Source organism: Hyaloscypha bicolor, assembly GCF_002865645.1.
Source record: "Hyaloscypha bicolor E unplaced genomic scaffold K444scaffold_53, whole genome shotgun sequence".
In the NCBI taxonomy this organism is placed as follows: domain Eukaryota; kingdom Fungi; phylum Ascomycota; class Leotiomycetes; order Helotiales; family Hyaloscyphaceae; genus Hyaloscypha; species Hyaloscypha bicolor.
Genome location: NW_020194555.1, coordinates 835800 through 1117268, shown reverse-complemented (window position 1 = coordinate 1117268; position 281469 = coordinate 835800). Strand labels below are relative to the sequence as shown.

Genomic DNA, 281469 nt, shown 5'->3' with positions numbered 1-281469 from the left:
ATAAAACCTCTAGAGGTAATTCTGTAATTTCAGGATCTGCCTTATTTATATTAGCCAAATCTACTATAAAATACGTCTATTTCTAGCCAGGAAACATATCTAGAATTATTTAGTTAAGCTTGCAAACTATATTATTTAGGGTTAATAGGATTACTTATCTACTAAAGGCCTAGTAATTATATAGGGCCTATAAAAGTTGCTCTTACAGGTAAATGTAATTAATTAGGTCTGTAACTAACTAGGTATACGGAATAAAAGGCAGGAGTATAATCTACCTATTTAAAGACGGGTTATATAGCAGATTACTAATCCAGTCTATAAAATCCTATTCGGACGGATTATTATAGACCCGTATATTAATCCGTAATAATAACTAATAGAGCTATAGCTAGATCTATATCCGCTATAAGCAGGCCCGTACTATATTGGCCTATAAACTATATGGGACTACTAGTAAAATCTAGGCAAAGTTCTCCCCGAGAATTATAGGCATTCCTCTAAAGAAAACATTATCTATAACCGACCATAAATCGACTATTAGCCAGTATATTACTTCAAAGTAGTACTTATACTATATAGGTACCTCGTTTCAGATAATTAGGTTTATAGAATATAAGAGAGCCCTAAGCCGGCTAGTCTTAGTAATTATACTTATAGACGACTTATTAAGCTTGAGCAGGATCCGGAACTAGCAGGATCCGGAACTAGAAGTAAAACATGTATTTGTCCGGGAAAAGGAAAGCTGCAATACCCATTAATATTATATATAGGACTACCTTACCTTGGCTATAGTAATAGTAGCAGAGGGTCTTATAAAGAAACGTTTTACTAGTTCTACTAGGGCCTTATAAGTAAAAGTGGATAGTCTATAAATTATTTGTAATTACTATTATAATTATCTAAAAGTAGAAGTACTAGTTTATATTTAGCTAGGCTTGTATTATAGTTACTAGTAATATCTCATAAGTATAATTAACCCGTAAATTAGCTATATAGTAGCTTATAGTCTAATTAAAGGTATTCTCAGATAGAGTAATATTTATAAGCATTTACTAGAGATCTGTAAGGCCGAGATTAAGTAAAAAGAGGCCATAATTATAGTAAGGATTAACTAAAAGTAATAAGAAATTAATTAATAAGTTATGGGCTAGCTTACGGGCCAAGTTATTACAGAAATACTTCTTATACTAGTTCCAGATTACTCGCATATTCATAATTAGCTACTAGCAGATACTTATAAGAAAGAGTATCCGTAAACCATAGCCGGTTATTAATAAAATAGCCTCGTTAAAGTACTAGAACTACTTCTAATTATTTTCTACTAAACCGCAGGTAATATAGGCAGTATAGTATGTGGGATAACGGACGCCCTTAACTAAATAGAGCTTATTAAAAGACTACAGACCGTATATAATTATTAGTAAGAGCTATAAATAGAATTACTTACCCGAAACCGGGCTATAGTAATAAATATAGCTAATACTATACTCTCGCTTATAGGGCTTCTATATCCGGGTCTTGATAACTCATATAAAGTACTATAGGAACTTATAGTAGAAGTACTAATAGCTGTCCTTATATATTATATTATACTTAAAGAAAGCTATTAAGGTTAAACGGGTATTTGCGGCCCGGTTTGCTATTTACTCGGGTAAGAGATTATTTATAAAGTAGATTATATATTACCCAGAGAAATAGATTACTAAGTACTAGATTAGGGGAAACTCCTAATACGTTAGGTACTCGAACAGGCGCCAGAAAGCCTCTATAGGGCCTATATACCGAGCTTAAAAATATTAGGTAATCTTATTATTTATTCCTGAAACTATAATAATTATATAATTTATTCCTTTATAGACATATTTATAAATATACTTAATTACTTATATAGAAGTATAAACCTCGATATTAATATAGGAGCGGAACTTCTAGAGAAGATACAGGTTATATAAAATAATCTAGTAATTATTACAGATAACTTCCTGGCCTGGAAAGCCTGGTTTATAGACTATAAATATATGGCTATTATCCCGGTACTAGTACTCGGGATACCTATTCTTATAAATAATTATTATAGCCGCAAATACCTTAGGGAACCTCTTCTGGTATATAAGCAGGGCTATAGGTATCTTATGAACTATATATAGGGCTTTTGGATTATTTTCGAGGCCATATAGTCTATAAAATATCTGACTAGTTACTATAATTATAAGTTTGCCTATAGGATCCCATAACGGGTCTAGAAGCTTAGTATAAATAACTTTATTAACTAAATCGGGAATTAAGAAAATAGCTTCTTTCCTAAGAAATAAGAGTAGATATATATATAGGAGGCTATACTTCTAGTACTTAATTATATATATATAGCCTATATATAGTCCAAAAAGGTAATTTTTTAGGTCTATAAATAGCTCTCTTACCTTTAATATAAAGACCCGGTAAAGGAGATCCGGATAATTAATAGCTTATTACCCGTTTAAGAAATAATCTATAATCTCAGGCTAGTACGGGTTAGTTATAAAAGTAATAAAGAAGCTTAGCTTACCAAAATATTATATAATAGCTATTAAGTCTTAAAAGAGCTATTATATAAAGTAATTACTACCTATAAAGCTTAATAGGAAAATAAAATAATAGCTAATATTACTTATACGGATATTCTTATGAATTAGAGTATTTGCAAGTCCTATATATATATCTATACGAATATTCTACTAGTATAAGCGGAGCTAGTTAAATGAGGTAGTCTTATAGGTAATATACGTATTAATAATATATTACTAAAAGAGATAGCTAGTATAAAAGAGTAGGGAAAAGGCCAAATAACTATAGAGGTAGTACCGGTAAAAAACCCGCTATTTTAGTCATATTTACTAACGGGTCCTATTATGGTCCTATAACTATAAATCATAGTACTAGCCCGGGTTACTATATAAAAAGAGCAAGATATAGTAAAGTAGTATATATACTATATATATAATATTAATTATATGTATTTACAGACGCTTGCGGCCTGCCTTACAGACTATAAGTATCAGATTGCGGCGGCTTATATCCATATACTTGTCCGGAATAAGAGCTATAACCTTATTACTTATAGGAAGATTCTTATAATAATAATTCGTATCTAATTCAAGAATTAAGTATATTTGCGGATTAAGTAAGATCCGGAAATCGGTTTATTAGCTTATAAGACACTTATAGGCTATCTTATAGACTATAATAAACGGATTATAATTTATAAGCATATCCGTAAGCTATAAAAGAACTATATAATCTAAGTAAGGGAAGTTAGTAGCCCATATATTAGTTATAAAGAGCGAATTATAAAAGAAGAGCTATATAAAGGAGAGTTCGGTATATAAAGCGGGCTATAGCAGGCCTTAGAAATAGAAAAGCTTGCTATAGATCTAAAAGTACTAGATCCTATAAGAGAAATTAATCCGGGTATCTTTCTTATAGCTAATTAATATAAAGGCAAAAGTATAATTATATACCCGGATATTTGTCCGAAAAGCCCGGTAAAGCGAGTTATTACCCGTAAAGAGATAAGAGAGATATAGAGAAGGCTTGCGGATTAGAGGAAGTATTATATTACCCTTCTTATAATAAGCCTTAAAGTAATTATCCATATAGCTAAAATAAAGGGCTCCGCAAGCTATATAATAACCCGTAAGCGGACTAGTCATATATATAGGAGCTGGCCGGAAGCGGGAAAGAAAGGCAGGAGGCTATATAGTAGGTGAGTTAGTAGGAGAGTCCTCTATAATATAAACTAGGGCCGCAACGGACGGTTAACGGATCCGTTACTAGTGCTATAGGGCTAGCTCGTCCGTAGAGATATCCGTAATTAACTATTATTATTACCGAGAGATAGGGAGAGTATTCGGATTAAGTTCTTATAAGGCAGGGCACTGCTAGGCATAATTAGTAGCTAACCGGGCCTATTAACTAGTTAGTTAAGCTAGGAAAAGGGGGGAAATATAAACTCGATAGTAATTATAGCTCTTATATATCTTAGCCCGTTCTATAATAAAGTTAGAAGCAGGCTAATTTTGCTTATAGATAATATAAAAGCAGGAAGGGTCTATAATATAAATAAAAGGGAGAGTAGTAAAGAGAAGAAGAAGAGAAGAGTAAAGTAAGGCCAGGTTTTTTTTTGGTATTCCTCACGTGACCTGTATTTTTTAGGAAGCCCCGAGAGCTAGCTAAAGCCTTAAGAATTCCCTTTCTCTTTTCCTGAGCTTTAAAAAATTATAATAAAAGCCCCTTATATTTCAGAACTACTAAAATAAAGAGAAAGGTACTTGAGCTTCTTCTCTCTTATCCTAAGCTAAACCCTAAGAATTTGGACATAATCGTATTCCAATGTGCGATTCCCTAGAAGAGAGAGATTCTGGTATTCCTCACGTGACCCGTATTTTTCAGGAAGCCCCAGAAGCCAACTGCTTAAGGGTAGTCCAAACGTATAATAATATAAAGAAGTAATTAAAGAAGAATTAGTTACTTTTTATTACTAGTTTGAATTATCTCAAGCGTGTCTAGGTTTTATTAGATCTTCTTGTGCTATTAAGGATATTCTTTCTACAGAATCTGCCTCAGGTTAGTATTACTATTTACTAACTAATTATCTTCCTAACGTATATAGAAGATCTGGTTCTTGATCTTATTAGAGCCTTATAGACCTTTCCGGCCGCTCGTATCCTATATTCGCGGATTAATCGCAAAACTCGCCTTTATACGGATCTATTTAGCCTTGGATCTAAAGTTGGCTCTAGTAATTTCAATATTAAGTTAATAATTCCTTTAGTGGAACTAGTTACTAATAATTCCCCTAATATAAAGATATAATATACTATATTTGACCTAATCACACTTACTAGCCCGAAATAATTAACCCTACTAACTGCCTTCGAGAAAGCCGTCTTTAATACGCCACTATAATCTAGCTCGGCTTCTTAGAGGGGTATTAAATAGACACATAATAAAGTTAATTAGTAAATACTCGAAGAACTTACCGGGCAAGTCTATTATAATATTAGTAGCTTCTCCGAGTAATACTTTAAAGGGAAGCCCTAGACGAATAATGCAAGGGATATTTATAAAGAGTCGAGAGCTTAGTATATAGAGGGTTACTAGAGCGGGTAGCCAGAGCCTTTACTTTAAGGTCTATTCTTTAAGTAGTTCATGAAGTTCCAGGATACTTTCTTTAGTAGACTTTGCCGCAGATACTACATATTAGCGAATAAAGTATTAAGGGGCTCGGAGGCTAATCGCAAGCTTGATATTTTCCTTACCCCCGCTAATACTGCCTTACCGGACGGCGAGTACGACTAGTCTAATATACTTGTTATTAGAGAATATAAACAGAATCCTAATAAGGATTAATCTGTAAAAACACTAGTATAATTGGCAGGATATATACGTGAAGTATTTGGAAGTTAACCGGAGCGGCGATTCGTACCTGGATTTATGATCTGCAAAAGCCTAATACGGCTTTGGGTATTCGACAGATCTGGCCCTTATAGCTCCGAGAAATTCAATATTCACAAAGAGCCAGAGCAGTTTATTAGGGTTATTATTGGGTATGCGCTAATAACGGACGCGGAGTTAGGGTTAAATACGTTCATTAAGCGTAATGAGACCGGCAAGTATATCGTCGCACGGGATTTGAGGATCTCTTTGGAGGACTAGCTAATTGCTTCGATAAAGGCAATAGTGTACCGGGGAACAACGTGCTATCGAGGAAGGAGACCCGGCTCAGCGAACTGGGAGTACGTGGTGAAGTTCGCTTGGCTATCTAATAAAAGGCAATGAGAGGGAGACTTATTAAAGTTGGCCAAGGACAGAGGAATCAAAGGCATTACTGAATAGTTCTATCATAAGCAGATTACTATTAATGGAAGCGCAGATACTATTGCACATTTACGGGCAGGCTTGAAGTTTGGCGCCCCACGGAAGCTCTCGGGCAAATCTTCTTGGGTCAATGGCAGTACGGAGTCTAGCCAAGTATACTCGAGAACAAGAAGCCTCACAGGAAGATCAAGAAGCAGTAGTGCTCGATTAACGGGACTAGGAATCAGTACCAGCAGTACGTCAATGTCTTCTGGCCAGAAAAGGAAAAGAGAAGAGGGATTTGCTAAGGGGAGTAGTGGAATGAAGCGATCCAGATCAGGGGACGGCCGAACCGGAAACCGCGACTCAGATACTACTAATGTCCACAGTATTCAAGAAACCGAGGCCGATAGTCTGGCAGGCTATAAAAGTGAGACGTACGGTAACCGAATACACTACTACTTAGTAATATCGCTAGCTGGACGGCCACTTTACTCCTACTAATCGGTTATAGAGCTTTTAGAGGCGCCTTGAGATACTATTATAGGTAATAAGTCTTTACTAAAAGATGAGAAAATACTTTATTAAGATATTTCTGAGAATAATATTATTATTACGAAGCCTATTACTAGAAGGAAGTTAAAAGGATATCTGATTAATATGGATTTAGGAAAGAAGTTAAATAGTATTCCTAGTAGAGCGAGTCACTAGACAGGCACTATGCAGTTTATGTTAATCGAGGTACTTCAGGGCAAAGGCCACACATACCGGCACGATCTGAAGTTACTTTTCTACGTCTTTATATGAATATATATCCGCTATAGTTACGAAGAGGTAGCCGGCGTGGAGGAAACAGACGCACTAAGCTCAAAGTCAGATAAGAGAAAGGTGAGACCAATTAAGACAAGTAGACTACGGGATTAGTATACTGGGACATACGCAGAAATCGCTAATACGAAGCGTGGCCACATAAATAAAAATGGATTTGAGGATATTTTTACGGAATTTGCACCAAAGTTCAAGGAACTCAAATAACTGGCTCGAGAGCTCCGAAGCATCCTCTTCCCGATTAAAGATAGCGTAATCTTTACTGGTATATTCCGAGACTATAATATAATATATAATGGGATAATAGATATATTTAGTAGAGTAATAGACCGTCTGTGGAAGGAGGAACAGGCAATTATATAGGCGAGAGTTTATTTTGTGGCTATAAGGGAATCAGGAAACTATATGAGACAATAATACTAGGACATTAATAAACATATATAATACATTAATTATTTCTAGTAAAGACGTTACGCCTTATGTCTCCTTCCGATATCAACCTCTCCATTTTCTTTTATACTATTTCACTATCCTACTCGCCTTAAACGCCGCTTCCCTCGACTATAACTGCTCTAGTATTGGGACTGGCCGACAGAAAGATAAAGTTCTTTCTAGATATTCGTCCCGGCAAATACCAGAAACAAGTAGGCACATATAGCTTGAGCTAGCGCCTGTCTACCTGTGCGAGAAAGCCTACTCGCCTCTAGCCTATATAATATTCAAACATATACGTACTATAGGCTAAGTCCTGCCTAGAAACTTGCGGAAGATATACTTCCAAGACTTGCCCTCCTTCTTATATACTAGCAAGCGCCGCTCGTCTATAGGATCCTACAGGGCATTCGTCCTTATACCTGAATGGCCGAGCTTGTTCTCGCTCGAGCACCCATTACTATTACTACCGAGATCGGGATTACTATTACTTAATCTATTCTTATTACTACTCAACGGCTTACTCCTTTATAATATAAAGGCTCTAGTATTAATAGCTCTACTATCCTGGGGCCAGGTATATATTACATTAATATAGTTACGGCCTATCTTTATAATAGTTAATAGAGCCATATTACTAGTATAGTACGGCAGGCCGTACTCGTCAAAAATCATGTTGTTTTGGCGGTTTTGAGGTTTAGGTCACATGGCAAAGGCTGCGGCCTTTTGCACGTGACTTGCGGAAATCACATAAGAAAGCTGGTTTTTCTATAGACTTAGAGAATAATTCTTTATGAGTATTTAATTAATTAAGCTTTTGCATACTATATACTATTTATGCTTTACTATTTATACTTTTGATTTATTATTTTGCTATTAAGTTACGTTTTATACTCTGGTATACTTTATATAGGTTTTTATCTTATTATAGTTTCCCTCTTATATATTTTATAGTAAGTAATACAGGAAGGATAGAAACTTTATAATTAAGGTAATACTTTTATAAAGTTCTGAGGGATATCTATAAGGCGAATTATTAGCTTAGTAAGTTAGGAGAGAAAAGGGCTATTATAATACCTTATATCTAAGGCCAAAATATTAAGGATATACAAGTATTAATTTTAGTATCTTATATTAATTTCCGATATATCTAGCGACTTGAATACAGGTTAGCTACAAGATATAGTTACTAGTATAGTATATAGAAGTAGTAGAAATAGAGGCTAACTATAGAAAGAAAAGAAGTAAAGGAAATAGAATAAGAAAAATTATACTAAGATAATATAAGTTAGACCTTAGTTAGAATTAGACTTTAGTACTCGGAAATAGAATTATATTATTAATTTATATATTATTTTTAGTTATAATAAAGACTAAAGTAAAGGCAGTATTAGTTTTAGTAAAAAAGCTTATTTCTAAGTTCAGAAAAAATATCTAAAAGAGAAAATATCCTTAATTTCAAGTAAAATAATAAGCAGGAATTAGAAATAAGAATTAAAAAGAAATCGGAAATAAGAAATTATATAAATAAACTAGAGAAGCTTCTAGAAAAAGAAATAAATACTAAGTAAAAAAACGAATTTTTTTTTAGAAAGTTAGAAAAATTAGTAAAATTATATTTATTATTTTTATTATTACTTTTAATAATATTAATAGATATACCTAGTTTAGTAAAATTGAGGGAAAATACTATAGGTATTAAGCTAAAGAAATAGGAAAGAAAGTATAAGTAATAGGAATAAGACTAGAAAAGCTACTATCTTATTACTACTAGTACTAAAACTTAAATCTTGACTATATCTATTATTATTAACTAGTTTTTCCCTAATTCCGGTTCCTAAACCAAAAGATATATTTAAACGAGAAGTTAGTTCTTTAGGAACCTTATTAGTAAAAATCTTAGATATAGAAATTCTATAATTAATTATAAAAGAAATTATTAAGATTAATATAGCTAAGAACAAGTATATACTAGTACCGGATTTAAATCTATTATTTATAAGAGCTTCTAAAATACTATAATTTCAGGGAAATAATATTTCTATATTTTTAGAATAATATATAAATATATATAAGAACTATTATATTCCTAATAATAATAAAAAAGAAAGAATTATTTATTATATTTCTTCTATTTATAAGAATTAGATTAAAGCTATATTAGAGTACTATACTAATAATCTAGGAAATTACTAGGAGATTAAGTTCTTTAAGGCCTTATTAAAGGAATTCCGAGAATATAACTAGGAAATATTTAAAATTAGCCGCGACTTTCTTAATTAGATTATTATATAAGCCTAAAATAGAGAAATCTTTTTCAAGTCTTATATTAATATATTTAATAGAATATTAAAGGAATTACTAAAAAGAAAAGAAATAAATAAAATTACTTAGTATCGAGAATTCATAAGGGAATTATCTATTCTAGTAAGAAATTATATTCTTAAGAATACAAACTTCGAGCCTATAAATATTTCTACCTATAAATATAGTAAGATATATAAGAAGGTAATAATATCCTATTAATATAAAAAGAAGAAATACTATTTTAATATTACTAATAACCCAGATATATCTAGATTTAGATAAGAATACTTGAATATAATAGTTTATAATATAGTTCCCAAGCCAGAAAACAATTATTTTTTACTAGTTCCTTCTATTATATTTCCTAAAGCTACTATAGATATAAGTAAAAAAAGAACCTAGCTAGTAGCTAATTATATAAAACCTATTAAAAGTAATAAACCCAAGGAAAATAATATTAATTAGCTAGTAAGAAGTCTGGAAAAACTATCTGTTATTACTATAACTTAAAAGAACTTATAGAAATAACTTAATATAATTACTATTATAATTCGAGAGAATATCCGTAGCCTGCTTATATAACCTAGTTAATTATAGCTAGTATAATAATATTAATAGCCTAGTAAATATAATTCGGGTCTTTAGAAAGAATATACTAGAAATTATAGTAAAAAATATAAAGAATACTATAGTAGCTATAATAGTCGAGCTAGACTAGGCAAAGAATCTAGATAACTATATTCTAGAGAAAATTAGTCTCAAGTATAATTAGAAAATACTACTTAAGTTAATGCGGCCTATAATATAGATCCAGAACTAAAAGAACAAATTTACTATAAGTACTATAGCAGAAATAAGAATAATAATATTAATTCAGAATATATTTATATCTCTTAGTTCTATTATCTATTAATAAAAGAACTTATAAACTATAGATATACTTACTAATTTAATAAAAGATAATATAAAGGGCTATTTAAGCCTAAATAAGAAAGTATTTCCTTTTTCCTTACTAGTAAATACTAGTAGTTTAACTAAATCATTCCCTAAGTTTAAGGAAAAGAATTTAATTATAACTTAAATACTTGACCTAAAAATATCTAGAGATTAATAAGAGATATCTAGTTTACTAGGCAAGAAAAAGAAAAGAAAACTAGCTAACCGGAATCTATATATAAAAGTAAGCAAGTTATACCTAGGGAATCTAAATAACTACTTTATCTTAGAAGAAATTATATTAGAATTACTAATACTTTAGGTTCTGAAATTAATAAATAATATTAAGATTTGGCTATAAATAGTATTTCTATTAATACTATAATAGGTTTCTTATTAAGGAAAAAGAAAAAGAAATAGAAATAGCTAAAAAGGTTTTCTAAAAACGAGCCAGAATAAAAGAAAAGCTATCCTATATAAGAGGCTAGAAAAATACTATTTCGAGAAATAATAAATAAGGAAATAGCCTAGCTAAGAATATAAATATTAATAGTTCCGGGAATAAATAAAACAAATTAGGAACCTAGTATACTCTTAGTTATAATAAGTATAGGGCTTCTAAAGTTAATAATATTCTAATAAGATTACTAAAGAAAGTAATTATTCTATTCCCAAGAACTTAGAAAGAAATAAGAATACTTATTAATATCTTAAAAATACCAGATCTAGCTATTATACTTTAGAACTAATAAATTAAGGATAATATTTCCTATCTTACTATCTTATAAATAGGAAATACTATTATATTAAGTATAATTAAATATACTAGAAGATTTATAAAACTAGTAGCTATAGCTTATATAATAAATAGAATATTTAAGAGATTAGAAATACTAGCTTAGGTACCTAATACTAATAGAATTATTTAATTTAAAAATAATAGTATTAATATTCAGATATTACTAGCTTATAAATATATTATATAATCTTTATATCTCTAATTTATATTTCGAGGACCTTAAAGAAATATTAAATATAAAGAAATAATTAATATTAGAGCTAAAATTAATATTCTTTCTAAAAAAATCTCTAGAAATATTAGTAAAGTAATATATAATACTATAGATTATTAAATATTTATTATTATTAGGCCAAAATTTGGATTTATAGAAATAATAAAGCTTAGAGCTAAGATTATAAATAGAATAGAATATAAAAATATATTCTTCCTAGTTAAAGAAGCTTTAAAGATCCTACTTAATTAACTATTTTTAGTAAAAATAAAAATAAAAATTATATATAAAAGTAATAATTTATAAAATAAAAGATTTACTAATCCTAAAAATAACTAGAATACCTATACTATTATAATTATTTTACTTTTAAGAAATACCGGGAAATAGAAAAAAGTAATAGTTTAAGAGTATTAAGCTCCTAGAATTAAGGAATTAAGTAATATAAAATAAGAAACTAAAAATAAAAATAAAAATAAAAAATAAAGCCTAATATTATAACTAGTAATAATATTAGGAGAAATAAGAAAACGCTAGGATTTCCTATAAAAAATTTTATTTTAGGTTTAGAAGTTTAGGAAATTAATAATATTTTTAGAGAAACTAAAGCAGAAAAGGCTCTAATTAAAATATTATTAAGAATAGTTCCGGATTTAATAGAAAAAGAAATAAAAAGAATATTAAATAAAGATATTTCTAAAAAAGAAATAAAGTAATATCTTCTAATAATAAAGAAATATATTCCTGAGGCTAAGAAATATAAAACCTAAAACTAAATAGAATTCTAAAATATATAAGAGCTTAAAAAAGGTATATTAAAATACTAGACAAAAAGATACTCTTTATACCTAACTAGAAAGAAACTAAATAGAAAGATTATAAATTCCGGAAATTAGATAAAAAGAATACTAAAGAAAATAACTATAGCTTTTAAAGAAAAAGATAATAATTATAGTTTATTTCTAGTTACAAGAATATATAAAATAAAGAATAAGAAAATTTAACTAGTAAATACTAATAATAGAACTAGAAAAGGCCCTAGTAAATATCCGAACTAGTTTAAGAAATCTAAAGCTAGAGAATACTTATAGAAATATATTAGAAAATATAAGAATTATCTTTTACTAAGAATATTAGCTATTTTAAGAGATTTATAACTTACTTTAAAATGTCTTAAATAATTAAATATTAGTAACTGGCTCTAGGAAAAGAAACTAGCTATATTTCAAGAATTAATAATTAATTAAGAAAGTATAATTATATTTAATTAGAAAGAAGTAAGAAAAGTCTATAAAAATATTAGCTTACTTATTCTAATTAAGACTATTAAGTATAAGGCCTAGTAAGAGAAGAATTTCCCATATTTTAAAGCTCTAGTATTAGTAATAGTAAAAATACTATTAGAATACCTAGATTATAAAATTCTTAAGAAATATAATAAATCTTACTAAAATCTATAATTCTTAATTATAAAAAAGATTACTAGAACTTATAAACTAATTAATACTACTATAAAAATAAATTTAGTAACCTTATAAGATACTAACCTACTTCTATTTACTAATAAGATCTCAAAGAAATTTACTAGATATACTTATATTTCTCTAATTAATTTCTTTTCCGGATATAATTAACTTATACTAGATATCCATAATAAAGATTTAACTATATTTATAATATCTCTAGAACTATTAAGAATAACTGTATTATCTCAGGAAGCTACTAATTCCGTTATATAGTTTATATAGGTTATTATAACTATTCTAGAAAATCTATTTCCTAAAATTACTATACTATTTATTAATAATATTAGAGTTAAGAGACCTTATATAGACTATAATAAGTAGCTTATTTTACCTGAAATTCGGTATTTTATATTTAAATACTTTTAAAACCTAAATATAACCTTAAATAGAATTAAATAAGCTAAAGCTAGTATTAGAGAAAAATTATAGTTCTATTATAATAGTATAGTTATTTTTAGATTTGTCTATAAAGTATTTGGGAGAAGTCTTTTAAATTCAGGAATTACTAAAATCTTAAGATAGGAATATTATAATAATATAACTAAAGGCAAGGCATTTATTAGAATTATTATTTATTACTATATTTGAATTAAAGGCTTTATAATTATTACTAAACCCATTTATTACTTAATAAGGAAAGATATAATATGAAACTGAGATAATAAATAAAAATAAGCTATATAAATTCTTTAAGAAAAGCTTATTACTACTCTAATATTCTATAAGTTATACTATAATTTATTAGAAAATTAGGAAATAATTATATTAGTAGTAAATACTAGCCTAGATAAATAAGGCGAAATACTTAGTTAATATAATAATAAAGGGAAAAAAAGAGTTATATAATACAAGTCTAGAATTTAGAATAATACTAAATAGAAATATAATATTATTAAAAGAAAATACTAAGAGCTAGTAAAATATCTATAGAAAATATAATTCTAGCTATATAAAGTTTACTTTATTCTTAAACTAGATACTAATATACTCGTTATATAGCTAAGTAAAGTAGCTACGGATTTTCCTAAAGCTCTAGTTACTTATTAGCTAGTATAAATTCAACTATTTAATTTTAAAGTCAAGTATATTAAAAAAACTAAGTATATTATTACTAATGAATTATTAAGACATTTATAGTAAGAAAGTAATACTAAAAATAATAAGAATATTAATAAATAATTAGTAATAGAGCTTAATACTATTAGAATAGTACCTATTAGATAGAAAGTTTAGTTAAAGGAAGCAGTTCCGGTTTAGTTATATAATATTATTTTGAGAAATCCGATTCCTAAGCTCTTTATTAGATATTTAAATAATAGTATCTAATTACTAGAGATTAATAATTAAAGCCTTACTATATCTAGAAACAAATTAGTAATATTAAAAAAATAATAAAATCCAGAAATTATATAGTAAAGGCTATAGCCTTTTATATATAACCTCTAGCAAAATAATAAATAATAATACTAACTCCTATACTTTACTTAATAACCCGACTATTTTACTAGATTCCTTAGATAATAGCTATTTCAAATAATACTAGAATATTATATAATATCTTATAATACTTTTTAGACCAGAAAAAATATCTAGAGCCAAGTTTCGAAAGTTAAACAGAAAAGCTTTAAATTATAATATAAGAGATTAATTACTATAGAAAGTAGTATTTAAAGTATATTTACCTTGGCTTATTATTAATAATTAAGAATAAAGGGAAATTATTATTAAAGAGCTATATAATAAGATTAGATATACCGGGAAAAAAAGTACTTTTTACTTAGTAGCTAGCTATTATTATTAGGAAAATTACTATAATTATATATAGAAGTATATTAATACTTATAAGATCTATTAGTATAAGAATAAAAGAAGATAAGAAAAAACTCTATATCTAATAAAAGCTATATCTTTTTTCTATTACCTTAAGATTAATATAATTAAACTACTAGACTATAAAGAATATAACTCGCTAGTTATTACTAGAGATAATTTCTCAGAATAGGTTAAGGCTAGACTTTTAAAGAACCTAACTAGTAAGAAAATTACTAAGTTTATTTAGGAAGAAATTATTTATAGGTATAGTTTATTTAGCTAGCTTAAGGTAAATAGCAAATCGGAATTTAAAGAAGTAATAACTCAGGAACTTAATAAGCTAGGAATTAATAGAATTATTATTTTGGCCTATAATTTCAAGGGAAATAATATAATTAAAAGAGGATATTAACTAATTATTTAAGTACTTATAGTACTTATAATAGGTAAAAAGAAGCCTTAGATAGATTTGCTATTATATATTTTATTTACTAACCGAGTTACTATATATAGACTAACTAGATTTACTTTCTTTTATATAATCTATAATAAGGAAGCTATATTACCTATAAAAACTCGCTTTTTAATCTAGAGAATATTTAAATAAAGAAATACTTCTAGAAATATATATAAAGTAAATATAAATAAGAAATAAAGATATTAAAGAAACCAGAATAAAGAAGAATAGAAAATACCGAGAAAGAAAAGAGTAATTTAATATTACTTATTAGATTTATTTAAAGCCTATTTCTGAAAAAGATCTAGTTCTTATATATAATATTAAATTAATAAATTAAGACAAGTTAAGAAATACGAAACTACTATACTACTAGCTTAGCCTATATAAAGTAAGGTATATAGATTAACTAAAAGAATACTATATATTAGAAAAGCTTAATAATACTATATTTTAAAGAATATATATTAGGAATTAACTTAAGTAATTTATTAAAAGAAATAAATTCTAGTACTTCTCTAAAAACAAAGTTAATAATAAGTATATACCTATAAATAAATATTTTAAAACAGATATAGAACTAGAAAAAAAAGTAGTTATAGAATACTATAAGCAAAATAATAGGAGATTAAGAAAGCTACTAGTATTATTATATATATTTTAGAATTACTAGAATTAGAAAAAGTAAAGTATATTTCCTTTATAAAGAATTAGGAGAAAGTATCTAATAATAAAAGCTTTTCTTAACCTAAAATAGAGCTTATTACTTTTAATTCTTTATATATCTTTTATTTTTTTCTTCTAACTATTATTTATAACCTTTGGAAAATATTATTATTAGACTATTATTCTAGAAATCAGATAAGCTTTATTATTATTTATTTCTTACTATTATCTAATTACTATTACTAGATAGTATTCTTAATATATAAAATCCTATTACTAGATCTTAGGAATTAAATATAAAGAATTTCTTTTAGTATAAAAATAAATAGGGAATTAAGAAATTATCTTATAAACTCTTAACTCCGAATTATAGTAATAAATAGTAACTATATTTGAAATTAGGAAGAAAAAAAAAGAAGAAAAAAGGTCTTTTATATATGTCTTACTAAACTAGAAACCTTTTAAAAGCTTTATTTGCCTTTTTAACTAGCTATTCTTATAGCTTATACTAGTCTAAAACTCGATTATAATATTTATAAATCTTGACTTTAACTTAAATTACTATTATAAGTTTCCTTATAATATCTAAATAAACTTCCTAATTAGAAGTTATATATAAATAGAATAGCTAAACTAGAAGCCCTATAATAAGAAAGGAAAACCTTATTAAACCTAAAGATTATTTCTAAAAATACTTAATAATATATAATTCTGGGAATTTCTTAAATATTAGATAAACTAGATCTGCTTATTTAAAGCCTATTTTATATTAGAAAACCTACTTCTTCTTTAATATAATTATAGCTATATTTAAGATATATATTATAACTATTTTAAAAGTATATACTAAGGCTTAGTTAGTATATTATATATTCTTACTTCTATAGAAAACTTCTCCTATATAGAACTCTTTCTTTAACTATAATACCGTTTTATTATTAGAAACTAGTTATTTCTTTAAAAAGCTAGTATAATTCGCTAATTCTTACTATTAATCTATTTCTTATTATTAAATATTATCTAAATAATTCTTATATTCTTAATACTAACTCGGAATACCTAATCTTTTTATATTTTATATTAACTTTAATATTAATTATTTCAAACTTAATAATAGTACTATAAATCCTATTTATATTATCTTATAATTCTCTTTTCTATATACCCTAATACCTTTAGTATTATCTTTATAGATATAAATATTATTTTAAAGTTCTAATTAACTAAATAGTTTTATATTATATAAAGTTAACTTTAATAAGTACTAAATAAATATAATTAGCTTTCGGAAAAAATACGAATTATTTTTAGAAAAAGTAATATCTTATTCTAAATTATTTCTTAATCCTATTATTCTAATTTCTTTTTTATTAATACTTATTTTATATTTTCCTAATATCTTTAGTATACTTATATACTTTACCTTTTATATATTCCCTATATTATTTCCTTTCTTTTATATTATTTTTTAAGTTAATAGAAATATCTTTAAATAAATAAAACATCGGGATATACCTATATTATAAAAAATTTATTATTTCCTTTTATATTCTAATACTTTAGATATTATTACTATATTTATATTTCTATTATATTACTTTCTTAATTCCCTATTATTACTATTTAGTTTAATCTACTTTAATTATTTCCTTAATTATATTTATATTTTTTTCTATAATAAAAGCCTAACTTTATATTTTATCTTCTATAATTATTCCTAATTTATAACTATATTATCTTAAATATACCTAATTATTATATTTATTTTCCCTATTATATATACTACTATTTTAGCTTTATTTTCTTACTAGAAAGAAAAAAAAACTCAAATATATATAATACCTTTATATAATCCAAGTTTATTCTAATTTACTCTTTATTTTGGAATATACTTAAAAGAAATTCTTATAATCTCGAGAACCTTTAATTCTATAACCTATAACTATTATACTAATAATACCTTTATAATTTATTAAGAATAATAAAATAGCTAAAGAATAGATTTCTTAAGTTAGTAAAGTATAATAGCTAATTCTTATAAGCCATAGTATTATTAAAAGCCTATAGATTAATAGTATTAAAATTTAAAGTATTAAAGAAGCTTAGGTAATTATAGAAGGCCTATTAATACTAGAAAAGATAGCTATAATTACCGAATTTAATATGAATATTCTAGATAAGCTAAATAATATATATAATAAACTCTTGAAATAGAAAACCTTTATTAGAAACGGAATAGAACTAGAATTAACTAAGAAGGAACTAAAGAACTACTAAGCTAATAATAGGGAATTAGAGAATATTATTAAAGGCATTTCCAAAAGCAGATAAAAGAAGCTTAATAAGATTAAGACTATAATAAATAGTCTTAATACTAAGGATTAGAATAGAATTATACTATATAATAAAGCTTTTAGCTAATATATTAATAATATCTATAATAATCTTAGTAAAAACGTTTATAAGAAGTTATATTCTTTCTTCAAAATAAAAGCTTTAATATATAAAGCTATTTAGTTAATTAATAAAGCTATTTTAGAATATATTAAGAATAAGAAATATTAGAATACTAGTATATTTACTAAATTAGATATTACTAAAGTATTCAAGTATACTAAAGCTATTCGGAATATAAAGAATTAGAGTTTAAGCTATTATTAGCTAATAACCTTAAAGCTAAATAGTATATCTTTAATACTTCCAGAATCCTAATTAAGAGAGTTTATAGTAATAAGCCTTTTCTTACTTTCTAAAATAAGCCTAAAAAATAGGCCCCTATTATAATTTTAGCTTTAATTTAACCGGATCTAGCTAAGAAAAATAAAGCTAATTTAATAAAGCCTAGTAAGAAAACTACTAGTAAAGCTAGTAGAACTAGTATAACTAGATAAGAAAAACCTAGTAAGAATAGAGAATAAGCTAAGCCTAAAACTCCTAATAAATAATAGAGATCTGAGTACTAAATTAAGTATAAGATTAGTAAATTAAAGAAAAGTAAAAAGGAATTTTTTACTTTAAAAAGAAAGATATTATCTAGAAAGACTCCTATAACTATATCCAGAACTAAGAAGCAGAAAACTAAGGATATTAAGTCCAGAGAACTTAATAAAGGTATTTAGTATACCTATAAAATACTAGCTAAATAGAAATTAATACTTGCTTAGTAAGATAAGTATATTTTTAAGGAGATATATAGTAGTATTATAGAACCTATCTATAAGCAAGAATATTATAGAGTTAATAATAGATTTCTTAAAACTCCTTATATAATATATACTTAGTAACTTGCTAATATTCTCTCTATTAATATATAAGAGATTAAGAATACTCTAAAGCTAATTACTAAGATCTATAAAGTTACTAAAAGTAAGAAGTATATTTCTATTACTTAAGTAAATAAGGAAATACGAGATTTTTTCTTTAAGAACTAGAAAATTAAGAAATATAAATATAAGTATTATATTTCTAATTAATTTTACTTTAATCTATAGCTTTAATTTAATACTATAGTCTCTATTCCTAAGTCTAGTACTACTAATCTAGATACTAATAGCCATATTTATAAGAAGAATTACCTAAAATAAATTAAGAAGCTTAGTATTTAAGAGATATTATAGTTTTATTTCCGAAAAAATAATATATTAATATATAGAGATCTTAATAATAGCTACTTTACCTTAGCCTCTTAACTTTTAATAATAGATCTATTAATATAGCTCGGATTTTATAAGATATTAAGCAAATATTCTATTTATCTAGTTACTTACTCTTAGCTAGCCAGATACTTTATTTCTAGAAATATTAATTATAATTAGTATAAAGGCAATACTAAAGATCTGGCTATTACTAAAGCTTTAAGTAGCGAATTCTACCTTAGTAAAAAATATTAGAATATTAGCTATATTTTTCTTATAAACCATAAAAAGGCTACTATTTTTAATAAGAAGTTCTTTAAAGATATTAATTACTTCTCTATTTCTAATGAATTTAAGCCGGAAATAGCTAAGGAAATAGGCAAGTATTTACTAAAGGTAATAGAAAGAAAGATTTCGAATATAATCTATTTAACTAGATAAATAAATGCCTTTAGCTAGGTAATTTATAAGTCTGGAATTATGGGAAAGTATTAATTCTCAGATAATATATAAGTCAAAAAATAGCTTAATAATAATTTACTACTTAATAAGCCTTTTATTATAGTTCTAATAAGTCTAGTTATTATTAAGAATAGAATATATAAAAATAGAGTCTTCTATAAGATTATTAAAGCCTCTTATCTAGAGCTTTTCCCTCTTACTAAAGACTAATTTAAGAATATTATAGATAATACAAAATTCGAAAGAGCTATTTATTTAGAGTATATTAGTACGATTTATAATATAATTTACTATAATAAGCCTCTTTAATATCTAGTAGTAAAGGCGGAAATTAAGTAATAATTAAAAGCAGATACTAATTAATATAGAGAACTATATTAGATTTAGTATAAGAATATAGCTAAGCGGATTCGGATTACCTTTAAGCAAGTTCAGGAATATAAAATAAGACTATTTAAGGGTAATAAGTCTTATTTTAGGTATATAGAGAAGAAATTAGATTAACTAATAGAAGAGGATCCTAAATATTTTATTATTTTGGCCTCTAAATAGGATTTTTCTATTATTTTTAGTATTTAGGAAATAAGTATAAATAAATAGGGGGTCAGATATAGTATAATAGGCTATACTTATTAAAAATTATATTATTTTGGCGGTTATAAAATTTAGGTTATATAATAAAGGCTATGGCCTTTTATATATAACTTATAGAAATTATATAAAAAAGCTAGTTTTTCTATAAACTTAGAAAATAATTCTTTATAAGTATTTAATTAATTAAGCTTTTATATACTATATACTATTTATACTTTTGATTTATTATTTTACTATTAAGTTACGTTTTATATTCTAGTATACTTTATATGGGTTTTTATCTTATTATAGTTTCCTTCTTATACTAGATAATAGCCAGAATAAGGTATACTAGCTAAAGCTACTTAAGAGATACAAATATTATTCTATTAGCTTTATAATAAAGTTATTAATCTTCTTTATATAGCTAGTACTTATAATAAGTTAAATAACCTAGGCAAGAGAGATTCCTCGCCTATTATAACTATTCCGGATAATTATTATAAAGAAGTAGTAATATACGAAATATAAATAGAATATAATCTCGGTTAGTATTAGTAAGATAGCTCTAGATAATTAGCTAAGGCAAGAGTTATTAAGTAATATTATTATATCTATATTTTATAGTATAGAAGGCACTAGTAAAAGTAATTAGCTCTTAGTACTCGAGCTTATAGTAATTCTTAATCTCTAGTTAAGAGAGAAATATAATTTAAGATACTAGTAATAAGACTTAAAGAGAAATTAATACTAGTAAGAAAGGCTTTACTAAAAAGGGCACTTATATTTCTTATATACTAGGCTATTATAAGATAAGAATAGCTACTTTTACTTAGTAGAATATAGTTTCTTCTTATTATTTCTAGCCGAGTTAGAGCTATTAAGCTTATTATTACTATTATAATTACTTTAGCTTCCTGCCTTATTATAACTTAGTTCTAGAAATAAGTTAAGATTAGGAAGTAATTACTATTTATTAGCTAGTCTTGAACTTTTATTAGCTCTCTTGGCTATAACTACTAGTACTATAATATTCTTCTCTAGCTATAGTTTCTTGTTCTTATTTTTACTATTATCTTTATCTTTTTCTTATTTCTCTTTCTATTATTACTTTTCTCTTATTCCTCTATTAATAAAAAATATATTAAGTATAGAATTAACTAGCTTATATTTATTTACTATATCTTAACTAGTATAAAGATAACCTCCTTAACTAAGCTAGTTCTCTAGTAATACTTTATAATAGTATAAAAACAGGCTTAAAAAGGAGATTATAGCCTCGGATCTAATATAGTATAATTCTTTTATACTAATACTATTATATAATAGCTTACTTAAAAGACATAAAAAAGGAATATAAGAAGATAAAGAGTCTAGTATTAAAGCTTCTTATTCCGTAAGCTATAAGTATAAAGCCGGCTCGGGGAAGTTATTAATATTATATTACTTATTAGAACTATAAGAAACCGGAGTTATTAAGTTAATGGCTATTTCTGGGCTATTAAAAAGTCTAGTACCTAATACTATTATACTTTTGGTATAAAGATTAATATTATTAGCTTTGGTTTCGGAAATACTCAAGTTATTATTACCTAGAAAAGCAATTAGATTATCTATATTATATTAGAAAAATTAGTTGTTTATTTCTATAATAAAAGATATAGGAGATATAACTTATCTAGATTCCTCCCTGAGTTATTACTTTATACTAACCTACTCTAGTTAATAAAGCTATTTCTCTTATTTATAGCTATTTTCTCGACTTTGCTCGTCTTATCTAGACCTTAATCTTTTATTATAAAGTCCTGTATTTATAGCTTAATAAATAGTAATTCTTTAATTATAGGAAGATCTCGGTTATTATTAGTTTTATTATTATTTGCTTTATTACTACTATTATAAATAGTACTAGTATCTAATTAGATTCCTATAAGTTAGTTATTATTACTATAAGCTAATATATCTCTATTATATATCTCGAATTCCGGGCCTATAGCCCCCGTTATTATTAGCTATTACTATTACTACTAGTTATAGAATACTAAGTAATATATTACTTAATATAATATACTAGAGCTTATTAAGGATATTAACTTATTCCGGGACAGGTCTGTGGCAGGTTATTGCGTTTTTAGAATATAGAGGAGTTAGCTTATAGGTATATAGTTTAAAGGCAAGAGTAGCTATCTAAAATAAGTAGGAATAATTAGGAGTAGTTAAGAAGTTCTCCGCCGGCTATTAGCTATATAACTGGACTATAAAAAGAGATAGTAAAGACAGGGAAATTAACGGGTTTATATAGGCTTCTTATATTACTCTTATAGAACCGGAATATACTCTATAGCCCGCTATATATACCTGTTATACTAGGCTTCTCCTTCTTCTAATATAGTCTCTATAAAAAAGTGCCTCGGTATTAATATGGCCCCCTCTTATATAAAGAGGTCTGCTATAACTATAAGGCCCTATTATTATTAATCCTGTATTCTTATACCGGAATATGCCTATTTATAGCCATTATCCCACTTTACTATATACTATAATTAGCTAATCTTAGTATTATCTCTCGATTATTGGCAAGGCCGTAAAAAGCTAAGCAAGAAGAAGTAATAATTATTATATAATAAGAGAGGTATATGACTTTGGATATTATTCTTTCTACCTATCTAAAGGCTTTAAACAAATTAGTAGACAGGCATATTTCAGGTCTCTCCCGTTATCCGGTATCTTAACTACTAATCCTATAGCTAGTGCGGTCCCATTAGCGGATTCTCTAAGAAATAAGAGTCTCGTATAATCCTACTACCTCGAATTAGCCCAGGGCTATATAATTAAGACAAATACGATATATACTATAGCAAGGGGGAAACTTACTAGGATACTCCCGATATATTATCTACCGGTAATACCTGGAATATAGCTAGGCAAAAGCCAGGCCGCGTTATTGCGAGGTATTTCTATAACTAGCTATTATACTATAACAAGGCCTCCGGAGTATACTATAGTAAGAGGCAGTAATTATGTAATAACAAGACAGATTACAAGAGAGTCGGGATACTACTAAGCTTGTAACTCGGCTAATACGAAGGCGCACCTATAGGGGAGATCGGTATTATAGCTACTCGGTAGTATTAAAGCTAGAGGGGGCGATTGCGGATTCTGGTTAAAAGCTGTCCCGTATCTTGCTGGGTGCGGTCTTCCTCTCCTCAGCTGCGGCGTGGCCGATTAGGGGAGCCTGGTGGGAAGGCGCAGGATTCTAGGCAGAAGGGCCGAATACGTATGAAGGTCGTACCAGGTGGAGGGTCATTGGGGCGGTTCGAAAAGAAAGAAGGAGGAAAAGGAGCGAGTAATAGATAATACGACGTTCTTATATCCCGCAAAAGCGGCGGCGGGCCCGTATACGTACCTTGCCCGAAACGGGGGTCGCGGTTTCCGTATGCGTACTTGCTGTCTGGCCGTTTACTGAAATAAATAAAAGATTTAGATAATTATATTCTAGAAAAAGTTAGTTCTAAATATAATTAGAAAATATTATTTAAGTTAATATAGTTTATAGTATAAATCTAGAACTAAAGAAACGAATTTATTATAGATATTATAATAGAAATAAGAATAATAATATTAATCTAAAATATTTTTATATTTCTTAGTTCTATTATTTATTAATAGAAAAGCTTATAAATTATAGATATATTTACTAATTTAATAAAAGATAATATAAAAAACTATTTAAGCCTCAATAAGAAAATATTTCTTTTTTTCTTATTAATAAATACTAATAATTTAATTAAATTATTTTCTAAATCTAAAAAAGAGAATTTAATTATAATTTAAAAATATAACCTAAAAATATCTAGAAAATAATAAGAAATATCTAGTTTACTTAATAAGAAAGAAATAAGAGAACTAGTTAACCGAAATTTATATATAGAAATAAATAAGTTATATTTAGAGAATTAGAATAACTGCTTTATTTTAAAGAAAATTATATTAGAATTACTAATATTTTAGATTCTAGAATTAATAAATAATACTAATATTTAGCTATAAATAGTATTTCTATTAATACTATAATAGGTTTCTTATTAAAAAGAAAAGAAAAAGAAGTAGAAATAGCTAAAGAGGTTTTTCAAAAATAATCTATAATAGAAGAAAAGCTATTTTATATAAGAAGTTAAAGAAATACTATTCTAAAAAATAATAGATAAGGAAATAGTTTAGCTAAAAATATAAATATTAATACTTTCGGAAATAAATAGAATAAATTAGAAATTTAATATATTTTTAATTATAATAAATATAGAATTCCTAAAATTAATAATATTTTAATAAGGCTATTAAAGAAAATAATTATTTTATTTCTAAAAACTTAGAAAGAAATAAGAATATTTATTAATATTTTAAAAATATTAGATCTAATTACTATATTTTGGAACTAATAAATTAAAGAATAATACTTCCTATTTTATTATTCTATAAATAGAAAATATTATTATATTAAATATAATTAGATATATTAGAAGATTTATAAAACTAGTAGCTATAGCTTATATAATAAATAGAATATTTAAGAAATTAGAAATATTAGCTTAAGTATTTAATACTAATAGAATTATTTAATTTAAAAATAATAATAATAATATTTGAATATTACTAGTTTATAAATATATTATATAATCTCTATATCTCTAATTTATATTTTAAGAATTTTAAGGAAATATTAAATATAAAGAAATAATTAATACTATAACTAAAATTAATATTTTCTCTAAAAAGATTACTAGAAATATTAGTAAAATAATATATAATATTACAGATTATAGATTATTAAATATTTATTATTATTAGAGCTAAATTTGGATTTATAGAAATAATAAAGCTTAAAGCTAAAATTATAAATAAAATAGAATATAAAAAAAAAAAAATTCTAATTAAAAAAGCTTTAAAAATTCTATTTAATTAATTATTTTTAATAAAAATAAAAATAAAAATTATATATACAAATAATAGTTTATAGAATAAAAGATTTACTAATTCTAAAAATAACTAGAATACTTATATTATTATAATTATTTTATTTTTGAAAAATACTAAAGAAATAAAAGAAAATAATAGTTTAAAAATATTAAATTTCTAGAATTAAGAAATTAAATAATATAAAATAGAAAACTAAAGATAAAAAGAAAAAATAGAGTCTAATATTATATCTAGTAATAATATTAGAAGAAATAGAAAAATACCAGAGTTTTTTATTAATTCTTTTATTTTAGGTTTAGAAATTTAGGAAATTAATAATATTTTTAAAAAAAACTAAAATAGAAAAAGTTCTAGTTAGAGTATTATTAAGAATAGTTCCGGATTTAATAGAAAAGGAAATAAAAAAAGTATTAAATAAAGATATTTCTAAAGAAGAAATAAAATAGTATTTTCTAATAATAAAGAAATATATTCTTAAAGCTATAAAATCTAGAACCTAAAACTAGAAAGAATTCTAAAATATATAAAAGCTTAAGAAAAGTATTTTAGAATATCGGACGAAAAGGTATTCTTTATATCTAAATAAAAAAACGCTAAATAAAAAGGTTATAAACTTTAGAGATTAGATAAAAATAATATTAAAGAAAATAGCTATAGCTTTTAATAAAAAAAGGTAATAACTATAATCTATTTCTAGTTATAGAAATATATTAGGAAATATAAAAACTATTTTTTATTAAGAATATTAGCTATTTTAAGAAATTTATAACTTATTCTAAAATATTTTAAATAATTAGATATTAGAGACTAGCTTTAGAAAAAGAAACTAATTATATTTCGAAAATTAATAATTAATTAAGAAAATATAATTATATTTAATTAAAAAGAAATAAGAAAAATTTATAAGAATATTAGTTTATTTATTCTAATTAAAACTATTAAATATAAAGCCTAATAAGAAAAGAATTTCCTATATCCCAAAACTCTAATACTAGTAATAATAAAAATATTATTAAAATATCTAGATTATAGAATTCTTAAGAAATATAATAAACTTTATTAGAATTTATAGTATTTAATTATAAAAAAAGTTACTAGAACTTATAGACTAATTAATACTACTATAAAAATGAATTTAGTAATCCTATAAAATACTAATCTATTTCTATTTACTAATAAGATTTTGGAAAAATTTATTATATATATTTATATTTCTCTAATTAATTTCTTTTCTAGATATAATTAACTTATATTAGATATTTATAATATTTTTAAAACTATTAAAATAACTATATATTATTTTAGAGAGTTACTAATTCTATTATATAGTTTATATAGATTATTATAATTATTCTAGAAAATCTGTTTCCTAAAATTATTATATTATTTATTAATAATATTAGAATTAAAGAATCCTATATAGACTATAATAAATAGTTTATTTTATTTAGTATTTAATATTTTATATTTAAATATTTTTAAAACCTGGATATAACTTTAGATAAAATTAAATAGACTAGAACTAGTATTAGAAAAAATTATAATTCTATTATAATAATATAATTATTATTAGTTTTATTTATAAAATATTTAAAAGAAGTTCTTTAAATTCAGGAATTACTAAAATTTTAAAATAGAAATATTATAATAGTATAACTAAAAATAAAGTATTTATTAGAATTATTATTTATTACTATATTTAGATTAAAGGCTTTATAATTATTACTAAACCTATTTATTACTTAATAAGGAAAGATATAATATAGAAATAGAATAATAAATAAATATAAATTATATAAATTCTTTAAGAAAAACTTATTATTATATTAATATTTTATAAATTATATTATAATTTATTAAAAGATTAGAAAATAATTATATTAGTAATAAATACTAGTCTAGATAAATAAAATAGAATTTTTAGTTAATATAATAATAATAATAAAAAAGTTATATAATATAAGTCTAGAATCTAAAATAATACTAAATAGAAATATAATATTACTAAAAAGAAATATTAAAGGCTAATAAAGTATTTGTAGAAAATATAATTCTAGCTATATAGAATTTATTTTATTTTTAAACTAGATATTAATATATTTATTATATAGCTAAATAAAGTAGTTATAAATCTTTTTAGAATTCTAATTATTTACTAGCTAATATAGATTTAATTATTTGATTTTAAAATTAAATATACTCGAGTATTAGCTTCTATTAATCTTATAATATAATTATATTAGAAAGTTTCTTTTTATAAGTTAATTATTTAGAGACTTTTAAGACCTACTTATTTCTTTTATAATTTCTATTTAATTTTATCTCACCTAATAATATCTAAATAAACTATTATATTTATAAGAGGCTTTATAATTATATTTATATTCTTAAATACCTTTATAACTAGATAATCTCTATTTTAGAAGTCGGCTATTTTCTTATAATACTTTATATATATATATAATATATCTAATATAATTAGTATAATATTTCTTTTTAGATATAATTCTTTTAATTTTTTTTAGAAATCGTTATATATTTCATTTATAAAAATATAATAAAAAGTAATTTTATTATAGAATTATATAAGAAATAGTAATAGGCTAATATTATTAATATTAGCTAATCTAGTATATTAAATAAATTTTACTAAAACTTATAAATATATTTATTAGTCTTTAAACTAAATATAATATTAATAGAATTAGTTATATTTATTGGATTTATATAGGTAATAAAGAAGCAGACTTAATTAAAGCCTTTATACTATATATTTGCTTTAAATAATAAATCTATAATAAAGAAACTAAATAGTTTTATTATAGCTTCTAATAAAATAGCTAACTTATTAGTAAAAATAGTAAAATAAGCTCTTTTATAAATTAGAAATATTTTCGGAACTAGTAATATATATAATAAATTCTTTTCTTTTATATAAACTAAGTTCTTAGCTAGTAGATTACTATTAATAATAGCTATATTATTATTTAGCTATAAGAAATACTTTTTATATATAATAAATTCGGGAATTAAAGAAATTCTTTCTGGATTTAAGAGGCTTTAAAATATAATAGTATTCTAGTTAAGATTATTAAAGAGTCTAAATAAGTTAATTTCCTATAAGAATTAATAAGATTAATATTATTATATTAAAGAGCCTTTCTTGATTTTACTTGAACTTTATACTATTATTCCCGTATAGTTCCCTAATTAAGAATATTTCTCAGATTATTTAAAAGTTTAAAGTAATATATTAATATTAGATATAATAATAAAAAAAAGAAATATAATTAAATATAATAATAAAATTAGAGAATATATCTTTTTTATAATATATCTTAATCCGAAAATAGTAAATAAAAGCCAGGTTAGTAATTTGTTTATTATAGGATTTATATAAGACTTATATACTTAAAAGATATTATTAATCTATTATTTAAATAATTAAAATATTTTTTTAATAATAGATTTATCCAAAATAATCTCATATAATTAGTTTTATTTATTTAATAATATCTAATAGCCTAAAAACATATATTTAGATTTTATTATATTAAAGTATTATTATAAATATTAAAGTAAATTAAAGCAGAATATAAGCTTATAAAATTAATTTCCAAATATTATTTAGAAATACTAAATTAGTAAAGGAAATAATCTTATATCTAATCTAGTAATATAATTAGTATATATAAAAATTACTAAAAATACTTTATTTTTAATTTATTATTATATAATAATTATTTAAAACTAGATAGTATTTTATATAGCCCAAATAACCTATATCTTATATATACTTTAGTTTATTTATATAATAAGGAGCTTATTTGAGAAAAAAAGCAAAGTCGAATATAAGCTAAATATATATTAAATTTGCTTAGAATTATATAATATATTTATAAAAAATAAAATAAAATAGCCGGTTTATAAATAAGGTAGTTATAGCTTTCTTAACTACTAACTTTAGCTAACATACTTCTTTATAATATTGTTTTAATCTTTAATTCCGGCTTAAATAAGCAGGCTTAAAGGTATTTTAATATTAAATCTTAACTCTTAATCTAAACTATTACTATTACTACTATTAACTAGTATAGAATAATACCTTTTAATTTATACTATCTAGTAATAGCCCCAGAACTAGATTTGCTTGTATTTTAGTTAAGTAGTTTAATAAAGTTATTCTTATTAAAGAAAGTTATTTATAAAAAGAAAGTTAGATATTATGTAATTAAACTTAATATACTTTAATCTGAAACTTATCTCTAATTATGGATTTTTCTCTAATTCTAATATCTTTTCTTTATTTACTTTTGGCCTTTTTACCTAATTAGATTTTGGCTAACTCAAGCGGATTTAAGAGCTACTTGAGTAGTTTAATTTAGGCGTTAGCTCTAATTCCGACTATACTACCGATTCTGCACCGCATTACACGGTCCCCGTTAAAACTTGGTTATTATTTCGACCCTATCCAGAAACAGCGTTTAACTTCTCTACAAACGACAACCTTTATAATTGGCATTTTATTCCTATTCAAAAACAAAGTTCTCTATATCCAGAAACGGACTCCCCCTTCTCTCCAAGATATCCTAAGAATCCTCATGTCCGAGCCGTCAATGATTTAATCAATCTTCTCTCCCTATTCTCGATGAGAGTGCTTGCAGGTGAAACGACCTCACTTCTCCACAAACCACATCCAACCTCTTACAATCGGCACTTTAACCGCATCCAGAAACAGCGTTCTCCACAAACGGCTCCTTGATGATTCTAGGAATCCATGTACTTCCAGGAATGGCAGGACTCCTGGGAGGAAGGCTTCCAGGATCATGGTGGATTCCAGGAGCAAAGATCCTGGAAGCCTGTAAGCTCATAGGACCGTTTTAGCTCCCGGGAAGAAAGATTCTGGGAGTAGTTTGGCTCCCGGAATATTTTGGTATCCCCATATGATATCACTCTTCCTCGTGTTTATCACCACGTATCTCAATCCGCTTCGTCCATCCGAACTCTTGCTACTCGACCCATGGCCACCCAACCTTGATTGGAATGACTAACTGGACAATGTAGCTGCATTCAAAGTTTCTGTTCTGAGCTCGAATTAAAGGCGCTGGATCTCTGCCCTTATCACATACTCAATGCCTAATATCAACACCTCCAATAGCAATGTCCTCCTGCAATATCCTCTAACATCACGCCCAGACCCTTGATCCCCAGCGAGATGTTTTAAGGCTTTCCTTAGATACATACCCTGATCCTTCGCAAAGGTTTTGCATTCCCTTAGGGCAAGCTGGTCAGAGGACTCTACAGTGAAACCGTAACGAGCAAGATATGTCACGAGGGAAAGAGATTAGCTTCATTTCTCATAGTAACGTCCACCCCTACATAGCGGAAAACCCTATGTACCGGAAAAAATGACAGGTACTTTGACTTTCAGTATCTTAAAATCTATACACACCTCAATATCTCCTATATTTTCTTATAAGTTATATTCCGTAACTACTCCCAGACACCTTTAACCTCTCCTACTGGAAAATCACGTTCGTATCGTCGCCTTCGCGCCTGATTTGTAAAGAGTCTCCTTTTATAGCATAACAGACTTCCTTTACTATAGCTCCACCACCGAGCTTATACTATCCCTAATACTTATAAAGGCGTCTTATCCGAGCTCTAAGGCCTCACTACTATGCAAGAACTCGTCATTATTCGTATGGCTGCTGTAGTATATAATTTAAGTAAGGTTGCCACGCGGATCAGTACTGGAGTCGAAGCGACTAACCATTTTAGGTTAGAGCAAAACGACCCCGCACCTGCTATAATACTTGGGTAATTACGACGTAACTTAATTTCACTTGTGTAATTATTTTGCCAAGCTGGTGGCTGTTGCTCGACGTCCAACCCACTATTGTGACTGATAAGCGTCCGTAGAGCCTGATACTCGCCTTCCTTATTCCGATCCTCCTCAGAAGGGTTACTCGCACTTCTTTGATCGTGCCGATCCCAAATCTCGACAAGGCTATTTAGCCTGAGCCATGCTCTTCGGCGAGGCACCAAGCAACTGGACCGCTCGCTGGCATCCCGAGCCCGAATCTCGCGGAACCTTCTCCATACTCTCCACCTGCGTCGTCACTCTCGGTCTCTGCATTTGGACGTCAGTCCACCTCAATATTCCAGCGGAGAGCCGGTCTCCGAAGCGGGCGTGTTGGGATCCTAGAGGATGGGTTACAAAGCAACAATGGCGGAAGCTGGGCTGGCTGATTCTGGGAATACTGGCCCCTGAAATGGTACAGAAAGTTCCCGTACCGACCCTTGAAGGATGTATACGACTGACAAGATGTTGCAGGTAGCATTTACCGCGTGGGTTCAGAGACGAAAAGCCCAACGCTTCACCAAGGATATGCAGCAATTGCTCGAGAAGAAAGCTCAAACACAGAGAGATCGGGAGTCCGAAAATCCCGAGGATATGGAGATGAGTGCTGTTGACTCTACGGGACGGGATCTGGAGGTCAGAGATACTTGGACCTTGACGCACAGCTTCTATGCTCTCATGGGTGGCTTTGCCTTTGATACATCCAACCTTCAACCAGATGAAAAGTTCCTCCCTGGTTCCCGCGATCGCGTCGTGCTATCTAAGGATGGTCTTATCTGGTTAGCCGAATACGAACCTGAACTGCTCCCGGATATCTCTAAGGCAGACATTCTCGACAAGAGCAATGCCAGTCAGCTTGCCAAGACCATCGTGTGTCTTCAGGTGGCCTGGTTCATCATTCAGTGTATTTCTCGTTTGGCGCAGGGTCTCCCGATCAGTTTAGTAGAGTTAAATACATTCGCCCACACAGTCTGCACCTTACTTATCTACTACTTCTGGTGGGACAAGCCATTAGACATCGAGGAGCCAACAAAAATTAGTGGCAAAAGCGTGCAGGGCGCTTGTGCCTGGCTTTGTTACTTTACCGAGTTCGACGGCCAACGAGATAGTGATTACCTGGAATTTATTAACAGTGGGATTGAGCCTTCCCCAGTGCTCTGTCTTCGACATGCATCTTCTGGAAGTGAGTCTTCTGCTGCAATTCTCACAACTAGTCTTCCGATTCGACAGACAAAGTTAGCGGCTGAGCGGCAGAAACTGTATATGGGTCAAAGTATTGCCGGACTCTACTACCAACGCTACCAACGACATCGCCATTATGCAGAGTCGCGGTGTTCTGGGGAAAGGGGCATCCTCTCACTTCATCGACCATATCTACTCTATTCCCCCCCCGACCACCGTCGCTGGTTGTTGACTTCTCACGCACTAAGGCGCTATGAAAACATCAGGAAGGTGTGTGACGCTCTGCAAGATCGAGAAAGGAACTGGCCCATTGACTTTGATTTCGGATCGGTATCGGTATTCGATCTTAATACAGAGGGTAAAGAAGACTACTGGGACAAGTATTTCGTATTTATGGCTGGCTTCACATTCGCAGGGCTGTTTTATGGGGGCCTTCACCTCCTGGCTTGGAACGCGCCCTTTATGTCACATGTCCAACGAGTTTTGTGGCGAATGTCCGCAGTAACAATAGCTGCATCAGGGCTGGGCGTTCTTGTTTATCATCTTGCACTACCATTCATCGTCGACTTCACCATACTAGGGAATCCCACACGATGGAATCTCGGGGTCTATTTAATTTTTCGTTATTTTATCGATACTATTTTTGTTGTTGATATCTATCTCGTTTCCGTTTCCGTAATATATCTCTTCGCCCGAACCTATATTGTTATCGAATGTTTTCTTTCCTTGCCATACCTCCCTGATTCTGTTTTCCAGCAGCCTCTTTGGTCTCATTACTTCCCTCATATTACATAGGTACCAAGATATTCTTATTCTCTATTCAGTAGAAGATAGTTCTTGAAACTCTTCTAGTTGCGTCCCTGGCTCTGTCATGGTATCGATCAGGGGTTCTGTCCCACCCCTGCAGAGGCTTTTGAGGCTTTTGAGGCTCCTCTTGTATATAAACTCCGACGCCCTTTGCATCCTCTTGGGCCCTCTGTGTTTGTATATAATGGCGGACCCGCTACCTCGTTTGATGTTGCGACTCAAAAAGACCGCAGCGTCGGCTCGATCCGCAGCCTCGATCTGCTCTTGCGTCCAACCCTTGCCTCGAAGATCGAGATCCCTCATCCGACGTTCGTACTTCGCCTTTTCAACAGAGTACTTGTAAGGATCCCTCCACTTGAGATCACTTATTGCCTCCCACTCTTCACGGGCTCTTCGGTCGCCTTCCTCATCTTCGCGTTCGTTCCTGGCCTCGTCTACGAGGCCTTCTTTGAGGAAAATTCTCTCGAATCGATACGTCTCCTCATCCCAATGCATACGTTTTCGGTTCAACGGCCAGGCTACCGTTGAAGGGGTACAGAATCATCTAGCAGAACTCTTCGCAGATGTACCAGCCGCTGGAATTGGACCACTCGAATTGAGTCACTTGAACGCTTCGATTTCTACAGTGCTTACAAGAGCTGCGACTAACAATCATCTCAGCGGTACTAGGCAGTAGCCTGAGTCACATATACCTATCCTTTGCAGAGACACTAGGCAGTAGTCTGAGTCATTGCTACCTAGAGAGCTTAGTATGTACTCATACATTGCTCTCTTCTCTTCTTGGATAGAAAAAATACAGTTCTTTCATCATACAAGAAATCATCAGGTAGGCACTTGATTCACACAGGATTCCCGAGGTCAGCCGTTAGTTTTAAATACTTTTCGAGGGCTTTCTCCTCCGACGGAGTGAGATACAGTTGGCCTTCGGCCTTCGCTTTAATAGAGGCCCACCTATAATCGCGATAATAAAGGGTAGTTAGAGGGACCCCATTACGTTTTGATATGGCATTGTATATTCGAGGCTCTCCCGGCAGGGAGGCCTATGCAAGGGCTTTACTGGCGCGGTCTCTCATGAAGCACTACCTCCGTACCTTATATAGAGATGGGATGGGGATTAGAACGACTAAATGGCGCTCCGTGTGGAAGCAGCCACGTGGCTGCTTGTTGAAACTTCTAGAATAACGCCACACTTCACGTGAGTTTCGTATAATACTTCGTATGCAATATACGATTAATTTAGCGTAGCTGTAAATATAATATTATGTAAGCACCTCCTTCGCTTATTAAGATGCTTGGCGTATTATATACCTCCTTCCACTTTGTCCAGATAAATCCGGCATGAAGTTTCCTTCCGCTCTATAGCTTTAAAGTTTGGAGCTATATCCTTTCTTAATAGGAGCTTCGTATTACGGTCCCGAAATTTAGAGACAGGCCAATAGTTATAATAGAGCAGGGGGGAATAGCTAAAGGGCTTTTAATGCCATTAACGGGATAATTAATAACATAACTACTACTATAGTATTTTCTTACTATATACTAAAGCCTTATAGACAAATAGCTAAAGAATAATAGTAAACTAATTATAACTTTATATATTTATATAATAGAGATTTAAGATATCTAAATTATGAAATCATTCCGGTATATAGGATTTTCTGCTATATAGGAATAAATATTAGTTCTATATTTAGAATTCCGTAATTTTAGCCTTTTTATAGCTTATACTAGAGCCAGTAGGCTAAGTATTAGGTGCTTTCCCTTCTCCTTATTCTTCCGAGCCAAAATTTTCCCTTTTTTTTTTAGGAGGCACTTCTTAATATCTTTTAATATTATGTTTTTTGAGAGAAAATAGGTAGTTTACTAAAAGTAAAATATTAGTACTTATATATTAAAGTAAATTATTACTTTATTTACTATCTCTATTATAAATAGTAGCTATAATATATAAACCTTGAATTTATATATAGTATATTAATTATATTTGCAAATAATTAAAGCTATATTAATATTATTAAATTGTTCTATTTTATAAGCTTTTATAATTAAAGTTTCTATTCTTCTATTTATTTCCTTATTCTTTTTTCTTTTTTTCTCTTTATTATTTCATTTAATATTTATAGTATTTATTAATACTAAAAGATAATCTGTCCAGAATAGTTTTAATATATTTTAAATATTAAGCCTAAGGTATTTAAAGGTTATTTATTATTTAGATCTTTTATTTAGATAGCTATTTTTAAGAACTTTTATATAATAGCTAATAAAGATATAAGAACTAATTTTGAATTTATAGTTATATAATAAAGAGCTTAAATTAATTTCCTCTAAACTAAAGTAATAGAGAGCTATATTTAAATCCTTAATTCTCTAAAATCTTAGCCGGAAAGAAAGTCTTAATTAAGTAATAAAGGGCCTAAATCGGCTCTTTTAAATCCAAGTAATAGAAAGCCAGATTTGAATTTCTTTAGATCTAAAAATAGGCTAAGCTTTATAAGCTTCTTTATAGTTTACTTATTTTTATAATATATAATTCTGTTTAGTTCTTGTTTTTTTTATAAGACTAGATAGAGATTTTATAATTCCTGAAATTATAAAACTCTTATTAGCTCTTAATTAATATTTACTTTTATATTTCTATCTTTAAAATAATAAAAATAATAGTAGTACTTAAATAGCTAATACTTATTCTATAATACTATTTATTCTAAAACCTTTAAATCTTATAATAATAAGTAATTATTATTAACTAGATTTAAAAACTAATTATTTATAAAAATACCTCTAGTTTTATTCTTTTAGTCTATTATCTATAATCCCATATATTAATTTAAATATAAATTCTATAATAATAATAAAAATAAAAATTTTAAAGAAATTTATATAAAAAAAATATTATAAAAGTTATATTAATATATTTTAAATAAAATTTTTAAAAATAAAATTATTAAAAATAAAATTATTTAAATTATTTAATATTAATAATAAGCTTTATATATTTAAGGGGTCTTATTTATTAAAAATAAAAGGATTTTATAAAGTAGTTACTTTTAATTAATAGAAGTGTTTTTCTCGAGTATATATTTTAGTACGGGGCGTATTTTGGTATAAGGTATTAGTTATAAGCTTGAGGCACTATTAGGGATGGCTTAATTAAGGATTTAGCTTGACTATTATTATATAATTAAATATAATAGTAAATTAACTATTATGTATTATATTAAGTAGGTCTTGGGGGCATAGTTCCTAATTAGGCTAGCCGGTGTTTCTAGCTAATAGAATTAGTAGAGGCAGGCTTAATAAGTATATAAATTCTTATAATTCTCGATACTCTCCTTTCTAATTATTATTAATTAATTAACTACCAACCTGCTATTATGCCGCCTTTAACTAATACCCATAGCCTTTATAGCTATTGCACTATTGCCGCATAATTTACGATTATTTACCCTATTCCAGGCTGTGGTTTTACCTCCCAAAAGGGCTAGTGCAAGCATTATATAGCCAAGCCCAAGTCTTGGAATATTACTCTGAATTAGGGTTCTTACCTGAAGGATTATATAGGTTAAAAGGAGTACCAAGAGAAGAATTAAATTAATATTTAGTCCAAGAGAAAGAAACAGCCAGCTGTTTCTTTATACTTTTCTCTGCTTGAGAGCACTTTTGAAGAGCTTTTTGCTCTTGTAATTTACACCTTAATAGCAAGCTTTTCCTTATTTATAATCCCCGAATAGATAGCATTCATGCAAAGCTCGGTTTCAAAGCTCTTATACGCAAAGCACTTGCTAGTATACTTCTTACGAACTGCTATAATAAGGTCAAAGCTAGGGTTTAAGCTATTACAGATATTATATTATATCTTCAAATCATCGTTAATAGATTATCGAATATTGGCAAGATACGCATCGAAAATACCTCCTTTCTTGTTAATAGCATATTATGCTATTGGAATTCGATTGGAATTAGGTCAGTTAAGGCTAGTGCGGAATGGATAGTTAATAATATAATTAGAAGTACCGGTGAGATTACTAAAGAAGCTTACTACTAGTAAACTATATTCTCCTCCGATATATATAATATATAAAGAAGAGTATAGGCCGATCTTGTTCTTAAACCCGAGGCTACTTACGTTCTTTTAGTTCTATACGATTCTTACGGTATTCAATTAATTTTCAAGGATCTCCTCTTCTCTAGAAAGGACCTTTTCCAAAACCAAATTATTACTGGACTTGGTACGTTTTTTAAGAGCTTCCCAAATAAAATTGTAGCCGCATTTTCGAAATCTGATAAGTAATTAGTATACTTACGAGAAGCTATAAAGAAATGCAGTGGAAATATTGCCTTAATTATAACTGTACCAATATACTAGGGCACTCAAGTTCGTCAAATCGCCTCAATTAATAAGTTGTCCGAAGCTTTAAAAGTATATACCAAACTTCCAGACAATAATCCTCGAGAACCGGTCGTAATTAAGTTAATACTTCGTTGCGATAATAACGATTAGCAAAGGAATAAGGCCCTGGAATAGCTTCTTGAGCCTATTTATATATACCAAAAGATGTCCGAATCAAACCACTCGATACTTGAAAAGGTTTACCCTTATTAGATAGATATTAATATATATATATAAAGATTTAGGGTATAAGAAAGCGGGCTATAGTGGCAGGAAGTCAGTAATTACTATACTCATATTAGTAAAGGAGGTTGGAATATATGAATGGAGGTACAGCTTCTTCTAATTCACCTGGTTGCGTATATACTCCTTCCACAACACTATACGGTTATTCTTACGGACAGATTTGCTAGACAGGTAGATGCCTTTATACTTTCCAGGCTTGGAAATAAGGGCTTTTACGAGTTCTACTAATATAAGAAGAAGCAGGGTAATTTCCATTCTTTGAGCCCCTATTAGATGCACTTTAGTAGTAATACGGCACCTTTTTGGGAGATCTCAGTAAGTAGCTAAATATATTATTATTATTTTGCTAATTAGACTAGGTAATCAAGTTCCTAGAGCTAGCTAAATTAGTACTTGATCTCCTTTATACTACTACGAATTCGGTAGCTTCAGAGCGTATCTTCTTTATAATGAACTTCCTCTAATCAAAACTATGAAATCGCATGAATATTGAGACAATGGATATACTCTGTTTTATATATATTAGTAGCCGGTCAATACAGGCTGGGATAAAGCAGACAGATCAAGAGGAGGTATTATTGAGGGAGTTAATAGCTAATTTATTACTTAATTAAAAGGATAATTTAGTCAAAAGTAATATAGCTAGCGAGGGCGACAATAAGGCGGACTGGATAGATATGGAGGCTTTATTTGATAATATTCTAGCTACTGAATAAGATATTAATATGGCTTGAATATATATCCTTATATTCTAGAAGTATCAAATTTTACTCTTATATAACCTATGTTTTATATAAAAAATTATAAATTATATATAAATTATGCATATAATATCTGGCTTGACCATTATTAATAAATAATGGCTAGACCATTATTATTTAATTAAATCATTAAATTTAGCGCATCCCTAGAGGTACTAACAAACGTGATCCACTTTGCTTTCGCGGAGCAAGCCTTGCAGCCTTGCTCTCACGCCAGTTCGAAATTACAACACAATACAAACTCATTCCCTCACTGAGCTAGCTTACTTGACTTGGGGCGTTGTAACACGTTGTGACCACCACAGACGACCCAACCACCTCCAGCAGTATATCTCTGCTTATGCGGCCACCATGAGCCAGATATTATCGCCACGACAGGCCGAGGAGCTGTGAGCCAGCTTGAAAAACGTACAAAATAGTTATAGTCACTGATTCGAGTCCAGGCACAAGTCAATAATCGCGTACCTTAATTCGATAAACCAATCCAGCATTGCCGCAACATTACAAGAAACGCTCGGTATCAGTAGCAGCTTCGATGCTCCGACCATGAAAAGATACGAAGGACTCTTGGAGAAGAAGTGGACGAGTGTTGTCCGCTTGCAGAAAAAGGTGGTTAAGCATTGCGGGTATATTTAAAAAGTTACTAATTTTTCTCTAGATAATGGAATTGGAATCTAGAACCGCGAGCTTGCAGGGCGAACTCGATCAAGCGACACCATCCTCCCTCTCCAGACGAAATCAGGATCCTGCCAGTTGGCTTCCTAAATCACCAGCAAGACTCACGCTCCAATCACATAGAGAGCCTGTAACTTGCGTGGCCTTTCATCCAATATTCTCTTCACTTGCCTCTGGTTCGGACGACAATACTATCAAAATATGGGATGGGGAACTTGGAGAGTTAGAAAGGACGCTCAAGGGCCATACAAGAACTGTTTTGGATGTCGATTTTGGTGGGCCAAAGGGAGGCACTCTGTTAGCGTCTTGTTCGAGTGATCTTACCATCAAATTGTGGGATCCTAGCACTGAGTATCAGAACATTCGAACACTTCCTGGGCACGATCATTCAGTCTCCGCTGTCCGTTTTATATCATCCTCGGGAAACCTTCTCGTTTCCGCCAGTCGAGATGAAACTCTTCGGATATGGGATGTACTAACAGGATACTGTGTGAAAACAATTCGTGGACAAAGTGATTGGGTTCGGGATGTGTCGCCTTCTTTCGATGGAAGACGGCTAGTGTCTGGTGGGTATGATCAAATAGGACGGACATGGGATGCCACATCAGGAGAAGCAAAAGCGACTTTGATTGGCCACGACAACTACATTGAGTGCTGTGTGTTCGCGCCACCGTCAAGCTACAAGCACCTAGCAACTTTGGCCGGATTGGAAAAAACACCACCGGCAGGAAATTCAGCCGAATACATTGCCACTGGGTCAAGAGACAAAACTATAAAGCTATGGGATAGTCGAGGGGCTTTGATCAAAACCCTTGTGGGCCGTGATAGCTGGGTGAGAGGACTAGTATTTCATCCTGAAGGCAAGTACCTGATCAGTGTCTCTGATGACAGGACCCTACGTTGCTGGGATCTTTCTCAAGAAGGAAGATTAGTAAAAACCTTGGAAGACTCCCATGGACATTTTGTTAGCTGCATACGATGGGCCCCTAGTCTTGTGAATGATTCACCCATAAAGGGAGTTGGAACGGTAACTAATGGAGACTCGAGGAAGGAAGATGCTATCAAGGTTAGAAGTCGATGTGTAATCGCCACAGGAAGCGTAGATCTGAATGTACGCATCTTTGCCTCATGAGTTTCAATGGAGTTATTCACTCAAAGAACTGGGTCAAGGCCTTCTATATATCCTTTTGATGCGTTCCTGGGTGCGAGCCTGCGAGTGGTATGCGGGAATAAGCTCGAGTGGCTGGGTCGGACCGACTGCACGAGAGCCAATTATTGGCCAGCGGGAGCGCCCCACTCGATCGAATCCGGCGGATTCCAGATGAAAAAGAGGCGCACTCGGCTCTGAGTCAGCACAGATCCAATCCACGTGACCTACCCCACCTCAGAGGCACCACGTTAATCCGCTCCGGGTTAGGACAATCTCGTCCAATCTCGTCCAATCTCCCCCCACAACGGCCGCCAGCAGCGGGTCCTGACATCTCGCTCGCGAGTGACGCAGCCCCCCGCCGCCGCTGCAAGAATGCGCTGTCAACAACAAAGCAACAGTAACAGCAGCAGCAGCAGCAGCAGCAGCAACAACAATAACACCACCACCACTACCAGTTGGTCTCGACCTGCGCATCATGGCCGTTCATCCTGACCGCATGTCAGCGCCTAAAATATCCGAAGAGTTTCGATTCCGAGAGGATGCGAAGGAATGACAGGAGCGACTGATATACATAAAAAGCAAAAAGCTGCAACAACCAAGATGACCTAATTTCCCAGGGCCACGGCCGTCTCAAGGGTTAAATTGCGCCTGGCCGTGCCTGCACGCCACACAGGCACAGAACCGCCGCCATTCGCCATACGAGCACGCTTTTTATCCGTGGGATTGGGCAGCGCCGCTGCGCTGTGATGGCTCCTGTCGCTGAAAGTTAGTTTTCATTTCTCCTCGTCGCTCGCTCGCTCGTTCACCCACTTTGACGATCTTCCTCACGACCTTCATGACTTGACGTTCGCATATATACGTACGATCGTTTTTTTCTTGTGGACAGCGCAGTGATCGCACACCAGTCACGCACTCGAAGATGCTTTTGAGCATCGTCCTCTCCTTTGGTATCGCGGGCTCCGGCGTGCTCGCCGACTCGATCAGTCTTTTCAACCCAGATCCAGGCGCGCCGGTTACAGCTTACCCTGCCGGAGTGCGTTCTTCCCTCCCAACGAGCAAAACGAAACGAAACAAAGGAGGGAAACAGAGGCTGATGTTTGGTGTAAATTTAGGTTACAAACGGACTCACGACATATCTTTTGGGATGCAATAAATCCGCGACCGCGACAGGACCATGCGCCTTCACAGCGCCGATTACGTTGGTCGAGGGCGAGAAGACCTTTCATGTTGAGATCACGAAGCCGGTTGAGGATGGGTATACCCAGTGAGTCGCGCTCCGCTCCGTCCTCCGCTCTTTTGTGCATATCTCTTCTCTCGCGCATTGCGATGCGATGCGATGCGATACGATGTGGTGGATCCGACTCTGACGAAACGGAACAGAACCTTGACAGTCGACTGCCCAGCTGGCACAGCCGCTGGCTGCAGCGTAACGGCCCTGAACAAACAACACACGACGACGACGATTTCTCTGAACGCCTCCATGTACTCCCTGGGCGTCGTAGCCCTGCCGACCGTCGCGTCCGCTGGGGGGCTGCTGTATAACGGCATCCCGAGCCCGACGCCCTCTGCGTCCTCCACCACGAGCTATTCGTCGAATGGAACCGCCACGCCGAGTTATTCGAGTTATGCGACAGGGACGGGCGGGGCGTATGGAAACAGCACCACGACAAAGGCGTCAACGGCGAAGAGCGGTCCTTCATCCACCTCGAGCTCGAGTCCGAGCCCGGTCGCGACGAAATCAGGCGCGCTTTCTCAGTACCTTGGAGCGCAGGCGGTTTTTGCGCTGTTAGTGGGTGTGTGTGTGGTAATTCTTGGCTGGTAATTTATGATTGAGGGGGACGGGGGGAGTTGTATCTACGGGTTTGGGACAGTTTAGTACTTTCAATTCCAGGTCCATAATGTTTGCGCGATACTTGTGCCTTGAAGGACTCGTTTTTTTATTTAATTTTTGTCTCGTTCTTGAGCGAACGCTTTTGTCCCAGTTTCTTGTAACGATACCTATTTCCTTCCCTAGCGCTTTTTTTGCTGGAATGGAATTCCTGCTGCTATTTTTTTTTTATAGATCTGCCAGTTGTGATGGTGATGGCAAGAATTGCTGCGAGGTTGCAATTGGGTTGGTTAGCTGTTGGACCTGTCAGCTCTCTTCGGCGAGATCTTCTGTCTTTCCTGGGAAGAAGATAAGACATTTCATTCAGCCTCGGTTTCCAGTTTCGACCGAGTTCCGTTTTCTATGTGATGATGATGGACAGACGGGTATCCTTGTAGAGGAGGGCAGCGATTGAGGAACGCAGTTGTCGCAACCTTGCCAGTTCCTCTTCTCTTAGTGTGGTCCTCAGCGGAAGGTAGGGTGTTTCCTTAGCCTCCATTACCAGTCCCAGTGGCCCTTTGTTTCCTGTTTGTCTCTAAGGCGCAAAGCACATGTTGCTGGAATGGCACTCCATGCTTCAATGCGATTCTATTCCATGCTAATGTACCGTCTGCTTCACTTGCTAACCTAGGGAGTGAAATGTAGTCTGTTGTGGGCTGCAATTGAGGATCTCAGATGTCGGAGTCCATCCTGCGCCTGCCTGCCCCTTTCATTGAGATCGCGTGCCGTTCCTTGGAAGAAGGTGGGATGCTGCTTTGCCCTCACTGCCACTTCCGTCTGTTCATTCTTTCTGCTTTAAAGGCCCGAAGCAAACCCTCTGGAAGTTCAATCGCCAAGAAGATCCCGCTATCAGAATATGAACGCTGCGCAATCAGCAGTTGGATCCATGCGAAGCGTCCTCCGCTTCGGGGTTTGGGTAAAGGGCAACCGCCGATCCTTCTCGGCGAGAAGCTTGGGCAAGCCGGGTGAGCAGAATTGGGGTCGGCCTCGGTGGTTTCGTCAGAAGCGTTGCAGGTTTGACCGTGATTGAAGGGCGACTGGCTGGGTTTTCAGATCGAGCCTATTCCGGATTTGGCGAGCTCGCGAAGTGTATGTGTTTGCCTTGGGTTGAGGAGAAATGTGGTTCGGGAACGCTCCCCTAGCTAAAGTTTCGTTGTCGGGCTGCTCTTCTGCCTTCGACGGACATTTAGCTCTTCCCAAACCGAGAGTCTCCAGTGTACTTGGAATTGCTATTGGTACTTTCTAGGAGGGGATGTTTGAAGCTAACGATTTGGTAGATTCTGGTGAAGTGTGTTCGTTCTCGAGAGTCGACAGGGTAGGTTCGTCTGGGAAGCTTTCCTCTCAGATTGCTTTTAGAGCGGACGTGGAGAAGCGGTCTGCCGATTTTTGGCTGCTTTGGTAGTTGGTAGAGGAAGGATGGTGATAGGATGCGGACTCGGGCTTTGCTCAGGTTTGTCAGAACTAAGACCCTGTGACGTTGTGATGGTAATGGATAGCCTTGAACCGATAGCTGTTGGAACTGGCCGGGTCCTCGTGGTGATGTCAAGTGTTGCTTTTAGAAATTGAAATGTTTCCTGAACCTACAGCCCTCTTCAATCAGCCGATTCCTGGTTGTACCAGCGTTGCGGTGAGTGAAACGAAGAAATTCTAATATTCGATCTTCTCTGCCAAAGTTAGACATTGACCAGCGCGTGGAGCAGTAGAAATCTTGGAATTGAATATGTCAGACTTTCTGAGATGTTCGAAGGGGGAAGACTTTAAACTTAGCAATGACTTGAGGGACCAATAACCAGAAAATATATAAAATGATCTATCTGACTTGACTTGGGCCATCGAGAGAGAAAATCAAGTAATACTGTTTTCGTTCCTTTCGGAGCTGCCAAGTTGCCGACGGGAGTTCGGCACACCCAGAGGCCCTTGCTCATGCACAGCAGACCCTGAGATCTCGTCCTCTCCATATCGCGGTGAGAAAGCTACCGTTCGCCCCCTCTCAAATATAAGCCTCCATCCTTTCCTTCTCTGCACCTGATACTGTAATGAATGCTGTCCCGACAAGGCCGAGAGGTCCTCGCCGATCCCTCGGACGCCAGCCTCGCCTCGCCTCCTCGGCTCAACTGTCAGAGAAATTCACAGCATCGTCACTCCGCATCGAACCTAAAAATAAGGTTTCGCGGGCTTCCGACGTCTTTCCGCTCTCTCTCCACATCCCCCGATCTACGCAGTAGCTTTGCCTTTCTCAGTGAAGTTTGACGCTCGCCCCTTCCCTTCCAATCAATATTTCCTTCACGTTTCGCATTGCGCCTTCTCCTACAGGTACATTGCACTTGCTCTCCATCCAGTGGCGCTCTCTTGGTGATGCACAGGGCCGTGGCTTAGGTAAGGTTAAGTCAAGGGTTGCGCTAACGACGTCATTCCTTTCCACTGACCGCTGCGGTCAGCATGGGGCAAGAACAGCCTCACAACGACGACAAGGACGTCCCCCCGGTGACGCTTCCTTCTCCTCAAGCACCGCCATTGACAGGCAATCCACTCCATGCCGATAATTGGGCGGATTACATCCCCACGACCGACCATGTCAAGTTCTTCAGGTCGCGCGAGTGGGGGAAGACGTGCATGGGGGAGTTGAAGACGTGGGGCGTCGCGTTGAGACTTCAGGTGTTTATGGTGCTGGCTGATTCGAGAGCTGCTTGTTTGTATTGGTATGTTCTCTCTCCTCTTGACACGTCACAACTCCTCCCCCGCCGAACAGATCGAGTCCATTCGTCTCTTCCCTAATCCCCATGCCCTAGTTCCCTTGCCCTAATCTGCTCCTTTGAACAGTTGGCGTTCCTTTCCTCTGGCTCTCCCCAATTCCTTCTCCTAGAGCGGATCGAGACTCCCCCCTTTCTCCTGTCCTTCACACCTCTCCCTCATATATTGAAGATTCTAACATTCACTTTCTCAGGGGTCCCGAGAAGGCCGCGATATATAACACCGCATTCGTTCCATTGGCAAGAAACGCTCACCCCAGTCTCATGGGCAGCCCTTTTTACGTTGGCTTTCCGGAACTCTGGGACCAGATTCGTCCGGTATTCGATGCAGCAGCTAGAGATGGAGTCAGTCACGATGTCAGGGAAATGCCCATGATCGTGGAGCGCTTGGGATTTGCGGAGGAGACATATTTCACCGGCAATTTCACGCCGGTTAGAGGAGAGACAGGGAACGTGGAGGGTTTTTATAACGCGGTCCATGAGATCACACGCCTGAAGATTGGGGAGAGGCGACGCGAGATGCTGGCAGCAATGGAGATTCCTGCTTTAACGGATCCGGTAGGTTTCTGTTTTATGGTTGTTTCTCCCCGGTATCCTCTTCTCCGCGCATTTGCTGACGCATTTGCAGAGAAGGTTGAGAGACCATGTGATCCCAGCACTCTCCAAGAACGCGGCCGATGTTCCCTTGGCGCTATTATACAAAGCGGATGACAAGACGACCCCAGGTGTTACATGGTGCCTACTTCGTGGTCGAGTTGGCGTTCCGGATGGCCACCATCTTGCCGAACTGTCCCCAGACCTCAAAAGCGACGTTGGTCTAATGCCTCTCCTTCGGAAGGCGGGCCGGAAGAGCATCACTGTGCCAGTTGACCATGCATTTGATGGCGTCGAATGGCAGGGATCTGGTAATGCGTGCAAGTTCGTGAGCATACTCCCAATCGTTGCCACAGGGAAATTACACGGTTACCTTGTCGTTGGCGCCAATCCAATGAGACCTGTCGATGAGGACTACTACGAATACATCGGCGAGCTGTCATCAAAAGTCACTTCACTCGCAGCCGCTATCCTGACCGCCGACGATATCAGAGAGCGGGAACAATCCCTTCAGAAGCAGCTTGAAGATACGAATAGGCGAGAGCAGTTGTTGGCAAAGCATTCAATCGATGGTTGTTCGTATCTCTTGGACGATGGACGTATTGTTTGGGCAAACGATCAATACTATGAGATCACTAAGCATCCTCGCCAAAAAGAATCGCACTACCCGCTCTCCTTCCTCGACACGGTCATTGAAGAAGACCGACCGAAGGCTGCCGAAGCATGGAATCACGTTGTTCAAGATCAAGTAGAGGGAGGGCTCTCAGTGGAGCTCCGGCTGAAACGAGATTTCACACCCCCATCAGGAGACCCCGAACCTGCAATTGTACGCTGTCACCATGTCTGGTATGAGGACCACTCACTTGCCCATGCCAAGGGCGTCATGACTTTTATTGCTGATGTTTCTGCCTTCAAATGGGCCGAAGCTTCTGAGGCTCGCAGAGCAGATGAGAATTATGAAGCCAAACGCCAGCAAGAAGAGTTCATCGACTTCATTTCACATGAATTACGAAACCCGCTTTCAGCCATTTTCCAATTGGCAGAAACGATTACCACGTCCTACCCAACCGCCGAAGGAATGGAAGTATCAAACGCAGAACTCAGCCAGGCACTCAAGCAGAATATCGATCATGCTGATACGATTCTCATGTGCGCGAAGCACCAAAAGCGGATTGTTGACGATGTTTTGACATTGTCAAAACTGGAGTACACCATGCTTGCGGTCTCTCCTGTCCCTGTGCAGCTTCCAAATCTTGTCCAAAAGTGGATGAAGATGTGGGAGTCTCAGCTCTCTTCCTCTGATATCAAGATCAATGTCCATGCTCACCCATTCATGAAAGCTCACGGCATCGACTGGGTCCTCTGCGACGAGTTACGAATGCAGCAAATCTTCATCAATCTGTTCACGAACGCTATGAAGTTCACGTCGACCGAGACGAAGAGAGAGATCAACGTTGAATATGGTGCGGTTCTGAAGGATCCGGAATCGTCATTCCCGAAGGAAATTAAATGGGCTCGCAATCAGAAAGAATTAACGGATTTGACACTGGATCCGGACTGGGGTTTGGGTCAGCAGTTGTATTTGACATTCGCGATCACCGATACGGGCATTGGTATGACGGATACAGAGATCAAGAGACTGTTTGGGCGGTTTGAGCAGGCGAGTGCGAAGACTTCTATCCAGTATGGTGGATCGGTGCGTGTCCTCTTTTCACGCGGTTGACCCTTTCCCCCGTCATTGATGCTAACACCTCTCTCCTTCAGGGCCTGGGTCTCTTCCTCTCGCAACGCCTCGCCGAGCGTCAAGCAGGAGCTATTGGTGTCGCATCTGAATATGGAAAAGGCAGCACCTTCGCTTTCTATGTCAAATCCCGCCGCACGAATTTGCCGTCCTCCCAGCAGGCCGCATTGCCTCTCCGCACCATGACGAATCATCCGCCGCCAGCAACTCGTCATCATTCGCACCCTCGTACTTCTCTTCTCTCCGCCTCTCAAGTGCCGAACCTCGACAAGATGCACGTCTTGCTCGCAGAAGACAACCTGGTCAACCAGCGTGTTGTCCAGCAGCAACTAAAGAAGGCAGGTTGTGTTGTTTATGTTGCAAACCACGGCGTCGAAGCTCTCGAAATCGTCCGCGAGTCCGATCTCTGGCACGAAAATACCGGGAAGGAAGGAATCAAGCACCTCGACATCATCTTGATGGATTGGGAGATGCCCATCATGGACGGCCTGGCCTGCTCTCGTGAGATCCGCAAGTTGCAAAAGGAGGGCAAGGTCGTCAGACATGTCGAGATTCTGGGCACGACGGCGAATGCGAGAAGTGAACAGGTGAAGATCGCGATCGAGAGTGGCATTGATGAGGTCGTCTCGAAGCCATTCATGGTCTCCGATCTGTTGGCCACGATGCGCGAGCATCTTAGCTTGCCGCAGCGCCCTGGCAGTGGAGAGCGGGCCGCCACTGGGCCATGATTAGATGGAAGGATACGATTGCGTATTCGTGATGGAATGATAATGGTTCTGATTGTATAAGTGATACCCATAAATGCATTAGATGAGATGATACTTGGTCTCTTAGGGCCGGATATTACTAGATGCATAAAGAATAGATGAATAAATGAATGAGTAATGAAAAAACGAACTCAAGTCCAGTCTTTGAATTCTCATTGAGAAGTGGCTTGGCCACATATATCGTCATCCATCTGAACTCCCATCTTCCCCTCGAAGTTCGACCTTATACCTCTGATCATAAATCCATCCCATCGGATCTTTAGGCTTCTCCTTGCTCAGTTTCGGATCGCCGCTTGGTAGCCAGGTTGTGCTTAGATCTACAAACCATCGCAACCACCAGGTGTCTACCCAGCTCATTACAACGCCAGTCCAGTAACTCTGCTTCGTCATGCTCTTTGAGCGGGGAATGCGGGCGGAGGTGTAGGCGGAGATGGCGGCGGAGAAATCTAGTTCGCCGGTTTGTGAAGAAGGTGGGTTGTTCAAGAGGGCGTTGGCAAGGACTGTGGCGTCTTCGATGGCGAAACATGCTCCTGTATTTCATCAGCATCTTGCAGGTGGAGCACAAAATCGATGCCAAGTGACGAAATGACGGAAAAGATACCTTGGCCACTAGTAGGCAACATAAGCCTACTCGCGTCCCCAATTAACACCATGTTCTCCCCTACGATCTCCTCCGCTTCCCAAGCGCGGGAATATAGCGGCGTTCGGACTATCCTCTCGCTGTTCCGTAACAGATTCCCGAAGGTGCCTGCTGTGGGATGCCACGCATTTTCGTACTTCTCCAGAACCTTCTGGGTTTCTTCGAGAGAGTAGCCGCCGAGGCTGACGGAGGCACCGTATAAGTTGCTCTCACCCTCTCCCTCTCCCCGTCTCGTTGCGGCAGCAGATTTCCTTTCCGGCGGCGTCTTAGTGAAGAAAGTCAGTGTCCAGAACACCTTCCCTTCTCGCAAAGCCCAAGTAGAACCCATACCGCCGTTGAGGAAAACCCAGTGCGTGTCTCCTTCCATCTGCTCCTCCCCCTCTCCCACCCGATCTCCGGACCTCTCCATCCGTCTCGAAACGCCGTAAATCGCATCCGCGCCCGCAAACGCCGGGCTCCAGCTCTTCCTCTGCGCTTCCATCTCTCTCTCTCTTCCTCCTTGTCATCTACTTTCCCTTTCCCTTTCGAGAGAGACGTCGGCGTTGCTTTGGAAGCAACAATAAGCCTCCTCACAAAAGACCAGCCCCCATCAGCCCCAATCACCAATCCAGCACGCTCCTCGATCCCGCCCTGGAACAACATCTTCACACCCTCGCCATCATCCACGCGCTCCACCCAACGGAGACTCCGCTCCCAGACTACCTCGCCTCCTAATTCTCGCACCCTGTCTAAAAGGAGAGATTGCAGGGCTGCACGTTCTACAACGCGCAGACAGGTGGAGAGGTCGGAGTGCCAGTTTGGATGGAGGATTTGATTGAGCTGCTTGCCCCCACTTCTACTCTCACTTGCACCGACGGGTGCAGGGCGGTCTTGTTCTTGGGACTGGGGGGAGGGGGAAGAAGGGAAGGAGCGAGAGATGAGGATGCGTTGTGTCTCGCAGCTGATGGCGTTAAGTGCGTCTTTCAAGCCAAGCTCGTAAAGCGGGGAGAGCGCGTTGGAGGTGAGGGCTACTGCTGCTCCTCCTGCTTCCCTCTCCTCTGGTAGCCGTTCGTAGATTACTGGTTTGTAGAGCTGGGAGAGGAGGGGATGAGAGAGGATTGTTAGGGCGAAGAACGGGCCTGCGATGCCGGCGCCGATGATGGCTATGGTTGTCTTTTTGGGCGGTGGTTCTGCCATGAGGTTGCGGAAGGGAGGTTGGTGAAGGTTGTGAGGGGAAGAGGTGCAGATGTTTGAATTGGATTGAGTTGAGTTGAGTTGGATTGTGAGGTCAGGTCGGGTGAATGTAGATCCGAGACATCAGGTGATGCCGTGTGAGGTGGAGATATGATGAATTAGGGGGCTGGAATGGAGAGGTGGGTGAAGCAGTGTGCAGTGGCGAATAGAAGGAAGATACAAGCGAGATATCAAGCTGGCCGGGCAGAAGGGAAATAGGGGTGAAGCACGTGATGCTATTTGGGTCATTCGATCTGATAAATGAGTAGAATTCTGTGATCAACCAACCGACGAAACCTTACCGACTTGCCTTTTGCATCATGATCTCCAAGGGTTTGAGATCTCTTCCGAAGTTTGAAACGGAATCACATTAATATTTGAATTTTCTATTTTCAAGTGTGGGTTTGTTTACTTTATTAGCCTCTGCTCCTTGCCTTCTCCCTTACTCGCTACACTTAATTCCCTATCCTCCCTTCGTAAGTAGATACAATGTACCCGCACGTCCCTTCCCGGGTCCGAATTTTGCGAGTAATAGGCTAAGGCCCTGTTTCGCACGGACGCACGTCTTTTGATTGCTAGCAACTGCCAACAACTATTACTAGCAAAGCTAGTATCCGCATAATTTAGAAGTGCTTCGCAAAATGCAAAAACTCAATAACCATTGCCATTACGGAATTTTTAGAGTAATCTCTGGTGATCTTAAATCTTAAGGCTTACTTTTCTTTAGTAATTACTCCTTATAATTATAGGGTATTATACCCTAATATTTATTCCTCTCTTAAGGCGAAAGTAATTAATTACATTACATTACATTGCATTACTATAACTTTACTACTAAGAAAGAATTCGCAATGAAAATTATATAAGAAGCACGATATTTATATAATAATTAAAATATCATACCTTAAGGAGAGCTATAAAGGTAGTAGAAAGGGCACATGGCAAAAGCTAGTATTTAAACGCTTAGTTTTTTCAGAACCACTTATGGTAGGTTGTTCTGAAAAAACTGCAATTTATATGGGAGCGAATACTAGTAATCGAACGCTAGTAATGGCTGCTAGTATACAAATATTTGCGAAACACATGAATTCCTAATAATCGAAAGCTGGTGTTCGAATACTGCCCAAATGCTAGCATTCAAAGGTTGCGAAACAGGGCCTGAGAGAGTAAGTTGGTTCGCTAATACCGGTACCTCCGTATCGTATCTTCACCACTGACGGGGGAGAGCGAAAGCGCATGGAGTGCATGTTAAGGTTACATGAGGGCTGAGGAACGGACTGGGGCTCTGTCTCGTCTGTTCAGATAATTGGACACCAATGCATGCCCTTCAGCCACTACCCTATGAAAAAACGGTCGGTTCGCCCTGTGAGACTTCGGGGCTGCATGCAAGGTTTCGGGCCCAGCCGTTATGGCCTCGCTTCAATTTTCAGCTCCACCTCTGTCAGGATGTTTTATTACGGTGGCTTTCCCTCAACCTCGGGTGGCTCACGCTTCCCGGATTCGACATCTCGAAGTCTTTGAGGAACGACGATACGATGGTTGCAATTCCGGCCACGAGGATGATACTGTTGGCAGCCCGGAAATCGTCGAAACCAAAGTCGTCGAAAGTGACGATGTAAGAATTTCCCCTCTTTCACATCTGCCTGTCCTTCTGTTATTTTGAGCCAAAGCTGATGTGGGATCGATATCGTAGAAATTGCACGAACGACTGCTCATGGGGCAAATATGGAAAATGGATTCTAGTGGGGGTCATACTGATGTTCGTCCTTGTTGCACTTTTGATGTAAGTCTTATTCTTCGGTGAATGTGGGTGGAGATGGACACACTTTGCGGTAAAGGAAATGAAGGCGCTGATGCAAAGTAGGTGCTGGCATTCTCATTGGCAGTTGAAGAGGAAGCGTAAGCCGATTAGGGGGACTGTTTGGATGGGGAAGGGCGCCCAGCATTTAGTCAGACGCGCGACTACCTTTAGACAGGGCAGAGGCGGAAGACGACCTCCTAGACCACCCCCAGATGTGCGCGAGGTGAAGGATGTGGAGAACAAGGCCGTCAGAGTTGAGGGAGCTGGAGTACAACCTCTCGTTGGCCATGGCGGAATGCCATCACCAGGACCACCTCCAGATTTCCAAGCGGAGAAGGGTCAGAATTCAGGCGTTGTGGCAGTTGCAGAGCCAGCTCCCGTTGTAGGTCATGGCGGAAACCCGCCTCCAGGACCGCCTCCAAATGTTGGTGGGGAGAAAAGTCTAAACAATGAGAGTGCAGCCGTTGAGGGAGGCGAAGGACAACCCCCGGTTGGCCATGGCGGCAAGCCACCCCCAGGACCACCTCCCGGGTACTCGATGGGAGCTGGCCAGGTGTAGAGTTGAAGAGTTGAAGTGTGTTCAAGATAACGGTGCTGGAGCTATTTCTGGGGTTTCAGGTATGTGGTAGGCATTGAATGATTGTGTTGTGCCGACTACAAGCAATATCGTAGGCTTGTGAGAGTTCGAGATCCAGGTAACTTTATCTAATGCAGCCCCCTTTCTTTCATGCGACAAATTACGCCCTACTTCTGTCGGATGCCATTCAATAAGGGTCGATTAAAGAGCTAATAAGCTGAGCAAGCCGAGCAAGCCGTAGCTATATATAAGAGATCACATGCTACTGAAGCGTGCTAGCCAAGGAGTTGCAATAAGCGGACGCCGCAATCGTATCATCTGACAACTTCACCCTCCAAAATTCTCAATCTAAATACCACCAACCTCCCTCTTATGACAAATACCTTCGACTTTCCCTCCATCCCGAATTCCTTATACGGCATCTCAATCTCCTCTAGAACTCTGTACCCCTCCTCCTCAAACAGTTTCACACTCGTTGGCCCCGTCCTAGCAAAAGTAGCTTTCCCAGCCATATCAGCAACGTCGTTACACTTCCTTGCAATCATTCTCCCAAATCCTCTCCGTTGATAATCTGGATCTACCCCAGTTCCTTGTCTCACTTCCTGTTTTCAGCTTCTCAAGTCTCAAATATCTTGGAGGGAAGAGGAACGTACTGAAGGGCTGAGTTGGGTCATAACCGTTCTTAAACAAACATTTCAAAAACGTTCCCTCGGAAAAGGCCGAGAATTTAAGCAACGATTCGGGGATATCGGGCGGTAAAGCGGGCAGGCCCTGGATTACCTGTTTTTGCTCTGGGGTTAAGTCCATCGGGATCCCTAGGCCACCATACACGCTACCATTTTCCTATCCCCCCAATATCAAGACTCATAAATCAAAACTTGGGAAGGATGAAGGAGGAATCAAGGCTGTGGAATTTGCGTACCCGTTTTCGTCAACAACTTTGTATGCTGTACAAGCCCCGGTTCCAGCCCAACCGTCATCTTCCCTTCTAGTATGGCTCGACAAACTGCGTACGCTTCGGCTGGGGTCACGGCTGCGTTCAGTGTCTTGGTGATGGGGTCCCAGCTCATGGAGTGGAGGAAGATACGAGTCTTTTCGTCGAGGTCGGCTGATACTGCCTCTTGGAGGAAAATCGGGTGGAATCCATCTCGAGATATAGTCAGATTTTGGATGAGACGGGAGTAGGGCAGGATTTTAGGCGGCGAAGGGTCAAAATCCAAAAAACCCAAACACCCAAACACCAAAACTGCGAATCGCATACTACTTAAAATTAGGCGTGCAATTGCACTAAAATTATACTAAGACTCGTAACTATTATAGCTAGTAAATAAAACTAGGTAATATACTAAGATAAGCTAGTTACTATTATTATAGGGAGTTCTCTACGTATTATAGTGAGCTGTTTCTCAAGGAGCTGCCCCTAAAGGAGTTTTTTACGTATCGCAGTGAGCTATCCCCTAGGGAGCTATCCCCAGGCTGCCATTCCGAGAAGGGCTACTCAGGCACAACTTAACCGCCTATATTGCTCAGAGGCTTCGCGAGGACCCCAGATTGTTCGATATGTTCGACGAGCCTCCATCGTACGCTGCACTCACGCAGATGTCAATAGGCAGCGGCGAGAGCCTTGCTACTGTGGCAGGAATTTTAGACCTCATTCTTCGGCGTGGAGGTGATTCAAATGTGAGATCGCGAACACCAAATATATCTGACTTGGTCTCACCCGTGGGTCATTTTCTTGCGCGGAGTCTTGTATTTCTTCAACGTGTTGTCGAACACGTCCATGTTCCCCGCTATGCGATTCAACGACTCCTTGGAAAATGGACTCTTTGATCTCTTGCTGTCCTATGGCGTAAATTCTAATCAGCCTTTATTGGATAGGAGGGGATCGCACACCGTTTTCTCGCACTTTCTGGATATATCGTTATCCAGGTTTCTGGGTAGCGAATGTTTTGACAGCTATCTCAGGATTTTAGATGCCTTCTTGCGATTTGGCGCCAGCCTCGGTGTTCCTATCCTGGCCGCGGATTCTGAGGGCGAAGTAGCACAAGGGAAGCTCGCGAGGCCTCGTCCGGAGGAACCGATTTTGACGTCCTACTGCACAGAACTCGGGACTCTTTCCCAATGACTAGCAGCTGATCCGGAAAGAGCGAGTTTCGTCTCTACAGTGACGGAGAAGCTTGTTTTCAAGCGTGCTGGGAAAGAGGAAGACTTGGGACAATTGTCTAATGCGATATCTAATACCCTGAGGCAGTTGCGAAACAATTATTGCGACTGGTCGAATCCGAGTTAGACTGTTCTAAGAACCGCAAGAGGCACCAAGGGAGCTGGGGTAATGAGCCGTCGGGTTCTGACATCAAGCATTCAGATGCGGGTAGTCTAATGCTAGATATTAGAGGGAACCAGAACCTTTATCGCATGCGAGGAGAGGGGAAAGTTTCGCTTGAAATAATAGTGTGGTGAGAAGTCGGGTAATCCAAGCAGGCATAAGAATCAAAAGGAGACCATATCAAGTTCGTGCAACTAAACAATGAACAGCAATGATTGCTGTTAAAATTACATAATTTAGGAATTGATTTCGTAATAATAAAATATAATCACCGGAACTTGATTATAGTGATATTATGCCTTACTAAGCCGGAATAGGGCGCTTTTGCCAATAGGATCTGTGTAAGAATGTCGGAATTAGTGCCTTAAATTATGCTCGACTTTTGCTTAATTTTATACAATGCGTTATGCAATACGTATTTAACAACTTGATTACTATATAATTACGCCGGACTTGATTACTTAATAATCGGACGCAATTACAATTCGCCCATCCCTGGGCGGCTGACAGCTGGCCGACCCCCAGCGATTTGTATTTGGGCCATTTAGGGGCTCTCCTTGACTAATGAGGGGTAAACGAAATTAGGCGACGTACCTAAAGGACGACGCGAGACACCCCACATGCTCGCGGTAGACAAAAAAGCTGGACAAAATACGTTCTGAAAGAACCATGCTCGTGTTTTTTAGAAGTCTGAAACTAATGGCAATAACTGAAAGAGATCTGCAATGGTAGCGCGAGAAGCTCTTATTGCCCCTGCCGATCAAAATAGACAGACGGTTTTTCTAATCTTAAATCAATGATCTTCCAGAAAATCCACAAAGAAACAGGGTTTTGGGCGTATTTGGGCACAATCGAGCTCCTCCGGCTGACTCAAAACCCTGCAAATACCGTGGTATTTCGCCAAGGGTTTCAGACTTCTAAAAAATACGAGTACGTCCGTACTGTCCCAGAACAGCACCAAATAGTCCTCAAGCGCCTACACATTACAATGATTTAGAACAGGTGTCCTGAAAGCGATAAGTAGGGATAGACAATTAATTTTAATTGCTACCCCATTAAGATATAATTAAATATAATGCTCTTGAGCCGATTAAGCGTTAAATTAAGTTGGTCCGGAAGAGGGTATAAATCCAGCCAATCAGAGGGCTGGAAATTAATACACGTAACAGACACTTCTCCTGTCTTTGAGAATATTCTTCCTATACACCAGGTTAGATATTAGTACTCTTATTAACTATATTTTAGTATTAGAGGATATTAATATAAGTAGAAGAGAGAAATAAAAATATATCTTTAGTTCTTATTATTATTTCATATAACTGTTATTTTTATTAAAAATCATAAATTTATATATAAAATAATATATATAATAATAGCAAGCCTATTATTATATAATAATACTAAGCCGATTAAATACTAATTAAATAATTAAATTTTTTCTATCCCTAGTAATAAGGCTATACAAGCGATTAGGCCAAGTATTTTATGTAATAAATTTATATAAGAGATATCCTCGTTCGGCCGGGCTTACTTGGTTCTTACTTAGTACACTTACTAGGTGAGAGAGGGCAATATATAAAAACCAGTAATATGCAAAATTTTCCCTGCCCTCCTACTATTGACTTTTCAATTTACTAAAATGCCACCCAAAGTAAAAGATATTGAAAAGCGAATTACTAAGGCCTCTAAGACTATGAATCGAGATTCTAGACTCAAAGAAACGAAGGCTATAGCTCATTTTTGGGCCTCGTATGATTAATTAATAGCCCGGTAAAGGGGTTGTCTTATAAGTAACTCTCGGGGTAAATATAATAAAAAACTTTTAGTACTATAAGATAAGTCTTTAAGAGATTATTTCTTAATACTTTATATCTCCGGGCGAAGTTCTAACCTGGAAGTAATTTAAATAAGTATCTCTAAGCTAGTTTATTATAATACTGGCAATATTAAGTTCTTTGTATTTTATAGATAAATAAAAGCCTGAATTACCTATAATTACGAATTCCTAAAATAAATTCGAAAGAAATTAATATCTACAAAATGTCTAAATATATATATTATAAAGGATATTAAAAAGTATTTTACTAATTTTAATAAATATAGAAGAAAATATAGTATTTATATAGAGGATATATTTAATTTTAATAAGAATAGCTTTTAAATTAGAGTAGTAATGGGAAATATTATATATATATTACTAAATTATAAAGTAGTATATAATACCGATTCAAATAATCGAGATTTAATTATAGTTATAGCTATAATTAATTATAATAAAAGAAAAGTTCCTATATATATTATTTTTAGGAAAATATACTATTTTATAGATATTTTCTATAAATATTTAATAATAATATTGAATTTATATATTCTTTTACTAGTTTTATAAATAATTGCCTGGGTTTATAATATCTTAAGTACTTTATTAAATACTATTCTTCTTTATAAACGGGTACCTATAGGATCTTAATTTTTAATAAATATAGTTCTTATTTATTTAATGAATTTTTATATCTTTATTAGGAGAATTATATCTAATCTTTTAAATTACTTATATATATAATTTATCTTTTTAATTACTTAATATTATTATTTTCTAATCTTTAAAATACTAGTTTTAAAAGAAGCTTTATTAAGAGATTTTTAATAATATAAAGAAGTTTAATAAAATAGACTTCTTTATAATTTTCCAGAGGTTTTGGGATAGGGTTTTCAAGAGCTAGTATATTAAAGAACTACTTATGCTACTTATATTACTCATACTACTTATAAATATTTATAAGTAGTATAAGTAGAATATAAGTAGTATAATATTCTAAAAATTTAAATAAAGTAAAGTATATATTTATAAGTAGCTACTATATAATAATAATAATTTAATAATATAGGTATTTATTAAATAGCCCTAGTAAAGATAAGTTAGGGCTTATATAAGACTAGCTAAATACTTATTTTCTATAATAATAAACTAGTTATATTCTTTAGAATCTTAATTTCCTCGTCTTATTTACTAAGTAATACTATTGCCTAATTAGGTAAAGATATAGTACTAGAGCAGCGCTAGACGGGAGGCTTACCTGATTAGGCTAGTCTGTCACGTGATCTGTCACGTGGGTACCTACTTATACTATTTATAAATAACTTGAATAAAGTATAAGTAAAATATAAGTAGTACTATAATTAGTTAAGTAAAATATAAATAAGATTTACTACTTTACTTTACTTTACTTATTTAATATACTATTAAAAGCCGGTATATTATAATTTCTTTCTTTGAGAAAACTGGATTAATATGTTTTGACTTATTTAGAATTCTATAGAAAATAAAGAAATATAAAGAGTTTTTAAAGTATTTATAAACTCTAATTCATTTTCTATAGTATTCTTTACTAATTTTATCTTCTTTTCCTGGTTTTACTATTCTATTATCCCGTATTTATATTATAAAAACTAAGTAAATAAACCTATATTATTAATATTATATATATAAAAATAAGGTATTAATTAAATTAAAAATCGCATAATATAATTAATAAATAATATATCTATTATTTCTTTAGTTTTATATATATAAAAGAAAATAGAAATAGTATTAAAAAGATTAATTTTAGCTAGTACTTTTACTAAATAAAATATACTAGATCTGGGCCTTATAGAAAAGAAGTATTTAGCTAGAAAAGAAAAAGCTAATAAAATTATTTAGAAATATAAGAAGATTACTATAGAATAAAAAAAAAAAATATTGAAACAGATAATAAAAATAAAGCTCGGGTAGTTAATATAAGATATATTAGGCTAAATAAGTCTTAGAGAAATAAATATTAAAAAATAATATAAAGGTTTAAAGCTAATTACTAGAATATAATTAATTAGAAAATAAAGGCTATTAATTATAATTTATAGGGAAAATAAGAATTATAATAAGCTAAAACTTTATAGTTCTATATATATGAGAAATTTTTTATATATTATTAGTTTTTATATATTATTTTTTCTTATCTAGTAAATATATTAAGGGAGAATTAGATAAGCCTAGCTAAATGAGTAATTAGTCTAATCTAAAAATAAAAATAAAAATAAAAAACTATTATAATACTAATTAATATAAATTATATTAATTAAAACTATATTATATATTATAGAAATTAATTATATATTTTCAAAATTGTAATATTTTTATTATTAAGGAAGTTATAATATATATAATTAAATAAGTAAATATTTTTTTATTTTATATAATTGCTTTTGTTTATTTTAGTTATTATATAATTACTTTCCTAAATTAATTACTTTTCTATAATTATATTAATATTTTAATAATTATAAATCTAATTAAGTATTTCTTTTATATATTTCTAATAGCTATCTCTATAAGCCTTTAGAAATACAAGCGAGCTAATTTAATTCTTAATTTAATTATAGTTCTTACTATAGCTAAAAAAGCTATAATTCAAGTAATTATTAATAAATAATATAAGAAATTCTCTAATATAAAGAATAATTCTAATGAATTAGATATTAAATAAAGTAATAAAGTAAAGCTTAAAGATTCGATTCTTTTTTAGGCTTAATAAAAGCTTATTATTAGTAGTAATAAAACAATTATTTTAGAGAAGCCTATATTTATATAATAAGAATAAAGACTTATAAAATAGGCTAGTAAGTTTCTTATTTTATTTTCTTATTTTTATATTATAATATAAGTATACTAATATTATTTTTAGCTTCTAGAGGCTTATATATCTCTAAATTAAGAAAGGAATTAGTAAAGCAATTAAGAACTTAATAAAAACATATATATAATTAGAAAGTAAAAGATATTCTAGTTATAAACTAATCTAGTAAGCTCAAAATTCCTATAATTATATTATTTTTTAAATAAAAGAAGCTATAATTCAATATTATTAGAAGACTAATTAATATTCCTAAAAATATATAATTAAAGGAAAAGTAAAGGCTTAAAGATAAAAATAATAAAATAAACGAGCTACTTTTAAATACTTTTATTAGAATTATATATAGAGATAATAAAGCTTTAAATATATAAATAATTTACTAAAAAGTTCTTAATAATATAGATATTAAGCTAGCCTAAATTAAAGAGCTATATACTTTATATATAATTACTAATTTATATTTATTCTAGAAATATACTTAATAGCTTTTAAAGCTAGGGCGGGCAATATTAACTTAGAAGAATTAATATATTACTTTTAGTAACTTCTAGTAATATGGTGGGGTTTTTTCTCTCTTGTCCCGTGACTACCGTCACGTGTCCTGCTTCCCAGGCATGCTGGCGCTAGTTTAAGGGGTTGCATAAGACCTCCGTCCATACGTACGATTAGCCTTCCCAATACATCAACCTTCGGAGCCCCTTATTTTTGACCATTCGTATTATTTTATTACTGGTGCTGAGAGTCTCAAGATTATTACTTCTACTTATTTAGCTTCCTACCCTCTTTACCTCCACCCACGCATCCAACGCCTATATATGGTCCGAAATCCATATAACAATCAAATCCCCATTACAGTAATTATTATTTAAATAATAGAAAGATACTAGTTTAATAAATTAGAAGGCTATTTAATTATTATTATTAATAATAATATAATATTCTATAAGAAACTAGGAATAATAAAAGAAATAATATCTCTAATTTAGATAATAAGGATATTTTTTAACCTATTATACTTAATTAATTAATTAAAAGCTTGAAATAATATTACTAAATAATTTTCTAAATACTATTAATTAAGAGATTTTACCTCGATTATTAATAATAATAGAAAAGCCTATTACTTATAATATAGCTTATTTATAGCTTTCTAAACTCGGCTTCTATTATTATAAAACTAAGAAAGGGCTTTATATAAATAGATATAAATAACCTAATATAATTTAGTATTATTAAAAAATGTTTTTACTATTAATAAAAAAGCTTTTATTATATATAGTTTAATATAAGAAAAATAAAGCTAATATATAATACATGATTTAATCTTTACTTTTAATTAAAGTTCAGATATATATAATATACTTTTATAATAAGAGCTATTTCTATAGATTTAATTATAAAAAGAGTCTCTGGCTTATAAATAGTTAGTAAAAAATGCCCGGAAAGAGTAAAAAAAGGCTAATTTGAAATTCTGAATTTATAGACTCTAAAAAGTATATTAAAATATTAAATAATAAAGGCATTTTTATTCCGAATAATCCTAATTTAAATACTTATTAAATTATATATTTAAACTTAAATAGGGACTTCTAGTAAAATATAAAATAGCTATTAGTACAGATTACTAGAATACTTAATATATTTAAATAAAAGTATCCAAATTATATAGCTATTTTAATATTTAATTAGTCTTTTATATATGCTTTATATAATAAAAATATACTAAATATCTTTAGTATAAATAAAATACTAGAAGGAATTAAAAAGAGTAATATTAAGACCTATAGAAGAAATATATACTTTTTACTAAAATATATAATTCCGGGATTATAGGGCAGTATTTAAGTTTTTTAATAACTTAATCCGAATAGAAAAAGAGAGCCTAAGGGCGTGAAATAGATTCTTATTAAATAAGGTTATAATATATCTAATTTAAGATTTAAATATTTAAAGAGTACTAAGTATACTATATCTCTTAAATATTCTTCTATTATTAAATAAACGTACTATTTAGCTCGTATACTATTAAACTACTAAGACTTCTTTAAAAAGAAGTTTCAAGTTAAAGAGCTTATTATAGATCGGGAATATAAGGCTATATTTTTACCAAAGTTCTATTATAAAATTAACCTAATTAAGATATATTAGAAATATAGCAAAACTCGATATTATTAAGTAAAAAAGACTAGCTTTCCAGATACCAAGATTAAGATAATAGAGGCACTTGAAGCTTATTTAATTGAGACTATATAAAGGTTTTATAATTATATATTTTATTAAATAGATATATATTAGAAGGAATTAAGTATTAAATAAGCTACTTGGTATATACGAAAGCAAAAATGCTATAGAATAATATCTAAAAAGATAATAAATAAATGGGATAATATATAAAAGTAAGGGAAAAAAGGTAGCTAAATAATAAATAAGGTTTATGGATTTAATTTGGCTAAAAGTTAGCTCGAAACCTATATAATTAGGGCCCTATTATATATATAATATATATAATACTAGAAAAAGCTATATTTAGTATTTAGAAAGGTTTACTTAAGCTTATAGGGCTTAATTATTATTATTATACTAATAATAAGGCTGGTAAGATGCCGCGATCTTCCCCTAAAGTCCAGGCTCATGTAACCTTAGCAAGCAAATATATTTGTGTTTTATAGGAAAAATCAAAAAAGTAAAAAGGGTCCGTATACTTTAAACCTCGATTATTAATGAACCACAAATAGTATTAAAAATCTAATTAATAGGTGTTTTTCGCCTGGTTCTATTCTATAATCGCATTACTTAGTATTAATTAATTAGGGTTGTGGTTAAAAAGTTATTATGGGCGTAAAAGAGCGACCGTTTTGTCGCTTTTGGATCGGACCGACTGTACTTTCTGGCTGCTGGTCCTAGCTGGTTGGTACCGCAAATTTAGCGAGGGACATCGCTTTTGTGGCCCAATCGCTCGTGTAGCCCAATCGAACCACCAATGGTAACCAGTGGAAGGTACGAACGTGGACAATCTCACATAATTCCGGTAATGGAGCCAGTCGGGGCTTGAGGTTTAATAATTAGGGGGTACAAAACCCGCATTTAATTGACTCACGGCAATCTCTGAGGGACTTATTGGCCACCGGCAACCGCCGAGAGGTCAGAGTGACGTCCTCAACTTGCCAGCTCAGTGTACTGTGTCGGTTTCGGCTGGACAGTGTCTCAACAGTTAATTTTCCACTCACACAGTCGCTGGGGCGCAGACTATAAGCTACAATATTAGGGTGCCTGTGGTTCTGGGTATGTAAATCTGCAATGCCGAGTTCCGAATTTCTGACTGTTTCAGTCCGTGTATGAAGGAGGATCGTGAGAAATATCAATGGGGTTTTGTCCGGTCGACAGATCTCGGCACTAAGCTGTGCCACCTTTCAATTTCAATTGAAATGGAATAAAAGATCGGGTTTGAAAAGAGCGCAAGACATCGATGCGGACATTACCTTATTTAATTAATCTAACTTAGTGCTTGAATCAGGGTTCCGCCGAAAAGTCTCGATGTGGTTTGGTTGCGCACTGCGCGGAAACTGAGGCCTGTGCTTCCCGCTTAGGTCATTCCGGAGTTGTGAAAGGGTGATCTGGTGCAAAACCACTCTAGTCAGTCAGCTGAGTCTGGAGGTAAGCACAGCTGTCCAGAGGCTGTGTAAATGCTGACCAAGTCAGCATCGCTTCGTAGCGCGGGATGCATCACGTGAGAGCTTCATGTATAAAGACGGCAAATTCCCAGTAAGGTGGTGCGACCCGTCCCCGTAAGGATCATTTCTGCTTGATATTCTATTCTGGCCTTCTCAATCCGTATCAAAGCGCTTTCCACTTGTCGCCCACCATGACAGATCAAGGGTACTTAGAACAGCCCGACCTCCACGTCAAGGCACCATTCCGCGCGGCACTCTTAACACAACCGGGGAACTTGCGCGAAGCTCTCCGCCAAGCCGTTGCAGATCCTACTAAGACGCTTTTCGGTGTCGGTCACGGAATTCCGAGTACTTTTGTAACTAAGGTAGGAGCTCGAAACTTGAACGTCCCTTGCTTCATATTAATTTGTCACTCTCCAGTTGATTGCATCTACAAAGCCCGACTTCATATGGATCGATGTCGAGCACGGCATGTTCAATCGTCTGACACTTCATGAGTAAGTTGCAACCTGTCAATTTTAACCACAGAAACCATATACTTACTCATGTATCTCTTTTCAGTGCTATCCATGCAGCTCAACACCACTCCGAAGGCAAAGCCATGATCATCGTCAGAGTCCCGAAGCACGACGAAATCAGCTTGACAACTGCACTGGACGCGGGCGCAGCAGGCATAGTGATTCCTCACTGCGAAAGTGCCAAAGAAGTGAAACAGGTCTTGGAGGAAGCATATTATCGTGAGTATCTTTCACTCCGCGTTTCAAGAGAAACACTGGTTGATGTTAATGACAGCCCCAATTGGAAAGCGATCTTTTAGTCCATGGACTTTCACACCCGGGATCTCGGATACTTCACTGTATAAGGGTGATCCTTTCAACATGGGCACTTCGAACCGTCATACTGCCGTCTTCGCACAGATTGAAAGTGTCAAAGGCGTGGAAAACGTGGACGAGATCGCAGCGCTTGAGGGCGTTTCTGGGTTGATGTTCGGTCCCGGAGACTATCTGGCGGATGCTGGACTACCCATACAGTTCGGCGGAGAGCCTCACCCTACCTTTGCAGATGCTTTCGGTAAATTTGTCGCCGCTGGTATGAAACACGGCAAGCCTCTAATCGGGTGAGTTTTCCCTGCTTATGCTTCTCTCTCATGGCGTTCTCTAACTGTGATATAGTGCCGCTCTGGCCCCAGAGATGATTCCAGGGATGATACAGCAAGGCTTTCGGGCGATTGCTGTTGCCTTTGATGTGTGGGGATTCGCAAATTTGGTTGATGGGGGTATCAAGAAGGGAAGAGAATTTGCTCAGCAGGCGGGTGAAGCTAACGGGGTAGTTGAAGTAAATGGAACGGCCGAAGCAAACGGAAAGGCTAAAGCAGACGGAAAAGCTAAAGCTAACGGACCGGCAAATGGCAAGGAGCCTTCGTCGAAGATTGAGTCTGATGTGGTCGTTGTTCTAAATAACTAGAGGGGGAAAGACGACCAAGCCAGTACGCTTGTTTTGTGAGTAATTTTTTAGATAGCGCCTAGATAGTTATAGATAGGAATTTCTGTCTCTGCTATATAGGCTGGCAAAGTCGAACCCAGACCTCCTCGTAGTGCGTGCCGGGGACTGTGACGGCGGGATTAAGGCAATGGTCAAAAGGGCTCAAAGTTCCGAGAATACTAAGCTAAAGAGAAGAAGGAGAGAGAGGGGTGGGGAGGGGATAGAAGGAGGGAAATACTAGCTGAAATCACTGAAACGCCGGCTAGCTAGGTGAAACTAGTCATGTGACAACCACCCCCTTATGACCATAGCCAGCGCCGTCACAGGGACTCTATATAGTTATTTTATACAAATAGCAAAGGTTTACTATAACCATAGCTTATGTAATAATCAGAGTTGTAATCGTTACTATGCAATGCGAAACGGCCTTTGTTACAACTTCTCTTAATTCTTAAGAGGCTATAGCAGCCCTTTTTCTTCTTCTTTAATATTATTATTATTTAGGGCTCTTAAAACTAGGGCAAGAATACTTTAATAGTTTTTAAAGACTTTATTTTGAAATATATTTATTCCAAAGCTAAAACCTTATTATATTCTTAATTCTAATATTAGTCGAGTTTTAATGCACTCTAATCCTTAATAGTAGCGGGCTGTTTTGACTGAAATATAGTCGTCGACTCTCTAGCATAAGCACGCTAATTTTGAAATTTTGGGTTGCTAAATTTCAGTGCCATACCCTCTAATTACAGGCTCCTTACAGCCCAATAGAGTCTCTAGGCTCTTGAATTTTAGCTCAGACTGTGTTCGTCCTTGAATTGAGGAGAGCTGTTATACGCCTTTACAAAAGGGAATCAAGGCAGAAACTTTACTAGCATTAATTAATGATAGATCAGGCTCACGTGGGCCTAATAAGGGAGAGTGACTTCGCAATGCTATCCTGATTTCTTCAGGGGTTTGTAATACACTTTTATATCTTCTACTTCACACTCAGTATCAAATTATGCAGTTTTCCATTATAATTATCAGTCCTGTATTTGAAATTTTGCGAAAAACTTCTACTCAGACCCCCCCCGAATCTGAGCAGCCTCGTTCGAGAAGGCGCTGTACTAGTAACGATTCTTTTTGATTCTTTGGAAAAGGATTCTTTCTCATTCCATTACTTAATACAGGGCTGGCTGGGCTGCGTTCACTGCTTGGACTAGCTTACTACCATAGTTGGAACAAGTAATGTCTTCTCATCAGGACTGAGCGCGAACTCGCGTGAGAAGAAGCCCATCGGAATTCGAGGGAAACCCTGCTACCCTGCTAGCTACTGAGTGCGGCTTCGACATTAACAATAGTAAGGCCAATGGAGGTATTCTTATAGTCGAATCTGTTCGGCTCCGCAGTTACATTATATCGCCCGTAATTAACGAAAATAGGGCCAGCGGGAGATGTGCCGACTTGCACGCTTGTAACTAGTGTATCGGACAAGGTGGGCTCGAACTTTTTGGCGTCGAACGCAAGAATCATATTACTATATCGCGCCGTGACCTCAACTTGCTTTCCGTTATGAGAAACTATGACTCAGACCTGTCCGCAACCTGTGTCGACCGTAGCAAGAAGAGCGGCGGATAGATTATTTTCTAGTATTTCGATATCGAGAATACTTAGTATATCTCCTGTCCGTAGCCTTGGTAATAATATGACTAGTTATATAGGGTCTTCTTTAATTAAGTAATAATACGCTACCAATAACTAAAAGGCCTCGTGGCATATTCAGGATTTTACCTTATATGTTTCTAGAAGTTAAACCTGTTTTCTCAGGTATTATTATGGTCCGGGAACTAATCTTTAATTCTCTCTAAGCTAGGCCAGGGTCATAATAGTTAGGGCCTGGTACTAAGTTTAGAGGCTGTGAACTAACTTTAATTAATATAAATATAATAATTTATAAACTAGGCTCTTATAATAAATTTATAATATAATAACTATTACTTATTTTAGTTAAAATAAAACAAAAATTCTAATTTAAAAATTCTATTAGTAGCTTATTCCTTTAGTAAATATTAATTACTTTATAGTAAATTACTATAAATATTAAAGGTTTTATAAGCCAAAAAATAAAATATTAGGCCTATTATTTTTTTTACTGGTTTTCCTAAGAATATAAAATAATTTGTCTATAAATTTCTATATTTCTGGCTTTATAAATAAAAAATATAATAATATATTTATTATAATTAATTAATTATTTAAATAATATATTAGCTTATTAATAATTAAGAATATTACTACTAGAACTATTATTAGCTTATTTTATTATTATATTTAGTAATTTCGAGATTAACTAGAATTAAATTAAAATTCTTAATTATGAAATATATCTAAATTAATAAATAAACGGAAATTATTTATTAGATTATTAATACTTGACTTTATTTCTTTATTAATTACTTTTATAATAATTAGATAAATTTATTTCTAGTATTTGATATTATAAGTACTACTTATATATATAAGTTAATTAGCTTATTTCTTTTAATAATTAATTACAAATATAAATCCAAGCTAAATTTTAATTAAATACTATTAATAATAGAATTTAAAATATTAAAAAAGAAACTTAATTAGGAAAAAATATAATAATAAACTAAAAGAATTAATATTATTATTAATTATACGCGAAAATATATAATAATAGCTTAGAATTATTAAGCTAAATAAGCTAATAAGAAATAATAAAAACCAGATTTTAGTTTAGAAAATATAGTTTATATAATTAAAAAAATATAAAAAACAAATTACTTATTTAATAAATTAGATTATTCTTTTACTAAATTATTTAAAATTAATAAAATAATAAATTACTTATACTAATTAGATCTTTTCTTATTTTATAGAATTTGGTTAATCTTTTATACTAATAAACTTTATAAGAATTCTACTAATTTATTACCTGGCTAAACTAATAAAAAGCCTAATTTTATTAAAATTAATAGTAAACTCGAATAAAAAATCGAGAAAATTCTTTCTTTTAAAATATTTTATAATAAGCTTTATTATAAAATTAAATAAAAGAAATAAAATATAAATAATAAATAATATCTTATATTAAATTTTAAGAACTTAGTATTTAAATTATATAAATTTTATAAGTAAAACCTTAATAAAGCAGAATTTTTTATTTAACTAAATAAGTAAATTTAATATATTAAAGAAAATAAATTTAATAAAAATTATTTAGATAATAATAAATCTTAATAATAAGGCTTTTATAACTAGATAAAAAAAAGAAAAACCTAAATATTTTCCGGGTTTTAGCTAAACTCTAATATATTTATTTTATTTTATTATATTAGTATTTATTCTCTTTTCTAGAAATTTAAGCAAAATATTTTCCTTTATTATCTAGGCAAATTACCTAAAAAGTGAATTTCAAAGCTAAGCTAAAAGTAAATACTTATTTACATTAGTTTAAAATATTATTAAAAATCGAAAGAAATTTTTCTATTTATTTTAACTATTTATACTATTACTATTATTTTAATAAAACTATTAATAAAAATAGAACTTATAGGAATTCCGGTAATATATTATCTAAAACCGAACTAAATAAGACTATTTACTAGATTTCAATTAATTAAATAATAGTAATAATATTTCAAGTTTAATAATTATAATTATTTATAATATAATTATTAGCTAAATTACTTTTATAAATGAAAATAATAATTTTTTTATTTAAAAATAAATTAATATATAAAATATAACTCATATTATTATTAAAAATATATCTAAAATTATTATATAAGCGATTTTAATAAAGTTTTCTAATAATAGTGAAATAAAGAATCTAGCTACTAGTAATAATAAATTAGATAGTTTAATAAGCGAAATAAATAATATTAAAAAGAAATACTAATATATTAATTCTATTAAACCAGGTATTAAAAAGATTAATAAGAATAAAAATAATATATTTAGAAAATATAAGATATTAAAAAGTAGTAAGAAATTTAATAAAAAGAAGTTTATTAATAAAAAGAACTCTAATAATAATAGAAATAGCTAAACTAGTATTAAAATATTTATTATAATTAAGAAATATATAGTATTAAATAGTAATTATTATATAAAGTACTAGTTTGAAATTAAAAACTAGTAAATAATTCTAAAGTCCAAAATAAAGAATAAATGCCTTATAAATATTAATGAATTAGTAAATAATATTATTAGCTAAATCGGAAAGCTTCTTAGAAGCTTTTATAAGAAAAAAATCTTAAAGCTTAAGGCCCGGGAATTTAATAATAAAATAGCTAAAATAATTAGTTTTAATATATAAGTTATTTACTAGAATAATTAACTCGAGAAACTTTATATTAAATTTATAAAGGCTTAAAGGCTAATTAAGTAATTCTAGAATAGCTTAATTAAATAAAATAATAATTAAATAAAATAAAATAATAGTTTAATTAAATAAAATAATAGTTTAATTAAATAAAAAAAATGATTTAATTAAATAAAAAAATATTATCTTAAATAAGAAAAAAGATAAATAAACTATTATATTAAAGCCTGCTTTAATAAATAAACTTAATTTACTATTTCTATTTAAAGATTACTATAATAGATATATATAATAATATATAAATAAGTATTAGATATTATAAATCTAGTTTTCTATTTTAAATAAAGCTTATAATCGGAATTATATAAATTATATAAAATAGTATTTCCTAATTAAGTAAAGGGTTATATATATTTGGCTAAATACTAGGAAATATATAAGGAAATACTTCTAGTTTAGAAAAGGAATATTAATTAGTTTTTATTAGAATTAATTCTTGAAATTAGTTATATTTATAAATATTATTTTATAGTTTATTTATTTTAATTACTTATATATTACTCTATTATTATATATCTTATATTCTAATTAATTTAATTTTCGGAAAGTAGTTTATTATAAGATAATTAAGCTATTAATAAATAAAATTATTAATAGCTAGAATATTAACTAAAAGAAATACCTTTACTATTATTAGAATAACCTAGCCAGATATCTAGAGAAATATCTAGTTAGATACTCTTTATATTATTTAATTAGAAAAAGTAAATAGAACTCAAATATTTCTAAAACTAGTTAATAAAATAATAATAATAGAGAAATTAGTAGCGGCTTATTATTATATTACTAAGTTAGAAATAGAAATATAATAAAGAAAGAATCTAGAAAAACTAGAGGCTTAAATTTATTATTTTAAAGATATTTAGATATCCGGTATAAATCCTATTATATTTTTAGTAATATTCTTAGTTTGAAATACTTTAAAAACCCGAGAACTATTAATTTATAGAAAAAGAAGTATTAAAAAAGTCTAGGATTTCTTTTACTAGATAGAACTAAAATAGTATAAAAATAATAGAATTATCTAGGCTATAAATATAGTAAAAGTTATATATTATATTTCCTGTTTTAAGAATATAGCTAGAAATATTTAGAAATATAAGAAATAATTAGTAAATATTAATATTACAAATTAGGAAACCTTTATTAAGTTTATAAAGAATTTTATCTTAAATCTAGAAAACTATAATAATAATACCTTTACTAAATTTAAGAATATAAAATAATAGCTAGATTAGAATATTTAAAGCTTTGTATTTTACTTAAATAGCTTATTAGATTACTTGAAATATACCGATTTATTATAAGAATAAAATAACTTATTTAATAGCTTAAGATAAAAGATTTAAAACGAGATTAATTATTAAGAAAATACTTTATAAGAAAGAAAAAAGCTTATTATTATAGCTATAAGAATTAAGAATAACTTGAATTTATTTATTTAATAGAAATATAATAATAAGTTAATAAAATAATAAAAGAAAGAAAATAAAAAAATAAAAAAATAAATAATAAAGGAAAATAAAAAATAAATATATTTCTATTATAAGATTTATAAAACCAAAGTAATAAAAATATAGTAATAGAATCTAATATAATACTTGTATTAGAATTTATAAAACCGGCTTATTTTACTTTTTAATATTTAAAAGAATATTTTTAGTCTTATTTTATTATATATAAGATTTTCTATCTAATTTTTATATTTAAGATATTTTCTTTCTTTATTAATATAAATTTCTTTTTTTTATTTTCTCTCTAATTTATAACCTTAATTCTTATTCTCGGCTTTATTACTCTTTTCTTAATTTTCCGTTTTATAATATTACTAATTTAATTTATATTCTAATATTTTATTTTTTAAACCTTAAGTAAATATATAAGAGTATTATAGTCTTAGATCTATAATATTTTATACTTTATTTTATTTATTATAAATTTCCTAGAAATATCTTTTTTCTAAAAATAAAGTTTTAGAACTAATAGGCTAATATTATATTTCCTATTTATATAACCTCTTTTTCTAACTTATTCTAATAATAAATTATTTATAAAAGCAGATAATAAAGTCTAAGATATAATTCTTAACTATCTAAAATTTAGCCTCTATAACTTTAATATATTTTATAAATAATATATTATTTCTTTATTCTCTATTATAAATCCCGTATATATTCCCTTAAAATTAACTTTTCTTTTAAGTACTACTTTATACTTTATAATAATATATCTATTTCTTAATCTTACTAAATCTCTACTTCTTTCTTTATTAATAGTACTCTTTATATTCTCTAAAGTTCTAGTCTTTATTTATTTATAAGAAATAATAAGAAAAGAGATTATAACGAGAATTAGTATTAGTACTATAATATAAATAGTTACCTATTATTTAATTAGTTATTACCTCGGATTTTAATTCTTTATTCTTATAAGTATTAATCTTATATCTATATTTTCCTAGTAGCCGCTTTTTAGTTTATTTTCTAATTTATATATTTTATAGGAATTCTAGAAATAATTCTTTTTTCTTTTTTCTTCTCTTTTCTCTCTTGCCTTTTTAGGAGCTATTAGTATTAATTAAGAAATAATAAATTATAGTATTAGTTATTAAGGAAACTATTAAATAATCCCGTAATTTGGTTTATAGAAAATAGCCTGGAATTAAAAAAGAGCTTAGTAATAAGATATCTAAAAAGATTTATAACCTTTTTTCTTTTTAGACTTATATATTTTTTTATTAATCTCGTAGTAAATATTACTTTCTCTTAATCCGGTACTCTGAGATTCTATTATATCTAAGTTCTAAGTATTATTCTTAAAGATAGTATCTAGGAAATTTATTAGAAAGCAGGTAAAAAGAAAAAAATAAATAAATAAAAGCCAGAGATTTTATTTAAGTAATTATATTTTTATTATTCTAAAGTAGTCTATTTTAGTTCTGGCTATAGGTTTATAGAACTGAGATAAGAATAGAATAAAAGATAAGAATATATAAGAAATTGGCTTCTTTTACTATATTTAGATAGTTCTTGAATTAAGAATAAGTTATTATTATTATATAAATATAAATATATAAATAGAAGCTAAAATAAATATAATATATATTTAATTAGAAATATAAAGTTTAGAAATATAAATAAATTATAGTTTATTATATTATTTACTTATTAGAGATAAAACTCAAATATAAAAACTATAGTTATATTTATAGCAAGTATTATCTAAATTAGTAAATTATATATTTTCTCTTAATTATTATTAAATAATACTATAATTTTAATATAAAGAAAAGAGAAATATACCTGTTCTAGAAAATAGATATAAGGCTTAGAATTCTAGAATTATTCTAATAACTAGTTTTTACTTATATATTACTTAGCTAATATTTTTTTTATTAATTTATTATTTATTAAATACTATATCTTTATATTAATTTCTGCAAGCCCGAGAAAAAATAAATCTTTTTAATATATCTCAAGCTAATATTCCTACTATTAATATAAATAGAAATATACTATTTCACGTTTTTATATATATTAAAGTAAAAGTTTTAATTAATTTATACTATTATATAAGCTAATTAATATTATTAAACTCTATATTTATTTATTTATTTAGCTAATTACTATTATAGCTTAAAAAAAGAAAATAGTATAGTATAATAGGCTATACTTATTAAAAATTATATTGTTTTAGCGGTTTTAAGGTTTAGGTTATATAGTAAAGGCTATAGCCTTTTATATATAACTTGCGGAAATTATATAAGAAAGCTGGTTTTTCTATAGACTTAGAGAATAATCCCTTATAAGTATTTAATTAATTAAGCTTTTATATACTATATATTATTTATACTTTATTATTTATACTTTTAATTTATTATTTTACTATTAAGTTACGTTTTATACTCTAGTATACTTTATATGGGTTTTTGTCTTATTATAGTTTCCCTCTTATATATTTTATAGTAAGTAATATAAGAAAGATAGAAACTTTATAGTTAAGGTAATACTTTTATAAAGTTCTAATGGGATATTTATAAGGCGGATTATTAGCTTAGTAAGTTAGGAAAGAAAAGGGCTATTATAATACCTTAAGCCTAAGGCCAAAATATTAAGGATATATAAGTATTAATCCTTAGTATCTTATATTAATTTCTAATATATCTAGTAACTTAAATACGAGTTAGCCATAAAATTATACTTACTAGTATAGTATATAAGGATAATAGAAATAGAGGCTAATTATAGAAGGAAAAAGAAGCAGAGGAAATAGAATAAGAAATATTATATTAAGATAATATAAGTTAGATCTTAGTTTAGAAATAGACTTTAGTATTTAGGAAATAAAGTATATATTATTAATTATTTATATTTATATTATATTTTTATATTATAGTATAATAAGACTAAAATAAAGATAGTACTAGTTTTAGTAAAAAAGCTTATTTCTAAGTCCGGAAAAAATACCTAAAAAAGAAAATATTCTTAAATTTAAGTAAAATAATAAACTAGAATTAGAAATAAGAATTAAAAAGAAATCGGAAATAAGAAATTATATAAATAAACTAGAGAAGCTTCTAAAGAAAGAAATAGATATTAAGTAAAGAAATAAAAAAAAATTCAGAAAAGTCAGAAAAATTAGTAAAATTATATTTATTATTTTTATTATTATTTTTAATAGTATTAATAAATATATCTAGTTTAGTAAAATTAAGAGAAAATACTATAGGTATTAAGCTAAAGAAATAGGAAAGAGAATATAAATAATAAAAATAAGACTAGAAAAGCTACTATCTTATTATTACTAATACTAAAACTTAAACCTTAATTATATCCATTATTATTAACCGGTTTCTTTCTAATCCCGGTTCCTAAATTAAAAGATATATTTAAATTAGAAATTAGCTTTTTAGGAACCTTATTAGTAGAAGTTTTAGATACGGAAACTTTATAATTAATTATAGAAAAAATTATTAAGATTAATATAGCTAAGAATAAGTATATACTAGTACCGGATTTAAACTTATTATTTATAGAAGCTCCTAAAATACCGTAATTTCAAGGAAGTAATATCTCTATATTTTTGAAATAATATATAAATATATATAAGAACTATTATATTCCCGAAAATACAAAAAAAAAAGAATTATTTATTATATTTCTTCTATTTATAAAAATTAGGTTAAGGCTATATTAGAGTACTATACTAATAACCCAGGAAATTATTAGAAAACCAAGTTCTTTAAGGCTTTACTAAAGGAATTCCGAGAGTATAACTAGGAAATACTCAAAATTAGCTATAACTTTCTTAATTAGATTATTATATAAGTTCAGAATAAAGAAATCTCTTCTAAATCTTATATTAATATATTTAATAGAATATTAAAAAAATTACTAAAAAAGAAAGAAAGAAATAAAATTACTTAGTACTAGGAATTTATAAGAGAACTATTTATTCTAGTAAGAAATTATATTCTTAAAAACATAAACTTTAAACTTATAAATATTTCTATTTATAAATATAGTAAGATATATAAGAAAATAGTAATATCCTATTAGTATAAAAAAAGAAATATTATTTTAATATTACTAATAACCCAGATATATCTAGACTTAGATAAGAATACTTGAATATAGTAGTCTATAATATAGTTCTTAAGCCAGAAAATAATTATTTTTTACTAGTTCCTCCTATTATATTTCTTAAAGCTATTATAAATATAAATAAAAAAAGAACCTAGCCTATAGCTAATTATATGAAATCTACTAAAAGTAGTAAACCTAAAGGAAATAATATTAACTAACTAATAAAGAGTCTAGAAAAACTATTTATTACTATTATAATTTAAGAGAACTTATAGAAATAACTTAATATAGCTACTATTATAATTCAGGAAAATATTTATAGCCAACTTATATAACCCAGTTAACTATAATAGATATAGCTAGTATAATAGTATTAATAGCCTAGTAAGTATAATTTAGGTCTTTAGAGAGGATATACTAGAATTTATAATAAAGAATATAGAGAATACTATAATAGCTATAGTAATTAAGCTAGAATAAGTAAAGAGTCTAAATAACTATATTCTAAAGGAAATTAGTCTCAAATATAATTAGAAAATACTACTTAAATTAATATAGCCTATAGTATAGACCTAGAACTAAAAGAATAAATTTGCTATAAGTACTATAGCAGGAATAAAGATAATAATATTAATCTAGAATATATTTATATCTCTTAGTTCTATTACCTATTAATAGAAGAACTTATAAATTATAAATATACTTACTAATTTAATAAAAAATAATATAAAGAGCTATTTAAGCCTAAATAAGAAAGTATTTCCTTTTTCTTTACTAGTAAGTACTAGTAATTTAACTAAATTATTTCCTAAGTCCGAGAAGAAGAATTTAACTATAACTTAAATACTTAACCTAAAAATATCTAGAAATTAATAGGAAATACCTAGTTTACTAGGCAAGAAAGAGAAAAAGGAACTAGCTAATCGGGATCTATATATAAAAACAAGTAAGTTATATCTAGGGAATCTAAATAACTATTTTGCTTTAAAGGAAATTATATTAGAATTACTAATACTTTAGGTTCTGGAATTAATAAATAGGATTAAGATTTGGCTATAAATAGCGTTTTTATTAATACTATAATAGGTTTCTTATTAAGAAGAAAGAAAAAAGAGATAGAAATAGCTAAAGAGATTTTCTAAAAATAAGCTAGAATAGAAAAAAAGCTACTTTATATAAGAAGCCAGAAAAGTACTATTTCAAGAAGTAATAGATAAGGAAGTAGCCTAGCTAAGAATATAAATATTAATACTTCCGGAAATAAATAAAATAAATTAGGAACCTAATATACTTTTAATTATAATAAATATAGGACTCCTAAAATTAATAATATTCTAGTAAGATTACTAAAGAAAGTAATTATTTTATTCCTAAAAACTTAGAAAGAAATAAGAATACTTATTAATATCTTAAAAACGCTAGATTTAGCTATTATATTTTAGAACTAATAAATTAAAAATAATACTTCTTATCTTATTATCTTATAAATAGGAAATACTATTATATTAAGTATAATTAGATATACTAGAAAATCTATAGAGCTAGTAGCTATAGCTTATATAATAAATAGAATATTTAAGGAATTAGAAATACTAGTTTAGGTATCTAATACTAATAGAATTATTTAATTTAAAGGTAATAGTATTAATATTCGAATATTACTAGCTTATAAATATATTATATAATCTTTATACCTCTAATTCATATTTTGAGGACCTTAAGGAAATATTAAATATAAAGAAATAATTAATACTAGAGCTAAAATTAATATTTTTCCCGATAAGATCTCTAAAAGTATTAGTAAAGTAATATATAATACTATAGATTATTAAATATTTATTATTATTAGGGCTAAATTTAGATTTATAGAAATAGTAAAGCTTAAAGCTAAGATTATAAATAGAATAGAATATAAAGATATGTTTTTCCTAGTTAAAAGAGCTTTAAAAATTCTATTTAATTAACTATTCTTAGTAAAAATAAAAATAAAAATTATATATAGAAGTAATAGTTTATAGGATAGAAGATTTACTAATTCTAAAAATAACTAGAATACTTATATTATTATAATTATTTTATTTTTAAAGAATATTAGGAAATAAAAGAAAATAATAGTTTAAGAGTACTAAGCTCCTAGAGTTAAGGAATTAAGTAATACGGAATAGAAAACTAAAAATAAAGAGAAAAAATAGAGCCTAGTATTATAACTAGTAATAATATTAGAAGAAATAAGAAAATACCAGGATTTCTTATAGATTCTTTTATTTTGGATTCAGGAATTCAGGAAATTAATAATATTTTTAGAGAAACTAAAGCAAAAAAGGCTCTAATTAGAATATTATTAAGAATAGTTCCGGAATTAATAGAAAAAGAAGTAAAAAGAATATTAAATAAAGATATTTCTAAAAAAGAAATAGAGTAATATCTCTTAATAATAAAGAAATATATTCCCGAAACTAAGAAATATAGAACCCAAGACTAGACAGAATTCTGAAATATATAGAAGCTTAAGGAAAATATATTAAAATACTAGATAAAAAGGTACTTTTTATACCTAACTAGAAAAAAGCTAAATAAAAAGGTTATAAATTCCGGAGATTAAATAAAAAGAGTACTAGAGAAAATAGCTATAGCTTTTAAAGAAAATAATAATAATTATAGTCTATTTCTAGTTATAAAAGTATAAAAAATAAAAAATAAGAAGATTTAACTAATAAATACTAATAATAGAACTAGAAAAGGCTCTAGTAAATATCCGGACTAGTTTAAGAGATCTAAAGCTAGAAAATACTTATAGAAATATATTAGGAAATATAAGAATTACTTTTTATTAAGAATATTAGCTATTTTAAGAGATTTATAACTTATTCCGGAATACCTTAAATAATTAGATATTAGTAACTAGCTCTAGAAAAAAGAACTAGCTATATTTCAAGAATTAATAATTAATTAAGAAAATATAATTATATTTAATTAGAAAGAAATAGGAAAAGTTTATAAGAATATTAGCCTACTTATTCTAATTAAGACTATTAAGTATAAGGCCTAATAAGAAAAGAATTTCCTATATCCTAAAGCTCTAGTACTAGTAATAGTAAAAATATTATTAGAATACCTAGATTATAAAATTCTTAAGAAATATAATAGATCTTATTAGAATTTATAATTCCTAGTTATAAAAAAGATTACTAGAACTTATAGACTAATTAATACTATTATAAAGATAAATTTAGTAATCCTAAGAAATACTAATCTATTTCCGTTTATTAATAAGATCTTAAAGAAATTTACTAGATATATTTATATTTCTCTAATTAATTTCTTTTCCGGATATAATTAACTTATATTAGATACTTATAGTAAAGATTTAATTATATTTATAATACTTCTAAGGCTATTAAGAATAACTATATTATCTTAGGGAATTACTAATTCTGTTATATAGTTTATATGAATTATTATAACTATTCTAGAAAATCTATTTCCTAAAATCGCTATACTATTTATTAATAATATTAGAGTTAAGAAACCTTATATAGACTATAATAGGCAACTTATTTTACCTAGTATTTAGTATTTTTTATTTAAATACCTTTAAAACCTTAATATAACCTTAGATAGAATTAGATAAGCCAGAGCTAGTATTAGAGAAAAATCATAATTCTATTATAATAATATAGTTATTATTAGCTTTATTTATAGAATACTTGAAAAAAGCCTTTTGAGCTTAAGAATTACTAAGATCTTAAGATAGAAATATTATAATAATATAATTAAAAGTAAGGTATTTATTAGAATTACTATTTATTACTATATTTAGATTAAAGGCTTTATAAATATTACTAAACCTATTTATTATTTAATAAGGAAAGATATAATATAGGATTAAAGTAATAAATAAGTACTAGCTATATGAATTCTTTAAGAAAAGCTTATTATTATTCTAATACTTTATAAGTTATACTATAATTTATTAGAAGATTAGGGAATAATTATATTAGTAATAGATACTAGCCTAGATAAGTAGGGCGGAACTCTTAGTTAATATAATAATAAAGGAAAAAAGAAAGTTATATAATATAAGTCTAAAATCTGAAATAATACTAAATAAAAATATAATATTACTAAAAGAAAATATTAAAAGCTAGTAAAGTATTTATAAAAAGTATAATTCTAGCTATATAAAGTTTACTTTATCCTTAAACTAGATACTAATATATTTGTTATATAGCTAAATAAAGTAGCTATGGATTTTCCTAGAGCTCTAGTTACTCGCTAGCTAGTATGAATTTAATTATTTGACTTTAAAGTTAAGTATATTAAAGGAACTAAGTATATTACTACTAATGAATTATTAAGATATTTATAGCAAGAAAGTAATACTAAAAATAATAAGAATATTAATAAATAGTTAGTAATAGAGTTTAATATTATTAGAATAATATTTATTAAATAGAAAGTTTAATTAAAGGAAATAGTTCCGGTTTAGTTATATAATATTATTTTGAGAAATTAGATTTCTAAGACCTTTACTAAATATTTGAATAATAATATCTAGTTACTAAAGATTAATAATTAAAGCCTTATTATATCTAGAAGCAAATTAGTAATATTAAAAAATAATAAAATCCGGAAGTTATATAATAAAGGCTATAGTCTTTTATATATAATTACTAATAAAATAATAAGTAATAATACTAACTTTTATACTTTATTTAATAACCTAATTATTTTACTAGATTTCTTAAATAATAGCTATTTCAAATAATACTAGAATATTATATAATATCTTATAATATTCTCTAGACTAGAAGAAATATCTAGAGTCAAGTTTTAAAAGTTAAATAAAAAAGCTTTGAATTATAGTATAAGAGATTAATTACTATAGAGAGTTATATCTAAAATATACTTGCTTTAACTTATTATTAATAATTAAAAGTAAAGGGAAATTATTATTAAAGAGCTATATAATAAAATTAGATATACCAGAAAAGAAAGTACTTTTTACTTAGTAGCTAGCTATTATTACTAAAAAGGTTACTATAACTATATATAGAAATATATTAGTATTTATAAAGTTTATTAGTATAAGAATAAAAGAAAATAAGAAAAAGCTTTATATCTAATAAAAGCTATATTTCTTTTCTATTATCTTAGAATTAATATAATTAAATTACTAGACTATAAAGAATATAACTTGCTACTTATTACTAGAGATAACTTCTTAGAATAAGTTAAAGCTAAACTTTTAAAGAATCTAACTAGTAAGAAGATTACTAAGTTTATTTAGGAAGAAATTATTTATAGGTATAATTTATTTAGATAGCTTAAGGTAAATAGCAGATTAGAATTTAAAGAAGTAGTAATTTAGGAACTTAATAAGCTAAGAATTAATAGAATTATTATTTTGGCCTATAATTTCAAGGGAAATAGTATAATTAAAAGAGAATATTAATTAATTATTTAAGTACTTATAATACTTATAATAAATAAAAAGAAGCCTTAGATAGATTTACTATTATATATTCTATTTACTAACCAAGTTATTATATATAAACTAACTGGATTTACCCTTTTATATATAGTCTATAATAGGGAAGCTATATTACCTATAGAAATATACTTTCTAATCTAGAAAATATTTAAATAGAATAAAGTCTATAATAGAGAAATATTTCTGGAAATATATATAAAGTAAATATAAATAAGAGATAAAAATATTAAAAAAGCTAGAATAAAGAAAAATAGAAAATACCAAGAGAAAAAGAAGTAATTTAATACTATTTACTAGATTTATTTAAAGCCTATTTCCAAAAAGAATCTAGTTCTTATATATAATATTAAATTAATAAATTAAGACAAGTTAAGAAATATAAAGCTATTATACTAATAGCTTAGCCTATATAAAGTAAAGTATATAAATTAACTAAAAGAATATTATATACTAGAAGAACTTAATAGTATTATATTTCAAAGAATATATACCGGGAATTAATTTAAGTAGTTTATTAAAAGAAATAAATTCTAGTACTTTTCTAAAAATGAAATTAATAATAAGTATATATCTATAAATAAATATTTTAAGATAAATATAGAACTAGAAAAGAAAGTAGTTATAAAATACTATAAGTAAAATAATACTTAGAAAATTAAAAAAGCTACTAGTATTATTATATATATTCTAGAATTACTAGAATTAGAAAAAGTAAAATATGTTTTCTTTATAAAGAACTAGAAGGAAATATTTAATAATAGGAGCTTTTCTTAACCTAAAATAAAGCTTATTATTTTTAATTCTTTATATATCTTTTAAATTTTCCTTCTAATTATTAGATTACTATTCTAGAAGTCGGATGAACTTTACTATTATTTATTTCTTATTATTATCTAATTATTACTACTAGATAGTATTCTTAATATATAAAATTCTATTACTAGATCTTGGGAATTAAATATAAAGTATTTTTTTAGTATAAAAATAAATAGAAAATTAAAAGATTATCTTATAAACTCTTGATTCCGAATTATAGTAATAAATAGTAATTATATTTGGAATTAGAAAAAGAAAAGAAGAAAAAAAGAGGCCTTTTATATATATTTTACTAAAATAGAAATCTTTTAAAAGCTTTATTTGCCTTTTTAACTAGCTATTCTCGCGGCTTATACTAGTCTAAAGCTTAATTATAATATTTATAAATCTCGATTTTAACTTGAATTATTATTATAAGTTTCCTTATAATATTTAAATAAACTTCCCAATTAGAAGTTATATATAAACGAAATAGCCAAACTAGAAGCCCTATAAGAAAAAAGGGAAACCTTATTAAATCTAATAATTATTTCCGAAGATACTTACTAATATATAATTCTGGGAATTTCTTAGATATTAAATAAACTAGATTTACTTATTTAAAGCCTATTATATACTAGAAAATCTATTTCTTTTTTAATATAACTATAGCTATTCTTAAAACTTATACCGAGACTTAATTAGTATATTATATATTTCTACTTTTATATAAAAAGAACTTCTTTTATATAGAACCTATTTCCTAATTATAATACTATTTACTTTTTTAAAAAGCTAGTATAATTTACTAATTCTTGCTATTAATCTATTTCTTACTATTAAATATTATCTAAATAATTCCTATATTTTTATTACTAATTCGGAATATCTAATTTTTTTATATTTTATATTAACTTTAATATTAATTATTTCAAACTTAATAATAGTATTATAAATCCTATTTATATTATCTTATAGTTCTTTCTTTTATATATTCTAATACCTTTAGTATTACTTTTATAAATAGGAATATTACTTTAAAGACCTAACTAACTAAATAGTTTTATATTATATAAAGTTAACTTTAATAAGTATTAAATAAATATAATTAGCTTTCGGAAGAAATATAAATTAGTTTCGGAAAAAGTAATACTTTATTCTAAATTATTTCTTAATTCTATTATTCTGACTTTTTTTCTATTAATACTTACTTTATACTTTCCTAATATTTTTAGTACCTTTATATATCTTACTTTTTATATATTTCCTATATTATTTCTCTTCTTTTATACTATTTTTTGAGTTAATAGAAATATTTCTAAATAAATAGGGAATTAGGGTATACTTATATTATGAAATTTTTATTATTTTCTTTTATATTCTAATACTTTAAATACTATTACTATATTTATATTTCTATTATATTACTTTTTTATTTCTCTATTATTATTATTTAGTTTAACTTGCCTTAATTATTTTCTTAATTATATTTTCTTAAATATATATATTTATATTCTTTTCTATAATAGAAGCCTAATTTTATATTTTATTTTTTATAATTATTTCTAATTTGTAATTATATTACCTTAAATATACCTAATTATTATATTTACTTTCCCTATTATATATACTACTATTTTAGCTTTATTTTCTTCCTAAAAAAAAAGAAAAACTCGAATATATATAATATTTTTATATAATCTAAAACTATTCTAATTTACTTTTTATTTTGAAATATACTTAAAAGAAATTCTTATAATCTCGAAAACCTTTAATTCTATAACCTATAACTATTATACTAATAATACCTTTATAACCTATTAAGAATAATAAAATAGCCGAAATATAGATTTCTTAAGCTAATAAAGTATAATAGCTAGTTCTTATAAGCTATAGTATTATTAAAAGCCTATAGATTAATAGTATTAAAGTTCAGAATATTAAAGAAGCTTAGGTAGTTATAGAAGGCCTACTAATACTAGAAAAAATAGCTATAATTACTAAATTTAATATAAATGTCCTAGATAAGCTAAGTAATATATATAATAAGCTCTTAAAATAAAAAACCTTTATTAGAAACAGAACTAGACTAGGATTAACTAAGGAGAAGCTAAAGAACTACTAAGCTAATAATAGGGAACTCGAGAATATTATTAAAAGCATTTCTAAAGGCAAATAAGAGAAGCTTAATAAGATTAAGATTATAGTAAATAGTTTTAATACTAAGAGTCAGAATAGAATTATACTATATAATAAAGCTTTTAACTAATATATTAATAATATTTATAATAACCTTAGTAAAAATATCTATAAGAAATTATATTCTCTTTTTAAGATAAAAGCTTTAGTATATAAAACTATTTAGTTAATTAATAAAGCTACTTTGGAATATATTAAGAACAAGAAATATTAAAATACTAGTATATTTACTAAATTAGATATTACTAAGGTACTTAAGTATACTAAAGCTATTTTAGAACCTAGAGAATTAGAGTTTAAGCCACTATTAGCTAATAATCTCAAGGCTAGATAATATATCTTTAATATTTCCGGAATCCTAATTAAAAGAGTTTATAATAATAAGCCTTTTCCTACTTTCCGAGATAAGCCTAAAAAATAGGCCCTTATTATAATTTTAGCTTAACTTAACCAAATCTAGCTAAGAAAAATAAAGCTAATTTAATAAAGCCTAGTAAGAAAACTACTAATAAAGCTAGTAGAACTAGTATAACTAGATAAGAAGAACCTGGCAAGAATAGAGAATAAGCTAAGCCTAAGACTTCTAATAAATAATAGAGATCTAAATACTAGACTAAGTATAAGGTTAGTAAAATAGAGGAAAATAAAAAGGAACTCTCTATTTTAAAGAAAAAGATACTATCTAGGAAGACTTTTATAACTATATCTAGAACTAAGAAATAAAAGACTAAGAGTATTAAGTCTAGAAAACTTAATAAAGACATTTAGTATACTTATAAGATACTAGCTAAATAGAAGTTAATACTTATTTAATAAGATAAATATATTTTTAAAGAAATATATAGTAGTATTTTAGGACTTATTTATAAGCGAGAATATTATAGGATTAATAATGAATTCCTTAAAGCTCCTTATATAATATATATTTAATAATTTGCTAATATTCTTTCTATTAATATATAAGAGATTAAGAATACTCTAAAACTAGTTACTAAGCTCTATAAAGTTACTAAAGGCAAGAAGCATGTTTTTATTACTTAGATAAATAAGGAAATACGAGATTTCTTTTTTAAGAACTAGGAAATTAAGAAGTATAAATACAAGTACTATATTTCTAATTAATTCCGCTCTAATCTATAGCTCTAATTCAATACTATAATTCTTATTCCTAAGTCTAGTATTACTAATCTGGGTACTAATAGCTATATTTATAAGAAGAATTACCTAAAATAAATTAAGAAGCTTAGTATTTAAGAGCTCTTAATAAAAGAAATAGAGATACTATAGTTTTATCTCTAAAAAAATAATATATTAATATATAAAGATCTTAATAATAGCTATTTTACCTTAGCCTCTTAACTTTTAATAGTAGATTTATTAATATAGCTCGGATTTCATAAGGTATTAAATAAGTATCCTATTTACCTAGTTACTTATCCTTAGCTAGCCTAATACTTTACTTCTGGAAATATTAATTATAATTAGTATAAAAGTAATACTAAAGATCTAGCTATTACTAAAGCTTTAAGTAGCGAATTTTACTTTAGTAAAGAGTATTAGAATATTAGCTATATTTTCCTTATAAACTATAAGAAGGCTACTATCTTTAATAAGAAGTTCTTTAAAGATATTAATTACTTCTTTATTTCTAATAAATTTGAGCCGGAAATAGCTAAGGAAATAGGTAAGTATTTACTAAAAATAATAGAAGGAAAGACTTTAAATATAGTCTATTTAACTAGATAAATAAATACCTTTAGTTAGGTAATTTATAAGTCTGGAATTATAGGAAAATATTAATTCTCGAATAATATATAAGTTAAAGAATAGCTTAATAATAATTTATTACTTAATAGGCCTTTTACTATAATTCTAATAAGTCTAGTTATTATTAAGAATAAAATATACAAAAATAGAGTCTTTTATAAGATTATTAAAGCCTCTTATCTAGAGCTTTCCTCTTCTATTAAAAATTAATTTAAGAATACTATAAATAATACGAAATTCAAAGAAGCTATTTATTTAAAGTATATTAGTATAATTTATAATATGATTTACTATAATAAGCCTCCTTAATATCCTATAATAAAGGCAGAAATTAAGTAATAGTTAAAGGCAGATACTAATTAATATAAAGAACTATATCGGATTTAGTATAAGAATATAGCTAAGCGGGTTTAAATTATTTTTAAGCAAGTTTGGGAATATAAAATAAGACTATTTAAGAATAATAAGTCTTATTTTAGATATATAAAAAAGAAATTAGATTAACTAATAAAAGAGGATCCTAAATATTTTATTATTTCGGACTCTAAATAAGATTTTTCTATTATTTTTAGTACTTAGGAAATAAGTATAAATAAATAGGGAGCCAGATATAGTATAGCAGGCTATACTTATTAAAAATTATATTATTTTAGCGGTTTTGAGGTTTAGGTTATATAATAAAGGCTATGGCCTTTTATATATAACTTGCGGAAATTATATAAGAAAGCTGGTTTTTCTATAGACTTAGAGAATAATTCCTTATAAGTATTTAATTAATTAAGCTTTTATATATTATATATTATTTATATTTTACTATTTATGCTTTTAATTTATTATTTTACTATTAAGTCACGTTTTATACTCTAGTATACTTTATATGGGTTTTTGTTTTATTATAGTTTCTTTTTCATAATAGCTAATTAAATAAATAAATAGGTTTTTATAGTAATTATATTTTAGATATATATTTTATATATATTTTTCTTATATTTTATATATATATTAGCTAGAAAGATTTAGGTTAACCTCGAGCTTATAAAAGAGCTTAGAATTAGAGATTAGAATTCGAGTTAATTTAGAGAAATTAAAAGATAATAAAAGCCCTTTATATTAGAATATAATAATAATAATAATAATAATAATAATAATAATAATAATAATAATAATAATAATAATAATAATAATAATAATAATAATAATAATAATAATAATAATAATAAATAATAATAATAATAATAATAATAATAATAATAATAATAATAATAATAATAATAATAATAATAATAATAATAATAATAATAATAATAATAATAATAATAATAATAATAATAAAATAAGATATATTTTAATTTACTTATATATTTCTTAGTAATAAAAGTAAAGTATATATAAAGATTATAATATAAAATATTAGAAATATAAGACATTTTTATAATATATTTTATATAAGCTATTAAAAGGCTTATTTGTTTTATTATTACTAAATATATTTCTTATTTATAATTTTCTTTTAATTTTAGCCTTAAATAAATCTTTATATAATAATATAAGATTTAAGTTCTATTATTAATTAATAAATAATCTTTTAATTAACTTTTATATAAATTTTTATTTTGCTTTTATAAATAATATATAAATTGAAATATATTAGAAAAGTTAAAGTTTTAATATTTTATATATTTAAATAAAAAATATAACTAGTAATAATAAAATAAATAAAACCTTATTTTAATTTCTTTATAAGTCTTTTTTAAATTTATTAAAAGCATCTTTAAGCCTAATATAAGCTTATATAGCTTAATTAATATTAAATATCCTTAAATATTTATAAATTTAAATAAATTTAATAATTATAAAAGAAATAATTAGCTTTAATATATATATTTTTATAAATACTTTATTTCGAATTTTAATTTTAATTTTAATTTTAATTTTAATTTCAATTTATTAAATATATTTTATTATTTTTATTTATAATTTAATTACTATATAATTATTTTTAAAGATTTATTTAACTTTTTTAATTTATTCAATAATTAATTAAAGATTTTTTTCTTTTAAATCTATTAAATAATAAACTTTATAAAATATAAAAACTAAAGAAAGTATTTAATATAATTTATTATTTAATTCAAATAATTCAAATAATAATTTAATATCTTATTTAATAACTAAATAATAAACTAGCTATTATTTTTGACTAATTTTATTACTATTTTCTATAACTAATTTACTAGAATCCGGTATTATTTTAATATTTATATATTTAATAATTAAAGTAATATAATAATAGAAATTTTTAGCTAATATATTATAAAAATATTAAAAAAGCAAATAAATAGAATTATTATTTTAAAGAACTATTTCTTTATTTTCGTTTAATATTTTCTAAAAAAAAAGTAATAAATAGTTATTTATTATTTTTAAATAATTTAAAATAGTAATTATTTTATATCTTTATTTATTTTTCCTTTTTCCTTTATCTTTTTTTAGACTTTTTATATTTAATTATTATTATCTTTTATTTCAATTATTTTTATTAATTATTATTATTTAAGTAATAAGCTTTTCTTTTATATTTCTTATTATATTTCTTTATTTTTAATTACTCTTATTGTTATTATTTTTAATTAATATAATTAATATATATTATTAATAATAACTAATACTAAGCTTTTTCTTTTCTAATAATAATATAATAGCTAGTATTATATAATTAGTTTTAGTTAAGATTCCAAGCTATAATTTAAACCAAGCTCGCTTCTAAAGCTCGGTATTTCAGTAGTCTTGGCTATACCTACTTATCTACTGCCATACCTCACTCCTATTCTTCTTAGCTTTAAATTCTCAAGATATAAGAAATTATTAATTTTTGAGCCTCGTTTTATTACTTTATTTCTGCTATTATAAATAAATTAAATATTAAGAAATAAATAAGAAAAAACTAAAACCAAAATTAAATTAATAAATATTAATACTAATATTAATAGAAATAATAAAACAAATTTACTAGATTTAAAATAACTTATTAAAAAGAAAAATATTTACTTATTAGAATATTATTTTAATTAAATTATTTTTTAATAAATTCGAAAATAAAAATAAGAATTATAATAATAGTAACTTTCTTTTTATAAATATAATTAAAAGATATATTTATTAATAAATACCCTTTTTTTCTTATTTATTTTTTCTTATTAATTTATTAATTTAATTCTCTTTATAAATATTATAAATATATATAAAAGAATTTTATCTAAATAATATAAGTTATTTCTTGTTATATTTTTAAAGCCTTTTTTAAATAAATATTAAATTAATATTATAGAAAAGATAAAAAAAGCTTATAAGTATTGAATTAATTAATATACTTGAAATATACTAGAAAGTCTTTTAGCTTATATATAAATAAGTAATTAAAAAGATTTTTTTTTATATATTAAATAAATAGTATTTCTTATTTACTTATTTACTTATTTAATTTAATTTAAATTATAATAAATAAAAGCTATTAAAGAAATATTATAATATTATAATATATATTAAAAATCTTACAAGTATTTTGTAAACTAATTGAATTATAATAAAATAAAATAAAAATATATATAGCTAGTAATAAATTTAAATTAGCCTCTTTTATTAGCTAGTTATAATTTTTATAAACTAATCTTTAGTATTTCTAAAGCTTTATTATAATAATATTATAATAGATTTATTTTAAAATTTTAGTAATAAGCCTTATTAGATTTTAATTAAGTTTATATATAAGTTTAATTTTAGGCCTTTTTTATTTTAGCTAAAATATATTTATATTTCTTGAAATTATTTTTAATTTATTTTTAATTTATAAGTTATATATTACTTTTTTAAGCCTTATCTTTATTAATAATATATTTTTAATTTCCAATCTTATATTAGTTAAAAGAATTAATAAGCTATATATTTTATTTAATTATAAATAATTAAGATTTCTGTTTTTTATAAGCTTATTAAAATATTATATAATTAAAAACTTTTATCTAATTAGTTATTATTATATATAACTTTTTTAAAATAAATAAAATAACTTAATATATTTATTAAACTTTTATAAATTATAAATTAATTTTATTTCTAATATAATATAAATAATACTTTTAATTAAAGTAATATATATTATATAGTTTTTTTCTTATAACTTCTTTTTTATTTATAATATATTAATTATAAATTAATAAATAATATAAGTAATAAATTTTAATATAATCTAATATAAATAGCTTATTAAATAATTTACTAGATTAATTTTAATTATAAAAACTTATATTCGAGAAATTTTTATTTATTAATTAAGATTCTATTATTTATTAATATTAATTTACTAGAAATATATAATATAATATATAATATATATAAAATACTTAATATATAAAATTAATAAAATAGTTAATATTTTTAAAAGCAAGAATTATAATATTATAATATTAATATATGAGTTCTAAATTTACTAAATCTAATTAAAAATAGTTTATTAGTCGAGTTAGTTATATAATATAAAGTTATATAGTTATTATTTATTATTTATATTTTATTATTTCTAGTTATTTTTAGATTATATAATTATAATTATATTAATATTAGAATATTTTAAAAACGCGAAAAATAGTATTTCTTTTTAACTATATACTAATTTTCTAATCTAGTCTAATATTAGACTTTTTAAATACTTTATATATTTATATATATTTCCTTATTTTATATTCTCATTTTATATATCTATTTTTTATTCTATTTATATTTAATCTATTTCTTTATATTATATTTATATTAATTAGATATTTAAAAGCATTTACTAACTTCGATTTTATTATAAAGTTAATAAAATACAATTTTCTTTTAATTTATTTAATTTCTATAATATTTTATAATTTATATATATATAATAAAAATATATTATATTAATTATTAAATATTTCTTTCGAGTAATATTTAATTTAATAAGATATTTATATAATAACTTTAAATTTATATAAATAATTAATAATAGTTCTATTTTTAATACTTTATTAATTATAGATTTCATTAAAGTATTTATATTAAAGTAATAAACTATATTATATAATTTTATAACTAGAATACTTTTAGTAACTTTCTTGTATTTAGTAAAGAACTAGTAAATAATATTAATATATCTAGTTCTAATTATTAGAACTGAAATATATTCGATTTAGGAAAAGAAATCTCTATTATTTATAAATAAAATATTTATAAAAATAATTAAATATAAGAATTTCTTTACTAGTTTTATAAATCTTAGTTCTTTAATAATATTCTTAATTTGCTATTAAATATATTTATTAAGTGTCTTTATATTAGTTTCTAGTAATTTAATAGCTTAAATAATAATTAGTAAGTTATATAAAGCTTTTAATTAATAGACTAATACAATATATATATTTCTAATATATTAGATAATATATTAGTTTTTAATAAAGAAATCTTAATAAATAGTACTTTTATTATTTATAGTAATAGTATTTTTTATAGAAATAGTTTAAAGGTTTTTATATTAGTATTTTTATATAAAGGCAATTCTAGTAATATTTCTATAAATCATATCTTTATTAAACTTGAGATTATATTAAAAGTAAAACATTTATATTTCTTAGCTAAAAATTTAGTTTCTTAGAGCTTTAATTACTTTATTTTATAAAATTATTAATTTAAAGGCTAATAATTTCAAAGAATTATTTATTATAGAAAAAACAAGAATTATAAGTTAATTATTTTATAGAAAACTTATTAATATAATAGCTATAATAAATCTTAAATTAATAATTTCTAGTTTCTAGTATATTATATAATAGCTTTATAATCTTTAGAATAAAATCGTTTTTTAGATTTAGTTCTTTAATAAGTTTATAAAATAAATTAATATAAAAATTATAATTAAATAAGGTTATTAATTAAATATAAGTTCATAAAATATTATATAAATGTAATTCTATAATATCTATTATTATAATAATAATACTAAGAATAATTCTTTGGCTAATATATTAAATAATAAGTAATTAAATTAATATAATATATTTCTTTTTATTATTATAAGCTTAATAATAAGTCTTAACTTTATTAATAAATCGGGAATTAAAAATATATACTTTTTCTAGTATTTAAAATTTAGAAATAATCTCAAATATATTCTTTTTTAGAAAGCTAGTAATTTTAACTTAATAGAACTTTTTATATAAGTTATTATCTTATAGAAATACTGTAATATTAGAGTTCTTATAAGAGTATCCTCTATTATATTTTAATAAAATAGCAAGAACCATAAGAGGAATTATATTTATATTATTTTTAGCTATATTATAAAATTCGAATTTAGATTTAGAGTTATTAATACTAATTTTAATATTTCCTATAAAGAAGGGCTTTATAGAAATTAAATAAAAAGTAATATTACTATATAATAAAGCTAATATATAATTCTCTCTATTAATAGCTACTAGTTTATATAGCTTATCTCAATTATTAAATTAATTAATATTTCCTTTATATTATATAAAAATATTTAAATTTAGTAAAAGTCTATAAATATTAGTAATATTAGAACTATTTTGGGTATTTAAAGCATTCGTAATTTAATATTTAGCTTGAAGCTTTTGAATTTCCGTTATTGCCTTTTTAAGAGCTACTAATTACTATAAGATAATAAGTAATAAGGTATTATATCTAGTTATTTAAAATAAAGTACTATAAACTAGAAGAATTAAAATAATATTATTAGATTCTATAAAGTTATTAATAGTCTTAAAAGCTATTTAAAGTATAATATTCTTATTAATTCTATTAATTTCGGCTATAATAATAAAGCAAGTATATTAAATTAGTTTATAATAGTATTCTATAATTCTAATAAAGTTATAAGCTTTAATAGAAATAATTTTAACCTTTATATTTATAATATTTATAAGTTAAATAAACTTTTTACTAATAAACTACTTTTCGGTATTTGCTATAATTTAATTAAAAAGGCCTAAATAATTACTAATTTAGTATTACTTAAATATATCTTAAATATATATTATACTAATATTTTAAAGCTATTAGTAGGTTTAATATTAAGTGCCTTTATTAATAATATAAAATATAGGCTTATTAGAAATATAGAAAATAATAATAATAATAAAGTAATTAAAGCTAATATTATTTCTTAAATTAAATTTAAATTATTTTAATAATTATTCGAATTTCTAGTATTATTTATAATACTTTATAAAGTATTTAAAGGCTTTTATATTAATATTATAGCTTGCTTATTCTAGTATATTTTAAAGTTTACTAATAAATAAATAACTAAATTAATAATATAATTATTATAATTCAATTTCTATAAAAAAGCAAGAATTATAAATAAAGAATTCGGAAATAAAGCTCTATAATATAATATTTCAAAGAAAGAAAAAGTATTTAAAATATTATATTATAAATATATAATATTTAATAGAAATAATAAAATAATAAAATAATTAATAAAATAATTAATAAAATAATTAAAGTAAATTCCTAGCTTATTTATATTAGCTAAGCTAAATAAAAATAAGGTATTTAAAGATATAATATAGAATTATACTTATCTAATTAATATATTTTTTATTATAGATTTAATAAATAATATAAATCTAATACTAAACTAAATATTAATTTAATTTTTAGTAATTTTATTAAGTTTAATACCATTATTAGTCTGCTATAAACCTTGAAATTAGTCTAAATTAGTAATTGAATATTTAAAGGCTTTAGTATTAATTATAATTCTATAAAAGTAATAAGTATTATATTTTAATATATTATTAATTATAAAAGTCTAAATATCTTTTATTAAAGATTTTATAAGCTTTAAAGCATGATTTTTCCTTATTATTTAATATATAAAAGAAAGGAAAATAAGGTTATCTATAAGAATATTAGATATAGTTATTAATAAAATAAAAGTAATTAAAAAGCTTTTAATTAAAATAAAATAAAAATTTGAATAATACTTCTTTTATTTATTTATTAATTTGTTTTTATTATTCTTATTACTCTTTTCTCTTTTAACTTTAATAATATATTATATATAAGTATTATTAAAGCATTTATTAAAGTTACAAGTATTTCGAGATTTAAATTAATAAATATTTCTATTTTTAAATTAAGTCTTTTTAGTCTCTTATTTCTCTAGTATATATTTTCAGAAATAGTATTTGAATTTCTTATATATAAAACATAATTTCGAAATATAATTATAGTAATTATAAGGCTTAAAGTTATTATTATTAGTTTTGAAATTATAGCTAGATTATATTAATAATTTCCGAATAAATAATAATTTAAAGAATTCTAAAAATAATATTATTAATTAGTAAAAAAGATTTCGGAATTAGTTTATTATTTGCTTTTATATATAATAATAAATAACTAAAGCTTATTAATAAACTAGCCGAAATTTATAAGAGAATCTGAAATTATATATTTATATATCCGAGAACTATAATAAGTAATAATAATTTTATTATAAAGAAATTCGGTATTTTATAAATTAAATATAAAACTATATTATAATTAATATAGTTTATTAATTAGTAATTAGATAGCCTTAAATATTTTTTTTCCGGGAATTTAATTATTATAAAAGCTAAAATAATAGTATTTCATTTATTTAAATTTTTATATTCGAATTTAGGGCTTTTAAAAAAGTAATAAATATTAATATAAGCTTTTTTATATATATATTAAAAGAGCGAATTATTATAAAAGTAGTTTTAAACTAGTTCCTTTAGTATAATAAGAAAAGCTCGTATTAGTATCTTTTATAAAAGCTTTATATATTAGTAAATCTTAAAATTACTATTAGATTTATTATATTTTTATTTTTTAGTATAGATTCTAGTAATTTTTATAATAAGTCTAGTAATTAAAAGTAATAAAAGTAATTAAAAGATATTCGAATATATTTATAATAATAGTAATAAAACTAGTAAAAATATATTATTTCCTATATTTCCTGCCTTTAATGCTTTTATATTAATATATAAATCTTATAAAAATATAAGATATAGTAATAAAAAAAGAGAAAATAAAAAAAGTAATAATAGTAATATAAAAATTATAAAGCCTAATAGAATTAGTTTCTTTTAAAAATCTAGTTTAGCCTCTAATAAATTCTTATTTATCTAAATATATTATATATTTTCCTTAATAATAAAAAGTAAGATAATTATAATAATAAAAATTTTATTATTTTATTATATAAATATATTACTATATTAAAAAGTTTTATATAAATATAGTATTTCCGGGAATTCAAATTTATTAAAGTTATATTTAAATAATTCCCAAAGATTATTATTAATTATCTTATAAAAAATATATTAAAATAGCTTAATATTTAAAAACCCAGATATTTCTTATAATCTAGTAATATCTAGATTAATTCCATATTTCTATTTCTTTACTATTTCCTTAAAATTATTATCTTATATAAATATAGAATAATTAGATTAAATAAATCTAATACAAATTATTTACTATAATAGATTCTATTATTATATATAAATAAATCGGGAAATAGATATATTAAATAAAAAGAAATAGAAATATAGAATAGAAGAATATATATAAATATATAAAATATTTAAAAGAATCTAATATTAGGCCGGATTAGGAAATTGGTATATAATTAGAAAGAAATACTATTTTTTATATTTTTAGAAAAATTCTAGTATTAGTATAGCTATTTTTTTTTAGGAATTATATATATAGTTATAAGACTCGGGAAATAAGATATAAATAATAAAATATAATCTTATATTTTATAAATAACTTAACTAGTAAATTAGATTTAGAAATTATATATTAATATTATAATATTATAATTCTTACTTTTAAATATTTATTAATTTATATATTATATATTTTATATATATTATATTATAGTATTATATATTTCTAATAAACTAATACTAATATTATTTTTTAGATTAAACTTAAATTATTTTAATAATTTATTGAATTTCTAATATTACTTATAATATTTTATTAGATATTTAAAAGCTTATTAATAAATAAATAATTAAAATAATAATATAGATATTATAATTTAATTTTTATAAGAAAATAAAAGTTATAGATAAAGAATTTAGAAATAAAGCTTTATAATATAGTATTTTAAAACAAAAAAAAGTATTTAAAATATTCTATTATAAATATATAATATTTAGTAAAAATAATAAAATAATTAATAAGCTTATTAAAATAGATTTTTAGTTTATTTATATTAGCTAAGCTAAATAAAAATTTTTTTTAAGGATTTAATATAGAATTATATTTATTTAATTAATATATTTATTATTATAAATCTAATAAAAAATATAAATTTAATCTTTAATAGTTTTATTAAGTTTAATACTATTATTAGTTTATTATAAAGCCTATAATTAATTAAAACTAGTAATTAAATATCTAAAAGCTTTAATATTAATTATAAAAGTCTAGATATATAAGGCACGTAATAGTAGGGTAATATATAAGTAGTTAAGGTAAGTAAGCTACGAAGTAATACTTGCAAGTATAACGGATTTCAAGAATTAATTTTAATAAGAGACTAATTAATACTCCTTTCAAAGCTAGAAGTGTCTCTCTATATATTCCCTAGTACTTAGCTAGGCATATAAAGCCCTTTACTTAATTAGGAAATCCCATATAATCTATATAATTCCGATTACAAGCTATACCCAAAATAGGAAACTAGATCTATAATATCTAATACCTGTCTATATACTATTATATATGCCTATTATATTAATCCCCCCTCTAGGCCCTTATTCCCAAGAGGCCTGGGAAAACTGCAAATAGCTTTATAAATATTTCCCTGAAACTTTCCTGGCTACTAGCTTTTCCTAAAGACTTCCTATAATTGCCCTATTATTATATCAGGTAATAGAGTTAAGGATATAGTTTACTAATTTTTCCTAGCTAGTTTGCAAATTGCCTCTAGTAATTCCCTCTTATAAAGATAGTACGAATATAGTATATACTATTAGATATAAAGCTTATCTAATTTCCTAATTAGTTCGTAAATTTTAACTTAGCCTCTATTTATAAATAAATTATTATTTTATAGGCCCAAAAGCTTAGAAAAGTTAATCTAATCTTCTAGTTTATTCGTAAATTCCTTCTTTAAAATTTTCTGGGTATTCCTAGTATAGAGCCGGTTCCGAATTCGCAATTACTATTTGGGAAAAGGGTATTATAAAAAGGCCTCCCTTTTCCTACTAACTAACCTTTCTTTTTCTTAATTATAATACTATATCTAGCTCCTCCTTATTTCTTGCCTTCCTTCTTTAAGCCTTCTTTAAGCTCCTTTAAGCTCCTTTAAGCCTTATTTAAGCTTTATTTAAGTTCCCTTCTAATTTCCTTTTCTACTTCTTTATCTATTAAGATAAATACTTCTCTTAGTACTTATTAGCCTATTACTACCTATTTGGCCAATATTCCTATATCCTTAATTTGCCCTTACTATCTTTAATATTTCAAGAATATTACCAAGTTTCCTAATCTTACTTATATTAAGAATAATAATTATTTGGTATATAATTATTACTACTCCAAGAATAAGAAATATAATCTTATAAATTATAAATTTCTTCTTTTATTTCTTATTCTAATATTATCTAAGGTTCCTTAAATATATATAGTATAGTTAAACCGCCTTTTTTAAGCTATTAATATATATAAGTATTTTCCCTATCTTTTGCCTAAAAGGGAAAAGGCTATTACTATTCTTCTTTTATACTAAACTATATATACTTCTTATATTAAAGCTATTATTTAAGGCTAATGGATTCCCCTAATAATTCAAGAAATAGGTTAAGTAATTCTTACTAGCTTAGTATAAATATAAAGTACTCTTAATAGTATAATTAATATTCTTTAGTATTAAGTAAGCTTACTTCTTCCTTATTTCTTACTAATAGCTAATAGCTTTATAGGCTAATTTATTACCTATTTCTCGAGAGAATTCTAATAAGAATAATAATAAAGATAATAGAAAGTAGTTACAAGAGTAAAGTATTTATGGGATATAGAAATTAAAGTTTTTAATAATTTTCGTATAGTTTTTCTAAGAATAAATATATGGTTTTTTAATAGTTTCCTAATAAAAACATTTATTTTTTATATCTCTATTTAGCTAATAGTATTATAATATTACTCTTTTCCAAGTATTCTTATAATTCTTAAGTTATATTCTCTAGATTACTTAGTAGTTCCTATATATTATTTACTAATAAGTAGCTTTTCTAATAAATAAGATACTTCTTTTCTTTTCTATCCTCTTTATAGGCCATAATAGATTCTATCTCGAATTCCTCTTTACTCTTAATCTCGACTAGCTCTAGTTCTATTATAGTACTAGCTTGCGGGTACTATAGTTCCAAGAAAAAAACGTGAAAAATATTATAAATCTAATATAATAGTAATAATTCCAAGTAGTATACCTGTCTATATATTCCTATAATTTCTAGAACTTTAAAGGGGCTAAGATATCTATTTACTAGCTTTATACTAGGTTATAGCTATTAAATATTCTTTATATAAAGTATGACTTTATTATATATCTTAAACTCCTTATTAATATATTTCTTATTATAGTACTTTTTCTATATATCTACTACTTTTTACTATTATTTCTCTAATACTTCCCGTTTTACTTAAATTCTTTATATTCTTTTCTATATTACCGGTACTCTTTTTTCTAGAATATTATCCTTAATATATAATTTAATACTAGAATAGAATCCGTATAAGATATAGAATAGGGATATTTCTATTATTAAATATATAAAGTTATTATATATGAATTCTATAAAAGTAAGCTTTACTACCTAGTTATTTTACTAGTAGCTAGTATAGTACCTTAAGTATTATTCTAGAATTTAGTTTAGATTCTTTATTTATCTATTAGTTTATAGGTAGAATATTATACTTAGCTATTATTAAATCTTTAAGTAAAAGTATAGACTTAATTAGAACTTGCTTATAAAGATAGATTCTTTATTAGAGATTATATCTGCAGGCATACCAAAGTCTTTAATAATATAGTATATAAATAGCTTTACTAGCTTAGGAGCCAAGACCTCTTTAGTAATTAGAATATATTATGCCATTTTCATATACTTATTAATAATAATAAGTATAGAATTATATACTTTATTACGAAACCTAGAAAAAAATAGTCTTGTAATAAAGTTTATAGTAATTTCTTACTATAGCTTAAAGAAAAGAGGAAATAAATTAAGTATACCATATAGTAGATATCTCTTTACCTTAGTTTATTAATATATAGAATAAGTTCTAATATAGTCTTTTATGTCCTTTTTTATATTTTACTAGAAGTACTTTCTCTAGAGGATTTCTAGTATCTTACTAATACTAAAATACCTACTTATAGGATTATTATAGTTAGCTTATAGTAATTCTTTTTTAAGAGCCGGCTTATTTAGTATATAAATAGTATCCTAATATCTTAATAACCCAGATATATTAAGTTCCCAAGTCTTAATAGCTCTAGTAAAGGTCTTTTTTAAGAACTATTTATATTACTAGTATTATACTAATAGATTAAGCCTTTAGTACTATAATAGTAGTTTAAGTAATATCTCTCTACTTTTCTTATATGCTATTTCGGACCTAGCTACTTATATAGCTAGAATCCGTAATATGTACTATTTATAACTAGCTATACTAGTAATAGGCTCAAGTAGTAGTATTTCCGGTACTACTTTATTACTAAAATAAACTTTTTTTTCGGAATTCCTTAGTATCTTGCTAATTAAGGAGTATTTATCTCCTCTTTCCTAGGCCTTATATTACGGTATTATAGGAATAGTATAGTATTCTATTACTACTATTTATAGGATTCTCTATTCTGTATTCTATAGCTTATTATAAAGTATAAGTAATAAAGTATCTTTATTTATACCTGCTATAAAGTCTGGCCTCCTTAATAGCCTATTAGCGGGATTACTATACCCTAACTAGTACTTTAAGACAAAGTTAAAGATAGCTAGCTTCTTTACCTATTTTATTTATTAACTATTTAGTTTTCTCTTAGTTATAAAATATTTTAAGTTATTATAATTTGTCTTAATAATAATAGTATACCGGGTATATATTAGGTAATACTACTAAGTACGGAATACCAGAATAATAGCTAAGAGTTTAGAGTTATATATCTTATACTTGCTCTTAATTATAATTATTTTTTTTAAATAAAAAGTAATAGGGTACTACCTGGCTTCTGTTCTCTTACTAAAGAGCTAGGAAATCATACCTATAATTACGAATCCTAAAGCGTCTATTTTTATATAAATCTTTAAGGCTAGATTAAAATAATAAAGGATTAGTACTATTATAAATATAATTTATAGCTCCCTAAAAGCCTTATCTATCTTATTCGTCTAGCTAAACTAATATAATAGTTTTCCGCCAGTTTTTAGTAAATTAGTTAACTTTTTTATTATTCTAGAGTATTTATAAATAAACCTCTAGTAAAAGTTAGTAAAACTTAGGAATACTTAGACTTCTCGGATATTATTCTTTAGGGCCGGCTATTCCCTAATAATTATAATCCGGCTAGTCTCTATTTCTATATTATCTGGGCTAATTATAAATTCCAGGAACTTTATTTTTTTTATATTAAACTTATATTTTACTAAGTTTATAAAAAGCTAGTATTACTATAACCGCTCGAGTATATATTAGACTACTATTATATATTATTCTAAGTCCTCTAAATAAATTAAAATATTATCCAGATAAACTATATAAATAATATCTATAAGGCCTACTAGTATATAATTAATATATGCCTAGAATATTACCGGAGTATTAGATAATCTAAAGGATATAATATAGTACTTAAAATATCTATAGTATATTTGGAATACTATTTTTCACTTATTACTCTCCTGTATTTATAACTAATAATAAGTATTTTTTAAGTCTAGCTTTATATATATCTTTATTTTATAAAGCCTGTCTATTATCTTACTAATAAGTAGTAATAGCGTTTAGTTCTTAATAATAATTCTATTTAGACTCTAGTAATTAATATATAGATATAGGCTATTTTCTTTCTTTAGAATAAATATAATTAGGGTACTAGCTAGGCTAGTAAAATAACGGATTTACTTCTTTTCTAAACTAGTATTAAGATATTCCCGAAGAACTTTAAGCTCCCTTTCTAATAAAGTATATATAGGACCATATAGTAATTGGGATCCTAGTTCTAGATCTATATAATACTTTATTATATAGTAATCGGGTAATATACCTATAGCCTTTATAGAGAATATTTAGAGAAAGTCCTAATATTTTCTGGGAAATATAGCTATCCCGTTTATAGTAATAGTAGTAATTCTTTAGCTATCCGTTATAGGATAAGCGGTTAATAGAAAAACATATGTTTTATACTTTATTATTTTAGTAAACTTCCTAGTATTTAGAACTTTAATCTTCTATAGTCAAATCTAATATCTCTATATTACCTCCCTAAAAGAAATCAGGGAATTAATCTAGTAAAGCTATAGGAATTCAAATATTATATTAATATAATTTAGATTAAAATCATATAATATAAAGTATATATTAGCCTTTTTTTAGTCTTCTAGTATATCCTTAGTAATAATCCCAAGAATATAATCTTTATATAAATAAATTCTTCTTTTCTCTAGTAAAGATAAGGAAATTACTCTTAATATTAACGGAATACCTATATCTAAGGCTAACTTCCTCTTTATATAATTAGCCTCTATACCCGAGTTAACTAATACTCTAATCCTTTACTTACCTTTTCTTATCTTAATAGTAACCTTAATTACTATTCTCGTTTTAGGGGCCTTACCCTCCGTAATATAAACGAGTATAATTACTATAGGACATGCCCGTTTCCCGGCTTCTTTAGTTCTAGGCACTTATATGCCTTATAGCCAGACTTATTATAGTTATAGCAAGTCGGTTTTCCCTGATTTAGGCAGGTAATAATATAGTAACTTTTCTTCTAGTAAGTAAAGCAAGTTATATCCGGTCTTATAAATCCCAATACAGGTACTATATTAGATCCCGTTACTATGCTTTTGCTATCCCGGTTATATGAACCTTATAACGGGGATATACTTCTCTTCTATTTCCCTTTATTATTTCCTCTCTTCTTTCTCTAATTTCCTTTCTTTTATTAACCTATTAGCTTATTATTACGTTCCTATTAAGTAGACTAGTTTAAGTTATTCTCGACTCTTATAGCCGCAGAAATAAGCTTCTCTCTTTCTTATAAAGCGTTCCCTTAGTAATTAATCTTGTCCCGAATCTCCTGCCTTAAGCTACTAAATAAGTTATTCTGCTCTTATAGTAAATCCGTATATCCCAAGTTATCTAATAGGCTATCTAAGTAGGATATAAAGCTTTAAATACTCTAATCTAGCTATTATTTTATATCCTTAAACTTAGTAAGGGCATTATTACTATAATTCTCCGGATCCAAGATAGAATCCTTTATAAACTTAATAAAGGTCTCCTAATCCGTAATATTAACGCCTATTAATTATTCCCTATACTTCCAGATATCCCTGGCTATATCCTTAAAGCAGGAAGTATAATACGTAACCTTTACTATATTTATAGCCTAAGTAATCCTGCTATTTTCATACTATTTCAGCTTCGCCTAGTAAAAGAAGTCCTAGGCTTCCTTAATACTCTTTCCCTTATAAGTTAGTAATTCTCGGGTTTTTAGAGTCCTATAAACCAAATATACCGCCGGTAGTATAATAGGTTCCATAATAGGTATCCGAATATCCTCAAGATAGCAAATCTGAGCTTCTAGATCCTCTAGATCCTTCCTCTATTATATCTCTGCTTCTAACTCAGTAATATAATAATAAGCCGCCGCTAGCTTCTCTATTATTATTATCCTACTAGCTAGTTCTGGGGATATCTGAGTTCTACTTCCTTCTTCTAATTAGGTAGTAGCTAGAGTAGCTAACTAGGCGCTTCCCTAAATACCTGACTAGATTACCCTAGTAATAGTAGAGGCGCTTTTTCTGGTTAATACTCTAGCTATTAGTGGTTTTGTCTATTAATGGCTTGACTATCTTGTAATAAACTGCTTCCCAAAGGTTAGATTAATTAGAATATAAGATATGTAATAATAGGGTAATATACAAGTAATTAAGATAAGTAAGCTATAGAGTAACGCTTATAAGTATAACGGATTCTAAGAATTAATTCTAATAAGAGACTAATTAATGCCCTTTCCAAAGCTAGGAGCGTCTCCCTATATATTCCCTAGTACTTAGCCAGGCATACGAAGCCCTTTACTTAATTAGGAAATCCTATACGATTTATATAATTCTGATCGCAAGCTATATCCAAAATAGGAAACTAGATCCACAATATCTAATACCTGTCTATATACTATTACGTGTGCCTATTACAAGATATCTTTTATTAAGAATTTAATAAGCTTAAAGATATAATTTTCGCTTATTATTTAATATATAAAAAAAAAAGAAAAAAAAGTAATTTATAAGAATATTAGTTATAATTATTAGTAAAATAAAAGTAGTAAAAGTAACTAAAAAGTTTTTAATTAAAATAAAATAAAAATTTAAATAATATTTCTTTTTTTTGCCTATTTCTACTAATAAAGCCTTAAAAGCATTATTTACTAGTTTGTTTTTATTACTTTTATTATTCTCTTTTCCTTTAATTTTAGTAATATATTATATATAAATATTACTAAAGTATTTATTAAAATTATAAGTATTTCGGGATTTAAATTAATAAATATTTCTATTCTTAAATCAAGTTTTTTTAGCCTTTTAATTCTCTAATATATATTTCTAGAAATAGTATTTAAGTCTCTTATATATAAAATATAACTTCGAAATATAATTATTATAATTATAAGATTTAAAATAATTATTATAAATTCCGAAGTTATAACTAAATTTATATTAGTAATTTCCGAATAAATAATAGTTTAAAGAATTTTAAAAATAGTATTATTAATTAATAAAATAAATTTTAATTTTAATTTATTATTTCTTTTATAAATAGTAATAAATAATTAAAGCTTATTAATAAGCTAGCCAAATTCATTAGAAAAATCTGAAATTATATATTAGTATATTAGTAAATCTTAATAAGAAATAATAATTTTATTATATAGAAATTCGGTATTTTATAAAATAGAAATAAGGCTATATTATAATTAATATAAGTTATTAATTAGTATTTAAACAAATTTAAATATTGTCTTTTTAGGATATTTAGTTATTATAATTACTAAAATAATAGTATTTTATTTATTTAAATTTCAATATTAGAAATCGGGGCTTTTAAAAAAGCTATATATTATAAAACCGGACTCTGGGCTTAAAAAGCAGGTAAAGTAGCTCTTAATCCGAGGATTCTAAACTAAGGAAGGAAGCTTATAAGTATAGGAGCTTTAGTACTCTAAATACTAGCCAGCCGCATATGTTATTGCGTGATCACGTGACGCTAAATTTACTAGTAAAGCGGCAGAGTGTAATATTATTTCCCTTTTTAGGAAAGCTTATTCCGAGTATTCTTAGATTAAAAAACAGGCCCTCTATAGCTTATAAATTATATAATCTTATATATCCTATTTCTGGCATCTTCTATTTATATATTCTACTAGTTTTTAATATACTAGTTTCTCTAAATCTGAATCTGAATTAGAATTAGAGCTATAAAGTCTAATTAAGTAATTAGAATTATAGTTATTAGAATTAGAATTATTAATTATATAGATTCTAAAATTTCTATTATTTTCTCTTATTATAGTCTTTAGTTCTAATAAAAGTGTCTTCTTTTTATATAGTTTAATATTATAGTTCTTTATCTAGTATTTATTATTTCTATAATATATATATTTGCCTTATTTATAAAATAATTAGTACTTTACCAGAAATATAAATTATATTTAACTATTTATATAAAAGGAAAAGAAGAATTATAGAAGAAAGTATTATAGAGAAAAAAGTTATAAAGTCTTAGTAATTATACTAATAATAATAATAATTAATATATCTATAGTATTATTTTTATTTAAATAATAAGACTTTTTTCTAGAATTATAATATTTATATATATTAGAGTATTCGGCTAGCTATTATACTATTTTAATAAACTTAATATAGGTTTAAAAGAGGTTTAATTACTATATTAGTCTATTCTTAATTATAATATTAAGTTCTTAATAGAAAGCTATAATCTTATTAATATTATTTTAGTTTTATTTATATATCTTATATAGGATTTATTTAAACTTAGTAATAAATATATAAAGCAAATTAGTGCCTTATTTAAGATAATATAGCTTATTTTCTATTTCTTATATTTTATTCGGATTTAAATAAATATAAGAAAGTTAATTAAGAATTAAGAAATAAAACCAGGTTTAGTTATTTTTAGTCTAGGAAAGCTAGAAAAGAACTATTATTTAAATATAAGATTCTAAATTAAAATAAATATAATAAAACTAAATAGTAGTATTACTAATAGCCTTACTATTAACTTATAGCTTGGCCTTAATTAATAGAAGCCAGATATTAAACTTATAAATCTGGCTATTAAATTTTTCGGGATATAGAAAAAAGGATTTCGGTTTTATATTTATAAAAAGAATAAGTTTATAAAAGAAAGAATTTATTACTTTACTAAAAGATCTAATTATTCTATTATTAAAATAGCTTAGCTTAATATTTAATCTCTATTTAAAGCTTAGTAATTATAGTAGTAATCTGAATTTATAAAAATTATTTTGTAGTAATTATAATTTTAAGATAAGAGAGAGCCTAATAAGCTCTTAATTTCTTTAAAAGTATATAATAATTCCGTAATTATATATATTAATAGTACTATTATTAAATTACTATAAAAATCGCACTTATATATAAGATATAAGAATAATTTTATTTCTTTTATAGAAATAAGAATAAGTTTAGAATAATATTATAAAACCGGGCTTTAGGCTTAAAAAGTAAATAAAATAGCTCTTAATCTAAGAATTCTAAATTAAGAAAAGAAGCTTATAAGTATAGAAGCTTTAGTATTCTAAATACTAGCTAGCCGTATATATTATTACATAATTACATAATACTAAATTTACTAGTAAAGTAGTAAAGTATAATATTATAAATATTTATATAAGCCTTTTTATATATATATTAAAAGAGCTAGTTATTATAAAAGTAGATTTATATTAGTTTCTTTTATATAATAAGAAAAGCTCTTATTAATACCTCTTTCAAAAGCTTTATATATTAGTAAATATTAAGAAAAATAATAAGTTTATAATTAAAACTATTATTAGTTTTATTATATTTCTATATTTTAAAATATATCTTTATTATTTCTTTAATAAGTATTCTAGTAATAGTAATAAATCCTAATTAATAGATTTTCGGGCTTAGTAATAATAATAATAATAAAAATAGAAGTAATAAATAACTTTAATTTAAAGAAAATAAATAAATAGTTTAATTTTTTAATTAAAAATATTTAGTTTTATATCTATTTTTTTTTAAAGTAAAATAAATTAATATAATAGATTTTTATAGAAAATTTAATCTAATTTGGCTATTTTTAATAATATTAGCTTTATTTTATATATATTTTATTTCTTTTTAAATAAGATTAATTATAAATTATATAATAATAAAGCTTTTATAATTCTATTTAATATAAATACTATTATACTAAAATTGGATTTATAAATTATTATTACTCTTTTTATATAAAATATACTAATATATTTTAGTAATTAAATATTTCTAAAAATTATTTTTTATTATAATTACTAAATTAATTCTATTTTTTTATTTCTTAATTAGCTTTTTTTCTTTATTAATATCTATATTAAATCGAGTTTAATTTCTTTTTAATATATATAAATAGTTTATAATAAGGGATTTAAAATTAAGATAGTTTATAATTAAAATATTAAAATATTAAAGTAAATTTTTTATTTTTAAATTTTTTATTTATAATAAGAAATTTAAGAAGTGAAATATTATAATTCAGAGAAAGTCTAAAGCTTAAAGGACTTAATTTAATAAAAAAATTAAAGTTATAATTAAAGAGTTTTAAGAATATATATAGGATATATATTTCGGAAAGAGAATTCTATAAATTCGAGTATTATATAAATAGAAAAGATAGTTTTTAAAAAAGCAATTTTAGGCTAAAAGAAATTAGTTTTAAAGAATAATAGAAATAAAATAATTAATTAATTAAATAGTTAATTATTTATTAATTAATAAACGTAAAATTTCTTTTTTATAAGCTATTAAATACTTTTAGAACTAATCTAAAATCTTTTCTAATTTATATATATAAACTAATTAGTATTAGTTTACTAGTAATATATAATATATAATATAATATATATAAAATATTTAATATATAAAGTTAGTAAAGTAATTAATATTTAAAAATAATAATTATAATATTATAGTATTAATATATAATTCCTAAATCTATTAAGTTTAATAGAAACTAGCTACTAAATAAATTATTTATAAAATACGAAATTATATAACTATATTCCGTATTTTATATTTTATTACTTATATTTTATATTTCGAGTTTTATAACTATATATATAACTTTTAAAGAAATAGTTTTATTAATAATTATATATATTATAGTTTTAGCTTTATTTTTTTATTTTAAAAAAGAAAATTAGTATATATATAATATATTTATATAATTTTATTTTAATTTACTTTTTGTTTTAAAAAGTATTTAAAAGTAATTCTTATAATTTTATAACTTATAATTATTATATTAATATTACTTATATAATTCTTTCAAAAATAGTAAAGTAATTAAAAATATAGACTGTTACGCTTCACCGCTTCACTAGTAAATTTAGCGTCACGTGATCGCGATGACGCATGCGGCTGGCTAGTATTTAGAACACCAAAGCTCCTGTATATACGAGCTTCCCTCTTTAGTTTAGAATCCTCGGATTAAGAGCCACTCTATATGCTTTCCAAGCCCAGAGCCCGGTTTCGTGACATAGACTTCCTAAGCTAATAAAGTATAATAGCTAGTTTTTATAAGTTATAGTATTATTAAAAGCTTATAAATTAATAATATTAAAATTTAAAATATTAAAGAAGCTTAAATAATTATAAAAAGTCTATTAATATTAGAAAAAATAGCTATAATTACCGAATTTAATATAAATATTCTAAATATTTTAAATAATATATATAATAAAATTTTAAAGTAAAAAACCTTTATTAAAAATAAAAATAAACTAGAATTAATTAAGAAAAAGTTAAATAACTATTAAATTAATAATAGAAAATTCGAAAATACTATTTAATATTATTATTAAAAATAAATAAAAGAAGCTTAATAAAATTAAAACTATAATAAATAGTTTTGAAACTAAGAATCTAAATAAAATTAAAACTATAATAAATAGTTTTAAAGTTAAGAATATAAATAAAATTATAAAATATAATAAAGCTTTTAGCTAATATATTAATAATATTTATAATAATTTAAGTAAGAATATTTATAAAAAGCTATATATTTTCTTTAAAATAAAAGCTTTAGTATATAAGGCTATTTAATTTATTAATAAAGCTATTTTAAATTATATTAGAAACTAAAAAGCTTAAAATATTAATATATTTATTAAATTAAATATTACTAAAATACTTAAAATTATTAAAGCTATTTTAAAACTTAAAAAGTTAGTTTTTAAGCTATTATTAACTAATAATTTTATAATTAAATAATATATTTTTAAAGCCTTTAGAATCTTTATTAAAAAATATTATAATAATAAATTATTTTTTACTTTTTATAATATATTTATAAAATGGGCTTTTATTATAATTTCGGCTTTAATATAAATAAATTTAGCTAGTAGAACTAAAGCTAATTTAATAGAAGTTAAAGAAAATATTACTAGTAAAACTAGTAAAATTAATATAACTAATTAAAAGAAGTCTAATAAGCTAAGCCTAAAATTTCTAATAAATAGCGGAAATCCAAATATTAGTTTAAATATAAGACTAGTAAAATAAAGAAAGAAATTAAAGAAAACCTTTTTATTTTAAAAAGAAAAATATTATTTAAAAAGACTTTAAAAAAATATATCTAGAATTAAAAAAAGAAAGATTAAAAATATTAAATTTAAAAAAATTAAATATTATATTTATAAAATATTATTTAAATAAAAATTAATATTTATTTAGTAAAATAAATATATTTTAGGATTTATTTATAAGTAAAAGTATTATAAAAGTATTAGTAAATTTCTTAAAGCCTTTTATAATATATATATTTAATAGCTTATTAATATTATTTTTATTAATATAGGAAATATTAAAATAAAGAAGGCTTTAAAACTAGTTATTAAAAGCAAGAAATATATTTCTATTATTTAAGTAAATAAAAAGATATAGAATTTCTTTTTTTAAAATAAAAAAATAAAAAATATAAACTTAAGTATTATATTTCTAATTAATATAAACATAATATTAAAAAGCTAGCTATTATTAAATCTTTAAATAGCAAGTTTTATTTTAATAAAAAATATTAGAATATTAGCTATATTCTTTTTATAAATTATAAGAAAGCAATTATTTTTAATAAGAAGTTCTTTAAAAACTTTAATTATTTCTTTATTTCTAATAATTTCAAATTAGAAAATATAAAGGAAATAGGCAAGTATTTATTAAAAAATAATAGAAAAATAATTCAAATATAGTTTATTTAATTAAATAATTTATAAGTTTAAAATTATAAATAAATAATAATTCTCAAATAATATAGAAATTAAAAAATAGCTCAATAATAATTTATTATTTAGTAGGTCTTTTATTATAATTTTAATAAATCTAATTATTATTAAGAATAGAATATATAAGAATAAAGTCTCTTATAAAGTTATTAAGGCTTTTTACTAAAAAAAATTTATTTTATTAAAGGCTAATTTAAAAATATAATAGATTATAATATATATATTAATAATAAGTATCTAGCTGAATTTAATAGCCTAATTAGGCTAGTACCTATATGGGATTATATTCCCTAATTAGGACTAGTATTTCTATATATTTAGTAAAATACTAGATAATATATATAGAAATATATAAGTTTTAGAAATATATATTAATTAGTTTCTTAATAGGAACTAGTTCTTGAAATTAATTATATTTCTATACTTTATTTTATATTTTACCTTATATTTTACTTCTTATTTTAACTACTTATATAATACTTTATTATATTATATATCTTATATAAATAATATAAAATTCGAAGAAGTTATTTATTTAAAATATATTAGTATAATTTATAATATAATTTATTATAATAAGTTTCTTTAATATCTAGTTATAAGGCCTAAAATTAATTAATAAGAAAAACTATATTGGATTTAATATAAGAATATAGCTAAGTAAATTTAAAAATAATAAATTATATTTTAGATATATTAAAAAATAATTAGAACTATTAGTAAAAGAAAATTTTAATTATTTTATTATTTCGAATTTTAAATAGGGGTTTTTTATTAGTTTTTAATATTTAGAAAATAAGTATAAATAAATAAGAGGTCGGATATAATATACTAAGTCATATTTTATAAAAATTGCTTTATTTTAGTAGTTTTAAGATTTTAGTTATATATTAAAAGCTAGGGCTATTTATATAAAACTTATAGAAATTATATAAAAAAGCTAGGTTTTTTATAATTCTAGAAAATAATTCCTTTTTTATATTTAATTAATTAAGCTTTTATAACTATATATTATTTATATTTTATTATTTATACTTTTATTTCTATTATTTTATTATTAAGTTATGTTTTATACTCTAATATATATTATATAAGTTTTTGTTTTATTATAATTTCCTTTTTATATTACTTATATTATATCTCTTTTTTCTTTTATTATTAAATATATATTATTTATACCTATATTTACTATAATATATAGTTATAAAAGAATAAACTAGATATTAAAAGAAGATATAATATAGTAAATATATTTCGGAAAAAATAAGAAAAGGCTAAAAATTAACTATTAAAAGCTATTAAAGATATAGCTATAGTAATAAAGGCTATTAAAAAGTAATAGGCTAAAAACCTTATTACTATAAATAAGTCTACTAAGAAAGCATTATATAAGAAGCTAGCTTTTACTATAAAAATAGTAAAAGCTACTATTTTAATTATATTTATTTAGTAAAAGATTTCTCCTACTCTAGGGCCTAGTACTAGGAAGCCTATAAGTAAGGTCTTAATCTCACCTATATTATAGTTATTATAATATATAATACTAGTAGGAATTAGACTAGAGCTAGAAAGGCATCTGGTATCTAAGAGAGGTATCTAATATCTAAGTAAGGCATCTATAATTACCTGATTATTATATATAACCCCGAGCTTAAGCTAGTATATGGGCCTGTATATAGCTTGTAATTATTTAGATCCGAGGCTTCTTTGAGATTCTTTTCTCTTTTTAGCTTTAAATTATATCTTTTAGGCTCTAGATCTTATACTTATAATATAATTCAAAGCTTACCTACTTCTTAATCCTATAGAGAATTTAAATAATACTTACCTAATTGGTTTTTAATAAGTATAAATATAATATACTATAATTACTTCTATACTAGTTAATTAATACTAGAATAAAAGAAAGCCCTAGAATAATTAGGCAAGAAAGCCCTGGACTAGCCAGATAAGCGGATAGGCTAGTAACCTTACTATTAAATAAAGATCTATAAGAAAGCAAGTCCCGGAATAACTAGGCAAGTTAGAAGAAGCTATAATACGAAATATTACTAGTATACTACTAGAAAGTAGACCAGAGCCTCTTATTAAGTTTTCTAAGAAATCCAAATATCCCGTTAATACTTATAATAGGAGAGATATTTTCTTTTAGAAAGCTAAGAAAAAAGAAGAACCTGCTCTATTAAAGGCAAACTTCCAAGAATTACTCTAAAGCCCAGAAGCTTTATATAAGGAAATTATTAAGCTAATTCTAAAGATATATAATATTCTTGCCTATAGTAAGAATTATTATAATTAGCTAAAAGAAACCAAATAAGCCCTATAAAAGAATAAAGCTATTATTAAGAAGCTTATTATATAGCCTATAAGAATAACTAGTTTTTCTGTTTTAGAAAGTAAATATTTAGTTAAACTTCCTAACTTTTCTATTTTTAAAGATATAATTAAGAACGGTATTACCTTTAATAATTAGTTAGTTCAGATTAAGAATAAGCTCTATAATAACTCTAATATTTACTAAATGGAGAACCTTAAGATTATTTATATTTCTAGTTATATAAATAGCTATATTCTTATACTAATTTCTTTTTATCTAAACCAGAATAATTAATATATATATAAGACTATTAGAGAACTATATACCTATCTAGAGAAGCTATATAGTAACCTAAATAAGAAATATAATACTTAGTAAGCCTTTAAGAAGCTATTTATAAAAAAAGGCTAGACTTTTTAGAAATTTTATATTCTATTTCTAAGATATATAATAAATAGAAATATTAATTTATAAGACCTTAAGAATAACCTAAATAATAAGCTTACCTAAAAGCTCTAAGAGGCTATAGCTATATATTATAATAACCCGGCTATTTATATTATAGAGTTTATATAATATTATATTATAAATAACTAGTAAATCCGAGCTTATTATAAAAAGAAAGACTAGGTATCTAAAAAAGCTAATAAAGATATAAATAAGCCAAGTTCAGAAGGCACTTCTTATATAAAGCCCGCTCCTAAAACCCTAGTAATAAATAAGCCTATTATTCTAAAACCCGAATTCTTAGATTTTAAGTATTATAATTATAATAGATTTAGTTATATATCTAGAAGTTATCTAGAGCCTAAAACTAAATATATAAAGCAAGTCTTAATAGCTAAGCTAGTAATACTTACTATAAGTAAGCCGTCTAAGAATATAAAATAGAGAAATAAGAACTCCTAAAGAAAGTTTTTTCTTTAGGGCCATATTATATAAATATAATAGAAGTTAATTTGAGCTAGCTACTAGGAAATAAAGCATTTATATTCCCTTATATAATTAGTAATAATAAATTAGATATTAAGACTTCTTTTCTTATTAATACTAAAACAAACGGGTATATTTTTATTAATTCTAAGTTTATAAGAATAATTAAATAATTTCTAGATATTAAGTCTATTTAATTAGTATTATCCTATAATATAAAAGAATTTAATAATAAATAAGCCATATCTATTACTTATTATATTAAGTTTATATTTTTAATTAATAAACGGAAGGTCCTAGTATCTATACTAGTTATAGAACTAAAAGAATATAATATGATTTTGGGATAATAATAGTTTATAAATACTAGTATTCTAATTAATTATAAGAATAGAAAATTAATTTAGCCAGATAATTAGCCTAGAAAAAAGAATTAGGATAAGGTCCTAATTACTATATATAAGAACTTAGAATCTGGGAAAAGCAACTAGTACTAAGAAAATATAAATAAAAGAAATAAAGCTATAGCTATAGATAAGTTCTAGAGATCTTAGTTTATAAAAAGGAAATCCTCTTATTTTTTTCCTAATCCGGGCTCAGGAAGCCATATATAATAAAAGAATTAAGCTTAATACTATAGAGAAATACAGGTAGCCTTAGGGAATATAAAGGTTTCTCTTAAGCTAGAAATAGGAATATTAAAATTATATTATTTAAAAGAAAGCTATAAGAGCTAGTTAAGGCCTATAATTAATATTATAGGTATCTTACTAGCCGCTTTCTAAATAAATCTATAGAAGAAGAAAAACCTTTTCTTTATAATATTATTTTTCGAGATTAATAAAGAGCTAGAATTATAATAAGAGAACAAGTTTATTCCGGGCAAATAATAGCTAGGAAAAACGAAGCTATAGTAGCTAGTAAGAGTCTTATTAGAGAAGTTTAAGGATTTTATAGATATTTTCTTAAAAAAAGTATTAAATATCTTATTCTTATATTAATTATATAATTATAAGATTTAGATTAATAATCCCAAAGGCCTAGAAAGCCTAGAATATTTCCCGCTTTATTAATAATTAACTTATAAGCTATAGGAAATCAAGTATTTCCTTAAAAAGAATCTCTAATAAGGCTTTATTAAGCTAAACTAGTTCCCTTTTATATCTCTAATTCTTTTTATAAAAAAGACTAATAAAGCTCTCTAATTCTATATTAATTATTATAAGCTAAATAACTTAATATAGAAGAATTATTATCCTTTTTCTCTTATTTACAAAACTCTTATATAGCTAGCTCAAGCTAAGGTCTATATAAAGCTAGATATTTAGTAAGTATTTTATTAGATCTAAATAAACTTAAAATTAGAAAAACTTATAATATTCTATATAAGATATAGGGCCTATAAGTATAAAGTTCTTTAGGAAGGCCTAACTAATAGCCCTATTATATATTAGAAATATATAAATAATATTTTCTTTAATTATCTTAATATCTTTTATATAGCTTATTTAAATAATATCCTAATTTATTCGAATAATTTTCTAGAATATAAAAACTATATATAAAAGATTCATTAGTAATTATAGAATACTAGCCTTTAAATAAATATTAAGAAATTAGAGTTTAAGATTACTTATATAACGTATCTAGGCTTTATTATCTTTACTAAAGGTATTAAAGTAGACCTAGATAAGATAGTAGTTATTAAGAACTAGTAATTACTAAAGATAATTAAAGAAATATAAGGCTTTCTGGGTTTTTATAACTTTTATTAGTACTTTATTATAAAATATAGCTATATAATAAAGCCTCTAATAGCTCTAATATATAAGGGAGTTCCGTTTAAGTAAATAAATTAGTATTAAGAAGATTTTACTAAGCTAAAGTAAGTTATATTCTTAATACTAATTCTATATTACTATAACTCAAACTTTTCTATTATAGTTAAGATAGATATATTAAATAGAGTTATAGCCGGTATTCTCTTATAGTAAGACTTCTAAATAGGACTCTAGTACCCGGTAGTATTCTTCTCTAAGACTATATAATTAGTAAAGCTAAACTATAATATTTATAATAAAGAAATACTTGCTATTATTCTTTTCTTAACTAAATAGTAAGTAGAACTAGAAGATTTATAAGAGGTATTCTTTATAATTTATTTAGACTATCGAGCTCTCAAGTACTTTATAACTATAAAGAAGCTTTTAGTAAGATAAGCTTACTAGGTAAAATATCTTTCTTATTATTATTTTAAGCTTATATATTAGGTAAATAAGTTAAATAAATAAGCAAATACTCTAAATAGAAAATATAAGAATATAATTATTTAGAATAAGGTAATAATAGCCTACTAGACTCAAATTCTCCTTTTATAATAAAAGATTAATAATAATATTATATGAGATCTCTAGTTAGCCCTAATTAAGGTTTTAGTAAACCCGGCTTAGGAAGAAACCTAGTATAATAGTATCTAGCTAGTAAATAAGCTATTAAGTAAGAACCGAGAGTTACTAGAGCTAGAAAAGCTATAAAATAAGGCAAGAAATAAGAAAAAAGGCATTTAGATATTATAAGACAGCCTTTTCTTATAATATAATAAACTATTTATATCTAATAATATAATAATATCCGAAATACTCTTATATATTATTCTTATTTAAGAGACATATATATAGTCCCTAATAGGATATCTAGAATAAGCCAAGCTTTAATAGCTTTTTTAGGCCTGCTATTACTAGCTAGGCTAAGATATAAATATTAATTAGTATAAGAATAACTATTATATTTACTAATAATTCTATATTCCTAAAAACAAGAAGCTAGGGCTCTTATATCTATTACTAGTTCCTAATTACTTCTAGTAATATATATTAGTAGATTTCAAAAAATGCCTAGAAAGTAGAAATAAGTATAATATAGTAGTAATCTTTATTAATTACCTAGGCAAGTGCCCTATTATAATTCTTATTTAAGATATAGTAATAGCTAAAGAGTTAATACCTTTATTTCTTATTTATATAGTTTACCAAGTTAGTATCCCGGAAACTATAATATCTAATTAAGGCCCCTAGTTTATATTAGATTTCTAAAGCAAGTTCTATAAATATATTAGTATAAAGCTCAAGTTATTAATTACTAATTATCCTTAAACTAATAACTAGACCGAGATTATTAACTAGTACTTTAACTAATAGCTATATCCCTATATAAATTACTATTAGAATAATTAGAATAAATAAGTAGTAATAATTAACTACTAGTAAATAGCTCTAGTTTATAAGACTATAAGCTAATCTCTATTTCTTATAGAAAAAGGCTATAAACCGCAAATATTATTTAACTAGAAAACCCAAGTATAATTAGATATTCTAAAGAAAGAGTTAAATAAATAAAAGGTAAAGGCCCTAGTAATATAGTTCTATAAATTATAGTAAAAGATATAGGAAAATATAATATAAGTATAAGAATATTATATTACTTAAGCTAATAAGTACTACTAACTAGTAAACTTCAGAGTAGAAAATAAGATATAAATTATTACTAAGTACTAGAAGAATTATTATCCGAGCCGCAAGCTAACTTACTAAATAAAAGAATTATATAAAATCCTGAAATAAGTAGGATATTTCTTTAGGTTTAAGCTTCCGGAATTAATAAGAATATATCTGGTATTTTATATAGAGAAGCTATATAAAGACCTAGATAATTCCCTTCCCGGATAAGTAAATCCGGAGTCTTTACTATTAGAACTATAAGACAGGGAAATAAAATATAAAGTTCAAGAGATATAAGTAGTAAAACTACTTTATAGGAAGCTAAAGTACTAAGTCTAGTAAAAAGAATAGGACCCAGATCCAGAGTAGTATCCTGCTTCCTTATTAAGTAATAGTATCCTAGTTTTTTAGAGCTTCTATAATAAGAATCCCGAATAGCCAGGACTGCCCTAGAATCTCCTCTATTAGTTAGACTATACTAAGAATAATATACTACCGGAACTATATAATACGGACAGAAATCCTTTAAAGTTATATATAAAAGGCCCTGGCCTTTAATATATAACCTGTAACTTGGAAATTTAATAGAGACTTTCGAAGCTCGGGAATAAGCTTACTTTAAGATAGGGAGTAATATTACGGTTATTATAATATATAGTACTAGTAGGGGTTAGACTAGAGCTAGAGAGGCATCTGGTATCTGAGAGAGATATCTGATATCTAAGCAAGGTATCTATAGTTACCTGATTATTATATATAACCCCGAGCTTAAGCTAGTATATAGGCCCGTATATAGCTTGTAATTATTTAGATCCGAGGCTCCTTTAAGATCCTCTTCTCTCTTTAGCTTTGAATTATTAAAATAGAGATAGTCTAACTATGCCTTCTAGGCCCTAGATCTTATACTTATAATAACCTAAATAAATAAGATTTATAGAAATAATAGTTATAAAAATAGCTAGTTACTTAATTAATCTATTATAATGCCTTAGATAGAAATTCTGTATTATATATTATTTAGATCTTATTTAACTATATATATATCTTTAATTTTATTATAATCGGATATATAAATATTTTATAATTAATTTTTAAATATTAGAATATATTATATAATATATATACTTTAGTACGAGACTTGCTTTAGTACGAGATATTAGATATAGTAAAAACTAATATTATTATTTCCTTATTCGGCAAGATATAGTTCATACTAGTAAGGAGGCCTGGCTCAGAATAAAAAGGTAATAGATAGCTAATAAGTTTATTAATAAAGATAAATTTATGACTTTATAGTTTAAGCCAGGCCCTCTTACTAGTATAAACTATATCTTACTAGATAAAGGCTAGTAGCATGTGTGCTATTATAGAGGTATAGCCTATAAGTATAGTAATAGTACTAGCTAGAGGATTAGCCAGCTAGCCAAATTAGGTAATACTTTTAGATTATATTTAAAGTATTAAAATTATTAATTTTGTAATAATAGGAATAAAGCAATGAAATAATACTCAAAGATCTATAATTCTAATATCCTATAGAATCTAAAGCTAAGGAGAGAAGGAGTGAGGTGTGGCAGTGGATAAGTAGGTATGGCCAAGACCACTGAAATACCGAGCTTTAGAAGCGAGCTTGGTTTGAACTATAGCTTGAAACCTTAGCTAAAACCAATTACTTTGGCTGAAACCACGGTTGTATTAACCATATAATACTAGCCGTTACAAATTTTCTAACTCTAATATTTAGTAAATAGGCTATTTGCATTAATTACAACTTAATAGCAAGCAGGTATACTATTTATAAGCTCCTTAAACTCAAACCTCCCTATTTTCTCTCAAATATCCTTGATTCCGGCCCTTAATTAATTATAATTTATTATCTCAAGATAATTATCCTAAAGGTAATTCTTTATAATATACTATACTCTTTTAATTGGATTTAGATCCAGAGAAAATAGAGGCCATATAATTACTATAATTTCCCTTTCTTGCAAGTCCTCTTTTATATCTGCTATAGTATGGCCAGAAGTACCGTCTTATATAAGATAAGTAAATCCCTTCTCTTCTTCTTAGTTCTATATATCCGTAAATAATAGGAACTATATGTACTTGGTACGAGTCTTTATTAATAGACCCCTAATCCTTCTCTCAAAAGATATCTGGACCTTTTATATATCCATAAAAATAGCTCCAAAATATCTATTCTTTCTTTCTTTAATACTTCTCTACCATATAAGTAGGATCCTACTTCTCGCCTATATAATAAGTAACCCAAGTTCTTGTATGCCTTTCGCCAGCAATCTAAGTCTCGTTTATCTACAAGATCTCATACTATTACTCCATTATTCAATTTACATATTCAAGAGCTCAGGCCTTTCGTAATTTTTGGTTTTTCTCTGAGATTAGAGGCTTTCGCATTACCAAGCGTCTGTGGAAATCTTTACGTAAAAGAGCTATCTGTATAGTTTGTTTCTTGACTCCAAAATCCATGACTTGAGCGAGTTATTAAAAGGATATTTAATGGTTCTTTACAGACGCGCATACAGATTCGACTAGCTCTTCGACTCGAGCTTGTGTGAGGAGCAGAGGACGGCTTAATCGCTTCTTTGGGGTAGATCTTGCTATACAAGCAAGTCCTATTTGATATATGATAAAGCCTGTCTTGACTCTAATCTGGTTATAAGACTAGCCGATCGAGTGGAGAAGCTGACGGGTAAGCTCTGGGTGCTTAGGACCACGAATTTGGGGGTGAGGAATAGGGCCATTCGGCGCTGCAGGAGGAGAAGTATTATTCAGTACAAGGTTTAAAAAGATAAATATTTTAGATAGCCAAATTGCATGAATTGCAGTAGTAAAAACATAAGGATTCAATGTTGACGCGTCAAAAGCTGGTGTTTTGATTTTCAGGGAGTGTATTACCCAATTTGGCTAGCTGGCCGACCCCCTAGCTAGCGCTGTTACTATACTTATGGGCTGTACCTCCGTAGAGTGCCTACATGGGCCCCTACTAGCGTGAGTGTTTGGCTGCCGCACGAATGGTTACAACTGCCGTAACCCCCGCCTCGGCACTCCGTACTTCAAACAGCAATATCCTCTTATCCTGGAAATAATTTGCGCCATTTTCTCGTGAATTTCGGCGTCTTCCATCCAACGGAGATTTCCCCATGAGGGACTGCGCCACGAGGAGGGTTCCACCCGTTTTAATAGTCTTCCTCATTCCCGCTAGACCGTGCAATTTATGACTCTAATGTATAATCTTTGCTGAATATAAATTAGCAAAGTGTTGGAGATTGACCCCCTACCTAGGTGCTCTCGTCACCTGTTAGGTCATATAAATATCCTGTGAATAACCTCAACAATCAATCCAACCACTACACTCAAAGAGAGGCCCTCGGAATACGAATTGTACTTTTTTTCTATATTGCATTCTGACAAAGGAGTTACCAAAATGATCTTGTTCACCTTCATTCTCGCGCAAGCCTTCTTCCAGATTGTATATTGCGCCGCCGAGCCTTACAATGTCGCAGCTGTCAAACAGGTAATGGTCAAAAATGCTGCAGCTTCATGGGAACTTGGTACTGCTTCAGAGGCTCTTTTAGAGCTCGACAACACGGATCTGAGCGTATTTGGTCACCATGCTTTCACATCGGCATCAGCCGAGACAGAGGCTCTAGCCTATGCAAAACCACATATCGCTCTTGGTAGTGATCTATTAATTGCCGATGCTGCATCAAACAGTGATCCGGTTTCCCTTGGTGTTGCCGCTGTGATGCTAGGGAAAACAATATCTGCGTATTCAACCGCAGCGGAGAATCAGTTGAACACGCTGCTCTACCATACCCCAAAAGCCTCAAATGGAGCTATTAGCCATCGTTCTCGGTCAATCGCGTTGTGGTAAGCAAAGCTGCTATAGCCACTATGAGAGCCGACAATGACAGCTAACAACTTTTATAGGTCGGATTTCATTTACATGGCCCCTCCGTTTCTGGCCTACTATGCAATATCTACGCAGAATGATACCTTACTAGATGTAGCTGTACAACAAGTCCAGGACTATCGAGCGGTCCTAAAATCTTCCAGTGGTGCTTGGTCACATATTTCCGCCTCCAGCCATCCAGATACTAGCTTCTGGTCTACAGGAAACGGATGGGCTGCAATGGGAATTACCAGGGTCTTGGCCGCGATTCTGGCGGCGCCTTCCCGTACAACCAATCAACAAACACAGACAGTCACTCTTAGAGATTGGATTAAGGAGATCATCGACGCTGCAATGAAGACTCCAGTAAGGACGGATAGAAACTTCTTCTTCGAAAGGTCGCTAACTACCAATAGCGCGATTCTGCGGGTCTTCTCCATAACTATCTAAACAATGCTGCCACTATTGGCGAGACGTCAGGGACTGCCCTTCTTGCGGCAGTTGTATATCGTATGGCCGTTCTTGAGCCAACAGTATTCTCCAGTACATATATCGCATGGGCAGACACTAGCCTCAATGCAATCGCGAAGCATGTTAATGCGGCTGGTGTTGTTTCCCCGGCGGTGAACCCATATGCCTATACAAGCCAGACTCCATATACGAAAGGCAGCCCTGAGGGACAGGCTTTTGCAGTAATGTTATACGCAGCGCATAGAGATTGCTTCGCCGCTAGTGTCTGCTCGAGCTAGAAAGTCCGCCGCCATTATTATAAGGAGGAAGAGGACTCTAGTGAAGGAGTATCAAGGAGCCTTTTCTACCCCCCACAGACTTTTTTAAGCGTTAGGAGTCGCACTTTTCAAAACCGAGAGGAGATTCTGGAGGTTGCGCGGAGAACTGGGACTTAAATCACTGTTGGGTTATTCTCATACACTTCTGACTGGACTGTTATATTCATTTACCCCATTTTAGCACTAACCTCTATCTACATCGTCCTTCACTATGCTGTCGTCTGCCTAGCTCTACTCTACAATATTTACAGATTACAATTAGCATTGATTCGCGAATCTCCTGTATAAAACAGTTACTAGGCCTTATATACAGCGTTGACGAAGAGAAGTCTCTCGTAGCTAGGTAATTGAACTTGACCTTGTGAAGCTCGTTCGGACCCCAGAAATCAGTTGGTTAAAATCCAATTTGGTTACCTCAGCTTAATTGTAGAGCAAGAGTGCCTCGCAGTAGTAGTCTGTCCCGGACTGAAGCGTGTATTCTTCAAGCTTCACCGTTATTCGAGGCTGCTATTACTCTACGAAATTCAGTCACTACTATAACCGCAATCGAGTTAGTATAATATGAAACACAGTCACGGAGGTGTCCTTTTCACTGCGTGTTTAGCGTAATTTTCGGTATTATTCCGATCTATATGAACATTCTATATAGATGGTTAGTATAAATCCATGTATTACTCAGTCAGTTCTATTGGTGGTGATGTCCAGCTAAGCAAAGTGGCCTAGGAGCAATGGTCAGTACTCTCCCTATAGTGAAACATTTTTTACACGGCACTACTCGCAAAGGTTGTTAGACACAAGTAATTGAACTAATATCTGCTTTACTGATAGCTTCGCCCATATCCCGATCCACCTGAGTCGAACCCAAAATTGCTATATTCTGATTACAGCCGCAACATATTCGTAGCGCAAAGGATCCTCAAGGTAGCAAGACTACTTTCCAGGCTTTCTGAAGGAAAAGTGAACTAGAAAATATTAACATCGACTGATCTCTAGAACATATGGGTCTGTCGAACTTACCCTTGCCGCAACCAATATCACTGGTAACTGTAACCCCACACCCGTCAGCAATCGTCCCCTTGATCACGCAGTTCTTGTAAGCCCAATCAATGTGCTGTACCGCTCCGCCGTGATCTTTTAATTTATAGAATAAAAATAATTAGCTAATGACTTCATTTCAAGAACAAGGTACGCCCTAGGAAATAGAGGAGAGGGGATCGGTACCTTTTGGCTCGGAGTGTGAAACTGGAAAGTCGCCGACAGTAGAGGAATGTGCAATCAAATAGCATCCTTGGATTCCTAGGTATTGTTAACATATTGAGTTACGTTGATAGACTTTGAGCAATCAGCGATATTTGAGACTAACTAGAGAAGAGCAATGCTAGCACAGCTACGAAGGATACCTTCATTTTGACGAGAGGTACAGAGTTGATAGAAAGTAATTGAGGGACGAGATTTCATCTAGAGAGGATTCTGTTTTCGTTGGTAGTAAGAAGCATCGAACTGCGGGGAGAGCAGCGGCTTCATACCAAGAGATTAAACCATCTCCTATTGAAATATTACGGAACAATTATTCCGTAGCCTAAATTACTCGTATATGATAGTTTAACCACCCGGAAAGCCCTGTCTCTTTAAAGCTTCAAGGCATCTCCCTAGTCGTGGAATATATTCTCTAGGAAGTACACACTTTAATTACATCTTACTTTAAAGAGGCACTCTTAAGATATACCGTATAAACTAGTATATAAAATCCCTATATATGACCTGTGCAACTATTTTGAGCTCCTCTAGAAGATATTTTATATCAGAGTGATTATAGTATCCCTTCGTCCGGTGAGACATTGCCAGGTGCTAGCAAGGGGGGGCTGGCCCAGACTATACAGGCGTACCTTTGCTTAAACTTATTAGTGATCTATCGTCTTTTCGCCCTAAGCCAGGCCCCCTTGCTAGCGCCTGGCAATGGCTCACCGGTAGGGATAGTACTTTATATTACAGCCCTAGCACGTTACGTAAAGTGTGTAATTACAGCCCCTAAGTACTTTATACGTTATATTATAGTCATGTAACGCACTAGCCCGATACGGAACACACTATACCTAATTCGGAAGCGGTGTGCTCCGGTAGTAAGTTTGAATTTTCGTAGCTGAGAAACTCTCTATTATTAATACTCTTATTACCAGGGAATTAATTGCTATTTAACGAGCTAATATGCTAGCTAATAATTAGCAGAGCGTTTAAAAGAAGGTAGAGATCCATAAAGCCTTTAATAAAATTCTAGCTAGTTGAAACGGAATAGTTGTGGCGGCAGGAACAGAGCAATGGAACGAGGCTCAAAGATCAATGATTTCCAATGTCTTAAGAATTTAAAGCTAAGGAGGACAGGAGTGAGGTGTGGCAGTGGATAAGTAGGTATGGCCAAGACCACTGAAACGCCGAGCTTTGGAAGCGAGCTTGGTTTGAACCATAGCTTGGAACCTTAGCTGAAACCAACTCCTTTGGCTAAAACCACGTCCGTATCAACCATGTGACACCAGCCGTTACAATAGTCTCTAACTATACCTATTACTAATTCTGTAAAAATAAGAAGAAGCTATTTAAGCAGATATGGAATACTACTATAATAGGCGAGTATCTCAAGTAATATAAGTAATATTAATGATTTTTAGTTAATTAGGATTAAGTAGAGAGAACTAGAATAGCAGGGCTATTAATACTAAGGGAACTACTTTAGATAAAGCTCGTATTTTTCTCTTAACCAGGTAGGAAAAGACAAGATATACTAAATACTTTCTTTAGAATAGCTATATTTACTTCTTATATAGCCTTTTTAATATTTAATATACCTGAATAGGGAGCTTTTTTTACTATAGTAGGCTTTAAAGTACCTAAATAATATGTAATTACGAATATGATTCTTGATTAGTACTATACTAAAATTAAGAGTAATATCTTAAATATCTTTAATTCCTCCCTATTTCTTAGTATAGTTTCTAATAAATCTATAAATATTAAAGGATATTAAATCGAGAATATTTCCGTTATTTATAAAGGCATATTATATAATTAGAGTAATAAGAGCTTAGAAGATAAGAGTACTTTAGCGGAAAATATAGTTCTGGATTATAAGAAGAAAGCCCTTAAATTTATATAAAGAGATCTTAATTAATTATTTGCTTTCTATTTAGATATATACTCTATAATATAAAGGACTTGGAAGTAATTTACTAAGCTTTTAGAGCTAGCTTATATATTTAATATTAAATGCAATTCTTATAGCTAATAGCTTATTATTAGAGATATAATTAATCCTAAAGTAATTAAGAAAGTTAAGATTATATTAGAAATTCATGACTTCTAGCTTGATTTTTAGTTAATTATTACTTAGTTTAGTAAGAAGAAGATCTTATAACTTGGTATCTTATATTAAAAGTAGCTTAATAGTATTAGTAAAGAGATTGCTTTATTTCTAGTAATAAAGACATAATAGGGCACTTAAGTAAGCTTCCTAATTTAAGTGATTTTTACCTCTAATATTGCTTTCTAGTACTATTCTATTAAATCTATCTTAAAAAACGAATCCTATCTAAAAGCATATGTAAAAGACTCTCGAATTAATATATCTTCGAAATTCCTATAGCTTATAATAAGTAAGGACTTTTAATATAAGTTACGAGAAATAGAGAGGCTACTAGAGCCTATATATAATTAGTAAAAGGTATTAGAATTAACTTATATAAACTTCTATTATATATACTAATAGTGAATTAATTTATATATATATCTTCTATAATTTAATAATCCTATAAAGTTTACTTTTATAGAGAATATAAGAGCATATTTGAAGTGAATTAGGAAATATGGCTTTGAGTTTAGGCTTAAAAGGCAGGTTTAGGACGTTTATCTTTTAGTATATATTTTTAATCCAAGTAACTAGTACTAATAAAGCTAATTTAGAAAAACTAACTAAGAGCAGGTTATAAATTATATATTCTCTTATAGTAAAGCAGACGTTTTAAATACTTTTTTTGAGTATATATTAATAGAACTAGGCTTTTATTTAATAAAGAAATATTAGGTATATATAAATAATTCTAAACTTTTTTAGAATCTTGCTATAAGTATATTCTAATATTCTTGATTTTTACTAATATTTTATAGGTATCTAGAAATAAAGTACTCGTATAGCTAGCTCTTTGAATTATTAATACTACTGCGAATTTAGTAGTATCCGAATAAGCCTTCTCAGTTATAAATATCCTCTATATAAAATTACGAAATTGTTTTTCTCTCTCTAAGCTTAATAAGCTTATCTTTATTTATATTAACTCTCGATCTTTATGTACTAATCGCGATAATATATATATAAATAGGAAGGCAAAGGTAAAAGCAAAGTAACTAGAGAGAATTAAGGTAAATAATTTACTTGATCCGGATACTATTAAGATATAGAGGCTTAATTTAGAAGATAATTTTGTAATACTTTAAATAATATTTCTGGAAGACTTTGAAATGGACGAATTTATATTAATTAAACTAATTATAGGGAAGTAGAGGCGGGCTAATACTATAATTAAAGCTATTCCAGAGGTTTAGAGTACGCTTTAGGGCTTATAGGAGTTTCAAGGGGATATTAGTACCGATTTTCAGGGTATTCAGGACCTGGAGTTTCAGGCGTTTGGGAATGACTATTGGGACCACGTGTCCTGAATTATACTTTCCTTTATGCACGAATTATACCCTATTTATGCCTACTTTATACGAGATTTACTATGTTTTGTAACGTAAAGTACGACTACTTTACATAAAGTATGTAAAGTGTAAAGTTTACCATCCCTACTCACCGGACGAAGGGATAAAGGATTTGAGCACTTTTAATTTAATTACGCAGGTGCAGGCCCTAATGTTTGTTACACCGCCTTGAGTTCTGCTAAGCAAAAGTCGACCGCGGCGCATTGCTACAGGGCATTTCAGCGCAACCCCTGCAAAGGCGGTGTGACAAACATTAGGGCCTGCACCAGCGCAGGCAAAAATCAGTGGCGCATATTGGCGCCAGGAAAGGCCGCTAGTGGCGGGGAAAGGTGGGAATCACGTTTCACATTCTAGTGTAATAATCACCCGAAGAAATCTTAATACTATCCCCCCCCCCTGGTACAAACGTGAAAAATTTTGCGGGCGCACAGGCCAAAAATTTAACGTCTGTTAAAGGGGGGAAGAGTAATACGATGCCCTAAATCGACCACGGCTTGAACTGCTTTTAGCCTAATATCAGAATCATATCGGGTGAGTCTTCGACCGGACGATTACCGTTGAGGGCATGTAGGATGACGAAACGTCCCGAATCGTCACGATATTAAAGAGATATCGCTTCTACTGGCAACACATCAATTGGTCAGGACAGATTTAGGAAGCTGATAGAGTTGAAGAGATAGGTAAATCACCTCCGAGTTAGTAAATTACTTGAAAAGAGCGTGGTCAGATGATTCCGGCGGGTTTCTTTCCGGTTCCTTATCTTCATTCCAGTGCTCTATAAATTCAGAATATCCCCACAACATCCCTTCCCCAATTCTCTCCTTCCATCCTACACGCGGACATCAATTTCCCCTCTCCATTACTTGGATCTGGTCAGGATGTTCCCCAAGCTTCTTTTATTTCATATTACTGCTCTTCTATCAGTAAACACACTAGTACGTGGTGCGAATCTAGGTCAATGGGGGCCCTTGATCGAGTTTCCTTTAGTTCCAGTAGCTGCAGCACTACTACATGATACTGGAGAACTCCTCGTCTGGTCAGCATATTCTACCGACACATTTGGACCCACGATATCTGGGCAGACACAGACTGCCATATACAATCCAGCTACAGGTGCTGTCACCAAGAAAACTATCACGAATACGCAGCACGACATGTTTTGCCCAGGAATATCTGTCGACTTCACTGGCAGAATCATGGTCACTGGAGGGGACACCGCTGCGAAGACGAGTATCTACGATGTGACAGGAAATGATTGGATTGCTGCACCAGATATGAAGATCCCTCGGGGCTACCAAGCATCGGCAATCCTTTCAGATGGTCGGACCTTTGTGATCGGAGGCTCTTGGAGTGGTGGAATAGGCGGGAAGAATGGCGAGATCTATGATCCTACCAAGAACTCATGGTCGCTCCTTCCTGGCTGCCCTGTAGCGCCTATGCTCACAGCTGATAATGCGGGTGTATTTCGTCAAGACAACCACGGTTGGTTATTTGCCTGGAAGAATGGATATGTGTTCCAAGCAGGGCCAAGCAAACACATGAACTGGTACGGTACGACAGGCAGCGGCAGCCAAACAGCCGCTGGTCTCCGGGCAAGTGATACAGATTCCATGGCCGGTAATGCCATCATGTACGACGCTGTTGCAGGCAAGATCCTGACCGTAGGAGGAGCACCAGACTACAATGGCAGTAGGGCTACAAGAAACGCTCATGTGATCACAATTGGGACTCCTGGATCAACTCCATCAGTTGTGCAGATCAACACAATGTGGTACGCCCGTGCCTTTTCCAATGGCGTTGTTCTCCCAGATGGCAAGGTTTTTATTACTGGTGGTCAGACTTTCACCGACCCTTTCACGGATAACAACGCCATCCTTACTCCTGAGCTTTGGGATCCGACAACTACCAAATTCGTTAAAATGGCTTCCAATCAGACTCCTCGCACCTATCACTCTGTCGGTCTTCTCATGCAAGATGGCACTGTCTTCGCTGGCGGTGGAGGACTTTGTGGCTCCTGCCACACGAACCACTTGGATGGGCAATTTTATTCCCCGCCCTACCTCTTTGCGAGTGATGGAGTCACTCGAGCTACACGCCCAGCGATCTCCTCCCTGTCCGCGACAACAGTCAAAATTGGAGGCAGCATAACAGTCACCATGGCTGGGGCTGTTAACAGCTTCTCTTTGATCCGAATGGCCAGTACGACCCACACGGTGAACACAGATCAGAGATGTATCCCATTGACACCAACTGTCAGTGGGCTGAAGTATACAATTATGGTGCCTGGAGATGCCGGTGTTGCTTTGCCCGGTTATTGGATGCTCTTTGCTCTTGACTCTGCCGGGGTGCCAAGTTTAGCAAAGACAGTGCTTATTACACTATAAACAAAAAATGGTCACTGCTGCATCACCCCTTTGGCGGCGGATTATTTTGCCCCATATATAGTAAGCTCCCTCCCACTGCCGGGACGCACGTCTGAATAAAATCTTGTCCTTCTGTCGGCCAGTCCCGACGCGGGAGCAGTTATGGTCGAGGGAAGCGGGGTTCAAGGCGAGGAGGATTGGGGGGGATCAGATACACCACAAAAGAAAATAAAGAGGTTCACATCGGAAGGAGACATATGGCGCAACATCGTTACTAGCAACAATTAATGTACTATACAATAAGTTCGCCCGTTTATTGGCATCCCTCGTATTATTATATCGTACAGTTTCTCTAGACCTGTTTGCAGAAAAAAGAAAACATCAAACCCTGAGCTGCAGGAGATTACATAGGCTTGAAGGAACTAATCATGTAAGATGATACTAGTGCATTTTAGGCTTAGCCCAGGGCGGAGAAACTTAAACCGCTGACCGCCTTAACGGATGCTTATTCCTCTTCAACAAAATAGCCAGCTTTCCGCCTTGCCATTAAAACCCATACTATAGGGCAGGATTTTAGACGATAAAGAGTCAAAACACTCGAGCACTCGAGTACTTGAGTACTAGAATACCAAAACTATGAAATTCAAAGCTACAAATCGCATACTACTTAAAATTAGGCTTGGAATTGCAGTAAAATTATACTTAGACTCAGGCTTGGCGATATTCCGGACTAATCGGTTTCTGCTAATTCGTTCCAGGGATCTGGAACGAGCGGTAATAGAACGTTCCAATCGTTCCTAAGTAAAGCTAATCCTGTAGATTCTCATTATTTTGCAAAGACTTCTATTAATTATACTATTAAGAGGCTAAAAACCATTATATAACCTCAGAAAGGCCTTTATTAAGTCATAATACTATTAAAAATAACTCTATTACTATAAGAAGTCTTTTTTACTATACTATATTATATAATTTGTCCTTGCTTTATACGGCTACTTCTATTACTTCTATTATATCTACTATATCTACTATATTCTCTATAATTTCCTATACTAATCTCTCTATTACTATTATTACTATTATTATTTCCTTTCTAGTAATAGCTTATAGTATAATCTGGCTACTTGTAATTACTATAATAACTATTTTATATATCTATAATCCGGATATATTTAAGGAAAATAATATTATTAAATCTCATATAAATATATATAGTATAAGAAATAACTATTATATTAACTCCTTTTTATTAAATAAAAAGAATATTAATATAGGACTATTATTATATAAGGACTTAACTAATTATAATACGATTTGAATTAATAATTATATTCTGGCTAAAAAAGCAAAGGCTTATTATTATTAATTATTATAGTACTATATTCTAGTTAGCTTTATTATATAGTAAAAGATAAGATATTATATAAAAAAAGTAAGTTATTAGCTTATAATACCTATTATTTATTAGCCTTAAGAAAAGGGCTAGTTTATATTAAGATTAGAAATACTACTAATATTAAAAGTAATAAAAAGAATAAGCTTTTAAAAATATTAGCTATTATATAATAAATAGAATTAAGAATTAGAGGCTTATTATTAGTTGAATTTGTAAGACCAGAATTAGAAGTAAAAGGTAAAGTAAGAGAACTATTATTAGAAGCAGGAAGCTATATAAGAGAATTATTATTAGAGGCTAAATTATTTAATATATTACTATTATATAATTAATATAATTATAAGAAGTAGAGAAAAGCAAGAGGTTCTTATATAAATAATAGTAATAGTAATAAAGAAAAGAAAGTTAAAGCCGGAAAGATAGCCTTTAAATAAGAATTATAGCTTGGAAATTTAGAAAATTTAAATAATATTTAGAAGGTTCTCTAATTATATAAGGGTCTTAAAGAGTATATATTTCTTTTAAACTAGCTAGTTTTAAAAAAGATTTGCAAGATTCTAGTTCTTTTCTAATACTTTAAGTATTCTTTAATCTTTATTATCTTTGCTTTTATTTGCTTTTTATTCTAGGTTATTATATAATATATCTCTAAAAAAAACTCTTTCTGGCTTATTATTTATTAAAGGAATTAAAAGAATATTAATAGCTGTAAGTAAGAGCCTTAGCTAGTATTTCCTTTATATATCCTGGCTTTATTAAGCTAAGGCCCCTTATTTATTAATATTATATAATTCCTGGAAATTATAATTCTTATACTTGTTTTTATTTACAGGTTATATAATTAAGTAAAGAGATTAAGTAATTCAATTAAAGAAATTAAGTACTAATAGCTTTTGAGATAGCTTTTTATTATATAAAAAAGAAATAATATTACTTAATAATAAAGAAATAATTTAATTTCTATAATATTTCCAAAATTTCTTTATATTTATAAAAGCTAGAATTATATATTTCTTTGGCTAATTAGCTCTAATATATCTTATATAGAAGCCTGGATTAAGAATTAAGGCTATAGTATAAAAGAAAAAGAGATTAATTTTAATATAATACTTATTAAATATAATATATATAATATTAAGCTATATAAGGATCTTTTTATTTTTATTATCTTTTTTCTTTTTAAACTTAGCCTATATTATATTTAGCTAAGCTTATATAAGAAGAAAAAATGAAAATAAAAGACTTATAATTATTTCTTAAAAGAATTTAATTAAAATATCTATTATAAAAAGTATATAATTAATAGAAATAATATTTCTTTTTATAAAAAGAATAGCTTATATGAAAGTAATAAGAAAGTCCCTAGTTATATAAAGCTTTTTCTAGTCTTTATAAAATAAGAAATTCTCTATAAGGTTTTTTTTATAATTCTAATAATATTTATTTATATATTTCATTTTTTTAATAAGAATAATAAATACTTTATACTAGCTATTTTATCTCATATAATTATTTATTAAAATTATTCTTTTTATAAGTTTTATTTACTTAGCTATATAAGTAAGTAATTTATAAATATAAGCTATAATATTATATATTTTACTAAATAAATCTAAGAGCCTAAACTTAATTCTCTTTTTTTTTTTTACGAATCTCTTGAGTTTATTTCTATTATTTATATAATTCAAATTTTTCTATTTTAATTAATCTAAAGAATAAGAAAGCTTATATTATAAGATTAATAATATAACTAATATAGCAAATTTGTATTTATTATATGTTTTATTTAATATTAAGCTCTTGTTTCTAATATACTTAAATTATTTTATAAAGAGTTCTATTAGTTCTAGTATTATTACTTATAATATCTTTTAGCCTTTATATAATATTATAATTTTTTAGAACTAGAAAAAGAACTAAAAATTACTTTTTTCTTAAGTAGCTATAAACTAGCTTAAAAGCAAAAAGAATCTTTTAATACTTAAACTTATATAAGGTAAAATAGATATAAATAGTTAAAAGAAAAAAGGAATTTAGAGAAATTTAAATATTCAAGAAAATATAAATATATGAGATTATTAATTAAAGAACTCGTTATATAATATTCTTATACCAAATTTAGGATTCTTTAATCTTAATAAAAGTAGTAAAATAAGAGATAAAAAGTATATCTTTATAAGCTTTATTTAAGAGCTAATAAAGTATATAGAACTCTAGCTATTTTACTATATTATAAGAAAGGTTTTATATAATAATAAGTATAATTAAGGCTTTTATAAGAACTCTTTAATTAATTTATTATTTAAGAACTTATAAATTAAACTTTTTTATATTTTTAAATACTTGAGCTTAATAATAAAGCCCTTGAATTTATTAAGTAATTTTTTTCTAATTCTTAAAGTTAATAGGCTTAAGAAAAACAAGTAAATAATACCTTAGAATATACTTTCTGAGATTTCTTATAATAGTAATATTATATAATAATAGAAAAGAGTCTAATTAATAATATAAATATTAAAATAAAGCTTTATTTTCATTAGGTAATATATAATAAGAATGCTTTCAAATCGGGGAAATCCTCTTTAAATAATTCGCAGAAAACGTTATTATTTCGGATAATATAAGGAAATAGTTTAATTTAATTAAAGAAAATGTTTTGAGAATATACTTAAGGTAAATTAATTATATAAATAGATAAAAAGTAAAAAAGAAAGCTATAATAGGGGAACTAGTAGTGGATTTGTCTATTTCTATTATTTTTGCCTTATCTCTACTATTTTAAAACAATTAGAATATTCTATTACTAATATTATCTAATACTTATTAATACCGGCCGGAATGTTCTATAGAATATTCCAGGGTGAAATATTACTAAGCCTGCTTAGACTTATATTTACTATTTATAGAGAGCTCTTTATATATTATAATAAGCTATTTATAAAGAGCTCTTTATATATAAAACATAAAGAGCTTCTTCTAGAAGGCAGCTTTTTAAGGGAAAGCTCCTGGGGGGAGGGGGCGGCTTATTATAATAAGTAAAGATCTCCCTATAAATAGTAGGTACGAGTCTAAGTATAATTTTAGTGCAATTCCAAGCCCAATTTTAAGTAGCATGCAATTTATAGCTTTGAATTTCATAGTTTTGGTATTCTAGTACTCAAGTACTCGAGTGCTCGAGTGTTTTGACTCTTTATTGCCTAAAATCCTGCCCTATCCGGAGGCTTAACTAAAAAGTATCCGCCGACAACTTCGTCGCCCTCGCACATGGCTGATGTCAAAGAACCTCGACCTCACACGCGGCCACAGTCCCCCTTACCGTCGGATTCTCGACTCTATCCCTCCTCTCGGCCTTGAATTTGATCAGATTCTGGCTTGATTCTAGGCGTCTTTTAGAGCCTTTCTTTGCACTTCAATCCAAGACCAATTTCCGCTGTTACTCTTATTCCGGCCGCAACGCCAGAAACTACAGTCGCAAAGAACCACGACCACCGTATCATATACGATGGCATGATCAAGGCGTTCAACAGGGCAATTGGCTCTCTGGGAAAAGAGGAGCAGGCAAATGCATAGCGAGGCGAGGATCGGGCATCTGCATTATGAGGGCGTTTGTGGAAGGGAGGGGGGTCTTTTTCTTTTCCTGGCACAAAGGGCCTGGGGGAAAACCGTACGATCCAGCGAAACCAGGGACTTATCTGTCCATACGATACTCAGTAGTTCAGTTAATGCATTCAGTCTACGAACCTGTCAAAACTCATGTCTCCATCTAATGTCAACCTGTTCATTCTTTTGTGGTGTTCCGCCCATGCATCTGAACCTCCTATCCTCCTCGTCTTGAACGCCGCTTTCCTCGAATGTACCTGCCTTCCGCGTTGGGACTGGCCGACAAAAGGACAAGATTCCTTTTCAGCTTCCCAGTAGATGCCAAGGGAAAAGGAAGCGAAGAGTGGTTGAACTGTTTCCAGTCCACGTGCTGCCAGAAAATCTATGCCACTTTGGGCCGTATCATGTTCCACTGCGTGCGTACTACGGCTGGAGTTCTGGTTGGGAACTTCTGGAAGATCCAGCTCCAAGACTTGTCCTCTTTCTTGTATGCCAGCAAGCGCTGCTCGTCTAGAGGCTTCTATGGGACATTTAACCTCGTATCCGAATAGCCTACCTCGTCCTCGCTCGAATATCCGTCACCGTCGCTGCCGGACTCGGGATCATTATTACTCAATCCACTCTCATTATTATTGCTACTCAATAGCTTACTCCTTTGCAATGCAAGAGCCCCGGTATTAACGGCTCTGCCATTCTGGGACCGGATACGCGTTATATTAACAGAGTTACGGCTTGCCTTCGCAGTAGTCAATAAAGCTGCTTTATCAAACAAGGGCCATAGTAATATATACTAGCTAAAGCCACTCAAAAGGTACGAATATTACTTAACTGGCTAGATAATAAAGTTATTAATCTTCTTTATATAGCTAGTACTCGCAATAAGTCAAGCTAACTAACTAAAAGAAACTTCTCTTCTATTATAATTATTCCGGATTATTATTATAAATAAGTAATAATATATAGAATATAAATAAAATATAATTTCAATTAGTATTAATAAGGGAACTTTAGATAATTAGCTAAGATTAAAGTTAGTAACTAATATTTATATATTTATATTTTATAATATAAAAGACACTAGTAAAAGTAATTAGTTTTTAATACTCGAGCTTAAAATAACTCTAGAATTCTAATTAAAAGATAAATATATTGAAATTAAAAAGTAATTATTATTAATTAGCTAGTCTTAAACTTTTATTAATTCTTTTAGTTATTTCTACTAATACTATAATATTTATTTCTTATTATAATTCCTTATTTTTATTCTTATTATTACCTTTATTTCTTATTACTTTTTCTTATTAATAAGAAAAGTATTAAATATAAAATTAACTAGATTATATTTATTTATTATAATCTAATTAATATAAAGAAAATTCTTTTAATTAAGCTATTTCTCTAATAATACTTTATAATAATATAATTATATAATAAGTTATTTAAAAGATATAAAAAAGAAATATAAAACTATTTCAAGAAAATTATTAATATTATATTACTTATTAAAATTATTAAGTTAATAGTTATTTCTAGGTTATTAAGAGAACTTATATCGGGTATTATTATATTTCTAATATAAAAATTATTATTATTAACTTTAGTATTAAAAGTACTCGAGTTATTATTATTTTATAAAATAATTTAATTTTTTATATTATATTAAAAAAACTAAATATTTATTTTTATAATATAAATCTATAATAGTTAATAAAATTACTCTTTTTATTTATAATTACCTTTTTAATTTCTTGCTTTTTATAATCTAAATTAAAGTAAAATATTATAAAGCCTTGCTTTTATAGCTTAATAATAAATAATTCTTTAATAATAAGAATATTATTATTATTATTATAAAGCTTTTAAAAACTTTATTTTAAAATATATTTATTATAAAATTAAAATCTTATTATTTTCTTAATTCTAATATTAATTATGTTTTAATATATTCAAATCTTTAATAATAACAGGCTATTTTAACTAAAATACAGTTATTAACTCTTTAGTATAAATATACTAATTTCATAATTTCAAATAACTAAATTTTAGTATTATATCCTATAATTATAGGCCCCTTATAGTCTAATAGAGCTTCTAGGCTCTTAAATTCTAGCTTAGACTATATTTATTCTTAAATTAAGAATTTTTTATATGCCTTTATAAAATAGAATTAAGGCAAAAACTTTACTAGTATTAATTAATAATAAATTAGATTTACTTGGGCCTAAAATAAAGAAGAATAACTTTATAATATTATTCTAATTTCTTTAGAGAATTAGAATATAGTTTTATATCTTCTATTTTATATTTAATATTAAATTATATAGTTTTCTATTATAATTATTAATTCTATATTTGAAATTTTATAAAAAACTTTTATTTAAATCCCTTTTTCTTTTCTAAATCTAAGTAGCCTCGTTTAAGAAAGTACTATATTAGTAATAATTCTTTTAATTCTTTAAAAAAGAATTCTTTCTTATTTTACTACTTAATATAAGGCTAGCTAGGCTATATTTACTATTTGAACTAGCTTACTACTATAGTTAAAAACAAGTAATATCTTTTTATTAGAATTAAATATAAACTTATATAGGAATAAGCCTATTAAAATTCGAGAGAAATTCTATTATTTTACTAGCTATTAAATACGATTTTAATATTAATAATAATAAGACTAATAGAGGTATTCTTATAATTAAATCTATTTAATTCTGTAGTTATAATATATTACTTGTACTTAATAAAAATAAAACTAGTAAGAGATATATTAACTTATATACTTATAACTAGTATATTAGATAAGGTAAACTCGAACTTTTTAGTATTAAATATAAATATTATATTATTATATTATACCGTAATCTTAGCTTACTTTCTATTATAAGAAACTATAATTTAGACTAATTCGTAACCTGTATTAACTATAGTAAGAAAAGTAGTAAATAGATTATTTTCTAGTATTTTAATATCGAGAATACTTAGTATATCTTCTGTTTATAGCCCTGGTAATAATATAACTACTTATATAAGATCTTCTTTAATCAGGCAATAATATAATACTAATAACTAAAAGGCCTCGTAGCATGTTTAGGATTTTACCTCGTATACTTCTAGAAATCAAACCTATTTTCTCAGGTATTATTACAATCCAGGAACCAATCTCTAATTCTCTCTAAACTGGGCCAGGGGCATAACAGTTAGAGCCCAGTACTAAGTTTAGAGGCTGCGAACTAACTTTAATCAACATAAGGCTGAGCCAACGTTCTGCTTCCCCCTAATAAGATGCAATGATTCGGCAACGTACCAATACCAAATGGCGAATTCCACTTGAGGTCGAGTAGTAGAAGTTAAGCAATCGAGGCACTCAGGTTATTTTATGGAGCCTCTCTCTCTAGCTAAGGGGAATATTAAGGGCACAATAATTATAATTGAAACAAAAGACCCCTAAGAATTCCAGAAACAATTCAGCATCCTTATAAGTATCTCGTTTCAGTCTGATATCCATGAATGACGAAGAGCTAACTTTATACGCACTTAGTATTGTCCGTTGCGTCGCGTCATATAGCACCATCAGAACCTGGGCAGGAGTTCGGAACAAACACGCTGCACCCTAACTCCTCGTAAGCGAGTCAAAAGGGGGACACACTCTGCAAAGCATGTCTGTACGACACGTGGTGTTCACACCTGAAGGAAATTCGGCACAAAATTTCCGTAAGGTCCACTTCTAATTTTTCATCCCTCTTGTTGGTTTTTAAAACAACGAACGTCACTAGGGAAGAACCACCTTATTGCATCCTTGTTCGCGGGGCTGTGGGGAGGAAGGAAGATGCTGTGGGGCTCTAGAGTCTCGGGACCGAACTTTTACCCTGTGATCCGCAGCCACTCTAAATCTCCACTGACACAATGCTGCGCCATTTGCCAGCCGTAGATACGTTGTGGAGAAATAGTCTCACCGAAATCAAGATTCACTCCGGCTGCTCCACAACACACATGCCATCTGGACGCGGGGTACCTGGCTCGTGTACGCGGCAATCCCGAGCTTGAATATTAATCGCCACCACTATTAGCACTCTGGATGTCAATATATATTGAGGACTAGGCCTCGGAATGTAGACCTATTCGTTGCCTCAGACCCTTGTTTGACGTTTTCTCTCTCCGTTCTTCTTCCACGTCAACATGCGGTCCTCCATATGGACGTGCTTTGCAATTGTACCAGCAGCTGTTGTACATGCCGTTCCATCCCTGGCTGATGTGTGCACAATAGACTATGGTATGTGCATATTACTTATTTTAAAGATAGGTAGAGAGTCGAGCTCTTTTGACATCTTTGGATGTGCATGGAGCACTGGCATTTAACAAGATATTCTACTAACTTGACGCCACAGTCACAGCCCATTTACCTCCAGCTGGTATCTATCCGGGCATTTCAATGGTTGATTCGTTCGTCTCTGCCAACCCTGTGTATAGTGCGGCAGTCAAGGACGCAAACTTCTACCCAAATGCTGTGTTCGATTACTGCAATGTCAGCTTCTCTTACTCCCACGATGGACTCAATGACACTGTTGTCCTGACATATTGGCTACCTGCGCCTGGGAACTTCCAAAATAGGTACCTATCAACTGGTGGTGGAGGTTATGCAATCAATTCTGGAACGCAATCACTTCCCGGGGGGCTGATTTATGGGGCCGTGACTGGAATCACAGATGGCGGTTTTGGCGTAAATCAAGGCGCGGCGATTAACACGTTCCTTGTGGCAAATGGCACACTCAATTGGCACAATATCTACATGTTTGGATACGAAGCCATTCACGAGATGGGAGAACTAGGCAAAAGCTTCACCAAGACCTTTTTCAACATGTCCGAGTCAACGAAATTGTATTCCTACTATCAAGGATGTTCAGAAGGTGGCCGGGAGGGTTGGAGTCAAGTCCAACGCTTCGCGGATGAGTTCGATGGCGCCTCAATCGGAGCTCCAGCATTCAGGTTTGCTTTCCAGCAAGTACAGCATCTGTATTCAAACGTCGTCGAGCATACCCTTAATTACTTCCCACCGCCCTGTGAACTCCAAGCAATCGTCAACGCCACAATTCTCGCTTGCGACTCCCTGGACGGGAGAGTCGATGGTGTCGTTTCCAGGACCGATCTTTGCACAGCACAGTATGACATAGCAGCTACTCTAGGTCTCCCTTACTATTGTGCCCCAGGGGCTGCTACACGATCCGGATCAGCTACCCCGGAGCAGAATGGAACTGTGACGGCACAAGGCGTAGCCCTCGCCAAGGAGATCTTCGAGGGACTACACGATTCTGAGGGACGGCGTGCATACTTCACATACACACCCAGCTCAACATTCACAGATGCACAGACCCAGTGGAATCCAACCTCCGGTAAATGGGAGCTTTCAGTCACCAGCCTTGGTGGCTCCTTCGTCAAGGTTCTGTTGGATTTACAGATAGGAAGCAACCTCCCAAGTCTTGACAACGTGACATACGACACACTGGTCGAATGGATCGACGAAGGTTGGAACAAGTACAACGACGTCCTGATGACGAATTAGCCGGATTTAACACCGTTCAAGAAAGCTGGCGGCAAAGTAATACATTTTCACGGCGAATCCGACTTCAGCATTCCCACGGCCTCCTCAGTTCGCTACTGGGAATCTGTGAACAAGATCATGAACCCCGGGGTGAGCTACAACGAGAGCGTGGCGGCGACCCAAGAGTTCTACCGCTTGTTCTTGGTTCCTGGGGGTTCGCATTGTGCACCGAACGCTGCGGAGAGCAATGGTCCTTGGCCGCAAACGGCTCTTGCGAATCTGATTGATTGGGTGGAGAAGGATGTGCCGCCAGTGACGTTAAATGGGACGATTTTACTGGGCCAAAACAAGGGGCAGAATCAACAAATTTGTGGGTGGCCATTGAGACCACTTTTCACTGGTAATGGCTTGAATTTGGAGTGTGTGTATGATCAAGGATCCATTGATAGTTGGATCTACGAACTGGATGCTTTTGATATGCCGGTGTATTAGGTAGTGACGGCGTCGAGTTCTTTAATGAGGCTGGAGAAACAGTGAGGAAAGAAGTTCTCGGCTTAACGGGGAAAATCTGACAAAGACTCACTCCACGTGTCAAAATCCAGATATGCTATATTTGGTAATGCTTCAGCCGTCAGAATAAGAGTATACTCCCCACTTGACATATTCACGTCTGACTTTCTGTCCACCCCAGAAAAACCCACTCACATCGATTGGCAACCTTCAATTCAAATCAATCACTCGAGAAAAACGCCCCGGCTGGGTAAGGCCGCCATGAATCGCTAACTGAAAACTATCTATTAACTCCCTTGCTTCACAACTTACTCCTTAGATCTTTTCTCCCACTGCAACCTAGCCGGCAAGACTGGCCTCGTAAGCATAGCCGTATAATCCGTCTTCGGAACCCCCTCTCCCTCCATTGGCCTAAACACAAAATTCCTCACCATATAAGCAATAATTGTACACAACTGCAAATAGGCAAACTCCTCTCCCACACAGCGATGTCTCCCCGCTCCAAACGGCAGAAAAGCGGACATAGCACCTCGCTTCTCCCCCCTTTCCAGAAAATCAGTCATCGCTTCCCACCTTCGCGGCTCCCACTTGTCTGGCTCGGGAAAATACTCTGCAGATTGGGCGGTCACACCAGGGGCTGATATTAGGACGTGGGAAGTGGGGATTTTATACGACCGAGACGTGGAAGTGAATGTTAATGGTACTTTGACGGCTCGCATGACAGTGTGAATCGGATCGTGAAGACGTAGTGTCTCGCGAACAACCATTTTGTGCAGAGGAAGCTTGCTCACAAGATCTCTTCTAGCTGAAATAATGAGGTCGGTGCCAAGAGCTTCCCTCTGTTCCTGGTATAGCGCTTTTTGGATATCAGGACGTGACGCGAGCCGGAATAAGATCCAGGAGCCGACGGAGTAGGCGTTGTGCTGTCCGGCCATGAGGAGGCCGATCATCAGGTTTGCGATTTCGTGGTCTGGAACAGGTGTGCCATCTTTGTAGGTTGAGCGCATTAGGCTCCATATCATGTCGTCGTCTGCTTCGCGGGCACTTTCGCCCCCGAGCGCTCGTCGGCGATTAATGATGTTCGTGTAAATTGCAGCGATCTTTTTATGTGCTTCGTCCCTTCTTCGGTTCACTGGAAGTGGTAATCCAGGAAGGTAGAAATTGATGGGGATGAAGCTTAGGTCAAGGGTGTGGTAGAGGTCAGCAAGTCCCTGGTCGAGCTTTTCCCTTACTTCTTTGCCTTGAAGCGAGGCGGCTGCAGTGAAGATAGTCGTGACGGCCATACACTCAACAACATCAAAAACGCCCTCATTTCCTTGGAAATCTTCGGCGTGTTCAACGTAGTTCTGCATTACATCGAGAAATACGGGGACGAAGGAGTCCAGTTTATCTGCCGTCAAGCTGTATTTCAAAAGCTGTAGTTGGTCAGAAATGTTGTTCCCTGGCCATTGAACAGCCACCGTACCTTTTTCTGCTCCATAAGCTTTGCCGGAGAGCAATCATAGCAGACGTCTTTGCCAAAGATCGGAAGGGTAAGGCCTCGGTAGATGTCGGCTGCACTGATCTCGCTCACGCTGCTGTTAAGCACAAAATTATTCCCTTCTAGTCCAAGGCAGACCGTATGTTTCTTTCCGACGAGTACAAACGAGAATATGTTACCATACTGACATACGTTAATGCCAATTGTATGAAAAGTAAGGAAGAAGACAGTACTTACCTTTTTCTGATACTTGAAGTAGAATTTGTAGGGATCGATACCATAGTCGATTGTTGACCCAATAAAAGGAAGCCAAGAGAAGACCAGAGGCGGTTCATCCTTGTTGGGGAATAGCAACTGCTGTATTATGTGTCGAGCAATAGATAGGGCTATGAGCGCGATGGGAATGATCAAGATCTCTGCCCAGACTGGCGTTCCGGTTGGGTTGATGGTCATCATATTTGGGCTGAACAGAGTTCCTTGTGATAATCTGCTGGCTGGCGCTGTAAATGACAAGCATCAAGGAGTGACTTCTACATCCGTTTGAAGCGCAATGTTGTGTTGGGAAAGTTCCGAAAGGAAGGCTGGTTGTGAAGCTTAAAAAAGAAATTTGTTCGGCCCCTTCACCGCATTTCGTACTGGCGTCCGCACCCTTCGAGACATGGGCAGGGCCCGTCAGGTTATTTATCCCTGCGGCGGCTGTGAACCAATGTTGAAAGGGGGTTGGCTGCCACTAATGCAAGCCTCTTTCACTGTGGCTTGCCTTACCCCTCATTAAACAGCCTGCCCTCCTCAAACTGGATTTCTTTCTTGTCAAAACTGATATTGAATAGCTTCCAAAAAGTCTATATCTTTCTTGTGACCTAATTAATAGTTGTTAAGAACCTTACAGTAGTATTACTTCAGACATCCATCTGCTTCAAGGCAGTTAACCTTAAACCCTAACAGTGCATGTTTGCAGTCGAATTTCAGTTTTAACTCGTGAGTGAAGATCTTAAAGACAATACATTTCAGCTCTTGTACGGTAATTGCCACAACCCTGTTCACATTCTTGGACTTCTAATAATGTTCCTATATGCAGCCTACATTTTGCTCCGCATTCATTACGTTAATCAGCACCAACGCGAAACTTTGACCTCTAGCTCAACTTCTTTCGTCAACTCATCAATCATGATTTCTCCTCAAGATCCAATGATCCAACAAAGTCATCTAAGCACAACGTCAACTTAATAGAACCACCTCAGCCATATTCTGCTCCTATATCCTCTCAAATAAGCCACCTCGCCATCGGCGCTGGCACCCAAAGTCTCATGGACCCTCAAGCCTTCAGCAACACCCTCGGTATCCCGATTTTAGCCGCTGACTCCCCAGAGGTCCTCCCCTTCTATCATTTGCTGGAGCACGAAATATCAATTCGGGAGTCGCTGTTCTCGCACTGCTGTATACGGGCTAGAGAAAGGCCGTTGGAGCACTTTTCATGTGTGAGGTAGTGACCGCTCTGCTTGATGCCTGGATCTGTGCTCGGGATGATGAGGTGGAGGAAAAGGCTGTTGGGCACACGTCTATGGGTGCTATTGTTAAAGTTATGAACATGGCAATGGTTTGGGCATAGAGGGCGATGTTTCAATGTCAGACCGATCGGGGTTTCATGAAGTGACAGCACTGCCCGATACTTTCCAACCCCCGATCTTTGAAATTGCATCGAACATTGTCGAGAAGAACTTCAAACGGCTGCAACTTCGGTACCTAGAACTTTTATAATACACGCAAAGTAAAATGCAGCGGAATTGTTTCATTAAGCGCCTTCAGAATTTCCGACAATGAACCCCTTTTCTTGTTGACCCATACCCATTTTTCAAAATTGATCATTAAATTTCTCCTATTCGGATTTACCACTTTCCTCAGTCCCGTTGTGTTGATTGTTCCGCCGGTGAAACAAGGAATCCACTCTTGAAAGCTATTCACCATCAGCACTGCTTTTGAGAACAGGGTCAACTAAACTCACTTCCTGGGATTAATGAGGCAGCATACATAACCAACTAAATCGGTCTTAAATAGTCTGCTGTCACTTCCTCCGTATAATCTTCCCAGAACTTGATTACCGCCTTCGCTCTTGCAGCCAAATTTTCATTCCCCTCTGTAACAACCAATTCCCAAACAAGCACCAAACTCCCTGAATGCAAGTCGATATTGCGGGCTTCAATCTAGGATACCCCATACCCCCAGTGCCTTTTAGAAGCTCCGCTATCAAAATCAGCATCACTTCATCGCCCACGACTCCTCTTTGTCCAAAACAACTTACAGCAATTAGCCAGGCACTTCTCGCCCAATGTTCTTGCTCACTCCTCCTCAGCAGTAAATAAATGACACATCCGAAGCGCCATCCTCAAGCCCAAGCAATCTGTACTCGCGGTCAACTTTCCCTCTATCATCTCCCTATACCCCTTACTTCCTTCTCCAGCACCGTACCCCCTGCCGTCTCCTCCACAAACCGAGAACCCACAAATCCAGTAGCAGCATCTAGATCGCCCTCACTCGGAACCAGCATCCTCTCCATATCCTTGCTTATCTTTCACACCATCCTTTTACTCCCACCTGTCCCCGTGACAATAAACTTCTCATGCACAGCCTTCGCAAGTTGAATCGCCAACTCATTCCACTCTATCTCTCCACTTGCCACACACAGCCGATTAAGAGCAAACATCCACGAATTCAGGTAATGGTGGTACATCCTATCGCTATCACTCCCATCCTCTTCCAACTTCCAAATCCTCAATCCTCCCTTCGGCGGCTCATCATACGTCGCTCCTCCAAGCTTTTCTTTCCCCTTCTCGTTCTGCCAAGAACGTCATGGACTGAGTGAACGAGGGCTTTTGCGAGGGCGAACTAGAGAGGAGAAGAAGAAGCGAGATGGTACAGGGTGAGGAAATTGAAAACCCCGAAGGCATCGGTCTAGAGATAGCGCCCGCGATGGCAACCGGATTTGGGGTGTGGTGTCCAAGTTGAGGCAGTTGTGGGGCTGAGTACTTCAAAGAGCCCGTAGACGGATTGAATTGCTCCTTGGAAGCGGTTGAGGCGTATTGGTGGGATTGCCAGCTTAACGTTGAAGTTTCCCTGGCCGAAGTGTGTGTTCTATGATAGTGTCCTAGTGGAACCTTATTAATATTGTTGCTTAGAGAGGATTGGAGGTTCTGAGAAAAACAGTATTTACTTTTGCAAGAAGTAGTGCATTCCTGATTGCTGCCATTGATAGAGTGTTTAATGATCGTGAAGATTAGTCCACGATATGGAAGTCGAGTGGGCGTGGTAACCATCAATGACGCCACTTCATGCCAACCTTCCGACTCAAGAACAAAAATTGGGTAATTCAAACGAGTAAGCCCTCCCTATTCATGCTAAACTTTCCCCTAAGTTAATACTTGTCTTTACTAACGCCAGCTACCATGAGTCACGTGTCAATTCGTTGGCTCTCCTTGGAGCAGCGAAACATTTCAAGAGTTCAACTGCTTCACTGAATACAACATCCAATAACGGAACGTGTTCAAGTCTTGAGTCTATTTGCCTTTATTCATTTGGTAGCCATTATTCAAAAGTTTAGTCATTGTTGAAATCTTTTGAAGTGTTAGTATGCGTTCGAACTACGAGAGCAGGGAAGGGGAGTAAAACTCTGATCGACCGACTTTCTTTGCCTGCTTTTGACGGGGGTTTTAGTTGATCCCTACTATCGCTTAATCTGATCACTATTATCAAACTCTGCATATGCTCGTTTGTTTTAGCTAATCACTATTTTTGCTTAAAGAAGCAAGATAGCTAGCTGAGTAAATGAATAGGTTCTGTAGCGGTTATATTTTAGGCATATGCTTGAATAGACCCTTCTTGTGCTTTGTATATATAAGGGCTAGGAAGGTCGTTAGTCCCGAGCTTGCGAGGGGGCTTAGGGCCAGGGGTTAGGGTCCGGGTTGGTCCCGGGGGGCTAGGGGCAGTGAGAGCCTCTCGCATTGGGATATATTAAAGCGTAAAGGCCCTACGCGTTAAGGTTGGCATATGCTAAGTATATGGGTTCCATATGCCAAGTATATACTAGAGATAATAGCAATAGTAAAGCAAGATGTATTCTAACTTACTTATGTGCTTCTTAGTAATAAAGGTTAAGCATATGCTAGGAGTATGCCTAGGGGGCCGTGAGGGCAAGAGGTCAGGGTGGAGGTGGCTAAGCACGAACGCAGGTGTCTATATATTATTAAGGCTAGTAGATACAGTGTGGTTTTTGGTGAGGAAATTTAATCCCTACTATGGGAAATACAAGGGTACGCTTATTGATAATAGTGATCAGCTTAAGCGAAAGTAGGGCTCAGCTACTGGCTCCTATTAACGAGTGAATTATTAGAAATCAACTGAGTCTTGTAGATCTCGAGAGATCATCTGTGATTTTTAGCCTCTGTGGTGTTTCAAACTCGTTGCAAAGAAGAAATGGCCGCTGAAAACAGATAGATAGTGGGCTTCAGAAGTTCAGATTCTTGAGCAGCGGTCATATCAAAAACGGGAAACTGTGATTTCATATTCTAAAATTTTCATGAGATATCTGAGTGTAAATATATATACATATATTATTTTGCCTCCTCTAAGTTTCCATCCTCCCGAGTCCCGAGCGCAATCATCTACTAAAAATTACCTAGACCTTCTTTTCAAAACCTCTCTAAATCATGATCGTCGTCAATCATGGCGTCGCATTCTGTTGACGTGTACATGCACCTATGTACCACGGAATACTTCTAAACTCTCATCTTTCTTCCAGTGATGGACCAAGTCTATTCCCCAATCAACCCGTTTCTCCACCATGTTTCAAATAATGCCACATATCCTCACACGCATCCCTCAACGTCTTTTTCGTCTCCCATCCCAACTCTTTTCTCGCCCTCTCAACTGCGGCCACAGAGCACTGCACATCGCCCGCCCTCCTACTAACTACCCTCCTCGGAACAGGTCTTTGCGAAACAGACTCCATAGCGGCCACAACCTCCAGCACCGAATACCCCGTCCCAGTTCCCAAATTAAAAGCACGGTAACCTCCCTTGATATTCCCATTATTAGTCGCCGCCAATGCTGCAATGTGGCCCCGTGCTAAATCCGTCACGTGGATGAAATCCCTCACCGTCGTTCCATCAGGCGTATCCCAGTCTCCTCCATATACCGCTAATTCTGGAATTTGTCCCGTCATGACTTTGACAGTAACAGGTAGCAAGTTCGACGGAACACCTTTTGGGTCTTCGCCCAACAAGCCAGAGGCATCGCAGCCGACGGGGTTGAAATACCGAAGTCCCACAATATTCCACGAAGGATCTGACTTCGCAAGATCAGAGAGTATTGCTTCGCCAAAGAATTTGGTCCTCCCATATGGATTGGTTATTCCCGTGCAGCCTTGTTGAGCACATTTTCCCACACCATCGCTATCCCGATATGTCAAGTTTTCATGTACACAATGCTCCTCTCTCAGAAGAGAGATCCCATCAGCCAACGTCCCATACACCGACGCAGAAGATGAGAAAATAAAAGTCTTGATATCAAACTCGTCCAGCAAGGTCATAAAGTCGACGAGTCCATTGATGTTGTTCTGGTAGTATTTTAGCGGTTGTTGGATACTCTCTTCTACTGCTTTGTATGCGGCGAAGTGGATGACGCCGATGATGTTTGAGGGTCTTTGAGCACCTGGGAGAGAGTATGGGCAGTGGGATTTGAGGAGCGCGCGCATAGATGCTAGGTCTCGGTATGAAAGGTTGTGGAATTCAGCTTTTGGGCAATGCCCGCCGATGGTGAGGAAGTGACGGTTTGCGATGGTGAGGATTCGTGTGAAGACTTCGTGGAAGCTGTTGCTTAGGTCGTCGACGATGATTACATTATAGCCGGAGATCAATAATTCGAGCACTGTGTGACTGCCAATGAACCCAAGACCGCCGGTGACGAGGACGAATTGCTCGTTGTCAGAGAGGAAGGAGGCGTCATCGAATAATTCGTCTGGATGTGTTGCTGGAGTAGAGGGACATGAGATACAAGGCGAAGAGTCTGGGGAACTCCTCTCGGAGACATGTCTTGAATCCATGTTTAACGGTTTAACGAAAGTCGGAAACGATTGTGGAAACGATTGTGAAGGTAAAAAGGTCACATGGGTTCTCATATATACTCCCATCCGCGGTCTGCAAACTTGTACAGCATACGCGCGCTGGAGTGAGCCTTGAGCCTCGTCCCTTGTCTCAGTTACAGCGGCTCGTGGCGGCCGGCTTACTAACTACCACCTCTCAACTCTGCTGCAGGGCTTGAGTAGACGCTATCGTCTGGTACGATACGGAAATCAAAGGTAAGTCCTTTACTAGCTTGATCTCAAATATGGTCTTGCATACACAATGGGTGAGAAAATGCTGGCGGCCCGTATTGCAACTATCAAGATCTGAGGCGGGCTAAATTTAGCGCAAGGGGCAAGGTTCGAGACAGGGCTCAGCGCCGCTCTTAGACGGCAAATTAAAAGTTTTTCTTTATGCACTAGCTCGGAAAACTACTTATACAACAATTTGTCTTGTCTTCGCACGGGACAATCCCCAAACGGAGCTTGCTACCTGGTACCTCATTCCGGCATTTTCTGTTGTTCTCAGCTCCTTCTATCAAACTCGTAATTTCGAGGCGCAGACATGGATCAATGTCTCAACGAAACAGAACCTCACACCAACACAGCTGCGGATACGAAGCCCAAAGCCACAGTGCTCGTCCCGCTTTACATCTACCCACTGGATGACGAAACATGGAAGCCCTTGTATGAAGCGTATGTTTGGCCTGATTTACTCCCCTCTCGACCCCGAAACCCGGATCTCGGCAGTCATTCTCACATTATCAAATCACCATACCCAATACTCACACTTGTCACAAATAGGATAACTAATCACCCCAACCTCGACTTTCTCGTGATAGTCAACCCCAATAGTGGGCCAGGAGACATCTTCGTGGCCAACCGTGATTACAGCCGAGAAATACCAAAGCTGAACGCGCACGCAAACGTTGTGACAGCTGGCTATATCCGTATCGACTACTGCAAGCGTCCTCTCAGCGAAGTTTGTACCGAGATAGACACTTATGCATGCTGGGCCACCGAGTACGAGAAGACGGGTCTTGGTGTTGGAGGGATTCTGCTTGATGAGACGCCGAACCATTACACGGCCGAGAGAGCTGAGTATCTGGATGCCTTGTGCCAACACATCAAAGCCGCTCCAGGCATACAGGGCGATCGATTGGTGAGTCTAACCCCTCCCAGTATTTCCAAAGCAGAAAAGGAAACAGGCCCCCCTTGCCCAAGACCGTCAAGCTCGTATCTGATTTTTGGGAACTGTCGTAGGTGATCCACAACCCCGGCACGCCTCCCGACACCGAGCTCGGGAGTCCCGGTCCGGATGTGATCGTCACTTGCGAAGAGCCTTACGAGCGGTACCAGGGCGAGGAAGTCCAGAAGCGCCTTAAGGATTACCACTACGATCAGCCCCGGTCAGGATACATGGTTTCCGGGGTGCCAAGTACTGAGATTTTCGCTCTATTGCAAAAACTGCGTTATCGTGGAGCATATCTGTTTGTTACTGATTTAGTCAATGATTTCTACGAGAGCTTTGGCGATAGTTGGGGAGAGTTCATTGCGGCGTTTGAGACTTAGACGGCTTGAGCGTACTGTACTGTAGCGTAGTTACTTTGAGGAGGACAGGCCCATCGGGTCGAGCAAGGAAAGGTTATGCGTCGCATCATTGAATCACCGTTCTGCATCTCACCGCCACTAGGAAGTACACGGGACAATCATAAGAACATCCTAGCTTCTACAGTATGTTCAGCTTGCATCAAACGAGCCGTGAACCTCGTATTGCCGATATGAGTTTGAGTTTGGTCGTCGCACAAATAAAAACTCAAATCCCCTCACCCGGAATATTAATCCATCTTAGCAAACCTTCCTTCTTTAATCCCCTTTTCCGCTAAGCACTTTAAACGCTTCACGAATAATGCTTGGTTCCGGCTCGAGAACACGGGAAATATCATGCTTGAGCATTATCGGCGGAAATTTTTTGACCTTGTCGTCAGCACCTTTTTGCATACTGGGTTATTAGACACGTGCATGGCCCCGGCCTACGGGACCCAACCAGCGATCCCCTCGCTAAGCGAAAAGGGGCAAGTGCTGTGCGCTTTGGCTTGCCGGGTTCGGAGAGGCCGGTTACGCGCCGAGTTTCGACAGCATCCCCCACCTCTCCCGAACAGCCTGGGGCAGACTTGACTCAACGTCAAAACATCACCAGCGAATGGCAAAATTGCTTCTCGCTGTAACACGATTCCCAGCGCCGCAATTGCCTGTTCAAGAGATTTTGAGGTGATTTGAGCCTCAGTGTCACACCACACCGATCTCTGCGGCGTTGCAGCCTTTGTAATCCTACCAGGTGCCTCCCGTGTGTGAATATCAAATATCACAATACTCTCCCCCACTTAAATAAATGTAATAGTGGGTCCTCGCAAAACCAGCCTGGCACGGTCCAGTTACCATGCAAAAAACCCCCCTGCACTTTGACCTACTGTTACATTAACTATGGGTAATTAGGGGGGGGAGTACGGGATCAGAATCTGATAAGACACTGTGCAAGCGAAAATGACTTCCTCAGACACATCTCTCATGTCCAATTGCCATGTCTCTTCGCAACCCCACTCAAGCAACATTGAATGAAAAATTTGGAATTCCGCCACGAGGCTTACAAGATGCGATAGGCTTCGAGCGGCGGCACCAGCAGCGCTAGATTGGCTGGGTGCTAGCGTACCCACACCTCGAGGCGCCGCTGTCGCGGAATGGATCTCGGGAGTGGCGGCTTTTTCCCACAACTGTTCATGCGGGAAGGCTTGGCTACGTGGACCACCAGTCTGGAGCAGTACAGGGCTAGACCCTGCTCAGCGTCAAGACACCCACGGCAAAGGCTGACCCCAGGAGCTTTCGAACGTCACCCCTCCCGACACCCAGCGTCAAAATTTCCAATAGTCGAACAAGGTACAGGTCTTGGATCCAGGTACTAGATCTTTGTCTCCTGGTTGTTGGTTCTCGGACTTGCGAGGCTGGGACGTGAAACGTAGCTTATGTACTTCAGGCTGCACGCTATCGAATGTAAGCTGATCGAGCCCCACTGATTGAGTCAACGTTCACAAATCCTGATGAACCTTCTAAATAAAGTACAGAAAAGGAAGGCGAATTATGGGCCCAGTACGAGAATTATCACGACACCGGGACATTCGAAGAAAAGGAAACAACACATTATTCCGTTAAGTGATCCGATTGGATATCGAGGGAGTAAGCTGGCGCTGCCGATAAATCCAATGCCTAACAAAAGTCCCGTAATCGCTAGAGTGACATACCCACAGCCATAAGGCTGTGAAAGTGAGAAAAATCGATCGAGTTTGAACTCCCCTTCCCCAGATCCCCCTATTAGTACCCCACCAAGTTACGTGTCTTGACGCCATAGTAAGCCACCCGCTTCTTAGTACCTTCTAGGGAAGAAGCACAGGTGAACCGAACGCCCCTTGCTGATTGATGATGTTGCTTGCAACGTCCATGCTACGTCGGAATGACAGCCGTGAAGTCGCTCCACATGCTGCCAAAACTATCGTAGAAATTTTGATTGTTGTTCGTGACGAACAAGTAAGCGGCGTGCTCGCTCAAAGTGTCGACATACGACCTGAGAGCGTTCAGACTCTGCGTGGGTATCGAGTTGACCATGTAAGCGTACTCGGTCCGATTCTTCTTGTTCAGGTCGGTGAGTGCGGTGACTTTGGTCTGGTAGACGGGATACGACTCTTCGAAGATGACGGTAATGTCTGTGGTTGAGTCGTCGAAGCGGGAATCAGGGATCACGCCTGGGTTGTGGATCACCTATTGGCTGGTGAGCAGCATGTGCTTTGGGGCCGACACAGCCGGTGTTGGAAAGTCCTTGGGAGACGGGACAGGGTCCTGGGATAAAAAAAGAAATAGAGAAATGGTGCAAACTTACCGTTTTAGCGCCCTGCAAGGTCGAATTTTTGACCACCTGGTTGACGATTTGCATGTACGAGACTGCGTCGGCCGAATATTCGTGCGGTGCTTCGTCAAAGAAGATGCCGTGCATTGCCAGACTATTGTTTTGCGTGTCCCAGCCTGCGTACGTTGCTACTTCTTCGGCCACGTTGGTGATGTTCTGGGTGGCATATCCGGTTCTGACATACCCGACTGTTTCCACGTTGGTGTAGTTATTCAGCTTGAGGATCTGAGCTGAATAGTTGTCGTCTGGAAGGGGGTTGTTGCCAGGGCCGTTGCTGGGGTTGATCACCACCAGAAAGTGAAGTTCAGGGTGAGCATCTAGCCTGAGGTCATCAGTATCTTTGCTCGAATGAAAAATGCACGGGACCACTTGGAAATTTTCAACCTACGCTTCATAAAGCGGATCCCAAGATGAGCTGTTGCTGGGATAGATATATAAAGGTAGAATAACTGCGGACTTTTGGCCTTTGTGCCCCCGTTCAGGGAGGAGGACGGCCAATGGAACAACAATAACAATAATGATCACAATGATGACAGCAATGGAAAGACCAATGCTCCACCGTTTTCTGGATGGCGATTTGGGGCGAGCGAATTTCTCCATGTTTCCAGACTAGAGGATCAAGAAAAAGCCCCTTCGAATTTAAAAAGAAGGAAAAGAATCTAGTGGGAGGGTATAAAAACGTGATGTTTGGAGGCAAACGTGGAGTAACGAGATTCGAGAAGGTTGAGGATCTTGGAAAAGTCAGAATACTCTTGATACCCTGATCAGGAATATCAAGCGAAGGAGAGAAAAATATTGAGAAGTGGTCTAAGTCTAGATCATCAGCGGGAAGGCCGAGAACTCTCCTTGTTGCAGGTCCGGGTTTCCAGTTTGGCCAGCTTAATTTGGAAACAGTGGCTGCTCAGAACCCACCACAGGGTCCATAGCGCCATCGTATGGCAGCTGCGCCTCCATGGCAATGATCCTTGACAGTATGGGAGCGCGGGGGGCTTGTTTCGGCCAGATAGAAGTAGCTGCAAGGGGGGCAAGGACCTACACGAGACTTCTCGTACGGCTTAGCCACCGCAAAGTTAGTCCAGGAAAAGCCCGACCAGAAAGTGACAAGAGCGTACTTGCGCCACCTGACGGCTTTTATATACCAAATCTCTGCTCTTTGAGCTCTGATAGTTAATGTTGACGCTCTTTTAGCTGCTTGTTCACTCGTTCTGACTTTCGTTTTTTTCTTGTTCGTTTGTTCATTTGTTCATTTGAGTCGATATGGAGGCAGTATATTCTGGTTTGACGGTGGTCGGCTGGCACTTGATGCTGGAATCCTGGTGGGACAAGGTATCGTGTTGCGATCCCTCTGCTGGGCCACTAGCTAACTGAGACTTGGAGCTTTTGGCAGCTTTCCTCCTTGCGACCATCATCATTGGTTCGATATACATAGTATATCGAATATATCTCTCGGTGAAGAGTTATTGGAAAGTAAGTCCCATCATCCATCTGCTCGACAATTATTTGCTTCGTGCGACATGCTCACCATCTATGACTTCATATAGGCAAGACAACTTAAAGTGGTCGTACCAGCACCCGTCGCCCGATACCTCGAACGTCTAAGAAGTAGCACCAAACGTCTCTCTCAACTACCCCTCTCGCTGAAGAAAGCCTCGTCTGAAGAACTAAAGTCTTTTGGGGTATACCTCGGCAGCTTCGATAACCCTCCCACGCTCTCTCAGGCACGTCTGCTCTCACAATGGGACGTCCTCGTCCTCAACCCTCTGAAAGAGGGGGTGTTGGATGCACTTGCGATATGTCGACCCACCTCCACACACATACTTGGGAGACTGAATGTGGCGACATTGGCGAACTCAGACGCCTCCTCTCATAGCGAGGATGTAATAAAGTGTTTATTCGCCCTCTCTCAGACGATGATCACTCATTTCCAGAACGGCCCACAATCGCCATTCACTGGCGTTGTTCTGGCCGAGTTCCAGTCACACTTCCAACCTGCGGTCTTGAACTCGGTCGCAAAATACATCAATGGCCTCGGCATAGACGTCTGGCTCGAGATGGGGCCACCTGAGTATCTCAGTGAGCGCGACGCTCGCGACATCAACATGGGGCTGATCAGGGGAATCATTTGTCGCAATGGAACTATCCGACGCGATGGCGACAGGCAAAACTACTTCCAAATGACGGGGATGCGTACAGCCCAGAGGTTAATCGCCGCGCAAAGGGTGGTGCATGGTCCTCCCATGATGATGTGGGAGACGATTGATGATAGCGCCGAACGTAAGTCCCAACTTCTTGGAGTATTAGCAATGTCTCACAAATCTTGGGACATTCTACTCCTATTATCCTGAAGAGCTCTTAGAACATTCTGCTCGCAATGCCCCACAGTTTCTGGAACGTTCAACCCTGAAAGTACCCGAAATAATATACTGACTCCGATTTCTTGGGGAATAGTACAATATGCAGTCGTGCAGCGAAGTTTCAACTGGTGCCGCTTCAACAGCACGCTAGTCTGGATTGGGCACGAAGCTGCTCTGACCGACGCGGACTCTGCGGCCGCGCTGACGGTGGCCGAAAAGCCGCTTGGAGCGTTGATGTGGATGAAGCACGATGATAACATGAAGGCTCACGATGTCTGGAGGGCAAACGACCAAATCTCCCAGACATCATGCGGCCACGAAGCTCTGTATGAATCATTGCACGAGTTTGTTCCAGATTTGGCTGCCAGACTGAGTTTGCTGCCCGCGCCTGAGAAGAAGCAACACCCGGGAGCCCTCGTCCAATTTCAGCATCCTGCTGTGAATGACTATGGCCAGACCAACCCCTTGACAGCAGTTCTCTCCGCTGGAGCAGACAGCTGGGATGGATTGGGGTGTTACCAATTGGGCCTTGAAGTCACTCCAAAAGCATTTTCAGATCTCCTCCAGGGACAGCGCAATCTCCAGGACCTGGAATTGCTCCAACGCATCCCAGGGGAAGAGCTCCGCAGTTATGGTGAACAGATCGCAGTTCTACTTAATAAACAGACTTCAGAGTCAATCGCTCCCGCAACGTTCCAAGCGATCTCCGAGTTGGTAGGCTTTCTGAGGACCGGCAATGACGACGACAGTTCTCGGATCCAAGTGTACTCGGGATTGCACTCCGGGTTTCAGACGGACCCCGAGACTCAATTCTGGGGTTTCTACGACGTCGACAATAGATCCGGAGCTGTCACCCTCTATCTTTCGAACAAAACTCCGGACCGCGCAGGCACAATCCTTCACACATTCCTGTCTAGCCGTGGACGCTCGCGGTCCGAATGTTTCATTGCAGAGCTTGCCATGGCTGAGCAGAATGATTTTCTCTCAGAGATGTGGCAATTGCCTCCCCGCATCGTGCATGACGTGAAACAACTCTCGCCCGCAGAGACCATCTTGTTTCTGCGGCGGCTGGTTCTATCGACGCGTGGAGACGATTCCGTTTTCTGGGCAAGAGTTCGCACCCTCTGCGAGTACCAACTCATCGAAGTGCCCACACTCACGCAGCTTAGAGAGATGAATTCAGTTGTGTATTTACGTGGGGAGGTCTCAGCTGAGACTGTGATCAATGCTCGCATTGCCTGGCTTGGCGAACGCGGCTGTTGGATTCCGGATCCTTCTGCCGCAGTCGCCTTGTTCAAGGAAGTCGATACCCGCTTGTATGAGATTTTGATGAATGGCAACAGCAAGACTCTTGCCCAGCTCAGTATTGTCATGCAAACCATCATGCAAGAGAATCGGATCGATGCTGGTGCCGATATCTTTGCTCTGGCGGTGTTTTCTGCCTTCCGCAAACTTGCGCTTGATGAAGTTTACCTCGAGGTCCTGGACCGCAACGTACTTCCAAACCACGCAACAGATCAAGCCGGATGCTTCGCAGAGCACTTTGGTCTAGGTTCGCGGTGTGATTCTTTCTTTGACATGACACCACGAGTTCTGGGAAGGATTATCTCGGACCGTTACCGAGCCTACTACATGGAATTCCAGCCACCACAACGAGCAGAAGGCTTCACTGAGCTCCCGACAGCATATGCGCCCATGCAGGTCGACATTGATCCGGCAGATGGCAAAGAAGAGATGGCCTGGTACCACCGAATCACTTTCCTTGGCATTTTTGCCGTGCCTGCTCTCATCGATATTATGTTATTGACAACCATTGGCCGCGGCCTCTACCTGACCACTTTTATGACTTCGGCAGAGAAGACAATGGCTACAACAGCCCTTATGCTGGCACTTCTTGTGTGCGGTGCCGCTGGCTCGTGGATCAGCTCTGGTGGAAGCTATTATTTCTACGCCAATGCCTTCCAAGCCATGAACATGTTTGTGCTGACTCGCTTCGTTGCTGGAGTTGCATTCGCTCTGGTTGGTGGACTAGGAGCCATGGCGGGAGTTATGGTTGCAAAAGGCGTCACTGCTGGACTTGTCTTTGTTTTCTATTTCGGCATGCTCACTACTTACCTTTTGACCCTGTCGACTCTTTCAATCTATCAACTTCCCGGGTCCAGGTTCCAATCTGTGAGTAGTCCTGGATCTGCCACTGCCACTTTTACCCTTCCGTGTTCTGTCATTTGTCAATCATTTGAGATCCAGTCACTAACCAAAGCATCTAGGGACGAACCGTTATCATGACTTGCATACCAATTCTATTTATCTCACCCGTTCTCACCTTGTGGGTTCAGCATGACATAATAGTCTATCCCTGTATCTTGACCTTTTTCCTGGTATCTCTCCTACTTGGAGCACGCAAAGTCCTCTCTCAGTGGAGTACCTGGTACCTCAACATACCACATGTCACAGACACTGAAGTTGTCAACTGGTATATGAAGACACGGGGATCAAGAAGGGCAACGAACTTCTTCGAAGGAGACATCAAAGACATCGGAATGTCACCGCATCCCCGGAGAGAGCTCCATAATGCTGTTCTTCGTGAGCAGAATCGCCACTTCTGGCAGAGCAAAACCACAGATCCACTAGTTTCAAAGCTAGCTGAAGGGTATTCTAAGACAATATTTCTCATGCAATGGTACTGCAAGCACAAGAGATCAGCTATGCCTTTGCCGTACAGCGCGACTTGGAATCTTACACTGAAAGCCGGCTTGGAGAATATGACGAATACACAGAAGGGTCTCAAGCTCCACAGCGCTTTCCTTCATTGGCGTCATACTGGTAACGACATCTGGTCCGGTCTTCTCTATTTCGTCGTCGCTCTGTTGGACAAGTGGGCTGCCTTGGTATCTGGTGGTAATCTCGTGGGTCTTTCTGCCGCAAGTAGTGCAGAGTTTCGTCTCTCAGTTGGCTTTGGGCTGTGCTACTATCTCATCGGTGCAGTATCTCTCGACTCCGTATCACAACCTCTCTGGACAGCTGCGAACCAAAAGACAATTCAGCCCATAACCTCTCTGAAGTTTCTCCGGCAAGCCACTATCAATGATGGCGTAGCGAGACGAGCGCTGTACTGGCAAAATCTTCTGAAATTCTTCTTCCTGCACATTTGGGGCATGGCTATCACCGGAGCGCTCATGTGGATATTCGAAGACTCAAGATCTGCAACAATAATGTACCTGGCATACATTGGCGCCTACTCCGGTCTCCTCTGGTATCAATACAACAAAATCTACTGCGGTGTCAAAGCAGCCCCAAGTCTCATATCAGCATCAATTATCGGCCTCCCAATCGGTATTGCTCTTCACGTCAGGCTTCCAGAGTTTGCTTACAGTGGTATTGTCTCTTTGGCCATTGGAACATGGATTGCAGGCTTCCACTCAATGTACATTGCCAAGATTGGCTGGCCAAGAATTTTCCGCCTTTTGAAGTTCAAGAAGTCAGCCTCCACAAAGGAGACAGAATACAAGGAGGTTCGAAGTGACGAAGCCGCGGCGGTGACTTACTCGAGCAGCGCTCTTGAACCTTATCCCGACCTTTCTCAAGCAACGTTGTCGAAGACATTCGAGTCCATTTGCGCTCTTCCCGCTGATGTACGCTTCACACTCGACCCGTCGCAACACCCAGGCGATCGAATCATGGAAACCTTGCTGTTTCAAATCAACTCAAGAAAATCGGAACATGTCAAACATGCCTTCCCGCAGGGAGAGGAATTGATCCAACGGTCTGCTGAGCTATGGGGAAGAGGCCAAACTGTGATCGAACTCGTCTCCGCACGCCATGTTCCCCAACAAGGGCAGAAGATCAGGACAATTAGTCGGAAAAACGGTGATCTGCTATACATATTCGTGATTCTCGGCCTCGATCTGGTCGAAGACGAATGGATCCTGAATATCCACCGGAACTGCAGAATTATCGCTGAAGCTGTCGTTCAGGCCACCTCTGAAGCACAACTTGGCCTGTCACATGACGATTCGATGTTGGCAGAATTGTTGGCCGTGATTGATAACGGGAGCGATGAACTCTCTGTTCCAGAAGGCATCAAGCGCCAGCTTGAGACCTCCTCATCTGAGCGTGCTCGGGTCATCAGCAATGGCGATAAGATCTTGCTTCGTTATCTCCTCCTCGGCCTGGACTGCGAAAGGGAATGGGACCATTTGCCCAAGTCAGTCAGATCCTACTTGCTGAGACGGTGCTGTGGACAGTCTGATACATTTTCTGTCGACGAAGAACGTGGGCTTCGCTCAACGATATTCGCAACAGATAGTCTTGAACTAGAAGACCGTGTGGCTCGATGCGATCTTGGTGCCACTCTCGCAGTCTCGGTCTACCGTCTCGCCAAGGAGCTGGAAGCCACTAGATCTTATGAGAAAGATGAGCAAGAGTTACAAGATCAGAGTTATAACGACCTTCTCAGTTCCTCCTCAACCGGTAATGGTTCGGACCCGAGACTCTTTAGTCGCTTGTATCGCAATTTCAGGACGTGCATCAAGTTCCTTGTCCTCTCTCTCACCGCAGATCCAGAATACCAGAGAGAGTTGGACTTCATGCTGCGGGCGAAGCCCTTGTTTGTGCATTGGCCTGTGACGTTTTTCTTAAACGGCATCTGGTCATACTGCAAATGGCTCCAGGGAGTTATCATTCCATTAGTCCTCTTTCACAAGCGCGAGAATATCTCGAAGCTTCACGACAATATGAAAGGCATGAAGACGGTCATCGAGAAAAAGAACAGAATCGTCATTGAAAGTTTGAACTGCTACTCGACGTGCTTCTTGGCCCCCCAATCAGATGGAAGCATAAAACTCTCTCAATACACCGGACGCCACGACAGCGAGCCAAGTGAAAATACAAAGCTAATTGCTGTCAACACCTATACCGACAAGCTTGTTCTTCGCCAGAGAGAAGAATTCAACGGCCAGGGTCTAGTCAACTTTTTCACCTACCAGTATCCTCAGGGCGGCAGAAAGTCCAAGTCGAAGCTTCCGATCCAACGTCAATGCATCAATGGAGACTTCGCCGGCCAAACCGTGCAATACGACCACCGAGGCTATATCACGTCGGGATCCTTTTTCAGAGGAGTCAATCGCGTCCAATTCAAGTATGAGTATCGGAAGAATGCCAAGTTTGAAGATGAACTTCTCAGAGGCGAGTACGTTTTGGGCCACATCACGATCAAAGTTCAATGGTGCGTGCCGCCGCGAAACCACGCCAAGAGATTAGACGAATGGATTCCCTGGACCAAGGTCACACAGGCTACATTCGCCCAGGGCAACGACGTGTATCATGCAATATGGACCTATGAGCATAAGTTCCATCCCGAAATTACAACCACACTAAATGGCGAACCAGTGCAAACACCACCAATGATAGAAGATGATTGGTTCTATGTCCTGCAGAAGCCAGACAACTGTGGTTTCCTGAGTAACAACCCACTCCTTTCGTTCTCCTCAGTGAGGTCCAACTTTATCACACGAATTCTTGGTCTCAATGTTAAGCGCTATCCGATTCCAACATCCCATGCCAGAACTGTACTCTGGAAATCGTGGAAGGGAGGCAAGGACCTCGATGCTATCACGGCAAGGTGGCTTGATGAAGGTCTGATGAGGTCAGATAAAATTCTCAACGGTTACTGGAGAAATAGGGATCTTGGCCTCCTCGATGCCGCCAAAGATTACCTTGACGCACAGGCTGATACCATCATGGCCAGAACTGATATCGACCCAGACATCAGCTCGTGGGTACATATTGCTTTCAAGATGAGTGACTTGTACAGCTTCGGACAGGGAGGAGACTCCAGAATCAACACGAGAACTCTCTCCAAGCAGCTTCGGGACAGCGATGACGAACTCCACATCCTCGCCATGGACACGTCGACTTGGCCCAATGAGCCTGGCGGAGTGTCTGCTTGCCGAAGAGATATGGTTAACGATCTAAAAACCATAAAGTGGCACATAGTTGCAGAGTCCGCCAACGATTACGGAGTACCGAGATTCCAGATTGAAAGAAATGTTCAATCGCTGACCATTCTACCTCTTTGGGGTCTGGATTTCATGAATCCAACTCACGGAATCCTTGAAAGTTACCTCGACTCAGCTGTTGTTCAAAGGTCGTACGACACCAGAACGGCGGATATCAAAATGAATTTCCTGCCGATTCTTACTAGTTTGGTCCAATGCTCCCGAACAAGGAACTTCACTCGCAAGCACATTGAAGAGGCTACAAAGGCGCTAGTGGATCTGAATACATACTTCGAATCAACACGAAATTGGAACGATGTCTGGATGAGCGACATTGTCAAGCAGACATGGCGTGAACTCTGGTTGGCTGAAGACTTGCCAGATTCATTGCCGGTATCACAATGGTGGGACTTCGAAAAGCCAACGATGCAACAGCTCGACCAGGCTTTAGATATGTGGCACAGATATCTCTTCATCTTCTCGATCCCCGTCCCAGAGAAGATCCCGCATGTGTTCCAAGCATCCCATCACTTCACCGGCGCCACGTACGGTATCCTCTGCAAAGTCAAGCGCAACTGCACACTGCATGTTTGGGACCACTGTATCAGCTTCCGAGAGTTCACTACGTTCATGTCATCTGCGGTGTCGTTCGATACTCCTTTCATCAACAGTTCCTTGATATCCCTCGGTCATCTGAGTTGTGTTCTCCTCGAGCACCATGCAGATGTCGTTCTCCCATGTTGTGATTACTTCAACCCCGGCTGGGAAGTCGAGCTTGGAACCGCTGAAGGCTCTCTTGAGCATCGTCGCACCTTCGCCCGAAAGATCGATCCAGTCGTCAACGGAATCTGCAACATGGAAAAATTTGAGCCTATCCAGACAATTAAGACCGACAAGCCAACTGTCGTCATGTTATCTCACATCCAATACGTCAAAGACATCAAGAGCGCCATCATGGCCACAGACCTCATCGTCAACGGGTGGGGCTTCACGGACTACGTTCTCCATATTTACGGAGACATGGAGCGCGCAGCCTCTCACTCAACAGAATGTCAAGAGCTCATCGCCTCCAAAGGCCTCCGTGATCACTGCGTTCTCAAAGGTCTAGGTAACGCATCCCTCGTCCTCCAAGACGCATGGCTCTTCCTCAACTCCTCCATCTCCGAAGGCCTGCCCCTTGCTATGGGTGAAGCGGCCTTGACTGGCGTCCCCGTCGTCTGCACCGACGTCGGCGCCTCCTTCTGCGTCGTCACGGACCGCGTAACAGGCGACCGCTTTTCCGAAGTCGTGCCTCCAAACGATTCCGAGTCTCTCGCTCGCGCCCAGATCTCCGTCCTCGCTCTGCTTGGAAAATGGGCCGAGCATGCAGACGATGCACCAGGCACCGCACCACCAGTTCTCGCATACCCGAATCCTACGCCGGAACAAGTACAAGCCATCACCCGCCGCATGTATGAGAAAACCGAGCAACGGCGTCGTCTCGGTATGAAAGGACGCAACAATGTGCTGAAGAACTTCTCGTCCGAGAGATATCTAAGGGAACACGAGCAAATGCTCTGGATCGGGAAGCAGCGGAGCAGGAATTATAAAGTAAGGGGGAGGATGCCAATTAGCAATATTCCGGATAGTTGGATGAGTCAGTTTTCACTGGCCAGTTTCGAGAAAGGGGAGAAAAAGAGGGGCGTTAGTGTTTACAGTAAGAGGGCGAGCTCGAGCATGTTGAGTGTGGAGATGGATAGAGGGAGTTTGGCGCTGCCTCTGACGGCGGGTTCAAGGGTGGGCAATAGTTTGAGTGTGGAGATAGATAGGGGGAGTTTAGCGCTGCCTCTGACGGCGGGTTCAAGGGTGTGCAGTAATTTGAGTATGAGTAGTACTGTTGTTTGATAGAGGGATACATGTACTGTTTTGGTTAATGTTAATGTTAATAGACGAAAAGTTTAGCTGCAAAGTTTTATAGTCCAGTTATTTTGAAGTGTGGGAAATTCGTGAGGCCCATTTATTAAAAAGCTGCGACCCAAGACACACCCATATTGCTGAAGACCATTGTGTTCTCGAAGCTTCTAATAGTGCAATCCATACCCAAAATATCAACGCTACTATTAGTGAATATTTTAACCCCACCGTTGTACCTCACATCAAACGAATTGAAAGCTGCGAGAACATTCGGTATTAATCCCGACCTCATTTTCTCCAGAAAAGCCACGTGTAATATATTCCCATACCCAGCGTCCTGTCCTCTGGTGTTGGCATGCAACGTATTAGCCTATTAGATTTCAAGTAGTTGCCAGTGACAGACTTCCTAGTGAATGGCCAAGCGATCTACGATGCATTGGCGTTGTACAAGACTGTATCAGACCAAGAACCAATATGGATTGTGAAGCCTGCCGGTGCAAAGTGCGAGCACTCCGAACATCATGTACTTGGCTGGAAAGAGGCTCGCTTCAGAGTTTAACTCAATGTTTTCGGCGTACGGGATAAACGCTTTGAAACACGCCAATGCGTTCCTGTCATGAAGAGGAATCCCATCTAGTATCGAATAGGAGGAGCAATAAAGTTGGCAACTCATTGGTTCAATCTCACAGCAGATGACGGGCTTTGCCAATACAACCACTATTTTTCTGGTCAAGATCCTATAGCCTCGCAAACAATTGTCAAGAGTATGTGCACCCACGGCGATGTCGGTCAAAGCACAATGGTCATCGCAGCTTTCGGCTGGTACTATTGAGGCCTATCGCTCTCTTAAGTCCACATCACGTTGCACTTGACACTTAATATTATGCCTATCACAACCCAAGTTTTCGCGCCTTAATAAATATAATTGTTATAATTCTTTAATTAGAAAAGCTTTGATTTTATAAGGAGATATTTATATTTATACTCTTGAGTTTTAGTTAAGGATAATTCCTTGAATTAAGTATTTTTACTTTAGAAAAAATGTAAATTCTTATCTAGATTATAACTACTTATAAGCTTTCTTACTTAGAGATTTAAAAAGTCTTTATTATTTTAGTACCTGAATTATTACAACTTTTATAAATCTTTTATTAAATATTATAATTTAAAATTATTTATTATAATATACTAAGCACGTAATAATATTAAATTACGTAACTCTAGATTTTCTAGTACCTTAATATATAAGGCCGCTATATAATATTTAAAAGAGCCTTTTCTCTTTCTTTCTTTCTTTCTTTCTTTCTTTCTTTCTTTCTTTCTTTCTTTCTTTCTTTCTTTCTTTCTTTCTTTCTTTCTTTCTTTCTTTTTTTTCTTTATAGTTTAGAATTCTAGTAATATAAACGTGCTTCTTTTAACTCCTTAATTTATTAAGCGTGCTATAATATTATATATAAGTGAGTATAATAATAGAAAAGAGAAGAACTAATAATAAGAGGAGAATAAAAATTAAGGAAGAGTACGGGATAAGAGAGTTTTATAAATTAAGCGAGGTAGAAGCCGAAGGCAAAATCGTACAGGAGTATTTATTCTATTATATTTTCCGGGGTCTTAGTAGGGTGGCACAAACACCAGTGCTCGGCTTTACCGGATTGGGAATGAGTGTCGGCTTCTAGTGTTGTTCCCCTTCTTAGCACTGCAACTCGACTCATGAACTGTACCTCTCTGTACTGGATACAGCTGCGGTTGCTGCTAGCTTACCCAAGCCGCAGGCTTTAAAAAAAAATTGGTCCGCTTCTCACCTCTAAATCCCTCTACGTTTTCGGGAGCCATGGTAAATACACAAGGTCTAGCAGGGCGCGCAGTGGCATGAGGTTACAGGTTGTACTGCAGTGCAACACCGTATCACTATGAACACTAAATTACCCTTGCGAAGCCAGGAACGTGCTCTCTGTTGAAAAGTGCCAAGCTTATGGGCCTAAGGCAGCCAGGGGGCTGGGGGACTAGTGGAAGACTAGTGGATTTGCACTATATTAAGGGGCTTCCCAGCCTTCGATAATCAAGAATCAAGGCTTCCAACCACCTAAATTTGACACTCTTAAGTACCGGAGCCGACTGTTACACGGAGAGGAAACAAAATGATATTCAGAGGAGGGTGTGGGGACAGTTTTCGACGACAGGAAACCGGACTTTGATGCAAATCTGATCTGAGCCTCTGACATGAATCAATAAAACTCAGCAACGATTGTTGCGGGACTAGGCTGACCATTGGAGTTGAACCAAGCCGCCATCGATGAGCAGTGAGGGGCCATCAATAATAGCCATCTAAATTCGATCGATCGCGGCAAGCCAATTTCGACCTTGCTTTTCCTTCGAACCTTCGAGTAGTACAATGGCATCCTGTTTCGCACGATCTTTCGGCTGTGCTGGGAATTAGGATCAGCCCGAGGGGGAGTGACTATATCTAGCTGTCGTGTAAACCTTTTTACTTAGCAACCATGCTGTGTGAAATCGGACACTTGCATACTAAGCTCACTCCAATGTTGAGACACTCGCACAGTAGCTGTGGAACCCTTGTATCGTGGGCAGGATCTGGCATGACCTTGGTTCCCTGCTGGTGCCTGCTCCCCTTCAGGCGAGAACTCTCTCTGAATGTAACCTCGGGAGTCCCCCCCCCCTTTATAACTTTAACTTCCCCCATTACCATCTCTGCATATTCTTCTAGCATTTATTAAATGCTTCGCCTATTTCAAGTTGCTGTTACTTAGTACCGCAGCTCGTTTATTTGATCTGAAAATCCCTTTATTCCCGAATCCTATCATATTAGCAATAATATGGATGTCGAACAGACCAAGTTAAGCACAGGGCCGGCGGTTGCCAAGCTGCGTTGTGTTGCCGCCGGCCATGTCCCCGAGTCAAGCCTGCACAACTTCCTACTCCCTGCTATGACAGAGTTCGGAGATGAACGCCTTCTCCCACTTCATAGCATCCGGCCAATCCACACGAAATTGAAGCTGGGGAGCGCTACCGACCGATTAGACGCCCACGGATTTACCGCAGTCAACTACCCTACAGCTCTTCACGCCCCGCCTTATACCTCGTTGTCCCTCACAGACCCCGAACTACTCAAGCAATATTTCATCCCAGAAACATCCGAGATGATCAAGGATATCACGGGATGTAAGACTGCCATACCTGAAGCACTCCTACTGAGAGCTGCTCTCTGGTCCGAAGACGCCGATGCTCTCGCCAGTCATGGAGCTAATAAAACGGCACCCTCCGAGCTGGAAACCGGGTTTCCGCAGTTCATTGGATTCAACCCTGAGAAGGGTCCAGTTAGTCCGGCATCGAAGATTCACCTTGACTACTCACCGACGGGTGCTCGAATCCACATTCGAAACTTCCATCCAGACATTGTACGAGCCGCAGCGGACATCATACATCACGAAGACTCCTTGCTGGCTGCTGGGAAGAGTCTCAAAGACGACTACAGAGATTGCGACGGTCCACGGTGGGCACTGTTCTCTGTTTGGAGGCCACTTAAGACTGTGCAGAGGGACTCGCTGGTGGTGGCAGATTTCAGGACATGCAAGGCGGATGACTACGTGACTGTCCAGGTCAAATTTCCAGCTCTTGGGAGACCGGGGTCCGATGAAACCCATACTATTGAGTCTTTAGTGGCCAGGTACTCTGAGGGGCATAAGTGGTACTGGATAGACAAGCAGACTCCGGAGGAGGTAATGGTTCTGAGGTTCTTTGACAGCGATCTCGAAGCACAGGGCTACACTGCTTCGGGAGGGGTGTTGCATTCCAGCGTGGAAGTGCTCGGCACGGAGAATGAGGAAGTTCGGGGGTCCTTGGAGATTAGATATTTCTGCATCTGGTGACCATGCGGCGTGGAAGTGGTAGACGGCGTTTCCTGAGCGAGATAGTTTTGTCAGACTTCTATCTCGTGCGAGCAGTTTGGGCTCCACTTGTTCTCTCTTGGCAAGTAGCTTTCTCATCTTTAGAGACCGAAATAGTGATTTTCTTCCCTTTCCACTCTTTTCTGGCCGGCATCCTTCTCCAGCCTAGCAAACAGGTAAAATCACCTTCTGTCTTCCCATAACTTATAAAAATTTAGTATTTCTCGGGGTGCCAAGGGGCCTGCAAGGCGGAAGCCCAAGATGTTTCTGCACAGCCCCGAAATTGACGAGCAACACGACAATGGCTTGAACCCAGACGTCAAAATTGAGAAGGTGTAGGTTCTCCAATGATAATTACAAAAGCCTAGTGGATGGTTCATCCCTCTTGAGTTTGATTCATGGAAGTTCGAAAGTGCCAATTGTTCGCTTATAATTGACATGTGACTGAAATTAAGCGCGAGAAAAAGGGGAAGATTTGGCCGCAGCGCTCACTTTATCAGCTCTAATACTAGGACGAAATAGGAAGGGGATTGATGGAGTGTCGCTGGTTGTAGAAGGTGTAAAACGTTATAATAGTTAGGAAGCATGTCTAGTACTCATGGGAAGATGGAGGCTATATCTTTAGTAAAAAACGCATCAGAAGCCGATACATAAAATCACTTTCCATTTATAACTCACGTAATAAAAACAGGGCTTGAGGTGCATTCTTGGTCTAAAATCTGACCTAAAAAAACGAGAACAAAAGGTACTCATACTAACAATAGTAGTTCTCGCGTGTAGGAAATAAAACTTGATCGAATATAGAAAGGGGAAACTTGTCAGCGAAAGGTGAGAGGGCAAGCTTTAACACATTAGTATCTACTATGAATTGAAGGGAGTGGTAAAATAAAGTTGTAGAAAGGTCTTGCACTCACTCGAGATGTCGTGCATTACTGATGGAATCGCTCGATATGTCTTGGCAGCAAATCAGCTCGACTAACACTTTTCCCGCACCCCGAAACAGGACAAGGAAATCGTTCTGCATCAATATTGTGTCTGGCCGAATGTCGAACAAGATCTTTGTGAAGCTCGTAGTTCCATTGGCATCCAGAAACTTGACATGAATGAGTGTGACGGTAATTCTGGATATGTTGACTGCAGGGGATATCAGCGTCCGAGTTCAATGATCAGAGGGATTAAAGTTTACTTTTCTTTCACACGGGATGTAAATCTTCTGGGGCAGAGCGGGCAAGTAAATCGCCCATTGCGTCGCTGGGTGGGCGCAACAGCCCTTGTGACTCGCAACGTGGGACTTCCTCGTGTTGAATCTGAGTCCTGCGTTGATGCAACACTATTCTCTAGCCCGGATAAAGCGTCTGAAGGTGGAGAGACTGAGGCTTGAGTGGCAGCATCGGTATCTCCATACAGAATGCAAGATTTTGAAACGGAGGAATCAGTGGACGGCCCCCCCTCCGAAGTTTTTCCCTCCGTAAGATTCGTAACCCCTGGCGAACATGGCGAGCATGGCGAATGCGAGCCAGATAAAATTGTAGATTGGGGTTCTACTGTTAGGCTGCTATCAGATATTATGTAACAATGCCAACAGAATGATGTGAGAATTGGAACTGTATGCGCCGAGTTATTCGGCGCGTTCTGGCGCTTTCAGAAATATGTCTTGCAAGATTGCGTAGCTGGAGATGACGAAGAGTGAGTCGAGCAGCTGAGTCCAGTCCGTTTATTTGTAGCCAGGGTTGTGCAGCGTAGCCGACCAAACCTCCCACAGAGAATCCTCAGAGGCCTCCAATTAGAAAAGCAGTGTGCCCGATCAAGCCCACTCGGGAAAGTTCTCGGAGGCCTCCAATCAAAATAACGAATTACGCCCGTGAAGGGAGCCTCGCCTGCCCGTCATCAATGCGAGGTGACTTGGGTGAATCAAAAGCTGAAGATCTGCTGCATGAAACATGTAGGGCGTTATTCGTTTGCTTTCTCCGTGTCGCCAGGCTGCTTGTCGCCGAGGAAAGCCTGGCAGCATCAGAGGCCGCCAATCAGAGCACTCGCTTGTGGTTGGAAGCCAAGTCAGTTGTGTGACTGGAGGCCTCCAATGGCTCGACTGTCAATGAAGGACAAATGGTGGGTCTCTTTTTCAATGTCCCAAGTAAAGTGAGGCTTACATATACTTCTCTTGGAGCCATGCGAGGCGCAGACTGGATTTTATTTCCGCGATATCTTATTAACACGGCATGTCATGGTTCTCTATCTAATGGCCGTGAAGAATATTTGTGCAAATGGACCTGTGACCTGCAGTGGAGCCTACATAATATATTGACATATTGAGATTAATTTTTTTTTCCTTTACCGAAGAGATCGACGAACTTTTGAATTGAATTTTACACCCATGCCGTTGGGAGATGAAAACTATGAAATCCACAATTTGTTTCCTGAAACCAGTCACTTGATTTGAAATGAAAATATCAGAACACTGCAAATGTTTTCCTCACACACCAATAATTCCATCCCCACTAGCCCTGCCACTTCACCCTCCCACTTCTAAACAACTCCACCATCCCCATCGGCAACAGCCCTTTCTCTACCACATTCCACCCCCCAAACCTCTCCCTCATCTCTTCCCCAAACAATTTAACAACCCACTTCAGATAACCCGCATCTGTAGCTTTGCCACCCTTTATCCACTCCCTCACTAACCCCTCAATCTTCGCCACCTCATCCCCCATAACATCGATCCCCTCTTTCTCCGGTCGACCCATCAAGTCCCCGAAAACACTCAACAAATTCCCAGTATAATCACACGCGAATTCTTCTCTGTATCTAGCGAATTCTTCGAAGCTGAAGAAGACATTACCATCATGGGGGATGAAGTTGGGGTCGAAGTTTGAATAGCGAGAGACGAGGCCGTTGTTAAATGATATGCTGGCCTGACGGTAGGCCTCTCGCTCGCTGTCTAGGAAGTCAGAGAGGATGGAAGACGGCGACTCGAAGACGCCGTCGCGCACTTGGATTAAGCCTATGAATGGATTCTGGAGATCGAGGCCACCGAGAGAGGTTGGGAAGTAGAGGTAGCCGTCTGGGATATCTGTTATGCCGAAGCGGGTCTCGATTTCTCGTTTCAGGTGTTGGACGACGTTGGAAGAGGGGAAGATGATATCCTGGATCCGGGTGAAAGTCGAGAGCATCTCGTCGACGTGCTGGCGTCCAAAGCAGTTCGCGGGCTTCCCGAAGTTGGACGAAAAGAAGGTGCCAGCGTAGGTGTTCCAGGCTTGGATATAGGAGAATATGGAGGTAGATTTGGAGGAGAGTTGTGCTTGCAGTTCGGCGACGTGGGTGGAGACCATGTCTTGGTCGATGACGAATTGGCCAGAGAGAGGGTCCATGATTAGGAAACCCCACCGGATTTCTCCTGCTGGGAGCGACGGGTCGATGGATGCGGGGACTCCGGCAGAGGCTTGAGAGGTTGAGGGAGAGGTGCGGAAGGGGTTGCCTGTGCTTGGTGATCCTGGCTCATGAAGGATACGTACTGTGCCAGTTTTCCCGTTGTTCAAAGTAACGCCCATCGTGTCTGCAAACCTCGTAATCGCAGCCCATGCTTTCACGACTGTCTCGTGGTTCTTGTCGAAGACCCAGAAGTCATCGTTCATGCGATACAAATTTGTGCCGTTGGTGGCTTGATTGACAGCGTAGTCCATGCAGAAGAGGATAGTTTCTCCGCAGACAGACGAGAGTGCGTGTGCACCAGGGACACCTCTTTTTCGGGGTCGAGTCTCGGCTGATGGACCATCTTCAGTGAACTTAAGAGGGGCTTCGAGGAAGGCACGGAAAAAGCCAAGCCACTTTTTGGAGAGCCCGAAGAAAGTTAGGATGGAAGTAATGGTTGAGTGTGGGAGGGAGGGGCTCCAGGAGTAGAATTCTGACCGAGAGCAAGTGAAATCTCCGTGGAGGCGAGTGTTGATTAAAAGCTCGGTCGACAGGAGATGTAGAAGGTATTGCTTTGTCTCCATCTTGGTTTTTGGTTTTTGGTTGTCGGGCACTGTGTCATACTCGTCGCTGTTAAATGGAATGAGAATTGACTGGTGAGAGGAAGCCTTGCGATAATACACCCCATTGCCTGGATATCCAGCCGGTGGGGGCGGCGGCATTTGCGGCGCTATTTGCATTGACACCGGCTGTTGTTGCATCCCATTTTGTTGCTGCAGGTGTTGTTGTGGCATTGCACTTTGGACAGGCATCGCGGGGAATTGTGGCTGCATGTCGAAGGTGTCGAAGTCGAAGTCCGTAAACTGGTCCTGTCGAGATGAAGTAACTCGCTTGCTGCGTATCTTCGGCCTGGCGTATTCGACCTCTTCCTCCCCTTCAACGGCGGTGCTTCCCTCAAACGGTGAGTTTGGCAGCTGAGACATGAAGAAAATCGACTTGTAGATTTCTTGGCGCTTGCCCTGAACACTGGGCTTCTTCCGCTGGTGTCCCAGGAAATATTCTCTCCGCTTCACGCCGATATCATTATTAGAAAGAGGGGTGCGAAGAGAAGCCCAGGCACCTTCGTAATTGGAGAAATTGGTGAAGGCTTCTTTGAAGAAAACCGACCATTTTACGCCGATGAATTGGAGGAAGATTGCTTGGAGAAGTTCCTCGTCGATATATACTATGAGAACTCAGTCAATAATAGGAGCCAACAGGGGGGGTGGTTGGAGGGGGACCACTTACCATGATAGGCTCCGGTCACATGTCTTCTCTGTTCAACGGGGACCTCCCCCTCCCAAGACCATGTCGAGATGGCCGCAATACGCATGTTCAAAACATCTGCAACCTCAGCCAAGATGACCGAACTCGCCAGGAAATCTTTCAGCACTGCGCGCTTTTCGTCAGACAGAAGGCCAGAACCCACAAGGCCGTTAATAGTCCATCGAAGCACCTCGTCGTTGAACTGGCCGGGGGTCGAAAGCGAGGTCTCGAAATCCTCCACACTCTTGCGCAGAGCCTTGAGTGCTTTCAATGACTGTGGTGTTCCGCCATCCATGCCGAACAAGACCTGGAGATACTCTGAAATGGCTTTTGGGTCTGTCTCCAAGGGCTCGAATACCAATTTCTCCCAATTGGCACGTGACTCATCTCTCTCTGCTCGATTGATCTTTTCGAAGCTTTCTGAGGCCGTGGAGGCGTCATCAGCAGGCACGACCTTTTCTGCTCGGAGCCACTCATTGACTAGCTCTCCATACAGAGTCGCATATTGGAACCTCAGGGATTGGATGTTCAATTTCTTCAAAAGGGACTCCTCCCAGTCGCCCAATAACTTTGGTGAGACCGTGGGATCGAATCGTGCTTGCTCCAAGAAACGCTCCAGATTCTTGAGCATTACTTCGAGGTCCGGATCATTGCTGCCGCCGCAGATAATGCGACCGGATCTCCCACGCCGATTGGCTGTTTTCACAGCGAAGCATTGCTTCACGCCGTCGACAAGGATACGGAGACGCTGCTGCTGGTTCTGCTCAAGTTTGGCAGCGGATATGAGAGTTGACTTTGAATCTTCGAAGATGACACGCTTTTTGGACAGCTCCCTGAGCTTGGTGGTGGTGATAGCTTGAAGTGTTTCAGAAAAGACGGAAGATGACATGTTTATTTGTCGGGGATAGAGGTGGTATGATGCTGCCTGAAATGTGTTGAGAAGTTTGGAACGAACATAGAATTGATGGCAAGGATTGTGAAGGTTGTTGAAGAGATTGATATGATGGTGGGGAATTCCCCAGCTTTTATAGATGAAATCGTAGGCTGCGATGCGAATGGTGGGAAGTTGGGATTGGGCGAAGCCGACGACTTGCAGTGGGTTGCCGCATCGTGAGGCGGCTTGAGGCGGCATCTTGGCAAGCCCTTACCGGCAGCCAAATGCGGTGATCACCATACCGACTACCGCTTATCCATCACGTGATACAAAACCGAGCAGCTTGAAGTGGATGCCAAGATGACAAGTAAAGGTGCCTAAAATGAACCTCAGAAGCCTAGCTGACCAGAAAGGAGGTACTGGTTGGGGGTGAAGGTCACTTAACCGGAATCTAAGCTGAATTACGCAAGACGGTCGATATTCAGGATGGATTTTCGGTGTAGCAGCGATCACCTCGATGAAGCAGTTTCATGGCAGATCTGAGTCAATCAAAAGAAAATGATGCAGAGAGAATTTTTCTTGATTTCCTAGAAGCATTCGTCGGCTTCATAGTGATATCCCTCGCCCAGAGTTCCACCTCGCTATTCCCGATGCTAGCTTTTAAGATCAAGGAGATCGTTTGGCTGAACGCATGAGCTGATTCCTGTGTCATGTCGCAAGTCGATATTGGGTATTCGAACGTGTAGATGGGACGAAATGAGACGTATTTTTTTTCTTGGCCCTTCCATTCGAGGGCTCAAGTCCGCTAGTGAGGTGTTCTCCAGTACAACCAAACTCCAATAAGAAAATCGCACATTGTATCCACTTTAGGCAGCCGTCGCAAATCGATGTTTTCGTCTTCATGGATCATGAGTGGCAGGCCGTCCGATGTTCGGGACCAGCGGTTGACGGCCTCCCCCCTCCGTGTTATCGTCATTGTCCCAGTCAAACATCTCAAGGGTATTGAGACACGTATCGCTTCTTGAGGGCAATTTGCGTGAGTGCAGCCATTCCGACGAGCAAAATGAGTGCAGTGAGGCAGATCAAGGCGATTGGTGTTGTATCCAACATGTCGTCTTTGTATCGTTCGTTTTGTGTTGGTAATAGAGGGAAAGTCCGAAGATTTGCGGGAATTCGTGCGATTTGCGCAGATATTTGGCGTGATGCGGGGAAGATTGAGAGTTGAATGAATGAAAATTTTGAGCGGAACAGAATTTTGCAGCGATTTAGATATTCAAAGATACCAAGAAGGAAGAGCAGGAGGAGTATTTTCCAGAATGAGCGACTGTTGGATGGAACTTGAGGATCAAAGAATACACTATACGCACTTGCTCTCGGGGGTTTCGTCCAGTATAAATATGCACGACTATCCCCGCTATATCCAGACTGACGATACGTACTGGCAAAGGTAACGTCTCGTATCGGGAAATTGTCCCACCTTTGCCTACTTGCGCGCTTTTGTGCTTAGCATGGCGGTTCTCAAGCCCCACCCCAAAATTCGTTACCAGTGAGAAGAGACACGGAGCGAGGCGAACGATTGCATCGCCCCCTCTAAAGAATTATGTGAATAAATAATCTCGATGAGTGAGCTTTGGAAGGATGACAGCAGGGAACGCGTCGGATGAGTGGGCTATACAGGGAAGCCTCTCGTATTTGTGGAGATCTGATACGGCCCAATCACAACTGTTTAAGAACGAGCTTGGCAGCCATCCCCTGTTCTGACGATAAGATAAACCCCCGAAAATGATCAGATACTTGGATTCAAGATACTCCACATTGATCTCAAAGCCTCTCGAATTAACCCCCTGAATTCTCACCTCAAACTGGAGCGGGTGGATAAAGATTGCTTTGTGCAGCCACATGTAGCTAGACATCGTTCGGCACGAGCGCCAATCATCATCATCTTCGTAATTCACCCCCTTTCTTTTGAGGGTCCAGAGTAAACAAAGAAAACACATCAAAATTAGTCCGTATCCCATTCAGCATATAATTTCAAGTAAAGGGGAATTTTCGAAATAATTGAGGTGATAGACAAAGCATTGATAAGTGCGAATCAAAATATTTGACAGTGTTCGAGAATTTCACTTTGAACGCAGTGCTTGAGAAAACTAAGATTTGTGCTCGGAAACAAAGAGAGGGCCAGACGAAGCCGAACTCATGGTGAACTACCGGTATGATTGATGAGAGAATCAACGGCCAGAAAGAGGGAGGACAGGAATGTATTCCGATCATAATTCACTTCTTTCTCTTCTCGGTTGGATTCCGTCGCGAAAGTGACTGCGGGTGGACACTCGACACTCGACACCATCTCTGAGCCGGTGATATCTGAGTACCTGATTAGGTCCTTGCCCTGACTTTTGTTGCAAACTCTTGCACACTTAAGTTTGCTCCAATTCCATCATTCCTTCCTTCGTTTTTCCTTTCCTTCCGTACAACAACACCACCTTCATCTCCCCCAACCCAGCATCACGCAAGCTAGCCATCCACCGGGTGCATCGCCGATAGCGACAGAATGCCATGGCACGTTTCTCTCATATCTTGAGAGGACGCAGCCGATCGCGCTCCTTCAGGTATTTCGCCCTCCAGGGGCGCGCTCCAAGCTCTCTTGCTCCTCCTCGACAACGATCGACCACCTCCACTGACTATATCTCCCTTCGAGTATCTAAGGCAACTTGTCTCCCTTGTCGAGTTTCCTCTCCTCTGGACACGCACTCAAATACCCCTTCAAGATGTCCATTTCCTTCGATCTTAGCTGAGCTCGCCGCAACTTCACAAAGGGGTCTAATTCACCCGCCAGCCCCGCTTTAGCGCCGTCTTCGGAGAGCCTTAAGTTTTCCCTCCTTTGCAACACTTGTTTCTTTCCCGCAACCTGCGCAATCTTCCCCCTTTTCACTTCTTATTTCGCGCTTCAACGCCATCAGTTGTTGGCTGGCGAGCGTCGCAGTTCGTTTCTTGCTCCTCCTCAATCACGAAATCGCGCTCTATTCTGCACAGTATCAAAGGACCGCACATGATCGAGGCAAGATTCTGTCCATGATGCATTGAAAGTACGTCGCTGATGCCTTACAAGCAGGTCTTCTTCCCCTCCGAGGTCGACACAAGTTCTCCCCCTCGAACACGACAGTTGCTTATTCTCGTCGCGAGATCGCAGCTACATGACATGTTCCTCTTGTCTCTTTCCACGCGCCTCCGGGAATTTTCAAGTGAGTATTTCTTTGGTCCAAAGTTCGATGACGACCGTCGGCCCTATCGACGATAGCAACATGGACAACGCGCCATTCGACTCTACCCCGCGCATTAAGTCAGCCGGGTAGAGGGTTTCCGTGGGATAAGACAGCGCTGGTTGAGCTTAGGTTCCCTGGTTGCCCCGTCGAGGAATGGAGACTTGGTCATGTGCCGTAATGAGCTATCGCTGGGGCGCAGGGTAGGACATGGCTTGGGAGTGGAGGATGTGACTGCGTGGGCTGGCCTAAAGGAGGGCAACGCGGTCTTCCCCCCTGCGTCCTCTCATCGTTCTTTGGACCTTCTAGTTCCTTCTTCTTGTAGACATTGCTGACGAAGTTTGAATGCTCCCAGATGATACTTGTGCCCTCTGGGGCCACCCAACGAAGCTGCTACAATCTCGTGGCAGCGGAGGGGCCCGATGAAGCTGCTACGTCCGCGTGGTAGTGGAGGGATTTGGCCGACGAGGGCGTCTCCATTGATGGGGGCCTCCTTCGAAGGGCTGGCGCGTCTACGTCGCGAAGGGGATCAACTGCTACTTGTAGCAGGCCAAGTCCAGCCCAGATCCATTCGAGGCCTGTTGATAACTGTAAGTCCATATGTCCACGTGTTTACGCTTTGATGCTGATGGAATACAAAACACTGAACATCATCTGGGGTCCGCCTAACACAACGTGTTGACATTTGCGCGCAAAGCCACGAGACTATCGACGGACTCCGAGCTGAACGATGGAACCACAACAAGGTGAAATCAAGAACTAGTTGGTCTCTGTCCCCCAACACAACTCGATGAAGACAAGTCCTAGCCTCCAACATCGGTTCCACGCACAACAAATCATGTACAATGAAGGAAAGAGCATCGGGAAGGGTCCAGGGTTTCTGCACATGTTGGGTTCAAGGGCCAAGATCAAGAAGTGGACAGGATCAGGAAGGAGGCGGGAATGACAGCTCGCTTTTGAAGTCCTCATCTCAGCAGACAGGGGTGTGGTAGCTTCAAGGGTCAGATTAGTCATCAGCAAGTTTTCAAGCACTAGAATATCTATAATTCCAGTCTTGACTCCCCTCTCGTTGAATTCTTGTGCCAGAGCTCAAACTTGTGACGATGTCCCTGAACTTGCTGCCTGGTGTCACGTGGCTGCTCAAACGGCCGAATTTCCTCATCCTCGTCCAGCTGAATCCTGCAAGGCAACGACATCCGTCATCTTCAAGCTCCTTCCCCCCCACAATCTACAACTTTCTCCCCTCACCAAAGCACCAAAGCCGTCCTAAGAATTGCTCGTCAACATGGCGTCTTCTTCCAAGTCCGACATCCGCCCATGGCTGAACAAAGGAGCTCGAGCGAAGCTCGCGAAGGAGACAATCAACTCCACGATCCCCGCACTCCTAAAATCCCACCCCTTCGCCCTGAACGGAATCAAGAACACAGAGCTCCTTCGATACTCCTCTACCTCGCAAGCCTTTGCAAATCAATCATCATCTGCGGCAAGCTCAAGCTCAAGCTCAAGCTCCAACCCCGCACCTCCACCTGCTCCGATAATCCCTCGAATACGCATCATAAAATCTGACACCCTCGATGCCGTCCACTCCATCCTGCAATCTTCAAACAGCCCCAAAATCCGCGTCTGCGCTTTGAACATGGCCTCCTCGCTGCGTCCCGGCGGCGGCGTCCTCTCCGGCGCGGTCGCGCAAGAAGAAACGCTCTGCATGCGCAGCACACTGTACCCCGCGCTCAATACCTCCTGGTACCGACTCCCCGAAGACGCGCTCATCTACACGCCATCCGTGCTCGTCTTCCGCGATAACCTCAACTCCGACCTCCCGAAAAGCCAATACTACTACACAGACATCATTTCCTGCGCCGCGTTGAAGAATCCGGATGTTATTAAAGTGAGGATTAAGAATGCAGATGGGGATGTGCTTGAAGAGAGGTGGGAGTATGAGGATGGCAGGGATAAGGAGACGATGGTGTTGAAGGTTCGACATATGCTACAGGTTGCGAAGGAGAATGGGGTTACGCATCTTGTGCTGGGTGCGCTGGGGTGTGGTGCGTATCGTAATCCACCGGAGGAGGTGGCGAGAATTTTTAGGAGGGAGATATTGGGGGGTCGGGGGAGGAAGGGGTTCGAGGGCCTTGAGGAGATTAGCTTTGCTATTTTTGATGAGGGGGTCAATTTGAGGGTTTTCAGAGAGGCGTTTAAGGATGTTGATGCGGAGGCAACTTGAGATGAAAGGAAGAAAGCTACATTGTATTACGATGTTGCGAGGGATGAGAGGTTGCTGAGTAGGCGGCTATTCTACAGGAAGGGGAGAGCCGAGGGAAAAGGTCACAATTTCCCGGCGACTTTGGTGGAGAGGCAAGCAGCATTCTTCTGCTCGCAAACAAAAGCAATGGCATGGCACTGGAAGTTGAGCTCTTCCACCCAACATTCTACTAACCAAGCAGCTGCCCATTCACTCAGAACTCACTCCCTTGCCAGCTCGGCTCCCTCATTCCATCCAAACCCCTGGCCGCTCAAAGCCATCTTCAAATTCTCTCCCTCAACCGTCATTTCCCCGACCTCCTAGAACTGAAGCATCACAACGTCACTACCAACACGCAAATATCCAGTGAAAAGTTTATGTGAAAAGTTTTTTTTTCCAATGTGTGTTCCCAAGCTGTCAGCATCACCAGCTAAAAAAAGTTAAAAAGAGCTACCCCGCGAACCTCGGCCTAGCCACGCGGGGTTGGCCCTGAAAATAGTCTGCTTCCGCCCTTCAACGTCCCGGGAGCTTAAATCTACTTCCTATCCATCTCGCTTCCTTCCACATCCCACCACCTCTCAATCAACAACTTCAACTCTCTCCTTTTGCTCACAATGGCCTCATCACTGCAAACACAACCCCCGCCCCACCCAACCTTCCTCCTGGCCTATCCCTCCCCGGGCATCCTCCTCCTAACAATCAACCGCCCCACAGCAATGAATTCCCTACCCTCCGCCTCGCATTGGGAGGCCGACGCCCTCCTTTCCTGGTATGATAACGAGCCTTCTTTGAGGGTCTTGATTATCACGGGCGCAGGCAAGAAAGCGTTTTGTGCGGGGCAGGATCTGATCGAACAAGGTAAATTCCGCGCGGATCCTTCGACCCCAGTAGCAGCCAGAAGGCATCCACCGTCCGGGTTCGCGGGGATTTCCAGGAGGATGGGGAAGGGGAAGCCGGTGATTGCGGCTGTTAATGGGTTTGCTCTTGGTGGTGGGTTTGAGATTTGTTTGAATTGGTGAGATCAGCTCTTTCAATCTTTCAAATGAAGGGAGAAAGTGGTTGGCACGCGTTCATGTGGCAGGCATGTCGTGCCTCGCGGGCTCAGGAAGGTTAATTCCCTGACGAGATACCTACAGTGATATGGTCGTAGCATCTCCCACAGCATCTTTCGGCCTCCCCGAAGCAACCGTCGGTCTGTACGCCGCAGCGGGAGGGTTGCCCCGGCTAGTACATAACACCTCTTTACAAATCGCTTCCGAGATAGCCATGACAGGTCGTCGGTTAACGGCCCAAGAAGCCCTGGATTTCCACCTTATCAACAAGATCTCTAAAAGTCAAGAAACTGTGGTGGATGAAGCGGTGGAGATGGCGGAGAAAATCGCATCTTCGAGTCCGGATGCTATTATTGTTACAAGAGCGGGACTTAGGGAGGCATGGGAAGAGGGCAGTGTCGAGAGGGGTGTTCAGAGGGTTGGCGAGAGGTTTGAGAGGGGACTATTCGAGGGGGAGAATATTAGGATCGGGCTTGAGGCTTTTGCGGGGAAGAAGAAGCCGGTTTGGGTTGCTAGTAAGATTTAGGGAAGGGTTTTGGCGGTGTGGTTTGTGTGAAGTTTTGGGTGCAGTGGATGGTGCTGGCAGCCACGCCTGCAATTCTTGTATCTAAGAGAAAGAATTACCTGCACATTAGGCGGAAGTGTGCTGCTTGTACGACTTCCAAGCCAAACAACCTCTTTCTTTTCCAGTGTTGAATTTCGTCCTATACCCAAAACTAAAAAGGATCTAGCTATCAGTCTTCTAATTTCCATTATGCCATCACATATCAACCCCTCTCTTTCCAGTATTTTCACCAAATCCTTTTGACATTCATAGCTATTTGGGCGCAGCCAACGCGCTTTTCCCAACTAAAAGTGGTGGCTCCTTTTCAGGGAGGACCATTCCAGTCTTTGCCACATTTGTTACCGCCATATCACGTTTCCTCGCTTCTTCAAAAGTCGCAAACTCAAGGGCTCTCCTCGTTTCCGCTTGCATCCCCAGAATTCCTCCCACGTCCTCCGGCACAACATACTCCGTCTCTCTCGGCACCAAGCCCTTCTCCACACACTCCTCGACCTCGACCCTCTTCCCCTTCGCTCTTGCTGGCTCAATGACATCCTCCCAAAGACCTTTCGCCTTCTCGGTCACATCCTCGATCCCTACAATCCCTTCTTCGATCCACCACTTCGCCATCGCTCCACTAATTCCAATCTGGATACTGCGGTAAGGAAGCATTCCCAGCGCGGGACCGCGCTCAGGGTCCCACTGGACTCGAACGTCTTTCTTCCTATCTTCTGCACTTAAAGTCTGCCCGTGACAGACAACAGCCCCTTTCAGCACTTTCAGGAAATCGGAATGCTTCATCTTGAGCGCGAGGATGTGCTCTTGGTTTTTCTTCTTGGCGTAGCCGGAGCGGTACCTATTTCCCGTCCGTCAGTTATTTTCTTGATCATGGACGTCGAGAAGGAAGATTCAGGTTGAAAGGAGAGTATGGGAGATGAATACGAGAGAGGGCAGGGGAGTGGGAGTGGAGGACGAACATCATCCAGCACCAACTCGGCTTAATCCATGTCATTCTCCCGAGCTTAAAATCGGGCGATGCGTTCAATTTCTGGTGCTCTACTGCTGAGAGAGCAATAGATGGGCAGTATGCTTGGTAGACTGTGATCGTTTCGTCGTCGTACAGAGCTCGTATCTGACGGTAGGGTATAGAGGGTTTGGGTTCTGATGAAGCAGCCATGATTGTGGATTTATTGCTCTTGATCAATTGATTTTCGAAGCGGTTATTTTGTTGAACAGATGAAGATAGAACAATAGAATAGCTCCGGACTAATGGGGATTTATTAATGGACTTAATCTGCTCTGATGCAGGATTGGGAGTCACACGCCGGGGCGCTCAGCCTCAGCCACATCCAATACAATTGGTCAATTACACCTGCAAGATATCGGAAGGGTACTCAGCTTAAGTGCAGTCGCATGATTGGGCCGTAAGTCTCGGCATGCATGCAGAACTGCTTCGAGCGTTTAGTTTGTCGTAATTTAGTTTATCGTAAAATGATTTGTGTTATGGTTGGTAGGTCACGTGTTTCACCCCCCTTTTCTCGCTCAACTCCTCAGCCTCTGAATCCTACCACTCACCTCCAAGATGTTCCCTTTATATGAAGCAACTATTTATGAAGATTTATGCTGTTTCTGGAAACTCTTATCTTTTTATCGGCCATTACAAGAAGTTTTGTTATGAAATAGTAGTCGTGATTGATGAGGTTGGGCTATCTGGGTTTTCAACCCCATTGAATATTTCACTTTAGAGGTATATAATGACTTTCAAAGCTCCAGCTCGAGCTTGCATAAGAAAATTGAAGCCCTTTATATGGTTCATAATCAGAAAGGAACAGTAAACAGCAACTGTCTCTGACTGTTCACCTCCCTACTGAACATTGCTCAAACGCGATTAATTCACCCTCAGTTTGTGACACGGTTACAATCTTTCATTAACTGTGAATCGCTTACTGCATTTATTCGATAACGCTCACTTGCCTGTCCTTTAGCAAAGCCGCGGCAACCCGGCTCGGAACTCGGCATCTACCAGTCTAGCAGGTGTATATCTTCACCCCGCTTCTCAACAATGATAAAGTATTGAAGGCAAACAGGGCAAACAGAGCAAACATACTCTTTCAAACTAAATTAGAGTCCCGCTGAAAAGTATAAATATCGACCTTTTTCGCCTCATTTTCCCTTCTTTTCTCTTACCTACCAAACACCTCCGCGCGCATTCGCGATCTCGTTCTCCCAACCCGCCTTCTCACAAACCAAACAACAATCACATCCGTCAAGATGCGTGTCAAGCAGACCGTCCTCACCCTTTACGCCTTCGTCCTGACCTACGGGGCCCTCGTCACCGCCAACCCTCTCCCAGACAACGAGGTCAACCCGTCCATCGCCGCCTCTGAAGTCAGCAAGTTCATTGCCTCCTCTGAATGGGACCCGACCACCCCAGTCGGCTACGTCTGCTGCAAGTCCATCGGCAAGGACGGTTGCCAGGACTGCAACTTCAAGCAAGACTGCCCAAGCGGCAAGGATCGCCAATGTCCCGCTGTAAGCTTTGCCATCTTCTCCTTTCACATCCTCCCCCTCTCACCTCCGACGCGTCCATCTGCTAATAGAACTCATTCTAGGGTCGTTTCTGCTGCGGTTTCCCCTCCGGAGTCTACACCAAGCGAGCTGAACCCACCTCTCCGGTTCTCGCCCGCAACGCTCTCCCCGTCGCCATCGCTGAACCCACGCCCCTTCCGACTCTCGCTCTCATGGCTGGCAACATCGACACCCGCACCCCAACTCCCGAGGAGGCAACCGTCAACACTGTTGACACCACCGATACCACCGACACCGCTGACGCGGCAACCTGGGGCTTCCCGCAGGAAGTCAAGGCTTGCTGCAGTGGTGGATGCCATGGTCAATGCGACTACAGCTTTGGCTGTGGTCAAGATGGGGATTGTCAACGTGAGTTCTTCTCCTCCCCCTCCTTTCCCTCTCTCCTCTCCTCCCACCTCCGATTTCCTCCGAAACGGAAACTGACAAGCGGAAACAGCTTATTACGACTCCTGTTGCTCGTTCTGGTCCTGGACCAAGGACTAAGCACCGCCTTCTTTCCGCGTCGTTCGACAGGTAGTAAACCTTGGGTTGTGGATTCTGATTCTTCGGATCTTCGCAATGCTTGGGGTTTCTTGTCTGCTGGATTGCGCTTTGAGGGTACGAAACCCATTTGGTGGCGTTTGTGGATTGCCTTTGCTTTCTTTGAATGAATGAATGAATGAATGATACCCGGGGAGTCTGTGGAGGAGTGCATAGCGCGAATAAATAAAGCTTTGCAGCATAAAATTGTCTTCAATCAAATGAAATGTGACGTGACAGTGAAAGTAAATGGTATCATGCATATAAAGATCAAAGTTTACTTAGCTCCACCTCCCTGAGGTCTGTTTCAAATTCCCAGCCTCCCCAATGTTACGTACGTCCCTTTGGTGGGATATTTCAACTCAAGATTCTCCAAAGATCCAATGTCCTGCAGTAAGTTCAAGAAGCACAAGCTCTTCGAAGTTCCAGCCATCCATGCGCACATCCAACCCCCGCCTCTCCACAGTTCCACTCTTTCATAGAACGTCAAACTAACAACCAGGCACCACCTCCTTCACAACCTTAATCTCCCCCCTCCAATGCCCCAACAACGCGATCTCAACCACACCGCGCCCAACTCGCCCTCCACGCTCAAAAGCTCTCCTCTTCTCCCTCCGCCACGCACTCAACTCCCCAACTACATCCAGCGCATGCGCCTCCCTCCCACTCTCCCAAATCAGCCCTCCATCAACAGTAATCGCGCGATCGATCCTCCCCTCAGAAACAAGCAACCCCCCATCATCTTCCCCGAAGAATGAAAAATCACTCTGGCTTTCCTGCATAAATAGTTCGGAGTCTGGATCTTCGGTTGAGGATTTCGTGAAGCTTTCGCGTTTGTGGCGTGGCGAGCGGGGAGGTGCGAGCGGCTCGGCGTGGGATGTCATTTCGAGGACGAGCCTTTGGAGACCGAGGGGGGAGGTTGCGGTGTAGAGGCGCCATTGGGGTGCTTGATTGACGTCTTGGTAGTGGGTCAGCTCCTCGAGTCGGGCGAGCTCTTCTTCTTCGCCGCATTCTTGGATGAACAACGCAAGGGAGTCGGGGACGTGTCGACGGTGGGTTGTAGATGGGACGTCTGTCAAGGTTAGAGTTTTGAGGTTGGGGAGCATTGAGGGCTTGAAGCGGCCGGGGGTTCGTTCTCGTGCTTCAGTGCGGTGGCGTCGTTGCGTGATTTCCTCGATTAGGTCTTTGAGGGTTGTAGGTTTATGCCGGTTTGCGAGGGCTTCATGCCAGTGTCTTTCTTCTCCTGATCGGTAATTATAGCGAAATGTTTCAGGGCCCGTGGGGACTGAGTTTGTTGTGGGGAGAGTGGCACGCCTGAGAGGTGTGTTGTGGCGTGCTGAGACCGGGAGCCGGGGTGGAATGGGCTTGCGAGGGATGCTCTGCGATTCTGGGCGACTTTTCAATTTATTGCTCGTCTTTCTGTCAATAGTGATGGGCGAGCTTGGCATCTCTTCAACCCCAACATCTTCCGGAGACTCGAATGTGGCGTGATGTCCTTCTGGCGGAGGATCCGACGGATCAAGGCACTCATCTAGCATTTCAGGAACATTGATACTCGTATCATCCAGCTCAAATATCGTTCCCGGCTTGAAAACTTCAGACGAATCAAGTTCATATCGCAGATCTTCACTATGTAACTCGAAACACTGCTGCTCAACCACAACCTCCTGGCCAGAGAAGGGATGACTCGTGATCACAGAATGGTGTATACGCAGAGATCTCAGGTTTCGAAATGCGTGCGTGAAAAGAGCAGGGCTGAGGACTTCAATTTCCGGGGGCGGATGGGAAAATCTACGTGCTGCTGGCGAGGAAGGAGACAACAGCTCAGTTGGTTTTTGACTGAGGTTCAATGACCCACAGTCCAACTGTTGCAGACTTGGATAATTGAGCAGCTTATTCAACTCGTCGATGGTGATATAATTTGAAGCCAGCCAGAGATGTGTGAACGTTGATGGGAGACCTTCCTCGATTATCAGATGTCCATCAAGTCCGCTGGTCAGTCGTTTCGCAACATAATCCTCCAAACCATCAGCGAGCACTTTGGTTGGCAACGGCACACCAGAATACCGGCGAGAAAGAGTTGACGGTGCCTCGCTCCTTCTGTACGGCAGATTGGCCGGTGGTAGCCGGTCGATAATCTTGGAGAGACCTCGTTCCGTCAAGTAATTCTTGCTTACATCCAAACTTCTCAGACGGGGCGTGAACGCCAAATAATCAATATCATCATCCCTCAACCCACAGTCCCGCAACTTCAAGATGCGAAGTTCATTGAGAGTACCAATCTGTCGTAGAACAAGCGGGCTCCTTGATCCTTGCGAGGAAGATAGATCCAGGTAAATTAAATCCGGGAAATGGCAGAGTGCTGATGCTAGGCTCGTTGCTGTTGTATTTTGACAGTCCGCTGCGATCAGAAGCCGTAAAGGATACTTGGTGGATTCGGTGCATTGATGGATTGTCTTCAGTGCTTCGTGGTCGAAGAAGGCGAGGTTCGAGACGATCAACGCTTGGAGGGAAGGTAGTCGATCCAGGATATCTCGGAGCCATCCTGCTTGGGGCCCATCGTAGAAATCTGGTTGAGCTGGAGGGATATGGAGTGTATGTGCCAAACGTCGGACATCGAGTCTTGCTCGAGCAAGCAGACGTTTGAACCTGGTCAGTGAAACTGATCACGTGAGTTTCCATTCCAGAGCCATTTGAACAGGGGGAAGTCTCAATGATGAAGGAAGGACTTGAGATCCAAGAGTGCTCGAATACTTACGATAGACGGAATTGCTATCATTCCCAAATCTCGACGCAGGAGCACCCCAGAGCAGCGGAGCAAAGACCTGATGCCATTGCCGACACACCAAACACGTGGCATAGAGGTCAGACAAGTGCACATACGGCGCAACAATCGCCCACAGCTGTCTGTACGCAGCAGCTTGATACGAAGGAGGCGCGAAGGCCATACTCTCACCACCCGCTGCTTATCCCGTTTGGAGAGTCATTCATCGTACGCCAGCGGCGTTCCGAGTCCTCGGATGTGGAGGATAAATCAGCTCCACGACCATGGACGGCGTGGGGTCGAACAATCGAAGGAGCAGAAAGAAATATATTCTCTCAGACATTGTCCGTCGTCGACTTTGACTTGACGGTCATGACGTGGTGTGGACCGTTGGCGCTTGCCGGGTAAATCAAGTAAGATCTTACATTATCATTGGAGGAGGGTGCGTCGAGAAGAGGCAAAGACCGTTAGAGGGGTCAGGAGCGCTGAAATCGCGCCCCGTGTTGGCTGCGGGATAGCCTGGGTTGCAGGGGTCAAGACTGCTGCGCCGCCGCCACCAGACGATCTCCGGGGTCCTTCTCGCGGCCACCAGGCTACCATTCGCCTCTGGAGATCATGTACGTGAAGGGAAACGCTGGGGAGGATGTAATACAAGTACCCCCCGTTCGTCAATCGTGGATTGATTACGATTCGGGCTCCACAGTGAGTCCCGATTGAAGGAGCACGTCGGGTTGGTCAAAGGCCAATTAGGTGTTGTCAGCTGCTTATTTGCAATAAACTCAACCACGCCCTTTGTATTCGTTTTCTTGAGTGGAACGGGTACCGGAATAAAATCCCTGATAAGATTCCATTAGCATTTCACTGGCTCTCAATTCTAGAAAGTGTTTTACCACCTTCGAGCTCCAGATGAGGACAAAACTAACACGATTTTGGTCAAGACTAAGACGACACTGCTGCTAGCCAGTTAAAATCGTAAGCAATACCACGAATGAGAATATTCCAATTTCTCGCAGGATGTACCTACCCAGATTTGGCGCTGTTTCTTAACACGTACGTTTAAGAAGGATATATAACTTTTGGGGGTTCAGCCTATTCCAAGGACAAGTTAAATAACAATATGCACCACACACTTGGCGGGACCAATTAACATCGTGGAAGTAATATTAGGAGGTATATGGAGTCGCCATGTGTGTGTCACGATCGTCCCCCATCTACCTCAAAAGCAACTATTTTGAACGGAATCACACATACCAAGAAACGTACTATTTGTGTCTATTTTCGACATTGTTGGTGCGAAAACAGCACATTCATAACTTATATTTCTATACACCATGATCATCGGTGAGCTTAATAGCGTTGATAATGTGGTGGAATATACCATCAATGGTCGACTCATCCTTGAAGAGCAACCAAGGCTTCACTGCCTTGATTCACCCAGCTTTCTTGTACCTTGTTCGACCATACAGCTGCAAAATACCGATTTCAAGACATAGATATTCTTGAACATATTCTCTTCTTTGGAAAACGACTTCTGCTCAGTTTCTGTCAACTTTGCGTCGCTTCGCTCCTTAGTCGATATGTTAAGATACAGCTCTCAAAAAGTAGTAATAATTTAGTTAGGTTTAAATAGTATAAGCTTTGCCATTTAGGTCACCTTACACATCATAATACCTATTTAGCATATAAGCGCTAACCAAATGTTGACACAGTAGAAGTGACGTGGTATGAACCGAGAACGAATGCTCCCTTACTAGCACTTATCCTGCTTCTAAAAATTCTGTTTTTATTCTGCGATATCTGGCTGTATGAAATATATGCACGGTCGCACTCTTGGCATTCGAAGTAAGGCTCACGAACTCCCTTTTTTTCCCTTCAAATCTCAAATTGCAAAATCTGAAAACATTGACTTCTCTTACCGCTGCCAAATTCAGATCGCACCCATAGAAAGATCCACTAGCCAAGCGACCAAACCTACCGCCCACTTTAGAAATAAGATTTTTTATTGTATCTTCATTATAATGGCAAACTCTACTATAGATTAATACTTTATGGTATTTTCGATATCCTAACAACTGCGTGCCATTTAAAATTAGTAGTGCAGCTAGAATGCTGCGGGAACGGCTGGCTTGTAGACTTCCATCTGCCTTGGTCTGGGGATTTTGGAATCTACCACCGTGAGGATCATCCTCAGTAAGTCTGACGGTATCAGCAGTCGACGAATCCAGCTCTGGTGTACTTCCCGCTAAAGCTTGTTCCGCCTCGAGCCATCGTCGTAACGCCTCATTTCCGCTGCACTACAGCTCATACCTTCTCCTATAGTGCGCCCATTTAGCTTAGATTCCTGCTGCCGCAGCTTCTGATGTTAGAGGGAGAGCAGATTGTTGAATCTGTCTCCCAGCCCAACGATCGTCTCTCTACGAATGGCACGCCGAACACTCGCCACAGCGGGACTCTCATGCAGAGAAAGAGGTAGAACTCGACGGGGGAGTGGGTGCATTTTTAAGGGATATTGGAGCTGAGGGTCTGTACAACGACTGACTGATGAAGTCTGGCTTAAGCGACGTATGGCACACTCCCAGCAGGAACTGGATGAACCGTCTTTGGGGCAATACAGGGTGATTTCTGGGCCGCCAACACAAAAATTGAAGGATCATGGTATCCTTCTATATGCATGTTCGCCATCACCGGCTCCATCCCAGGAGTATAAAAGACTCGCTCCACGAGGGTGACCCCGCGACAGCTATTATGGAGTAGCTGCGTCGCTGCATCATTTCTCTGTATTGGGGCTATCATGTGCATGAAATTGCTGCTCACTGGTTGAGCAGTAGGCAGGACAATTGCCTCCTCGGGGCTTCTCACAACACGTCTCGGATGATGAAAGTGAGGACATGACTGATTCGTGGGAATGGGCTCAGGGACCATAGACGAGGAAGCCATCTGGTGATGCTCTGGTATTGCGACAGGGAGGGAAGGAGAAACACGTGATCGTGGATGCATAGTCGAGGGTCTCATTGTGCTGATTGGTTGTGTACGTTGTGGGACTGGATTCCCGGAAAATAGCCAGGGTTGGCGATAATAAGTTGGGAGTGATAGCAGTTGGAAATCTTTTCGATGGTTGGATAAAATGTGGAGGTAGAGTGGTCACAGGGAAGAGACAAATGATTTTTGATGTCGGTAAAAGTTGCTGTACTCACAATTTCCATTGCTCATAGCTCTTTGTTGTAGACAGCCGCGCCGCGTAAACCTTCTATTCAGTGAAAGAGCAAAATTAGGTGACATCGCCCAAAGACATCCCACGGGTACGAGTGCTTTCAAAACAAGCAATCCTTAGCAAGCAAAAATTAGTCTAGGTAAAGCAAAGGGTATAGCAATATCGATGATTTCCATCCTGTAAATCAGTAATAGTTACCCCCATTTGAGAACATGTTCGGTGCTAGGGAAGTGTCAAAAGCGGAGTTACTATTTGCTGTAAATCCAGAGCCTGGGCGGTGCGCAACTGAGAAGAAATTAGTAACATCTAATGCTAATCAGGCAGTTATGTACCTCTAGATCGAACCACAGGCCTGGAAAATCCGTTGGCACCAGATCCAGCTGGATTGCTGACTTTCAAACCAGCACTCATTCCGTAACCCGCGAAGCCTGGCCCGGGACTGTTTCCATTGGGGTTGGCCAGTGGCTGCCGTGGAGAAACTCTGTGTTGTGGCATCGGTGCTGCAGGGACACTGTTTCCTGGAAGATTGGCCAGTCCAATCCGTGGAACAGGAACATTTCCGGAAGCTAAGCGCTGGCGGTGAGTGGAAGGAGTTTGGATAGGGTGATTTTCTGGTGATGAATGTTAGACAAGGTTGTGGAAGAGACTTGTGTTGAACTTGCGCTGAGCACTTCCCTGGCTACTGAACCCGGCCCAAGTGTCCTCTCCGTGTCCGCCCCTGCCAACCTGTGCTCCTCCAATCGGTCCATTATCAGTAACAAGGCCAAGACGCTGCATTCCACTTGTCTGCTGATTTGAGAAGAGAGGAGGTGGTGGAGGTCGGAGATTTTGATTCTGGTTGTCTACTCTGTCAACAAATCGGTTGACTGTAACTGACGCTTGTATATTCTGGTCAACAGCATCCAAAGCTGCGTTCTGAACCTCGCCTATCATTGCTCGACGTTTCAACTTATCGTAGAGTTCTTGGGTCCGAAGTTGCTTGCGGCTCTTCTCTCGTAGTGTCTGGATCAGCTCTTCGTTCTTTCTCCGAAGACCATCTTGATCAACCTGCATGTCTGCAGCAAGGTATCAGTGAGACCGATCTCGCATCAACCTCAAAAATAGACTTACTCGACATCTTGTTGCGAAGATTAGAGATCTCGCCATTCGCATCATGGATGATCTTGTCCATCTGTGTATTCAAAGATGCGTATTTGTCCGTCAAGTTCTTCGCCAAGTATTCGTGGTAGGTGCTGCACGGCTGTTAGCAAGGTGCTGAAGCTCACGGCTCAACTATCTAACATCTCCTGCGTGGACTGATATGCCCAAAAGCTCAGCGCCCTTCCAGCACACTCCATAATGATATTCGGATGCAAGCCGCTGAGAACGCTGGTCTTGTAGTCTTCGGTTGGGTTCAGGCTCGTGACAACCACATCATCGGGATTCGTGAGGGAAACATGGCAAGCAGGGCAGCTTGGCCGTCCGCCTTCGCGTTGGCCAGAGAGTTGGCAGCGATTGGAGCAGTCGATGCAGAAGACATGGCTGGAGATGGTGGTTAGCAGGAGCAAAGACTGGAAGTTCGACGCAGCTTCGAGTCTCACCTGCAGGTTGTGACGACTGCGTGGTCATTGAGCTCCTTGCGGCACTTCAACACGTTGCAGCGCAAGGTATGCTCCATTGCGGTGAGTCTGGAAGCTGGTGAGAAGTTTTGGAGTGAAGACTGAAGAGGTCGAAGAGCAGGAGAAGTCGCGAAGCTACCCCGCAACGCGCTCGGATCGCGTTGTCACGTGCCTCATCTTACGAACTTACTCCCATCGCTTTGCCTTCCCCTTCCCTCCTTTCTCTTGCTAGGTACCAAAGTTACGGATCTCTCAGAATAAACATACTCCCATGCCCAGCATTTACGGCCTCAGGGCCCTGGCCGCAGTTGATGATCGCGGCCGAGTCTTGACTACTTGCCCCAGCAAGCATCGGATGCTGCTTCCTGTTCGTACTCGGTGACTCCTGGACATCGTCGCTCCTATCCCAACCCATCCCTCAATTTGGCTTCATTTTTGGCCCGCTCACGGCGCTTTACGGTGTTGGTGACGGCGAGGCTGACATGCATTAGGCACCCATGCGGCTGCATGCATGAGAGACACAGGCACCACAAGCACCAGCCGCCTTCAATATTCTACAAAAAGAACGAGCACCCCGTTCTGACCGCTCACATTTCGAATGCAAAATCTTTTTCCAGCCTCGCTCGCTCAATTCGTCTCTCCTCCACGACTCCTCTCGGTCGTTAGGATTGCCTCATCATGGCTTCCACCGTCGCACTCGCCAGAGCGGCTGCGGGGACTGGTACTTCTCTCCAGAAAATCCTTCAACAATCGACCCCTGGATTCGGCTTCATGCAAGCTTTCTTCAAGACATGGCTGAAGCTGGACCTCACCACTCTCGCGGCCGCTCTAACAATCTTTGGCACAATATCAAGCGCCTTGGTGGTCCTGAAAGGATTGGGCATGAAGGTCTACTGGTGGTTCACAGCACTTTTTACTGCATCAATTTCTATTGCAAGCAGCGACCGACTCAACAGGGAAATTCTCAACTGGATTGGGGCTCAAGTGTTGACCCGCCAAGCTACTCGAATCCTCACAGCAAGAACGGAGACTATCCAGAATGATGCATGGCACCACCGAAGAAATCATGTAGAAAGAAACGACTTCAATCACGAAAAGAGGGTTCCAATTCAGTATCTCCCCACTTTCGGTACCACATGGTTCATTTTCGAGCGAAATGTGTTCTTGGTACGACGGATCAATACACATCGAAGCTATGTCATGGGCGTGCCAGATGAATATGCTGCGGCTCCCGAGGGAGATGAACCTCTCGTCGTGATGTGTCTGGGTCGCTCAGTGGAGCCTATCAAGAGGTATCTCAACACATGCCGTGACTTTGCAGAGAAGCAGAGGGAGTCATACATCACAGTCCGCGCTTCCAAGCAACAGTACAATAGAGACTCTTGGGATGTGACAATTTTGAGGCCAATCCGACCTCTGGAGACAGTCCATTTCGACGAGACCGCGAAAGCTGAGCTTGTCGCTGATATCAGAAACTACCTGGATCCGAACACGCGCAAGTTTTATACGGCCCGTGGCATTCCCTACCGAAGAGGGTACCTTCTACATGGTACGCCTGGAACTGGGAAAACATCACTATCTCTTGCCCTTGCCGGCTATTTTGGTCTTGAACTTTACTTACTTCACCTTCCGGGTGTACGATCGGACAGCGAGCTCGAAACTTTATTCACAGCACTTCCACCAAGATGTATCGTCCTACTTGAAGACATCGATGCTGTTGGCATTAAGCGGCAAGTCGAGATGACTGAAGATGAAGACGATGATGATGATAGTGACGATGGCAAATCGCGTTCTCGTTGTACTCTCTCCGGCGTTCTCAATGTGATCGATGGCGTTGCTTCGCAGGAAGGCCGAATCGTGCTGATGACATCCAACATGGCTCACAAACTCGACAAAGCGTTGATCAGACCAGGTCGGATTGACAAGATGATCTTCCTTGACAATATCTCACAGAGAAGTGCAGAACTGATGTTCCTACGCATGTATACTCCCGATCCAAGTCATCCAAACCTGAACCTCGACCTCAAAGAGGGGGCACTGCAAAGGCTCGCCTTGGAATTCAGCAGCGCGATCCCGGATAATACTTTCACTCCCGCCCAGCTGCAAGGATATTTACTGAATCATCGCAACTCCCCAGGCTTGGCTGCTTCGGAGATGGGAGCTTGGGTGGCCGATGAGGACAGAAAGATGGAGGAAGCAAAGGCACATGCCAAGAAAGTGGCAGAGTGGAAGGCCAAAAGAAGGCAGAGGAAGACGATGGAATTGTTGGCTAAGACTATGGAGTCTGCTGATCTCGGGGCTGCTGGTAAAGCCATTGCTAAAGTAAAAGCAGTCGTCGAAAATGAGAAGGGCGTAGAAGCGAAGGCGGAGGGACCCGTTGTCAATGGAGAGAAGGAAGTAGATAACGGATTGAAGGATACGAGCAAGATGCAGGGACCTGTTGTTAATGAGGAATCTAGTGGAGACTCGAAGGAGAAAGAGTCCACGGAGACAACGGACCCGGTTGTCAACGGGGGAAAGAATGGAGATGAGATGAAAAATGAGTCAACAAAACCAGGAGAGCAAATGAACGGCGATTCAAGCCCAGACGAGGTTGTGATCGACACTGAGGAGCCGACTGCCGAGAAAATCATTTGATGGAATTCAAGGGGCATAAACAACAGCGAAGGCAGAACCAATTGAAGCACAAGAGGCAAAAGAACAGCAAGAATAAAAGGCATAAAAGACGGAAATAAACATAAATCATGTGAGCGAGCATCAAGGGGTGCCAGAAAGCATTTCAATAGAAATAATTCTACACTTTCATCCCCTTTCTCCTCTTACACTAAAAACCTAAATCCTCTCTCCACTGCAAGACCAGGTAGCCCCCTCTCCTCTACCTCCCTCTTCCTCCCTTCCCCATCACTCCCTCCCGCCCCGTTAAACTCACTCACAACATCAATTTCCTCCCCTCGATCCGCTCTATCCAGCTTCTTATTCAAAGACACCAAATAGAAACGCAAAATGGTGCCAAATATAATGCTCATACCTGACATAGAGAGGTTCACAGCCATTGCTTTTACGTATTTTGGTCCATCATTTGAAGGGTATAAGAAGGGAGAATAGATCTGGCAGACGTTGCTTAGCGCGTTTATTCCTGCCAGGGCGGCGGCGCGCTTTGCTGGTGGGCGGGGGAGGACGTTTGAGATCCAGGAGAGTGTTACGACGTAGCCTGAGTAGATTGCTCCGACCATTATGCACATTGCGCTGTACGATCGTCAGCCGAGCCGTGATGAAATTGGATTATAAGAAAGGAGAAGGGTGTCGGGTAAGAAGTGCAGCGACATACAAATATCTCGGCGCAAAAGCCGTCGTCGTCACAGCGATGATGAATGACACAATTGCAACGACTGGCGGAAGCACAATGTGCAGATATCGTTCTCCCGTCTTATCTGCGTGCCAGGCGTTAGTCAGAATAGCGATCGTGCCGATGAGGTATGGCGGTGCGGTGAGCAAAAGAGTTGTGATGTTGTTTTTGCCGAGGCCTTTGACTACGCTGTGTCCCACATCATATCAATTCAGTTCATTTCAAGCTTTCGATGCAAAAAAGGAGCTGCGAAAGGCGCTTGCTTACGTGGGGAAGAAAGTCGTCACTGTCCCGGCCGCTGTGAAACCGTATGTCGTTGCGAGGAGTAGCCAGGCTTTTGGATCTCTGGAAGTGTTGTTTGTGAGTTCGGGGTACGCGGGATGGAGGTGGAAGGGGAGCAAGCGTACTTAACAGCCAGTTTTGCACCGTGCAAGAAAGTTTGCTGTTTGCTGTTAACCCAGTCGTCTTCTCCGATGTCTTCATCTAGTCTCCATGCAGCGAGTTGTTTCTCTTCTTCGGTGAGCCAGGTGGTGGTTCGTGGGAAATCGGGGATAATGAAGAAGGTGAACAAGGCAACGAAGACCTGCGCCAATTAGTACAGATATTATTTTTGACGGACCTGAGCATTTACAGTTAATGCTCCTTCGACGATGAAGAGCCATCTCCAAGCTGAGAGTCCTTTGGCGCCATTAAGACCGTTCGTAATACCAGCTGCGATGAGACCCGAGAAGGCACCTGAGAGGAGGGATCCGGAATAAAGGACGGCTGTACGTTTGACGAGTTCTTTTCTGGTGTACCATGCGGAGAGGTAATAGAGACATCCCGGCTGTTGACAGTCAATGTCAATATTCAGGATGTCGGGGGTGAGATGGACGCACGAAGTAGGCTGCTTCAACGAAACCGAGGATGAATCGGCAAGCAAGTAGGCCCCCAAAGGTTTGACTAGCAGCGGTTGCTCCTGAGATAATACCCCAAACCACCATACATGCTGGAAGATATAGCGATGGCTTGCCGAGTTTATTCAGGAGCATGTTGGAAGGAACTGCGGGGTATCAGCGACGAGTATCAACCCTGTTGTTGATGATGAGGATGGATACATACCTTGCATCAACAAGTAACCCACAAACAAAATGCTGACAGAGGTCTTGCAGGCACTCAGAAATTATCAATAAACCACAGAAAGAGAATTTTCTGACCTGAAATTGATTTCCATGCATCTTCAAATCCTTCTCCAAGCCTGCCAACCTCGCAGCTGCAATATTATTTCGATCAAGATAATTCAGAATATACATTAGAACGATCATAGGCAATAACCTAAGATCAATCTTCTTCCTCAGGGAATTCTCGAGTTTCTCTCGAATCTCCGGGGTCATGTTGCGAACGAGTTCGGGAGCTCGGGACTGCTTGCCTGGGACGCTGTTATGGACGGATGCATCTTCTACCAGCTCGAGCTGGTCGAAGCTGGTTTTGTTCATGTCTTTGCTGGGGACCGTAGAAGGGATTTCTTGATGTTGGCTGATGGTGTCTGCCATTTTGTGGTCTGATGATAGCAGGAGTGTGCTTGGTGGTGAGGATCCCTCGACGTGAATGCAAATGTAGAGGGAAATGACTTGGAATTTATGGACCCACTGCCCACTCTGGAGCAACGTTGGGTCCGGGGCCCCGGCGTCAACCTCAAGTCCTGTGGTTCGGGTTGATGTCAGCCTCGCATATGCCTATCGTTCTCGTTGGTGGATTGAAAGCGGGGTTTAATTTGAGGTTACGGTTTTCCGGTTGTCGATCCGGGTGCTTACTGAGTATTGATCTACATGGAAAAGAAATTATTCTCAAGTTCATGTAATTCGGTAGCCGGATGCTACAGTACATCCCGGATGTGAAGTGGCGTATTGACGCTTGAGCGCATTCGTGCGGTCATCACAAGTGTGAGACCAGGCGGGCCACTGTACGAAGATCACGGCGCAAAGTGGCAGGATTGCAGGGCGTATGTGCTTTAACGGCACTTCAGTATTTGTTTCTAGCGCACTCGGTCACTAAATTACCCTATAATTCTAGGCCATTGCCATAAAAACACCCTATAAGTCGGGGCACGCTTGGAGCATGGATATCGATCTAATAGTTCATAGCATTTCAAATTATTGCTCGGAGGAAATGAGAATGGAAATTCCAGCTATTTACCAAAACCATTCCACTACCATTCAAGCCTCCAGCTGTCAACAAACTTCTTTACAAGCCCGCTCCCAACAACATCATACCCATCTCTGATCGCCTCAGTATTCTCCGCTGTCTTACCGGTCAAAAATACGAGTTCATTTCGCCCAGGTTTATCATTATCATATTTCTCAGTAAAGAAGTCGAGGAGCTTGATGGTAGGATTCTTCTCTGGGTCCTTCTCGCTCTTGCGTAAACGCTCAACCCACACTCGCTGAGAAACAGTTTCGAACTCCAGCCCTGCGTCGCGTAAGGCAGGTAAGAGATCTTCTGTCCAGTGAAAGAAGCGGGAATTCTGGACGTGGTAAACTACTGATGCGTCTTCGGCTTCAGCCGGAAATCTTGAAGGGCTTGGTGAGCGCTTGTTGATTTGGGCAAGCTCAAGGACGGCGTGTGCGACGATATCCACAGGCAACCAAGATGGAGTCTAAAGGAATGAGTAAAAGTACCTAAATGTCGATAGCAACGAGTACTCACCTCTTCTAACGCGGGTAAAGCGCCGATCGTAGTTGCACTTCGTATCATCAACGAGATTGCTTCGGTGCTGTTCCACATGCCATTTTGCGTATCTCCAACAATCTGGCCCACTCGCAGGACTTTGGCAACCATTCTTGTCTGCTCTACGGCAGCTTTGATGATTGTCTCCGTGACCAATTTTGACCGTGCATATCCCATATTCTGAGCATGCGAGAGATCAGAAATGTAAGTCTCCTGGATGACAGCTGGCAAAGGTGTGCCTGCAGCTGCGGAGATAGAGGAACAGAAGAATAGCTTGGCGGGTGATGGTGTTGTGACACTGAGACAAATATTCAGCAGATTGTATGTCCCCTTGATGTGCTGCTTCTCAAAACTTTGAACGCCAAGATTGAAGTTGACCGCCCAAGCGCAATGGATGACTGTTGTAAGTGACTTCCGGAGGAGATGAACTGTTGATTTATCGAGCCCGAGATCATCTCGACTAAGATCGGATGGAAAGCAGACAATTTTGATTCCATGTTTAGGAAGATCAATCTTTTTAGCTTCAAGAGCTGTAAACACACGATCTCGAGCTGTGTCATGTGATGATGCCCGTACAAGACAGTACACAGTCTTGACATGTTTCTTGGTGACCAACTGAGCCAAAACATGGGCACCAAGAGATCCAGTAGCTCCGGTAAGGATCTAAATACAGAGTTAGAAGGCAAGCCTGAATATTGCAGCACAAGTACTTACAACTACCTCCCCGTCTGGGACGTCTGGTCCGGCAACATGGCAACTGAATTTTGAATACTTTTGGATGAGCTGCCTCATAACTTCAATCTCATCGGTCTGATACGATTCTTCGCCGGTGCGAAGGGAGTACAAATGTAATGCAAGAGCTGGAACATTTGGATATTCAAAAACAACATTTTGACCGAGAATCTTAGACCCGAGATTGAGTTCTCTCATCATGATACCTCGTGCCGTGATTGCTTGCAAACTATCCACGCCAGCTTCGAAGAAATCCGAAGACTCATTCAGTCCCTCGAAACCCAGCTTTCCTCTAAAGATGTCGAATAAGTAAGATTTGAGTTGATCATGATCAAGTATCAGACCCCCTTCACTTCTCCCTGCAGCTGGGGCTTCAAATCTGATATAAATAGAATTGATCAAATCTTCGAACTTCTTGTAGAACGCCGCTCGAATCATAGTCCCTTTGTCGGTGCATGGGTACTCGGCATCAACGTCGAGGATTTCGATCATCTCTGGAGAAATGTGGCTGAAGCTTTCAACTCTGGCATTTGCTCCTGCAACAACAGGCCACAAAATATCAAGCAAACGTTTCTTGCTCATTCCGTGTGCTTTTTCGCTTGGTACAATGATGAGACCTGGAAGTGCTCTCCCCACGCCAAAGACGCACGCTTCTCGGACGAGCTCATGCTCTCGAATTTGATGTTCATATGGGATAGGCAAAACCTTTTCTCCATTCACAAGAGTGACACGGTCATCGAGACGTCCAAGATACTTCCATGCATTGCGGATGGTGGGGTGGGGGCTGAAGAGATCGCTGGTGTTGAATGAACGAGGAGGATCATCGCAATTTGAAACAACTTTGGAAGGTAAGCCGTCGAGTACCACACATTCGAACGTATTCGGCGCCCGAGGTGCCATGAGGATGTATGGTTCGACTTTAGGAAGCGGGCGGACATAGTTCCATGCTTTGTCTTCAGCTGGTCGGAAGGAGGTCATGAGCTGTCCCATTTCAGTACTAAGATAGATTTAGCTTCACTCATAATCCGTGACTTTAGGCATTTGAGGGAAACTCACGCTCCATAATGCCCTACAAGATAAACCCCAGCTTCAACCAAGCGATCTCCCAGGTCATCGGGGCAGCTGCTTCCACCAAAGAGGACCAATTTGCAATCTTTCAAAACTTGAATGCCGCGCTCAGTCTCAGCCAGCAGTTTCAAAGCATATGGAACACCGTGAAAACTCTCTGGATTCACCGCCGTCATAGCCTCTATCAGATTGCTGCCAGACAATGGTAGGTTCGCATTGAACATTGAGATTTCCTTTCCCGAATACATGGCCCGAAAGAAAGAAGAGAGGCCATGATTGTGGTAAAGGGGAAGTGTCAAAAATGCACGGTAACCGAAACTGCTGGAATAGTTCGACAGACAAGCACCGTGGCTTTGAAAGATCGGTTTCGGAAGGCCCGTCGAACCCGAAGAATGAATGATGAAGGCAGTCCGGCTGGAGGCAGAAGGGCCACTCATTTGCCTTCGAAACCGGGGATACATGGCCGGCTCAATGTCGTAATCTGACTGCTTGAATAGCGGATATTGAGAAATTTGCATATCAGCTTGAATGGCTGCAACGGCTTTGGCGTGGTTCTCCGAGCTAATTATTCGATGGCATTTGGTTTTCTGAAGCAGTGAAACGTAGGCTTCAGTGGAAAGACGATTTGAAAGGAGTAAGACTGCGAAGCCCAACCGGGATAAAGCGAAAATTGAGGCCACATAATCTAGGTTCGAAGGTGCTAACAACGCCACGACCTCTGCTTCGTCAGATTCAGTACTCTGAGAGATGTTAGACACATCTTCGCACTTCGGTTGCTAAGTGTTTCTACCTTGGGTTCAATTCCGAGTGAAGCGTATTTCCGTGCTCCATGGTCTGCAAACCGATCCAGATCTCGAGCGGTGTAGTGAACATAACCTGATCGACCTCGAGCTGTCGCTGGATACCCAACCAAGGGAATATCCGGAATCGTCTGACTTCGATTGAAAAGTAAATCGTCGACAGAGTACATCATTGGCGTCTTGATCTCATTGATCTCAACGTCCACATTGTCAGGTTTCGAAGCCGCCGTGGCAATTGCCCTCGTGGTCGTGAATGTCGTCGACATAATGTGAAGAAATTCGGTAGTACAGTCTCCTGAGACTCGTAAATTGAAATCATAGAATTCTGGTATGGTTATAAAAGCTTGCGGAATAGGGGACCGCCATCATTTCCATATCCTAGGGATAGGCTAGGTGTTGATAGCGAGAAAGGTTCGCGGATTCGCCTTTGCTGACCTCGGAATTGATCGCGAATTCTGCTCCTGGGCCTTGAAGATTCATCGGGCGGAAAACCGAGGCCAATCCTAATGTGTGATGGAGCCATAGTGGAGTTGTGTCCACTAGCTTTGCGTTGATGAATATCCGTGGCACGAGTCACCCGTTCCTTGTTTTCCGGCCAATCCCGTGTTTCCGAACCCGGAAAACTCAAGTTCAAACTGTTCGATTGTGTGGAAAACGCCCTGCATCCTTCAAACCTTTCTGGCCTTGCTTCCGATTTCCTGCCGCAGGAATTACCCAATTGATATCAATGGCGCATTCCATGGCAGAAAATCAATCTCTGGACTCTCTACCTTAACGAGGAAATAGGGTCACATGACTCTGCGTCTTTGAGAATGTCGACCAAGCACTTTTTCCACGAAGCAGAATCACTCGTGTTGGACTCCTTAGAGAGTCTAACAATAACTAACCCAACCTTAAGATTCGACAAAACCAACAAAGGTATGCATGCTACCTTCCGACGAAAACTCCGGAGAACATTGACTGACTGGCGATATACAGCCATTTTCCTCTCAGGCCATGATCCATCTTCAACAGTAGCCCTTATATCTGGTGGTGGTGCGGGACACGAACCGGCACATGCAGGCTATGTCGGCGAAGGTCTCCTCACAGCAGCAGTATCAGGCTCCATATTCGCGTCGCCAAATGTCTCTCAAATTGTCAATACCATCGCTCGAGTTGGAGGTAAAGCCGGAACGATACTCATCATCAAAAACTATACTGGAGACATCTTCCACTTTCATCTCGCTGCCGAGAAAGCTCGCGCCAAGTACGGGTTGAAAGTAGAGATCATTGTCGTCGGTGATGATGTCTCTGTTGGCAGGGAGAGAAGTGGAAAAGTTGGGAGGAGAGGATTAGCCGGAACAGTTTTTGTCCATAAAATCTTGGGTGCTATGAGCAGGAAGCCAGGGGTATCTTTCGAAGAGTTGGTCAAGACGGGGAAGTTGGTGGCTTCCAACCTTGTAACGGTTGGAGCGTCTCTTGACCATGTTCATATTCCTGGGCGAGCAATCTCGAATGGACATGGGCATCCAAAAGTTGAGCAGATTGAGCTTGGAATGGGAATCCACAACGAAACAGGGTGCCGAGTGCTCAGCCTACAGCCTGATCTGCCCTACCTGGTCGACGTGATGCTTGACCAGCTTTTGAACATGAATGACTCGGATAGAGCATATGCGAATTTACAGGACGCTGAAAATATTGTGCTTCTCGTGAACAATCTTGGCAGTGTGTCTGCACTGGAGCTAGGAGGCATCACCAAACACGTCGCGGCAGCTCTAAGTGCGTATACCTGTAGTCTTGACCTCTGAATGGCGCTGACATTGGTGTAGAATTCCGAGGAATGAAAATCTCAAGAGTCCTATCGGGCACATTCATGACCAGTCTTGATGGACCTGGATTCAGCATCACACTGTTGAAAGCAACCTCGGAGATGATTGAGTACATTGACACCCCAACAAAAGCCATTGGGTGGTCCGCGCCATCGTTTCAACCCTCGATATGGAAAGAAAAAGTTTCTCGTCTTGTCGAATCCGAGACTGATTTAGAGAACGACAATTTGATCCAAGGTGGAATTGAGTGTAAGTTTGCTGCACGTCAATGCTGGGAATACAGAACACAAATTAACATTTTTAGTAGTAGAGGTCCTAATTTTCAAGAGCAGGGTGTCTGCAGCGTGTGAAAACGTGATTGCTGCTGAGCCACAAATTACACATTTCGATACCATCATTGGTGATGGCGATTGCGGCATGACCCTCGCTCGTGGGGCACATGCGGTATTGTCGTTTGTCAATTCTACACAACTGAGTTCAAACGCCGGTGAGACCATGCTCCGAATTGCCAATATCATCGAAGACAATATGGATGGCACATCCGGAGCCATTTTTAGCATATTCCTAGCGGCTCTTGTTTCGGCTATCAAGTCCATACCACCGTCAAAGCGGACACTCGACACTCAAACCTGGGGTACTGTAGGGAAAGCCGCCCTTTCCCAGTTGCAATCGGCAACACCAGCAAGACAAGGTGATCGAACATTGATGGATGCTCTTGAGCCTTTCATAGAGAGCATCGCGAATGGAGATACTGTTGACATAGCAGTTGCAAGAGCGAAGGCCGGCGTCGAAGCGACGAAAGGTATGAAAGCTACTTTTGGTAGGGCGGTATATGTGGAAGAAGGCGCCTGGAACATTGTTCCCGACCCGGGAGCTGTCGGAATCTTGTGCTTGATTGAGGGCTTAGCAGGAGTGAAGTAAATGGATTGTGATTTTGCGTGTCCGTTCGCAAATCCGTGTGCATGACATAGAGATGTTAGCTTGCGTTTCTAGAAAGAGTCGCTTTCCCAAGCCACAGTCTTTTCGTGTTGAGGCATCCATCATTTTCTTATGATCTCATTAAAGAAGCATTCCGTTAGCCTCATTTTCCGTGTTGTGCTCCCAAGATTGTGTCGAATCTCCAAAGAACATATAGTCCAGTCCCCCAATTCCTGCTGTTACCAGAGAATCAAACTCGCCCCAGCTGGTCAACTCGGCCATCAAGCTTGACGGAGTCGTAGAGTGCTGACCATCGCCAAACATGGTTGGGTCAGGAGCGGAAAACATGCTGCCCACCACTGGTTGCACTCCATCTTGATTGCTTCCATGGTCTGGAAGATCAGCAAGTTAGCACTCTCTCGCTAAAGTAATACAAATTCACCTCCATTCGTGAAACCTTAATGAAAAGGGAGATTCAAATGTACAATGACATATGAAACATTTAAATACATGAATACTGACCCGAAATACCTAGAGATTGACCTGACCGCATGACAGCTTGTGGAACTGAAAAGTTCGGTTGTACCGTGGGGTTAAGTTCACTCTCGTGGGATATCGGACGTTGAGTTTGTTTTATTGCTTCGAGACGTACTACACAAGGTCAAGGTCAATTGTTATTTATGATAAAAACCGATGTGCCACAAGCCCTGAAAATAAAGTATCATCTGTCACGGGACACTGAATTTCGGAAAAGGGGCTCGCTTACGTTCTTCGAGAACAACTGTGTATCGTTGAGCAAGTGACTCGTTCTCAGCCATAGAAGATATTTGCCTCTGACACCTTGCAGCCGCGTCAAAGTACTCGCGGTACTTATCCTGAGCTGCATTCCGTTGTTGAATGGTATAGACATACAGTACGACCACAGCACAAAATGCAAAATACTGCGTAAACTTCGAAAGACGTCAGTTACCAGTTTGTCCGCTGCAGAGATACCTTACCCAGAAAGCACGGAAAATCTGATGTCCTTCGGTCAACTCGTCGACAATCTCTGTAATCTTCATAGCCGCATTCAAACATTCCGTGACATTCCTATCCATGTCGGGCGTGCCTGGCGCTCCAAGAGTATTTCCCTTTCGGCTGTTCAGACTAGCGAAATTGCTCAGGAGGAATGGGCGGTGAACTAGAATTAAAGCGTGGTAGTAGGCTAGATTGAGGACATTACGTTGGCGCTGGAATAATGGGATGAGTAGAGAAGTGTCGACACCTTCGGCATCCAGGAATCTCGAAAGGCCTTTCCGCCAGTTCAGGAGCTCATCTGAATATTTAAAGCTCAGCGAACACTGGACGCAAGAATCAGCTTCGGGGGCATTTCAAATGTTGTAGAACTTCCTGAGACATTGAGGAAGTAGGAATTTTGGACGTTCTTGGGCTCGGGGGATAGTTAGGGAAGGAAGAAAATAAGCTTTGGGACATACCCGGACTGGCATTGATGGAGGTCGAATTGAGTAAAGGTCGTGTAATATATTGCTGAGTATCTTTGCTAATCTGAAGTTGTGTAAGTCTAAGCTATCGAACCGAGATGTAAAGACTTGCGTGTTGTGAGCGACGGAAGCCATCATTATCGACTGTGACTTTGAGGCATTGAGATTGATTCGTTGAGGCGTGAGGTCAGAATCATTAACGCAGGATGGTAATTCTTCGCTGTTCTTTAGGTTTATTGGTCAAGGTGCGGGTAGAGGTTCTTACCTTGGTCAATATCATCGTCGTGAAACGTCCTAGGTCTTCCCAGAGCGGCACTGAGATAATTATCCAGACCATATGCGCACCAAAAGACTCTCTTACGGCATTCAATCTCTACCATATCAGCTCCATTAGATGCTTCAACCCGGCGCTTTCTATGTATTCCGATCGCAAGGATGAGATGAGCGGTTGTCCCAAAAAGACTCCAGCAATGGTTCACCCGGGATCGAGCAAGCAAGTAGAAGCACTGACACAAACGAGCTTGCACGCTGGTAAGGCGAATCTCCCCTGTTTCAGAGGACAGTTGGTGATCCGCGATCTGGAAATAACGGGCACTCGTATCGACACCAGTGGGTTTGGTCCTCTCAGTCATATACTCAGTCGCCTGCGCAAAGACCATAAACAGAACCGCGGTCCGTTCTCGGGCACCCTCTTTATCCTTCATCACCTGGAATCCAGTATTAATTAGCAATGAAATATAACTTTGCTATACGGGGAGGAACTGAAGGGAAACGAATCTGTAAGTAGCAGAGCTTGTGGAACATTGGGTTTAGCAAGGAACTGCATGATCCGGATTTCAGGAGACATTGAAATGGAAGATCGAAAACTGGGACAACATACTCCGAGACCCCCGTAAAATTCTTCTAGCCAAGATTCTACTGTTGGGCGATGGAGGAATCGATGTGTTGCAACTGCGAACTCGAAATATCTTGCCACTAGCGTCCGTGCGTCGTCTTTGGGAGGCAGGACGAAGAAAGATGGATCAAATTCCGGAAGAGGAGCATCACCAAACGTAAATATTGACGAGTTTGGCGAAAAAGAAACTTTCTGGTGGAGCTTCTTTTGCACCCTCAAAAGAAACGAGACCCCGGATGAAGGCCCCACCTGGTTTAAAGTCAGCCTGATCAGGAGAGTTCAATGTTTTGCAGAATCTGGGATATTCGGAGATTTCTTTTGAATCCTGAATGTCCCACGCTTGAAGGACATTCAGAAGGGCAAGTCGAGAATTACCTACGTAGTGGCCTTGTAGATCGGTTTGTGGGGGCTCAGTCGAATTCCTTGACGATTGAGCTCTTGAAGCCACTCGACTGGTATTCGGAAGTTGTGATTGGCCCATATTTATTTCGTGTTGATTTAGCAAATGTGGCGCTGAAGCAAACGCGTCTAACGCCCCAGTCACTTGATCGGATGTACCTGGGATCGGGTGCCTGCTTTCCAGTACAGAACGTACATTCTCCCCTGGCACATTTGCGCCAGTTGCATTGATATTCTCCTCGACAGGGACAGATGGAACGCGACCTCGGGTGTACGGCGCGGTGAACTCACAAACGGACCCAGCGTGAGAGCAGAGTGTACATGGCCGAGTTCCGCTACAGCGAGTCTTCTTCCTGCCTGAAGTCAGATCAAATGAAAGGCCGGATATGGAAAACCTACCTCTTACAGCGGTCACAAGCCCGGCTGACACGTGTTCGGTCCCGATCATCCTTTCTGCGTCGCTTCGCGGCGGATGTTTGGAAATTAGGATGGTCCTCATGCGTCTCATCCGAACCGTGATTCGGAGAAGAAAGCTGAATATTATCCGCCATGTCGTATGTGTCTGAAGTCTGGCTGGAGTGCTTTATGGCCAGACAAAACATGGAAGAGGTGGGGAAAACGTTCGGATAAAAGCTACGGAAAAGGATCCTCGTAAAGGCACTAAGCCTGATTCGTTCCCGCCCCACCCCCTTTTTAAGAATCTCACGTGGTTGATAAATTCAATATCGCAAACAGTGTCAAAAGTATTGTTAGAATTGGGTTGATCACACTCTAAGAGTTTTACCACTCTCTTACCTCACCTCCTGGTCCAATGAAGCCCGGACTGACCCAAGCCTTGGCTCCTTTGGACAACCTCCTTACTTGTTCCTCGTCAATTTCTATTCCAAGTCCGGGTCCTTTCATCAGATCAATATAGCCTCCTGTCACCTTCCAAACCTCAGGGTTATGGCTGTAACTTGTCAAGTCTTGGCTCCCAGCATTGTAATGAATCCCCAAACTCATCTCCTGAATCACAAAGTTCGGAGTCGCGGCAGCTACTTGTACGTTTGCCGCAAGTGCAATTGGCCCAAGAGGGCAATGAGGGGCCATAGCAACATCATATGCCTCTGCCATGGCTGCAATTCGTCGCATCTCTGAGATGCCTCCACAGTGACTGATGTCTGGTTGCAAAATATCAACTGCTCCAGATTCCAAAAAAGGGCGAATATCCCATCGGCTATGAAGACGCTCTCCAAGTGCAATAGGCGTAGATGTCAGCTGAGATAAAGCTTTGATCGCGTCTGGGTGTTCCGAGAGTAGAGGCTCTTCGATGAAGAGTGGACGGTGAGGTTCAAGTGCTTTTGCCAACTGCTTGGCCATGGGCTTGTGAACTCGTCCGTGGAAATCAATGCCCGCATCCATGCCAACAGCCTTAACTGCTTTGAGTCTCTCGACACAATCGTCTAGGGCAGAAGGAGAATCTAACCATCCCAGATCTTCAGTGCCGTTCATTTTGACTGCGGTGAACCCCTGAGCTTTCCTTGCTTCACTGTTTATGGTCAGCACTCACTTCAAAGCATCAATGGGGAAACACTCACGCCTGAGCCGTAATATCAGATGGCCGATCCCCTCCAATCCAGGCATATACTTTAATCTTATCCCTTACTTTCCCACCAATCAATTGATAGATGGGTACTCCCAGTTTCCTGGCTGTTCTTTGTCAACTTGCATTGCAATGTTGTTGCTCTGGCTCATACCTTTCAGATCCCAAAGCGCAATATCGATTCCGGACAACGCACTCATAAACACTGGGCCACCTCTATAGAACCCAATTCGCCATGTAGTCTGCCAAATATGCTCAATATCACTGACCACATCAGTTGAGTCACGTGCGTAGCCGCAAAGTACCACTTACTCAGCATCCATCCCGGTATACCGCTCAATGTAAGCATCCAGACATCCTTCTACAGCCTGGGTGTGGCCTTCCAAAGACGCCTCACCCCACCCAATATTCCCCGCATCGTCAGTGATTTTGACAAATAGCCACCGTGGAGGCACACGAAAGTACTCGATCTGTGCTATTTTTGGCATCTTGGCTCGTGGGGTTGGTGGTGGTGTGTGAGGTGTGTAACGGTATAAGAGACTTCCATATGTACCCCCCTCACTTTTCGGATATAGATATCCCGGGAAGCCGAAATGTGTTCGGAAGACTGGGATTAAGTCCGAAATCGGGCCCGGATAGAGCATAGAAAAAGTTGTTGGGGCCTGGCGGGGTAGATTTGCGGCGATAGCGGGGTAAAATCCACTTGATTTTCAGCAGGTTTTGGGACAGGCGCTAGAATTCTGAGAGATTGGTAATGTATTGAATTGAAAATATTGCTAAAAAAAAAAAACTTCTTTTATGAAGCCGCTTTCAATTTTCTTTGAGCTACCTTCCAGTCTTCAACACTTTTCTTCAAACTCTCCTCGCTGACCTCTCCGAAAATATCAACACCTAAACGGGCTGGGAAATTATAACGATGATGCCTATCCAAGGCTGTGATTTTCTCAAACACCTCTTGAGGTAGTTGAAAATCTAAGAAATTGTCAAACTGTAATCACGAATATCATAATTTCCGGATTTACCTTGGAAGTTGTTTGCTATCCGAGAAGGAGTGACACTCTTCGGAAGAACGACAGTACCTCGCTGAATGGCCCAGCTGATGAGCAGTTGAGCAGGCTGCTTGTCCATATCTTTTGCTAGATTAATGATTGTCGGATCATCTACAGCTCTTGGAAGGTTGTAGATGTTGTTTCCCAACGGACTGTACGCTGCTACTACAATGTTCTGTTGCTATTCAGTAGAATGTTCGAAAGGTAGGGGACTTTTGAGAATCTTACCTCCTTCTTTGACCATTCCAGCAGTTTAGGTTGTTGTAAGTACGCATGTGCCTCAATTTGATTAACTGCTGGTGGGATTTCCGCTCTAATAATGATCAGAGAAATTCCTAGCAAAGAGAGAGCCAAACTCACGTTGTAAGAAGAGATTCAATCTTCGCCTGAGTGAAATTACTGACACCAATACTTCGTACTTTGCCTTTCTTCACAAGTTCCTCCATTGCTTTCCATGTTTCTGCGACTGGTACATCGATCACTGAAATCTGCTCCGTGACTGGATCTACTGGAAACCTTTCAGAAGATTTTGGAAACGCAACAGGCCAGTGGATCAAATACAAGTCGAGATAATCGGTTTGGAGATCCTTCAAAGTCACATCAAGAGCAGCTTCAACATCTTCAGGTTTATGATCCGTGTTCCAGAGTTTTCCCGTGATCTCGCGAAATGTCAGTTTTGTTTTCGAGTATTTTGTTGGGGGAGCCTCACAAAAATATCCTTTCGGTCAACCCCTGAAGCTTTTATTCCCTCTCCCACTTCAAATTCATTCCCATACACTGCTGCTGCATCGATATGCCGATACCCAATTTTGAGTGCCGCTGCAACCGCTTCTTTGACTTCGTTCGGGCCTGATTGCCATGTTCCTAGTCCAACAGCTGGGATGCTGTAACCCGAATTCAATTTGAACGATCGATTCATTGCCATCTTGACTTAGACTTGAAGCAAAGAAACTGATTAAATTGTTCTTAACGCGAATTGGAAAATGGAGTTGACATAAAATGCAAATCTAAAATGCCCGTAAGACACCTCCACGGAGCCGGATCCGGGAATTTCTTTTGGTCGCTTTTCCGTCTTCCGACACCCCACTTATGCAGGAACAACCCACTCTTGGCAGTACGTGAGGTCATTGTCTCCTATAACGGAGATGTCGCATTTTCATTGAAAAAAACTACTAGGGATTAAACATAAGAAATACCGAGGAAACGTCGTACAACCCTAGGGGCATTTCGACAACAGGCAGCTAACCCCCTTACTTGATTCATCATGACAGTCGTGACAAGTTCAATTGCACCGCCGGAAGGAGTCTTTGTTCCAGGTAAGATTGTTCATACTCAAACCCGTACAACAGAGAAACCTATTCACACTGTGCCAGTGCCAACATTCTTCAAATCCTCGCCAGTACCACCAGCACTCCAAGCTCCTCTGGACATCGAGGCACAAATTCAACACAGCATACACCTTGCCAAGAATGGTATCCGAGGGCTCGTACTCTTGGGTAGCACCGGGGAAGCCATTCATCTTTCTCGCGAGGAACGATTCGAACTTATTTCAGGAGTCCGAAAGGGACTGACTGAGGCGGGTTTCTTGGATTATCCGATTATGGCCGGAGTTTTGACAAATTCTGTGGACGAGGCCCTGGAATGGCTGGCTGATGCGGAGAGAGCTGGTGCTCAATGGGGCCTCGTGCTTGCTCCTGGGTATTTCGGAGCAGCTGCCAACCAGGAAAATCTGCAGGAGTGGTACACGCTTGTTGCAGATTCGAGCCCAATTCCAATTTTGATGTAAGGTTTGTCTACACTCTCCAAGCTTTCTGGTGTTGATGAAGCCTTCAGATACAATTACCCTGGGGTTACAAACAATATCATAGTCAGCCTCGAAACGTATACCAAACTTGCCGCTCACCCGAAGATTGTTGGCTGCAAGATGTCACACGGAAATGTCTCACATCATGTACAAGTATCATTAGATCCTACTATCGATCATTCGAAATTCCGTGTATTCAGTGGATTTGGGCAGCAGTTGGGACCTATAGTTTTGTTTGGGGCAGCAGGTGTGATTGATGGTCTTGCAGCTATATATCCTCGCACCGTGTCTCGACTTTTTGATCTTGCTGCTAAACGTCCCGTCACACCTGAAGCGTTGAGTGAGATACAATTGCTGCAGTTTGCTGTGAGCCGGGCAGAGGAAATGGTTGGGAAATGGGGGATCGTGGGTATCAAAGAGGGTATTTATCAAGTATTAAAGATTGGCAATTTACAAGGTGGGAGACTCCCATTGAAGGGAAGAATGCCCAAAGGGGAGTGGGAATCCTGGAGTGTAGCTATGGATGCCATGAAAAAGCTTGAAGAGGTTTAATAGTAGCTGATCGCAGAATTCATTTAATTCAAGCAACGTCTCAACAAAACTCGAAGGTGTCAAATCGTTTGGCCGCAGTGACCTTTGTGAGCAAGTCCCGGATAAGTATCCGTCTTGAACTCCTTGAGAGGTTTTGTCTTACCAAGTTTCGTCGTTTTAGTGATTGGGGGGTGGGGTAAGTTTACCCCTCTTTAGACCTTGGTCTTGACGAATTGTCAATATCCGAAGAAGTCATGTTTCGATTTTAAAATCCAGAGTAAGATAGAATCATGATTACTGGGCGCCCTATATCTCTCAAGCGAGGGCTTGCGGATTGGGGCTTTGATATAAAGCGCACCCCATCACCCAAAACTACCCAAGTCACAGGTTGCCCGACGAGACACCTACTTCCTAACCAACCACTTCATAATTTTTCATAATCATGGCGAAGTCTACTCGAAGTGCTTCTCCAGCTATCAATCCGTCCCCAACATCTCCTGGAGACGTCGAGCTTGGTGATCCCAAGCAGGAGATTGTCCACACTGAAATCAGAAACGAATCTCTAGCACCCCACCACAAATGGAAGATCTCTGCTACCGGAGGTGGTGACACCGCAATGGCTTTATTCAACAGTCCTACAGATGTCCGTGAAGCAATTAATCCAGACGAGGAACGAAAACTGGTTAGAAAGATTGATTGGATGATTCTACCCTACCTGTCGGTTTGCTACGCATTCTTTTATGTAAGTATTGTACTATCACGCCATTTAAAAGTCTGCTGTCGACGAGCGTTGCTTACATCCCGAAGATCGATAAAACCACTCTCTCATATGCCGCCATCTTCAACATCCGTCAGGATCTCAACCTTGTTGGAACCGAGTACAGCTGGCTTTCATCCATCTTCTACTTTGGATTTTTAGCTTGGGCTTTTCCAATCAACTTCCTACTTCAACGCTTCCCAATCGGCAAATACCTTGGTGTCAACATCTTCATGTGGGGCTTCTTCCTCATGTTGCAAGCCTGTGCTAGGAACTTCGCAGAGCTAGCAGCCCTCCGTGCTCTCAGCGGAGCCGCAGAGGCTTGTGCCGACCCAGCGTTCATGCTCATCACTAGCATGTGGTAGTAGGTATTCCCCGACCCAGTTCTGCTCCTTCCAGAACGTTTCGGGAGCCGTGAAACACGATTCCCCTCCCAAACGATGTCAGCTGCTCTTAAATCAAATCTAGTTCTCTTAAATCTACCTGAAAGAAGTAATGCTAACTCAGAAATCTTCCGCCAGCACGAGAAGACAGCAACCCATCAAGATTGGACTTTGGTACACCGCAAATGGCGTTGGTGTCGCCCTCGGTGGGCTTCTCGGGTACGGAATCGGCAATATCAGGGGCTCCCTCCCAAGTTGAAAATACGAGTTCCTGATCATAGGCGCTTTGTGTTGCATCTGGGGTGTGGTTATGTTCTTCCTGGTACCGGACAGTCCGGTCACAGCCAAACGGCTAACACTCCACGAGAAGAGGATTGCAGTTGAGAGATTGCGTGAGAACCAGACTGGCGTCGAAAACAAGACTCTGAAGCCTTACCAAATCAAGGAGGCGTTCCTGGATTACAAGCTGTACATGTTCTTTCTCATTGCACTTATGCAGAGCATCGTCAACGGAGGGATATCGAATTTTGGAACTATCATTATCAAAGGGTTTGGATTTTCTACTCGTATGTACTCTTCCCTCAGCCTGCCCCACCATACTGAGAACACTTTAGTGGTGACGACACTAATGCAAATACCCTATGGCGTGCTCATTGCTATCTCAATCCTGGTCTGTGTATTCCTGAATGACCGGCTCCCACCCAATAATCGATGTGTGATGATCATCATCTTCCTTCTCCCAAATATTGCTGGAGCATTCGGACTACGCTTCGTACCGTTCGACCAACGAGTTGGTCGTCTCATATGCTATTACGTTCGTTTCTCGACTTTTCAACACGTTATTTGCTGACATATCCGTAGCTCACGGGCCCAATCAACGCCTCATTTGTCCTCCTCTCCCTTCAAACGGCGAACATCGCTGGCCATACCAAGAAAGTCGTTACAAACGCAATGCTTTTCCTCGGGTACTGCGTTGGAAACATTGCCGGGCCATTTTTTACAAAACCAGCCAGTCGCCAACCTACTCACTCGGAATCTGGAGCATGATATTTGCGCATCTGCTCGAGGTTGCTATCGTATTTGTACTACGGTTTCTGCTAAAGAGGAATAATGGAAAGAGAGATGCGATGCAGGGAATTGATAGGAGTCAAACTGATCGTGAGATCTTGGAGGAATATGAAAGGGACCTGGATTCATCTGCGTTCGGGGACTTGACGGATAGGGAAAACTTGAATTTCAGGTACATTTACTAAATTAATAAGAGCTCCCTTATCCACTTCTCTGTGAGGATATTGCGCTTCCAAGTAGCCCCATATTTCAATCACTATTCAAAGTTTACGCAGGCAAGTAGGAGTACTTAATCAGCCGAAACTCGCTTAACCCCTTTGTACTCGTGCCGCCGTCTTTGATGATGTGCCGAGTCCTGTGAATATCATTTTAAAATTGATGGATAGTTCTTTTTACGTATTTGCTAACTCCTAGAAGGAATAGGTTAGGTCCAGTAGGTCTACGAAACGCAGCTGGCCATGGCATTGATTACTTGAGCACGTTACAAACAGGAATTGCGAAGACAGTTCATGCGAAGGTACTTGCAACTATTACGTTACAGATGAAGAAGAATCCGGGTACGCTTGAAACGGCAAATTCTAAATCTGATGTTGGTGTTCTGGGCCCTATCTGCGTATTCCTATTGAATCGGAGATGGCTTTGAGAAGTTCGTTAGAAAAACAATTGCGACATGTGGTGGTGCAGTAATAATCATGCGTCAGGGCCTGCACCAAAGCCCCTACGTCCCTGCCGGTTCAGTCGTATCAGCGATACGGTCGGTTTTGCAATAACTTCCACAAGTTCACAATTTTAAAAATCGTAAGAAGCTAAAAATTGTGTAATTGGCGGGCGTACCTCTATATATTTTTGTTTCAAGATTCTGTTTTACCTTGTGAAGTTGTTAATAGTCGGACTTAACGTCGCGCTAAAGGGGCCCTACCCTTTAGTCGGGGAAAGCGATGTGTCCCGGGAAAGCGAAGTGTCCCGCACCGATTACAAAAATTTCTAATTTATATGGAATACCCATAGTGAAAATTAATTAATTTGATCACTACTAGCCCAAATTACCCTGAAAATCTGTCAAATTCGATAGCAATGGCTCGCCTAAGTGACTTCCCCAAGAATACGCTTCTCCGTAATATGCCAGAGAAGGATAAGCTCCGTAAGGCTATTCAGTTCCTCAAGGCTAATCCAGAAGAGACTCCTGCGACTATAGTACGTACGTATTGCATACGAAATAAAGATATAGTAAGGAAAGCGTGGCAGAGAGAGAGGAAGAAGATAGGGATAGTAAGAGTGCAAAAGGGGGGGCAGAACAAGATCCTCTGTCCTAATTAATACGAGGCATTGATTTAGTATACGGTATTATATGCGATTAATGGAGGGAAGGGAGCTATAAAGCAAATAATATATAACTGTATAATGTGGATATAAACAGAGGATAATAAAACGGCTCTATCTTGGAAGTGGTTCTCTCAATAGCTAAAGAATACTCCAGAACTCTATATAATTAAGACAAAGCCTATTACGAGCTACTATATCGATCTCTATACCGAACAGAGCCTATGCGACTGGTTTGAAACTAAATATCGTCTGGTATTAGAGGAAACTGGATTATGCTATGGGGATCGGATATATAATATGGACGAGAAAGGAGTACGAATTTGTATGCCTATAGGAGAGGAAGTAGTTATTCTAATTAGAATTAAGGAGATATATACAGGAATACCAGAAAATCGCATATCTCTTATAATAATTGAGTATATATCTATAGATAGTAAAGCAATTCCTCTAGTAGTAATTATCCCTGGAGTTATAATTATGGTTTCTTGGTTCCACGAAAATATAACCGGCTATAAGGTTATTATAGTCTCTCCTATAGGATATATAAACGAGGGTATTTGTATGGTTTAATTAGATTATTTTATTAAGTATAATAATTACGGTCCTAATAAGGAATAGTATATTCTCTTAATTAACGGAGTAACTTGCTACTAAGCGAATAATTTTATCTTAAAAGCTATATTTAATAAGATATAAATCGTCTAATTCCCCTCTTACTAAACCCACTTACTTTAACCGTATAATATTAGTATTTTTAGGGAATGGAAATACTACTAATAAGTTAATATTATAAATGCGATTTGCTTATATAAGCCGGAATATAATATCTAGTACTTCTTTTGCGATCTTCCTGGAATAAGGGAGAAGATATTTACTATTCGTATAATTAAATACGCCTTTTAGAATACTGGAATTTGGCCTATTAGTTTTAAAGTAATATAGAGAAAGCTTAAGAAGTATAGTAAAAAGAGAAGGAAAGATACTGGCCTTTAATTTCTGGAGTTTGGATCTGAATCGGAAACTGAATCGGATACAGAAAACGTATGATTTACTATGCCTGCTTCTGCTCCTGCTCCTGTTTACGAATACTAATTACCTACCCTTCCAAAACCTCCTTCTTTATATAACGAATGCATTCTACGGCTCAATAATCTCAATAACAAGATTCTGGATGCTTTAAGCTTCTCCCCTTGCAAAGAGTATTTAGTTATGATTAAGGCTACCAAGAACCACCTAATGCTTGGAAGTTTATAAGAGCTAGATGCCCAGAATACTCGCAAGGCACAGGTTAAACGTTATAAGGCTAAGCTAAACGTACGGCTTAGTTTCCAAAGAGGGAGGTGGTTAAATATATCTGATACTCTGGAAAAGAAGAAGATTAAAGTGAGGAACGTAGCAGAGGAGGAGCTAAAGAAGGCCAAAAGACAGCTCGCAAAGGCTGAATTAGCTGAAAAGGAAGCTCTCAAAAGAGTAGGAATCGCTATACGAGCGGTAGAGAGAGAGGAAGAAGAGAGTGAGAGATCTGGAGGCACAAGCAAAGAAGCAAGTCCTTGGAACCGATATAATTATTCCTTCCGAGCTCCTAATACTAATTCGCGATCCCCAAAACGAACCTACGGAAAGCGAGCTTGAAGCTATTCGAATTAAATACTAATTACTTTATGATAAGGTAGCTAAGAAGCAAGCTGAATTCGATTATATACAGGCCGAAGATCCCGTAATCTTTACCGATATCCCTATTAATCCTGTAATACTCGCATCTGAACAAGCTTACCGGGTAAAGGGGAACTCTCTTAGCTAATTATATATACGGGCGATATTAGAGGAATCTAAGGGATCAGATCAGGAGGTAGGAGGGTCAAGAGGGGATATAAATAGAGGGGTAGGTGGGGAGGAGGTAGATCTATATTCTTTACTACCCAGATTAGTAATATTAACTGATTCTATAGCTCAAAATACAGATTTTGTAGCATTTGAGTAATAGAATATTATATCTTTAATTACCTATAATTTAGGGGATTATCTGTTGTGTGGTGCCTAATTATTGTCTACGGTCGCATAGTAATTTTGGTGTGGTGCGGGACACTTCGCTTTCCCGGGATACATCGCTTTCCCCGACTAAAGGGTAGGGCCCCTTTAGTGCGACGTTAAGTCCGACTATTAAAACCTCTAGATTTTTTTTGTTAGGGAACAAGGGCGACCGTATTGCGACCGTATTGCTCATCCGCACTAATATACCAGGGGTGTATATTGGTGCGAGCATGATCGCACGAACTTTGAAGAAGAACATGGTGGTGGAGCCGAGAATTTCAAGCCCGATTATCCTTGCACATTTGTAAGAAAGAACCACATGTTTCACACACCTAAGATGCACCGTGGGGCAATGTCTTTGACGGACAAAGTCCACCTCGAAGAAAATATACGTTCGTAACGGATCCCAATTTCAACCAAGAACGATCTGCTCAGCGGATATTACTTCTCAAACTTCACTTCAGATGAACTTCATGAGCATAGTTTTGAGATGTAATTGAGATTATACATCGGTGAGCAAATTTTTTCTAGAAGGTTTCAAAAAGATTAAACCCGCTTTAACTTTCGTCAGAATAGAGTTTTCCCCATGGAATATCCCACGACTCTGGCAGCTCAACGAAGAATTGATACACGTCCACGTCGTGCTTATTGTGAAAAGTGATGAGGGCGTGAACCAGGTGTTTCAGGTCTGGATAATAATCCCAAAGCATTGGAATCTGTCGACTTAATGAATAGAGCAAAGTATATGCGGTCGAGCCTCGAGGAGCTCGGAAGCTAATTTTGAGAAATTCCATCTTTCTTTCCACAGGGACGCACCTTGAAATTCAGATACGACTCCATTCCCAAGTCAAGTGCTGCAGACTGCAGGTGAGCTGCTCGGTTACCTAAAACGATTTCAATTGCTTCTCTTGAAACAAAGTTTCCTCCCGCCAACGCAATAGTCGCAGCAGGTAACAGAGCCAAAGCAGCCGTCGAAGTTCACAAACTTCCAGAAAGTTACTAAATGGGGATTACTGAGGTCTAGATCGGTTGGTGGCGTCCCGGATTTACTGTAGCCGGCGATCTGGTTAGGGTTGTGGCTCCCGAGGTTGGGTCCTCTGAGGGTGCACTGGCACAGTATCGGCAGCAAGTATGGCAGCCAGTAACGGCAGCAAGCACCAGCAGCTCAACGTTACACGGAAAGCAGTAAGATCACTAGTCCAAGCGAACTTTGCGAAACGCGCTTTCATCGTTCACCACTCCGCTAGTCTCCTAAAAATGCTGTGTCGTACTCAAAAAAAATTAAATTTAATCATCAGTGTTCAGGGCCTATAGCCTAGAATTTAGCGGTGATAGCCCTATAATTATAGCGCTTCCGCGCGACTCTTGAAGTTCATTTTCCAGTTCCCGCTTTCCATACGACCGTACCCTCCCTCCCCCTCCCCCTCCCCCTCCCCCTGCCCCTCTCCTACCCTTATACTTATATATATAAGAACTGAAGAGAGAGAAAATATTTTAAGCAATGGTAGAGGCTTAGAGAGAGGTGGAGGGGCGTGGTAGTGGGCGTGGGCGTGGGCTTGGGCGTGGGCGTCGGCTTGGGCGTAGTCGGCAAGCGAGGGCGATTTTTGGTACGGTGAAGCAGGCAAGCGGGATGCACGTTTTGGGTTTCTCGCACGTTCTTACGGCTTTCCGTAAACTTTCAGCCTTCAGCAAATAATATCGAGGCCCTTGCCGAAGTATCACAAGTCCCGAACTTGAGCTCCAACGCCGAGCCGGCTCAGGCCACCACACAGCAGTGCTTACATTTTTGGCTGACCTATTATTCTACAACGAGTACGGTCCGAGACAGGGCGAAGAATATACCAAGCTGCGTTATTCGTCGGAAATTGTTGCTTTGACTAACTTGCCGCGCAAAGTCTGTCTCTGGGTTCCCATTCCAACGGGACAGTTAGCAAGGAGAATACGTTTCAGAAGGAGGGGAGTGCATTCGTCGACACCGTCTCGAGGGAGATTTCAGCACGATCTCATGAGGCTTGAATGAAAGAAACGCGACTCTGATGCAGGTTGAGGCGACGGATCATAAGGTATCCTAGACACCAAAAGTGCTGGGTTAAAGTGCGGTACGCTGACAGGGATTCGCTGGCTAAAAGAGCAGTTCGTCGGATAAAGGGTGCCCTTTAACACGACATCGTTAAGTCGATCAACGCCCTGCTAAGGGCATGGGGGGCATAGGGGAGTGACATGTTACTTGCCGCCCCCGCGTTTTCGCGTTTCACTTCTTCAAAATCCCTGGAGATGACAAGGACTCCACGCGATCCTCCCTGACGGTCCTGCCTTGCTGCACCCTGGATCGCCCTCGTATGTACCAATTCGGAAATTCATGCAATGATTGGTCCATACACGGCCCTGGAGAGCCCCAGAGATCGTGGATTCTTGATGTTGTACAGGTCATATCCCAACAAGGCTCCGAAGAAGCATTTCTCGTCCAGACGGCTCACGACTGTGGCCCACTGAAAGCCCTTCTTCAATCTGATCTTGGCTGAGCTCCATTGGGCAGCGCGCCATGCCGCGGACAATAGAATACTCCGTACATTGCGGCGGTGGTGGACCAGCTGGACGAGGGTCGAGGCGGGCGCCATTCATGGTAGAAGGGTTCCCTGGTCAACTGGCCACTTGAAATAATCGTTTTACAATTCAACCACGTAATGTTTGCAAGTAAAACTAAAGATATTAAGAAATTAGATTGATAAATCTAAGAAAATGTATATTATAGCAAAAAAGAGTTTGCTATTATATTATTATAAACTACGAAATGTAGCTTTTGAGATTTTTGAGTTCCTCGCTAAATTTTTAGAATAGCGGGCCGCGTAAATTCAAGCTTTAAACCCTATTTCAATCATTAATCTAGCAGCAAAAAAATGCAACGGATAAACTTATAAAAGTAGTTTAAATTGCTATATAGATTGTTGCTATAGAGTAAAGATTATTCTGACAATCTTGCAAGCCAAAATAATTAGTGAGTGGTTTGATTTGTGAGAGGCTGGTTGGCCAGGGAACCCTTCTAGGAGGCAAATCGGGCGCGGAGATCCCCCGCTCGGCACTGGTGGTTTGCCCGCCTTATTTTAACGAAAAAGGGGGCGAGTGTACTGGACACCGAATGCAATATGTGAGCATAGAAACCTTAATTAGCTGTCTCACTTGCCACAGCTAACAAGAGAACTACTTGATCACAGTCCTCAGACCCCTATTAAGCGCACCTCGTTCTCGTTTTCGATCATGTACATAAGTTAGCCCGCCACATATCACATGTGTGGCTGGGACTGAGAATCGTAGGTGGCCAGACGATGTTTGGCTTGCAGAAGCTGGGACAATGGTATGTTTTTGGCAAGGAGGAGCTGATACGTGGTCATGCAAGACATCTAACTTCGTAGAAGATTCGCGCTTTTTAATCAATCTGCGCAAGTTACAGAGTCACTCGTGGTGCCACAGAGCCGGGACGGCGTGGACAAAGCGGCATGAGCGGCAGTTACGGGGTAACGAGCCCTTCAGGCATCGCCAAAGCCTCCTACTTTACTTAACAAATATGCAACAACTATTAATTGTGACCTTTTACAATTTATACGTACATAATTAAAGAAGCTAGAGTGAGTTTTGAAAATCCTATAAAACGACTTAGTAAATAATAAAAGGCACAAAATTGGGCTTGGCGTTTGTTTCTTAGCGAAATGCCCAAAAAAGGGACTTTTGGGGCGGGCTCGTAAGGTTAGAAACATAGCAGCCTGATAATTGAAATGGGGTGTTCCAAAACGGACAACAGTGGGAGAAGGAGGGAGGAACTGAAACGGGAACTTTGATAGATGTGGGGGGTGGCTTCCTGCTGTGTTGAGTGACTACGCCGGCATGTAGGATCAGTGCCATGCACCTACCACCAGCGTTTCTCCGCAGGGCCGTGCCCTACAACTCAGGCGGTGAAGCACATCGATGGGGACTGGGGATCAGTGTGGGGAAGAAGGGGTCGCATGGATTGGACCATGGGCGTGCAGCCCGTTCAGATGAAAGTCGCCCAAGCGAAAAGAGGACTTGCCAGTGGCCACACCTGCCTGCGAGTCGCCCAGACCCTGCCCAGACCCTCAGAATAACATTTGCGGCTAGAAGCCTTGAAGAAGTAGCGGAGAGGAATTCCATCATTCTTTGGTACCGACCGCTGCACCTCATTCCTTCGAAAGTCACGAAACCACATCTCTCCCCCCTGCCTGCCCACCCTTCCCCTTTCGTTACTAGTTCTCCTGCTCGTTCTCGCCATCCTCTACATACGCCATAATTGTACGATGCTCGGCGACCTGGGCTTCGATGGGAACCCCCCCAGGAGACTGTGCCCTCCCACCCCCAGGCTCTCACGATCTGGGGTGAACTTATCCCAGTGGGCGTTCTCCCCACGCCTTATAACAGGATTTATTAGCAAGCCTCATACGGCTATGTACCGTTCGTGAAGTTAAAGCCAAGTCAAACTATTAAAGCAACCAGATTGCAGCCCTTTGCACCCATGCACCTGCTCTCCCAACCTGTTGCACACTCGTCTTTCACCACCAATCCCGAAACCGGTATCGAAGATCTCTTAACTTGCTCTTGTCCAACATAGCAGGGAAGGAAAGGATCGTGCCGCTCCCTCACTTACTCCACTCCCTAAACTTCCTCACCGTTGTTGCAGTGCATCTCGCATCAACGCGCCCCAGACGACGGCCCCTGGTCGATCAAATCTGATTGCGACTAGCTACCAGCCATTCTCCGTCTGCCGCTTGAACGCAAAATAGGTCCTGACAGAAGCCCTGGATCTGGCTGTCAGCTCTTACACACTTTTGCTGCAGCTGCCGAGATCCCGTGTTCGCGGAAGTTTAAATCGCATCTTCCCCACAGTGAGAGTCACCGCTACCGCGAGAACTGCCCGTCTCGAGTTGCAACCACTGCGTCGCAGATCGTTTTTCTACCAAGATCCTAAGAGATCGCACAGTGGGGTCGATTCCTCTTGTCACCTCAAAAAGGGGTGGTGAGAACTGTGTGCCGTGGGCCGATTGCAGTCTCCTCATGCCTCAGTCACTTGGATCATCGAAGATGTTCCACACTTGTGAGAACGGACCACCACTACTTCTCCAACTCAGTAAATGCTAACAATTGCTTTTTCAAATAGTTCAAGGACTTGCGCCGCCTCGGCCTCTCTCTGAAAACGCCCAAGAAGCTCCCAAGCCTACCACGAACGGCGTAAGCAAACGAATAACGACACCCCACGCTTGTGCAGAATGTAAACGGCGGAAGATCCGCTGCGATGGACGACAGCCCTGTGGACAATGCCTGGGGTGCAGGTCTCCGAAGCCATGTTACTATGACAAGCATCGCCAACGGGTCATTCCTTCTAGGAAGTGTGCAACTCCAGTCTGCCGTGCCGGGGCAGTTGCTGACGACGTGACAGAACTCTCGATGCGCTCTCCCAATCTCTAGAAGAATGCCGAACCGTCCTCCAACGATTATATCCTACCCGAGATGCACAATCGCTGCTGCCCCTCTCACGGCAAGAACTCATCTCTCTGCTTGATCGCACTGGTCCCCAAAGTGCGCCCTCACAGCGATCGCCAACTGGCTCGAATACGTCGCCTGTCTCACAAGGCGAATTCCAGTCCCCGATCGCCTCAACATCGGACGACGACCGAAGCCTCGCACACCTCGAACAAATACCGAGCCAAGATACAGAATGGGACGAGGAACGACGGAATCGGGATCCTATACCAGCTGAGGCGGACGACGTGAATGCTTTGTCGTTTTCGGTGGATAGACAAACTTCTTATCTGGGCGTAACCTCAATCAAAGCTGCGTTCCTGGTGATGCTCAAGGTTGCACCAGCCCTTCGATCATTCCTTGGACCTCCAAGCAATGGCCACAACAAACAACTGAGTGTCAGCAATCATCCTACACCGCGACCAGGAAGTTCTGTCAGGCCGACCTTGTCCCCAATTGCATGGTCTTCCGAGGGCCAGACTCTCATCGATGCGTACTTCAATCGGGTCCAAATATTTGTGCCGCTCCTCGATGAGCCAGCTTTCAGAGCGGATTACCTTAGCGGGCGGCGAAATGACCCCCCGTGGCTAGCATTACTCAATATGGTCTTCTCAATGGGCAGCATAGTTGCCAACAAGTCGGATGATCACAGCCATGTCACGTTCTACAACAATGCTAAAGATCACCTTGGGATTGACACTTTTGGCAGTGGGCAATTGGAGACCTTGCAAGCATTTATACTGATGGGAGGCTACTATCTTCACTATATCAACAGACCAAACATGGCAAATGCTATACTTGGTGCAGCTCTCAGAATGGCCTGCGCCATGGGTCTACATAGAGAAAGTCCTCCCGAGCCCGGCAATGCGAACACTGCCATAATTGAACAAAGACGAAGGACTTGGTGGAGCTTATTCTGCCTTGACACCTGGGCATCTACTACTTTGGGACGACCTTCAATGGGAAGATGGGGACCTGGCATCTCCATCCATGCTCCAGAAGGAACCCGTAATCCAGTCAGTGCAAAAGTCTCCCTCGTTTACACTTGACTAATATTATCTAGAATGTCATTGGCCAGCACATAGGAATCATCCCCCTTACTGAGAACATCAAATTCTGCAAAATAGCTACGCAAATTCAAGACGTGCTCGCTCAAACTCCACTCATGCGATCTGAAGATCGTGAACATTTCGACCGGCAACTGGTAGAATGGCACGACAATCTCCCATGGCTCCTCCGGTCCACAGAGCCGTGCCCGGAATCGATCTACACCTCACGTTCAGTCATGAAATGGCGGTACCAAAACCTTCGCATAGTGCTCTACAGGCCCGTTCTACTCAACCTTGCGAATCGCGGAAATGAAGGTTCAGCCAGCCAGGAGGAGCTAGAATCCGTGGCAAAATGCCGGGCCATCGCCAAGGAGACGATCGAGGACATCGCGCGTGAATGGACGCCCAATCAGATGCTCGGCTGGAATGGCGTCTGGTTCATGTACCAGGCTGTCATGATCCCCCTCGTGACCATATTCTGGGAATCCTGGAATACGCAGCAGGTACGCGAGTGCCAGGCCCAGATCGAGGTTGTGCTCGAGGCGTTCGAGGGCCTGGCTGATTGGTCTCTTGCTGCGCGACGGAGTCGCGAGGTTGTGGCCAAGATGTACGAGGCCAGCAAGCGGCCGTCGACAAGGCAGCCGAGTCCGCGGTTGGGACCTGCAGTGGTCAACGGTGTGAACGGTCACGTTAACGGCATGAGTCTCACGAACGGAGTCCATGGAGTAAACAGCGTGAACGGGATGCACATGATGAACGGGCCCAATGGAATGAACGGCGTGAATGGACACATAGTGGAGAACATGCACGCGCACCAAGGGGGTATGATTGCCGAGGACGCGATGATGCTCTTGGACCAGGGGAGCATCTGGGATCTCGACGGAATGCTGTGGAGCAATCTGCCAGACGGGCTCGACATGCCTTATGACGGCCTGCCCAGCATGGAATTCGACGACAGTGGCGGCATCGCCAACTTCGACGGCAGCTACATGACACCTCAATGAACGACATCTTATTTTAGGTTTTCAGGGTTTTTTCTTGGCGTTTTCCGGGGCTGCATTTATGGCGGTACGGTGGCGGGAAGGACGGATGGATTTGGATGGTAATACACGTATATACGGGCATGACTGACTGGCTTGGGAAGCGGATCTCCGGAGTTTTTGCTCTTGCTTTGCTTTCTTGCACATCCATACCCCATACCCCATGTGCTATCTTTCACGTTCGCTTTTTCTACTTCTATTCTATCACATTACTCCCCCAAAACGCATCGGGCCACGAGCCCTAGCCTCCTGGTGCCTGCCTGCTTCTCTTACAAAATTCGCTAGTCACTAGTTAGTTATCACCATACCCCGTTCGTCATGAACATGCACTTGCACATTCCCAATACAAAAGTCTTCATTGAACAGATGAATTGATCATTAACCTTTATCTTGCTTGCGTTCCAAACGTCTCGTCTCATATCGCACCCTGAATCTAAACGTAGCCCAGATTCCAGATTTGACCCTGACCTCCTCCTCCTGGTGCCTTAATACCGAATGCCTGTATTCTTCCAATAAGCAGGTAAGGGAGTTTGGAGGCCGTGGACATTGTGCCAATGGAGGCAGGCAAAAATAGATAGATAGATGGTGATCCCTCCCGCCACGTGGAGCAGAGGAGTTTCTGCAGTGGGTATCAGACCGGGGTCATCTAGTCTTCATGCCCAACCAGGCCGATCTTACGGCTTGCCAGGCCGCATTCGAGGTCTTCCGGCCACGCACCGAGATACCGGGCGTCATTGAGTTGGGTGGAAGGGGAGGGCAGCTGGGGAAAGTTGGTTGATTGAAGGGTGTGGGGTTTAGGCTGATTTGAGGCGGTGGAAAGGAGGTGTGCGGGCGTGGGGTATCCCGCGCAGAATTAATCGAATGTAATTGAATCGCTTGCATTGGGTTGCATTCGCTTCCATTCAAGAGAGAAAGAATAGAATCAAGAGATTGGGGTGAGTAGGGAGTGATGGTGGCGTCATGGAAATATATTATATTGACTGCAAGTGCAGATGCAATGGAACTCAAGGTTAATTTGATGTTCAAACTTGATGAGATGAGGTGCAGCTTGTATATATTGTGGATGAAAATAGGGTTAGAGTTAGAGTTTGACCGAGGTTGGACGGGGACGGAAAGAGGCGGATAGAAGAGGGTTAGTGTTGGGAGATGAGATGAGATGATGGGATGAGTATTTTGAGAGACAATGGGGAGGGGATGGCCCGGGAGGGTGGGTAAATAGACGGGGATAGATGCGCAGTCGGGAGGAACCGAAAACGAGGAAAGGGTATAATGAGAGGGAAATGATCTTGGATAAGGTTTGAATGAGGAGTTAAAGGGTTGAGTGGAGTGAGATGAAGGAAGATCCATCTTGGATAAGGTAGCAATTGAGATCTTGAGGCTTTGTGTGGTGTGAGATGGGAGATGAGAGTGTCCGGCAGGTATGCTACCAAGTTTCTGCGAGATGATCGCCAGCGAAGAACTGGGTCGAGTCAGACCGGTACATCATTTGAAAGAAGGGAGCGTAACATCAAGTTTGTTGGAGGTACCTCGCTCTCGTTTGTAACTCCATGTCACTATTCGGACCCACTAACAACCCCTTCCCCCACACCTCTGGAGAAGCATGCAAGATTAACATATACAGGCATCTGAGTCAAAAGCTGCAAAGGTGATATTGACCCGCGAACAGACTGGGAAGTGCTCTCGTCCCTAGAACGCCATGCTCCTCACAACATCCACAATGGCGAGAAAAACTCTCCCTCCGACAGCACTTACTGTGAAAAGGGGACTTCTCCATTTATTTTGGGGGTATCCAGGAAGACAAAAGCTTGGTACACTTAGCTACATCCATCCAGACGAGGTGCACACGCATACCGTCTGTCTCTGTCATGTCTCCTAAACGTCGTGCACCTGGCCATTCCCCCTGTCTACAAAGTGACAAACCGGAGCATCCAGATCGCCTCGCCGGCTCTGGCCCGAGACCTAACGTCAACATCCAATATCAACATCACTCCACCTGCCCCCTCGTATCACCACACCTCTCCAGCGGCCTCCACACCTCCACCGATCATCAGGGGCCTCCAACTTCCAACCTCTTCACACCCTGAAAACTAGATTAAATTTGCAAGCAGCGGCGAGGCCCACTGCCGAGGGCATCAAACACACTGCATGGTTCGGTGCACCTCCAGAGCTTGTCCACTCAAACACGTTCATATTGAAAGCTTGGGGCCGGCTGGCTCACCCCTTTCCTGCAAGGGCCACCACTTCCCCTCCACCTCCAGCACGCACACGCTGTTGGTTACCTGTCTCTCTATCCTGCAGCAGACACACACTCACCTCGAGTGCCTCCACCATTGGCATGCCGTCTGCTGTTTAACTCTCTGCAGGTGGAGGCAGGCAACCATGAAAGGCCGGGCAATGCATGCAGAGCACAATGCATACCAGCCCCTCCACACCCACCATCAACCAGCTGACAGTACAGCGGCTAACACAACCACATGTCCAGGACAAACTAAAGCTTACCGGTACCCCCGAAATCTGGGGTTGAGATACTTTATGGGGATGACATTTAGGCATGTTGCGGGCGAGGGGAACGCCGGTACTTTCGGTGCTTGGAGGAAAATAAAATAGAAACGGCGAGAAGCCGCCGGAGGGAGGATGCGGTCTCCCTTCTTCGCTCATATCTTCGAATCAAGCCATTCCAGGGCAGGCGATAATCTGGGAAGCGGCCAGCTCAGCCACTCGCCAAGGAGGATATTGGATATGGTACGGTAGGGTACGGAGCAAATGTCATGGCTCAAGCTAGGCATGCGTTGCCGACAGAAAGAATGTGTTATCTTTGGAGGGAAGAATGTGTATTGGTGAGAAGGAAAAAGTGAAGTTTGGAACCGATGAAAAGGTTTGAGGGCGGGCGGGGGAGACCGGTGTTGTGACTTGACAGCAGGGGTAGTGCTGAAACCCCCACTTCAGCCATCAAAATAGCAACATATCATATTTCAAATCGTACCTAGGGAAGGCTCGTCCTGTACCACTCCATACCTTGTACCTGCGCTTGGGGGGATAAAATGATTTGTGGCGAGTGAGGAGCTCATCAGATAACATGACTTGCAACCAGTGATAACTGCTGGCTTTTGCTACAGTAGGTTATCCAAAACAGAGGGGTGAGGCTCATGTGATATGTACTTCTCTAAAGTGATTTTGTGGAGCTTCCTGCGATACAGTCGGGTTCAGATGACCGGGGACCATGTAGACTCCATGAAATAAGCTTAGGGTTTGCAGTATGTTCTCAGACCGAGGTCCTTGCTCGAGCTTGGTCGTGTACAATCAAGACGTAGCTAACGCCACAGATGCTCGCTTTTCATTCCGTCATAAACCTCGTCGTAATTCGCCATTGCACCTTCCAGACCTGGTCATATTCTTAGTACTTGCATCCTGCTCGTGATGCCGTCGAAGATGCATGTATTATCGATTGGTATGTATTGCCTCGTGATGATCTTGATGACTTCTTGTGCGACCATACCGCCTGTCAATGCCGAAATATTGTGCAGTTCACCGCCATTAGCACGGGCTACCTCCTCAGCCGCCTCTATAATTCGTGGCGTGGAAGCGGCGTCAGGGAGGGTATTCTTGATTGTATCAATAATATCTGATACATTTGAGGTTGGGAGGGAGGTCGTTGCGCTAGTGGAAGCAAGGAGTCAGCAATGTTCAATGAAGAAATGGAACGTTTGCTCCGGAGCGGAACACGAAATTGTTCCGGGACAGCTGGGTCATTCTCTCACCTCAGGGATAGATAAATTGGAAAGAGTGACAGAGGTATGGCCGTCAAGGGTGCGTGGCTGTCATTTTCGAATTCCCTTTCTATTTTCTATTTTAGTATCCATGGGCATACGCAAGTCAAGTGATTGTGCCATACCTGCGAGAACTTTGATATTGGCAGGGGAAGCTTCGGACGGCTCTGATCCACGAATGAGCTTAATAAAAGCGGCGTTCTTACAAAAGCTTTCGATCTCAGCCGAATCAATATTTTTGCCCATCGGATGAGACCGAACCGTTCCGAGGACCTCCGCAACATCTTGGCGAGCTTTGGCCTTGTAAATGTTTTGAAGCTGAACGTAAACTGTTGATTGGGCCTTCATATCGGGGACAGAACCTGGCAGAGGAAGGGCGTTATGTTTCTTATAGAACTGTTTTATGGCATCTGCAATGATCCAGAAGCTGGATGTTGATTCCATCTGAACGAGATTAGCGATGAGACAAAGAGGTATTGGCTCTCTGACATACCTCGTTTGGCGTGTAATTAAACATTTCTCTCACTGAGCTGGATATGCTTGGAGAAGAAACGGTCTTCAGAATAGCAGCAACTGCCTCATCGAAGTTCTCCTCTTCTCCTTCTGGAGTATCGGTTCGAGCTCCTGCTGCGACCGTACTCCTGAACGCCGTCTTTTCCTTATATGTACTTGGGAAAGATCCGTGGGTTTGTTTCCATTCGGCCAGATAGTGCAACAGTAGTGCCACGTATGGTATGTGTCCATGCTCATGTGCGCTGAGGCTCTCCATGTTTCCTGTAAGGCTTGCAGCGAAATTTGACAGTTCCTCCCACGGCGTAAGCAGTCTTAAGTCGGTGGTGGCTGTAGAATCGGGATGTGTATCGACGATTGGGAAGTTGGCAGGGAGGCTGATTCGGAAATATGAGTAGAAGCCTGCCGAATGTACGGCGATCACAGGTACACTGTGTTTCTGGCCATACTCCTGCAACAGCTCCATCCTAGTCCGTGCGATCGGAGTAGTATAGAGAAGCATCGTGAATTTGATTGTACCGTCGAAGAGCTGTTCAATGGCCTCGTCCTATGGCACCATATTAGCTTGGGCAATGTACCAATTCTCGCGGATCAATCTTGGTCGTAATGTACCATCTCTCACCAGAACAAGCTGGATCGACCAATGTACCAATTTTCGCGGAACAGCATTCAAGCATTGTGCCAACTCTGTCTGAAGAATGGAAAGCTAACCTTGTTCTTGGGAAACCAGTCACCCTTCACATCCGGGTTCAGCTCCTGCAGCAACCTGACGCAGCACTCCGATCTTGGTTTTCCCAAGCAATCCTCATCCAAAAAGAAATTGACTCCGAGGTCTGCTTGATCGACCATGTTTTCGTCTGCAATGGTGAACTTGCCAATCCCTAATACTCGTCAGCTGAGGACTACGACTGCGAGGTTCCAGGCATACCCGGAAGAACGAGATTCTTGAGCGTCTCTACGCCAACAGTGCCGGAGCCGGAGTTGACCAGGAGAATGTGTGCGTCTTCCAGCGCCTGCTGACCCGAAGCCGCCCACAGACGGAGCTGCCTGTCATACTTCTTCTCCTTGTCGGATGGACCGTGGAGTATAGGAAGAGTCGGATCAGTGATGACTTCGGTCATCTTGGAGGCTGCGCTTGATTGTACGGCAGACTCAGGGAACAATCAGAGGTAGTGTCGCGTCCTGGTTGTACCGCAGACACAGAGGACAATGTGATTTCGGTGTTGATTTGAAGCCGAGGTGAGGAAGTCACGATGGAGGCCTAAATAAAGTTGAGGTCCGATAAGACGCCTATCAGCACGTGTTCTGGTGATTTTAGCGGGCACAAGCGCGGCGCTAAGGTACTGTCATCGTAGCTGCCCCGCTACAGTAGGGTGGCAGCCTCACCCCACCATTTTCCATGGACATCCTTTTCACCTGCTCCCGAACCTTCCTTCGACCCTCACATCGCCCCATCTGCATCACAACTACACTTCGCAGATCCAATTGCCGCAGGATTGCTCACTCAATGGCGCCCGGCGACCCAATCTCAGAACCTTCCGCCCCATCAATTGTGCACGCTCTTGAGGAACAAATCCCCCTCAGTGGCATCGAAGCTGCAAAGCAACGTGCTGCATTCAAGGCTGTCGATGACCACTTCCACCCCTCTTACAAGTACATTGGGATTGGCTCCGGCAGCACCGTTGTATATGTTGTTCAAGCAATTGCAGCCAAAGGCCGAAAGATCACCGATGGAATGATATTTGTTCCGACGTATGACCGACTTCCTGCTGAAGCTCCATTCAGAGATGCTACCGCAACCGCTGACTTCGCCATTGCATAGTGGGGATCAGTCAAAGCAGCTTATCATTGAAGCTGGCCTTCCTCTTGGAAGCATCGATGCGTTACCCCCAGTTGAAGTAAGCCAAACGAAAATGGGAGGCGTCGCTGCGCTTAACGTGGGCACCGGCCTCCAGGACTTGGGGTTGAAGGGGAAGCGTCAAAGTCTAGATGTCGCTTTTGATGGCGCTGATGAGATTGACGACGAACTGAACTGCATAAAGGGTGGTGGAGCATGTCTGTTCCAGGAGAAGCTGGTGGCCTCCTCTGCCAAGAAGTTCATTGTCGTTGCTGGTTAGTCGTTGCGCTTTAGCGAATAGATCCCCAGCTCACTTTTTACAGATTCCCGAAAACTTCAAAAGCGTCTCCTCACGAAATGGCCGACGATTCCAATTGAGATAGCGCCTCTATCTGCGCCGACCGTCAAGAGAATACTCATCACATTAGGATCATCTGATCCAAAAATCCGGCAAGGTGGCAGTGCCAAGGCAGGACCAGTTGTTACCGACAACAGCATGTGGATCATTGATGCTCCCTTTCCCCCGCTTTGCTTGAAGTCGGACCTCAAAGGGCATGATAATGGCGATGGAGAGCATGGAACCTGGGAAGTCCATAATTTGGGAAGAAGGTTGAAGAGAATAACAGGAGTGTTGGAAGTCGGACTGTTTCATGGCAGAAACGGCGTTCAAGTGGCTGCCGCGGGGGAGGAAGGTGGTGGACAGAAGCCAGTCGCAGCCTACTTTGGCATGGAGAACGGAGAGGTCGAAATTCGAACGGCAAAAGAAGTTCATGGCGTGAAATCAATCCCCTGATTTACACTGAGTAAGGAGAATTTCGCCCGTTTAAATATACCACATGGTTTTAGAAGAAGGATCGAGGTGAGTGGTGCCGGAATAGATTGTTGGTAGCTTATTACACTCCAGTTTAATTACACCCGGCCACAATCGAATCCAACTTCCATCTTCTGCTGACGTTTACCTTGGGAAGGTTCAAGGAGTCGTCAAAATCGGGCTTTTTTGGCTGGACTCGCATAATTCGAGCGAATCGTGTCTAGCAAGTAACATGCGCTAATTGCGGTGATCTTTGCACTGCACAGTATTTCGGCATTGCCAGTTGGCATGGTTGCACAAGAGGTCATCAAGATCATCACGAAGCAATACAGGGGAAAGCGGCTTCATTACATTTGATTTATTTCTTACATATCAGCGCCCTTTGTTCCCGGGGGGAATCACAGAATCATGATGCAAACTCCCAGGAACCAGTGGATTCACCCTCAGCTCTTCGCACCATCCAATTTATCATCCGCGTCCTTGATTTCATCCTTCATCTTCTCACAATGGTTTCCAACAGCCTCATCTGGGTCGGAAGTACCCTCTCCGATTGCGATTCGCTCGTGGGTTTCTTCTTGCTCGACGTAGCTCTCCGTCGCCGAATGATTTGGCAAGTCCTCGTCACCTATCGAAGACCTCCTTGGAGGAGAATCGGGATCACCTTCACTAGAACATGTGAGTACCTATTAGCTGGAGTCCACGGACCTTTGGAAAGATATATAACGAGTCTGTCTTTGGTTACCCTGCACTCGAACCGTTTTCAGCTCCGGCATCAGACATCATGGGCTTCAGCTGGAAGTCAAGCTCAACGAGTTTGCTGCCCTTTGTTCGTGAAGAGAATTTCCTGGCACGGTGGTGCGATGTGGCACATCTGGTCTATACATACATTACGGACTTGACCGCCCACTCTTCCACTGCGAATCATCAAGGCCATGGGAGGGCAAAATCCAAGCCCGTGCCTCCTTCCATTCACCTGATTCCCCGAGCAACTCTCGCTGAATTTCGTATCTACTGCCCCGCAACGTGGTACCTCAAGCTCAACGCGTTATCTTCCAGGGCCACTTACGGCGATTCCATAATGAACAACCCTGCCGTTAATTTCCTCTCGCCGCCAGGGACCCCTTGAAGATTCATTCATTCGCCATCACCTCCTCGCATCCACACCAATCAATTAGCAATCCATTCTACCGGGAGCAAATCCAATGGCTCGCGGATCTGAATGACGCTATGGTTCCAGTCGGAGAATTAAGTGCATTTCGTTCATGCGGGGCTTCACTGGAGAAACGGCTGCTCACGGACAGGGTGAGGAACCACGGAAGAGTGCATCCTGCAGGGATGGATTCGTCTGGAATTTCTCTATCGGGCCTTTGACAGAGGCATTTTCGGCCCAAGTCACTCTCGCACAAACACGTGTGTCCCTCGAAATGAAGTCAAGGTACTTCGACAAGTCAGGAGCGTCTTCAGCCTCAACAATATCAGGAATGGTAAAGCAATATATATCCCAACAAATATTTATTGCGACGAACATTCGCCAGCGCGGTGTCAAATGCAGCATGTCAAAGTATTGATTTATGTGTTGGCAGCAGTCAGCAAATCCCCCTCAACACGCGAGGCTTGAAGTCGCGACTTTCACGACTCCACCACCTCACCCCGCATGCACTCAAGCAATCAAAACTTCCATTGAATACCCGCATCCTCAGATCATCACATTATCGTCCTCGACCCAGCGACACCAACGCTAGAAGCGCCAACCGATAGTGCCTGTTCCACGAATCTGATCGATCTGAGCGTGGCTGCCCAACCGTCGACCCAGCCCAATGGTCCTCGACCACTCGATTCTGCGAGGCTGCCATACCACGCGCCCTGCTTCCGACTTCTCGCATTGTCTTGGATTTTATCGCTTTCCGTCGGGCGGTTCCGAGCGGGACGTGAGGCATTTTTGCTCGCACGGCTGGATTCGGAATTGAATTTTCAATCGAGATACTGAGATCTAGAGGGGAATACGCTATACGTGGCAGAGCGGTGAACGGCCAGAGATCGATATAGGAAACGCTTGGATCGTCGTTCATGCCTCCGGTCTGCCTTTTGGGTTGATTCGGTGTGCAAAGTTGTGCATCGGGCAGGAGCTGAGCAATGCGTCCCAAGTCTCGCGGAACTAGGATCCGGAGGTCCTGGCGGTGACCGCGGCTTCACCGAAAATGCGGAGAGAGATGGATTGGGAAGGTTGGAAGTGGATGTTGTGAAGCTTCGGTGATGAATGGAGGATAGGGGGAGCCGGGGGAGAGCGGTGAGGTACTTGGCAGAAATTTCCAGGCGACGCGAACCCTGCTGCGGCTCGAGTGGGCCGGATGAAAGGAAACACCTTCATTTGAGTTTTGACTGATAAAGCCAACTCGAGATGATTGGACTGGCGAGGTCAAGAAGACGCGGTTCCATGCGTCGGCACTTGAATTTGTTGCGCCTCTCCCCTGGACATACTTCTCAACAAATGAATGCCATTCCATCATCACGACTCAGAACAATGAAAGGATCTGGAATGTATCTCAGACATGGCTACCTGTACCACTTGATGCTGGAACAATCAATCATATCACGCTGTTGGGAATATACTGTGGCGCTGGGAGTACCCTGTCCTAAATAAATTCAAACAAATAAGCCCTTGCGGAGAGAAGTCAAAATAACCTTTTCATCCGAGCTCAGACCATTGCCCAGCTAAGGTCAAGGCTGAAATGAACGCGTCTTGCTTGCCACTCGCTTCGACGAAGAGTTGGTCGCTTCTTGAAGTCTGGTTGGACTTGAACTATGGGTCTCGGGCTTGGATTCCGGGGCTTCGTCTCCAGGGACTGGGGATTTTGGCGGGGCCGTTTTGGGGCTGGGCGTCGGGACCTGAGCGGATTGGCGGGGTGAGCAGCCTCATTTTACCTGACGGGCTCGAGATTGAAGACTTTAGTGCGGAATCGAATTGAGAATGTGAATGTAAATCAGAATCGATTTGCACCTATGAAGTAAAGAAGAGGTTGAGATGAAGGACACTGGGTCGTGTTGGGTTTGTGGTTCCAGGTGGTGGGGTGGTTTGCTGAAAGCCGAGCATGGCGCCCGGCACTGTCAGAACTCCCCCTTCCACCCGTGAACCCCAACCTCAACGACGGGACGGCACTTCCCTCCTTCACGACCAAAATGCACAAACCCCAACCGTTTCCCAACGTGAATCGGAGGACACGGTATATCGTGGCTTCTCGCTTTGGAGCTGGGGCCGGGCTTGAAAATCGTACTCGGCGAAGGTGTTGTGGGTGTGGGGAAAGGGGATGCGATTGGCGCATTTCCGGACATCGCGAGGTATGGGGAACAGTCGGAGGTGCCGAGGTCGGATCGAAAGTTTATTAGTCCCTGGGGACATATTTATTTTCAAATTATCCAGGATTGTGGATAGAGTTTTGGAGTTGTGGAATTGTCGGGATGGCCGAGTCTTTGGGTCACAGGAGAGTGCCGAGCGATGAAGTGAGTGATTGATTGATTGATTAAATTTACGAGATGTTGTGGTGTGATTAGGGTACATGAAGACTATGTTCTGATCGATATGTGCTGTCCTGTAGTGCGGTCCACTTTTTGAGAAGGAAAGAGAGATCAAGATACAGTAGTACACGGTTAAGTCCACCCATTACAAAGACACGGAAAAGCCGCCAGCGGGATGAATCAAGAAACTAGTATTACAGGATGCCGCCAGCAGGTTACCGATCCCAGATCGGTGAGTGAAAAGAGAACGGAAGGAAAACAGACATTAACATCACCCTGGCTCGCCGGCCACGTAACCAATCCAGCCAACTTTTCCGCCCAAGACATATGAGAGAGTTCGTAAAGTCGTGTAATCGCGGAGATGATCGTCATTGAGGAGCTCGCTGCGTGGCTTCCTCGTAAGCACGGCGTGCCGCCTCGACTTCTTCTTGTGTTTCAAATCGACGGAGACCGAGTCGGAGTCGTTCCTCAGCCAATTCTTGCCTTGACCAGTGAACGGTGGTTAGTGAAGTAGCGACATGTTGTTGTTGAGTGCTGTATTGTGGAACAGGAGTCTGGGGCCCGTAATGCCCTTCAGTTGGAGTCTGCAAGTACTGGACGCCGCTTGGATAAGAGTTGTGTTGTGGGATCTGCGCGGGTGCTGCAGGAGGTTGCTCTCCGTCGAGTCTGATCTCATTGTCGTATGGTCCAGAACCATAGGTGTGGAATTGTGCCGAGGAGTGAAAAAATTGATCTTCGTGGTAGGAAGTCTCAGGAGGAACGGGGACGGCCTGCTCTGGCGAGTACATCCTATATGTGTAGGCTGAATTATATGCTGGCTCATGAACCTGAGCCTCGGAGTGATGGATCCCATTCACGTTGTTTGTGACGCGTGGATGGTTTCTTTGTGGCGGTCGATGAGAGTGTCTGGAACGGTGATGGGAAGAGCCATGCCTTCGGGGGGACTGTCCGCTATTGCTACTGAACTATTAGTACAGAGATCTTTTGGCATTGTAGATCGAAATTGGTACCTTTGTGCGGAGGCGGAGCCGTTGTGGGGCACGAGCGACGAAGAGTTCGAGGCCGGGGCCATTGTGAGAGAGGCACAGGAGGAGGCTGGTTTTGACTTGGAAGACCGAGATTTCACTTGGAACAATGGTCGCCCCATGAGGACCGTAGATAAAGACAGGAACTGAAGAGAGGAAAGGAGTGTATTTTTGTTTGAGGATTTGGAAAGAATGTGTGGAAGTCAGGAGATAGCCTTCTTCTATGGATGAGTATGTTCAAGAATGCTGCTGGCAGGTGTGGGCGAAATCAAACGACCATTGAAAGGGGGCAAAGACGTTGAACTTGTACTTGTCAAAATCGATCAGAAAGCGAACGAGGTCAGCGACTCGGAGGCTAGCAACATGCTTGTCTGTGGGCTCTTCCTCCATGTAAAAACAACCAGGCTAAATTAAGCTTGAAACGCGTACACCATCTCCAGAAGCCACCCATACAAAACAATACTCCACGATACGTCTCCCGACAGGCTGGACAGTAGTCCCTGCTGGCATCGCCGGTGGAAAGCCACCCGTCGGCACTCTCGAGGATCTGTGTCACCTTCCCCTTGTGTGCGGCCCAGCAAAACAAGCTCGCCCAGGAAAGCGGGAACAAGGGGCCCTAGAGAAGCTGGGCAGAGATCTCTGGAATCAACAAGCTCGTAAAATGGCCTGCTTGGCAGCGCAGACACCCCTGACCCAAGCTGCGCCGTCCTACTCGGCAGCGTTTTGCAGCTTTGTCTGCCTTGCTTCCCCAACCTTGCGGGGAACGCTTCCGGGCAACGAGTCGGTAACAAAACAGCAAAAAAAAGCAAAAAGTCAACAGGAAACGGAAAACGGTGAACGGTGAACGCTTGGTCCAGAAGTCAGTACTCTCTGTCCTGCGCAAACCTCTAGAACAACGTCGCCGACGTTGTGGCCGCTCTACTGGGATGCACGGCAGACTGCGTGCTTCCCGCGCCTTGACGAATGGGCTGCATGGAAGCGCCCATCGAACATTCCTCGCGTTAAGGATCCGTTTCCATCAGCGTGGTCCCTTGCAGATGGGACCGCAGGGCAGCTTGAGGTGGGCTGAAGTGTGAAACGGTGAGGTTGAACAACTCACAAAACATTGTCTCCCCCTATTCTCAAATTAGTAGGGGACGTCTAAGATTAGGTCGGCTAAGATGGACTGCGAGCGAATGGCGCTTGAGTGGCGGAGGCACGGCCGCCTCTAATCACGTTGCGCGTTGAAGCGCGTAAGATTCCTTCTTTATTTTCATCACAAAGGTGGGTGCGACTCGCGACTCGCGACTCATACATCAACAACACAAAGCTGTATCTTGGTGCATTGCGTCTTTCCACAGATCGGACGTGGTCCACGAAGACTGTGTAAATCAACAAAGTGGAAGCCCAGGCGCCGAGGCTAGTGTCCTCGGATAGTTCGGCTACTGCCCTCGTGCCAGCTCCATGCACGGTGCGCGGTCACACAACATGATGTGCGTCTCCAGCTGGCCCAGCTGCGTACCTGGGACGCTCTTGAATGCCAGTCCCTCATTCAAAATCCGAAGGACATTTGCTGAGAGAGGTTCCCAACAGAAATTTGCTGCAACGAGATTCGTGGTCTGAATGCCTGCATCAGCTCTGACAGCTTCAGAACTGCAGCTCATTTCCCCCTGAAAATGGCAAGCGACTGCGAGTCACCTGGCGGCCATGGGCGGAGATCACCTGCAGAAATGTCATAATCGCCTTGCAGCGAATGTCTCGGTCCACTTGCCAACTCCTGTCAATCGACATTGCCAGCCCTCTCATTACCCACGATACGCAATGGGATGGAAGCTGCACGCAATGCCTTCTTTAGTGGCGTCGATTTCCACAGTTCCAAATGTGACGAGTCCCAATGCCACCACACTATCGGAGTCCGGATGCAACCCGGATTACGTCCTATTTTAGAGAGTGTCACATAAACTCGGCCCAGGAAGGCCTCATCCAGTTTCAGCCTCGCTCAGCCATGCCGAGCACACTTCCAATAACAGCCGCCCTCGGGACTCTCCAGAAATCACACCACGTTGCGTTGCCAGCCGCCATTGACCTCATAGTACCCAAAACTCCCTTTTCTTTTGCCTTGGATCTTCGCCGTTGAACTTGCAACTGCCAAGTGGCACCCATTTCATAAATTAGAAGCTCGTTCCGAGGTTTCAACTGCAGCAGGTACAATTTCCCCTGAAATCGGGTTGTCCAATGGCCTATTGGAGTTCCTTATCTCTGCAGGTTGTCTGTCGCCTGTACCTGGGATCGACTCCGAGCACAGCAGCCGTTGCACTGTGGCCTCTTTTGCTGCATGCGGATGCTCCTCCGACCTCTCCCCCGTTGGCGAGTGTAGCAGAGATTCGACCTCCGACACGCCGCCCCCAAGCACTGGGCGAATTGGCTTGTCAACCACGTTCTGCACTCCAGAGCCTCGCGTGGAAGGCGTTTGCAAAGCGTGCCAGCCTAGCCGTGCTGCAGCCTGTCGACAACCCAGGCTGTGACGCTAATCTAGATATCATCTCCCAGCCTCGTGCTCGAGGCAGCTGAAACTATCCGAAAAGGGACTAGCAAGCCCTAAACCTGCTTTTGAAGCGTTTCTGGGCTTGATCGAACGATTGCTGCATGGAAAGCCATTGCAGCTGCAGCGATCAAGACACACTTTGCCATGGATCATCCCTTGTTGGGACGTTTTTGCGTGCCTGTCAGGTCACTCCCCTTTCTTTGCTCCTCGAAATTGGTGGATCAACTCATAATGTTTTGATTCCGCCGACCTGGTGACCCGAAGCAATGCATGCAGCTTCAAGCGAATGTTTTGTCCTTGCCATTGATGGTTTCCCTCCGGTTTGTTCATCGAAACGTCGACCCAAGTCACACCACACGGCGCAGCAGCATGCTGTGTGACCCTTTCCGCTTCCAGCTTGTTCTAGAAGAAAACTTAGTCGTACAAGATTCAGGAGCATCCTGCGCTGGAGATCTTTTTGTCAAACCTGGCGTTTCAGGCCACAAACGTCGTGTTCCCACACAACGTACAAAATATGAGCGATTTTCAAGCGACCTCTCGCAGCCTAATTTCCACGACCAAATGCTCTCGTGACCTGAGAATGCTGGCAGAAGCGGGCATATCATTGTTGAGGCAGTCACCTCCGATGTTCTAAATGCATGTTTCATAATTGCTTTTCACCCAACAAGGCGGAGGAGACCTGGGGAGAAGAGGCTAGACCAGGTTCGTAGACCTCCACAAAATTCCTTCAGATCGTCCCGAGACAACCGCTTCCGACAGGGCTTCCTTTGGCAGCCTTGGGCCGCTAGGCGCCTGTCTCATTGCTCCAGCGGTGGCGGGTTGAATCCACAGCATCAGTAACTGGGATTTCAGGTCAACTCAGCTGCTCTGTACAAGAGGATCACCTCTGGTCTCAAAAGTGATGAACACAGTCACGCTGCTGAAATATTCTTCAAATGAGAGCTGAGGTTGCATTTAAGGAGCGAAAGGGTAATTTTGACATGCCGAATAATCAATTTTTTTCTTTTGTCTAACGGTTTTGTGACCAAAGTCACACCCGGGCACACCCCGGCCAAACGAGGCGGACGAAGTGTCGTTGGGTTCCCTGCGCCCCAACTTTCTTTTTTCTAACGTAACATTGACATTACAAGAAACTTGAGGCTGCCGATTTCTCGCTAGCAAAGTTCACTCAGTGGACTTGGCCCGGACCTGCTCCGCCCCCGGTTGCCTTCGGAATGACCGTCCTGATCTTCACTTTCATTGCCGCGATGTCCTCCGCTGGGGAGGTCTTGGCGTTTACGGTGGGAATGCCACACGCTACTTTCTCGTGGCGCTGGGGATCGGAGAGATACCGGCTGAGCATGGTGCTGTTGGTGGCACGCACTCTTCTACCGAGAGATCTAAGAAATCGTCAGCAAGTGCAAACGATGTGCAAGTCAGAGGAAAATTACCCATCAATGGATCCGGCTAACGTTCTGAGAGAAGCTACTGAACTCATTTTGAATCAAGCGTTCAGATTGACCCGGGAAATGTCTTTTCCTTCAAAAGATTTCTGGTTTCGATGTGTGTGGTTATATCGTTGCGTATCGATCACTTGGGTGGCAGCAACCAGCTGTAGTGGTAGGGTGATCGAGTCCGTTTTACCATTCTTGAGGGGACCGGAGAGGCAGCAAAGCAAGGTAACCTGAATTCTCCGGCAACGATAGTTGTTCACGACTAGCAAACTGAAATCCAGGAAAGTTCCCCCCTGATATATAAAGCACTTCACGATGCTCCGCGAACTCCTAGCACTTTGGTTGTACAAACTCAAGCGAACGAGCTAGCAAGGAAGAATTTTCCAACCTACCTCGATCGTAGGCCTCACTTCTTGTCGTGTTATCAGACACCTTGCTTCCATTGTCATCTTGGAATCTGTGGAATGCAGGTACCTTGGTTGCTGACCATACAACATCTTAGTGCTGCAATGCACATGCAAGTTGGGCATTTGGATCAGCCATCGGGCTCAAAAACGTAATTCATTCAGCGCCACAAAAGCGTGACCAAGCGAATTGCTGGATGCGGGCCCTGAATCATACTCTTCCTTCATTGCAGTGCAGCTGTGTGGCGAAAAATTCTTCTGCGAACTATGCGGCCAGCTCGAAACGTTCGAATTCAAGGAACCTTGGCGGCAGGAACACATCATTCATCCTTACACCGTACTGGTAATGGCACTCATGAATAAGCGCTAGCGTGTTCAATTGAGGATGAGTTAAACATATCCAACAATATGCCTGCACAATACACCCCTTTCCTGTTCCTATCAAACCAACAAGGCTCCTGATTACTCAAGTGATCGGCGTGCCAGCATTTCTGAGGCTCAAGTGGCGGACAAGGAGAAAAGAAAATCCCTCACCTATTCAGCAAATCGCATCTTGACGTGGGTTCGATGCACGCGGCTGCATTGGGGAGGATCTGAGTCGGATCTGGGACAAAGGCCGCATTGGAGGCCCCAGAAAAGCCAACCACGCGGCCGTGACACTTAGCCTTGGCCGTGACAATTGAATCCGGAAACTCGTCCGAAATTCCCTTGAAACCCTGAATTTCGACAGGAGTCGAGAAAAAGCCAGTCAGCCTTACGAGTCCCATGTTCGCTCCCACACCGATCCAAGATATTCGCCACCACCCCCACCCCACGGAAATGCGCCACCTCTTCAGCTCAGGTACAACATAAGTAGCAGCCCAATAACACCCAAGACACCCAATGCACCCCTCTTTTCCCGATACAGTAAATTTTATGATCTTCCCCTCACGCCCGCATCCTCGCGAACGAGTCCTGCTCCTCCCCCATCCACCACCCTGGCGCCCTGGCTTACTCCTGACAAAGTGCAATTGCTCCACGCCTCGACACATTTCCCGTGGGGGTTATCCCACACCGGCCGATCATCTCCCACAAACGCCACACCTCCGCCCTTTCCAGGCTCCAAGGCAGTTTTCTCCTCACCGGTGGCCCGAATCAAAGACGGACTTGGTATTTCGTGCAGAGAAACTTACAAAGAAGCAAAGACAACGGCGGCCCTGTCTCAAGGGGAAGTCTCCCGCGATCCGGTATCCAGTCACCGGTGCAGGTTCAGCTCGTTTGATCCTTTTGACCCGGGAAATTAAAGTGGGATACCAGGATTCGAGACCGGGGCAGGGGGCCTCGACGAGGCGTGCTGGCCGGGCGGGGGATGGGTGTATGCACGTCAATATTCCCACGTGGGAATGCCATGTGGGCAGATCCTTGAGTCTTGAGAGATGTGATGAGATTGCGGACAGGCAGTTGGCCGTTTTGGAGCTTCTTGCTCCGAGCCGTCGCGGAGACTTTCCTGGGCTGAAACGGCGCAGTTGTTGGCTGAGTGGCTCTGATGAACCCGGCCTGAGTGGGCATGCTGTCAAGCTCAATAGCATTGAGATGATCAGATTGCTTTTCCCCCCTTAACGTTCGTATCGCGGACTGCGGTTTCTTGTATTTATTGTTGCCGGGTCTTGTTGCCATATGATCTTGCTGCTTTTTGCATGGATGGTATCTTTCGCGTGATTTACCTAAAACATAGACGCACACGAATCCCTTCAGCCACAATAACCGAGGTTGAGTAGCTTTAACGATGGTATCGACGATAAGGTCGTGAAGGGGGCGATGACAAGGCGCCTGAACAATTGAAACCGTAGTTGCAATTGGCAAAACAGAGCCGGTCACCTTCATCGCTGTGATATGGTATATACCGAAAGCGCTGCCGTTTCAGAGCACAAGCCCGGCGCTTTCCACCTTTGTACCGAAGGCTTTGGCCTAATTCATGAACTGCAATCGAGTTTGTACCAGAATCCTTACCTTGCTCCGCGTGCACGCAATTTCAAGACGCACCCCCTTTACATCACAGCATGCAACTCAGCCTCTGCTCACTCCCCGCCGACAGCTCGAAGCCCTCAGTCAGTCACCCTATGTGTGCCTGTAGGCTACGGGATGCATTATACAGTACTGTTGCGGTTAAGACTTTGGACTCTTGGCTACCAGATCAGGCGGAACTTGATCGAGTCGCTAGTAATTAAAGGAGATCCCCTGTCTTCAGAAGCTCCCGGTATCCCAACTTTTCTATTGTCTTATTCAGACTTTTGGACGCGTGGCCACAATCAATAGATATGTGGGGTTTCAGTGTTGGGGTGCTTCTCAATGGAGTTATTCCCGGTCTCTCAGCACCATTATGGCTACCTAATGCCCCCAAGTTGGATCCCAAGAAGAGCTCGCACCCGGATGCCCACCCCTATTCAGACCACCCCCTCCTGTTCCTCCTCCGCCGCCGCCGCCACCACCATCACCACTACGAGACAAAGATCCTCCGACGCCCGAAACCGAGGTTGCCCTAGCAGCACTATGTGTCAGAGATTGAGATATTGGAGATGATACCGTGTGTGTCTGCTTAGCAATCAAACATTGGAGGATGTGGTCATCTTCGCCAAGGTCGAAAGATCGATCATCTGATACAGACAGAGAACAATCAGCGAGGGTCTTGATAGTGAATAGGAGATCTTACACAAGGTTTGTGTCTGTTCTTTGATCAGATTCAGGAGATCTCGAATTTCCGTGTTCCGTGCAATTCGGGCGTAATTCTCATCATTATTCCAATCAAGGTCCAGTGGGGATCTGTTACGGAATAAAAGATTGTAGGTCGAGGTGAGAGCGTTGTACATCTGCCTCGCCAGGAATATCGAGGTCTCGTAGTCTATTCTCGACTCAGCCAAAATTCCCTGCCTACGAAATCATACTCACTAAAGATCGAACTGCCTTTCCGCCGAGACATTTGCAGGTAACGCCACAAGATATCCCGATATAGTAGGGCCAATGTCCAGACCCCAGCCCAGATACACAATTCTCTCTCTTTAGAAGGTCTCTTGGACTTTTGAACAAGATCATCAAGCTTTGAGAGCATCTGAATCTCACAGTCTGCAATCCCTTGCTTAGCGATCATTGCAAACTGAATTCCGGCGACTCTAGAGATATGTGATGTTGGTGTTTGAGGTTGTGATCTATTGCCGGAGAGAACGTTACGCCAACATTCATAGAGATTCGTAATCTGCAGGGCGGCTTTCGAGAATTCTTTCTAGCACGAAATCAGTGACACAGTTTGTGGTGGGGAAGTTCGACAGCACAAGACACACTTACAGAAGGTGGATCGGATGCAGTGTTCGAATAAATATCCAGTAACGTGTGGAACGTGTTGAAGAGTCTTGCAGCTGGACTCCATCCAGGCTTCCTGCGATCGATTTGCTCCTTGATCCATTCATTCAGTTGTGTCACTGAGGGCAACGAGTCATTGATGATCACGTATTTGGGGGTGGGAAGGCTAAGGAATTGCGGTTGACTTGGATCGTTCTCAGAAACAGAAAACATCAGCAATTGATCGTTATCGTCTGGACTCTCCGAGTAGTCTTCGGCTTCAAGTCGCAGTGCCTTGTGGATGAATTCAGAACGAAACCAGACTAAAATAGTGTGAGTGGTTGCATGTGCCTTGTGAGGAAGCTTGTCGATGATGTCTTTGTCCCAGGATTGGCGCAATAAATCTAGTCAGTGTTAAAGGCTGAAGTGCTAGTTGAATGCGAATACACACCTCCTGAGCCAAATCTCAGATCCACCAGAGTATAGCGAAAGCAAATTTGTTCTCCAAGAGCTACATTTTCAGAAACTGAGAGGATGCAATTCCTACAAGCCCCGTTTGCTTGACACTAACGAATGGTTAACAAGTGACCCTTGGACGTAAGGGCAAGTTGAAGTATCGACTTACAGTTAATTTTCTCATCTTACATCGTTGACATGCTCCGATTTTCCGAACTTTGGCAACTTCAGTTCGTCGGCTGGGGGGGAATGCCTGCCTTTTACGCGGTGGCGATTCCGAAGTTTCATTGACAGAGAATGACGAAAGGAAATCTTGAATCCCCCTCTTGGTTTGGCTTTGCTCAATGAAATTGCTTGTTGTTGTCGGTTGGCTGGAGACGGAAGCATTTCCCATGGCCGGCGAACTGTCTTCGGTAGCCAAATCCCTTGGAATACCAAGACCAGCAATAGGAGCAACCAAAGGCGGCTGGTCTTGATGGGCAGAATCAAGATGTTTCCATTGCGTTGAAGAGACGTCCTCAAGAGAAAGTGAAGGGTTAAGAGGTTCAGGATCAAAGTTAAAGAATGCGTCCCAATCAAAGTCGTCGATAAAAGGGAAAGCAGTATCATCGAATGAAACAGGATCAGTGTGGTCTGTATAAGACATGGTACTGAGCTGGAGATTCGAGATGAAAATTTCTGGACTTTATGAGAATGAGCAGGAGCATTTTGAATCCGAGAAAGTCCAGGGGTATATGGCGAAGTTAGGCGACGGTGAACCGAAAATCGTCTAGCGCACATTATTTTCACATGACTCTGCAATTACCTAGATTTTAAGTAATAAGTCTAGAATCCTCTCGGAAGAGAATGATTGTACATATTATTGTAATATATAGCGCTTATGCTTTATCGGCCTCAAACGGTGGTGCATGGTGGCAACTATTGGCTGTGGAATTGGAAGGAGCTTGTGGGCTTGAGATCCTGATTTGGTGTACAGTACTGCTATGCGTGGTTTCGTCCTCTTCTTCTCGCGATTTGGGGCAGAGCTTGCTCTCGGGTTAGATACCGGTAACACAATACGTGATCCATAATTCAGTGGTTATTATGTTGCTTGAAGTTTGGGACGTACCTGCAATCCGCGTGCCGAGCTTTTCACCTGCTTCTTGTCCCAAATAGGCAAGTGGGGTGGGTAATCGCGGGGGTAATTCTGCGAATCGGAATATCAAATTCTCGAGGCTAGCAAGTTGCAGCTTTAACTATTCCCTGCAACTTAGAATCATGAATAACAGTGATGAACATTGGACGATTCTCTCAGCCTTTGACTTTTGATCTAGGACGTTAGTTTATTAAAGTGGCTCAAATAAACGCGGACCAACCAGTTCGGCTCTTCAGCACCACAAGGACGCCATGATGAAGAAGACCAATTATATTCCATTAGGAATATTAAAAGCAAAGCACTTTGACTTGGAAAGGCGATGATGGAACTAGTGATTGGCTACGCCTCCAGTGTGCTTATATGCAGTGGCAAGAAGCTCGCCAAGCTTTTTAAGGCCCAACACCCCTCTTACTTTCAATCACTAACTTCCGTTCCTTCTATCCAAATCCAAAGTCGGCTAAAATTCCAGACCAATCTTTCGACTCTCTTGATTTGCCGACCTACATATCGACCAACACAATGCCTGGTCCAATTCCGTAGTTCTTTGCGGTGCTCCGTCCCAGATCGCAACCGGCGTCAAGAATGGCCTACTACCGGAAATCGAAGGTTTTTCTTTCCTTCTCCGTGCATCTCTTCATTCATTAGCACTAACTCTCTCTAACCATCCACGTAATTCTCTCTGCTGAAGCAGGAGCCGTTGAAATCCCGCTACTTCTCGAAGGAAAATCCCCCCCATCAAGCGACAATGTGGGCTCCCAGAATTACTCCAAAAAGCCAGTTGTTATTGTCACCGGAGGAGGGTACGACGATGCGAGATTCAAGCTGATGAACGACGCCTGATCTGGGATAATCAATGCCACCACTGGGACTCAGTATGGCGCAATCATGGTAGAGAGAGTGAAGAAGGGGATAAAAGAGCTCACTGAAGGCGGGAAGTTGGGTGAAGATGGAGTATTTATATATTGATGACCAAGACTGTTTGGTTTGTAGGTGTTGGTTAACAGTCGTCACACATTGCTTGTCGGTAGAGATAGTGCAAGCAGCCACTATTATCTGATTCTGGATAGCATTAGCTACTTCATTCGTGAAGTGTTGAAAATATGATTGGAACTTTCATTAAGTGATAAATATAGTGAAGATCTGCCCTCGGAGAGCGTAAGTCTGAGGAGTAATGTCAAAATTGCTGAGGGATTCCTCACATAGCTCCATCGACAGTAACTAAGATGCCCATCATGCCATCGTCGCTATGTTGCGTTCTCGTTTCGGCAATCCTCTCATTCTAGGCTATTGTGGATACTTCTCCTCCGACAGTTCCCCCTTTTGATCTACTTCTTACTGCTGTGTACGGGCCCTAGAATATTCAAAAATCGCCTCCTTCGAAAGTCCAACTTGACAGAGGACGTTGAAATTGGTGCCGCTGCCGCTGCCTACAGTCAGGCGTTGTACTTCCTTCTCGGCTTTCCTCGTGTCCTCCCCTACTGAGATCGTCTGATGGCTTAGGACTTTGCTAGCACAACTAAAAAGTTGAGTGAAGTATGAGTGTGCCTGAACTTTGATAACTTCATTTCCAACATTCTGAATTTACAAGCAGCGTAAAGTCACAAAAATAGCAGTACGACCGAGGCTAAGATGAAACCCCGGCTGAGTGCCTATTTACACTACGTCTCTCTCCCCAATTCGCTTCGTAGAAGAGAGTCAATTAGCCCCACGCCTACCAAAACCCAAAAGAAAATATAAACTTGACGTGAACAAGGACAAGGGAAAAACAGAACCACGTAATACATCTAGAATGACAACAACAAGACCTGGAGACTTGGGTTTCCACAATTTTACTTTGTCAAGACATAGTAAAATTAAATCTGTCCAACCTGGTCAGACTAATATATCAAAATCCTGGCTAAAAAGCTCATAGAACTGACTAAAGAGAAGATTACGTTCACTCCCAAGAAGCTGAGGGGAAACTCCCAAGAGTGAGGCAATTGTCCGGGGGAACCCAGGGCCGTAACACATGACCATGAAAGATCTAGCTGAGAAATGAGCTGAGTAGCGGATTTACTTGATACCTTCGGAGCCAGTTACAAGCACTGATATGACCCCTCCTTTACAATCATCGCCTAAATAAATCTACGTCAAATTCAGTGTCACGTCCCCGGCGAGTGTTGACTGCGATTAGCGGGAGAGCTTTCTGCAGCACCCACATAGTGTCACGTTTTGTACCCGGGAGACAATCTGCGCTAAGTTAAAGAAGGAAAAGCTGTGGTGAAAAGCTGCGTGGGTAATATTTTGTATTCGTAGATTCAATTTGGAACTATAATATAGTACGTGAAGCAATAGATCGGGAGTGGGTCGAGAAATGGACACTTATATTTACCCCTTTCTTCAACTCGCTTCGCTAAGCGAGTCAAAAGGCTTGCCTAACAAAAAGAGTGCTAAACATTTAAAGAACAAACCTCAACTCAAAATATTATCAGGAATCATAAGAGAAATCGAAGGGGAAATCCTGGACTACCCAGAAACATTGCTTTCAACAACTTACGATGGCAAAACATCCCTCCGATTGATTAATTCCTTCCGATGTCAAGTTCGTGAGACTTATATTAAGATATTAGACATGCTTAGTTGCTCAAATACTCTGACAGTTGACATACGATTACGAGTCAGTGTGTGCTGATCACTAAACATCTAATTTTGATAGAATGCTTCAAGCAATGAACACCACGGGGTCACGTGAATCACCCCTGAAGTGGGTCTGGCGGCCGCCGCGGGGTATGACAGATGACGACCAAGTCAGACAAGACCGCTCCAGCACCACAGACAACACTTGTCATCAAAAGAACATACGGCTTTTGTGAGCATCCAAAGCAATGGACTTCCTCTCAACAATCCCGGGTACTGAGCTACCAGAAATCAGCGCCCCAACCTTCGCCCACTTCATCCCTCTCCTGCTCTATAACCCATCCATAAAAGCTGCAACACCTCAAACACACCAATACGGCCCCTTGTCTTCCCAACAACTCGACATCTACACCCCACCACCAGGTACACCACCCGCCGGCGAGCACGCTAAACCGCCGCTCTTCATCTTCTACTACGGCGGAGGCTACATGTCCGGCCGGAAACAAATGTTGCTTCTCAGCCCAGAAGCAGGGAACGTGTACCTCCCTGGTCTCGCCTCCTTCCTCCCCTCCAAAGAAACACCGGAGTTGAAAAAAGATCCGAAAGCAATTGATAAGCTTTATCATCAGAATATAGGAACCTTCATCGCGAGCCACGGTTTCGTGGTCGTGATTCCCGATTATAGACTTGTCAACATGAAAACAGACTACACTTTCAACCCCGAGACAGATGCACGCTTCCCCTCGGGCGGTGAGGATGTCACGCTGTCTATGAAATGGGCAGTGCATAACTTGTCTAATATCGCTGATACCAAGACCGTCTTCGCGATGGGACACAGTGCCGGCGCGAATCATCTCGCAACTGCTCTCTTGCTGCAGGAATTCATCCAGTCAGATACTGAACTGAGGAGAAGCTTGAAGAAATGGGCAAGTTTGAGTGCGACGTTTGATTATATCCATTCGAGAGAGCAGAGGAAGATTGCTTGGTCGAGATATTTTGGTGACTTTGAGAAGATTGGGGAGCGGTGTCCGACGGCGCTGGTCAGGGCGCTGGAGGATAAGTATAGGGGAAGGTCGAAAGAAGAGGTGGGGCAGGCGAGAGAATTACCCGAGTTGTTGTGTTTGCATGCTAGGAGGGATCATTTTGGAGCAGTTGATCCCCAAAAAAGGTTTTGGGATGCTTGGGTTGAGAAGGGAGGTAGAGGGGAGATGAAAGAAGTTGTGGGAAAGGAACATAATCATATGAGTACCATTTATAGTGTCGGCTGTGGGGATGAGGAAGTAGAGCGGTGGTTGGTAGATGTGCTTCGGTGGTGCCTGGAGGGGCAGTGATCACTTGCTTTGTGCAGGTTGGATGTGGATAAGCCAACGATTGCTCTAGTTCTACTGAGGCCATTAACGAGCTAGTCGACAAAACGCGCAAGCGAAAAGTGATTTTCTGATTTTTATTAGTTATTAAAATCTTTTTTAAAAGCATATTAATTCCTAAATGATCCTTTATTCAAAGGCTAATTAGTAATATTAGAGGAGTAATTACTTTGGCTTTTCCGGGATTTAAGATTTTATTAAATTATTTTTCTTATTTTTATATAAGATATTTATTAATAAATAATAAAATAACAAAATAACTTAGTAAGTTATAAAATTATAATATTATATTTAGTATAAAACTAATCTTTATTTTTTTTAATAAGGCGCAGAAAAGTCTTTTTTTTAAAAAAATCTTATATAAAGTACTTTATTATTATTATTATAATAAATTAAACCCCGATTTATATATTTAATTCGAAACCTTTATTAGATTATATAATACGTTTCTTTTAATTAATAAAGTAATTATATATTATTTAAAAAGCTCGAATATTTTAAGAAATATAGTTTTATTTAAAATAATTCTATTTAATTAATTAAATTACTAGTTTTCTTTATATAAAGGCCTAGCTTATAATATTAGATTTCTTTTTTTTTACTAATTAGAGATATTATATATATTAAGCTAGAAATAAGAAGTATTTAAAATTATATATAAAAAATAAAGTTTAAAATAAATAAAACTAGAAGTAAATTCATTTGAAATTATTTATAAAGCTAATATCTTAATAAGACTTTAAAGTATATAAAAGCTAATAATAAGAAATATTTAAAATTATATATAGAAATTAGAGTATTAATATAGCTAATTAATACTAGAAATTATTTGAATATTTCTAAACTTAGCTTAAAAAAGGAAATATATATTTTTTTTTATTATATAAAAATATAAAAGTAAAACTTCTAATAATTAAATAAATATATAAAGCTAAAATAGTAAATAAATCCCTTTAATAGCTATAAAAAGCTTTTATAATATAGTTTTAATAATTATTAGAGCTAATTATATAATAATCTTAAAATTCTTAGATATATAAATATTTTTTGATTTTATATATTATTTTAATATTTTATTATAAAATAAATAAAAGTCTATTTCTCGAACTTTATTAAATTTAATAAAAATAATTTAGTTTTTATATTTCTAGCTCGAGAAACTTTTATATATAAAGCTAGAAATTAATAATAAAATAAATTAGTATTAGTTTACTAGTAATATATAATATTATTATATAATATATATGAAATACTAGTTATATTAAATTAGTAAAGTTATTATTATTTAGAAGTAAGGATTATAGTATCGTGGTATTAATATGCGACCCCTAAATCTGCTAAGCCTAATGGGGACTAGTCTACCGGTCGAGTCACGCCTGCGACGCGAGATCACATGACTAGTCACATGACCAGAAGTTTACAGTGCAGCTGTTCAGACAGTAATTAATAAAGAAAAAGAATAATAAATTAAAGAATTTATTTTTAGCTAAATTATATTTATAAAAGAAAAAAAGATTTAAAATTTGAAATTAAACTTACTTTATTTAGTTTACTTAAAGAAAATACTAGCTTTTTAGAAATAAATTCAAAGTTAAAGGTAATATTCTTTAAATTAGTACTTAAGGCATTTAAATAATCTTGAATTAAAATTAAGATAAAATTAAAAGCTAGCCCTAAAACTTATATAAGGCTACTAGCTTTTAATTATAATAAAATAGTTATAATCTTATATTATTTTATAAATTTATATTTTACTTTTATTAAAGACTATTTTATAAATAAGGTAAGTATTAATTTGGCTTATTATATATTTAGGCTAAGAAATAAGTTTTGTTTTTTGTTTTTTCTTCTTTATAATATTTAATATTTTAAAAGCTAGTACTTATCTTATAATACTTGCTTGTAATATCTGGCTCCTTTAAACCTTCCTCTTTTCCCTCTTTAGTAATTTTATTATTAAAACTATTAAAATAACTATTTTTGCTATTACTATTAACTAAGACTTACTTTATTCTATCTATAGCATTCTAGTCTTAACCGGCAATAGTACTAGCCTATATATAATACCTAGAACCCTGCATGAAATAGTATATTAGCCCGATATAATCGCGTTTATTGTCTTATTTATATCTCTTGCTATAACGCTTAGTGGCATACTCGCAATAATAATCATGCTAAATATCTTTAATAATGTGCTCTCCACGGCTGAAATATCTTTTAACTCTACTATGTCCTCTTCGTTTAGCGAGATTTCCAGCCTGCCGGCTAAGGAACTGGTTTCTTCAAGAGAAAGCATAGTGGGGCACCGTATTAGCGTTTTGGGCGATCACAGCATTTATGTGGTTGGGTATTCTGGTCAGTATGGTGCTCAGCAAAGTGAGGATCGGGAAAGGAGAGGAAGGTGATCGAATTACAGGGAAGGGGAGTTATATTGGGAGTCTGTTTTGGAGCAAAGGTGGCAAAGAGGTGGTTCAGGAGAGTGCCTGAGCGGTCTGTTTGCGAGAGGCCACAGATTTTTGGTGGAAGCGATGTGGGTAATTATTGGGATAGATACAGCTTTCCTTCTCGTCATTACGACTGCTCCTCTGTCTTTCTCCTACATTCTTACTGCACCTTGTGATGTCTAAGCATTGTCGGAAGCTTTCTCAGAGTGTTCGAAGGAGTCATCATTATGCTCATGACCGAGATTTCTGGCCGCCTGGGGTGGATTTGAGAAAGACAAGTGGCGCACAGCCAATACATCTCCCTCCGCTTTGTATGCCTGCTCCATCTTGGAATAAAATGGGCTCTTCGACGAGAACATTGCCTCAATCGACTCCAATGATCGATCAGCCGTCTCAGGGTAGAAGAAATAAACAATCGGAATCCAGAGGAGGTTCAGGCCTGCGAAGAGAAAGTACGTTCGGGATTTGAGATGAGCGAACATGATAGGGTTGACTAGGACTGTCCAGCCGACGCCAATGGCCCATCCTGTTATGCCGAACCCGTTTCCTTGTGCTCTCATTTCCGATGGGAATATTTCCGTGGGGATCAGAAACGCGACGGTGCCCCAGGTAGCGGCGTAGATGAGGTTGAAAAGGAACAACATGGTGACGGCCGCAGGAGCAAAGGACGATGCCTTTGAAGGGTTGTGGACGGACCCCTCATAGAGCGAAGCTGCGATGAGATTGACGAGGAAGAGACCAAATGCGCCTCCAAGCAGACAGCGTCTACGCCCAATTCTGTCAACAATTTGAGCACTGATGATGGTACCGACTGCAATTTATTAGCTCGGGTGCAGCAGAAGTCCAAGACGGCTTACTTATCCCGATAGTGTTAAGGCCTCCAGCAAGACCAGCTTGCTTAATAGAGCTGTAGCCTGCTTGTTTCAATAGGACTGGAGAATATGCCGTGACGGCAGTGATACCCGTCCAGGATGCCATAATTTGGAGCCAAAGGCAAAGCCACGCTCGCCTCCCAAGATGGGCTCCATTGGTCGCACGTCCAAGGAGAACTTTGACGAATTGTACGGGTGAGCTTGGCTGGGTACCTTCAGCAACGGCACAGATCTAGGTTGTCGAGATCAGTATATCTTCCAAAGCAAAATGAATGATGATAGATAATTACCTCAAGGAACTCCTTCTCGACTTCGGGCCCGGTGCTACCTCGAATGTGCTCGAGGACCTGCAAGACAGTCAGCATTATCTTCGAGACAAAACAGATCTCGCATACCTCTTTAGCATCTTCGAATCGCCCGACAGAAGCCAGGTATCGGGGAGAATCCGGCAGGAATTTAATACCTGCCAACAACAGAAGTGCTGGAAAGCATTGAAATGCCAGAAGGAAGCGCCATCTGACTACCGACGTTCCATTATCGACGAAGGAAAGTCCAAAGTCTTCACGAGTCAGCCTTGACACACCTCCACGGTCACTGCCCAGGGGAGAATTTACCAAGCCAGTATGCAACACTAATTCCTAGGTAGTTCGCAATGAACACGTATCCAAGGAAGCCTCCACGATGACCTGCTGAGGAGACTTCTGCAATGTACACCGGGACGATCGCAGTGAGTGCGCCGGTACCAAGTCCAGTGACCACTCGAGCAACCAAGATGAAGTCAGAGGATTGAGTAGCCGCCTGCAGAGCACCACCGGCAAGAGCGAATATTGCCGCTAGGAAGACACCATTGATACGGCCAATTCTGTCTGCAATCCAGCCACCAACGAAGGCGCCCACGATTGCGCCGAGATAGTAAATGGAGACGATACCCCCTTGATGGGTAGTATTTGTGACTGTTCCATCTGGGAGACCAATGCCAACCTCCACAACATAATTGGGGCTGGCATTGACCTACGAAAGCCCAGGTTAGTGATTTGTATGTATCAAAGTAAAGGATGTAAAACATACGCCTCCCATAACTCCCTGGTCATATCCCTCAAAGAATATGGCAATCAGACTGAAGGTTTGTATGAAGACAGAGAGTTGTGTCTTCGACCTGCAAAGCTTCAAGTTAGCGTGACCTCGTTCATTTGTTGATTAACAAAGATACGCACAACTTCTTCCAGAAGGTGCCCAAAGCCATGGTGAGTATTGATGACAGTAAGTGGAAAGACAGGGTATTGACAGCTTTTGATTTGTGGGGCGCAGATACTTGTTTGCTGAGAGAGTTGAGGGGAAGATATAGTCTTAAAGTATTGCAGGATTCCCTCCCACAAAAGCCCCCAAAAGGCCAGAACCCCGAGAATTGAAGGCGTTCCTAACCATGTTCTCCGGATTTGAGGTTTTCTCCACACTGAAATCCGGGAATAGGGCGGGCAATGAGCACGCCAAGTTGTCAGAACGCCTGACCTCTTAAACGGCTCAACGTCTGCACCAACGTTTAGACTTTTAACCGTTTAAGCGTTTAAGCGCAGGAGAGCATCGCCACTGGCCAACTTCTCCGAAAAGGCGCCCCGCAGCTTAAACGGCATTAAAGCTTCGCTACCGACTTGCACATGGCTCATTATTTCATTTTCGCTGTTATTTCCAGTATCCAAAACCCGAGCTCTGTCCGTGTCTCCTCGGGAAGCCTCCCGAGTCCTGGTAGACGACCGGCTCAAGTATTGGCCCTAAGCGAGTTTCTATAGACTGAACTCATGCTCGCCACGAGGAAATATTTTAAATTCCCTTCATTTCGCAGTTGTTCGTTGTACATGTCGACAGTTCTCCGCCGAAAACTTGCTATTTTTCCAGATCAACCATGCCTTCAGCTACATACGTCGACAGCAATGGTGATACGAATGGCAGCATTCCAACATTATCACAGGGACTTGACTTGACAGTGCTTGGGCTGAACAGTGGTACCTCCATGGTAATTATGCTCTATATCCACAAATTGAGCGACATTTAACATTATCAGGATGGTATCGATTGTGCTCTTTGCAGATTTCGACAGGAAACACCAACCTCGCCCATGCATTTCGAGCTTCTCAAGTATGGCGAGATTCCTCTGGAACAAACGATCAAAAGGCGAGTCATGAAAATGATCCTCCACAACACGACTACGCCTGAAGAGCTAAGCGAAGTGAACGTTTTGCTGGGGGAGACTTTTGCATCTGCTGTCAAGCAGTTCGCGGAAGAGAACGGTGTTCAGTTAACCGACATTGACGCATTGGGATCTCACGGGCAAACAATTTGGCTCCTTTCCATGCCCGAAGAAGGTCAAGTGAAATCTGCCCTGACCATGGCAGAAGGTTCAATACTCGCTGCACGGACTGGCATCACCTCTGTTACGGATTTCCGGATATCAGATCAAGCAGCTGGTCGTCAAGGTGCTCCTCTCATAGCCTTCTTCGATGCTCTCGTTCTCCATCATCCCACAAAATTGCGTGCTTGCCAAAACATTGGCGGTATTGCAAATGTCTGCTTCATACCGCCGGATAGCGAGGGTGGTGTTGACGAATGCTTCGATTTCGATACTGGGCCCGGTAATGTTTTTATCGACGCTGTTGTTCGTCACTACACAAATGGGGAGCAAGAGTATGACAAAGACGGGGCTATGGGCAAGAGAGGTCGTGTTGATCAGGAGCTTGTCGATGGCTTCTTGGCACACAAATACTTCAAATTGGAACCTCCAAAAACTACAGGCCGTGAAGTCTTTCGAGACACTCTTGCATTCGAGTTTATCAAGAGGGCAGAAGAAAGAGGACTGAGCCCCGATGACGTTGTGGCAAGCATCACCAGAGTGACTGCACAAGCAATCGTTGAACACTACAAGAAGTACGCACCTTCTCAGGACATCGACGAGATCTTCATGTGTGGTGGAGGGGCCTACAACCCAAACATCTCAGCCTTCATTCAAAAGAGCTACCCAAAGACGAAAATAATGATGCTTGATGAGGCGGGAATTCCTGGGGGGGCAAAGGAGGCCATCACTTTCGCGTGGCAAGGTATGGAGGCTATTGTTGGCCGATCAATTCCTGTCCCCACAAGAGTTGAGACGCGAGCTGAATTTGTACTCGGTAAAGTCTCTCCGGGGAAGAACTATAGGGAGGTTATGAGAAAAGGGATGATGTTTGGAGGTAGTGCGGATCATCTTGCTCCCGTGAAGGAGCTTTTGAACTATGTTGATGGAAAGGTTTTTGATAACAAATGGTAGTCGCAGCAAAATGTTTGATGGAAAGTGAAGGCGTTGCTAATCTTTTTGCTCTTATGTTTGTGTGGAGACCCGCGTTTAGGTTATACTCACTCCATATTTGTTATTTGCTCTGATTGCGTAATTACATGAGACTCTCATCTCAGAGAGCTTAGCTTCCGTAAGACAATGAAGCACCTTACTCAGAGATTAAATGGTCATGAGCAATCCCTGTGTAAGAGACTGCGTCATTACTCTGCGTACACTATTGTACCTGTCCACTGTACGGAAGACATCTCTAGTCTGCCTCTAAATGTCCCAGTATATTCTCGTATAATCTGCCCTAGGACCAAGTTGAGGAGAACATTCGATTATACCAGACGTCCTGGAATACTTAATGAGAGTCAGTGAATCGAGGGATGCTGTACGCAGAGAAATGGCGCAGCATCTTACGTTGACCTTCGGAGAAAGCTTTTTATCAACTTGACCCACTCACCACCCCTTGCTCGACTTAGGAGCACCGTTTTGCACCATGAATCGATTTACTTCTTCAAGAGTAGTGAAGGAGATGCACTTTTTAACTGTTTTTCTAAGATCAAAGAAGCAAATCCTATCATATAGTCGAGTCAGGGGCATAATTACTGGAGTATCCATGTGGGTCGTGCTAGGACGAGCATGATTGGCTCCGCCGACGACCCTGACATCAGCCCCCGCTTTTTGCGTTCGACGCCTTCGAGACGAAGACATCCACAACCCCCAATGAAGCCATCGCATCTCATATTTTCCTATATGCAGCGACCGAAGGGTCTGTGGACTTAGGAGCACATGCGCGCATGCTGATGAAGTCTCATAACCGATGGTTTTGATGCCACCGTTGCCACGATAGGGCGGATTCTGCTGCGATGGAGCCCAGCAACTGTCGAGCCAACCTCAATCCCATGTCTGAGGGAGCTTTCAGACCGAAAAAACAAAGACGTATTTCACGAGCCTGCGACTTCTGCCACAGGCGCAGTATACGGTGCAGACCAACTCAAGATGATGGCAGTCGATGCCGGAACTGCTCGGACTTTGGCGTCGAATGCACTTTTAATAGGCCCATGAAGAGAAGAGGAGCCAAACTTAAGGCAAAGCCTCAAGCAGAGGATTATAAGTCGCCGTCAAGCGAGCATGCAAACCTCTTATTACATCTAACAAATCCGCAAATCAACCAACATCAGCCATCCTATGGCACTTCCCACGAGAGCGCAGAATCCAGCCTGAAGATTAACTTCTCCATCGACCTCAGTGAAAATCACCAGGCGTTAGTTCTTGATAATCTCGCAAAGATTCAAGACCTTGTCACAGTCTACTTTGAAGTCGTATATCCAATGTGAGTGGTGTCGAGCACTTTACTTGCGATGGCGCGCTTGTCGAGTTAGCAGTGCAGACCTACTTACCAAGCGCATCTTCCTCATGGGTCTCCCTCGCATCTAAGGAGGCGAGTGTCGTAACGAAAGATATCTAATTGAGTCAGATTCCCACTGTTCCACAGACCAACCCTTCTTCGCAAGATCAGCACCCGCGACTACCTATCAGACAAAGCACAATTTGCCATGACAATGGCAATATGTGCTTTGGCATCTGCCCGAGCACGAGATGGAGCGCTGTACCCTACCAAATGGAATCCAGATTACCTCCTAGAGCCTGCAGCGGAGGATTTCTCTTCTGCTGCAATTGCCGTGCTTCCATCAGACTGGAGCAAAATGAAAGGCCTCGATTGGATGCGCACATGCGCGGTGTTAGCCCTTGTTGGAATACAAGTAGGCAACATCCAGATGATGCACCAATACTTGGGTACATACCATACCCTGGTGGCGATGGATGGGCTTCATGATGAAAAAAACTGGCCCAGGGATATCGACATGGTCCAAGTTGAGGAGCGGAGAAGGCTTGTCAGTTCCTCGATTCTATGCAAGGTTAATTACTCATACTCTTTAGTTCTGGTCCATCTATACTTTGGACGTTTATTCGTCAATCGTCTGGGGCGGCGTGATTCGCTGTCGAGAATCACAGTCTCGGGTCCTGTATCCCAGCGAGCTCGACGACGAGGTGTTTTCTCCAACGGGTATCAGGAATGGTCCTAGCTCTCCAATGACCCGACGAGACAGTGCTTTTTCCAAACCAGCCATCACTGACACGGGCTCTTGGCTTCACGGATGGAACTTTACCACAGAACTTTACCGAATCCTAGAGCATGCCATGGATGAATTTCATCGTCGTCGGCCACAGAATATTGGGCCGTTCTCGCCTTCTGATCTGTTTCATCGGAGTGCTCCTCCCCAATCTGTAGTTCTTGACAAAATCATTCTCATGCACGAGAACTTGCCAGCGAGATTCAAAGAGACGAGGGGCGTTGTGGGTGAAATGACGGCGGATAGATACAGTTTCCAAGCGGCGAACATTGCAGCCACCCTCCAGGCAAGTACTGCTTTCTTTCAGCATGGGGTATTTCCTGACGGAATCAGCTAGCACGCATGGTCCTGTTTACAGCAGAAGATGCCACAGTTGAACAGAAATGCGCCATCGCACGAGAACTCCTTGATGACTTTGCCAGAGCCCCAATCTTCTTCCTAAAGGCAATTTCCTCGCCTCTTCTGCATCATCTTGCCGGAATTGGTTCGATTTTGGGATCCGTCATCGAAGGGCAGTTGTCGTTGTCAGAGTACCTTCGAGTTCGGACAGTTTTGTGAGTAGTGGTTGTATTGTGTCGACGCCTCGAATGATCATGCTGATATAATGCCAGGTTGGCAATGGCGGATCTTCTAGCAAGCCTCGAAGCTTCATTGACCAGAAAAGCTGGCGCCAGCGAGCGTCTGCGAGCCTTGCTCTCTCGAATCGATGAGTATATGAGTAGTCAACGCCAACAAGAGATTTCCCTTCCGGTGGCAGAGACTCACCAAGAACAAATCGAATGGCCCGCTGGCACGCAAGTGGATTTCAATCAGGGCGATATGTCATTGGACTCCCAATTTTCTTTCCAATTGCCACAGGAACTGTTGCTTGACTGGCCTTGGCCTCTCGATCTGACCCAGGGTTTTGGGAACTTCCAAGGCACCTGACTGAACGAATTCGCTAGATATTTACTCAACGAATTCACTTTGACATAAATTTATATGGCCCAAGTCCAGAAAATAATTTATGCTATTCAAAGAGCGATATCCTCTGCTTTTCCCATCTATATAATGTCCACTTTAATCTGTTGTGAGAACCACCAACACTCGAGCAGCTCCCTCTCCTACTCTTCAGAGTCTTCGTCTGACTATCACGATTTACCTCGTCCTATCAGGACAATGGCAAACATTGGAGGAGCCAACGGTGTTGGTCAAGATCCATTAAAGGATTTAACCGTTTTCCCCGAAGGCTGCAGCTCAAAATCCGGAGGCTTGCTGTGCCCTCCCCAAATACATACCATCTACCCGTTCTATCGCAACGCAGAACTTTCCGAACCCACCGACGAGCAACTCTGCGACATGGAAGTACTCACACCGGGCCGCGAACTCCAGTTCGTCACCACTACGCCAGCTTCCAGTTTGCTCCGAGCGTGCAAGACATCTCGAGAAGTCATCTTGAAGACTCATTCTGGTTGCATCGAGTCAGCACATCGGAAGATCCGCTTCAACGAAGATCACGATTTTATCTTAATGTACACACCTAAGAAGTGCTGTTGGGCTTTCCCAGGCATATACTCCCTTCCAGAAACGATTCCCGACTTTCGCAAGATCTTTGCGGATGTGCAACACGTTGCGCTGACCGAAGAATGTCTGGAAGGTTTTGCTGGAGCTCAATTGCACCGTGGTCCTAAAATTCCCAAACCCAGTGGAAGACCACGAATGTAGCTCGTATCTGAGTTTCCTTCTCTACAAATTTTCTACATGGTTCGGACTAATACAGAAGTAATGGCACGCTACCAATCTGTTCCTGGTGAACCTTTCATCCAGACCTTGGAAGAAGTGGACGGCAGATATCTTGCTTTATTTGAGCAACATCTCAACGCGCATAGATATTACTCGGACTTGTTGAGCTCATTTCGCATCGAGCTGAACGCATTCAAGGGGGAGGAGAGGCTTGATGATTGGAAAATTCCGAATGTAAATTTTGTGTACATCAACAAATTAGCTCCTCTAGGAAAGATAAGTGGGCTAGGGCCTTGGACCATCTTTGGAGACAGACTTTTACATCTTCAGGTGGTGGTACCGCTGGCGACGTTTCGAGGCCTGGAGATCAGAATACTCGGGCGTTGAAAGCAATTATCTTGCAGTCACTCAAGTGTAAAGAACATACTTGGGAGGTAATTGGTAGTGTGCATTAAGTGGCGCGCTTCGAGCATTCGTGGTAGCTCAATCTGGCGGTAAGAGCCAGTGGGATATCTTGCAGCATGTCCTGAGAACGAGATCATTAGATAGAGCATCAGCAGAAGACAGTTGCCAAAAATGAACCCCGAAGTCGTCAATGTGGGTGATATTACTGTGCAGCAAGAAAATTGATTATTGATTCAATAGCGCTTGCAGTAGGATACTATAATAAGGCTTAAAAGGGGCTAAAGTATTACTTGAAAAATTCTTAAATATTCTTTGAAACTTATCTTTTTTTCTTTTAATAAAATTGTAAATAAGAATTTACTAAATTAAAGTTCTTAAAAGTAAAGTTACTTTTACTAAATTCTCTAATTTTTACTTAATTTAAAATAAGTAATAAATTTTGCTTTCCAAGCTTTTTTAAGTTATATAAAAATAAATAATATCTTATTTCTTAAAAGAATAAATACAAGAATTTAGTACGTCTTATAATTAAATAATATAATATTAAAAATCTAAAATTAATTTTAAAACTAGTTATTTAAATATATAACTTAATAATTATCTTATAATTCATTTATTAAAAACCTCGAAGTTCTATAAAAAGATCTTACTAATAAATTTTAAAGGCTTAAAGTATATTAGCTAAATAACCTTTAAATTACTTTAAATAAATCTTATATACTAATAAGCTTTATTTTTTTTTTGAAATATTATAGAATTTGTTTTTAAAGGCACTTATAATAAAATTAATTTTAGTAAAATATTTATTATAAATTTAAAATTAAGTTTTAGAAATTGCTTTTTTTTATAAAATTTATTTTTTATTTTTTAAAGAACTTTTTATAATATAAGTCAAATATTTGAATTTTAAAAAGTGTTTTTTAATATAAATATATTTTTAAGATATTATATAATAGCTTTTAATAAATAGTTTCGAAATTATTTATAAAGCTTATTATATTAGGAAAGAAAATAAATTATTATTTTATTTTAAAAACTTTTCTTATAAATATTATTAAGAAAAATAATATAAAGTTATAAATAAAATTTTATAAAATATATTAATTATAAAATTTAAGAAATTCTTTTCTAAATAAAAGAATTTAATAATATATATATATAATTAAAGAATTATAAATTTAAAGCCTATAATATAAATAATAATATAATAATAATATAATAATATAAGAGAATTATTAATTTCTTTACTTAATTTCTAAGATTTATTATATATTATATTATAATTAATTTATATATTTTAAGCTTAAATAAAATTAGAAAATTAGAAAATTAAATCTTGCTTTTATATTTTATTTATTAATTAAGTATATTTAGTAAAAAGAAATTAAAAAAAAAGAAAATATTTAGTTATAAAATTCTTATATTTCTATTTTTTTCTTTAATTATTAATTAGATTCTAGAAATATACTAATATACTAGCTTGATTTACTATTATTTTTAATATTAAAAGCAAAGTTGCAATTTTTTAAATATTTTTTATAGGTATTTCTATATTTAATTTAGATAAGTTTACTGTATTTACTAGTAATACTAATTCTAATATTAATTTTTTGGTTTATATATTAGATTAAAAAATAACTATATATTTAATAAAAATATTTTTTTATATATATAATTATAGATTATATTAAATTCTATAATTTTATAATATTATATTATAAATTAAAATACAATTTTTAGAATTCTTTTTAAAAAGAATATATTTAATATTAAAGCTAAAAAATACTAAAAATTATAGGATATTAATTATATTAATTATTAATTTAATTACTATATTAAAATCCATATATTAAATATTAAGAAAATAAATTAAAAAGCTTATTAAAAGGCTTTAAAAAATATTAAAATATAAAATAAAGCTATATTTAGAAAAAGAAACTCGAATATATATTTAATTTAATAATTATTTATATTTGAGAAATTTTCCGAAGAATATAAGAATATACTAAACTAAGAAGTATTTCTTAGAACTCAAAGTCCTATTTAGAATAGAATCAAAAATTATAAGAAATAAAAAGACTTTTTTTTAAATAGTTCTGGGCCTCTAATCCTATAGTATTATAGTATTCTTGCTTTAGAAAGCATTTCTTATTATAGCTAGATATAGATAAAGGCCTATAACTATTTTCTATATATAATTAAACTATTTTATAACTATATAAAACCTTCTATAACTAGTTAGGAAAACTATTAGAATATTTCTTCTCCTATTTAAGTTCTCTTATAATCTAAATATCTAAATCCAATTTCTTTTCTTATTCTTTTAATATCTTATATCTCTTATTATATTTATAGAAATATCGAATTCTCGGGCCTATTTTTATAAGAGAATTCCTTTATTATATAGCTAATTCGAGAATAAGTTAAGAGAATTAGAAAGGCTATTATATTTATTTCTATTTCCTTTATTATTTCTATAAATATATTTCTTCTAAATATATAATAGATTAAATAAAAAAGAAAGATTCAGAATTAATATCCTAATTATAAATCTTATTAAATAGAAATAAGCTTCCATAAAGATATTATATTATTAGTTTATATAAAACCAGATTGGATAATAAAGAAAAATCTCTTTATATTTACTTATAACTTAATCTTAGTTTTATATTCAAGAAAATATAGGTTAATAGCTTGTATTATAAGAAGATATTAAGTTATTATAGACCGAAACTCGAATATAAAAGACCTTAAAAGTATATTATAATTTATCTGAAACCGAAATTACTAGCTTATAATTATAATAAATATATTTAATATTTTTTATATAATTTTATATAAAAGAAAACAGGAAAAAAAGCTATTATTTAAAAATAAAAAATATAATATATATTTAAATAAAACCCAGAAAATAAGTCTAATATAATATATAATATAATTATTTGGGCTATTATATAAATTTTAGAGAATATAAATCTAATTAATAAAAATAATAATTAGACTTTCTATTAAATAAAGAAATAAAAGAAATTCAAAAATATTATATTATATATATAAAGCTTATAAATTATTAATAAAAAGAGTATTTATTTTAGAACTAGTTTTAGTAATATTTATATAACTTTAGACTATTTTAGATAAATATAAAATATAAATATTTAATATATATAATATTAATTAAATGAGTTTTTATATTAAATATATTACTAATTTAATAATAATTATATTTAGTATTTTATATTTTATATTTACTAATTAATAATTAATAATTCTAGATTTATATTATATATTTAGCTAAATAAAAGTTAATTATAATAATAGAATATATTTTAATTAAAGGTTTTATAATTAAAGCCTTTATTATTATATTTTATAAAATATTTAAAAAAAATTAATAATTTCTTTTTAATAATATAAAAAAACCTAAAATAAAACAAGTTATATAAATAATAATTTAGTTATTAGCTAGCTATAGTATTTCTATTATTAAATTAAAAATATATAAAAAGGCAAATATTATTTTCTTATTTTTAATAGTTATAATAATTATATAATTTATGAATTTATATTTATTTATAAGTAATTAAATATAATACTTTTTAATTTATTAATATATTTTATATACTTTTATTAATTATTAAATATAGGCTATTTATTATAAAAGAAGTATTAATATAAGTATTTTATTAAAAATAAAGTTTATATAAAAAAATAACTTTATAAAAACCATATTTCTTTAAATATTAATTTGAATTTATAAAAAAACTATTATTAAAGAAAATCTTTATTTCCTTAATTCTAAGCTAGTTCTTAGAACTATAAAGCTTTATACTAAGAAAAAACTAAATAATTAGAAAATTAAAAAACAGCTTTATATTTTTAATAAAAACTACTTTAATAAAACTATTTATATTTTTAATAAAAACTACTTTAATAAAACTATTTATATATTTATATTAAATAAGCCTTAAGCTAGAATAAAACCTTTTAAATACTTAATATAAAAGAAATAATTAAATACTTCTTTTAATTTTAAGTCTTTTTATTCTAGTATTTCTTTAAATAATAATAATAAAATAAAACCTTTTTTATTTAATTGAGCTTAAAATTATACTATTAATAATATTATTAATTTTATTTAATTCTTTTCTAAGAATAATATTATTAATTATAATAAAAAGAATTCCAGAATTAAAGATCTTAATTTATAATAATATATTAAAACCGCTTTTATATAAATTTCTTATAAAATAAAAGAAATCTTTATATATATAAATTTTCTTAAAAAATATAAAAAATATAATTTTTTTTTTCTCGAAAGCTTTTAAATAAAAAGTTTAGAAAAGAAGCCTAAATTAAAGCTAATTTAAGAGTTATTATTAAATAATAATTATGAAATAAAAATAAATAAAAATTCTAAACTAGTAATTCTTTTTTTTATAAATTATATATTAAATCTATTTATAAAGGCTATATAATCTCTTTTATAAAAGATTTATATAATATTAAAGCTAGAAATAATAAGGAAAAGAAAAATGAATTTATTAAAATAAGAAAAAAGCTAGAAATTACTAAATATTAATATAAAATAATAATTAAAAAAGAAAAAAATAAGATTAAAAGAAAAGTTAAAAAGGCTTAAAAGACAAAAAATAATTAAAAAAGAAAAAAACTAAAAAAACTAAAAAAATAAAAAGCTATAAGATAAAAAATATAAGATTAAAGCTATTAATATTTAAATAAAATAAGGAAATATATAGTCTCTTAATTTAAATAATAATATATACTTTAATATTAATAAATATACTAATTATTTAATATATTATAAATTAATTTTAATAAAAAATATAAATATTATTATAATTTTAAAGTGGATTATTAATAATTTGTACTAGAACCTTTTTATTTTGCAAAAATCTCTATTAGGTAATTATAGATTTAATTAAGGGCTATAATAATTTAATTTTATTATTTCGATATTTTATATAATTAATTTAATAATTAATATTTTATTGCAAATATCGGAGTTGGTGGTATGTCGGAGTTGCTGGGTCCGACTTGCTAGTGCAAGTAGGCCCCAGCAAAGCGAGGAATTGCCGTCGGGTAGGGGTGGGGGGTTGGGGCTAGTACGAAAATCAGAAAATCACTTTTTGCTTGTGCGTTTTGTCGACTAGCTCGCTAGAAGTATCCACTAGCCAACCGCCCAAACCCCCATCCGCCCACGCCTAAAAAATAGATTTTTAATCACAGCTTTATTATAATTACAAATCCTTTAATATATTAATATCCCATAGTATTTTCGATATCCTGATAACTATATATTCAATATATTCAATTTAATCTTGTGGTGCGGCTAGAATCGCCTGTTAATATCGACTTTTTATTTTTTTGGTACGCGTCCGGCTTACTAAAAATTATGGGTACTGCCGCATACCAAAAATCAAAAAAAGTCGATATTAACAGGCGATTCTAGCCGCACCACAAGATTAAATTGAATATATAGTTATCAGGATATCGAAAATACTATGGGATATTAATATATTAAAGGATTTGTAATTATAATAAAGCTGTGATTAAAAATCTATTTTTTAGGCGTGGGCGGATGGGGGTTTGGGCGGTTGGCTAGTGGATACTTCTACTTCTAATGGCCTCATTAGGCTCACCGAAGGCCAATTTCTGAGTACCTAACCCATGCAAGGCATTCAGACCCACGCATGCATCCATTTTCCATCCTTCCCACGCTAAATTTATCTCAATCTCAGTCCCTCTCAACGTCATGCTCAAGCTCCAGGCGTGGTCTCAGCACCCGCACCAAGTCCCGCCGGCCTACCAGCTGTAACCTCCGGATGCACCATATAAACACCACTATACTTCGGTCTATTACCCTCCGGAAGCGCAACCTCAGTGCTCACAACACTGACAACAAGACCCGGGACCTCGTCTCTGTTCTTCTCCGTCCCATCTGCAAGGGTGACACGCCAGTGGAGATTGTCTTTCAGATACGGAAGAACATTACTCTTCTCCAGACTTCCGCAGTGGCCTTTCTTGACCTCTCCAATAATCTGCGCAGTCAGCGGCACCGTACCAGTGATAATCGTATTCTTCTCCGCATCATCCTTGCACTTTCCACACTTCGTTTCGTCATCGCTTCCGGGCGCCGTCTCTTTGCCGAAGACGGCAAAGGTGCCGACGAGCGCGTCTTGCGTGTTCCAGGTCCTAATGTCAGAGTCGAACTCGCCGAGGAAGATGTGCACGCGGTAGGATTGGCCGAGTAGGTGCTTCGGGGCTTTGATATTGACGATGTATTCGGTGTAAGAGCGGGGTTGTTCGGGGACTGGTGCCGCTGCTGTCGTTCTTATTAGTTTGTGCTTCGGAAGGTGTGAGAGGCGGGGGAGGGACATACGTTTGCCGATTTCCTTCTCAAGGTCAAGGCCGCCGCGCTGTGTCTGGTGTTCTGGCTTGGGGTCTAGGCCAGGAACAGCCCCTTTGACTTTCTCGACTAGATTATGGAAAGGATGGAAGCCTGCACTGGTGTCCGCAACAGGCTTTTGAGCGGGGCCACTTGCGGCTCCATTTGCGTGTCCAGAGGCATTGGAGGTGGAAGTGGAATGGGCGGTCTCGACTTTCTCCTCGATGGCCGGAGCCGTAGCAGCATCTGTAGGACGAACCGACATTAGATTGAATGCCTCCTCCCCCGAGAACTGATTGCTGAGTCCTCCGTATAATTGTTGTACAGCATTCGCAACACTGTTCTCGTAGACGGACTCGCTTGTGAAGGCCCAGCGTCGAGTTTCTGGGTATGCGTAGTTGAAGGTCTCCGTCCGGCGAACTCCTTCTGATGTCCAATATTTACTTCCTGAAGCGTCGACGAAGGGTGTAAGGGGTGTGCTTGAGGTTTCGACGGAGCCGGCTTGGGTGACGAAGTTGCCGTCCTGCGTGCGTTCGCGGATTGTGTAGGAGGTTGGGTTGAGTGCTTGCCAGATGGCGAAAAGGCGGTCAACGTTGCTGTTCACGAGGACATATGTCAGCACATGGAATCACACATCACAGGACTAAGTGTGTGTTCTTTATTTAGATGGTGAAACCTACCAATGGTGAAGCCAGAAGACAGGATCGAAAGCCGAGTAGTCCAGTTCAGACATATGACCCATAAATCCTCCAACTGCTCCATGGATCGAGTTATGAACATCCTCGAGTGAAGCTTCGGTGCCGACAGAATCGGGTACCCAGAGATGATTGCTGAACGCACTGAAGTCCTTGTAGTTAGGATCGTTCATGAGGATGTTGATATTCTGCTGCAGACCCGCGAATTGAGTTGCCATGGCATCAAATACTTGATCTTCCTCGGAGGTCGCGTTCAGTGAGCGAGATGAGGAAGGGTAACGAAGGGTAGTGGGCCATTGATTGTACTTCGACAGGTCAGCCTAGATTGGGGCAAGTGACCAGCGGCGAAGTAGGAGACTTACTGGGGTTCGTCCGAGAGGTGCGAAGTCTCCTTGTACGGGATTCAGAGGGTGGAATGTGGTCGAGTAAAGAGGGTTTGGCATCGAGACTGCCTGGCCGTTCGATTTTGGGGTGATCACGCTCACCGTGGTAGAGCCTCCGACGGCATTGGGGAAGTAGTCTCCGCTGTCAGGGATCGCTGCCCAGTCCCAATATGGAATCCGGAAGGTGGAAGCAGCTGCTTGATATCTAGCTTTGGTTTCGGCTGGAAATTGTCCTGCGATGTCGTGGACAATGCCATAGAGAAGTTGCTATCTAGAGTTAGAGTAGGAAGACCTGGTTCCGGAGAGACACATTACCTCAAACAGCGCGAGGTATGGTCGATGCCAAGGTCCGAAAAGGATCGAGCTGTGAGTACAATAGCCTTGCCAACCTGCTTGGACGTTGTTGTGACCGGCAACACCTCCCCATGGACGATATGGGCGACCGTGGATTCCTGCTGAGATCAGCTTGATGGTGCTCAAGTGGTAGTTTGGAGCTTACCGCAGACACCATAATATGAAAGATCACTCTTCTCATCCATCTTCTTGAAGGCGTCGAGACCCAATAGATACAAATTCCATTGGTCTGCATTTTGTTGAAGCTGCCGGATTTCGATTCTCAGTGGGACGGATCCTGCCGAAGTTAGCCTTGTCTCGTAGAAGAATGATTTTAATACCATCAACCGGAGCTGGAGAAGGCTTTGGAGCGCCGACGACGGGGTAGTTGATGGCGGACATGTTGATTACTGTTTCTCTGTGAAGTGTATGGAATGGTTGTGCTTTGCAGTGAGGATGCTCTTATTCTTGAGATGACGCAGATGTAGTGGAATTGATTTCAAGAGAACCTGAGAGAGTCTTGGGTAAATTTTATACTCGCAAGGCAGTCGCGTGCGGCTTCTCTCTCCTGCAGAGACAGAAATGAAGCCGACAGCTGAGCCTCCTTTGTGCTAGCTCTTGGGGGCATCAGAAAGGAGAGACGGAGAGACATCCCAAATTGCAAAGGACGAATGCTGCTTACATCTGCAATTACGAACCATCAGCAAACGGAACTGCTTCACGAGAAGGATTCTGTCCTATTGTGGCTGCTTTGCGCGGATGGAGAAGATTCTGAGTGGAGGGGGGAATTCAGCCATGGCAGCTTTCTCGGTGTCATCCGTAAGAAATTCTCAGCCTTACAACCACTGCAGCAGTCTTACTACCCCTCTTTTTGATGCTTGTGATACCCCGGATGCTATTTACAGGCAGCCGGGAGCTTTCCCTGCATGCATTTGGGCTCACCTTGCAGACCAGCTAGTCGGGCCGGACTGAATCCGCAGCCGAGTTGCCGAGTAAGACGAGATGAAAAGGGACAGCATGCTCCGGTCGAGTTTCGAGATGGACCAAATACAAAAAAGACAACGCATGAGATCAAATATGGGTCTGCGAGACAGAACTTCCCCGTTCAAGCTACATGCTCTGTCACTGCAGCCGGGCTTCACAAGCCCCCTTGACTGATGGAGACTGTCACCGCCTCGTTGCGTCAAGCACCTGTGCGATGCTTGTACCACTTGTCTTACGTCTGCCATAAGCCGTAGCTGGTGCTCGTATTCTTGGCTCCCGAAAACTCCCGTCAGACGCTTGCTGTTCACTGGCTGTGGGTATTAATTCTCGTGATTTCTGTAGACCTTTTATGACACCGCGCCCGCTGGGCGCGTGTCTTCTGATCATGGAATTCACGTGGAGGCTGAACCCGGCAGGATATCGGTGAGGGTGATCTGCAATGATATCTGACTGTTCCTCGCCGAATTGGGCGTGCGTTGGATCTGCAGGTGGCTTCAGAGGGAGACGGTGATTGTTGAAGGTTGAAATGTCTGAGGTGCAGCAACTGAGGTGTGACGCCTGCCACCAGAACACGTGAAAATTACAAATCGCTGAGCTGGTCACACTCAGTTGCAAGATAAGTAAGCTTTAATATTTTGAGCAATTGTGCCCCTACTCCAAGCTCAGACGAAGTTATCGGCCCCAGATAATTTGTTTCTCGTGAAGTCACGTGTCTTTATGCTGAATGGAAGACCCTGGGAGGCTGGGGTGGAGGTCAATTAGATGGAGAGTAAAGCAGGTTTCGATCAGAATCTCTTTCATAGTCCCTTGAAGTCGGATCAAGCAGATTGAGAAAGCTGACTTCATACAATCGTGATCTCAGGGAACGCAGGATCAGAGTGCCTAAACATCGTATCCTTCCCCCTCTTCAAAACAAAATCAAAGAACGCCTTCAAGTACGTAATCTCCGCCACCGTAGCTCTCACCTGATCTATACTTCCATACATCGACCTCCCAGGATCCAAAGAGTCAATGAGTCCCGCCTCCGTGAAAACAGCACCAATATCCGTGAACGTAAAGTGCGTCGTCTTGGCCAATGTGATCTCCGCCTTCCACCCCGTCAGGTGTTTCCACACTTCCGCCCATGCTGGGTCATTACATCTCGTATGGTTGTCTCTGCCAAACATCAAAAATGGTTTGTTTATCCCCAACTCCTCCTCGGCTCCGAAAATTGGCCCGTCCAGACTGACTCCTCCGAGAACTCTCTTATCCGCTTCGAGAACAGAGAGAGTCGTTGTTCCACCGAGAGAATGACCAAACATTGCTATTTTACTCTCCTTGAAAGTGCGGTGGACGATGCCGGGGATTTGGGTAATGAATGTCTTGTTTGAAAGCTGATCGATGACGAAGCTTGAATCTTTTGTGCGAACATCAATGGATTGCGCGTCGCCATTTATGTCAGGAGAACCAAGGACGATCGTTCCGTCAAGAAACTCGACGAGCACAGCGTCGTACGTGTGGTCCATTGCAATGACGAGATATCCATAGCTCGCCAGTCCCTCGAATAGAATTGTGTATTCTTCTCTTGCTGCGCCGAGGCCGGGCGAGAACAGGATAATTGGAATGTCAGGTATCTCTTCTAGACGCGCATTGAGGTGTGCTTGCGGTTGGATGCTCTCGATGAATCCAGCTGGAAGCCCAAGGTATTGGTCTGCGATTGCTGCAAGCTTGGCTGGGAGATAAGGTGCGAATGGTTTGTGAGTGTCGGTTGTGGGGTAGAAGAGGGAGACCATTATTGCTCTTGGCTGGGGAGTAGAAGCATATGGATCCATGCGCGAGTGGTCAATCATCTCAAGGGAGGTGGTTCCTACCGAATAGGATCCGAGTGGAGCTGGCAGAGGTAGCTTGGACCTGCCACTGACTGCAGCTGAAGCGCAAAGAGTGATCAACGACAGCGCGTGAAGCACCCGGAAAGAAAATTTCGCCATGACAAAATTCATGTACGCAGAAGAAGGTGATGGAGCTGGAAATGTTTACTCAAAATTCCGCAGAGAAGTCATGGGTTCCCCAAATTGGAGCCTTGACACCGCCACCAATACTTTATGGGCTGAGATTTGAGACATGTCCGAACTGTTACGCAATATGACTGGGAAAATTTCAGCCACTTGAAGCCACATTAGACCCAGATCTCGAATGGCTTTTCTTGGCCAATACAAGCTTTTGGATGCTTGCGTTTATCCCCTCTCCGTTTGGAACTCCCCAACCGAGAATCAGGAACAATATCCCCTGCCAAGCCCCCTGCAGAAATTAGACTCTAACTGAACCTTCGCTTTCGCACTGTATATAGTCGCTTGCAGTGCTTGAACGAAGGTTCGAGGCCAGTCTTATCTGTCGCGCATGCCAATGGTGCGCCGCTGTACTAGTTGGCCTGTGCGCTTTGGCAGGAGGGCTACAGTAAGGTTAGCATATCTCGGGCATTGAACTTCGGCTAATCGTTCGGTGGTTCTCACCTCCAACTCGCTTAGTACGCCTTGTAGGTGAGGGATAGCGATACGCAACGAACAGCGATACGCAAATCTGAGATTTTGGTGGGAATCTCTCCTTTTCTCCCTTTGAATTCTCACAACGCAGCGTAATAAAATAGTGTCTAAGTATTGGGAATTGATCCCAAGGTATAGGCCCTTTAGCTTAGTAAATTTTAAGTCTAAAAGATTAAGGCGTTATTGTGGTGCAAATCTGCCCCATTTGCCTATACAAATTTTGGTGCGATTTGCGTATCGCTGTTCGTTGAGTATCGCTATCCCTCACCTACAAGGCGTGCTAGGCGAATTGTAGGTGGGAAACGCCGAACGATTAATAGCACTCACCCCAACTCACCCACAAACGCACAATTTCCCAATATGCCGGGGTCCACACAAGATGAACTGGGCACGCTCTTGGAACCATTGCTTGATTACGGGTGCTCGCATTGGAAAATTAGCAGCCAGCGCGCAGCAGACTTGTATGACTTGGGGATCAAGCTATGGAGAAAAGAGGATCTCGTCAGCATCGAACGCCAACTAGCGCAGTCGCGCACCGCGGAGAAGTTCACGGTCCGCCGTATCGACGGGAGTGTCATCCACATCAAGAACCCGATGTTTGGGGTGCAGAAACCAATCTGGTAAGGCTCATTCGCTCCTAGCTCAGTTGAGAGAGTGAGATCCTTTACTAAACTGCAACCTCATTCTTAGGACGCCATATATTAAGTTCCAAGAGTTCTGGCGCCTCGTCCGAAGCACACCGGACGGTCCACCCGAGACGTACCTCTGCACGTATCTCGTAGACTGGACCAACCAGACGATACGTAACTATGAGGGGCCGTTCGAAAACGTGCGGTTGCTGTTTGAAACCAGTGGAAAACGATGGGACGCAAGCACGACTTACGAGGCCTTCACGTCGCAATTTCGTGAGCTCCTGGGCGGAGATGGGAATAGAAAGAGGGTGACTAAGATCGTCTGTTTTGGGTTGTGCGATCTCAACTTCAAGCCACCCGATTGGTGGAGAGCAGAGAACGAGTCTAAGCCAGAACATGAACAGGAGCTGGAAACAAGCGTGGTAGAAGGGGCCTTAATACATCATGCGATTGCATTGACGATAGCCGATATAGCCCGTTCTTGTGCTGAAACCGGGGATACCGGGGTAAGGTTGCTTACCCAAGACCCGCGTTACTCGGATGAGACAAAGGATTTATTACGAGAGATTGGGTTTGAGGTTATAGGAGAATATGGGGCAGGAGGCTTTGCAGAACTTGATAACGAGTCTATAGTATTCTCTCCTTTCGCTAGCGCGCCAGTCAAGCAGATCATTGCCGATCTCGCGCGGCCGCCTGCTATTATCTGCGCTGGGGGTACTGAGGTCTTTAACCATTTAAAGTACGTAGTCCAGCCCCTGCCACTATTACTGTAGTTAACATATGCCCTACTTAGAAAACCGTATGCAGACCCGGAATCTCCAAGGATGAGGTAGATGTGGAAGGGCTACAAAAGATGGAACTTTCCGGTTCCATCCGAAGGTATCCAGCTAGAGGGCTCGCTACATCAGTTGGTAATATATGATAGAATTGAGGAGTAGAACCTCGAAGGTAATAAATTTCTACTCTCTATAATAATACAATTGAAACTCTCAGGTTCTTTTTTATTACTTACTCTGGCTCTTACTCGCCAGTATGCAGCAATATAAGAGTTACTTTCTAGACTTAATATGTCACGGGTACGGCATTCAGGGCTTGGAAAGCAAGATAGAAGGTCCCTTACGAAGACGACTCAAAGCTAAAGGAAAAACTAGAATACAGGAGACTGCGAGGATATAAGTAGGCATCCCACAATGCGCTAGCCCATAAGGAGCTCAGTGTCCTAAATATTTCTAGTATATTCCAAGTATATTTCCTTAGTAATATAGCTATATTCTATATATAGTTATATAACCTGAAAGTAATTAGAAGTAATAGAATATGAGTAATAAAATATAAGTAACAGAATATAAGTAATAAAATATAAGTAACAGAATATAAGTAATAAAATATAAATAATACTAGTTAAATAATTAGATTAAAAGCCAAATTATAATATAATATTTGGTTTTATATATTAATTTCATTAAGTATTAATTAGTTCTTTAAGGCTATTTGCTATTAAGGTTTAAATTAATATAAGTTTAAATATTAAAGATTATTTATAATAATTGAATTTAATTTTATAAGTTTTATAATAACTTTATATTATATATATTATAAAAGCGAGTATAATAATTAAAAATATAATAATATTAAAGTAAAAAAACATTATTTAATTTCTTGCTTTTAAATTATTACTTTTATTAAATATATATATTATTATTAGTAATATTATTAGTTTATTTATAATAAAAATATTTAAGATCTTTATATTTATTTAATTAATAATTATAATTATTAAAATAAAAACATATTATTTAGTAAATAAGATATAAATAAAATTTCTTTAATTAAACTAAAACTAAATAAAGTAAAATATTTATATAAGTTTTAAGGCTAATTAATAAATTAATTTTAAATTAATTTTAAATTAATTTTAAATAAGATTAAAATTAAAGAAAATATATTATATAATAAAGGCCTTAATTAAAGTTATAAAATTTAATAAAGGCTTTTAATTAAATATATAAATTCTTTATAAATAATATAAAAAGAAAAGTAAATTCTAAATATAATATATTATATATATAATTATATTAGAAAATAAAAAAAATATAAAGCCTTATTTATTATTACGAATATAGTATTTAGGGCTTGGAAAGTAAGATAGAAGGTCTCTTATAAAGACGATTTAAAGCTAAAAAAGGAAAAACTAGAATATAAGAAGCTATAAGAAAGTATATATACCCTATAATATACTAGTTCCGAAGAAGCTTAGCCTTTTAAATATCTCTAATATATTTCAAATATATTTCCCTAATAAGGCGGCTGTATTATATATATCTAGAAGATATCTGACCAGATATCTAGAAATTATAATATTATATTACTTTCCCCTAAAGAAGAGTCTAAATATTTTTATTTAGAGAATTATTTAATTATAATAAAGAAAAGAAAAGAAAAATAATAATAATTAATTTAATTTAATTTAATTTTAGTAATTTATTTATAATTAAAATATAATTAAAATATAACTTTAATTCTATTAAAATAATCTAATTCCTAATATATTTTAGCTAATTTTATTATTTATTATTTATATTATATTTATATTTATAATATAATCTAGAAATATTATATAAATTATAACTAATATTAAAACTATTATTATTAAGTAATTTTTAAATAAAAATAATAAATCAAGTATATATATTAAAATAGGCTTTAATATAATTATTTATTTATTCTTTTTCTTATTTAAGATAATATTACTTTATTTAATTAAATTATTCTCGAATTACTTAATTAGCTTTTAAGCTTTTTTAAGTTTAATATAAAGCTTCTCGAATTAATTATTCTAATAAATAACTTAAATATTAAAGCTAATTACTTTAGCTATTTTATTATTAAATTCCCGGGCCTTAAGTTTTAAGATTTTTATTTTATAAAAGCTTTTAAAAAGCTTTCTAATTTACTTAATAATAATATATAATACTATTATATAAATATAAAATATTATTTATATTAAATTAATAAAGTTATTATTATTTGGAAATAAAAATTATAATATTATAGTATTAATATAGAATTTTTAAATTTACTAAGCCTAATAAAATCTAGTTTACTAGTTAAATTATTTATAAAATACGAGATTATATAATTATATCTTGTATTTTAGATCCCGTTATTTATATTTTATTACTTATATTACATATTTCAAATCCCGTAATTATATATATAATTTCTAAGAAAATAGCTATATTAATATTAGAACTTTTTTAAAAATATTAAAAAAAAAACATTTTTCTTTAATTATATACTAATTCTCTAATCTAATCTAGTATTAGATTTCCCAAATACTTTATATATTTATATTACTTTTTAAGGTTTTAATTATATACTAAAGGCTATAGCCTTTTATATATAACTTTTTTTCTTATAATTTCTTTTTATCTCATATATTTATTTCCTATTCTATTTATATTTAATTTATTTTTCTATATTTAACTATATTATATTTGTATTAATTAGATATTTAAAGATATTTATTAGCTTTAATTTTATTATAGAATTAGTAAAATTTAATTTTCTTTTAATTTATTTAATTTCTATAATCTTTTATTATTAATATATCTAATAAAAATATATTATATTAATTATTAGATATTTCTTTTTAATAGTATTTAATTTAATTTAATATTTATATAATAATTTCGAATTTATATAAATTATTAATAATAGTTCTATTTCTAATATTTTATTAATTATAGATTTAATTAAAGTACTTATATTAAAACTATAAGCTATATTATAGAATTCTAAAACTAAAATACTTCTAGTAATTCTCTTATATTTGATAGAAAACTAATAAATAATATTAGTATATCTAGTTCTAATTATTAGAACTAGAATATATCTAATTTAGGAAAAGAAATCTCTATTATTTATAAAAATAATTAAATATAAAGATTCTTTTACTAGCTTTATAAATCTCAGTTTTCTAATAATATTTTCAATTTGCTATTAAATATATTTATTAAATACCTTTATATTAATTTCTGAAAGTTTAATAATTTAAATAGTAATTAATAGGTTATATAAAGCTTCTAGTTAATAGTCTAATATAATATATATTTCTTTAATATATTAAATAATATATTAGTTTTTAATAAAAAGATTTTCATAAATAGTATTTTTATTATTTATAATAATAGTATTTTTTATAGAAATAATTTAGAGGTTTTTATATTAGTATTTTTATATAAGAATAATCTTAATAATATTTATATAAATAATTTTTTTATTAAACTTAAAATTATAATTAAAAATAAAGTATTTATATTTCTTAATAAAAAGCTTAGTATTTTAGAGCTTTAATTACTTTATTTTTATAAAATTATTAGTTCTAATAAATAGTATATTATTAATTTAAAAGCTAATAATTCCGAATAATTATTTATTATAAAAAAGATAAGACTTATAAATTAACTATTCTATAAAAAGCTTATTAATATAATAGAAATAATAAGTTTTAAACTAGTAATTTCTAGTTTCTAATATATTATATAATAGTTTTTTAGATTTAGTTTTTTAATAAACTTATAAAATGAATTAATATAAAAATTCTAATTAAATAAGGTTATTAATTAGATATAAACTTGCGAGATATTATGTAAATATAATTCTATAATATTTATTATTATAATAATAATACTAAAAATGATTCTCTAGCTAATATATTAAATATTAAATAATTATATTAATATTATATATTTCTTATTATTATTATAAGTTTAGATAACTAGTCTCGATTTTTTAAACTTTTTCTTTATATTCTTATTCTTAATTTTATTAATAAACCGGAAATTGAAAATATATATTTTCTTTAATATCTGAAATCTAAAAATAGCTTTAAATATATCTTTTTCTAGAAAGCTAATAATTTTAATTTAATAGAAATTCTTATATAAATTATTATTTTATAAAAATACTATAATATCCGAATTCTTATAAGAATATTTTTTATTATATTTTAATAAAATAGCAGAAATAATAAAAGGAATTATATTTATATTACTTTTAGTTTTATTATAAAATTTAGATTTAAAGTTATTAGTAATAACTTTAATATCTTATATATAAAAAGGCTTTATAAAAATTAAATAGAAAACAGTATTATTATATAATAAGGCTAATATATAGTTTTTTTTAATTAATAATTACTAGCTTATATAGCCTATTTTAATTATTAGATTAATTAGTATTTCTTTTATATTATATAAAAATATTTAAATTTAGAAGAAGTTTATAAATATTAATAATATTAGAAATATTTCGGATATTTAAAATATTTATAATTTAATATTTAATTTAAAGCTTCTAAATTTCTATTATTACTTTTTAAAGTACTATTAATTATTATAATATAATAAATAATAGGGTATTATATTTAGTTATTTTAAATAAAATATTATAAATTAAAAGAATTAAAATAATACTATTAGGTTCTATAAAATTATTAATAGCCTTAAAAGCTATTTAGAATATAATATCCTTATTAATTCTATTAATTTCGGTTATAATAATAAAATAAATATATTAAATTAGGCTATAATAATATTTTATAATTCTAATAAAATTATAAGCTTTTATAAAAACGATTTTAATCTTAGTTCTTGTAATATTTATAAATTAAATGTCGGTTCACTAGTAACGCATGGCACCGTCACGTACGCGTGGAAATGCTGGTTGCGTTAGTTGGTGAAGTTGTTGTTATTCAGAAGTAAGGATCGCAGTATCGTGGTGTTGATATGCGATCCCTAAATCTGCTAAGCCTAAAGGGGTCTAGTCTACTGGTCGAGTCACCAATGGGACGCGAGGTCACATGACCATGTCCCGTATCCCATGTCCCATTGCCCATGTCCCATTGCCCATGTCCCGTGTCCCGTGTCCCGTGACTACGCACGTGACTCCCAAAGGAACAGCTGTACCAACATTAAATAAACTTTTTATTAGTAAACTACTTTTTAGTACTTACTATAATCGAATTAGAAAAACCTAAATAAATATTAATCTAATACTATTTTAGGATATCTCAAATATATAATATACTAATATTTTAATTAATAATATAAAATATAAATTTATTAATAATAATAAAATAATTAAAGCTAATATTATTTCTTAAAATAAACTTAAATTATTTTAGTAAATACCCGAATTTCTAATATTATTTAAAATATTTTATAAGATATTTAAGGGCTTTTATATTAATATTATAGCCTATTTATTCTAGTATATTTCGGAGTTTATTAATAAATAAATAACTAAAATAATATTATAAATATTATAATTTAATTTTTATAAAAAAACAGAAATTATAAATAAAGAATTCGGATATAAAGCTTTATAATATAATATTTTAAAGAAAGAAAAATTTAAAATATTATATTATAAATATATAATATCTAATAAAATAATAAAAGAATTAATAAAATTATTAAAATAGATTTCTAACTTATTTATATTATCTAAGCTAAATAAAATAAAGTTTTTATAAATATAATATAAAATCATATTTATTTAGTATTTTTATTATTATAAATCTAATAAAGAATACAAATCTAATACTAAACCAGATATTAATTTAATTTTTAATAGTTTTATTAAATTTATTATTATTATTAGTTTATTATAAAGCTTGAAATTAATTAGAATTAGTAATTAAGAATTTAAAAGCTTTAGTATTAATTATAATTCTATAAAAATAGTAAATATTATATTTTCTATTTATTTAATAGATTTTAAAATATAGATTTTATTTATTATCTAATATATAAGAAAAAGAAAATAAAAATATTTATAAAAATATTATTATAGAAATAGTAAAAATAAAAGTAATAGAAATAACTAAAAAGCTTTTAACTAAAATAAAATAGAAATCTAAATAATATTTCTTTCCTTTATTTATTTTTATTAATAAAGCTTTAAAAGTATTATTTTCTAGTTTATTTTTATTATTTTTATTATTTCTTTCTTTTTTAATTCTAGTAATATATTATATATAAGTATTATTAAAATATTTATTAAAATTTAAATTAATAAATATTTCTATTCTTAAATCGAGTTTTCTTAGCTATTTATTTCTTTAATATATGTTTTTATAAATAGTATTCGGGTTTCTTATATATAAAATATAACTTGGAAATATAATTATTACGGATTCCGAAATTATAATTAAGTTTATATTAATAATTTCCGAATAAATAATAGTATTATTAATTAATAAAATAAGTTTTAATATTAATTTATTACTTTTTGCTATAAATAATAATAAATAATTAGAGCTTATTAATAAACTAGTTGAATTTATTAAAAAAATCCGAGACTATATATTGGTATATTAATAAACCTTAATAAAAAATAATAATTTTATTATATAAAAATTCGATATTTTATTAAAAAAAATAAAGCTATATTATAGTTTATATAAATTATTAATTAGTATATTAATAAGCCTGAATAAAAAATAATAATTTTATTATACAAAAATATAATATTTTATAAAAAAGAATTAGTTTATATAAGTTATTAATTAATATATTAATAAGTTTTAATAAAAATTCCATATTTTATAAAATAGAAATAAAACTATATTATAGTTTATATAGGTTATTAATTAGTATTTAAATGAGTTTAAATATTTTTTTAAGATATTTAATTATTATAATTACTAAAATAATAATATTTTATTTATCTAAATTTTAATAATAGAAATTAAGGCCTTTAAAAAAGCTATAAATATTTATATAAGCCTTTATATATATATATATTAAAAGAGTTAATTATTATAAAAATAGTCTTATATTAATTTCTGTAATATAATAGAAAAACCGTTAATTAGTACTTTTTCTAGAAGCTTTATATATTAGTAAATATTAAGAAAAATAATAAGTTTATAATTAAAATTACTATTAGTTCTATTATATCTTTATTATTTCTCTAATAAGTTTTCTAGTAATAATAATAGATATTAACTAATAGAATTTCGGGCTTAATAATAATAATAGTAATAAAAATAAAAATAGTAAATAGTTTTAATTAGAAAAAAGGAAATAAATAGCTTAATTTTATAATTAAAAATGTTTAGTTTTTTTATATTTAGTTTTATCTAAAATAAAATAAACTAAACTAATATAATAAATTCATAAAAAGATTTAATTTAATTAGATTATTATTAATAATTTTAGCTTTATTTTATATTCTTTTTTTTTTAAATAAAATTAATAAGAAATTATATAATAATAAGGCTTTTATAATTTTATTTAATATAAATATTATTATATTAAAATTAAGCTCGAAAACTTTATAATAATATATAACTAATTTAAATAAATATTATAGTATTAAAGTTCTTTAAAATTATCCTAAAATAGATCTTATAAATTATTATTATTCTTTTTATATAAAATATATTAATATATTTTAGTAACTAGATATTCTTAAAAATTATTCTTTATTATAATTACTAAATTAATATTGTTTTTATATTTTTTAATTAGGTTTTTTTATTTATTAGTATATATACTAAATTGAATTTAGTTTCTTTCTAATATATATATATAATTTATAATAAAAGAAATTTAAAAATAAAATAGTTTATAATAGATTTCTAAAAATAATTCGGTAATAAAAATATATAAATATATAAATAATATTAAGAATATTAAAGTAAATATTTCGTTTTTAAATATTTTATTTATAATAAGAAATTTAAAAAGTAAAATATTATAATTCCGAAAGAATCTAAAGCTTAAAAAGCTCGATTTAATAATAAAATTAAAATAATAATTAAAGAGCTTTAAGAATATATATATAGGATATATATTTCGAAAAAAGAATTCTCTAAATATAGGTATTATATAAATAAAAAAGATAGTTTCTAAAAAAGTAGTTTTAGAACTAAAAGAAGTTAGTTTTAAAAAATAATAGAAGTTTAATAATTAAATAATTATTTATTTATTAATTAGTAAAAACTAGTATTTTTTTTATAGGCTATTAAATACTTTTATAAAATTAATAAATAATTTCTTTCTTTAATATAAAATAAACTAGATTTGTTTTAGGATATTAAATATTTTTAAAACTAATCTAAAATCTTTTTAATATATATATATATATATATATAAACTAATTAATATTAGTTTACTAATAATATATAATATTATTTATATTAAATTAATAAAGTTATTATTATTTAGAAATAAGAATTATAATATTATAATATTAATATATAATTCTAGAATCTCAAATAGATTCTTTATTTAATTCTCTAACTTCTAGTTCGAATAATTAGATTTCTAATATTTTATAATAATTTATATTTTATTTCCGATTTTGAAATTAATTAAATAATAGTATTTATTAGCTTATATTATATATTATTCTTATATTTACTTTATATAACTTTAGGCAAATTACTATAATTTATATAATTAATTTACTACTACTTTAGCTTTATTTCTATTTAGCTTTTCTTTAAATAAACTAGTTTTAATAAAGAAGTTCTAATCTAGAAAAATATAAGACTTATAGTTCTTTTTAGTTATAAATAGAAACTAGCTAATAGTTTTATATTAAAGGAAAGCTTATTAATAATTAATTAATTATAATAATTTATTTATTCTAGTTATTCTAATAATAATTAATATATAAATATAATTTTTAATTAAAGTACTAATTAATAATCTTTATTTATTTATTTATTTAAAGGTAATTAGCTATTAAAAGTTTAAGCTTTATACTAATTCTTATATAGAATTCGCTTTAAAAATCAGATATAAATTAGAATTTCTAATTTAATATAATTATTTCTGAAATATTTGTTTAATATATTATATAAAATAAAAATAAAAATATTAGTTATTTAGCTATAATTATATCTTATATAGAAATTATAATTAAATAATTAAATAAGTAATTTATAAATATAGTAATTATATTATAGCCCGCTTTATTTTCTAAATAGCTTTTAAAATTTATAATAATATATTATTAGAAGTAATTAGAAACTAAAAGAAAATAAAGTAAATTAGGCTTTTTATTTTTATATATATATAATCTTTTATAAATATAGTAGTTATTATAATATTAATTAATATTCTTACTTATAAATAGCTAGTAATATTACTTTTTAAATAGCTAATAGAGCTTTATATATCTAGAATATTTAGAAAAGAATTTATTATATATTTTATAAATTAGAGTAATATATAAAAGTAATTCGGGAATTATTTTATTTTCTATAATATAAAGTTTTCTATAATATAAAAGAAGACTATTTTATAATATTCAGATATTACTTTTAGCTTAGGCTATTATATATAGCTTTTCTAGATCCGGTAATATATAATTATCTTATAAGATCTTATTTATTAATTATAAGCTATTATATTTAATAAGAGTTTCTAATAGTACTTTTATAAGAGTAATTATAATAAAGGCTATTAGTAAAGCTTTTAGGAAAATATCTTTCTCTAGAAAAATTATATCTTTAATAAAGATATATATTTTAGGAAAGTTTTTAGTATATATTTAGTTTTTAAAACCGAATTTCGAATTAAATAAATCGATTTTATAAAGTATTATTATAAACTATAAATTATAAATAATCTCCGAATTAATCTTATTTTTAAAAAAGAAGTATTTAAGTTTATAGCTTTTCCTTAATCTAGCCCTAAATATCTATTTTATTTTATTTTTATCATAAAGTATTTATTTATTTATTTAATTTTCTAGAATAATATATAAGCTTAAAATAATAATAAGATAAAAGCTTAGTTTATTTAGCTTATTAAAAAAAGAGCTTTTTAATAATTATAAAATATTCTAAGATATAATAATTAGAATAAATCTTAAAAAAAATATCTTAAAGGCTCTTTAGCTTAGTTTTCTATTTTTCTAGTATTTGTATTATAATAAGTATTTTCTTATTATATATATTATAATTAAGCTTTACTAGAAATATAATTTTAGAAAAATAAGTTATAAAATATTAAAGGCCTGTTTTCGGGTTTTATTAAAAGTATAAGCTAGTAATTATTTCTTTAGATATATTTATTTCTATTATTATAGGCAGATCTAAATTATAGTATTATAGAACTAGAATTAAAATTATAGCTTTCTTTAAATAATTAAAAGCCTTTTAATATTATTTAGACTATTTAAAGAAAATATTCCTTTTTATAAATAAGGTAAAAAATCTAGTAATTTATTTATATTCTCTAATAAAGTATTTATAAAAGTTATAGAAGCCGAGAAAGAATTATATATCTTTAACTATTTTTGGAAATTATTAGTTATATATTATTTCGATTTTATTAGAATCTATTTTAATATTAGATATAAAAATAATAAAGCCCAAATATTTTATATATATAATCTTAAATTCCGATTTCTTAATATTTATTTAAAGGCTAATAAAATATAAATAGTCTAGTATTCTTTATATATATTATTTATATTTTATTAGATTTTCTAAATATATAAAAATATTATTAAAATATATTATATTAAAGTTATTTAAATATTTGGAAAATATATTATTTATATAATATTAATATATAGCCGGGCTATTTATAAGGCCTTTCTAGAAAATATTATATTTATATATTCTATAATAAATATGAAATATTATTAGCTCCTAAAAGTCCGGATTTATAGCTATATAATAGAAAGCTTAATAAATATCTAATTTAGTATAGATTTTAGCTTTAAATAATTAATTTAAAGTTTTATTAATAAATAAAATTATTTAAATAGCAGAAATTAATATAAAAGTATAAACCTCTATTTACTTTTTTTATAAATAGAATTAATAAAATAAAAAGAGCTTAACTAGCTTTAATAAAGCCTTTAGCTAGATTATTTTCTAAGAAATACTTGATTTCTAGAAGCTTTTAAATAGATTATTACTAAAGAAATTAATATTTAATATTTTTAGTTTTTTTTAGGCCTTTAATTTAAATCTTGTAATTATATAATTTATAAAAAGAAAAAATATTAGATTTCTTTTTAGAGAAAATAAAAGTATATTTTTTAAGTTCCGAAAATAATATTTTTTAGAATTACTAAAGCTTTATTTCTTCTAGTTATTAATTCTTTAGGCCAGAAATAGCCTCTTTTTCCGAGCTTTAAGCTCTTTATTAATCTTATAAATAGAGATTTAACTAATAATATTATTTTTTCTTTTAGTTATATAATTAAATACTATAAAAGTAAAAATAGCTAGATCTAATATTTGCTTTTTATTAAAAATATCTTTTTATTTCTTTGGCTTTTATTTAAATATTATATTTTAATTAGGCTATAAAAGTTCTTTTTCTATAGTTTTATATAATTCTTTCTAATTAGTCTAAAAGAAGGAAAATTACTTGAAAATAATAAGTTTCTAGAAATAGCTTATAATAGAATCTTATTAATTAGTATTTTTTTAATATTTTTTAATAAATTACTTCTCTAGTTACTATTAAGAAATACTAATAATATAACCGAATTATATAGATTTGAACTTATTTTCTAATTATATAAGCCTATATTTTCTATAATTAACTAGAATATTAATATATATAATTCATTTTCTATTAAAGATAATATTATAATTTCTAAAGTTTAGAATAATTATAGATATATTAATATTTTATTTATTAATTAAAAATAAGACTTTTATATATTTCTTAGTAAACTTAGCTAGCTTTCTATTAAAACTATATATAATATAAAATAAAAAAAAGAATTATAATTCTATTTCTATTTCTAAGAATTATTTTATAAACTAAATAAGCTTTATATTAATAAAAGTATATTATTAGCTCTAGTATTAATAAGGAAAGAAAACTTAATTTCTAATTTATTTATATTAATAATATAAGGTATTATAAGAATATTTTTTTATTAGATAAATTAAGTTAAGTTTTATTAAATTTATATTATAAGCCCCTAAAGTAAAAACTTTTTTTAAAGATATTTGTTTTCCGGTTTTATATTAGAATTAGAGCTTAAATTCTCTAAATATTTTACTAAAATAAAAACTAGATACTTTAATAAAATAGAAACTAAACCTAGTTTAATTCTAGAGAAAGCTATCTTAGTTTCTTTACTATATCTAACCGGATAGTACTTAATATAATAGCCGAACTCTTTATAATTATAATATTTAATAATTGAGAGATTTTTGGTTTTTATAAAATATTACTTATATTTATAAAGAGATATATATTTAATAAAAGTAGTTAATATAGGCTTCTTAGATTTCTTCTTAGAAATATACTTTTTAGGAATATAAAAGAATATAATACTAGAAATAAACTTGACTAAAATAGTTTTTATTTTTTATATTTTTTAGTTTTCTTATATATAGTCTTAATTTACTAATTATTAATAATATAATATTAAATAAAATAAGTAGTATTAATAGAATTATTATTATAATATATATACTAATTTCTAAAGCTTTAATAAAAAAAATTATTTAGTTTATATTTAATATCTTAAAAACTAATATTATTTTTTATAAATAATTATAAAAAGAAAATATAGAATTCCTAAAATATTTAACTAGAATATATTTAAAGCTTACTAAAATTATACCAAATATTTTATTAGAATTAGAATTAGAATATAGCTTCTTTAAATAAGACTATAGCTCTAAAAACTAATAGTACTAATTCGGACTATTTTTATTTATATAAGAATAAGTTAGAATAAAAGTATTATTTATAAATTTACTAGAAATATAAATAATTTTAAGATTTTTTAAGAAATATAAATTAGTATTTCTTTATAATTTATTTTTAATCTGAATTAGCTAGTTATTAAAAATAGTACAATTTCTAATAAAAAGAATTAGATCTAGGAGTTTAATAATTCTAGTATTTCTAAAAAAAAAAAAGTATAAGATATAGGGAATTCTAAATAGAAATAAGTAAAAAATAGTTCGGAATTCTTTAAAAGAAATTCAAAATAGCTAAAACTATAGAAATAGTAGAAATAAATAGAATAGAAGTAGTTAGAGGTATTATAAACCGATTTATTATAGTTATATAATATTTAATATTATTTTCGAGTTTAGTATTATAAAGCTTAATATTCTTAAAAAGGCTCTTAATATTTTTATAACTTGTTTTATATAAAATAGCTTTTTTAAAAATTTCCCGATAGCTAATAATAATTAAATTAATATCTA

The 281469-nt window shown here is 36.4% G+C and overlaps 52 protein-coding genes across 52 annotated transcripts; 29 read left to right on the top strand and 23 right to left on the bottom strand.

Annotated features, from left to right (window-relative positions):
- Nucleotides 1–3419: 3419 nt before the first annotated feature.
- On the bottom strand, nt 3420–3716 carry K444DRAFT_716983 (uncharacterized protein; the record flags this gene model as incomplete). Its single annotated transcript, XM_024888394.1, has 1 exon — nt 3420–3716. The coding sequence occupies exon 1, from the start codon at nt 3687–3689 to the stop codon at nt 3420–3422; it is 270 nt and encodes an 89-aa protein (XP_024739268.1). The 5' UTR covers nt 3690–3716.
- A 27769-nt stretch (nt 3717–31485) lies between these two features.
- On the top strand, nt 31486–32736 carry K444DRAFT_627311 (uncharacterized protein; the record flags this gene model as incomplete). The annotated part of the gene is made up of 3 exons (XM_024882781.1): nt 31486–31737; nt 31797–32505; nt 32597–32736. The coding sequence occupies 3 exons, from the start codon at nt 31486–31488 to the stop codon at nt 32734–32736; spliced, it is 1101 nt and encodes a 366-aa protein (XP_024739267.1).
- Nucleotides 32737–33041: 305 nt separating this feature from the next.
- On the bottom strand, nt 33042–34049 carry K444DRAFT_340509 (uncharacterized protein). Its single transcript, XM_024872019.1, has one exon. The coding sequence runs from the start codon at nt 33804–33806 to the stop codon at nt 33321–33323; it is 486 nt and encodes a 161-aa protein (XP_024739266.1). The 5' UTR covers nt 33807–34049; the 3' UTR covers nt 33042–33320.
- Nucleotides 34050–39059: 5010 nt separating this feature from the next.
- On the top strand, nt 39060–40515 carry K444DRAFT_585501 (nuclear migration protein-like protein nudF; the record flags this gene model as incomplete). Its single annotated transcript, XM_024877926.1, has 3 exons — nt 39060–39097; nt 39152–39317; nt 39367–40515. The coding sequence occupies 3 exons, from the start codon at nt 39060–39062 to the stop codon at nt 40513–40515; spliced, it is 1353 nt and encodes a 450-aa protein (XP_024739265.1).
- Nucleotides 40516–44454: 3939 nt separating this feature from the next.
- On the top strand, nt 44455–47599 carry K444DRAFT_610433 (uncharacterized protein). The gene is made up of 3 exons (XM_024879748.1): nt 44455–45099; nt 45345–45708; nt 45779–47599. The coding sequence occupies exons 1-3, from the start codon at nt 44840–44842 to the stop codon at nt 47465–47467; spliced, it is 2313 nt and encodes a 770-aa protein (XP_024739264.1). The 5' UTR covers nt 44455–44839; the 3' UTR covers nt 47468–47599.
- Nucleotides 47600–48435: 836 nt separating this feature from the next.
- On the bottom strand, nt 48436–50068 carry K444DRAFT_524766 (FAD/NAD(P)-binding domain-containing protein; the record flags this gene model as incomplete). The annotated part of the gene is made up of 4 exons (XM_024874378.1): nt 48436–48782; nt 48854–49359; nt 49428–49714; nt 49748–50068. The coding sequence occupies 4 exons, from the start codon at nt 50066–50068 to the stop codon at nt 48436–48438; spliced, it is 1461 nt and encodes a 486-aa protein (XP_024739263.1).
- Nucleotides 50069–51598: 1530 nt separating this feature from the next.
- Nucleotides 51599–52708, top strand: K444DRAFT_610431 (uncharacterized protein). The gene is made up of 3 exons (XM_024879747.1): nt 51599–51719; nt 51798–51887; nt 51969–52708. Exons 1-3 carry the CDS (start codon nt 51640–51642, stop codon nt 52462–52464), a joined length of 666 nt encoding a protein of 221 aa, XP_024739262.1. The 5' UTR covers nt 51599–51639; the 3' UTR covers nt 52465–52708.
- Nucleotides 52709–63241: 10533 nt separating this feature from the next.
- K444DRAFT_557389 (uncharacterized protein) lies at nt 63242–64959 on the top strand. Its single transcript, XM_024876781.1, has 5 exons — nt 63242–63520; nt 63576–63652; nt 63717–63892; nt 63948–64272; nt 64328–64959. The coding sequence occupies exons 1-5, from the start codon at nt 63347–63349 to the stop codon at nt 64617–64619; spliced, it is 1044 nt and encodes a 347-aa protein (XP_024739261.1). The 5' UTR covers nt 63242–63346; the 3' UTR covers nt 64620–64959.
- A 54068-nt stretch (nt 64960–119027) lies between these two features.
- Nucleotides 119028–120301, top strand: K444DRAFT_585487 (Six-hairpin glycosidase; the record flags this gene model as incomplete). Its single annotated transcript, XM_024877925.1, has 3 exons — nt 119028–119380; nt 119441–119768; nt 119819–120301. 3 exons carry the CDS (start codon nt 119028–119030, stop codon nt 120149–120151), a joined length of 1014 nt encoding a protein of 337 aa, XP_024739260.1. The 3' UTR covers nt 120152–120301.
- Nucleotides 120302–121006: 705 nt separating this feature from the next.
- On the bottom strand, nt 121007–121683 carry K444DRAFT_340094 (uncharacterized protein). The gene is made up of 4 exons (XM_024872018.1): nt 121554–121683; nt 121412–121486; nt 121208–121321; nt 121007–121152 (listed from the first exon to the last, which is right to left on the bottom strand). The coding sequence occupies exons 1-4, from the start codon at nt 121594–121596 to the stop codon at nt 121121–121123; spliced, it is 264 nt and encodes an 87-aa protein (XP_024739259.1). The 5' UTR covers nt 121597–121683; the 3' UTR covers nt 121007–121120.
- A 3991-nt stretch (nt 121684–125674) lies between these two features.
- K444DRAFT_610429 (copper radical oxidase) lies at nt 125675–127696 on the top strand. Its single transcript, XM_024879746.1, has one exon. The coding sequence runs from the start codon at nt 125815–125817 to the stop codon at nt 127318–127320; it is 1506 nt and encodes a 501-aa protein (XP_024739258.1). The 5' UTR covers nt 125675–125814; the 3' UTR covers nt 127321–127696.
- Nucleotides 127697–136468: 8772 nt separating this feature from the next.
- Nucleotides 136469–138320, top strand: K444DRAFT_627301 (feruloyl esteras-like protein B precursor; the record flags this gene model as incomplete). The annotated part of the gene is made up of 3 exons (XM_024882780.1): nt 136469–136562; nt 136678–137811; nt 137875–138320. 3 exons carry the CDS (start codon nt 136469–136471, stop codon nt 138318–138320), a joined length of 1674 nt encoding a protein of 557 aa, XP_024739257.1.
- Nucleotides 138321–138373: 53 nt separating this feature from the next.
- Nucleotides 138374–140435, bottom strand: K444DRAFT_585481 (14-alpha sterol demethylase Cyp51B). The gene is made up of 3 exons (XM_024877924.1): nt 140056–140435; nt 139804–140001; nt 138374–139753 (listed from the first exon to the last, which is right to left on the bottom strand). The coding sequence occupies exons 1-3, from the start codon at nt 140272–140274 to the stop codon at nt 138647–138649; spliced, it is 1524 nt and encodes a 507-aa protein (XP_024739256.1). The 5' UTR covers nt 140275–140435; the 3' UTR covers nt 138374–138646.
- A 3920-nt stretch (nt 140436–144355) lies between these two features.
- K444DRAFT_610427 (UDP-glucose 4-epimerase) lies at nt 144356–145984 on the bottom strand. The gene has a single exon (XM_024879745.1). The coding sequence runs from the start codon at nt 145910–145912 to the stop codon at nt 144635–144637; it is 1278 nt and encodes a 425-aa protein (XP_024739255.1). The 5' UTR covers nt 145913–145984; the 3' UTR covers nt 144356–144634.
- A 396-nt stretch (nt 145985–146380) lies between these two features.
- K444DRAFT_610426 (cell surface protein) lies at nt 146381–147661 on the top strand. The gene is made up of 3 exons (XM_024879744.1): nt 146381–146626; nt 146735–147092; nt 147194–147661. Exons 1-3 carry the CDS (start codon nt 146496–146498, stop codon nt 147500–147502), a joined length of 798 nt encoding a protein of 265 aa, XP_024739254.1. The 5' UTR covers nt 146381–146495; the 3' UTR covers nt 147503–147661.
- A 1764-nt stretch (nt 147662–149425) lies between these two features.
- On the bottom strand, nt 149426–150529 carry K444DRAFT_585473 (putative spherulin 4-like cell surface protein; the record flags this gene model as incomplete). Its single annotated transcript, XM_024877923.1, has 3 exons — nt 150274–150529; nt 149859–150207; nt 149426–149740 (listed from the first exon to the last, which is right to left on the bottom strand). The coding sequence occupies exons 1-3, from the start codon at nt 150483–150485 to the stop codon at nt 149426–149428; spliced, it is 876 nt and encodes a 291-aa protein (XP_024739253.1). The 5' UTR covers nt 150486–150529.
- A 597-nt stretch (nt 150530–151126) lies between these two features.
- Nucleotides 151127–160262, top strand: K444DRAFT_585469 (glycosyltransferase family 4 protein). Its single transcript, XM_024877922.1, has 5 exons — nt 151127–151211; nt 151263–151352; nt 151427–152159; nt 152334–154411; nt 154507–160262. Exons 1-5 carry the CDS (start codon nt 151143–151145, stop codon nt 160117–160119), a joined length of 8583 nt encoding a protein of 2860 aa, XP_024739252.1. The 5' UTR covers nt 151127–151142; the 3' UTR covers nt 160120–160262.
- A 2700-nt stretch (nt 160263–162962) lies between these two features.
- On the top strand, nt 162963–164015 carry K444DRAFT_524340 (GA4 desaturase; the record flags this gene model as incomplete). Its single annotated transcript, XM_024874350.1, has 1 exon — nt 162963–164015. One exon carries the CDS (start codon nt 162963–162965, stop codon nt 164013–164015), a length of 1053 nt encoding a protein of 350 aa, XP_024739251.1.
- A 2516-nt stretch (nt 164016–166531) lies between these two features.
- K444DRAFT_641727 (uncharacterized protein) lies at nt 166532–169635 on the bottom strand (the record flags this gene model as incomplete). Its single annotated transcript, XM_024884657.1, has 2 exons — nt 166532–168666; nt 168729–169635. The coding sequence occupies 2 exons, from the start codon at nt 169633–169635 to the stop codon at nt 166532–166534; spliced, it is 3042 nt and encodes a 1013-aa protein (XP_024739250.1).
- A 4315-nt stretch (nt 169636–173950) lies between these two features.
- Nucleotides 173951–175487, top strand: K444DRAFT_610420 (uncharacterized protein). The gene has a single exon (XM_024879743.1). It carries the CDS (start codon nt 174166–174168, stop codon nt 175102–175104), a length of 939 nt encoding a protein of 312 aa, XP_024739249.1. The 5' UTR covers nt 173951–174165; the 3' UTR covers nt 175105–175487.
- On the top strand, nt 175446–176337 carry K444DRAFT_610419 (enoyl-CoA hydratase). The gene has a single exon (XM_024879742.1). It carries the CDS (start codon nt 175737–175739, stop codon nt 176139–176141), a length of 405 nt encoding a protein of 134 aa, XP_024739248.1. The 5' UTR covers nt 175446–175736; the 3' UTR covers nt 176142–176337.
- On the top strand, nt 176145–176845 carry K444DRAFT_339911 (ClpP/crotonase). Its single transcript, XM_024872017.1, has one exon. It carries the CDS (start codon nt 176263–176265, stop codon nt 176698–176700), a length of 438 nt encoding a protein of 145 aa, XP_024739247.1. The 5' UTR covers nt 176145–176262; the 3' UTR covers nt 176701–176845.
- A 146-nt stretch (nt 176846–176991) lies between these two features.
- Nucleotides 176992–177895, bottom strand: K444DRAFT_524101 (uncharacterized protein; the record flags this gene model as incomplete). Its single annotated transcript, XM_024874333.1, has 2 exons — nt 176992–177574; nt 177696–177895. The coding sequence occupies 2 exons, from the start codon at nt 177893–177895 to the stop codon at nt 176992–176994; spliced, it is 783 nt and encodes a 260-aa protein (XP_024739246.1).
- Nucleotides 177896–178863: 968 nt separating this feature from the next.
- K444DRAFT_339862 (uncharacterized protein) lies at nt 178864–179943 on the top strand. Its single transcript, XM_024872016.1, has one exon. It carries the CDS (start codon nt 178990–178992, stop codon nt 179728–179730), a length of 741 nt encoding a protein of 246 aa, XP_024739245.1. The 5' UTR covers nt 178864–178989; the 3' UTR covers nt 179731–179943.
- A 374-nt stretch (nt 179944–180317) lies between these two features.
- Nucleotides 180318–182774, bottom strand: K444DRAFT_627289 (RNI-like protein; the record flags this gene model as incomplete). Its single annotated transcript, XM_024882779.1, has 2 exons — nt 180318–182488; nt 182585–182774. 2 exons carry the CDS (start codon nt 182772–182774, stop codon nt 180318–180320), a joined length of 2361 nt encoding a protein of 786 aa, XP_024739244.1.
- A 2990-nt stretch (nt 182775–185764) lies between these two features.
- K444DRAFT_585454 (uncharacterized protein) lies at nt 185765–187484 on the bottom strand. The gene is made up of 6 exons (XM_024877921.1): nt 187382–187484; nt 187083–187322; nt 186912–187033; nt 186464–186856; nt 186134–186412; nt 185765–186086 (listed from the first exon to the last, which is right to left on the bottom strand). The coding sequence occupies exons 1-6, from the start codon at nt 187456–187458 to the stop codon at nt 185986–185988; spliced, it is 1212 nt and encodes a 403-aa protein (XP_024739243.1). The 5' UTR covers nt 187459–187484; the 3' UTR covers nt 185765–185985.
- A 207-nt stretch (nt 187485–187691) lies between these two features.
- On the top strand, nt 187692–190212 carry K444DRAFT_585451 (P-loop containing nucleoside triphosphate hydrolase protein). The gene is made up of 2 exons (XM_024877920.1): nt 187692–187766; nt 187891–190212. The coding sequence occupies exon 2, from the start codon at nt 188078–188080 to the stop codon at nt 190034–190036; it is 1959 nt and encodes a 652-aa protein (XP_024739242.1). The 5' UTR covers nt 187692–187766; nt 187891–188077; the 3' UTR covers nt 190037–190212.
- Nucleotides 190213–190218: 6 nt separating this feature from the next.
- Nucleotides 190219–192221, bottom strand: K444DRAFT_585449 (MFS general substrate transporter; the record flags this gene model as incomplete). Its single annotated transcript, XM_024877919.1, has 8 exons — nt 190219–190645; nt 190728–190934; nt 191013–191090; nt 191153–191328; nt 191377–191571; nt 191624–191787; nt 191847–191889; nt 191942–192221. Coding segments are annotated over 8 exons (1570 nt in total), but the record flags the coding sequence as incomplete, so codon positions are not given.
- Nucleotides 192222–192933: 712 nt separating this feature from the next.
- K444DRAFT_524102 (uncharacterized protein) lies at nt 192934–202103 on the bottom strand (the record flags this gene model as incomplete). Its single annotated transcript, XM_024874334.1, has 15 exons — nt 192934–193380; nt 193431–194114; nt 194166–195180; nt 195240–195991; nt 196042–196291; nt 198022–198066; nt 198989–199136; nt 199288–199428; nt 199544–199727; nt 199776–200117; nt 200253–200473; nt 200524–200965; nt 201139–201402; nt 201533–201905; nt 201952–202103. The coding sequence occupies 15 exons, from the start codon at nt 202101–202103 to the stop codon at nt 192934–192936; spliced, it is 5460 nt and encodes a 1819-aa protein (XP_024739240.1).
- A 185-nt stretch (nt 202104–202288) lies between these two features.
- On the bottom strand, nt 202289–203629 carry K444DRAFT_557337 (mandelate racemase/muconate lactonizing protein-like protein). Its single transcript, XM_024876780.1, has 4 exons — nt 203447–203629; nt 203289–203398; nt 203130–203241; nt 202289–203080 (listed from the first exon to the last, which is right to left on the bottom strand). The coding sequence occupies exons 1-4, from the start codon at nt 203620–203622 to the stop codon at nt 202333–202335; spliced, it is 1146 nt and encodes a 381-aa protein (XP_024739239.1). The 5' UTR covers nt 203623–203629; the 3' UTR covers nt 202289–202332.
- Nucleotides 203630–203930: 301 nt separating this feature from the next.
- On the bottom strand, nt 203931–205108 carry K444DRAFT_661528 (aldehyde reductase-like protein; the record flags this gene model as incomplete). The annotated part of the gene is made up of 5 exons (XM_024886603.1): nt 203931–204106; nt 204157–204358; nt 204412–204496; nt 204544–204842; nt 204893–205108. 5 exons carry the CDS (start codon nt 205106–205108, stop codon nt 203931–203933), a joined length of 978 nt encoding a protein of 325 aa, XP_024739238.1.
- Nucleotides 205109–205369: 261 nt separating this feature from the next.
- K444DRAFT_585433 (aldolase) lies at nt 205370–206584 on the top strand. Its single transcript, XM_024877918.1, has 3 exons — nt 205370–205499; nt 205557–205965; nt 206017–206584. Exons 1-3 carry the CDS (start codon nt 205448–205450, stop codon nt 206537–206539), a joined length of 984 nt encoding a protein of 327 aa, XP_024739237.1. The 5' UTR covers nt 205370–205447; the 3' UTR covers nt 206540–206584.
- Nucleotides 206585–206960: 376 nt separating this feature from the next.
- K444DRAFT_641716 (putative MFS allantoate transporter) lies at nt 206961–208911 on the top strand (the record flags this gene model as incomplete). The annotated part of the gene is made up of 8 exons (XM_024884656.1): nt 206961–207033; nt 207085–207260; nt 207326–207639; nt 207797–207864; nt 207940–208224; nt 208273–208472; nt 208520–208630; nt 208672–208911. 8 exons carry the CDS (start codon nt 206961–206963, stop codon nt 208909–208911), a joined length of 1467 nt encoding a protein of 488 aa, XP_024739236.1.
- A 3980-nt stretch (nt 208912–212891) lies between these two features.
- K444DRAFT_610409 (uncharacterized protein) lies at nt 212892–213318 on the bottom strand. Its single transcript, XM_024879741.1, has 2 exons — nt 213028–213318; nt 212892–212947 (listed from the first exon to the last, which is right to left on the bottom strand). Exon 1 carries the CDS (start codon nt 213307–213309, stop codon nt 213148–213150), a length of 162 nt encoding a protein of 53 aa, XP_024739235.1. The 5' UTR covers nt 213310–213318; the 3' UTR covers nt 212892–212947; nt 213028–213147.
- Nucleotides 213319–217141: 3823 nt separating this feature from the next.
- Nucleotides 217142–219659, top strand: K444DRAFT_627278 (uncharacterized protein; the record flags this gene model as incomplete). The annotated part of the gene is made up of 5 exons (XM_024882778.1): nt 217142–217181; nt 217245–217315; nt 217353–217486; nt 217524–218622; nt 218670–219659. The coding sequence occupies 5 exons, from the start codon at nt 217142–217144 to the stop codon at nt 219657–219659; spliced, it is 2334 nt and encodes a 777-aa protein (XP_024739234.1).
- Nucleotides 219660–220098: 439 nt separating this feature from the next.
- On the bottom strand, nt 220099–221464 carry K444DRAFT_339637 (uncharacterized protein). Its single transcript, XM_024872015.1, has 2 exons — nt 221202–221464; nt 220099–221154 (listed from the first exon to the last, which is right to left on the bottom strand). Exon 2 carries the CDS (start codon nt 221040–221042, stop codon nt 220338–220340), a length of 705 nt encoding a protein of 234 aa, XP_024739233.1. The 5' UTR covers nt 221043–221154; nt 221202–221464; the 3' UTR covers nt 220099–220337.
- Nucleotides 221465–222681: 1217 nt separating this feature from the next.
- On the bottom strand, nt 222682–225197 carry K444DRAFT_585429 (uncharacterized protein). Its single transcript, XM_024877917.1, has 6 exons — nt 224901–225197; nt 224684–224853; nt 223956–224519; nt 223588–223906; nt 223454–223532; nt 222682–223352 (listed from the first exon to the last, which is right to left on the bottom strand). The coding sequence occupies exons 1-6, from the start codon at nt 225091–225093 to the stop codon at nt 223082–223084; spliced, it is 1596 nt and encodes a 531-aa protein (XP_024739232.1). The 5' UTR covers nt 225094–225197; the 3' UTR covers nt 222682–223081.
- A 180-nt stretch (nt 225198–225377) lies between these two features.
- On the top strand, nt 225378–226684 carry K444DRAFT_610404 (ribose 5-phosphate isomerase). Its single transcript, XM_024879740.1, has 3 exons — nt 225378–225724; nt 225795–226084; nt 226133–226684. Exons 1-3 carry the CDS (start codon nt 225480–225482, stop codon nt 226600–226602), a joined length of 1005 nt encoding a protein of 334 aa, XP_024739231.1. The 5' UTR covers nt 225378–225479; the 3' UTR covers nt 226603–226684.
- Nucleotides 226685–226953: 269 nt separating this feature from the next.
- On the bottom strand, nt 226954–227458 carry K444DRAFT_610403 (uncharacterized protein). Its single transcript, XM_024879739.1, has 2 exons — nt 227363–227458; nt 226954–227286 (listed from the first exon to the last, which is right to left on the bottom strand). The coding sequence occupies exons 1-2, from the start codon at nt 227398–227400 to the stop codon at nt 227064–227066; spliced, it is 261 nt and encodes an 86-aa protein (XP_024739230.1). The 5' UTR covers nt 227401–227458; the 3' UTR covers nt 226954–227063.
- Nucleotides 227459–232781: 5323 nt separating this feature from the next.
- Nucleotides 232782–233228, top strand: K444DRAFT_339503 (uncharacterized protein). Its single transcript, XM_024872014.1, has one exon. It carries the CDS (start codon nt 232845–232847, stop codon nt 233082–233084), a length of 240 nt encoding a protein of 79 aa, XP_024739229.1. The 5' UTR covers nt 232782–232844; the 3' UTR covers nt 233085–233228.
- K444DRAFT_339502 (uncharacterized protein) lies at nt 233229–233785 on the top strand. The gene has a single exon (XM_024872013.1). It carries the CDS (start codon nt 233373–233375, stop codon nt 233706–233708), a length of 336 nt encoding a protein of 111 aa, XP_024739228.1. The 5' UTR covers nt 233229–233372; the 3' UTR covers nt 233709–233785.
- A 2337-nt stretch (nt 233786–236122) lies between these two features.
- On the top strand, nt 236123–237255 carry K444DRAFT_339494 (uncharacterized protein). The gene has a single exon (XM_024872012.1). The coding sequence runs from the start codon at nt 236402–236404 to the stop codon at nt 237116–237118; it is 717 nt and encodes a 238-aa protein (XP_024739227.1). The 5' UTR covers nt 236123–236401; the 3' UTR covers nt 237119–237255.
- Nucleotides 237256–237886: 631 nt separating this feature from the next.
- Nucleotides 237887–239933, bottom strand: K444DRAFT_661522 (uncharacterized protein; the record flags this gene model as incomplete). Its single annotated transcript, XM_024886602.1, has 6 exons — nt 237887–238152; nt 238209–238397; nt 238445–238775; nt 238838–239235; nt 239283–239397; nt 239457–239933. The coding sequence occupies 6 exons, from the start codon at nt 239931–239933 to the stop codon at nt 237887–237889; spliced, it is 1776 nt and encodes a 591-aa protein (XP_024739226.1).
- A 1152-nt stretch (nt 239934–241085) lies between these two features.
- Nucleotides 241086–241262, top strand: K444DRAFT_523895 (uncharacterized protein; the record flags this gene model as incomplete). The annotated part of the gene is made up of 1 exon (XM_024874322.1): nt 241086–241262. A coding segment is annotated over one exon (177 nt), but the record flags the coding sequence as incomplete, so codon positions are not given.
- A 1981-nt stretch (nt 241263–243243) lies between these two features.
- Nucleotides 243244–244459, top strand: K444DRAFT_610397 (alpha/beta-hydrolase). Its single transcript, XM_024879738.1, has one exon. It carries the CDS (start codon nt 243287–243289, stop codon nt 244367–244369), a length of 1083 nt encoding a protein of 360 aa, XP_024739224.1. The 5' UTR covers nt 243244–243286; the 3' UTR covers nt 244370–244459.
- A 2467-nt stretch (nt 244460–246926) lies between these two features.
- Nucleotides 246927–249170, bottom strand: K444DRAFT_557318 (putative MFS sugar transporter). The gene is made up of 7 exons (XM_024876779.1): nt 248936–249170; nt 248790–248877; nt 248336–248732; nt 248117–248280; nt 248012–248068; nt 247707–247953; nt 246927–247660 (listed from the first exon to the last, which is right to left on the bottom strand). The coding sequence occupies exons 1-7, from the start codon at nt 248962–248964 to the stop codon at nt 247029–247031; spliced, it is 1614 nt and encodes a 537-aa protein (XP_024739223.1). The 5' UTR covers nt 248965–249170; the 3' UTR covers nt 246927–247028.
- Nucleotides 249171–249710: 540 nt separating this feature from the next.
- On the top strand, nt 249711–251137 carry K444DRAFT_610394 (UPF0075-domain-containing protein). Its single transcript, XM_024879737.1, has 2 exons — nt 249711–249732; nt 249781–251137. Exons 1-2 carry the CDS (start codon nt 249730–249732, stop codon nt 251017–251019), a joined length of 1242 nt encoding a protein of 413 aa, XP_024739222.1. The 5' UTR covers nt 249711–249729; the 3' UTR covers nt 251020–251137.
- Nucleotides 251138–251762: 625 nt separating this feature from the next.
- On the top strand, nt 251763–254189 carry K444DRAFT_557314 (uncharacterized protein). Its single transcript, XM_024876778.1, has 5 exons — nt 251763–252364; nt 252509–252926; nt 252973–253452; nt 253500–253720; nt 253778–254189. Exons 1-5 carry the CDS (start codon nt 251898–251900, stop codon nt 254091–254093), a joined length of 1902 nt encoding a protein of 633 aa, XP_024739221.1. The 5' UTR covers nt 251763–251897; the 3' UTR covers nt 254094–254189.
- Nucleotides 253737–254928, top strand: K444DRAFT_339469 (uncharacterized protein). Its single transcript, XM_024872011.1, has one exon. It carries the CDS (start codon nt 254148–254150, stop codon nt 254868–254870), a length of 723 nt encoding a protein of 240 aa, XP_024739220.1. The 5' UTR covers nt 253737–254147; the 3' UTR covers nt 254871–254928.
- Nucleotides 254929–260819: 5891 nt separating this feature from the next.
- On the bottom strand, nt 260820–263619 carry K444DRAFT_339441 (tyrosinase precursor). The gene is made up of 7 exons (XM_024872010.1): nt 263455–263619; nt 263280–263411; nt 263096–263232; nt 262760–263047; nt 262383–262702; nt 261697–262298; nt 260820–261639 (listed from the first exon to the last, which is right to left on the bottom strand). Exons 1-7 carry the CDS (start codon nt 263513–263515, stop codon nt 261074–261076), a joined length of 2106 nt encoding a protein of 701 aa, XP_024739219.1. The 5' UTR covers nt 263516–263619; the 3' UTR covers nt 260820–261073.
- A 1204-nt stretch (nt 263620–264823) lies between these two features.
- Nucleotides 264824–266103, bottom strand: K444DRAFT_610391 (uncharacterized protein). The gene has a single exon (XM_024879736.1). It carries the CDS (start codon nt 266062–266064, stop codon nt 264940–264942), a length of 1125 nt encoding a protein of 374 aa, XP_024739218.1. The 5' UTR covers nt 266065–266103; the 3' UTR covers nt 264824–264939.
- Nucleotides 266104–266961: 858 nt separating this feature from the next.
- Nucleotides 266962–268306, top strand: K444DRAFT_585410 (uncharacterized protein). Its single transcript, XM_024877916.1, has 3 exons — nt 266962–267236; nt 267307–267987; nt 268042–268306. The coding sequence occupies exons 1-3, from the start codon at nt 266977–266979 to the stop codon at nt 268079–268081; spliced, it is 981 nt and encodes a 326-aa protein (XP_024739217.1). The 5' UTR covers nt 266962–266976; the 3' UTR covers nt 268082–268306.
- The last annotated feature ends 13163 nt before the right edge of the window (nt 268307–281469 follow it).

Bases quoted from the DNA above. Each gene is read 5' to 3' on its own strand.
- K444DRAFT_340509 (XM_024872019.1), bottom strand. From the start codon at position 33,806: ATGCATTGGGATGAGGAGACGTATCGATTCGAGAGAATTTTCCTCAAA.
- K444DRAFT_610433 (XM_024879748.1), top strand. From the start codon at position 44,840: ATGGGGCAAGAACAGCCTCACAACGACGACAAGGACGTCCCCCCGGTG. The intron at 45,100-45,344 runs GTATGTTCTCTC...TCACTTTCTCAG, and splicing joins AGAGCTGCTTGTTTGTATTG to GGGTCCCGAGAAGGCCGCGA. The intron at 45,709-45,778 runs GTAGGTTTCTGT...ACGCATTTGCAG, and splicing joins TTCCTGCTTTAACGGATCCG to AGAAGGTTGAGAGACCATGT.
- K444DRAFT_610431 (XM_024879747.1), top strand. From the start codon at position 51,640: ATGGTTGCAATTCCGGCCACGAGGATGATACTGTTGGCAGCCCGGAAA. The intron at 51,720-51,797 runs GTAAGAATTTCC...TCGATATCGTAG, and splicing joins AAGTCGTCGAAAGTGACGAT to AAATTGCACGAACGACTGCT. The intron at 51,888-51,968 runs GTAAGTCTTATT...GATGCAAAGTAG, and splicing joins GTCCTTGTTGCACTTTTGAT to GTGCTGGCATTCTCATTGGC.
- K444DRAFT_557389 (XM_024876781.1), top strand. From the start codon at position 63,347: ATGACAGATCAAGGGTACTTAGAACAGCCCGACCTCCACGTCAAGGCA. The intron at 63,653-63,716 runs GTAAGTTGCAAC...ATCTCTTTTCAG, and splicing joins AATCGTCTGACACTTCATGA to TGCTATCCATGCAGCTCAAC. The intron at 64,273-64,327 runs GTGAGTTTTCCC...ACTGTGATATAG, and splicing joins CACGGCAAGCCTCTAATCGG to TGCCGCTCTGGCCCCAGAGA.
- K444DRAFT_340094 (XM_024872018.1), bottom strand. From the start codon at position 121,596: ATGAAGGTATCCTTCGTAGCTGTGCTAGCATTGCTCTTCTCTA. The intron at 121,487-121,553 runs GTTAGTCTCAAA...AACAATACCTAG, and splicing joins GCTAGCATTGCTCTTCTCTA to GAATCCAAGGATGCTATTTG. The intron at 121,153-121,207 runs GTAAGTTCGACA...AATATTTTCTAG, and splicing joins TGATATTGGTTGCGGCAAGG to TTCACTTTTCCTTCAGAAAG.
- K444DRAFT_610429 (XM_024879746.1), top strand. From the start codon at position 125,815: ATGTTCCCCAAGCTTCTTTTATTTCATATTACTGCTCTTCTATCAGTA.
- K444DRAFT_585481 (XM_024877924.1), bottom strand. From the start codon at position 140,274: ATGATGACCATCAACCCAACCGGAACGCCAGTCTGGGCAGAGATCTTG. The intron at 140,002-140,055 runs GTAAGTACTGTC...AACGTATGTCAG, and splicing joins ACTTCAAGTATCAGAAAAAG to TATGGTAACATATTCTCGTT. The intron at 139,754-139,803 runs GTACGGTGGCTG...GACCAACTACAG, and splicing joins AGCTTATGGAGCAGAAAAAG to CTTTTGAAATACAGCTTGAC.
- K444DRAFT_610427 (XM_024879745.1), bottom strand. From the start codon at position 145,912: ATGGATTCAAGACATGTCTCCGAGAGGAGTTCCCCAGACTCTTCGCCT.
- K444DRAFT_610426 (XM_024879744.1), top strand. From the start codon at position 146,496: ATGGATCAATGTCTCAACGAAACAGAACCTCACACCAACACAGCTGCG. The intron at 146,627-146,734 runs GTATGTTTGGCC...TGTCACAAATAG, and splicing joins TGGAAGCCCTTGTATGAAGC to GATAACTAATCACCCCAACC. The intron at 147,093-147,193 runs GTGAGTCTAACC...GAACTGTCGTAG, and splicing joins GCATACAGGGCGATCGATTG to GTGATCCACAACCCCGGCAC.
- K444DRAFT_585469 (XM_024877922.1), top strand. From the start codon at position 151,143: ATGGAGGCAGTATATTCTGGTTTGACGGTGGTCGGCTGGCACTTGATG. The intron at 151,212-151,262 runs GTATCGTGTTGC...TGAGACTTGGAG, and splicing joins TGGAATCCTGGTGGGACAAG to CTTTTGGCAGCTTTCCTCCT. The intron at 154,412-154,506 runs GTGAGTAGTCCT...CAAAGCATCTAG, and splicing joins CCGGGTCCAGGTTCCAATCT to GGACGAACCGTTATCATGAC.
- K444DRAFT_610420 (XM_024879743.1), top strand. From the start codon at position 174,166: ATGGCGTCTTCTTCCAAGTCCGACATCCGCCCATGGCTGAACAAAGGA.
- K444DRAFT_610419 (XM_024879742.1), top strand. From the start codon at position 175,737: ATGGCCTCATCACTGCAAACACAACCCCCGCCCCACCCAACCTTCCTC.
- K444DRAFT_339911 (XM_024872017.1), top strand. From the start codon at position 176,263: ATGGTCGTAGCATCTCCCACAGCATCTTTCGGCCTCCCCGAAGCAACC.
- K444DRAFT_339862 (XM_024872016.1), top strand. From the start codon at position 178,990: ATGCGTGTCAAGCAGACCGTCCTCACCCTTTACGCCTTCGTCCTGACC.
- K444DRAFT_585454 (XM_024877921.1), bottom strand. From the start codon at position 187,458: ATGGAGCATACCTTGCGCTGCAACGTGTTGAAGTGCCGCAAGGAGCTC. The intron at 187,323-187,381 runs GTGAGACTCGAA...CACCATCTCCAG, and splicing joins GCAGTCGTCACAACCTGCAG to CCATGTCTTCTGCATCGACT. The intron at 186,857-186,911 runs GTAAGTCTATTT...ACCTTGCTGCAG, and splicing joins TCTTCGCAACAAGATGTCGA to ACATGCAGGTTGATCAAGAT.
- K444DRAFT_585451 (XM_024877920.1), top strand. From the start codon at position 188,078: ATGGCTTCCACCGTCGCACTCGCCAGAGCGGCTGCGGGGACTGGTACT.
- K444DRAFT_557337 (XM_024876780.1), bottom strand. From the start codon at position 203,622: ATGCCAAAAATAGCACAGATCGAGTACTTTCGTGTGCCTCCACGGTGG. The intron at 203,399-203,446 runs GTAAGTGGTACT...TGATGTGGTCAG, and splicing joins TATACCGGGATGGATGCTGA to TGATATTGAGCATATTTGGC. The intron at 203,081-203,129 runs GTGAGTGTTTCC...GACCATAAACAG, and splicing joins TCTGATATTACGGCTCAGGC to TGAAGCAAGGAAAGCTCAGG.
- K444DRAFT_585433 (XM_024877918.1), top strand. From the start codon at position 205,448: ATGACAGTCGTGACAAGTTCAATTGCACCGCCGGAAGGAGTCTTTGTT. The intron at 205,500-205,556 runs GTAAGATTGTTC...ACACTGTGCCAG, and splicing joins GGAAGGAGTCTTTGTTCCAG to TGCCAACATTCTTCAAATCC. The intron at 205,966-206,016 runs GTAAGGTTTGTC...TGAAGCCTTCAG, and splicing joins AGCCCAATTCCAATTTTGAT to ATACAATTACCCTGGGGTTA.
- K444DRAFT_610409 (XM_024879741.1), bottom strand. From the start codon at position 213,309: ATGAAAGCGCGTTTCGCAAAGTTCGCTTGGACTAGTGATCTTACTGCT.
- K444DRAFT_339637 (XM_024872015.1), bottom strand. From the start codon at position 221,042: ATGGATCTTCCTTCATCTCACTCCACTCAACCCTTTAACTCCTCATTC.
- K444DRAFT_585429 (XM_024877917.1), bottom strand. From the start codon at position 225,093: ATGACCGAAGTCATCACTGATCCGACTCTTCCTATACTCCACGGTCCA. The intron at 223,533-223,587 runs GTATGGCACAAT...AATAGAAAATAG, and splicing joins CAATATCAAAGTTCTCGCAG to AAAGGGAATTCGAAAATGAC. The intron at 223,353-223,453 runs GTGAGAGAATGA...TGCTTCCACTAG, and splicing joins CCAATTTATCTATCCCTGAG to CGCAACGACCTCCCTCCCAA.
- K444DRAFT_610404 (XM_024879740.1), top strand. From the start codon at position 225,480: ATGGCGCCCGGCGACCCAATCTCAGAACCTTCCGCCCCATCAATTGTG. The intron at 225,725-225,794 runs GTATGACCGACT...GCCATTGCATAG, and splicing joins GGAATGATATTTGTTCCGAC to TGGGGATCAGTCAAAGCAGC. The intron at 226,085-226,132 runs GTTAGTCGTTGC...CACTTTTTACAG, and splicing joins GAAGTTCATTGTCGTTGCTG to ATTCCCGAAAACTTCAAAAG.
- K444DRAFT_610403 (XM_024879739.1), bottom strand. From the start codon at position 227,400: ATGTCTGATGCCGGAGCTGAAAACGGTTCGAGTGCAGG. The intron at 227,287-227,362 runs GTAACCAAAGAC...CACATGTTCTAG, and splicing joins GAAAACGGTTCGAGTGCAGG to TGAAGGTGATCCCGATTCTC.
- K444DRAFT_339503 (XM_024872014.1), top strand. From the start codon at position 232,845: ATGGGCGGAGATCACCTGCAGAAATGTCATAATCGCCTTGCAGCGAAT.
- K444DRAFT_339502 (XM_024872013.1), top strand. From the start codon at position 233,373: ATGGCCTATTGGAGTTCCTTATCTCTGCAGGTTGTCTGTCGCCTGTAC.
- K444DRAFT_339494 (XM_024872012.1), top strand. From the start codon at position 236,402: ATGCACCCCTCTTTTCCCGATACAGTAAATTTTATGATCTTCCCCTCA.
- K444DRAFT_610397 (XM_024879738.1), top strand. From the start codon at position 243,287: ATGGACTTCCTCTCAACAATCCCGGGTACTGAGCTACCAGAAATCAGC.
- K444DRAFT_557318 (XM_024876779.1), bottom strand. From the start codon at position 248,964: ATGGCTTTGGGCACCTTCTGGAAGAAGTT. The intron at 248,069-248,116 runs GTATGCGAGATC...ACTGTCTTGCAG, and splicing joins GATTCGAAGATGCTAAAGAG to GTCCTCGAGCACATTCGAGG. The intron at 247,954-248,011 runs GTAATTATCTAT...TCGACAACCTAG, and splicing joins TCGAGAAGGAGTTCCTTGAG to ATCTGTGCCGTTGCTGAAGG.
- K444DRAFT_557314 (XM_024876778.1), top strand. From the start codon at position 251,898: ATGGAGCCCAGCAACTGTCGAGCCAACCTCAATCCCATGTCTGAGGGA. The intron at 252,927-252,972 runs GTCAGTTCCTCG...CATACTCTTTAG, and splicing joins TTGAGGAGCGGAGAAGGCTT to TTCTGGTCCATCTATACTTT. The intron at 253,453-253,499 runs GCAAGTACTGCT...TGACGGAATCAG, and splicing joins ACATTGCAGCCACCCTCCAG to CTAGCACGCATGGTCCTGTT.
- K444DRAFT_339469 (XM_024872011.1), top strand. From the start codon at position 254,148: ATGGCCCAAGTCCAGAAAATAATTTATGCTATTCAAAGAGCGATATCC.
- K444DRAFT_339441 (XM_024872010.1), bottom strand. From the start codon at position 263,515: ATGTCCGCCATCAACTACCCCGTCGTCGGCGCTCCAAAGCCTTCTCCA. The intron at 263,048-263,095 runs GTAATGTGTCTC...AACTCTAGATAG, and splicing joins CATACCTCGCGCTGTTTGAG to CAACTTCTCTATGGCATTGT. The intron at 262,703-262,759 runs GTAAGTCTCCTA...GACCTGTCGAAG, and splicing joins CACCTCTCGGACGAACCCCA to TACAATCAATGGCCCACTAC.
- K444DRAFT_610391 (XM_024879736.1), bottom strand. From the start codon at position 266,064: ATGGCGAAATTTTCTTTCCGGGTGCTTCACGCGCTGTCGTTGATCACT.
- K444DRAFT_585410 (XM_024877916.1), top strand. From the start codon at position 266,977: ATGCCGGGGTCCACACAAGATGAACTGGGCACGCTCTTGGAACCATTG. The intron at 267,237-267,306 runs GTAAGGCTCATT...CCTCATTCTTAG, and splicing joins GGGGTGCAGAAACCAATCTG to GACGCCATATATTAAGTTCC. The intron at 267,988-268,041 runs GTACGTAGTCCA...TGCCCTACTTAG, and splicing joins GAGGTCTTTAACCATTTAAA to AAAACCGTATGCAGACCCGG.